This window comes from Amblyomma maculatum, chromosome 8, assembly GCF_055883805.1.
Source record: "Amblyomma maculatum isolate TAMU_Amacu chromosome 8, ASM5588380v1, whole genome shotgun sequence".
In the NCBI taxonomy this organism is placed as follows: Eukaryota; Metazoa; Arthropoda; class Arachnida; order Ixodida; family Ixodidae; genus Amblyomma; species Amblyomma maculatum.
The window spans coordinates 125855945-126110303 of NC_139351.1; the positions used below are offsets into that span (position 1 = coordinate 125855945).

The 254359-nt window shown below is 47.4% G+C and overlaps 4 protein-coding genes across 8 annotated transcripts; 3 read left to right on the forward strand and 1 right to left on the reverse strand.

Annotated features, from left to right (window-relative positions):
* Positions 1-28598: 28598 nt before the first annotated feature.
* LOC146182496 (uncharacterized) lies at positions 28599-30312 on the forward strand. The gene has a single exon (XM_084577622.1). The coding sequence runs from the start codon at positions 29099-29101 to the stop codon at positions 30284-30286; it is 1188 nt and encodes a 395-aa protein (XP_084433748.1). The 5' UTR covers positions 28599-29098; the 3' UTR covers positions 30287-30312.
* A 55509-nt stretch (positions 30313-85821) lies between these two features.
* On the forward strand, positions 85822-231063 carry LOC146182497 (uncharacterized). Of its 3 annotated transcripts, none has more exons than XM_084577623.1 (15): positions 85822-86506; positions 94190-94296; positions 184042-184136; positions 194168-194264; positions 194580-194675; positions 196099-196153; positions 198036-198226; positions 201035-201398; positions 203386-203475; positions 213961-214571; positions 217466-217943; positions 219333-219647; positions 220851-221906; positions 222041-222329; positions 226045-231063. In XM_084577623.1, the coding sequence occupies exons 1-15, from the start codon at positions 86482-86484 to the stop codon at positions 227435-227437; spliced, it is 5262 nt and encodes a 1753-aa protein (XP_084433749.1). In that variant the 5' UTR covers positions 85822-86481; the 3' UTR covers positions 227438-231063. The 3 variants fall into 3 exon arrangements, with proteins under 3 accessions (XP_084433749.1, XP_084433751.1, XP_084433750.1); XM_084577625.1 differs by lacking the exons at positions 85822-86506; positions 94190-94296 and adding exons at positions 180296-180479; positions 188599-188717; XM_084577624.1 differs by lacking the exons at positions 85822-86506; positions 94190-94296 and adding exons at positions 181015-181320; positions 188599-188717.
* Positions 231064-233032: 1969 nt separating this feature from the next.
* PIG-V (phosphatidylinositol glycan anchor biosynthesis class V) lies at positions 233033-236544 on the reverse strand. The gene is made up of 2 exons (XM_084577627.1): positions 236381-236544; positions 233033-235988 (listed from the first exon to the last, which is right to left on the reverse strand). The coding sequence occupies exons 1-2, from the start codon at positions 236438-236440 to the stop codon at positions 234762-234764; spliced, it is 1287 nt and encodes a 428-aa protein (XP_084433753.1). The 5' UTR covers positions 236441-236544; the 3' UTR covers positions 233033-234761.
* Positions 236545-236958: 414 nt separating this feature from the next.
* Positions 236959-241476, forward strand: LOC146182499 (uncharacterized). Of its 3 annotated transcripts, none has more exons than XM_084577628.1 (3): positions 236959-237244; positions 238018-238165; positions 239128-241476. In XM_084577628.1, the coding sequence occupies exons 1-3, from the start codon at positions 237202-237204 to the stop codon at positions 239246-239248; spliced, it is 312 nt and encodes a 103-aa protein (XP_084433754.1). In that variant the 5' UTR covers positions 236959-237201; the 3' UTR covers positions 239249-241476. The 3 variants fall into 3 exon arrangements, 1 of the variants encoding a protein (XP_084433754.1); XR_014700352.1 differs by having other exon boundaries at positions 236960-237244; positions 237998-238165; XR_014700353.1 differs by having other exon boundaries at positions 236961-237244; positions 238044-238165.
* The last annotated feature ends 12883 nt before the right edge of the window (positions 241477-254359 follow it).

A 254359-nucleotide genomic window follows, 5' to 3' on the forward strand; every position in this document is an offset into this window, starting at 1 on the left:
TGTAGTGAACCTGCGTGTACGAGACATGTACATAAATATCGAGGATAACTTGTAACCATCTCATACATATTCCGACGATATTCGAGTGTTGAATATAATCGCCTTTTGTGTAATGGCCCACATTGGAACCATATCTAGGTACCCACATTCTCAGTGCTTTCGTAATATGTCATTTGCGAATATTCACGTTATTGGTGCGCTCACTCTACTTGCCTGTTGGGCCTATCATAGTAAAGGACAAACCGCTGCACTTCATGCTGTATCACTTGATCATATTCGCTGGGTGGTGGCAAAGTTCTGAAAGCCACAATTTGACATCTCTTGACGAATGTGATAGCCAAAAAGAAGTGCTTCGGCGCTTTCGGTTTCGACCAATTCGGACCAGGCATATTCCTTCCTGTGTGTGCATCAAACCCTACAGGCGCCGTGCGCAGTATGTATGTGCAGGCCATGTTGATCAAGACAAAATACCAGCTTCTTGGACACTTAGGTTCTAGTTTTTCCATTCCATGTTCTATGCCATTGCGTAAGTTTATGGCATATTTTTTGCATTAGATGCCTTGTACAGTAAAAAAATACAGCCTCCTGGCCAAGACGGCATGTGCCGCGCATGTACATTAAAAGGCATCTCTGACATTTCGCGCTTTCATCATATACACTTCCTCAATGAATATGTATTCCTTGCTTGATAAACTGGAGCCTGCTAGCTCAGGAGGAATGTTGAGCTCGTTCACATCGGGAGGCCAGCGACTTCCGGCCTTTGACCATTTCTTCTCATATGCGGCAGTCGAGTGCAAGACATATATGGCAGCAATATTCAGAACGAAGAACGCGACGGCATTTTTCCGCAGTGTGTTTCTTCTTGCCAGTACATTCGAGGGAAAACACGGAAATGACAATGGTCAGGATAGATAGAGCCTGTCTCCGTGCTGTTTTTTTTCCTTTCCGAGAAAGATAAGGAAAGAGCGATGGACGATGTCGCCAAAATCCGCGCGGCTAAGCAGCCATTCGTGTGTAAGGTATGTAACAAGCACTTCTCCCGCCAGGACAATCCATTCTGGAGACTATGCCTGCAAGGTGTGCAACAAAAAAGTCCAGGCAGCAAAGCCATGCCAGGAGACATGACGGCGTGGTCCACTACCGCCGCTACCCACTGTACTGCCCGCACTGTGGCGCCGGCGCCGAGGACGCGTTCAAGCTGAGGAACCACAAGTGCTGTTCGAAGCACAAGAAGGCTAAGAACAAGGATTGAAGCAAAGCTAGGGCGGCCACGCAGAGTCCCAAAAGGAGGGTCAGCGGTGAAGAAAATGGCTGAACGGGCACGAGGACAGGAAGAACAATTTCGGCATCCAAATAGTGAGTTCATTCCATTTTATGCCTACATCATATAGGTATCTTCTGTTGATTCAAATGGCGCAGTGTTCTTGCCGAGCGGGCTACTAGCGCTGCTATATCGAGAGACCAATATATCTGATAGTATGGCCCAATATAGACGATAGATCGTTCTCCATGAAAATTCCTTCCAGTGTGTGCGTTCAAACGCTATAGCCGCCTTGCACAGTACGTATATACAGACCATGCACTACATCATGACAAATACTATCATCTCGGACGCTTCCCACATCGAAGGTTCCAGTTTTTATATTAAATCTGCTGTGCTCATTGTGTACACTGCATATTTTTGCATTAAACACCTTGTACTGATTCAAACAATACAGTCTCCTGGCCAAGACGGCATGATATACGCGCACCATTCAAGTGCGCATCCACATGAAAGGAGCGCTTACAAACAAGCACACTCAGCCGAAGACGTGCGTCACCTGCAAATCCATTGCCGGCAGCCGTGCGAGGTGGTGACAACGTGGCCGCAGTTACCTATCTATCGGACACTATGCTGGTTATTAGCGCCACAAGTGGATCCCAGCCAATCGAGGTTAGCCTGGATTGGTGTTACTCTTGTGTGCTTTTGTTTTTTATTGCACACTTCCCACGGGCTGCCATTCAAAACTCATTTTCTCTTTATTTATAGAGACTTGTGTGCTCAAGGTTCATGAGCTGAGATTGGAGGTGCGTGAGTGCCAACTTTCCAGACGGAAATATATTTCGGCAAAACAATGATGTGAAGGCTCATCTACCTGAAAGACAATGAGCATTATTAAATTGGGATTGTCTAAAGCGATTGTCCCTTTTCGCATCATATTTTTTTGACATCGTGCACTCCTATTACAAGAGAGTGACAACAGCTTTGCGTACATCTCCCTAGTTTGACATCCTTTTTTCTACCATTGAAAACTTTCTCCTTACTTTCTTCTGTGAATCAATGGAGATCGGATTCTTTAACCAGAAAGTACTTTTTTTTTTCTTATGAAATCATTGTCCTTGCAAGGGGCCTTCCTCTACGTGCGTATTAAGCTATCCACCCACGGCTTGTGCTGCTTCTCCTGTAGAATACAACAGTACGGCCGGAGCTGGCAGCTTGGTACGAAAGACTGAAAAGGCATGGTCGACAAGTCCCTTTACCAACCAATCAAGTGTTTCCTTTGAGACTGTGCCATCATGGGAAGTTTCAGAGGACGAGCAGCGATCGTTTGGCCAACATGGCGCGCTGGGGCGATTCAGCCAAAAGGTATTCTGCGAATGTTGCTATATAATGTGTTAGCTCTCAGCAAGTGTGTTTATAATTTCGCCATATTATCACGTAAACACCTTTAGGAACCAACAGTAGGAGCGGGCCAAGCCTGGGGCTCCCAGTCCTCTCGTGTAGGGTTACGGTTGAGGGTTAAAGATGAATCCTCGCCACAGTGCTGGCACTTGTTTGTGACCATATGGTCATCGTGTTCCATAATAACCGGGCATAACATCGTGTTGGTAAAACGTCGCAGGAGCAGGTGTTCGTTCGCCGTCCCGAGCCCCTTAGCGGCGATTATTATCTTTGTAATAATCTATAATTTATTTAAATCTGGTGAGGAGTTGGCCCTCATCCTGTTTCATGGAGTTTCCCATGACGTCGTCGTGTATGGTAGCTTCGACCACGCAGTGGTGTCCGTCCAGCAGTTGTTACAGACACGACGCTGCTCGCAATCTTCTTCTGACTCTCAGAGTGTGCATAGATATACGTGCCGATTAGAGAAGACAAAGAAAATAGCGTCAACCAGATTATCACAACAAGAATATGAGAACTTGATCTTGATGAAAATTTATCATATCCATAAAGTGGTTTTATACTATGTTCAGTTCAAAGTACCGAGCATCAACATTAGGAGTAAAATACAATATGGTCATCGTGTTTCATAATAACCGGGCATAACATCGTGTTGGTAAAACGTCGCAGGAGCAGGTGTTCGTTCGCCGTCCCGAGCCCCTTAGCGGCGATGATTATCTTTGTAATAATCTATAATTTATTTAAATCTGGTGAGGAGTTGGCCCTCATCCTGTTTCATGGAGTTTCCCATGACGTCGTCGTGTATGGTAGCTTCGACCACGCAGTGGTGTCCGTCCAGCAGTTGTTACAGACACGACGCTGCTCGCAATCTTCTTCTGACTCTCAGAGTGTGCATAGATATACGTGCCGATTAGAGAAGACAAAGAAAATAGCGTCAACCAGATTATCACAACAAGAATATGAGAACTTTATCTTGATGAAAATTTATCATATCCATAAAGTGGTTTTATACTATGTTCAGTTCAAAGTACCGAGCATCAACATTAGGAGTAAAATACAATATGGTCATCGTGTTTCATAATAACCGGGCATAACATCGTGTTGGTAAAACGTCGCAGGAGCAGGTGTTCGTTCGCCGTTCCGAGCCCCTTAGCGGCGATGATTATCTTTGTAATAATCTATAATTTATTTAAATCTGGTGAGGAGTTGGCCCTCATCCTGTTTCATGGAGTTTCCCATGACGTCGTCGTGTATGGTAGCTTCGACCACGCAGTGGTGTCCGTCCAGCAGTTGTTACAGACACGACGCTGCTCGCAATCTTCTTCTGGCTCTCAGAGTGTGCATAGATATACGTGCCGATTAGAGAAGACAAAGAAAATAGCGTCAACCAGATTATCACAAGAATATGAGAACTTCATCTTGATGGAAGTTTCTTATCATATCCATAAAGTGGTTTTATACTATGTTCAATTCAAAGTACCGAGCATCAACATTAGGAGTAAAATACAATGAGATGAATACTTTTTACAATGCATATTGTGTGAGATATACATATCACACTGCTTACACATGCTTTTCTAGCTTATGAGAATTATGAGGCCCTATGCGAGAGGTGCATGCTCCTGCCACCACTGGTGCCATCATCGTTTCTACTATGGCAGCCTCTTGTAGCGTATACACGGGGCTCAATCTTCCCATCGTCTTGCTGCGCTTCTCACTGTTTCCTAATCAAAATGCAGCAGATTGCAGCTCCTGTTCATTTGCGTGAGTAGGCAGTTGACTTGAAACCAAATCCCGTCTTCAAATCGTTGTCAGATTTGATTCAGCTACAAAACTTAGCAAGTTCGATGGTGCTAAATTAGGGCGTGTTGCCTATATTAGCCACACGATGAGAGCCCGCTACTGCTTGTGACACAAGCTGCAGTCTTGACCTTAACCACAAAATGCAGTGACCTGACAACATGTGAGAAGCAAATACCTTGCCCTGCACCTTTCACATCTCAATGTTCATTTGTAATTGTGGCTTTCAAATTGTTGAAAACAAATATGCATGCTTAAGGCCTAATTCTATAACCAAGAAATATTTTTGAGGAACGCTACTTCCTTTCTTTCTGTGAAAGAAGTTGAGGTAAAAAAAATAGCTTGAACCTAGCAATAGGAGCGAGATTGAGTACGATTTCGCATGTCCTGTTAACACTATTTATCCAACAGAGACTTCATGCAGTGAAGATTATCTTATCATTCTCTCTTCAAACTTGTATTGGCAGACCATGTGTCAAGAGCATGTATCATCTGAACGATCGTTTCATGTCGAATGGTTTTGTGAACCTGACATCGATGAAGCACAAGCATCTCTTCATACTGGTGGAAACGCCAGAGGTAACTCTTCCACATGACATGGATGTGCAGAGCGTAGAGCGCTTATATGAAATGGATATGGAAGGAGTATATGAAATGGAAAGCCACAAACGAAGTTCTAGATTTAATTGTATGTGGCCAAGTGCTCACAGGGTGGTTCGTATGAAGAACACTAAAAGAAATTGTTCGCTAGGCTGCTTGAGAAAGCTTGAGAGCCGCTTTTAAAAACATGACTATGGACAATCGCTATACTGCCAACCTTCTCGAATTCATAAGCACAACTGGACTGCACTCCTTCTTTTAACTTTCTATCTCCTGCATCCCATTCCCCCTTTCTCAACTTATGCCTTGTGGCAAACTCATCGAAAAAAAAAAAAAACAAAAAAAAAAAACAAAAAACAAAACATGACTATGAACTACCTTTTATTTTCGCTTACCCCGTACTGTACAGTACAATATACTGCAGCAAGTAAATCCCAGTGAAAAATTTAGGAAGCTCATGGTGAGATATAGCTCGAAGGAAACGGTGGATTGACAGTTGTGAACAGGCAGCTCCATAGGCCTTCTGACAACTCAAAAGCAGCTACATAAAAGCGCAAAATATAAAAGCAATACTAGGGACATAAAACAAAGTTGGCAACGAAAGCAGACTGTGACAAGTGCAGCTGCTTCACGTGAGCCATCGCTGTTGTCATTATTGTGACTGCTCTACCAGAAGGCCAGAAGGTTCTACGAGTCACTCGTAGAACTTTGTAGAAGGCCCTTTGTGGTTGGTTTCGCGCAAAAATTAGTCATTCCTTGTGGTGTAATATATCCTTTATTTGAAGATGCTCAACGAAAGTATTGCGCTGAAAGAATGCAGGCATTTTCATATTTGAACTCCAGCATGTTTGACCCTGACCAACTGTGAGAGTGCCACGACACGACTTCAGTTCTCAAGTTTGAAGAATTGTGTTCAAAAGTCGGTGGAGGTGATTGTCATCCCAATTTATAAGTTTTCTACGGCAGTCAAAACATTTAAACTTCTGAGAGAAGTTTAAAACTGTCAGCATCACAACCTCTTGATGATCAGTCAACAGATGCACATACCTGGTTATGCACACTGGACGGAACGTTCTGCTAAAATATTACAAATATATGTCTTTAAATTGTTATCATATTGATCTGCAACAAAGGCCCAACTAGGTGTCCATGTATTCTTTACTCATGATTCTGAGTAATTCCAGTGGTGAGTCTGCGTTCCTTCTTGAAGAGTTGAAGAACGTAGTCCATAGCTAACGCTGCTTTTATACAGGTGCTCTTCAGTCAAGCAGTTTGGCTCAATGAAATCTTTCCTAGACACTTGAGGCTCGTTGGGGTCTTCTGCTGCTTCACCACTATTAAATAGGCACTGTGCAGTGCTTTTACTCTGACTTTGGAAACGATGATGATCATGTGTCATCTCATGAAAGGACACTCAAACAAGCCTTTTAGAATGTTTGTTAGAATTGCAGATATCCCTGTTGTACGTCACCAGCTGAAACTCTTGATAGAAGAATATTTAATAAGGGACCAAGTAAGTCTTCTACTCAAATTTCTCGAGAGGCATTACCATTGGCGAATGCAGCTTCCAGTGAAGAAGTAGCTTTTCATGGGTTCGGCCTACCAATTTCAGTGCACTCTTTCTTCTCTGTCTTGGGATCCAATATGTGCATCGGAGCCCGAGTCAAGATGGGCAGGACTTTAAACCAGATGAAGCACAACCATTAAATGAAACTATTGCTGGTGGTTGGCATCTTGGATGTAGTACAGAAAACTGCTCCATGGCATTTGGAGGTAGCTTTGACTATTTAGTCATCTCACTGAGTGCCATTGCAATTTTTTCTTCTGCTGTCTAAAGTGTGATCTGGTTTCATATGCGCATCTTCTGTTCACCTAATTGAAGACCACAGTGACTATGTATTTTTGCCCTTCTCAGGAGACCTCAGCTTCGAGTTGACCGAGCCTCGAAGACAAAATTCCCTGGTTACTTTGGCCCAGCCACTGACACTAGAAACGGTGGGCGTGGGTTCCATCGGCTAGAAATCCGCACTGACGCCGTCAAGCTAGTTAAATAACACGCCCCGACCTGGCTTCCAGCTGTGAGAATGCGAAACTGACAGTCATGGAGGAACCGGCTTTTGGAGTAAAAAGCAGAATCTTGGACAGTGTGTGGCGGAGATGATGTCGTTAGTAAATGATGCGGTGTAAATTGTCCTCACGCGATGTGAAGCGCCCCAGCTGTCGTGCGAACTTGACCTTGTGTTGCGTAGCGCTGAGCAGTTAGCAGAACGGTGGATCACGGTATTCAGAGCTCCATGCTCTCTCAGTGAGATGTAAGATACTCCGACTATGTCTGCTACTTAAAATATATTGTCAGAGTACACTTCATGGTCATATTTGCATCAGCGTCCCTCTTAGAAATCACTTCGTGTGGACCATCGCCATAAAATTGAATCCACAACACGTTGCACAAGTGCTTTTACAGTCCATTCCTCCCGCATTCAAATAGTCATTGAACCACCTTTTTGAGCTGCTAGTATCTATAACCGATATAAAGTTGCTCAAAATGCTCTTACTGAACATTATAGGACTTTTTGCTCGAAAGTTGCGATCAGAATATATGTGAAGAGCTATCACGTTCAGAAAACGAGAACTATATATCATAATCCTGCTTCCGAAAGAAAGCGTTCTTGAACATGGAATTTCTCTCGGGACCTCTCCGTCATGACCCTCTTAGTCGTCAGCGTTGCATTGGTAGTAGTCGTCATAATGAAAGTCGATGACATAACCTTCTTCATCCACATAGTAGCTCTGACGATTTCTAGCAGTGCTGACAGCAAACTCTTCCGTTGAAGAACTTTCCCCGCACGATTCCGTCATTACCCAATCTTCCCCAGCGTCCCGCACCATGTTCTCGGCGTATATAGCATCCAGTGGTACCTTGACAAAACCATTGATGCTTCAAAACCAAGAAAAGTGCCATTCATGCCTTCCTTATAACCAAACCACGTCTGTCTTTGTGTGCGAACTACACGTCGCCCGCGGAATCAACGAGCACCTTGAAGAGGTGCCTAAGAACTTCAGAAGAACACAACGAAAATAGCGTATTGAAAACGGTATATCTTCAATAAATAATCTTTAATTCGTTCCGGTGGTCGCTGAACAATATCTGCGTTGCACGTCTTGCTTTGCGATAGGAAATGTAATTGACCTGGCTTACAGCTTATGTTTCTGATGTCTGTTGGTCTCGGGCAGGCCCAGACGGCCTGCGCTGGTGAGGGTCTCCTCTGCGCTTGTGGCCAAGACATCGGCTTTCAGCAGCACCTGGCCTTCATTCCGCACGAATTTAATGTTTCGATTTTCCCCCCATCTTTGTCATATATATATATACGCCGATATGCACCTTGCTAGTGGTCAGACAAGGTGCATCAAGATCGCGATCGCACGCCCCACGGATCCTGATCTCTCCTCAGATTCGTGTGCTGGAATACACCAGATCCGTACTGAACCTGCGTGTCCGAGACATGTACATAAATATCGAGGATAATTTGTAACTACATCTCATACATAATCCGACGATATTCGAGTGTTGACGCCTTTTGTGAAATGGCCACATTGGAACAATATCTAGGTTGTACCTATGGATGCCACATTCTCAGTGCTTTCGTAATATGTCATTTGCGAAGATTTGTAAGCGGCACCTTATTTCTTCCAACACACACCTTAAGTGTATTTTATTAAGTGTATTTTCTTATGAATTGTTCTTGCTAGTCTTCCTGTGACATATCTGGTGAGTTAACTTTTCTATGAGGTCTCTTTTGAAAAGTTATTGCAGCTTTTGGGCGATGATATTAGACTTTTTCGAGTTGTATTTTTCTACATCGAATGCTGTTTTCTTTTTGTGACACAACACGGCATTCTTGTCACTTGGAATATTGCTGTGTTGGACTGAGTTTTTTACTCTTTAAACAGTGTAGCCTACTTTCCCAGAAATCATCTAAAAAGACTGGCATCTTTGTGTGCAGTTTTGGCACTCAGATGAGAATTCGTCCACTCCTACCATAATCTATATAACCACATAATATACATGACATATCGTGGCCGATGCTTAATACCAATAATACCAATAATCCAATAATACAAATACTCTGCTTTTCACGGAAATCGGACATGCGGGACTAGGTAGCGCCACTTACACTCCATTTCGTTTCCTGGCAATTCCTGGATGAGTTAGCAGTACCAGACAAAGCTTCATATTCGGCAATTGAGCATGCTTGATAAGCACTGGGTACTCCTCCCTAGCTGATGCATGCTCACCTTCGCTTCTCCTGTGCCATTTGTCCTCTTGACAATGCTTTCTCAAACGTCTTTCTTCGTAGCTTTATTGCTGAGCCAGAACGACCTGCTTGATTTCTGCCTTCATAGTTGCCATGCGGCGTCTCTATCGCAGCCTTATTATTCTGCACTTCATGTGTGCCAATGTAACAGTCCCTTCAACATCTGTGGCCTTCCAGTATTAGGCGGCCGCACATCTGCGTTCCAGCCTCCTCGGTGGCCCACACAGCTGAAAAACATTTCTAGTTTGACGAGGTGGCTACCCCTACAAGAAATGGCATCCCATCCATCCATCCCATGGGGGACATGAGTAGTCTTTATTCTCTACGGTCATATGCGTTGTCTCATCACGACACACTACAGAACTTCTCAAAGCTGGGCGGGTAATTCAACTGCTTGTAACTCAACTGCTTGCTATTTGAACTGTCCAGCATTGATGCAAGCTTCAAAGAAGTGCTATTAGCTTATTCAAGAACTGCTACGGTTTTATCTTCAACAACTGTTCCAGAACCATAATTAGCCAAATGTTGCACAACATGAATGAGAGGTTACAAAACCTAAATAAATGCACATCCTACAAGTGGTATGTGGGGTGTCACATCCTAAGGTGACATATATGAAGAATGCTGCAGTGGAGGGCTCCAGATTAACTGCCTGGGCTTTGTACCTTGCCTTGACGGCCCAGTTTGTAATATATACTTTATATATTCTTTTTTTTTCTTAAATCTGTTCAGAGAGGTTAAATACAGTGTCAAGGCTAACCACGTTCAGAATGTCTGATATTTCGAACTCAACCTCTCCATTTCTGGTGCCTTGAGGCCTCGCTACAAGGTATTGAAAATGCCCAGTGGTGACTGGTGGGTGACCTTTTGCCAGTATTCAAAACTGTCCAACATAAGTCGACATTATTTCAATCACAGCTCATAGATCCCTAAGCACCGTCCGTGGTGTAAGCACTATAAAAATGGGGAAGCGAGCAGACAGATAGATCCAGAGGCAAAATTTTAATTTTATTTTATGCAATGATGCCTGCTAAGCTAAACACAGGAAAGTTCACATGCTGCTCCCCAAGCACGGGAAAAATGAGCTGCTGTTTAGCTCACCATCAGTTTTTACATGGGACGTCCTTGACAACCCCCACGGAAGCGATCATCTGCTTGTTTTAATTAGCCTAACATCTTCACTATCTGTGACCCTAAACAAGCCACGCAGGTGGAAAATTTACCTTGCTGACTGGGAACTATTTAAAAGCCAACCTTGAAAAAGTTTTCCGATTACCTCACCATAGATGATCTGAATGGAAGGTTTGCGAAGTGACAGTTTCCGGCTTTTGAGGTCAGGCAAAATGTTTTATAGCTTGTGTACCGTCCAGGGGTGACGAGTGTGCTCTTTAAATCCTGGGACGACTATATATATATGATCCCCGGATATATGATATATATGATCTCGGGCTCTCGTTCCCTATAAGCGGGGTCTCCGGTATAGGTGCAGTTTTAATGTAGTCGGCAGGATAAGTACCCAGCCTTGCTCGATGTTCGATACAAGGCATCTGGACCAAGGTGCGCCGACCGTGTACCCGCCTCATGCGCTTCCCTTTTGTAGGGTTTATCACACAATGGGCACGTCGTCAGCAGGCTGGTTGGTACTACTGGCGCTGCCGTTCTTTGGTATTTTTCAGCCAGTAATTTCTGGTAGTTGTTGACGAAGCGCTTTTGCAGAACCGGGACAGCCTGCATTATTGCAGCAGCACGCATAGCTATCCCACACTCCTCAGGAGTTATTAAAAAAAAAATTAGAAGGTTTGGTATGCGCGCGAATGCGAGGAAGCTAAAAGAAAATTTCCGCAGATATCAAACAAATGAAAACCTTAAAAAGTTCAAACAGGCTAGAGCCAAAGCTCGATATGTGGGAACGAGGTCGAAAACTAAATGGCAGCTTCTCCCCTCTCACAATTCCATTTCTAACAGACCCTAGCACACAAACAAGCATACAGGAGCAAGCAAATATTTTAGGTGAACATTTTTCCACAATATCAAGCTCCTCGCATTATACAGAATCCTAAAAAGTTGAAATGCATGGCCGAAAAACAAAAACTTCGAAGTGGGAAGCATAGATAATGCTCTATTTACAATCCAAGAAATAGGGGGCTGTCGTCCGGGAAAAGGACGGCACCTGGGCCAGACGTAATACATTATGAAATGCTTGCTATGTCCACACCTGAAATAGCACTTTTGAAATTTTTAATAAAATATAAAACTCAACACAACTCAATACAACGTTTAGTATCTTGTGGAAGGTGTTGCGTTGAGTCTGCTCCAGTAGCGGACCAACGGGTCGCGAAAAGCCGAGTCAGACGTCGGGCTGCAGGCACTTGAACATTAGGAGGTGGTCACCCAAGCAGGGACTGGCTGAGAGCTAGAGAGAAGCACTTGAGGGAAAAAAGAGCCCCAAGACTTTAATCGCCAGATCCCTTTATACACTACCGCCATACTGGTGTAATGATGACTCAGACATGCGGGACTAGGTAGCGCCACTTACACTCAATTTCGTTGCGTTAGCAGTACCAGACAAAGCTTCATATTCGGCACTTCTGCATGCTTGCTAAGCACTGGGTACTCCCCCCTAGCAGATGCATGCTTACCTTCGCTTCTCCTGTGCCATTTGTCCTCTTTTGACCATGCATTTAGACTCAACCAATTTGTTCGCCTCAAACGGTTTTCTTCGTAGCTTTATTGCTGAGCCAGAAAGGCCTGCTTGATTTCTGCCTTCATAGTTGTCACGCGGCGTCGATTTGTTCTATATCGCAGCCTATATGATGATTCTGCACAGTCTATCTCGGAAACGTATCCTTCGTCCGGAAGAGTATCATTTGTTGGGCATAAATAATGTCATTGGCAGTATGTTTTGGAGTGAAAATGACGGTGCTGTATTCTATGCACTTTTATCTCTTAGATTGTGTAATTTTTAGCTAGTTCGCCTGCTTTTCAGCGGAGGCTCTTGAAAGATCTTGTCTTATTTAGCAATCTTATGCAACACCCTTGAAGCCACCGGCCTGTATATATCAATCAGAAGTCTACTCAACTGTCCATGATAAGTACTGCACAGGAAGTGTTGGTCCTTCAGCCAGAGCAGTGCCTTTTCCAGGCGCCCAACAAACACGATCTCTGTGCATGTAGTTGTGGTTCTTCGCCCCAGGTGCGACTCCTGTTCACATCCAACCCAGCTGCACCCACAGCAGTGACCGAAGCACCACGATGGCCTGCCTGCCAGTGCTGCCTCTACTCGCACTGGCATACCAAGCTCAGCTTTGCTTTTCAGCTGACACCAGGAAATACCCTCTCCGGCTTCACTAATATAATGGACTGGATGTAACGGTGCCCGAGTTAGTATTATACCATCTTTCTGGTGTGGGCGCCATTTTCCATTATTGAAGAAGCATTGAAGTCTATTCTCAGCTAGTTGGCTCAGAATCACACCGAATAGCTGCAGAGGAGAAGGAGTGGTGGCGGAGTGTCATATTGCAGGCGCAGCTGCAGAAGCCGCGCTCACTTTTGCAGGCCAATTCGCAACCCCATACATCCACATGAAAGGAGCTCTCAAATTTGGCTTAAGTAAAGCCACACACAGCCAATTTCCTGCTAATGCATTGCCGGCAGCCGTGCGAGGTGTGGAGACAACGTGGCCGCAGTGACCTATCCATCGGACACTATGCTGGCAGTTATTAGCGCCACAACAGTTTAAAGTGGATCCCAGCTTAAGGCTCCAAATTCAGCTGAAACGGGTCCTCAACTGTGGTGAGTGTAACTGCGCACTCTCAGTGCCTTGTGTTGTAAAAGACAACACGCATTCATGTGATTATCGAGGTCAGTCTGCATTGCCCTATTGAAAAAAAAAAAATGTGTATGATATTCGGTATGATCTCACACAAGGTTATTGCATTATACACATACGATCATATGATGGTATATGATTAGTATGATCTTGCATGATCCATAGAGAGAGATCAGGCAAATGTGATCCGAATGATCCATATGATACTATACGATCTATATGATACCAGGATCTGTATGAGAGATCAATCATATCGTACACTCAGATCCCAACTATGATGTTACAAATGCAAATTACATCATTCCATATGATAAATCATGTAGATATGTGACTTTGTCAAGCACAGCTGACCCAACTAACACTTTATCGGACCACTGCAAAAAATACCATGATACCACCGCCACTGCCTTGAGGAAGTATGCAGTGTGTGCATTGATATAACTCTTGATTTCAGTACGATTTGATTTGAGTACACTCTTGATTTCAGTACAATTGAGGAAGTCGATGTGCTCCTTAAAAGTAGCTGCAAATTTGAATATAAGCCATATGACGATCAACACAGTTTGTTTTCCACAGCGTATGTCCTGAGAACCAAGGAATACTGGCATTTGTGGTCCTTCAATGAATATTAGTAGCACGCTGAGAGGATGTTTAGAGCTTCCTTCTGTTATTTTCTTTAAGAAACTGTTGTGCATAGAGAAACAAAGATGCAGAAACAGAGAAGGATCTAGTTCCAGCTTCAGAGCTGCCTACCTGCAAGGATATTTTCGTGGACGTCATTGTGAGCACAATAACTGATTTAAATTAATTATATGTGTGTGAAATATTTTTCTTACTCCGCTACATTTGAGATATGTGTGAATTTACATTAATCTGCATGCATGGACATTGAAGTTTATACGAGACGCCTATACTCATTTTATTGTTGTGTTATTGTTTTGTACTTCGTCAATGGTTAGTCGTATTGTGTTGAAGCGCACCGAAAGGCGCACTGGGATCGAGCATTGATATCCACAATATTTTGAAGATCTGAGACAACACGTGGGCAATGTGCTTAGCAAGGAAACCAACCGGATTCATTGCATAGTGCATTCGGAAATAAAGTGGTTGTTTTTGTTCGAGTTTAAACTAACGTTTTTATTTTCTAGCCTGTGTTACGAAAGTAAGCTATACTGAGTTCTATTAACTGTCGACAAATATAACGCAATATCCAGAATTCCATAATTTCCTAGTTTCTGCTTTGATTCACGGAAGTCCGAAAAGAGGCCAAGCGTATATATTCGATGTTCGGTATTTTCAATCCCCACAGAAAGCTTGTTCTGTGGGGATTGGGAACAGCCACACTGATGTGATGTAATGACTATGTGTCCGTACGGGACCTGCGTAAGAGGCACGTGCTTAAATAGCGAGCGTAGCGGCACTACATTTCTGATATATTTCTTCCGTCGGAAGGAACGGAGCACAGAATCTACATACATACTGTTATGACAACGGAATGCTGCGTTTCCCAAGTTCTTGGCAATTTCAGTAAGAAAAACGCCGAAATTTCCAATTCCTCCATATGAAAGAATTGGAATTTACATATTTACAATTGGAATTATTTGCATATTCACATGGAGGAATTTACAATTCCTCTGTATGAAGGACATCGCATGAATTACGACGATGTCTCTTCCTCCACGATCTTTTCTCCATGGAACGGAATGTGTCTCCGGAGCCGGAACCGAACCCGAAAGGTGGGAACCCAAACAGAACCTCCCAAAAATTCCGATTCACATCCATTCCTGAAATTTGTGTCGACATCATATATATTGTATATATGTCGAAGCAAGACCGGCCCAGGCACGATGGTCATTGGCATCTGCTTTGAACGCTTTTCCAAGGAAGGAACTCAGTGTAGATATTCAAAATGCTCATTATTCAATAAGTTGGCTAGCCCTTAGGGTACAACACTCCTCAGCACGATGCACTCCACTCTGAGCCGTTGGTCTTGGGTTGCGTCGGTAGCCGTGTCCAGCTTAACCAGGCAATTGCAGTTACCACTGCGAGTATGAAACGGGCATGAACTACGGCTGCTGCGCACGCACATGTGATGCCGGCACGTAGTGATAGCCTCCTGGGGTCTGGCGCTTGGTGCGGTGCATACGCTCTGTCAGGGAAGCGCACATCTTACGAGAAGTGGCCCTAGCGCGGGCGTGGCACCTGCCTCAGGGCGGCTCCGAGTATCGGCGCGGGTTGCGGGACGTAGCGTTAACCTGTATGTCGATGGGATTCCGGTGGGACTAATCCTCGCCCACGCTGTAGCCAACAAACGAGAACTGTTGCATGGTTCAGGCGAACAGGCGCGCCATCCAGTCGTAGCGACCACATCGTGCCGTGTCTCTCTGGGCAGCTCTCTGTGCAGCACGAGCTCTGGCTAGAAATCCCTTTACTTCGTTTTCGTCCCGCAAGGGCACCTTGTGTAAACTAGGTGTTGGTGCTTGGTGCCACCACGGACCCTGAGCCCCCATACCGAAGCTGTAATCCGTACCGTGGCGATAGGTTGAGAGGTGAAGGGAAGAAACCTTGAACGGTGGCGGTCGAGGCCATGGTCAAGCCTCGGCCGATGGGCTCCTCGCCTGTCCACCAGACGAGGGGCTCCGGGACCTTCCTCTGCGTATAAGGGTGAACCAGAGGCGACATATATTAGGACCCCTTAAAACAATCCATACTGCATGGAAAAACTACCTTTAAAAAAAACCTGATCGACCCCCGAAAAGGAGTCGCACCGAAGTGACGCAAAAAATCAGTACACCAACTGAGAACTTTCCAAAATTTCTTGTCTTGCACTCTGTAACCGAATCTCAACCAGTAAATGAACTGTCAGTCTTTCTGATTGCCAACACTCTGAAGGCCATCATTGGGGCAAACTACAAAGCGAAAAAACTAGGATCTGGTGACCTGCTAATAGAGGTATCAGACAAAAGTCAATCTGACAACCTTCTCATAACAAAAACGTTTGCTCACCTTGACGTTCAGGTATCACCCCACCGCAGTCTTAGCTGCCAGGGAGTTGTCTCTGAGCGTGACCTCCTAAACGAAACAGAATCAGAACTCCTTGAGGGCCTACAGAACCAAGGTGTAACAGCAGTACGAAGAATAACAATCAGGCGAAAGAACGAAGAAATAAAAACGAAACATATTGTTCTCACCTTCAACCGGAGCACACTTCCTGAATTTGTCAATGTGGAATTTATCCGATGCAAAGTTAGCCCGTACATACCAAGCCCCCGCAGGTGCTTCAAGTGTGAGCGGTACGGGCATGGTAGCCAGACATGTCGAGGACGCCTTACCTGTGCAAAATGCAGCGCGCATGACCATGCAACCGATAAATGCAGTGCAACTGACTACAAATGTGTGAACTGTGAGGGCACCCACCCTGCATACTCACGGTCCTGTGCAGCCTTTCAGGCCGAAAAAGAAGTAATCAATATACAGATAACTGAGAAGATAACATACGGAGAGGCCCGAAAAAAGCACAGAATGCTTTCCTCCGCTCCCTATGCTAACGCAGCCCGTAGAGGGGCCAGGCCGCGTCTAGTAACGGTGGGCACGCAGTGCAATGCTGCTGACGTGCTCCCACCACGGCTCCTCACTAAGCAGCCACCGGCTGCACCAATCTTTGCAATCCCGGAGGTCACTTTCTCCCAGACCTCCGGGACAGCAAAGACATCTTGTTCTGTATATGTTGATGGCGTCCAGATAAGCTTCAAATCTTGCCACTTGGCCGTCTGTAGAGACAAATTCATCTACGTCTAAAGAAATTGTCCAGGTGGGCTGATGACAATGGGTTTGAATTTAACTCTGAAAAGAGTGTCTGTGTACTTTTCTCTAAACAGCGTGGCATCAGGCCTGACCCCTACATTACACTGAACGGTCAGAGCCTTGCCTTTAAAAAGGAAGATGCATTTCTTGGCGTAGTTGTTGACGAAAACCTTTCCTTCATTCCCCACACAAAACAGTTGCGACTGAAGTGTCTCAAAGCGATGAATTTGCTAAAAATTCTCTCTCACCGGTCATGGGGCACAGACCGCGACTGCCTTCTGAACCTTCTGAATAGTGTAGTTCTATCACGCATTGACTATTGCTCGATGGTTTATGGGTCAGCATCATCCTCTGCGCTAAAATTGCTCGATCCCGTGCACCACCTCGGCCTTCGCCTCGCTACAGGCGCTTTCCGAACTAGCCCAATTGCTAGCCTCTATGTCGAGGCGAACCGATGGTCACTGCAACGAAGGAGACAATTTACTTCTCTAACTTATGCTATGAAGGTACTATGCCAACTGGACCATCCATGTCGTCGGCTCCTGCTTGACAAAACTGGCACAGCACTTTTCTCAAAAAAACCATCTCTAACACCACCATATCCAATCAGAGTTGCCACGCATATTGAATATCTGAATGTTTCGGTTACCAGTCTTCATACAACTTCCATAAAAGACCTAATTGCTCCTTGGGAAATGCACGGTGTTAATTGCGACCTGTCGTTTCTTGAAGTGGGCAAACATGCATCCCCTATTGCCATACAGCAGCATTTCATGTCACTTCAGGAGAAGTACACTAGTGATGAATATTACACTGATGCTTCGAAGTCTGCTCAAGTCTCCTGTGCAGCACATGGACCACAGTTTTCACAGTCAAAAACCCTGAACAGAAATACTAGTATATTTACCGCTGAATGCAATGGTATCCTTTTAGCTGTGAGACACATTATAGAAAATAAAATACAGACGTCGATCATCTACACAGACTCCCTCAGTGTTTTAAAGTCCCTATCCTTTTGGAAATGGCAAAATAAGAACCCAGTACTGAACTCTCTTTATAACAGCCTTATGTTTGCCCATGAACAAGAAATTAAAATTACACTGTGTTGGGTGCCAGGCCACCGCTGTATACCTGGTAATGAGGCAGCTGATAGGCTAGCTGCTTCAGCTGCCCTTCGAAATGACACAGACATTGATAAGATAACTTATCATGACCTCAAACCACACATAAAAATTATGATTCGACAACAATGGCAAGAGGAATGGGACGCAGCATCAGAAAATAAACTACACACAATAAAGGCAAAAATAGGCAGGTACACCACAGAAAAACAACACAGATTTAAAGAAGTAGCCCTGTGCAGGCTGAGAATTGGCCACACATACATAACCCATACATATCTTTTAACCAACTCTCCTGCACCACACTGCTCGAGATGTGGTGATCGACTCACTGTCATACATGTTTTAATCATATGTGCACAACTGGAACCAGAAAGAAGACGTCATTTTCCCTCCTTGTTCACTCATCAAATACCTGCACACCCATCCATTTTTATTGGTGACAACCCAATGTTTCCTTTAAAACAGGTGTTTAAATTTTTATCACAAGTAGGCTTTTTACATGAAATTTTTTATCGACGTGGGTCTCAGCCCGCTCCTCCTTGAGAGGACGGATGAGATATTTTAATACATCTACTTATACATTGCGCATCCATTATATATCACAAATGAATTTTAGGCCCTATACACCATTGTTTTTAGCGATATTACAGAGCGAATACATTTTTAGGCCCTATACACCAGTTTTTTATCCCTTCATGAAAAATCACAACTATTCCATCATATAAACTTGAGTGCACCATTAACCTTGAGTTTGGCGCTCTTTGGCCTGAGTCGCCCTTGCGCCATTAAAATCCATCATCATCATCAACATTGTTTATCTGTCTTTTTCGATCTCGAAAAAGCATATGATACCACTTGGCGCTATGGTATCATCCGCGACCTCTTCTCTCTTGGCATCACAGGGAACATGTTGAATACAATACGAAGTTACTTGTCTGAACGGACATTCAAAGTTCGTGTTGGCAATGCATATTCAAAGCAGTACATACAGGAAAATGGTGTCCCTCAAGGTGGTGTTCTCAGTTGCACACTTTTCATAGTCAAAATGAACTCTTTAAAAAGCGTGCTGCCAAAAACTATTTTCTGTTCTGTATATGTTGATGACGTCCAGATAAGCTTTAAATCTTGCAACCTGGCCATCTGTGAACGACAGATTCAGCTAGGTGTAAACAAATTGTCCAGGTGGGCTGATGACAATGGGTTTAAATTTAACTCTGAAAAGAGTGTTTGTGTACTTTTCTCTAAGCAGCGTGGCATCAGGCCTGACCCCAACATAACATTAAATGGTCAGAGCCTAGCCCTTAAAAAGGAACACAAATTTCTTGGCGTAGTTGTTGACGAAAAACTTTCTTTCATTGCCCACATAAAACAGTTGCGACTGAAGTGTCTCAAAGCAATGAATCTGCTAAAAATTCTCTCTCACCGGTCATGGGGCACAGACCGCGACTGCCTTCTGAGCCTTCTGAATAGTGTAGTTCTATCACGCATTGACTATTGCTCCATGGTCTATGGGTCAGCATCATCCTCTGCACTAAAATTGCTCGATCCCGTGCACCACCTCGGACTTCGCCTCGCCACGGGCGCTTTTCGAACTAGCCTAATTGCTAGCCTTTATGTCGAGGCGAACCGATGGTCACTGCAACGAAGGAGACAATTTACTTCTCTAACTTATGCTATGAAGGTACTGTGCCAACTGGATCATCCATGTCGGCGGCTCCTGCTTGATAAAACTGGCATAGCTCTTTTCTCAAGAAAACCATCCCTAACACCACCATACCCAATCAGAGTTGCCACGCATATTGAACATCTGGACGTTCCGGTTACCAGTCTTCATACAACTTCCATAAAAGACCTAATTGCCCCTTGGGAAATGCACGGTGTTAATTGTGACCTGTCGTTTCTTGAAGTGGGGAAGCACGCATCCCCCATTGCCATACAGCAGCACTTCATGTCACTTCAGGCGAAGTACACTTGTGATGAATACTACAGTGATGCTTCAAAGTCTGCTCAAGTGTCCTGTGCAGCACATGGACCGCAATTTTCACTTTCAAAAACACTGAACAGCCATACAAGTATATTTACCGCTGAATGCCATGGAATCCTGCTAGCTGTGAGACACATTATAGAAAATAAAATACAGACATCGATCATCTATACAGACTCCCTCAGTGTTGTAACGTCCCTATCCTTTTGGAAGTGGCATAATAAGAACCCAGTCCTGAATTCTCTCTATAACACTCTTATCTCTGCCAACAAACTAGAACTCAAAATTACACTGTGTTGGGTGCCAGGCCACCGCTGTATTCCAGGTAACGAGGCAGCTGATAGGCTTGCTGCATCAGCTGCCCTTCGAAACACTGCAGACATTGACAACATATCATATCAGGACCTCAAGCCACACATCAAAAACATGATTCAACAACAATGGCAAGAGGAATGGGACACAGCAACTGAGAATAAACTACACACAATAAAACCAACAATAGGCAGGTACACTACAGAAAAACGAAACAGATTCAAAGAAATAGCTCTGTGCAGACTGAGGATAGGTCACACATATACAACACATTCCTACCTTTTAACAAACTCTCCTGCACCACATTGCCCGAGATGCGGAGACCGACTAACAGTGATCCACGTTTTAATTGAATGTCCGAGACTTCAACAGCAAAGGAGACAACATTTTCCCGAATTACACAAGCAACACATACCCACACATCCGTCCATCTTTCTTGGTGATGATCCAATGTTTTCTTTAGATAGAGTTTTTAAATATTTATTTAAAGTAGGCTTTTTATATGGAATTATTCATCAACGTGGGCGTAAGCCCGTTTCTTTTACTTAGATAGCTTTTTTTTTCCTTTTACTCGGACCACTATACATCGAAATTCAGTGTTTTAGGCCCTATACACCACTGTTTTTAGACTATACACTCCGAAATAACTTTTAGGCCCTATACGCCACCGTTTTTAAGTTAAACACCACCATCATAAACACCACACATCGGACATTTTATTAACTTCAGTTGATACTTCACCATGTGTTTGGCGCTCTTTGGCCTAAGATGCCCTTGCGCTAAAAAAAACCAGATCATCATCATCATCATCAACTTCGTTTTCGTCGATATGTGTGTATCGTAGCCATAGAAGTCCGGACCAGGCGTAGAATCAAAGCGCCGAGTACTGCTAGTCTCACCGCATGCATATGCCGCCTTTAGTTAACACAGAACTTCATTACCGCGTCCAATCGTGTACCATCGGCCCATAAACACGTTGAATATGACATCCGTCGGCATATCCACGCACTCCTTCTTCACCACGTCCTACAGTTCCATTCCGGACCCCTGGAAGTCCCCTACGTCCCGTTGGTTGGTTACATAGGTGTACAAGAAAGCCTCTTAGAAGGAACAAACAGTGTATCACGACCTGACTGAGCACTGAGCTGCGGGAAAAGAGCCCACGTGTGAAATGCTTTTTCATTACTTCCTGAAATTTAGAATGTGGCTTATTGTCGGCTCATCACCGCATGCTTCACAATAGATGTTTCGTGTTTCAGAAGTATGAAGTGTGTGAGGTGCGTATGCCCAATGTGGAGGTGACCCACGATTACTTCAAAAAATCACTCTTCATGTAGTTTGTTGCTCTTTTCATTACCCCATGACCCTGCCATCCAGATTTTATTTCTCTGTATGCAATCTTTATAAGGCATATGAATGTGTCACTTTGGGTTTAATGCTGCATAAGCAGGTCAGGCTACCAGTGTTCGTGTGAGAGGAATTGAGTGTTGTAAAATGGCTGTGCCTTCACACTGTTCCTTTACCTTGAAAATTACACTTAAAGGCTACACTCATTGAAGCTCCATCAAAAAATGAGTTGACAGAAAAATACCAAAACGCTGGTGAGGATCCTGCATTGTCTCACCAAAATTTTGTCCATATGTATATTGCATAGATTTATGAAAAACTAGTCTCAGCATGTGTTATATATCATTGTAGTTCACATTTTGTCAGCACGAAGATGCCAAACATGGCATAAAATCACTTTTTTGAAAATGTTCTACATATGAACCCCAACATGGCTTAGGACCCATAATAAGTTAATATGTATGCCCTGCTCTTACGTTCTGCGTTGCAGATCTTGAAGTTAAATCAAGCGTGATTGATGTAGCTCGATGTCGTGGATTCAGAGCAACAAAACCATGCCAGGCGACGTCGATAACGGGGAAGAACATTTTTTTGCCTTGCGATACCCGTTTTCTCTGCCCACTTTGATACTTCCATTTTTCTGCAGCAGCCACATGAGTTGTTGACAAAGCACCCCAAACACGTGGACATGTGCGCACGTGTAGTCGCGTTGGTTCTGCTGTATTTGGAATACTGCCAGCCCACATGTACGCCTTGGCTTGTGAAGCATTTCCCCATCATTTGGAACATCTCTCAATGAGATTATGCAAATTCAAGGACAAAGTGGGGAGGAAAATGACATCACAGCCCTACTGAAAAACATGCAATGTGGGAGAAAATAGCTGAGCAAATAACCTAGCTCCCCAGCCTATGCTTTGATCTGATGCCAGCTTCGAGTCGAGGTCAAGTCTGGTCTTGTGATCCTAAGTGACAATGTACTTGTTTGCGTTTAAACACTAAATAAATAAATACCCTTCATCTATCATCACTGTGAAGCAAGGTAAGTCGTCTGATGCTCGCTGCTTGATGCTTTACTGAGGTACCTACGATATGTTCTTACATCAAAATGTCTACTTTACAGGTTGCTTCTAGTAATGGCTGCAATTAACCCGCTGCTTCTTTCTTTTCTCTCTGGTCATCCGTGCTATTTAGCGGTGTTTCTTGAGAAGGGCGTTAGCAATGCGTTGCCGTTGATGCTGCAGTTAGGGCTGAAGCAAATTTAGGCTCCTTTAAAATTGTGTCACTGCAAGAAAATTGCAGAAAAATTTTCCCGACTGAATAGGTTTCTTAGTTGCGCTTGAATGTCACAGAGAAGACCTCCTGCTCAGTCCATGATTTTGCAAACGTGTGATTTTCGAACACCGAAGAGCAATGGCTCTGTTCTGATGTGTTTCTCATGTCTGATGTTTCAGACGGCCTGCGCTGGCGAGGAGGGACTTCTGTGCCTGTGACCAAGACGTCGCCTTTCAGCAGCATCTGGTCTTGTTTCCGCGCGAATTTAATGTTGCACCTAATATGTGGTTAGCGCAATATTTATGCAAGCTGTCGGTCTAAGTATCCTTTCTTCCAAAATGCCACAAGATCTCGATCGCACGCCCCTCACGGATCCTGATCTCTCCTCAGATTAGTTTTTCATGTGTGTTTTAATACGACAAATCCGTAGTAAACGTGCGTGCGAGGCATGTACATAAATATCGAGGATACTTGTAAGTACATCTCATGTACAGTCCAAATCCGACGATGTACACTTGTTTATAATCGCTATGATCTCACATTCTCAATGCTTTCGTAGTCAGGATTTATATATATATATATATATATATATATATATATATACACACACTGTTATTACAAAACTGTGTTGCTCAACTTCGCGGTGTTCGCCGAAATTTCTGGTCTTCCACGAGAGGTTTTATATTGTGCCCGCAGGGGCTAAGAGATGTGGCTAAGAAATATCTGGGATCGACTTAATTGTCCACCATGAAAAAGCCCTAAATGATAAATGGGCAAATTTTGTTTTTCCCCATTCTTTAGAACTGGATGGCATTTTTAGCTCATATTAAACGGCACTCCAACGTGGTATCCAACTGCCTCGTCGCCAGGTTTTCCTGTTGGCCGGCGCGCGACCGCGCCACAGGAGACCCTTTATTCAAGCGTGCAGCAGTTTATATTCAAAATCTTAGCGCCATGAGGGTTGTTGCAATTTTCAATATCAATGTCGTCGCAGACCCATGATACGCAGCAATATGAAATGGCGATCGTGGAAAACATCCAGCCCACAATTTTTGATCAGCCAGAGCAGTCCCACGATGAGTGCGCATCCGCATTTTTGTCATCTTTCGTGTGCTGCCGCACCTAGTTGCATTTGTAAAAGAAACTGGCCCAGTATGAAAGGCGATGCGGTGTAAATCGTCCTTACGCGATGTGAAGCGCCCCAGCTGTCGTGCGAACTTGACCGTGCGTTATGTAGCGACTATGTCTGCTACACGAAATATATTATACTTCAGCGTCCCTCTTAGAAATCACTTCGTGTGCACCATCGCCACAAAATTGGATCCTCAACACGTAGCACAAGTGCTTTTACAGTCCATTCCTCCCGCATTCAATTACATTGAACCACCTTTCTGCGCTGCTTGTATCTATAATCGATATAAAGCAGCTGAAAATGCTCTTACTGAACATTATAGGACTTTTTGCTTCAGAGTTGCGATCAGTTTGGCCTTGATAAACATATAATGCAGGCACATCATGTCTATCAAGAAAAGAGCAGTGAGTACTGAGCTGGTACCGCAAGTAAAGGTCCGGAGAACCATAATGAGGACTGTGCTAGTGCAATTCAAGAACAAGGGATGAACAGTGAGGACTGTTTATCCTAGTGACCTGATGTTATGGTTAGTTTGATTTTTGGTGTCGCATTGCAGAATATCTAGTAGTAGGACAACATACCTGACAAAAGTGCTCAACTGTTGACATTCTTAATAATCTAAAAGAGTAGGGGAATGGCTTGATGTAGCAAGGAAGAAGCTGGCTCCCAACCATGGACTGGCATTCGCAGGCTTTCCGTGGACTGAAAACTTGTATCTCATTTTAATAGGCCTGGGTGGCACTGACACTCGCAATGACACTGACAACCATATAGGGGTGTGTGTGTTATGGCTCAGTTTCTATATATATATTCTTTATTGTTTTTTTCTAAATCTGTTGAGAGAGATTAAATCCGGTGTCATGGCTAAACACGTTCAGAATGTCTGTTATTTCAACTGTGTTTGCCGTAGTCAGTACGGATGCTTGGTACAACTTTTAGTATCTTGCGGAAGGGGTATCCCGTTGTTGCACTATCATTGGCAAATTTGCCAGTTTAGGTGGCTAATTTAATTGCAGCCATAAAATCCTTCCAATGCTCTCAAAGCTCTTTTTTGGTCCAGTTTTTCAATATTACAGCTTGTCGTTCCCCAGATAAAAAAAAATACGATAGCTTATAAAAAGGTCTGTTTTCTTTTTATGTCACAGCGCGTTATTCTTGTCACACGTTGGTGTGTCCGTATGGAACCTGCGTAAGAGGCATGAATGATAACTTGTAACTACATGTTATGCATAGTGCAAGACCGGCGATATTCGAGTCATCTGAGGCCACACAACTGTGGTTTACAAAAAATAAAAATAAAAAAAAAAACGTTTATTTACTACCAAGCCAAGAGAAACTGATTTGACCCACTAACATTGTTAGATGAGCTGGTTCGTACCGCTGCAGCAAGATAGCACCGCAGCAATAAAACCGATCCGAAACGCTGTTTCTTGCTGGTGCCGTTATTCGCATTCTGTTTCTGTTGCCTCTTGTTCACATTCTGCTGCAGCTGCCACTTGGTCATCTCCAGCTGCACTTATCCGTCTCTGATCGCTGGGTTCGTGCCGCCAAAGACAAAGAGCCGGTCACCCACCATGCAACAACACTGGCGCCTACTGGCCATGGGCCAGTCGCCCCGCAGGGGTGGTGCAGTGCTAAGACGCCCGACCACTGTGCCGGAGTTCCCGGGATCGAATCCCGACCTCGGCGGCTGCGTTTCGATGGAGGCGAAACGAAGTGGCGTCCGTGTGCTGTGCGATGTCAGCGCACGTTAAAGATCCCCAGGTGGTCGAAATTTCTCCGCAGACCTCCACTACGGCTCCTTTTTCTCTCCACTTTCACTTCCACCTTCCTCCCTTCCCCTATGGCCTGGTTGAGGTGTCCACAGAGCAAGTGTGACAGATACTGCGCCTTTTCCTTCCTGTGAACCACTACGGCCCCCCTTAGCCCTCCACTACGGCCCCCCTTTCACTCCCACCTTCATCCCTTCCTTTACGGCGCGGTTCAGGTGTCCACAAGCAAGTGTGACAGTTACTGCGCCTTTCCCTTCCTATGAACCAACCAAGCCATGGGCCAGTCTTCACCAGGCTCCACTCTGAGGTGTGGGGGTTGTCTACACCACGGTGTTAGAAGTACTTTAGGTGATACGACGACGCCTCCGGAGGCGGCAAACATTTGTACCAACTTCCGTCGTCCGCCCCGAGATGGCGCTAGCGTGAGTAGGGCCGCCCGTGCCGGTCGTCTAGCCTGTTTCTCGTCCTGCCCTATGGGTGATCATGTGAACTCTGACGCTGCATTTACTCGCCTTAAGCGGATACCATTAATGTTACATGGCACTGTTGGCGCGAAACACCTTAGTGTGCATGCCAATCAAATATAAGCGGTTTTGAGCGCGAAATCGCCGTTGATCGCGATATACCGAACTGCTGACGCAATGGTTAGGTGCTGTGGGGCGGCGCAGCGCTATTTAATATAATCTATGTTCACCATTTTAATATTTATTTTTCTCATACCTAATGCCACCCACTCGGTTCATGAGGCTAGGCAATATATATATCTATACTTTTAATATCAAGCTAGTACTTGTGTGAAGCTACAGACAAGCTGCAGATGCGATTCTGCAGCGCAGAGGAAATGAGGCAAGTAAATTGGCAGAGTCTGGGATACACATGATTTATTTTGACAAACGCCAGTGAAGCAGGGAAATAATGAGCAATGATAGCACTTGTTAAATAGGGACAAATACAGTAGTGACGATATTGTTAACAAAATATTTACAGCAACAGTAGAAAAAAAATACACGACACATTGCAAAGCTGTACCTACTGTACAAGTAATACATATCTTTAACCACACCTCACCAAAAAATGTGAATCTTTCGCTAAGATTTGCATGCAGGGTCATCATAATATAAGGATGATCAAGCAGGCCGAATGACATGTAACAGAAGGCAGAAGATTTTTTTTTTTTTTTTTTTTTTTTTTGCAGTGAACACTTAGCTTTGTTTGAGACGTGAAAATACGCATGTTTTGCTTTTCAATAAAATATTTTGATCCAAATGAGGGTTGTGAGGAGTCTGTACTGTGAGTGGAAAAGCCGGACAGCCCAGCAACTTAAACGTTGACTGCAGGCGCTCAGCGCGCGTTAAGAAATTTTTCTTTCTCGGTTTTTAATAAATAGTTCGTATCGAACATCTCATGACCTTTTAGTTGCGTGCTGGCTGGTTTCCTAATAATAATACTTGGAGCATTCATCTTACGTTCAATTTTGATGAGGTTATCATCTCATGGGAGCCAATTACATTCAATAGAAAGTCGGACTACTGCTTATGCCAGCTTTGACAGTTTTCGAAGGTTCTGGCTTTTGTTCGGCTCATTTTTCTTGAGCTGTTTGCAGTATTGGCGCATTCGCAATCCTACGTAATAGTGCAACACTTGTGCCATTATATCTCTTTTGTGTTCCGCACATGGAAAAGATAGAGTGAAGTTTTCTAGCGCATAGTCTATGGCTATGTCGTACACTTGTTTATCGTCAGCGTGCTTCTGGAATATTTCTTCTGTCTGCTTCATGAAGTAGAAGAGCGCAGAGTGAGGATGTTTAAGCCCTCCACGTGTTTTGCATAAAACGAGAGCTGCTTCAGGCTTTCTTGCCACATCATCTGTGGCTACTAACCCTAGTCTACACTTTGAACAACTAGTGGTTTTCAGTAGCTTCCTCGTCAGAAAGCCTGTCACATAGTAAATAATGCAGTCTGTCACACTGCTTTCCACGGAGACATTCTCAAACACAGCCTCGCATTCAATTTCGCTCTCCACATAGCTATCAAGTCTTGCCTTAAGCTCTTCCAATCGAGACTTACTGGGCGCATCTTCCAAAAATGCGGCTGTCAGATCAGACAGACTCAGCAGACGTGGTTCTTCTTTAGCCTCCAACTGGCAATTCCCGTACTTAGGAGGTCTCATGAGACTGTAAATAGACAGCATATTGTAAAGCTGCAGAAAATTTGGCAGGCAGGGGTGTTCATTTTGGCCACCTGCATGACGGATTACGCCAAAAAATTTTTCCAGGGCATCCTGATTAAATTTTGCGGTCAAGACGTACTTGAAGTTACATGTTTCCAGGAGGTGTGCAGAAAGCTGGATTGTTGAAAGAATTGTCACTCGCAGCCCTTCAGCAGTTGAGTCCGATAAAAAGCTACGGGGATCAATTTTTCCAGCCTTGACGTCTTTCTGCCACTCATTTAGCCACTGTAAAGAAGACTCCAGCACCTTAAAATCCTGACCACCCAACCTCAGGCCTTAGTTTGCATGTCTGCGATTTAGTGCGTCAAACAAATTATTCATTCTGATTGTGAATTCAACTGTACTTTCTACGTTTCTGAGTCCCTCGATCTCTCGCTTGGAATAAAACTGCAAGCCGTTCGCCCCCGCAGGGGGCACCTGTTAAAGCAGGTGTTTGTGTGTTTTGTGCGACACCACGGACCCCGAGCACCCACGCTTAGCCGTGCGTGGCATCGTCGTGTCTGGGGAAAAGGGGATCCTGGTGGTTGAGCCGATGCCGAGTGTTTGGACCTTTGAGGCCCCTCGGCGGAGGCAACACACCACTTTGGCCCACGCTTCCCATAGACGGCACCTCCAGGCTGACCCACCTGGGGGAAATCGGCAGTCGCCTTTTCCTATCCTCCCCCTCCATCTTTCGCTTTCCTATCGTCTGTCCTAAAGCTCTCCTGTCCTCTACTCTCTTCTTAGTTTTTCCCTTACTTCCCGGCGGCGAGGGTTAACCTTGTGTGGAGTAACCACCCTGTGTTGCACCATATTAGGTTATAGTTAGGATGTACAGCTGGCGTGGGCAGGGTGCTTGCTCAAGCTCCTGTCTCGTCCCCTTGTTGGACTCCATGGTGGGTGGCTGGCATCATAACCGAACAAAAATTGAATTACATGGCCTCTTTTATTTCTAAAACTGATCGCCCTCCCAGTAAGAGAGGGCGCACCGATGTGACAAGCAAGTTCTTTACGAAACATGTCAACAGCTTTCCCCGCTTCCATGTCGTGCACTCAGAACATGCAGAAAAAACTGCCCGTCAGATCTCGCCATTCCTAGTGACAAAGACGCTCACAGGTGCCATAGGTCAGGGCTACAAAATTAAGAAACTACCAAATGGTGACCTCCTCCTAGAAGTGCTGTATAACCATCAGAGTGAAAAGCTAACAACCGTTACGTCGTTCGGGGACATCCCTGTCTCAATCAGCCCCCACAGGTCACTCAATACAGTTCGTGGAGTCATTTCAGATAATGATCTCAAATACGTGACTGAGGAGGAATTACTAGAAGGACTAAGAGACCAAAATGTAACCAATGTCTATCGAATCAAAATTAGGAGAGACAATAACGAGATTCAGACTAAACACATTGTGCTAACATTTGCACTGAGCACCCTTCCTGACGCAGTTGAAGTAGGCTACCAAAAACTCAAGCTCAGACCGTACATTCCCAACCCACGCCGCTGCTATAATTGCCAAAGATATGGCCACAGCTCCCAGAGCTGCCGAGGCCGCCTCACCTGCGCAAAATGTGCCTCCAACGAACATAGCACAGACAACTGTAACACCGAAGCAAACGTTTGCGTAAACTGTGAAGGCAATCATCCAGCCTACTCACGATCTTGCCCTACATGGAAAAAGGAAAAAGAGATTGTAACCTTGAAAGTCACGGAGAATATTACTTTCGGAGAGGCAAGAAAGCGGCTTTCGTTGGTGCAGAATCCAACTTACTCTGTGATGACGCAACAGGGCGCAGCGTCATCGCAGACCTCGGCATCTGCCCAGGTCACGTCTAGTGACAGTGGTGCAGGGCCATCCGCGCCCCCTGTGGATGTAGCTAGTGCTACTCCACTACCCCCAAAACAGGTCATGCCGACCCCCAGGTCAGCAGGCCTAAAGGCCTTGCCCCAAGGGGCGAGGTCAAAAACAAATGTATCCGTGCCTTCTGCACGAAGGTCCAGCACATCTGAAGATGTGATGGACACATCGCCCCCCTCGCCTCCGCAGCAGCGGCGGCAAAGCTCTCTTGAGCGCAAAAGAAGGGACAAAGTCCCAATAACGGGTCCAAAAGACCCAACAACATAGATTTCCAACCCTATCCCCAACTAATCCACCACCATGACATTTCTAGTTCACTGGAACTGTCGCGGGCTTTTACACAACTACACTGATATAACTGACATTTTAAATTCATTTTCTCCAGTTGCGTTGTGTCTCCAGGAGACCAATCTCGGACCACAGAACAAAAGCTTTCTTAAAAAATATCAAGTCTTCCGTTGTGACCGACAGAATTCAAGCAGGCTCTCCGGAGGCACTGCTATTGTGGTCCAAGGTGGCGTTGCGACACGAGGAATCAACCTTAAAACCTCAATTGAAGCTGTTGCAGTCACCGTGGTGCATTTTAAAACAATAACAATATGTTCTTTATACATCGAACCTCATTTCACTATCACACTTAATGATTTACAAGCAATCTTAATGCAACTACCGGAGCCATATATTTTAGTAGGGGATTTTAATGCTCATTCACCCTTTTGGGGAAGCGAAAAAACGGACGCCAGAGGTCGGATTTTAGAAGATTTTATTCTCAACAACAATGTTTGCCTCCTGAACACGGGCAAACACACTTACTGTTCTTCAAGCACTGGAAAAATGAGTTGCATTGATTTGTCCTTTTGTTCACCAAGTCTTTTCACTGATTTTAGATGGAATGTTATTGACAACCCTTATGGAAGCGATCATCTTCCCATCATTATCAGTCTAACATCGTCACCATTAATCACCTTTACTAAACCACGGCGTTGGAAACTGTATCTAGCCGACTGGGCACTCTTCCAAAAACATGCCGCTTTAGAAAAACTCTTTTCGGACAGCCTCGATGTCAACGAGCAAAATGAAAAGTTCACAGAATGTATCATTGCCGCTGCTCATTTAGCCATCCCCATGACTTCGGGAATAGTACGAAGGAATGGAAAGATATGGTATACAAAGGAATGTAGAGAGGCCAAAAAGAAGCAGAACAAAGCCTGGGGAATTTTTCGTCGATACCCTACACAGGAAAATCTAATTAAATATAAAAAGGCAAGGGCTAAGGCTCGAAATATTCGACGTGATGCTGAAAAAAGATCTTGGCAAGGTTATGTGTCTTCAATAAACAGTTCCGTCACAGCAAAGAAAATGTGGGAGCAAGTCCGCAAACTCGATGGCAAATTCTCTCCTTTTGCAGTTCCTTTCCTTACACCCCCTGATGCACAAACAAGTATACTCGAGCAGGCTGACCTATTGGGAGAACACTTCTCTCATGTTTCTAGTTCCCTACATTACACAGACTCCTTCTTAAAGTATAAAAACACGGCAGAAAAACAGAGACTTCCTACAAATGGTTATACCAACGAGCCCTACAATAACTTAATTACAGTTCAGGAACTCCATAGAGTATTAACTAATGGCAAGAAAACTGCACCAGGCCCCGATGAGATACACTATGAAATGCTAGCCCATCTGACCGAACCTGCAGTAGAAGCACTCCTGAAATTTTTTAACAAAATCTGGGTGTCAGGCAAAATGCCTGATGCTTGGAAGAAGGCTGTCATTGTACCATTCCTGAAGCCTGGAAAACTGCCAAACTCTCCTACTAGTTACAGGCCAATAGCCCTAACTAGTTGCCTTGCCAAATCATTCGAAAGCATAGTCAATACCAGGTTAATGTTCATTCTTGAAGCTCGTGAACTCCTTGATACCCACCAGTGCGGCTTCAGAAGAGCTTGTTCAACACTGGATCATCTAGTTCGGCTTGAAAACACAGTCCGAGAAGCCTTCATACATAAACAGCACTGTCTTGCAGTTTTCTTTGATATGGAAAAAGCGTACGACACCACCTGGCGATTTGGGATACTTCGCGATCTGGCAGATCTAGGAATCCGCGGCAGAATGTTGAACTGCTTAAAAGATTTTTTGTCCGACCGCTCGTTCCAAGTACGCCTCGGTTCTACACTCTCGAGGAACTTTACACAAGAGAACGGAGTACCGCAAGGATGCATATTAAGTACTACACTTTTCATTGTAAAAACGAATTCCATAGCCAAAGTAATCCCACAGTCTGTTATGTACTCACTTTATGTTGACGACCTACAAATCGCATGCACATCATTCAGCCTATCGACGTGTGAACGACAGATACAACTAGCATTAAAGAAACTGAGTAATTGGGCAGATAAAAATGGATTTAGGTTCTCGCCTCAGAAAACAGTTGCCGTTCTTTTCTCTCTGAGGAGAGGCCTGCAGCTCAATCCCACCCTGCACCTAAATGAAACCATACTCCCGATAAAGCAAGAACACAAATTTTTAGGACTAACGTTTGACAAGAAGCTCACATTCCTCCCACACATAAACAGCCTGAAAGTCAAAGCCTCTCGAGCTCTCAACATCCTTAAAGTACTCTCAAGGAGACACTGGGGCTCTGATAGGACATGTCTTCTCCATATCTATCGCTCAGTGGTACGCTCCTGTTTAGATTACGGGTGCGTGGTCTATGGGTCAGCAAGACCGTCATACCTTAAACGGCTGGACCCAGTGCATAACCTGGGTCTGCGTCTTTCGACCGGTGCATACAGGACATCGCCGGTGACAAGTCTGTATGTAGACCCCGCAGGGGGCACCTGTTAAAGCAGGTGTTTGTGTGTTTTGTGCGACACCACGGACCCCGAGCACCCACGCTTAGCCGTGCGTGGCATCGTCGTGTCTGGGGAAAAGGGGATCCTGGTGGTTGAGGCGATGCCGAGTGTTTGGACCTTTAAGGCCCCTCGGCGGAGGCAACACACCACTTTGGCCCACGCTTCCCATAGACGGCACCTCCGGGCTGACCCACCCGGGGGAAATCGGCAGTCGCCTTTTCCTGTCCTCCTCTCCATCTTTCACTTTCCTGTCATCTATCCTACAACTCTCCTGTCCTCTACTCTCTTCTTGGTTTTTTCCTTACTTCCCGGCGGCGAGGGTTAACCTTGTGTGGCTGACTACCCTGAGTTGAGCCATATTAGGTTATAGTTAAGGTAGACAGCTGGCGTGGGCAGGGCTTTTTTTAGGCACCTGTCCCGTCCCCTTGTTGGACTCCATGGTGGGTGGCTGGTACCATAACCGAACAATAAAATAAATTTTATGGCTTCTTCCCTTTCCGCAACTGATCGCCCTCCCGCCAAGAGAGGGCGCACCGATGTGACGAACAAGTTTTTCACTAAAAATGTAAACAGCTTCCCCCGCTTTCATGTCATTCACTCTGAACAAGCAGAAAAAACTGCCCGTCAAGTCTCACCGTTCCTTGTGACAAAGACTCTCACAGACACAATAGGTCCAGGCTACAAAGTCAAAAAGCTACCAAATGGTGACCTCCTCTTAGAAGTGCTGTACAACCACCAGTGCGAAAAGCTAGCAGCTGTTACATCATTCGGTGATGTCCCTGTCACAATCTCACCACACCGCTCACTCAATACAGTTCGTGGGGTCATTTCAGATAATGACCTCAAGTTTCTGACCGAAGAAGAATTGCTCGAAGGACTCAAGGACCAAAATGTCATCAACGTTTACCGAATCAAGATCAGGCGAGACAACAAAGAGATTCAAACTAAGCACATCGTCTTGACATTTGCGCTGAGCACCCTTCCAGACTCCGTTGAAGTAGGATACACAAAGCTGCAACTCAGACTGTACATACCTAACCCACGTCGCTGTTATAACTGCCAGAGATATGGCCACAGCTCCCAGAGCTGCCGAGGCCGACTCACCTGCGCAAAATGTGCTTCAAATGAACATGCCACTGACAACTGCCAAACTGAACCAAACCTTTGCGTAAACTGTTAGGGCAACCACCCAGCATACTCAAGATCCTGCCCAACATGGAAGAAAGAAAAAGAAATTGTAACCTTAAAAGTCACTGAGAACATTACATTCGGAGAGGCGAGAAAGCGGCTTTCATTGGTCCAAAGCCCAACTTACTCCGTTGTGACGCAACAGGGCGCAGCGTCACAGCGTGCTTCAGCACCCGCCCAGGTCACGGGTAGTGACCCTGGTGTGGAGCCATCCGCGCCCACGGTGGCTGCAGCTGGCGCTGCTCCACCACCCCCAAAGCAGGCTTCGCGACCTTCCAGGTCTGCGGGGCCCAAGGCCTCTTCTCACACGGGGAGGCCTACTTCAAGCGTTCCGGTGTGTTGTCCGCGGTCATCCAGCGTGTCTGAAGACGCGATGGACACGACAACACAGGGTAGTCCTGTGCCGTCAAGACGGCGGGACTCCTTAGAGCGTGCAAAAAAGGACAAGCCCCGAATCACGGGGCCAAAAACAACGTAGTCTCTATTTTACTCATATAGCTTAAGATGGCTTTTGTAATAAACTGGAATTGCAGGGGACTGCTTAATAACTTAAGCGACATAAAAGACATTTTAGCAACATATTCACCTGTGGCCTTATGTCTGCAGGAAACAAACCTGAGTCCTCTACATGTGAATATTCTTAAAAAATACAAAGTCTTCCGCCGTGATCGAGAGCAGGCATGCAGGCTCTCGGGCGGTGTTGCCATCATAGTTAAAAACAATATTGCAGCTCGTGAACATAGGCTCAAAACTCGGCTAGAAGCAGTAGCTGCCACACTTATCACGTATAAAACAATCACAATTTGCAGTATTTATATAGAGCCACACTTAAAAATAACACTCCATGATATCGAAGACCTTTTCAGCCAACTGCCAGATCCATGCGTAGTAGTTGGCGATTTTAACGCCCACTCTTCTTTCTGGGGCAGTGAAAAAACTGACACGAGGGGCCAAATTTTAGAAGACTTTATTCTGTGCAATAATATCTGCTTACTTAACACCGGAAAACCCACTTACTGCTCCCCGAGCTCCGGTAAAATGAGTTTTATTGATTTATCTTTCTGCTCATCATCGGTTCTTAGCGATTTTAAATGGGATGTCTTAGATAATCCGCATGGAAGTGATCACCTACCTACAACAATCAGTCTAACATCATCACCATCTATAATTCAAACCAAGATGTTGGAAGCTGCATTTAGCAGACTGGAAGCTTTTTAAAGAGAAAGCCGACTTGAGAAAACTATTTGCCGAAGATTTTAATGTCGACGAGTTAAATGAAAGATTTACCTCTTGTATTTTAGCCGCCGCACGCCAAGCCATCCCTCAATCATCTGGAGTTGTGAGACAGAACTGTAAAGTGTGGTGGACAAAAGACTGCAGGGAGGCAAAGAAAAAACAAAATAAGGCGTGGAGTATATTTCGCAGGTACCCCACACAAGAAAATCTCCTAATTTTCAAAAAGGCTAGAGCTAAAGCCCGCTATGTGCGTCGTACTGCTGAAAAAGCTTCATGGCAGCATTACATCTCTTCTATAAACAGTCATATAACATCCAAGGATATGTGGGCACAAGTAAATAAATTAAATGGCAAGTACTCCCCGTTTACAGTTCCTCTCCTTACAGACCCAAATACCCAGACAAGCATTCAAGAGCAAGCGGACATTTTAGGTGAACATTTTTTCATGGTATCTAGCTCATCACATTATTCAGAATCATTTTTAAAGTATAAAAGCCAAGCAGAAAGACAGAAATTACCTACTACTGGCAGCGTTCACGAATCATACAACAGTCCCCTTACACTACAAGAAATAAACACAGTTCTCTCTTCCGGCAAACGTACAGCACCAGGCCCAGATGAAATACACTATCAAATGCTAGCCCATCTTTCTGAATCCTCAGTTGAAGCACTCTTAAAATTTTTTAACAAGGTATGGATGTCAGGAGAAATGCCGCAGGCCTGGAAGAAAGCCATTATTGTTCCGTTACTGAAACATGGAAAGCCACCAACATCCCCAAGCAGTTATAGGCCCATAGCACTAACGAGTTGTATCGCTAAATCGTTTGAAAGTGTTCTAAATATCAGGCTCATGTTTACACTTGAATCTCGCAAACTTCTCGACACCCGCCAATGTGGATTTAGAAAAGGATGTTCGACAACTGATCATCTTGTGCGCTTGGAAAATACGGTACGAGAAGCATTTATACGCAGACAACACTGCCTTGCCGTATTTTTTGATTTAGAAAAAGCTTATGACACGACGTGGAGGTATGGAATCCTACGTGACCTGGGAGACCTTGGCATCCGCGGCAGAATGTTAAAATGCTTGAAAGAGTTTTTGTCCGACCGTTCTTTCCAAGTTCGTCTCGGTGCTACTCTGTCAAAACGTTTCACTCAGGAGAATGGTGTCCCTCAGGGGTGCATCTTGAGTACCACGCTGTTTATAGTAAAAATGAACTCCATAGTAAAAATAATCCCAACGACCATCATGCATTCAGTCTATGTCGATGACCTACAAATAGCATGTACATCCTCTAATGTATCAACGTGTGAGAGACAAATTCAATTAACAGTGAATAAACTAGCGACATGGGCAGATAGAAATGGTTTCAGGTTCTCTGCACAGAAATCAATAGCCGTTTTATTCTCACTTAGACGAGGTTTGCAAGTGGACCCTACAGTTTACCTCAATGACATTGCTCTCCCAGTAAAACACGAACATAATTTTCTAGGCATTACTTTCGACAGAAAGCTTACTTTCCTCCCCCACATAAACACCCTTAAAAAGAAAGCCTCCCAATCTTTAAATATACTCAAAGTGCTGTCACGTAAACGCTGGGGAGCCGACAGGACATGCCTTCTGCAGATTTATCGTTCAGTTGTACGTTCGAGCTTGGACTACGGTTGCATAGTCTACGGTTCCGCAAGACCCTCATACCTAAAACGACTAGACCCAGTCCACAACCTAGGTCTGCGTCTTTCGACCGGGGCATACAGGACGTCGCCTGTGCGAAGTCTGTATGTAGAAACGAACGAACCATCTCTTGAGGACAGAAGAACCATGCTAACTTGTTCATACATTCTTAAGATCCGTTCGCTACCAACACACCTCTGCTACCCCATAGTAACAAAGTGCCCGTCCAGAACCCTGTTCAACAACAAACCGCAAGCAGTCAGACCCCTCCTCCTCCGCTTCGAACAGATGTGCGAAGAAATAAAAATACTCGATACACTCCCCGACATTGCACAATGCCCTGATCCATTACCCCCTTGGTATAAATTTCCCTGTGTATGCGACCTTACTTTAACACAGTTTGACAAACAACAAACTCCACACGAACACATATTACAAGAATTCCTGACATTAGAGGAAAAATACAAAGACCACAATACATTTTATACCGACGGTTCTAAAACTACCTCATATGTTGGTAGTGGTGTCGTAGAAAACAATCGCCAGAAAACAGTTAGGTTGCCCAATTGTGCATCAGTGTTCACTGCAGAAAGTTATGCCATATCCATAGCTGTGGAAAAAATAATAAAATGCAATATTGAAAAGAGTATAATCTACACTGACTCCCTCAGCTTAATCACAGCATTACACTCTAAAAATGCAACAGAACCTGTAGTGGGAAAAATAATACATTGTATAACATCAACCGAAACACGAGGTTACAAAATTAAATTCTGCTGGGTACCTAGCCATGTCGGAATCGTAGGTAACGAGACAGCTGACGAATGTGCAGCAGCTGCCCGAAAAGCAAAAATAGAAAAAGTAAATGTACCACGCAAAGATGTTTTGAAATTCATACAAAAAAAGCTCAGGGAAAAATGGCAAGCCTCATGGAAAAATGAAATAAACAACAAACTACACGTCGTGAAACCAGTTGTCGAAGAATGGAAGTCATGCAGTCACCAGAAACGCTTCATGGAGGTAATATTATGTCGCCTTCGAATAGGACACACGCATCTTACTCATAGTTACATTCTCAAAAAAGAAGATGAACCCATATGTGAAGACTGTGGACATGGACTGACGATAAACCACATTTTAATTTCATGTAAAAAACTCGAAAAGCTACGGAAAAAGCATTTCACTCTATTTTACACCAAACAGATACCATTCCATCCATCACTTCTCCTAGGAGAGAATGCAATTGTAGACATTTCATGTGTTTTTAGTTTCTTAGAAGAAACATCCTTCCTGAACAAGCTATGATATCTTAACACTTCATTCCTTCTAAAAAAAAACCATAATATACCTTGTGCTTGGCGCATGATAGCCTGAGTTGCTTATGCGCCATAAAACACAACACAACAACAAGTCTGTATGTAGAAGCAAACGAACCGCCACTAAAATACAGGAGGGCAATGCTTACACTTTCATACGTTCTGAAAATCCGCTCGTTACCGAAACATATTTGTTACTCTATACTTACAAACTGCCCCTCAAGAACACTGTACATCAATAAACCTCGATCCATCAGACCTCTCATACTCCGTTTTGAAGAGCAGTGCCGGGAACTACACTTGTTGGATGCACTTCCTGATATTGCACGGAGACCTGACCCACTGCCACCTTGGTACAACTTCACTGCTGTGTGTGACTTCACATTAACTCAATTTCGCAAATCACAAACACCGCATGAACACATTATACAAGAGTTCTTGGCATTAAATGAGAAATACAGTGATCACAAGGCATTCTATACAGATGGTTCAAAGACAATATTTCATGTAGGCAGTGCAGTAATAGAAGACAAACAGGAAACAACAGTAAGGTTGCCACAGTGTGCCTCAATATTTACTGCCGAATGCTACGCCTTATCCCTAGCAATAGATCAAATAGTCAACAAAAACATCAAAAACAGTATCATCTATACAGACTCTCTGAGCGTACTCACATCACTACATCAAAAAAATGCTACAGAACCTTTAGTAGGGGACATAGTCCATCATGTAGTGATAGCAAAAACACAAGGACTTAATATCAAATTTTGCTGGGTGCCAAGCCACGTAGGAATCAGCGGTAATGAGAGGGCTGATGCATGTGCCGCGGCCGCCTCCATTGCTCAAGTACAGAAGGTGAAAATTCAACATAATGATGCCATAAAATTCATACAAAGAACACTGAGACAAAAGTGGCAGGCTGCATGGGATGGCGAAATTAATAACAAGCTACACCTAGTAAAGCCAGTTATAAAAGAATGGAAAACATGCAGCCATCAAGAACGTTTTATTGAAGTAATCTTATGCCGTCTTCGCATCGGACACACCCACTTGACTCATAACTTCATCCTAGCAAAGAAAGACAAACCCATTTGTGAACACTGCAGAGAGGTGGTCACCATAAACCACATCCTAATATCCTGTATAAAACTCGATCAACTTAGAAAAAAGCATTTCCCACAGTTCTATGACAACTACATTCCCCTACATCCTAGCTTACTATTAGGAGAAAATTCACTGGTTAAAACGTCTTCTCTCATTGATTTCTTAAAAGATGCCAACATCCTAAACCTACTCTAGTATATTAAAATAATCGCTCGTTTCCTTTCACCAAACAGATGCGCAAACCCCGAGTTTGGCGCATGATGGCCTTAGCTGCCTATGTGCCACAAAACACAACACAACACAACACAACGCAAGCCGTTCGCGACGCTCATACTAAATAGCTGAGTAGCCAGCTTTACTCTCATCTTTTCTGTGTTGGTTGGGTTCAAATGAGAAAATGACAGTTTTGGACATGCCCTGAGTCGGCCTTCAAATTTCGTGTCCTCTACATACAGCTTGTCATAATGCGACCACAGCACTCGGCTCCCATTTATGCAAAACATTTTGTATTGTAACAGGCGATTGCGTACACATTTGATGAGGTGTGGTGCGTCCGAAAAAACAAAAACATTGCGGTTGTCGCATGCAGGGTTCAAGAAGCTATTTTTGGCGCCGTCTAGAGCTCCTGTTACACCAAAATGTTTCCACATTGACCGATTGGTTGCAGCACCGTCACATACAATTGCATCAACAAGTGCACCAGCATCTTCAAGTAGAAGGATAGCCTTTATTATAAGTTGTGCCAATATGGTCCCTTTTGTTGGCCCACGGCTTGCGAAGACTGCGATAGGCTGGAAATAATTTTCCCCAAAAGAGCGAAACGCGAAGACTAGTCCATGGTCTGCCAATTGGTTAGGCGCTTGTACCTCGTCTCCAAAGTCTGCGTGGCCAGTGTAAGTCATTGTTCTTGCATTAACTTTCATTTCTTTGCGCACATGGATCTCATCAAAAATCAGAATTCCATGCCGCTTAAAACTATCTTTTGTCGCTAGTTTTCCTTTGAACGCAGAGAAAAACCGGGTGTCAAAACCACAATTAACACGCACCATAGATAAATACTTCCTTATAGTTGACGTGCAAGGTAGTGGCAAGATGTTGTTGTCTCTAAGGAAAGAGTATCCTGATGGACTACGGATATGCAAGAGAAGACATAACAAAAGCCACTCTTCGGTGTAGCGCCTGCTCGTTTTGGTGGTGCATTTGGCAGCTGCTATGCATTCCTTGATAGCTGTTGTTTGTCCTTCTGGAAGCTTCAAATGCCGAAGCTTGTCATCTAGATCCTCGTCAGAAATGGACGACAACTTTTTTTTAGTGTCTTTGAGCTGAGTGGTCAGTGTCTTCACTCTCTTTGTGAGACGGCTAATTGATTTCTTCAGAGCATACTGAGCCCTTCTGAAGACCGCACCTTCGCTCTTTTTAGCAGTTCTCACGCGGACGTACCGTATAGACTTATTTCCTCTACTTTTGCTCAGCATGCGATTGTAGTGTATTCGAAGCGTTGTTTCAAGGTGCTTGCAGCGAGTGCATGCAGTCTCAGTACCCTTTAAAATGAAGGCACAGCTGTTGTGCCGCCACCGGCTAGTGACATCAACAAAGGCAGTAGCTGGGTGAACATTTGTGTACTGCTTGACTCCTGGTCCACCAACACACAGGCGCATCTGGTGCACATCCAACAACAGCTTTTCAATATCAGCATTGCATGTTATGTCACAATTAATTTCAAGAGACTGGAGAGTCACACGCTTACCTAGCAAGGCAACAGTTACCACCAGGTCCGAGTCGATGCTGACAGCTTTCTTTGTTATTATATGGCTAGGGGGAGCAGCCATATAGTTATACGTGCCATCAGCCACGACCGCATCTGGCAGCACGACTGCCGCTCGAGAAATCTGCACTTCAGAGAACACAATCGTCCGCAGCCCATCGATGTCAATCTTGTGGCATGCCCACGCATCAGTTGGCAGAGTTATGCACCGAAGAGTATTAAAAACATCCTCGAAGGGATCTTTTATGAGTTCAGCATCCGGACTGTTCGGGTTTGAGCAACTTTCAGGCGCACATTCACTGTCCACGCTCGATGCTTGCCTGAGTTCGCTTGAAGTTCCGCCGTCATTGGATGCATGCGTGCGGCAGTCGTCAGCAGCACGGCGACGTTTGGGGGCGCCGGGGTTCTGACGATCCATCGGCTCTTTTCTTCGTTTTGTCTTCTTCGACAAATATTCCGGGCATCCGGGAAAAATAGTTGGAATGGCGTCTCTAGCCAGAGCAGCTATTCGTGGTGAACTTGCCAGCACTTGGCCGTTGTAACGAGCCTCCCATGTTTTGGTGACGAAGTGTTGTTCAAAGTGCTTCTCGCAGACGTAGTCATTCGGCTGCAGCAAGCGGTCCTTGCGAGGTATGATGTGTCGCCATGCTTTTAGGCGATTTTCATCCTTTGGAGCAGCAAACAGGGACACCTTTTCAGAGCACGTCTTGTAACCGGAGTTACATCGAGGAACGAAGCACTTTCTCCCCATGTCGTCACTTTCCCATAACTTACTCAAACACTGCGAGACTGGACACAACGGTCGTTGAGAATTATCGCTTCTGCGTGTAACAATTCTCGTGAACAGGAGAGCGCCGACGACCGTCAAACAGCACACAAAGGCTGGCTACAACAGCGTTGCCAGATTGGAAAGTGGCCGCGACACCAGAACCTCGATGAAATTTCCCCAGATTTCCCCAGAATCCAAAATTGCCATAAAATGCTTAACATTACCAAGAAATAGCTGTCATCACTCATTTTATTAATCTAAAAGCATGTCATGGAGCCCCTAATCGTCACTTTGGGCATTATATATATGTGAGCAGAACCCGCCTATCATATCATCGGTGATATCGAATTTCACGCAGTACATTATGACCTTGGCACATCTGGCTGAATGCCAATGTTGAGCGAATCCGTACAATGGCATCCAGAGTTTTCAGCGACTCTTGTTTCAGTACATGGTATTCACACATGTGACGACTGAAGACCCGCTCCACTGCTGCATTTGACACTGGGCATGGGAGACAGGCCAGTGCATACAATGCCAGTTCCTTGTAGGGCTTTTCACTCATGGCATTTTCGTCTTAGACAACTTCGACCCATAATGTTGCAGAGTCCTCTGGAAGTTTGCGGTCAAAGCCGGCATAAAGATCCATAACTCCAAAGATGCATAACAATTCACCTGTATTGCACTTTAGTCACTTCAATACTGTCCAGGTTTTCTTTTCTTGAGATTTAGCGGCCGCTTGCGCATCCTAGTGCTAAACGTCTCAGCTAAAGCACTCAGCAACGCCGCTGAGTGCTTTTCCCCAGATATCACCAGATTTTGTCTGGTGTAGTAGTTCGCGGACTTGGACACCAGGAGCTCCAACAATTCACCAGATTTCCGAAATCTGGTGGCGAATTTCACCAGATGGCAACGCTGGGCTACAAAATGACACGACCTGCACGTGCGAACGTTTCTTTCTCCAGGCGGGGACGCTGCCGGCCCGCCGGCCCGGCTCAGTGTGGCGCCACCTCTCGGCTTGCTGGGGAAGTTCGTCCAAATGTTCTCCGCGGCGGTTGCATGGCGGAGGCGCGCCGTCGTATCACCTAAAGTACTTCTAACACCGTGGTCTACACTGTCGAAGTTCCTCAGGAGAGGCACCAAAGATGCACAGTTCCCCGTTGTGCACACATAAGCAGCGACTGCGGCGGCCCACGGGGACAGAGCCGTTCACAGCGAGCCTACTTGCAGGTAACTTATTTTTAAAACCTTTTGTTTTTTATTTTTTAAAACATCGCGAAACGTAGGCGATAAGAAGCACACTGCTATCGCCTGCTGCGCTTTTTTTAGTTGTGATTTAGCTTGTTAATTGTTATTGGTCAGAGTGTTTCTATTTTTACTCGCAGGAGCTAAATAAGTTGGCTTTATTAGAAAAGTGCAACGACGGAGAAACGGAGGGAAGATCAACATCGAAGACGTTCCTTACCATCTCCAATGATGAAAGTGAGAATAGCAGTGAGAGCTTTGAAGCAGTCCCCGAAGGTCACAAAGGCCCGAAAGCCAGTAATAACCGTGTGATCCGCTTCGTGGTTGAAGAAGTTCATTTTGGCGACCTTTCCGATTCGTCAGAGCTACTATTGGATGATGATGACTACCAGAACATTCACTACCAATCCAACGTCGAAGACCCGGAAGATCACATTGTTGACTTTCTCGACAACAAGAATAGCGGTCAACAAGCACCGTTACCTCTAATTTTGCGGTTCATGCGAGAACACTTTTGCAGCCTTTGTTTTGCTATGTTTCACGTGATGTGGTATGTGCGAGTGCGAAAACGTAGCTAATGTGATTTCGCCATTAAATTATTTTGCGATGTATATGACCAAAGCTGCATCGGTTCGCTGAAATCCGCTCCACACGGCAATCCTATCTCGTTCTTTATTTTTTTTTAACATAGCAGTGTCGTTCGTCTGCATCGTTCAGTTTTTATGCTCACATTATAATCGGGGTCCAGGAGGGCGCGACGCCTAAAACGGGATGCTGTTCCCATGCTGCATCCACCGATGCTGAAGGGGCAAAATACGAGAAGCGACAGCCTAGTGATTGCGCAACGCACACTACAAAATGGCCTTCCTTGCAAGCAGCCGGATTCAAGTAGTATGAACCGAATTCGAGTGCAATTGTTCAGGAAAGCAGATGTTATCAGGTGTCTGATAGCACTGGGAGCGCGTAGTGTATAATAAGCCAGCACGCCATGTGGTGTATATTTCTATGGTTTAAAACATTTACTTCCTTTAGAAAGCTAAAACCATATGAGAGATCAACAGGTCCACTTTCACCTAAAAACATCGGGTAAAAACTCTGGCTTACGGTGAGTTCCTCTCCGCGTTCTTCACTGAGGGGTTTGTTTTCTTTTTTTCAACAAAAAGTTGTGTGTCGTGTGCGTGGCGGAGACGCCATATCACTTACATGAAGCGTTCCTGATGAGAATGGAAATCATGTCGTTGTTGTGCAGTAAGCATCATGCAGTCTCTGTATGGCATATTAATGTTCTTTGTTTTTCATGGCCTTAGGTAGCTCAGAACTCTGCTCTCTCACTGCCTCGAATGCCGGCATGACTCGGGACCCAAGAAAATGTTGTCCTTGAGCAGAGGCTGTTGATATGTTGTGTATGAAGTCTCTAATTAGTAGTGCAACTACGTTTTTGTGGTGAAGGGTTGTGAGGACATCTTTAAACAATACTGTTTGTGATGATACACAACCACAGCAAGTGCGTAACAAACCTCAGGTAATTTGCTTCGCATCACGATTTTCTGCCTCTTCTGCCCCCAGCATTATATTATAAAAATTCCCTCGGCCCATTGTGCTTCATTTCGTGGCAATTTTGGTTTCGCAGCTCCTTTGAGTTCGTGCATGCCTTTCATCTGACCAGAATTTATTCAGTTCTGACGATCTGCAACAACGAACCGAACAGCTGTTCGCTGTTGTGGCGCCACCAAGCGCCTATGAGTAAAAGTATTGCTGTAGAAGCAGCGCCACTAATTTTTTCTGTTCTTTACGCAGCCACTAGATTGCGCCACGGCAGCAATATTGTTTTGGTTTGCTCTAGTTGCAGACGATAAGTATTTAGTCAAAATCGAAAGCGTGAACGGCTCAAACGAAACGTGAGGATTGGCACTGCATTTCACCACTGTGAAAATTTTGATCGCGAACAACGAACTGTTAGGAGACAAACAGCTGTTACAGTAACCTGGAACGGAATTTATATGCTTAGCTTCGTTATCGAACGCGAATTAAATTTGCTTGCATCCTCAAGATACATCAGAAACTTATTGCCTACTGAGGTTAGCGCGATCCTGGACGACGCTAGCGACAGGTCGCAACATTCGTGCAATGCGCGAGTGAAAAAACGCTTCCGCGTTGCGTACTCCACATGATTCGTTACTTGAACCCACTGCGACGGATCACCAAAAGGGTTGCACGTGTTCACCTTTCGAAACAAAGCTCACCTAGGTTAGTCGTCTTGATGCTCAATTTGAAAATTGAACTTCCTGTTCTCTCGGCGCGACGCTCGTTGAAAGCCAAAAGATTGCGTGCCATCAACTCGCAAATGGCATCCGCAGGGCGGTGTGTGCTGTCCCGTTATACCTAGTGGCACGGGCAGAGGCACATTATTTTTTTTTTTTGGTAGCCTCAACATAATACATGTCCTTGTACATTAATTTATAGTGACTGGTGATAGTTTGAATTCTAGGCCGCTCAAATCTCTTCTCGCTCTTTCGCAGGGGATGAACGCACTCCTGCGACACGGTTCTTCTTAGCTCGTCACGTGCGGCGGCTGTCCCCCGCCGCCTTCAAACGCGGCACAGGCCTCTCCCGCCGATCCTGGGACTGTTGTAGCCAAGATGACATCCACTGGTCTGTGTCTAGCTCTAATTGTGTTAAGGCTCATCAACTCCAATGACATTTCCTAAGCACCGGCGCTGTCGGAGCCGAGGCTGAGAAAATGTAATTGGACTTGAGCCTTGCTTAGCGTTGGCGCTGTCAGAGCGCAGTGCGCATTTTCATGCAGCTATGCTCTGGCGCAGAACACCTTTCACCGGAGCGGTTCCCTGGTGCCAAAAACGACGGTGGAACGAACCCGTGGCGGGAAACATTGCTAGCGCACTGACGACGACGCGCTGCATTGCGGTCGTGGCAACAGCTGTCTTTTGCCATCACCCAGGAGAACGGCTGGAGCCTGGCGGTGGAGTCGGAAGGACGTACGGCCCGGTGTCCTCGCGGTGGGCGTCGTGTTCGGCGCGTACACTGCTGCAGGCCCACCATAGACGGCGCCACGTGTCCCACTTGCCCGCACAGGCAGGTAGCCAGAGCGCCACTTGGTCGGCACACTGGCGGCCATCGTACGCTCCGCGTCGGCATCGCCCGACAGACAGCATCAGCATGGCAAGTCGTCATCATCGCCCGGGCGCTCATAAGCCGACGTCATGAGCCGTTCCGACCGACATTCCAACGCGCTCGAGGTCCTCCCCGAGGACCCAGCAGCAGCCAAGCCCACACCTGCGGGGAGCCGCCTGCAACTGCGTCGCACAAGGGCCCGCGCGGGAGATATCAGCAAGCTCATTTGCTTCCACAGCCGCCGGTCCTGCCTGCATGCAGCAGGCCCCGCTAAAGGTGACATCACCCACTAGTGTTCCTTGAGCTGCAGATGCCAGTGGGAACGATGCCATAGCAACCGGGCGTGCGCGTGTACGAGTTTTCTCATCTCTGCCATCCAACGTGCGTGGTGTCTACGTCACTGTGAAGACCCCCCCTTTTTTTTACCTGCACTACCGGTGCTCCCAACGACTACATATGCGAAGTACAGACTGCGTACACAGTGCCATGTGCCTCGGCGCGTTTCTTGCGAAGACACTGTGCGAACAGTTGATGTCCGTTTGCGGAGAAGTGCGGTATTGCACCCCCAGCAACTGTGGACGGGCCCATCGGACTCGTGAACATACTCATTAATATTGCTATGTACCCATACTGTGTGTCCTTTCTCGCTGTCGCTCACCGCTTTGATTTCTACTCCCTCTCTCTCCGTTTAGTGATTGATGATTTATTGGTATGTGATAGGCGATGACGCCACCGAACTCAGAAATGAAATCATTCTGAGTACTTTGACACGATTTCATTTCTGAGTTCGGTAGCGTCATCATGACATTGTAAGGCTGAAAAGCGATCCTTGCATAAAGTACGAAAGCGTGTATGTGGACTGTAAAATCCAGAGCGACATAATACGGCAATATTCGCAGCGGTTGCTTCGAATAAGCGACCCAAGCTCACTCCCGAGAAGGATTAGAGTTGTGGTGGCCCTAACACCGGCAGTGATCAGAAAGTGACCTCAATTTCAACATTGGAATCCACACCCTCGGTGCCCCATCTGCAAATGAAAAAATACAGAAGCTGACATGCATCACTTGCTTTGAGAAGAATGTCCAGCACGCAAGCCAGCGCGGATCCGGCATCTGGTGGTGGTGGTGAAAACAGCATTTTGATGTCCTGAGGCAATAAATATAGCAAACAACTGACTACCTTAAAACCCTTCTGCTGTTAGGAAGTCTATGCGTTCACATATTGTTCCAGTGTCTGTAATTTCATGCTTTCAAGAAAGCGGCTAATCACTGTTGACTGCGCCCAACGTAGTGTTAAAATACAGTGTGTGTGTGTGTGTGTGTGTGTGTGTGTGTGTGTGTGTGTGTGTGTGTGTGTGTGTGTGTGTGTGTGTGTGTGTGTGTGTGTGTGTGATCTATTGCATTTCTTTGTCACGGAACGGGCCCAGTAAAGCAAAGGAAAATGAAGTATTTGAAGCTGACACGCACAACGTAAGCACAATGTTCATAAGTGCATGAAGACTGGTTTCAACTTTTGCAAAGGAATGATCATGGGTCGCTACATTGGAATGACTGCGCAGATATTTCGTGGTTGTAGAAAGCACTAATTTTACACTGTTTACAGTATATATGTACTACATTTATTTACCACCGCGCGAGCCAAGAATGTAGTTTTGCTTACGTCATGCGCGCCGCCCCCTATCTTTAAATGTTAAATGTTGGCATGCTTATTTTTGAGTTCAAAAGGCTCTTTCTTTATTACAGTGTCTATTGCCTATCTACTGTACCAAGCAGAAGTGCTTACATGAAATATTGTTTGTATTGCGCCGCTCAGCTTTGTACACTACTTTGCCGTTATTACCCGACTTATATATTCTACTTGATTTTTTGTGTAGTGTCTGCTTGATTATTGGTAATCAGAATAAATCATGTCCCATCGTCGTTTTCTTGTATTTCTTCATTCCATATTAAATATTATTATTCATCTAGTTACATAACATACAGGGGCTTCAGGCTTTAAAACCTCATTGCATAATTTAGTAATTAGCGGGATTAGTTGGCTGGCGTCCTGCGTTGACTAAGGGTGGTTTGACATATTAGGGTAATTAGATCTCATAAAATGCCGTGAGACCAAGAAAACCGCACAGCTAGGACAACCGAATATTCTATCCGCTGTAACCGAACATCTGCAGTGGAACATGTACCGCACGCGACATCTCACTGCCGACAGCAGCGCCACCGCTTTTCCGGCGTTCCGACCACTAACGTTTTTAGCATTAGTAGATCTATAAACGGTCGCTCCGACGTAGAAGCAGGCCCCGCAGGGGGCATCTGCTAAAGCAGATGTTTGCGTGTTGTGTGCGACACCACGGACCCCGAGCACCCACGCTTAGCCGTGCGTGGCATCTCCGTGTCTGGGGAAAAGGGGATCCTGGTGGTTAAGCCAATACTGAGTGTCCGGACTTTTAAGGCCCCTCGGCGGAGGCAACACACCACTTTGGCCCACGCTTCCCATAGACGGCACCTCCGGGCTGACCCACCCGAGGGAAACCGGCGGTCGCCTTTTCCTATCCTCCCTTCCATCTTTCACTTTCCTATCTTCTATCCTACAACTGTCCTGTCCTCTACTCTCTTGGTTTTTCCTTACTTCCAGGCGGCGAGGGTTAACCTTGTGTGGCTGACTACCGAGTTACGCCATATTAGGTTATAGTTACGGTGTACAGCTGACGTGGACAGGACTTTCTCCGTCCCCTCGTTGGGCTCCATGGTGGGTGGCTGGCGCCGCGGCCGAACATCATACATTATTTGTGGCTTCTTCCTCCAAACAAACTGATCGCCTTTCCAAGAAAAGGCGGACCGATGTATCAGCCCAGTTGTCAACGAAGCATGAAAACTTCCCTAAATATCATGTTATCCACAGTGAACGCACTGCCAAACAAGCTTGGCTAATTATACCGTGAAGGACGAGGTCAAGAAAGCACTAGAAACTATGAAAAGGGGGAAATCAGCTGGAAAGGATCAGATAACTACAGATTTGCTGAAGGACGGGGGGGATATCGTGCTAGAAAAACTGGCCACCCTGTATACGCAGTGCCTGGTGTCATCGACGGTACCGGAAGCATGGAAGAATGCAAACATTATCCTCATTCACAAGAAAGGGGACTCTAAGGACCTTAAAAATTAGACCAATCAGCTTACTGTCTGTTACGTATAAGGTATTTACTAAGGTAATCGCTAATAGAATCAGGACAACCTTAGACTGCAATCAAGCAAAGGATCAAGCAGGGTTTCGGAAACGGTACTCTACTATCGATCATATCCATACCATCAATCAGGTGATAGAAAATGCTCGGAATATAACCAGCCCTTATACATAGCATTCATTGATTACGAAAAAGCATTTGACTCAGTTGAAACCTCGGCGGTGATGCAGGCATTGCGAAATCAGGGGGTAGACGAGCCGTACGTGAAAGTGCTGGAAGATATATATAGTGGCTGCACAGCAACCATAGTTCTGCATAAAGAAAGTAACAAAATTCCCATAAAGAAAGGGGTTAGGCAAGGAGACACAATCTCCCCAGTACTATTCACAGCTTGTTTAGAGGAAGTATTCAGAGACTTGGAATGGGAGCAGTTAGGGATAAGGGTAGATGGAGAATACCTCAGTAATCTGCGATTTGCTGATGACATTGCCTTGCTAAGCAACTCGGGAGATGAACTGCAAATAATGATTGATGACCTAGACAGGAAAAGTAGAAAGGTAGGCTTGAAAATCAATATGCAGAAGACTAAGGTAATGTTCAACAGCCTCGGGAAGGAACAGGAGTTTACATTAGGTAGCGAAATACTGGAAGTAGTAGGCGAATATATCTACTTAGGACAGGTAGTAACCGCAGATCTAGACCATGAAAAGGAAATATCAAGAAGAATAAGATTGGGATGGAGCGCATTTGGCAAGCACTCGCAGATTATGACTAGCAGCTTACCGGTATCGCTCAAGAGGAAAGTATACAACAGTTGCATCTTGCCTGTACTCACCTATGGTGCTGAAACGTGGAGGCTAACCAAGAGAGTTCTACTTAAGTTGAGGACAACCCAGAGGGCTATGGAACGAAAAATGGTAGGGATAACATTAAGAGATAGAAAGCGTGCAGGGTCAGAGAAATAACTCAAGTTACCGACATTCTAGTGGAAATTAAGAAGAAGAAATGGACATGGGCAGGACATGTAGTGCGAAGAGAGGATAACCGATGGTCGCTGAGGGTAACAAACTGGATTCCAAGGGAAGGAAAGCGTAGCAGGGGGCGGCAGAAAGTTAGGTGGGCGGATGAGATTAAGAAGTTCGCAGGGGTCAAGTGGATGCAGCTAGCACAGAACCAGGTTAAGTGGAGAGATATGGGAGAGGCCTTCGCCCTGCAGTGGGTATAATCAGGCTGATGATGATGATGAATTATACCGTTTTGCAGTATCTAGGCCCCGGATACAAAGTAAACTGGCCAGCGGGGATCTGCTGCTCCAAAGCAAACACCAGTACAGCAACTTATTTGGGGACATCCCAGTAAGTCAGTGCTCACAGATCCTTGAACACAGTCACAGGCGTGATCTCAGAGTACGACTTCCTGTCACTGGAGAACTTGAACAACCAAGAAATACCAACAAAGCACATTCTAGCAAACTCCCTGAATCCATTGAAGTCGGTTACATCAAAGCAGACATCCGGCCCTACATTCCAAACCCTAGACGTTGTTTCAACTGCCAAAGATTCGGTCATGGCTCCCAGAGCTGCCGTGGCCGACAAACATGCGCAAAATGTGTCTCAAATGAGCATAAATCTGACGAGTGTGAAGCTGCGCCACACTGCGCGAACTGTGCAGGTGAACACGCCGCATACTCACGGTCATGTCATTCTTGGAAGAATAAAAATGACATTACTATAAAAGTGAAGGAAAGCATAACGTTTAAAGAGGCACGACAGCGATATCTTGTTAAACAGCGCACTTCTGTATTCACAGCCAAACCGAACTATTCCAATGTGGTGGAGCATGGGGGCAGCACACAACAGGATTTGGTCTCCGCCGAGGGTAAGCCTCACGCAGGACATCCCCGCTCCAGGCAGAAGCAGCGAAAGCTGCCCTGCCATTGCAGAAACAGGGCACACTGGCCCCACAGCCAGCAGCCCAGAAGGCCTCTCCCCCAGAAGAGAAGCCTTCAACCAACAATCCTAATTCTCCCCAAACGTCCAAAAGCCCCCGAGGCAATGGACACAACCCCTTCTTCGTCCCGGCTGCAGCGGCGGCATAACTCTCTGGAAAAAAAAACTGAGAAAAAAAGCTCGTATAACAGGACCACACAAACCTGAAACCTAAATTCAGGCACATTCCATAAAAGAAAAAAAAAATGGCGTTCCTTATAGACTGGAACTGCAGAGGTCTCATAAACAACTACGATATAACAGACATTTTACATTCATCCTTTGCCTACAGGAAACTAACTTAGGACCACATCAAAACATTTCAAAAGGACACAACGTGATTCGCTGCGACTGAAAAGAAGCAAATAGGCTATCTGGAGGTGTCGCTATTCTAGTACAGAATGCAGTTGCAACACGTGAGATTAGCCTCAAAACTAAGTTCATTCATTTTAAAACAATAACTATATGCTCACTGTATCTCCAACCGCACCTAATTGTAACCCTTCATGATCGGGAAGAGCGTTTAGAACATATCTGGCCAGAACCATATCTAGTTGGAGGTTTTAATGCGCACTCCACCTTTTTTAGAAGCGATCAGACAGACACTAGAAGCCGTATATTACAGGATTTTATATTATGCAATGATGTATGCCTGCTAAATACAGGAAAGCATACATACTGCTCCCCAAGCACGGGGAAAATGAGCGTTTTTAAATGGGACGTCCTTGACAATCCTCTAGGAAAGTGATCATTTGCCTGTCATTATCAGCCTAACACCCTCACTCTCCATCACTCTAAACAAACCCAAGCGGTGGAAGCTGCACCTTGCGAACTGGGCTCTCTTCCAGTCTGAAGCCAGCCTAGAAAAGGTATTTTCCGAAAAGCTGAGTGTTGACGAGTTAAATGAAAAATTTACGGCCTGCATCATTGGCGCAACACTAGTCTGGTATTCTCAGGAAAGCAGAGAAGCAAAAAACAAAACAGCTTGGGGAACCTTTCGCAGGTGCCCTGCCAACGAAAACTAATAAAATTCAAGCTGGCGAAAGCTAGGGCACGGTATGTCCGCCGGAACGCTGAGAAGGCGTCTTTGCAAAATACATATACATAAATAGATCAATCACATAAAAAAAAAAAAATGTGGGAGCTTGTTCACAAACTGGATGGTAACTTCTCCCCGTACACAGTCCCCTTTCTAACATCTCCTGGCACTCAAACTTACAGGAACAGGCAGACATTCTAGGCGAGCATTTTTCTGCAATTTCAAGCTGTCTACACTACCCAAAATCTTTCGTACTGTACAAAAACAAGGCCGAAAAACAAAAACTGCCAACAAGTGGAAGTACAAATGAAGCATATAACAAGTTAATAACACTACAAGAAATAAACACGGTTCTATCTGGCGGCAAGAAGACTGCACCTGGCCCAGATCAAATTCACTATCAGATGCTTGCACATCTTTCTACACCAGCTTTAGAAGCTCTTCTGAAATTTTTCAACAAAGTATGGGTATCCGGCAGTATTCCTGAGGTCTGGAAACAAGCTATTATTGTGCCTTTCCTGAAACCAGGAAAGCTACCAATGGACCCCAGCAGTTATAGACCAATAGCTCTCACAAGTTGCTTTGCAAAGTCTTTTGAAACTGTTCTTAATACCAGGTTAGCCTTTGTCCATTCCCGAGAATGTGGGTTCAAAACAGCATGTTCTGGAACTGACCATGTGGTCCGCCTTGAAAACACTGTTCGTGAAGCATTCATTCACAAACAGCACTGCCTTGCCGTCTTCTTCGATATGGAGAAGGCATATGATACTACATGGAGGTTTGGCATCCTCCGTGACTTAGCAGATTTAGGCATACGTGGTAGGATCTTAAACTGTCTGAAGGACTTCTTGTCGAATCGCTCATTTCGTCTCCGCTTGGGCTCAATCTTTTCAAAGAACTTTGTACAGGAGAATGGCGTACCACAGGGATGCGTCTTAAGCACAACTCTCTTTATAGTAAAAATGAATTCCATGAGCACAGTTATCCCGAAATCCATAATGTATTCAGTTGATCTACAGATTGCATACACATCCTCTAACATATCTACATGTGAGAGACAAGTGCAGGAGACAAGTGCAGTTGACCATAAATAAACTAGCAGCATGGGCAGACAAACGGATTTCAGTTTTCTCCTCAAACAATGGCTGTTCTATTCTCTCTCAAAACGAGGCTTACAGACAAATCCTACGCTACACCTGAACAAAACGGAATTACCGGTAAAAAACGAACACAAATTTCTAGGCGTAACTTTTGACAAAAAAAACTCACCTTCCTCATACAAATGTCCTGAAGAAAAAAAGCTTCCAAATCTTTAAACATAGTAAAAGTTCTTTCACGTAAACACTGGGGTGCTGACAGGACATGTCTTTTACAGATCTGTCGTACGCTCCTTCTTAGACTATGGCTGCATAGTGTATGGGCCAGCTATACCATCATACTTAAAAAATTAGACCCGATACATAACTCAGGACTTCGACTCTCATGTGGAGCATACCGAACTTCTCCTATATCCAGTCTGCTTGTGAAAACAAATGAACCTCCTCTTGAAATCGAACTTCACTTACATGTGCCTATATATTTAAAATCAGATTTCCTAGAACACTATTCACCAACAAACCCAATGCAGTGAGACCACTGCTCCTAAGATTTGAGCAAATGTATCAAGAGGTTGAGCTACCGGATTGTTTACCCAAAAGACCTACTAACCCTCTGCCTCCTTGGTACCTGGTCCCTGCAGTCTGCGACCTCTCTCTCACACAGTTCCAAAAAACAATAACCCCGCAAGAGCACATCATACAAGAATTCCTTCAGCTGAAAGAAAAATACAGTAGCTTCACGGACTTTTACACGGATGGCTCGAAAACAGATCGTTATGTCGGAAGCGCAGTTCTTGAAGGCGAATGCGAGGAAATAAGACTTCCATAGTGCGCGTCCATCTTTACTGCTGAATGTTATGCTGTCTCTGTTGCCATAGAGAAAATAAAAGAAAACCTCAGGAGAAGTATTATTTACACAGATTCCTTAAGTATATAGTCACAGCCCTTCTCACAAGAAACGCAGTTGCAACACTTACAGATGAAGGAAGAAGTGCAGATACCATCTCAAGACTGCATGAAACTGATACAAAGTAAACTGATTAAAAAAAAATGGCAGTCCACTTGGAACACTGAAATAAACAACAAACTACACCTCATAAAGCCTGTAATAGAAGAGTGGAAATCGAGCACCCACCTTGAACGTTCCAAAGAAGTGGCTCTGTGCCGTCTTCGCATAGGACACACACATTTAACACAGGATAAGCCCCTGTTTGATTCATGCAGACACAAGCTAACAGTCACCCACATTTTAATCTCATGCAGACAACTTGAACAACTAAGAAAAAAACATTTTACACAGTTTTACAAAACACATTCCTCTTCATCCAGCGTTGCTTTTAGGTGAAAATGCGCTCGTTGATTTGCCCTCTGTTTTCAGGTTTTTAATAGAAGCAAATGTTCTAAACAGAATGTAAGTTTAAATTACGTAAATGCAACACTCTTTAACCTTGAAGTTGGCGCATGATAGTTTAAGTTGCTTATGTGCCACTAAAGCCAACACAACGTAGAAGCAGTGGACGAGGGCGCGCAATAACAAAGCGATCGAGGGGGCGGTGCAGTCGTCTGCGATCCTATGGTAGGCAAAAGGCACGGGAGCGACACTGGCCAAGCTTGTCAAGAGCGTGTTATTGTAATCTGCGTGCGCCTTTTTGTCAGACAAAATAACTGTGCTCGTGGGTTTACATGAACCCTACAAATGTCGAGCCGTGTCCTCTTTTCGAGGGAAAGGGCAAAACGCGCACTAAGAGAGCAAAACACGAGACACCCTTGAATAATCGACTCGACCCGCATTCTATCCAGTTCATGTACACAATACGTGAGCCTCAGCGGTAGGGACAATATCGATATATATATAAAAACTCCCCATACACGGCGTGCAGCGTACGATTCCGTACCATGCAGACGGAGAGTGTGGAGAGGATAGACCGCGCGATAGCAGGCACGCAAACAAGGCTTCATGGGGCTTTCTCGACGTCCATGGAGCAGCACAACAACGAGCGCTCCTCCTTCCTTGCGATGCCTGCACACTGCGTGATGACAAATAAGTTGTCATCCAACCGGCGGCCTGGCCGGAAGCCATTCTGTAGCTCAGTGAGCACACCCCGAGCATCCACTGAGCCACTCCTTTAGAACCCTGGCAAAGAGCCGGTACATGACACTGGTGCCTGTAATCGGGCGGTAGTCCTGCAAGTCAAGAGGCCAGCGACTTGACTTGACTCTTGACTCCGGGCCATGGTTCACCGTGCTCCAGGCCGAGGCTCTGCACCAAACGAGCCGGCGCATCGGATCCCGTGTCTGTAAGAGCCCCTCGAGTCAAGTGCTGTCACCTGTGATCAAGGCAGCCAAGCATAGACCTCGACTAGGCGACACAAGGTGGCACTACTAGGCACTTTTGCCTAAAGCTCCCTTTTGCCAGGCACACTTGCAAGTGATTTTTGCCAGCGACGTCGTCCGAAGCTAAGTGCGCTAATTTCAAATTTTCAAATCAAAAGTTAAAGCGCTAATTTCAAATCATAGGACCAGGAAAGCGGAAGTAACCGATTTTCTCTAGGTACTTGGGCGGGGCTGCCTATGGGTCACACAAAGTTAAGGAAGACATGGGGGGCGAGCAGCTGGTGCAATGTGGCGAGTGCAGGCGCTGGTGCTACATCGATGAAACTGGTTTTGATAGCTTAGACTACGCGGGGGCGACTAGTTTCTCGTGCAAGCTGGAAGGTGAATGGGCCGTTAAGATTCAGGACCTCGGGAGAGACCTGAAGGTTGAGAAGGAGAAAAGGATTGCGCTGGAGGCACAGGCAGTAGAGCAGGTTAGGATGGAAGGGGCTAAGACCGACCAGCTAGAGGAGATATGGTTTCAGCTCAGGGAAGAACAAAAAAAGGGAGCCGAGCTGGAAGGTCAGGTGGAGGCGGTTATGACGCGGGCAGCTAGAGACCCCGGGTCGGAGCAAAGACAGGTGGGGATGAGGCCAGCATGAAGTCCTCTCAAGATGAAGGAGATGGGAAGGAGCTGGACTGGGAATGGCGGTGAAGACAAACAATAACGCCGCGGCGGCTCCGCGATGCTACAGCGAGGTAGCAAAACAGTCTCCGGGAGGGCTAACGACAAGCCCGGAATCGCGCGAGAAGGATGAAACGTCGCTACGACAGGATGGCCAACTACAGCGAACCGGGCGGCAGTTGGCTGTAGATGAAAGGCTTGAACATAGAAGGGTTTTCTCGTGGTGGGGGACTCCAATGTAGCGAGGTTTGAGGAGGCTGTCCTAACAACCGTGAAGCGTGACAAGCGTTTGAAGGTGGATGCCCAATCGGGGAAAGGTATAGTCCAGGAGATGGTAGGGAAACAACAAAAATGTAGAAACCGCGGTCAAGGGGACGAGCCCTAATCTCGGGAAGCAGTTTGAAGTAGGTGTAAATAACTTAAAGGAGGCCTCTGTAAAAGTGCACGTGACTTTATGCACAATCCCGGAAGTCGAAGGGCAGTCCAGCTGAACAGGGGACAGTAGTCGAGGCCAACCCCGGTGTATTGCCAAACCATATCCCGTAGGCGCACTGGAGCAGACGACGCTCTCTGCGAGCTAAACTGCGATTGTTGCTGAAAGGTCTGTCTGAATGCATCATAAAGGTAACATATACTCACTGTAAACGGCGATTGTTTCTAAAAGATGTTTCGGAACGCAACCTAAAGGTAACATGCACTGACTGAACGCAGGAAAAATTATGGTGAGCCGGGTCAGAGCCTGAGCCGAGGACACATCTGATTCGCCGACGGCACGGCAGAAGTGGCCCCGTTTTAAGTTGGGTTTTCTGAACTTGAATGGAAGCCCGGAGTGCTCAGAAATGGCGCTCGCGATGACCTGTCGGTTTTCCCATGTGACCCACCTGCGCGACATGGAAGAGCCCTCAACATCACGACTGGGTGTGGGCGGGAAAGAATAGAACGGGCAATATGCGCAAAGGTGGGGGAGTCGGTGTCCTCTGGAAACAGTGTTTGAGCTGGCAGGCATGGGGCCTGCAACGACCATTTGTGGATGTCGGGTGACTTATTGGGTTTGCCTACTGCAATATATGGAGTTTGCCTTTCAGTTTACCACAACTGTGACGCAAATGTGAAACTTCGCTCGCGCAGCGCTCGACTTGGGCGGAACCTATAGAAACGCAGCTTTCTGCTGACATATCGGAAGCTATCTACCATGGTTACCTGTCCAACTCAACCTGTAGCCGCACTTTTTGGTAACGACGCTGCGAATAAGCTGTGCTATGAGGACTGCCTTCTCCGTCGGCCCAAAGCTAGCCTAGCCCACCAGACGCTGCTGGTCCACGCTATCTTTGCGGGAGTCTCGACGAGGTGGATACGACGGTCAGCAAATCTGCGTCACCGTTTTGCTCTTCCGCCGGAGTCCATCACTGCTGCAGCCACGGCTCAGTCGAGCGCTACTTGTGCGAAGGTTCGAGAACGAGTGCGAAAGGTGGCGACGGAGGAATGGCGTACACGACCTAAGGTGAAGCCTGCCCTGTACCTGCACAAGGCAAGCAAGGAGGTGCCTGCTGGCGGAATCCCGCTGCGGATTCGGGCGTGGCGACCGCGTGTCACGAGCGACCTTGACACAACTAATGCCATCTGTCTGTGTGTGGAGCGTTGGTAGAAACGATCAGCCACGTGATTTTGGATTGTCCAGCGATTCTGCCGACCTGCGATATTCGAACGTTGTCACCTGCCTGCCTTGAGATCCTTGGGGTATGAGCAGCCTGCAGGAGTTACCTTTTAACTTGTGACCTTAGAGACTGGACAGCGATTTGGCGGACGTTTTGTTTCTCTGTTCTTTTTTTTTTAATATTTGGCTCCGCCGCGCAAGAAGGAAGCTAGAATAGCAGCTTGGGCATGTTGGTTATGCATCTTGTGCTCCCGTCCTGTGTTCCGCGCTTTTACCTCAAGGAGAAGGAAGCTGTGACTCGCTACGAAGGCTCACCATCACAGCAAGAAGACGCTCCACCGCATTTACCCGAGTTTACAGTTCCTATATTTAAGGACTTCGAGAACACACACGCATTTAAAACACCTTTTACTTGTTTTCTGCATAGTAACTTGAAGAAAATTCAAATGTGAAATCTAAAGTGCTTGCTCAACCAATCAGTGAAGCAACTCCCAAGCGAGAAAGAAACGTCATATCCGTTAATCAACTTCGCCGTCGTGTGTCGCTCACATCGGTGTCAAAACTCTGCTTATTTAGGCGGATTAAAAAATTAGGCGCTACGATTTTGCTGTTATGGTTGGGCTTTGGGACATCGGGAAGATGTAAAGAATCTAGAGGCCGGCTGGAGTTAGTTATCTGGAGAACGCCACGGCGACCCTTTAATGGGTACGGGTATACGGAATGGAACGGCAAGCTCCTCATACAACTGACTGAGGATCTGAAGCTTGAGCTCGCAAACCTACACCCAGGATGTGAAGGACGGTTCATGTGGTGCGCTCGCAGCAGTGCCACGACCATTGACTATGCCTTACTTTTCCTGGGCCATCATCTCCATGTTGAAAACGGTCCCCTTCGACGAGGAGGCAGGCAGCAGTATGGGGAGCGACCACAACCGCCTGAGCGACCACAACAGCACGAAGTACTCTTGATGGGAGACTTCAACGGACATATACAGCCCACCGACGGATACCAGGACCGGAACGGTGAGCTTGATCGGATGTGCGCGGGAGCTATGCCTAGAAACAGCCAACCTTGTGAAGACGAATTCACCTGGTGCGCCCGCAACAGCCGCACCACAATGCTCTAATGTCCCAGAAACTGGCAGCGCACGTAACGCAGGTCCACATCGACAAAGACGGACGCTTCAGCCTAGGGAGCGGCCACAACCGCCTCCGTCTATCGTTCTCCTCTTGGCACAAAATATGCTCAAAATATGGCACAAAACACCGTGACCCATCCCGTCGATACCTGCCCACAACATGTAGCCAAGCAATTCGAGCAGAGCGAGATGCGCACACAAGCCACAACGTACGATGCTTAGTCGCTGAGCTGAAACACATCATTCGCCAGCACAATGTGTGTGAAATTACAGGTATTTAAAAAAAAAAAAAAAAACATTTTGTCCTCGTACATAGAATATCTGTTTTACTTCACTGACCAAAATACGTTCACGAAAATGACAGTAATTTTCTGTTTTCCAGCCGAAACCTCGATTGGAAGGCAAACAATTCAACATTTATTTGTCGTCTGTTCCATTTTCTACCGCAAACTGATTTTTACTTGAATAGTAGGTAAATGCAGAATAGAAAGCGAAATGGTATGACAACCTCAAAGGCGCTCTCCGACGATCGGCTGCGTAAAACATTTTTCCACTTTCCGCTTTTCGGTGGCGAGCCGACGGCCGTTTCGCGGCGAACTTTATGGGTGCCATCTATGAGCGCTGATAGATATTCGTGATATGGAGTTAGCAAGGCTTTCGTCTAGAAAATAGTGTTCATTGAAGAAATTGGCGCTTAACGCAATTTTATTGTTGTTACAGGAAGAAAAAACATGTAAAATGAAACACGAGTAAAAAAGATACAATTGCATTACTGTTTTGACTGCGACAGAAAACAACAATAAAAACAAAATACCGTATAACAGAAATATTTGTCCATTACAGAAAATTTCTGGCAGCTGGACAGCTGCCAGAAAATTTCTGTATTTTTCAACAAAATTTTTTTACGCCGTTGGTGCGCACCAGCTCAAGGGGTGGCACGCAAAGGAAGCCTAGGTGGCACCAAGAGCTGAAACAGGCCCTGGGACCGAGGCGAGCTGCGAACGGGCACAACGTAGGCAGCTCAGACTCTACCAGGTAAGAACACAGTGTTTAAAGTCTGGCTCCATCGGAGGGGGGTCTCTAATGATTAGAGAACAGGTTGAAAGGGGCATATAATGGGAGAGAGAACGAAAGAGACTGGTGGCCTGCTTCGCACATCATTTTTACAAAGGGGAGAAATTATTGTTCTCTGTCTTGGGTTTTCGAAAATATGTTAATGGTTCTCATCAAAATTCTCAGCGCATTTGTGGAAACAATATAGAAGAAGTGATCTGAAGACCACTGACAAAAATTAAAAAAATGGTAGCCTTCGTACACATGCAGTCCTTATACATTCGAGCGCTAGGGGTCTCAGACCCCTCTTAAATACTGATGGGGGTCTCAGAATCCCCTCGAAACCCCCCTGACTTTAAGCCCTGGAAGAACATCTCCGCAGCAAGCTCATATGCAAGAAGTTGTGCAAGGAAAAATCGCGCAGTGCAACCATCTGCAGCTACAAGCAATCATGAGTGCTGGTCACGACGGTAGCCGGTGGTTTTGGAAGTCCGTGCAACTTGCGGAAAACCAGTTTCCTCCTCCTTCGCCGCGACCGACCACCACCACCCCAACGAGCTTCATGGCAGCGCCGGCTGGGAGAGAAGGTAAATACCTCCCCTTGGGGGAGGGAGACCAGCAATGGGTGCGCCAGCAAGACGTCTACGCGGGTTCCCGCGAGAAGACGTCGCCCCTCAGAGCTCGGCGAGAGCGGGTGCGTGCGGCGCTCGCTCCGGCGAGCTCGTGCGTTTCCGCTCTCGCCGCGCTCTCGTCAGCCTTGACCGTCCCTCACGTATTCGTGCGTCCTGCTCGCCCCCTTCGGGGGTTCAGTCCTCCCTGCTCCAGCCCGCTGGTGCATATTCCCTTGGCCGTCGTCCCCATCTCGCTGGCTTCTGCCAACCTTCCTGCTGCCGTGGTTGCCCGGACCCATGACTTCCTTCGCGCACCTCGTAGCTGCTGCGTGCGAGGTGCGACCCAGTGCTGCAACCGACTCCAGGATCACCGGACCCTCACAGTGCGCCCCTTCCGCCCTCGAGGCGTCGACCCAGTGCTGTGCCGGTGACCTGGATTTCCCCGCTGCACACCCCTCGTTGCCTCCACGTTTGCGGCGCTCCCCTGCGTTGGACCGGGCTCATGGCTACTGCGGCGGCCCACTGCAGCTCCTCCGTGGGCGCAGCCCTGCTGGCCACTGCCAGTCTCCCTCGGACTTCACGGTCCGCGGGCCCTGACGAACCCGCGTCCCCTGCCGCTCCTGCGGTCCCCCTGCTGCTTCGCCAGCATTCCCGTGGGCCTTGTGGTCACGGCCCTCGACGCGCCGCCTTGCTAGCGGCTTCTCCAGCGTCATCCGCCGCACCTCTGCCACGGCAGAGGTAAATCAGCGGTCCTCCCTGCTGCCGCCCGGATTCTCCAGCGACACAGCTTCCCGTGGGCTCCGTGCTCGCGGGCCTCGGCGCGCTGTCTACGGACGGTCTCCTCAGCGCCACCCGCCGCGCTGCTGCCTTGGCAGCAGTCTATCGCGGTCCCCTCCTGCTGCGGCGGTTGCCCCAATCGCCGTGGCGTCCTGCTGTCACCAGCAGTCCTTCCTGTGCCTCACAGAGGCGCAGTAGCAGGCTTCGCCTGGAACACCCATAAGCGCTGCTGCACCGGAGGCTGCACACCGGACTACCGACCTGCCGACGTTCACCGGGCTGCTTGCTTGGTGCGGGCCAAGACGATCTCCCCCCACCCCTACCCACTTCCCAATCCCCCGGACACCAAGAGTGTCGCCGCGACATTAGGCCGGCATAACCCGTGTCCGGTCCCCCCCCCCCCCCCCCCACGTCAATATCCCAAAGTTCCCAACCAACCAACCGCGAGAAGACGACACAGAGCTTCTCAGCTTCTGGATCCAGCCGGCAACGCGAGCGGTCGCCTCGCCCGGCAAATGCCGGGGGATAGCGGGCACGGAAAATGCAGCGCACACGGGAGGACTTGTTGTGCACGACCGCTCGTCCTCTGGTTCCCAACGGCGAAGCGACCGGTAAATACCGCACGCTCTCGGCGCCTCCCGTGGCTGACGCCGTGGTATGACTTTGTCCGATGAATGCGGCGCGTACGGGAGATCGCGGTCGCCATATTCACGGCGCGTGCAAATGTCCGGGCCGATGTCGCACCCCGATTCCCCAGCCGGTGAGTCAAAAGTCCTTCTTACGTAGCCTTGCCCTTTCGAGGAAAACCTTGCTGGTGTATAGCTAGCCAGCATGCTCTGTATTATTTGCAAATGCAATAAATAGCATTCGAGTAGTAACGCTGTGTCGTCCCCGTCCTTGTCCCCTTTGTTCCCTCCGCGGGTTGCTAGCGAGAACGTTGCACCTGCGGAGTAGGAGCGGGGCGGAAGACCGTCCCCTAATAACGCCACAAACTCGACCGCAAGCCACCTCAATATGACATCAGGGACGAGGCTACAGGATTGCCAGCCACCGACCGCTCCCAACTGCTGACGCGTCACCTGGAAGAGGTCAACGACCAGCCGACATGTGAACCATGCGATAACCGCACAGCGAAGCGCCCTGAACTCAGTAGTACCGCAATGGAAGTGTCGTGGCAGGTGACACCATAAGCCTTGAAACCGGCTGTATTGTTCATATTGGGGCACACACGGCACAAGGCCTCGACCACATCCCCGCGGGCTTGGTCAAAAGTCTGGAAGCACAGGCACGATGCTAACTCGCCAGAGCATATATAAGGCTTTGTCGCTGGTGACGCCATACTCGCCGATTGGCTTCAAGGGCGAGTGTCTCATGCCAAAGGAGGAAGGCTATCGAGGCGTTCTGCGAGATTACAGGCCGATCACAGTGACGAATGTGCTGTACCGCATTTTCACCTGCGTCCTGAAGAAATGGATGGTCGCCTGGGCTGAAACACATGGTCATCTTACTGAAGTACAGTCCGGATTCCGACACGGCCGACGACTGGACAACACATTCACCCTGACCTCGTGCATCGAAACCGCACGGCCGGAGTCACAGGGACTCGTCGGATGCTTTCTCTATGTGGCAAAGGCATACGGCAGTGTCCCCTATGAACCTTTGCTACGTCGAATGAAGAAGTTGAGTATGCCACAGGAGTGGACTATCCTGCTGGATCGCCTGTACACAGGCAGCACAATGGTGGCCATCCTCCATGGCAGTACATGGCTACCAGTCGCTGTCAAACTGGGCCTAAAGCAGGTGTGTCCCCTATCCCCGCTCATTTACATGCTGTACACGTCAGAAGTAGAACAGCTGCTACTCGACTCTTGTATAGGCTTCCCGCTCCTTTCTCGTGGGCAGGTCTCCTGGAAGTGGACGTTGTCAGGGCTAGCATTTGCAGACGATGTTGTGTTGTTGGGTGAAACCGTGGCACAGCGTCAGCAGCTGGTAACAGTGTGTGGAGAGTGCCTGCGGCTACACAATGGGACTGTCCTTTAACCCCACCAAATCAGCTGTGCTCCAGTTCTCGGGCCCGTCCGACCGCAAGGACCTGGGAGTACAGCTGTGCACGGAAGGTGCCCTATAAGCGGCACATGAAAAGCACCTAAAAGTGGAATCCACCCGTGCATCTAATATCCTACGCCGACAATGCCTGTGGGACTGCAACCGATATGTGTTGGTGCGTGACTTATGGAATGGTTGCATGTGCCACGCCTGAGTTTTTGCCAACGTCACCGTGTGCCTCTCCGCCCCACAAGAGCTTGGCTCGAGCGCGGACAGCGTGAAGTGGACCAGATAGCGCTTGGCTGTCACGGTCGAGTTGCTGTTGAGGTGATTCAGGACGACATGGGATGGTCGACCTTTGAAGCCCGCGAAGCCCACAACAAAATCGCATATGAGGCGCGCCTACCCACAATGAAAGACATCCGCTGAGCTTGGAAGGTGTTCCGCTATGTGCACCTAAAAGGCATCCGCACGCAATGCCCGTTAACAGTCCTCCGGAAATACGGCTTCTGGTCGAGCAATATAACTGAGGCCGCCAAGCGCAAAACTGCCACACGAACGCAAGTACGCCAAGCGGAGAACACCATGTGAAAGACCGAGCACAAAGGAACGAGTGACCACGGAGCCGTTCTACGACAACAACATCAGCAGCACGCTCCTGTTCGAGGCACGGGTGGGAGCACTCCGCAGTTTGGCCTACCGCCGTCGCTTCGACGCCTCCCCAGAAGTGCAGTTGGCGATGTGCAGGGCCTGTGTGAGCGAAGACGAGACGGCGGAGCACATCATCACAGGAGCACGGGATCTCCAGACCCACATCCGATACACTGAGAAAGAAGAGGAGGCTGCCTCGCCCACCTCTGGGAAGCTCACCATAGCCTCCTGAGCGATGGAAAAGCCAAAAACTCAACAGAAAAGAGGCGTCACTCTACACTTCAAGCACAAATTCAACAGCACTCGGAGGACCTCTCGGAGAACCAGATCTGTGACAGCATGTCTGGCAAACTATCAGCTAAAAGAGCCTGGCAACTCATTCACCTCATAGATCCAACACGATAGGCACCTCATAGGTCCAACACGAACAAACTCTGCCACGCAACACCATGTCACTCGCTTCATTCATTAAAACATAGATGACACGGATACCCTAATCGACACCCTCAAAATCACATACACGTCTCCGGGCACTGATGCCCGAACCCAACATTTCATGGAGGCAGAAGTCCGAGCGGCACTTCTTGCCCTACGAACAAATTCTGCTCCAGGCGCAGATCAAATCACAAGTTTCCTTCTCCGTAACTTGGACGATAATTATATCGTGCAGAGTGCGGATTACTTCAACAAATGCTGGAATGAAGGCACCCTGCCCCAATCATGGCGGCATGCCAAAATCATCTTCATTCCCAAGCCAAACAAACCACTCACGCTAAAGAACCTTCGCCCCATTCCCTCGCATCATGCATAGGAAAGCTCTTCTAGCATGTTGGTTGGTTTGTGGGGTTTAACGTCCCAAAGCGACTAAGGCTATGAGAGACGCCTCTTCGAGCATGTTAATCAAAACAGGCTTGCCCGCCATATGGCGGACAACGACTTGTATCCGCACAGCATGGTCGGCTTTCGTCCGCACCTAGCGATCGTTAGAGAACTCTCCTCTCTGAATGTCGGCGAACGCACGTACTCATACATTAAAGCCTTCTTATCAGATCGAACAGTTGAAATCCATTTTAGCCCCCTAACCTAAGAGAAATTCACCCTCCAAAGTGTAGGCACCCCGCTGGGGTCTGTACTACCGCCTGTCCTCTTTCATAGCACCCTCATACCCCTTGCTTGCAAATTGAACACCATCCCACACCTACGCCACACACTATATGCTGACGACATAACCATATTACCCATACATGGCAACGACGAGAAATAGAGGAAGCCCTACAAACCGCAGCTACCACCACCCAAACTCACGCAACCAGCACAGGGCTCTCATGCTCCGCGGAGAAGTCAGTGCTCCTCATCATCCGTCTCATCATCACTCCGTTTGCCCCGATTTCAGTCGTCATTGAAGACCGGCCCGTCCCTGAGGTTCCCAACCTAAGGATACTGGGACTCCACATCCAATCCGAGGGGAAAAACACCAGCAGACTCAAGAAACTCCAGCAGGTTGCTAGCACCATATCGTATCTCATTAGGAGAGTAGACTGTAAGGCACAGGGAAATGAAATAACGCTCCTTATGTCGTTCAAGCTTTTGTCCTTAGTCTGGTGCTTTACACAACTCCCTGCCTCCTACACAAAACACGACATCAACGCTCTAAATATACTCATTCGCAAAACTTATAAGACTGCACTCAAACTACCCTGCAACACGCGTAACAAAACGCCTTGCAGCCCTAGGCATACACAATATCATCGAGGAGCTCATTGAAGCCCACAAACGTGCCCAATACATACGACTCACACGCACATGAGCGGGTCGCCACATACTCTCTCCTCTCGGATCTCGGAGTAAGAATCATCATCTATTATCATCTTTATTTTTCACTGTGAGGTACATGTACATGGATTATAAGTATTACAGAAGGAGGTCCCGAAGTATAAACTGTCCGGGGGACCTCCTATGCCAGAATGGATAAGATTAGCAGGTAACATACTAGGCAGTGAAAAAAAGAATATACAGGCATGCAGAGAAAAACTATAATAGAATACTAACGAGAAACAGTGCAAATAAATTCTAAATAAACAGGAACTTCAAACAAAAAATGAACAAATTACAGAAATTAGCGCATTATTGGTACAAGAGTAAATAAAATGTAAACACAGAAACTATGATCCAGACAAAACATCTTTAGTCGGAACAAAACAAGGTAGAAAATAAATAGGTCTTTAATGAACGATGAAATGAATGAATAGTACGCTGTGCTTTAATTTCAGGAGGCAGTGAATTCCAAACAGATATGCCTGAGAAGTATGCAGTTTGTTTCCCATAATTGGTCCTGATTTTCGGTAGTAGTAGATTATGCTGTTCAGCAAATCTGGTGTTATTTTTGTTAAAAAGCTTGGATGACTCAAAACCACTAAGGACGACATGTTTATTACGTGTTTTGAAGATGATTGATGCCAACCTAAAATTAAGCTGTAGCGACAATGGCAGTATGTTAAGTGTGCGATAATAATTGAAAACGGATGCACGGTAAGGGCTGAAGGTAAGTATGCGGAGTGCTTGATTTTGAAGGTGGCGAACACATAAAAGGTGAGTGTTGTATGTGTTACCCCATGATGATATGCAATACGAAAGGTGGCTATGTATGAAGGAGAAATACAACATGCGAAGTGTAGGTAGGTCAAAGTAATGTCGGGCTTTAATTATTACGTGAATACCGAAGGCTGCTTTAGATTTAATGAATTTGGTATGTTGATGAAACTTTAGTTGATTATCTAGGACGACACCAAGAAATGTAGTAGATTCTGACGGGTAAATTGTGTCCGTGCCTAAATGTACCTGAAGAGCAGGAACTTCCTCTTTATTGCGTGAGTGAAAAATCATAAAGGTGGTCTTTTTTGGATTAATTAGGAGATGGTTATTTTGGCACCAAAGGTGAATACTCATAAGGTCAGCGTTCAAATTGGCGGTTACAACAGAAACATCGCTAGCGTGAGAAAAAATGGTAGTATCGTCAGCGTAAAGAATTGAACTAGAGTAGTTGAGGCATTTTGGCAAGTCATTAATATAGATAAGGAAGAGAAGAGGGCCTAAAATGGATCCCTGTGGAACACCGCGGTTAATTAGCTTAGGGTCAGAAAATGTGCCACCGAATTCCACAACTTGAAGTCTGTCAGCGAGATAGCTACGTATTAGTTTAAGCGCAGGACCAGAAACGCCAAGGCATTCTAATTTTTGAAAGAGAATGTTATGGGTAATTGTGTCGAATGCTTTTGTGAAATCTATAAAAAGGGCGCCAACAAAGTAACCACGATCAAGGGAATGTTTAATTTTGTCAGTGAATTCTATTAATGCAAGTTCGGTGGAGTAGTTCGGACGAAATCCAAATTGGTATGGAGTTAAGAGATCGAATTTAAGAAGATAATTTGTTAGCCGAATGACAATTAGTTTTTCAATCAGTTTACTGAAAAACGGTAGTATAGTAATGGGACGGTAGTTGGTTATTATACTGCGGTCGCCTTTTTTGAAAACTGGTACCACTTTTCCTCGTTTCAGCTGATTAGGAAAACTACCAGTTATAAACATTGAGTTAATTAAGTGAGCCAAAACAGGTGAAATGTCCTCGGCAATAAGCTTCATTTTAGCTGGGACGATCCCATCTATCCCAGGGCCTGTATTTTTTAATTGCCTAATGGTTAAAAGTACTTCGTTAGCAGAAGTTGGGTATAAAAAGAAAGAATGGGGGGTGCGAGTACACACTGGTGACTGTGAGTTAACGACAGCTGTGTCAGAACTGAAGATACGATTAAAAGCATTGGCGATATCTATAGCATTTGAGAACGTGTCGATTCCATCGCTAAGGTTAGTCATGGTGGGTTCACGGGCAGCCAGATTTAAGCACTCTTTAATTAGTTCCCAGTTTTTACGCGTGTTGTTTCCATTAGCTTTAATTTTGTTTTGGTAATAAGTACGCTTGGCAGTCTTAAGCACAGCTGTTAGAGTGTGACAATACTTTTTGAAGCGGTTACGAAGTGCGAGGTTAAATGGCTGCTTTTTAAGTTTTTTCCTAAGATTATCTTTTTTGCGAATGGAACGCAATAACCCTCCCGTAATCCATGGATTTCGAGGCACGGAGAATTTCTTCTCCTGATTAAAAGTCGTTGTAGAAGAGCTAAGGCATTCTGTTATTAAACTGATGAACTTGTCAAACGCTGCATTAGGACAACTTTCATTCAGGACGTGGCTCCAGTCTGCGAGAGTTATATTCTGAGCAAATTTGATGTTATCAAGTGATTGTCTCGTAAGGAATGTTTCTTTAATGTTCCGAACACCATCCAGTATAAGAAAAATAGGAAAATGATCAGTTAAATGAGTATCAACCACTCCAGCAATAGGAGATGAAATTATGTTCGTTAGAATGTGGTCGATAAGTGTGGTTGAGCCGCCTGGAGTAATGCGCGTAGGTGAACTGATAAGTGATTGTAGACCATGACCAAGGAAACAGTTGCTATAATTCACGCTGTAGACGTCATTTTCGTCAATAATGTTTATGTTGATGTCTCCCATAATGATAATGTTTTTGTTTTCGTGATTTAGCATGGTAAGTATTCGGTCAAGCTCAGAGCAGAAATCAGAATAGGATGAGGAAGGAGAGCGATATACTGTTCCGATTATTGTGTTCCTGTTGGAAAAGAATGGTTCGTAAACTTCTATCCAAACCGATTCACAACTGTCAGTGGAAAATACAACGTCATGCCGGCGATGATATGTTAGATAACTAGAAATGAAAATGGCAGACCCGCCATACCGGCTATCGTGGCGATGGGCGTATTCTTCTCGATAATTTTGAATATGAAAGAGTTTATCAGTAGCGGGCGAGAGCCAGGTTTCAGAAAGACATATAAGAGAAAATGCATGATCAGTAAGCGTTAAGAAATTTATTAAATCATCGTAATGACAGGGAAGGCTGCGTATGTTCACATGGATAATAGATTCCGAAGAAGGAGCGGTGTCACGAAGAAGTGATTTGAATTCTTCGAGAGAATAAGATGCCGTAGTTAAGGGAAGAAAAGCTAGATAGATTAGGTGAAGATAGAAAGGTCACTGTGGCTGGATATACGAAAAACGTGACTATCTGCTGTCTTTCGGGCCTTGATCCGGCAGTTGTCCACCCAGACAAACCTCCAGTCTTTCTCTTTCTTTAGTTCGCGTGCTTTTGCCAGCAATCGTTTGTTGTGAGGGGTCAGGTGGTCGTTAATAAAGACAGGATTGCTCAGTTAAGCGCTGAATCCGAGAGATTGTGTGGATAAGCGTGCCTTCTTCGCTTTCGAGGTAAACGCAACCTTTGCTTCTCGTGAACGAAACCTAGCAATTATGTTAGGCTCACCATTATTTCTTGTTGGGACACGGTGTACAACATCAATGTCAGTCTCTGCAACCGGGCAGCCAACCTCGTCACCTATGCGCTGAAGAATCGCGGTGCAGCTCTCACCCTGAGTGACCGGTACTCCTTTGATTTCAACGTTGTTCTGCCGAGAGTACTGCTCGAGCTCAGAAACTCGTTGCGTGAGCTGCTCGTTTTTGTCAGCCAAGTCTTTGTTTTCATTTATGAGAGCCTCTTGTTGTTGCTTCATAGTTTTGCACTGGTCATTGAAAAGGGTGAGACTGCTACGCAATGCCTCAACTTCCTTGCGTAGTTCATCTACGTCTTTGGCAAGAATACCCGCCAATGACCCAGGCCTCTTCCCTGTCCCCAAGAACATGCACAAGTACCTTATTATTAAGCCCCTTCACAGAAATATGCATCCCCATCTCCACGAACAGCGCCGTATAGCCCGTGCTAAGGCACTCCACCGATAGTACGGGTCCGACTCCTAAACCGCATGGGTGGATGCAGCATGCACAGGCATAAGCGCCACGGCTGCCGCAGTAAACTCTTCCCTCTCCTCACTTTTTAAGTTGCCACTTCTACCTAGCCTCACCTCCGAAGAAGCTAAGGAAGCTGCAATAACTGCCGCCATAACATATACGAAAGGAATTTACATTCTCAGCGACTCCAAAACTGCCATTCAAAAACTTTTGCGCGAATCAAAGTCCATTGTCCAGCCTTTGACATTCTAAGCTCGTCTGCTGCGCAAAACCCGTCCCGCCAAGCGGAGCTGATTTCGATGCCGGTGCAGTCCGGGAACCCCGGCAACGAGCCTGCCAACGTTTTTTAAAAAAGCCCGCCATACACCTTGCACAGGAAACCTCCGACCTGGGATTCACGAGGGAGCTAGCGCATGCACACTTTCAGCGAGTTATACCGTCCGCCTCACTCATCTCAGTCGATATACGTGCCACTCTTTGGAGACTTTCCCAAACGCATACCTTCCCATCCCCTCAATCTCTTACTATTATGCCCTTTATCCTACACCTACCTGCACCCTCTGTCCCGAATCAAACGCTAACGCCCATCACATCTTAACTCTCTGCCCGGCGGACCCTCCCCCGCGGGGCCTAGAGCACCTTATCACCTGGGAGGACTGGGAGGCCCTTCCGCGATCTACGGACCCGGCTGACCAGGAAACTCTCACAAGCCGGGCGCTTGAGTGCAGTACGGCCGTGTGGGGGCCCTGGGATCTGCGAGTCCCAAACTCCTTTGCCTAAATAAAGTTTTATCCATCGCATCCATCCGACAGAGAACACCACGCTGCCCCGCGCACTGATTTTAATCAGCAGAACGCGGACAGCACAGTGGCGCCATTCGCATAACGAGCCCGGCTTCATATGTGGTGGACAATAGTTAGATGCTGATAGTGTTCATAGCAGTTCTACCCTATCTCTTTTTATTTCTCTTTCTTTTTTAGTTTCTCTATTTTCATCCGGCTAGGGCACGTTACTGAGCCCAACCGATACAAAGGGCGCAGGCACAACTCATCATCATCATCAAAGTAGGCGCGCAGAAGCACACGCTTCGAGACGATTTCGCTTTGCAGACCACCGCGCTAAGCGCAGCCGCCGTTGCCGTCTGCTTGAGTGTGTAGCGATTTTGTTCATGCGTATCGGGATGATCGTTCTTTATGGTAATTAATGTTGAAGAGCAAGCATGCCCACGGTAGAGCGACCTTCTAAAGAACGAACATGCTTTATGCCGATGTGCGGCAGTGGATATCGCTCAAGCAACGATAACGGGTCTCTAATATCCTCGGCGCCGGCGTACCCTGCACGGCTTACAGAGCGGGAGAACAACGTCAAGCGAACAGATAGAAGGCTGTGATCACGGCGGTAGTAGGCGAAAAATATTTCAAAAACAGCTGCATTGAACGCACATTCCAGGTGACCGTGAATGGCGTCGTTATAACGAGATTACCTGCGAGCGACCAATTAAGCTCTTGAAGTGAAGGCATTAGGTCGTTACTTCCCAGTTTTTATGTTACAATTATACTGTGGTCATTCTTGGCTTTCGTTCTGCAGTTTGTGCACTGTGATGCATCCCTAACAAGGCTGATAGATTGTGCACATATGTATGTTTTATTCATTTATGTATGTATGTATGTATGTATGTATGTATGTATGTATGTATGTATGTATGTATGTATGTATGTATGTATGTATGTATGTATGTATGTATGTATGTATGTATGTATGTATGTATGTCGTGTCAGCGTTTAATCTGCTGGCGAAAACCCAAGCGCGCGCCGGAGCCGGCGCCGCGGGACGATGATGATGGTATGTACAAGCGGAAGAAGATCATGGTATGTACAAATGAAAGAAGATCCGAGGAGGGCTCACAGTATGTATGTATGGTTTGGTTTGGTTTGTGTCGTTTAACGTCCCAAAGCAACTCAGGCTATGAGAGACGCCGTAGTGGAGGACTCCGGAAATTTCGACCACCTGGGGTTCTTTAACGTGCACTGACATCGCACAGCACACGGGCGCCTTGCTTTTCACCTCCATCGAAAGGCGGCCGCCGAGGCCGGGATTCGATCCCGCGTCCTTGGGAACAGTAGCCGAGCGCCGTATCCACTGCGCCACCCCGGCGGGGTGTATGTATGTATGTATGTATGTATGTATGTATGTATGTATGTATGTATGTATGTATGTATGTATGTATGTATGTATGTATGTATGTATGTACGTATTTATGTGTGTGTGCATGCATGCATGTACGTGTGTGTCTGTGTGTATGTAGTATGCATCTAAGTATGTATGTTTGTTACACTAATAAATTTACAGTTTCACTTTTGGTTGCCGAAGAAACCTTTGAAGCCCCTACCTTTATGGAAAAGGAAACGGAAGAATCTCCTGAAGGTTAGGAATCCAATAAGCAGTGATGGAGAAAACAAAGTATAGTGTTTTTGTTGTGTTACTTTTAAATAAAAAAGCCTGCTCTTCTTACACCTTGGCTGGTATCTTAGGCGGCCTATCAGATGCCCATAAGTAATTACTGCTGGACATAAAAAGTAAAAAAAAAGCTTGAACCCGTTTAAATGCCATGAATATAGGTGGGAGAAATATTCAGCGTGCGCAAACTAAAAAAAAAAAAATCCACCACTGCATCTCCAGCTAGGACGGCGCACAGTGCGCTCGGCCGCGCGCCGGACTGGCCTCGGTACCCTTTGTCTGCACACTAGCCAGTATATTCTAGGCACTGTGAAGCGGCGCTATGAAATTCCTTCGTGTACAGTAAATGGTCTACTGATAGAACTGCCCAACTCCGAATCACATTCTCTAGTAATTAAAAATTACAAGGGTTCAACGCTGCTTAACCAAATAATGAGCGAAAGAATTAGCTGCGGGTGACGGAGCATTCTTCTCTCTTTCTTCTTCCTCAGTCCACATATAAAGCCCCGCTTTAACCAAGCCGTATGAACGTGCCTTAGTGGCCTATAGGGGTAACGAGAATGCCAGGGTCCCTAGCAGGCTGATTCTGACATAACCGTCCCGTGTGAAACGAGAGACCCAAGTTGGCAGCTCCTGCTAGCCCGTGCGTCACGTGGGGCGTGACGTCACAGCGTCACGTGGGTAAGACGGGGCTACCGCCGCGCTACGCTGAAGGCTCGAAACCTAGAGTAGTATTGCTTTCGCAATAAAAGCAAAATATAGTTATCTTCGGCTGCACTTTTTAGCGGTCCGCAGAAGGCGCGCCGCATCGGCGGCAGCTGGCTGTGAGCAGAAACTTGCTTGATGCAGCTGTCGCTTCTATATCAGCTACATGATACGACTCAACAATCCTCAAGAAGAATTCTGTATTGAGATTCGGCTTATTATGAGCGGGAGCAAGAAAATTTAGCACACTTTTCTGAAGGTTTTCGTATCGTGGGCGCGCACGATTCGGAGCTGCAACTGACGCGGAGTGGCAGCAAGTGGAGGAGCGGACAATGAAGAGCTGGACGTGGACATTACGGTAGCAGAGATCAGAGCAGCTATCGCCGGGCTAAAAACACGCTCGGCCCCTGACCCAGATAAAATATCCAATTCCATGCTCAGGAACCTAGACGACGACTCGATAGAGGCTATTGCGCGATGCATGAACAAAGTATGGAATGAAGGTAAATTTCCGGAGGAATGGAAGCAGGCAGAGGTGGCTCTCGTCCCCAAGCCGGAGAAGGAACGAAAATTGGAAAACCTAAGACCAATCTCGGTGAAGTCGTGCGTTGGGAAATCGGTGGAGCACGTAGTGCAAATGAGGCTAAGGAGATACATGGAAGATGGAAACCTAAGCTCAGCACGCAGGATGTAATGCTCATACTAAAACATGACATTATAGAAATTAGATGCTAAGGTGATCCTATCTTTCCCTCACGACGGCCTTCAACAGCGCCCGACACGAGGCGGTGCTCAGAGGTCTGGAAGAGGTAAACGTGGGCAAGAGAACATACCGAGTAAATTAAAAACTTCCTCCGAGGTAGGAAGGCGGTGATTAGATTCCAGGACAGAGTTCCCCAGCATAAGGCTGGACAGCAAAGGTACCCGACAAGGAGCCATACTGTCCCCTTTCCTATTTGACATAGCGATGAGAGGTCTCCCGGTCAGGCAGAACAAGATCCCCGATCTAAAGTTCAACATGCACGCCGACGGCATAAACATGTGGATGAATAGCGGAAGCGACGTTTAAATTGACCGGAGTCTGCAAAGGTCAGCAGACGTGGTAGCGAAGTATGCGGCCGAAACAGGCCTGGCGTACTCACCGCAGAAGTCAGCGCTTTTTTTATTGACTAGATGCTTTAGCCATTCTTGGGCGCGGCCATTTTCTGTCGACTGGCGCGCCGTCGCAAGGGGGTTTCCTTTGGGGACTGCGGGGCTGGGGATCTCCGCGGCCGCGCCTGCACGGTAGCCACGATTAGAGACCTCGCGTTCAAGTGCGCATGCCCAGACCCCCCATGACACCGATAGATGGCGCCACACACTGGATGTCGGCACATAGACCTGCCGAGTCGGGAGCTCGGGACCAATCAGCTTGACCAATGAATGGGTATGCACGCTAGAGGGTCACGGTGACGGATCGCGGTTCACGGTAAGCTGAATCTCGCTCGCCTTCGGGCGCTATAGAATATTGCCAGAGGTGTTTTCACCGCCCGGTTGTGCTTATTTGCGTTGTCGTAGAGTTAAAGTCGACGCGTTATTTACGGAATTTTGTTTTACATTCACGTTTATTGTGTTGGTACTGGGTGCGCAGCCAGGCTAATGCTGTTGTTTCGGTACCCTATTTAAACCCATTCGCAGCACGAATAAAACAACGACAGGAAGAAAACACACACGACAGGACGAATGCTGTCGTGTGTGTTTTCTTCCTGTCGTTGTTTTATTCGTGCTGCGAATGGGTTTGAATATGGATCATTACCAACTGGCCCAAACATCGGTGTTATTTCGGTACCCTACAGGCGAAAAAAAAAATATTTTTAAACAGCTACAAACATCATTCGTATGTGCACGGCTGATATATAATTCTGGCGAGTCCCAAAGCGCTCTTCATGCTTCCTGCCAGCCATAGCGAACCTCGCCAATTAGGTTGTGCTGTCGCGCCAGTTTCAAAAATGGATGAAGCGCTAACAAGACATTCAAAAGAAAGGGGACACGGACACGCGCCAGTTACATAAAAAATATTACTTTGTGCTCATCTGTAGGGTCAAGCTAACAGCGTGCAAGGTTTGTTGCTCATTATCTATAAACACCACCTCATCAGGATCGTTTTTTACGCCTGGAATATCTATATAGTGCTTATGAAAGGTTGCGGCTGAATGCCACACATGATACGCCTTTTTAATTCTTCCACGTAGATAGTCGTGCATGCATGCCAAAGAAAGAAGAAGCAAAGGAATGCTAGCTGAAGCATAACTCAGTTTGCATGTTGTATATGAAGTTAACCCAAAATTGTATTGGAGAGGAGTGCTCCGGTAATTTCGACCAGCTGCGGCTCTTTAACGCGCGCTGACATACTACTCTGCACGGGCGCCTTCCGCTTCACCTTCATCGAAGCGCGGCTGTCGCTGCCGTGGTCGCACCTACGTCTTCGGGCTAAGTTATCAAGAGTCCTAACCACTGAGCCACCGCTATGGGGCACAACACCGTTTGCCTATTCGTAAATCTTCAATAAATACTAACAGAGTAGACAGATCTCGCGACCTCTGCAGCCAGGAGACGAGTAAATTTTATTTCGAAGCTATTGGTATGTTTGAAAGCACTGCTCAGCCGTTGGGGCCAGCATCACAGCATGTAATGAAATTGTATTTATTTGTTGCGCCTCGGGCAGATGTTATCTGAGCTCAACCGTTTTCCATGCCGACCTTTCTTTGAAATACAGAAATAACAATTTGTAATGATGGTGGTCTTTCTTATATTCCCGTAAAGGAACGGTTTATTAAATGGAAGCCAAAGATGAACCACTGATGACCGAAAACGTAGGCGTTATGCCTAGCAACCTTCGGACCGAAGTTCACCGATCTAGTTCCAATAAAAAAGAAAAGCATATGCATCGATATGCGCATTTATCACTTGTGAAGGGCAGCCACAAAAAAATAAAGGAATAAACAGTGATTTCCAGCCTCGTAACCCGCATGGTAGACAACCCTCGGATATCGCGTAAACGAAGGAACAGTCCGCTTCAAGTTGGTACAGTACTCTCTAGAAGAGGGAAAACGATGCACAGCGCGTACCTACATGCATAGATAATAGAGCTTGTTAACGATATAATTTAAGAACGCTTGCTCACGAACAAGTATTATACGCGAGGCGCCCGCGCGGCCCACTATCCCCGGGCCGCGCGCGCCCGACAGACGGGCGCCTTGTGTCCAGAGTAGGAGCGCGCTAGCAACCTGCTTGCGAGGATAAAAGAATCTGGTCTATATATAGCGACGGCAGGAAAAACAGAGAAGTGGAAATTAAAGTTGTGGTAGGAGGCCTGGATGTGTCCAGCGTCGATGAAATGGGGATCCTAGGCATGTTTATCAACAAGAAAGGCAACAACACCAACACCATAAAGCAATTAACTACATATGCTGACCAAGGGGTGGGCGTATTCAGGAGGGTAGCGGTAAAGGGGTGAGGATAGGTTATGTGAGACCTTGAGGAGCGGCGCCTTCTGGTGCCAAACCTCCTCCCATCTGACAACGGCACTAAAAGAAAGGAATCTCTTGAAAATGCCGCAGGTGTACGAATAAGTAGGATCTGCTACGCGACGCCCCTTCATGGATCACTGCCTTGTCGTGGCGGAGGGGCTTGCGAAACTCGATGAAGTCGTGAGCTCTGCTGTGTAGGGCCACCCAAGATAGACAGGTCACGGCAGAGAGTTCTGACAAAATGTGATTCACTGGAGAAGGTAATGGCAACCCACTCCAGTATTTCCTGCCAAGAAAACCCTATGGCCAGTCACAATACCATTATCGATATGGCGCCGGAAGATGAGCCCCCCAGGTTGGAAGGCGTCCCACATGTTACTGGGGATGAACAAAGGGCGATTCCTAGTAGCTCCAGGACGAATGAAGCGGCTGGGCTAAAGCCAAAAGGACGCTCAGTTGTGGATGTGTCGGGAAGCGACCGGAAAGTCCGATGTTGCAAGGAGATATATCACATAGCAACATGGAATGTAAGATCTATGACGCAAGGTAAACTGGATATCGTCAAGCGAGAAATGGACAGATTGAACATTGATATCTTGGGTATCAGCGAACTCAAGTGGACCGGAATGGGAGAATTTAACTCCGGCGACCATTATGTCTTTTATTGTGGGCACGAATCCAAGAGAAGGAATGGGGTCGCTCTTATTGTAAACAGAAGAATGGGCAAAGCAGTGCTAGGGTACAACCCCAAAAACGACCGAATGATTTCACTTCGGATCCAAGGTCACCCTTTCAACATAACAGTTATCCAAGTCTATGCACCGACCACTGCTGCTGAAGAAGCTGACGTTGAGAGATTTTATGCGGACCTACAATGCCTTTTAGACCGCACCCCATCATCAGACGTCGTTTTTCTCATAGGAGACTGGAATGCTAAGGTCGGGAGTGAAGAAATATCCGGAATTACAGGCAAGTTCGGTCTTGGTGAGCCAAATGAAGCTGGGCAGAGGCTAGTAGAGTTCTGTCAAGAAAACAACCTGACCATAGCGAATACTCATTTTCAACAGCACAAGAGGCGCCTGTACACATGGATTTCACCGGACGGTCTGTACAGGAATCAGATCGATTATATTATTTGCCGGCAGAGATGGAGAAGCGCTATACAAGCAGTAAAAACAAGGCCTGGGGCCGATTGTGGCACCGATCATCAGCTTCTTGTTGCCAAAATTAAGCTTCGATTGAGGAAAACGCAGAAAACTAGAAGGCCTTTCAGGTATGATCTGGATCAGATTCCATTAGAATATGCTGTGGAAGTGAGGAATCGATTTCAAGAATTAGATCTAGAAGACAAAGAGCCCGAAGAGATGTGGACTGATGTTCGTGATATAATACAAGAAGTTGCTACTAAGGTAGTTCCAAAGCAAAAGAAATGCAAAAAAGCAAACTGGTTATCTGAAGAGGCTTTGCAAATAGCTGAGGAAAGGAGGATGGCAAAAGGTATGGGGGAAAGAGAAAGATACAAGGTTCTCAATGCGGATTTTCAGAAAATAGCAAGGAGAGATAAGAATGCCTTCCTGAACATACAGTGTCAAGCAGTTGAGGACAACAGCCAATTAAGGAACACAAGAGCTCTGTATAAGACAATCAAAGATATCAAAGGAAGCTTCTGTGCTAAGCTGGGCGTGATAAAGGACAAACGAGGCAAGGACCTCACTGAAGCCTCAGAGATAAAGAAGAGGTGGCAGGAATACACAGAAGAACTGTACAAGAAGGACCCTGATGTGCAAACCCAGCATAAGCCGGTTGTGATTACTGATCTCGAGCCGGGCATCCTGAAGAGTGAAGTTGAATGGGCCTTAGCCAGCCTTGCTAAGAACAAAGCTAGCGGAATTGATGGTATTCCAGCTGAGTTGCTTCAAAACCTCAACCACGACGCTGTTAACACACTGCATACATTATGTCAAAAGATTTGGACAACCCTGCAGTGGCCACAGGATTGGAGGAGGTCAGTTTACATCCCCATTCCAAAGAAAGGCAGTGCCAAAGATTGTTCCAACTACCGCACGATCGCGCTTATTTCGCATGCTAGCAAGGTGATGTTAAAAATCCTGCAAGGTAGGCTGCAGCAGTATGTGGATCGGGAGCTTCCGGACGTGCAAGCTGGGTTTCGCAAGGGCAGAGGAACTAGAGACCAAATTGCCAACCTTCGCTGGATCATGGAAAAAGCAAGAGAGTTCCAGAAACCCATTTACTTCTGCTTTATTGATTATGCGAAAGCGTTTGACTGCGTAGGTCACAGCAGATTGTGGCAAGCTCTCCAAGAGATGGGAGTTCCAATTCACCTCATCTGTCTCCTCAGGAACCTTTATGAAGGGCAAGAGGCCACAGTCAGAACTGGGCATGGTCTTACTGATTGGTTTCCGATTGAGAAAGGGGTGAGGCAAGGCTGCATACTGTCGCCCTGCCTATTTAACCTATATTCAGAGTGCATCATGAGAAAGGCCGGTCTGGACGACTCTTCAGCTGGAGTGAAGATTGCTGGAAAACGTATCAACAACCTTAGATATGCGGATGATACCACTTTAATGGCAGAAAGTGAAGTGGAACTCAAGAGACTTCTGATGCGCGTACAAGAAGAGAGTGAGAAGTTTGGGCTTAAACTGAACATTAAAAAGACGAAGATCATGGCGTCTTGCCCTATCAAGTCCTGGAGCATCAATGGACAAGAAGTGGAAGCTGTGACAGATTTTCTGTTCTTGGGCGCCAAGATTACCTCGGAAGGAGACTGCAGCCATGAAATTAGGAGACGCCTGCTTCTGGGAAAGAGAGCAATGGTTAGCCTTGACCGCCTAGTAAAGAGCAGAGACATTAGTCTGCCAACCAAGATCCGTATAACCCGTGCTATGGTCTTTCCAGTTGTGATGTATGGATGCGAGAGTTGGACTGTGAAAAAGGCTGACCGCCGAAGAATTGACGCGTTTGAATTGTGGTGCTGGCGAAGACTCTTAAGAGTTCCTTGGACTGCCAGAAGATCAAATCAGTCGATATTGTCAACCATAAACCCTGACTGCTCATTGGAGGGTCAAATTCTAAAGTTAAAGCTCAGCTACTTTGGTCATCTGATGAGAAGAGAGGAGTCGCTGGAGAAAGATTTGATGTTGGGAAAGGTTGAGGGTCGCCGGAGAAGGGGTAGGCAGCGAACGCGATGGTTAGATGGCATTCTCGAGGCATTGCAGATGAAGCTATGTGATGTTAAGAAGATAGTGAGAGACCGGAAAGCGTGGCGTGACATGGTCCATAGGGTCACGAAGAGTCGGACACGACTGAACGCCTGAACTGACTGACTGACTGCTACGCGACGCCGTACCTAAACATGATCAAGGCAGAAATAGTGAAGGTAGGCAGAATATTGAGGAAATGCGTCAAGCGAGCTTTGGGACTCCCCATATCCACGTCGACGGAGCGGCTTGAGAAAATGGGGGTACACAACAGATGGGTTGAGCTGCTAGAGGAGTGAGAATATCCCAGTCGGAACGGCTCAGCCAGTCTGAAACGGGCAGGAGAATACTCGAATGGGTAGGAATCCGACTAGAAAGTAGCACGCAAAAGATGGTAAACATCCCGCCAGGAACTTAGGGCCAAGATACGCGTCCAACCTATGCCGCGGAACATGCACCTCTAGTATAATAAGGAAAGGTGAGAACCTACATCTAAGGTCTACGAGAGGAAAATGATGGAACCACCGGCCGACCAGGTAGGTTATGTGGGCGCGGCGTGCAGAGAGCACAGGGCGGCTGTATCGGCGGTGGCCGTCGGGGCAGGAGCATCAACAGTAGCGGTTTCGAGCCGCACGAGAGATGCCAACGCGGCGGAAGAGTTGGCGATAGAGGCTCTTGCGTCTATACGAAGGCCACGACGATTTTAAGTGACCCCAAAAATGCAGTGAGGAACTTTGGGAAAGGAAAAATATTGGAAGAGACCAAACGCGTCTTCAAGGCGAGGCCGATAGAACGCAACATAGAGATAATATGGAATCCAGCTCACGAGTCTATTGCAAGAAATGAGGTTCCACACGAGCTTGCCCGAGCTCTCTGGTGCGGCCATAGAGCAGCCCTCTCGCATAGCGCTGCCAGTTATCGGCCTATTGCTCTAACCAGCTGCCTATGCAAGCTTTTTGAAAAAAAAAAGAAAGGTAAATCGTCTCCTTCTTCATTTCCTTGAGTACAATGGTCTTCTTGACGAAAACCAAGCTGGTTTCAGGGCTGGTAGGTCAACAGCAGATCAGCTCATTGCATTTGAGTCTCATTCAAGGGATGCTTTAATTGTACACAAACAACATTGTTTATCTTTTTCTATCTTGAAAGAGCATATGATGCCACTTGGTGCTATGGTATCATCCGCGACCTTTTCTTTCTCGGAATCACAGGGAACATGTTTTATACAATACGAAGTTACTTGTCTGAACGGGTCCTCAAAGTTCGTTTTGGCAATACATACTCAAAGCTGTACATACAGGAAAATGGTGTCCCTCAAGGTAGTGTCCTCAGCTGCACACTTTTTATAGTCAAAATGAACTCTCTAAAAAGCGTGCTGTCAAGAACCATTTCTTGCTCTGTATATGTTGATAACGTCCGGATAAGCTTCAAACATTGCATCTTGGCCATATCTGTGAACGTCAAATTCAGCTAGGTGTTAACAAACTGTCTAAATGGACTGATGACAATGGGTTTAAATTTAACACTGGGAAGATAGCATGCTTTTCACCCAGCAGCGTAGCATCAGACCTGGCGCCAACATAACACTGAATGGTCAGAGCCTTCTCGTTCAAAAAGAACATAAATTTCTTGGCGTAGTTGTCGACGAAAAGCTTTCCTTCATTGCACACATAAAACAGCTGCGACTGAAATGTCTCAACTTTCAAGGCAATGAACCTACTAAAACTTCTGTCTCACCAGTCATGGGGCACAGACCGTGACTGCCTCCTGAGCCTTCTCAATAACGTAATTCTATTGCGCATTGACTATGGCTCAATGGTCTATAGGTCAACATCATCCTCTGCTCTAAAATTGAGTGCACCACCTTGGCCTTCGCCTCGCCACGGGTGCTTTCAGAACTAGCCCAACTGCTAGCCTCTATGTCGAGGCGAAAGGGTGGTTACTGCAAAGAAGACAATTTACTGGTGTGACTTATGGTACAAAGGTACTATGCCAAGAACTGTCTTACGCAACAGTTCTTCCACGTAAAGGCCACCTTGTCAGTGCTGTATGGCATTTTAGCCGTAATAACGACGATCACATGACCCGTCTTGCACACCTACCTCTTTGGTATTTAACAACAAAGGAGAGCTCCCGCTTCTATTTCGACCTGTGGTGCTACTTTGTTGCCATCCAAAAGGAATGCGTGCCCGGCCCTATGAGGCGCACCGCCGCAGCCCAGCATGGATCACCCGTGACATCATCAAGATGTCCCGCCGCAAGAGGGCTCTATTCAAACATACAACACAACTGCAGTGCCCTGTGACATATCAGGAGGCGAAGTCCCTTCAGCGCTTTGAAGTCAGGTATACATGTGGCCCACTCCGTCTATGCCAGAGGAGTTGCTTTAAAAGCCAAGGAAAACCCAAAGCTCTTGTCCTACGTGCGCAAGCTGCAGTCCAGATCTCACCAACCATGCTTCCAGCACAATCAGCATTTCGTCTCCGAGCCATCCACCACTTCCAACCTGTTCACTTCTCTTTTTCACATACAGTCCCACCACCACCTCTCAGGACCCAAATATTCCCTCATCCAGCTGTCCGAATCTTCAATTCCTCCACCTCGCACCTCCATCTCTTTCACGCTCACCCCTAAGCACCTCGATGCAGCTATCCGTCTTGTTAAACCATTCCAGACCCCACGATCTAACTTCATCGCTCCAGCCTTTCTGGAGCTGATCATCCTCATATCTGATTCTATCCTTCAAACATTCCAGTCCTTTTCTTCTCATTCATTTATACCCTACACTTGACGTCAATCATACTATCGCTATCCACAAGGGTCATGGAAAGTCTGCAATTGCTACCTCAATTTACAGCCCAGTGACCGTCACGTCTGTTCTTTGCAGGACTTTCGAGAGACTTTTCAACAGTTCCACCATGACCTTCTTGGAGGAGAACCACATCCTCTCCCCATCCCAGCACGGCTTCTGCCCTCTCTGAAGCTTCTGTACAGCTTTGGCTGCCATGCACTTTTTGACTGACAGCTTTGACAGCCTGCTTCCTGTTGACACGGTCCAATTCGACTACACCAATCCATTCGCAACTATCAATCATGCCGTCCTCATCAAGAAGGAGAGCGAAGATCGGGTTGCGTGGTGCAGTCCTAGTATGGTTTGCTCGCTTTGCCACGAATCGCAGCCAGCGTGACTTCTATCACGGCTCAATATCCAAACGTTACTCCGCTCTCTCTTACGTCAGTGACATTCCCCAGTCTCCGGGCAGTGCTCATTCAATACGCGGATGATAGGTGCATAATTCTCGTATTGCCACTCCTCGTTGCTCTGTCAGGCTGCAGGTCCACCTCTGAGCCTCACAAAGTGCGGTGTCATGCGTTTCCACGCCAGGAAGAGCACCTTTACGCTTACCTATATTGTGTCCGGGATGACAATTCAGGCCAGCTAGACCGTTACCATCCTCGGCGTCATCTTTACCCCAGAGTTAAAATTTTCGCTTCACATCTCCCAGGTCGTGGCAACAGCAAGACGTATGCTCGGCTTCGTGTCACAAGTGGCGAACCACTGTGGCCCAGATGCCTTCCAATCCTTATACACTGCCCTCGTCCTCCTTCGTCTCATATTTTATGGCGCTATATGGGGTCCTTATCAAGGAAACCTTGTGGAGCGACTCGAAAGATTACAAAGAGTCACGATAACCTTGCGTGCACATCTCGGCCAGAGGCGTGATCTACAGCAAAGCTTACACACCTGTGCTAAAACAACTTGGGTGGCAGACCCTCGAGCACCGCTGCCGAGTGGCCCCCTTGGGGTTCTCTGCTCTTACTCTGCTCAGCCCTCCAGCTCGCTCTATGGGGGTTACCTTCATTCCGCAAACAGGTACAACAAGCGCACTGGGCAGTCCGAACCCCTTTACTCCCGAACTGTCTGTCACAAAATTCTGTTCTCCTGGCGGCAGTAGTTGACTTTCTGTCTATCCCAAAGACCTAGCGGACGCCTACCTCCCCGCTGACCGTGCTGAGTCACAGTATTTGCGCCGTCACAAAGGAGGTTATAAAAAAATTAGTTTTTATAGCCTCTTTGGCGGGGGCGTTTGATTATTTGTGCAGTCCACTATAACGCATTTTTACCTCAATGACGTACCACTATGAACGGCACTAGTACAAAATACCAGGGCCATTTTTTTAATCTACACCAGCTACACCAGTGCAGCGAAAATTCATTTTCTACACTGGTATAGCTGGTGTAGGTTAAACAAATGGCCCTACTGAGGAGCGGGGTTTCTATTGGTATACAAAGCGTGCGAATGCTCAGCCCACTTTGGACAGGCAACAGTGGGCCAGCGCAATGAATGTGGTTAAAGAGTATTTTCCTCCTCTCCTACTTGCTTTCGGTAGAACGGTGAATGATTCGTCTGGCTTGGTCATGTGATAGACGTTCGGTAGGCTACTTACCTGCCGAAAAAGTTGGTTGTGGTTGTCAGATTTCTTTCTTTCGACAATTTTGCAGCGAGTTTTGGAATAATCATTAACATATTTTCTAAAACCCGAGACGTAGGAAAACCATTTCTCCCTTTTGTATAAAATCGTGTGCGAAGCAGGCGACCAGTTCTTTCTCTCTCTCTTTGTTTTCCTTTCCACGTGTGCTTGAATCACCAGAGACCCAGCCTCTGATGGAGCCAGACTTTAAGCACTTGTCCCTTTTCTGTTTCACCTCTATCGAAACGCAGATGTCGCGCATGTGGAGCCCCAGTTCTCCAGCCGAGTGCGCTACTACCGTGGGTGGCGATTAAGTGAGAAAATAAATTTCGTTTACAGCAACGTTTGCAGATGAGAACAAGAAGCGAGGGGAAGCACAACTACGCACGCACACGTGCCTCGCACTAGCTATACATGTCTTCATTTCGTATGAACCGCACTTTAACTCTCCTTCTCAAGCAAAGGAAAAATTCTGGGAGAATTCAGATTTCAAAATATTTATTTCTTACTTGTAAGCTCAGTTTTCCATGATGAAATCAGTACAAACGTGTCGTTTTAATTCTAAATCAAATCCATGAATTTTGAAGCGTCTTTGACAAGAATTGATTTTCAAAACCAGCGCATTGACGCCTGTTGGTTACAAGGGAACAGTGACAAGTAAAATAATGCAGTCGCGTTCTGAAATAAAAGTTGATTCCTGTATTAGAAGAACGTAAAGGCGCGAATTTTCGAATCACAATAATTTGATCTCGCAAGAACTTTCAGTTCCCGAAAACCTCATATCCGCACCTTCCTTCAGCGCTCGGTACCGGAAAATGCCTCTGCTTGTTCTCACTTTGTACAAATAAAAAAGAGAGAGAGGCTTGTGAGCTCACGAACGCATTTTCACACACTGTCAAATAATTTCAGCAGTAGACAAGCGGCTGCCGAGCGAACGAACGCAAACGAAAGAAAACGCAAACGAAAGAGGAAAACAAAAAACAAAGCATAAAAGCTACACTGCCCGGTTCTTCAAGATGGCACCGGATGGCGCCACTGGTACGCGCGACGGCGCGACGCCAGAAAGTGCCTTTCTTGCCTACTTTTCGGCCAGGTAAGGGAGCTATCGCGGTAGGCCTAAAAAGCTGCGATCCCGAAATAATTCGTTCCTCGTGGGATGCTTCGCAATGACCCCCAAGATCGCGTGCATCGTCTTCAACGCACGCCGCAAGGCAACGAGGTGACGGGCCGGTCGGACTGCCGCAGGCAGCGATGAAGCGTCGCCTCCGATCGACGACCCGCCGCAGCGAGGTTCGACAGCAAACCGTCGGAGCCGCCATGGGTTGGATTCCTGTCGTGGATAGGCCGCCGTGTGTGCTGTGCTTGTGCTTCGGCAGTGCTTGGCGCCTGTGAACCGTCTCCGCGAGCCGCGTCCGCACGGGCCTGTCGAGCGGCCGTGCGAATGCTGATGAAAACTTGAGTCAACGCACCCGTTCGCGCCATTTGCGGCTGGGGGAAATAGGCAGTGTTTCTTTCTTGCCTTTTTATTTTTTTTTCCTTCGCAATTCCCCCCTCCTGCGTGAGTCCCTTCTTCTTGTGCTGTTGTGGACAACATCGCTGATCTCCTCCCGAAAGCGCTGCCCAAATCACATGGCAACAACATGACTGATCAAGCATGGATGTCCCGATCAGTGATTCAGAGAAACTGTGCACCACGCTTAGGTGACTTTCGGAGAAGATGCCAAGGAAGTTCAAAACACAAGGTCAGCACCCAATCTTTTTTGACGGCGCGCGGTTCCGATCTGCTGCTTTCTGCAGCATCGGCTGTGACTGGGGCTGAGGGGGGATTGATCTTGATCGGACACAATAATGGTGGCGGCTCGCCACCGCGTCCCGTCAGGTTCACGGGTTCGTGACCCGCCGCGAAGCGAAATGCCGCCGCGTTTTCGGCAGCCCCCCACCTCCTCATGTGCCAGCCGCCGCGGCCGCGCGTTTTGTTTACAGCGGCTTTTGTGGATGAACGACGGCGCCGAATACGCGGGGCATAGTGCTTCACGCGGTCGCCTCTTGACCCCTCGCAAACACCTGCCAAAAAGCGTGTGGCAGTGTTACAGAACGTCGTGCTGTCTGACACTTTCACAACCTCTCAGCTTGTGACGTGACGAAAATCCGGAGTCTGCCGAGTGCAGGCTGCAAGGGGCCAGAATGCAAAACTCGTAATACTACGTGCTTGCTCGCTGGCCCGCCGAATCTTCCAGCGTCGCGCGGCGCGCGTAGATCGCGGTCGATCTGCGTCGTGCACCGCGACGTCTTTTGATCATGTGTACTACGAACACTGGCAAAACACGTGACAACGGTTTTAGCGGTCGGTCGGCCCTTGCCTCTGCCCATGTCACTGTAAAGACAGAACGAACAAGCAATTCTGTCGGCAGCTCTTTTGATACGACGCAGTTGCATAGTTTTTCCGCATACACGTCGCTTGATGCGCGCTTGGTGGCTGAAAGAGTGAGCGTTGGACAGCAGGCAGCGTGTTGAGAGCTTCGGTGACTCCGTTTCACCGGAGACTGACGGCGACAAGATTGGTTTTACTTTATTTGATTTATTTGAAGAAACGTGACGTACAGTGATAGCAATGCTTGTAAAAGTGCAATCCGAGAAAAGTAATGTGTTCCGAAAGTAGTGAGGTCATTGCATTTTCGATGCACAGTTTGAGTGCTTTGAGCAGTTGTACTCAGTTTACAGCAGCCTGCAGACAATGGCTGCTGGACCTGTCTAAGGCCCTCTTGCTAAAAAAAAAGGGGGCCTAAATGAGACTTGCATTTAAAATGCCTCATAACACCTGTCCTTGTCATAGCACCTGGCCTTGTCTTCTCTGCGTCTTCTCTATGGATTGTCTACTGCTTGCGCTCTTCAGTTCCGTACAAAATCATGAACCAACTAGGCCCAACCGAAATTTTATTGAACATCCAAAAGCAGTTTAGAATTTCCACCTCATTTCCCGTTACTGTAATTCTTGTCATCTCAAGGCAAATTGATGGTATTTCATTTTGATGCAAAATAACAGGACAATATGTGTAATTTTTCCAAGTGTAGTATTGCTCTGTACTTAGCTGGAACAGTGCATGTTTCCCGATCATCCAAAATGAATGGATTTTGCACATGGGACTGGGCAGTGTCTTTCCGTCTGTTTCTTTTATCAAACCAGCCATTCTTTGTGTTATTGGCTTGATTGAACTTGAGGCACTCAACCTGAATACCAACATTTTTCTGATATTTTGACGAAACTGAACTACACTCGAAAATTGTGGTGACGTTCTGTCAAAGCTTGGCGAACAGCTCACGTCTATTGCAGCAATTGGGCTTCCAATCACCAGTGCGTGCATTGTCATAGAGATTGAGAAATTGTAGTGAAGCAGGGGTAGTGAAAAAGTCTTCTGTTCCAGGAAGTGTCAGCAATGTTCATGTGACAGCATATCGGTCAGTGTTCCAGTAGTTGTATATTAAAAGGACAGTACATGAATTTTTCGTGTCGTTTTCTTAGTTCATTCGAAAGGCTACATTCTAAACGGGTTGATTCCATAACCATTGCATTAAAAACGCTGTGGAAAGCTTTTATTGAGAATTTTTCCATCAGTCTACACTCACGTTTCTATGTGGGCCGATGCTGGAAACCATGAGGAGTAATCCTACATTCTAAACGGGTTGATTCCATAACCATTGCATTAAAAACGCTGTGGAAAGCTTTTATTGAGAATTTTTCCGTCAGTCTACACTCACGTTTCTATGTGGGCCGTTGCTGGAAACCATGAGGAGCAACTGTGGTGAATATTGGATGTCGGCAAAAGTAATGTACCGAAAAATAATATGTATCTCAACCACCAGACAGTAATTAGATGTTTTTGGTGTAGAGTAGCATCTATTTCAGTTTACACGCTGGAGAGGGTACAAGTTATAATTAAACATGATAAGCAATCCTCCTGAAAGAGAAAAGACGGAAACACTGTGCACTTACGAAATGAGCGATACTTTGTTTGGACGTGGTCACATGTGGTAGTAAACTTATAACAGCGTTTCACCAATTTGTTTTATGCATTTTTCAATGCCAAATTTAAAATTATAAATCATAATTTCTTGAATATAGGAGTTGGTTTGTTTTACAGGGCTTATAGGTTTTGATATATGAGTGCATATTCTGTCCACTAAGAGGCAAGAGCTTTTCATTACCACCTCAAACTCGTGACACGTTTTGGTCTGTGTTCTATGCCTTTAAGAATTTGCGTGCTGAATGAGGCTAGTATGCAGGAGTTGCATGAAAGATTGAAAGTTACGAACACAGTAGCTTCGTATCCACTACTGAATAGAGTCGTTACTAGTTGACTTTTTTGCTTCACTAATGTCGCAGTAGTCGTATGGTAGGGATTTTAGAAATGCAGTGGCTAAATTGCAAGCTGGCATTAATCGCTGTAGCAGCTGTGAGCTCGTTTACAATGGGTCGGTGCAAGCTGGCTGTCTAGGACGTCATGAAACATGACATATTGAATTGGTTTGCGAATAATTGTGTTTAGGTTAGCCAGGACCTGCTGACCTTTTTCCTTTCGATGTTACCTTTTGTTATTCTAAAGGTATGCACTGAGCACCACTACTATGGAAACCACGTGTCGCGAACAGATATTTATATGTTAAAGCTAAATTAACCACCATCTGTTTATTGTAGCGTCTGATGCACATGTTTTTGTTACCAGTTTTGGTGGTAATATCCAGGGTTGCTGCTACTGTGAAGTGTACTTACTGTGAAATATGTTTAAGTGCTTGCTAGTGGCAGAACTGCCTTAAACTCAAGGCACAGCAAACCAATGGGTGGACGATTTGGCGAGTGATTACTGTTTCCTAGCCAGAATTCCTCTTGGAGTATAACGTTCAAAAGGCATTTTCTACGGTAGTAGAGAAACAAGACCAATTGTTCAGTTTCAAACTGAGCAACCCCGTTCGCATAACAGGGTCATATTATTGCATGCATTACATTGTTCCTTAGCCGCATTTTGTAAGTGATATTCTTGAGGCTGGAGGGCATTTTTATTGCTAGCTTTTGCTGTACTTTGGCAAGCTGTATATGATGTTACGAGACATTTCCTTAGAATGTAGCCACTATTTCAGACAGAGATGTATGGGCTTCAATGACTTCAGATTTCAAAATACGATCAGGTCGGATTTGCAAAATAACTGTCGTCTCTGTCTTATGAGGTGTTGTCTTCAGCTATAACATTTAGTTTTAGGGGTGTTTTGATTATAGGGCTGTGAGAGACACATAGTGAAGGTCTCCGGAAGTTTCGACCACTTGGGGTTCTTTAACGTACACTTTCATGGCATAGCACACTGGAACTGTGCTTCTCGTCTCCGTCGATGCTTTTCGTCTCCATCGAAAACCTACCGCCACGGCCAGCCTTTAATCTCGTGTTCTTGAGTTCAGCAATCGAGCGCCCTAACTACTGAACCACCACGGCGGGGTAGCTTTAGAGGTGTGTGGTGACAATTCAACCATATATGGTTTGAATGGTTAGGAAGAATGCAGAAAGTTTGCGGGAAAGAATTCACTAAATTTGAAGGCGCACATTCGGTGTTGTACTGATTGAAAATTGATTACATTATTCTTTGTGGTATTTTAAAGTTATGTCACACTAGAAGATATGCAAAGCTTCATCTTTCTCAAGTATAGATTGCACTTTTCAGTTTTTATGTTTCCAGAATTCGGCACACATTTTTCAGTGTTTATTTCGGAAGGCAAGTTTCAGATTTCTTTTTGTGGCAAATAATGGATTGTCGACCTTTTGCGGTGATATCATGTGCAGTTCCGCTACAGTCAAAAATCATTTCTGTTAAAACGTTTTTGTAAGCATGAGCAGCTTACTTGCAGCTAATTAACATGCAAATTGTAGTACTCTGAGCTGTGCTTGTATAAAATAATGGCTATTGTCATTAAGAAGTACTGTAGATAAATGAGAGAGACAGCAGACAAAAATCCCAATAGAATTTTGCTTCCAAGAATGAGGTTTACGTTTTATTATTCGGTCGTCGCTCTTGGTTAAACCCTCGAGAGTGTGGGCTGTATGTTAATGACAGCTACAGCTTCATGTCATTGTTTACGTGCAGTTGATGAACCCATATTTATTTAGGGAGTGCTAAACTTCTGATGACGGTGAATAAACAGTGCTTAGTTCTAAGTCAGCATAGATAGAGTTGGTGCTCTACAGTGCAGCCAGGAGAGGTGTGTAACCTAGTGGAGGAGTACCTCAAGTCGCACAGCTGCATTTCTTTGCTAATGACGGAGTGGTTTCCATAGCATAGGCAGAGGCGGTCTTATGGGGGGGGGGGGGGGGGGATGCTGCATGGAGCAGTTGTCTCCCTGAGCGAGAAAACTTTCCTGAACCTTAATTTCTTGAGGGGGAAAAGTTCAAAAAATGCATTGCTTAAATGAGACTGCCTCCTTCAAGAGTAGCCCCTAAATCGGCTCCTGGGATGGGTAACAGCTAGGGACAACAGAGGTTCATATATAGCATGTAAATAGGAAACAGATAATTCACTGATGTTTAGTGGCCACAGCTCTGAAAAGATGGTTAATCAAAGATACCGTGGGCAACAGGTTATGATGAGGTCTTACAGGTGGAATTTTTTTTGTTATGTGCTGGTTAGTGAATCTTGGTGAGGCGACTTTTTGTGTTTGTTGATGCCAGCTTGCAAGGGCAGAATAATAGAGAGATTTAGTTTACCGGGATCTGCGATCCGCCACCGTGGCCCTCTACCACGTGTAGGCGGGGCGCACAAGCTGATTGGTCCCGACGCCACAGGTTTATGTGCTGACATCCAGTATGTGGCGCCATCTATCAGCGTCAAGGGGATTTGGGCGTGCACGGTGGCGTATCACGGTAAACCTAAGCTCTCTAATGACAAATATCTCCTGTATGTGCGAACAAGAAAACCTGGAGGGAAAGAAAGGTAACTTAGAAGTGGTGTGCATGTTGCAAAGCATCAAAACAATGTATTCTTGAGGAATGTTTTCAATTGTTCAGCAGCAGCAACTCTTTCGCTGGTGTTTTACCGACGCCCTAGTTATACGAAGTAGATATCAATATGCTCCATAGTCAAGTGTCAGTGTCAATTCGGTGGGAAGGTTTTTTTTTTTTTTTTCTTTTTGGTTCACAGGAAAGAAAAGGCACAGTATCTGGCACACTTGTTTGGAAGGTATCGACATCTTCCCACATAGCCTATCCCTTGCAAGATTAAAGGAGCAGTTAGTTAGGTTAGCAAACAGAGTGTACTTGTGTGGTTTGGGAAAAGTTGAAGTCAGCCAGTGTCGGTAGATGTTCTAATGGGCAAAGGAGGCACTCTTACTGAAATGGTTCTTTTAGAAAAGACGAGGGGATGAATTGTATGGTTTTCACATCACAAAAACTGTGACAAACATGTCCGTTAGCCCCGTTCCTATTGATGATGTGTCTGCTGGTCCTGGTTGACAGCAGGAGCAGGACATGTTGACAGTTTTGTGACAGCTTTGGTGGTGAATAAATAATAGAGGTCTCTCTGTCAGTGGCTGCATGTATCGACCCCAGATTTTCTTCATTGACGCCAGAGGCTTTGCTATACCTCCATTCACTTCGAAACTGGCATCGGTCAGGTGTTGGAATTGCGTGGCAGGGAAATTAAAAAAAAATTCAGCTATATCTGCTGCTGGATAAAGTTTTAAATACTCAAATTGAGGTGAAGAATCAATTTTAACTTAGAGCACCCCTTGGATGGAGTTGTCCCCAGTATCCCATGAAGACGCATCGAAAGAGTGTGTCCATTATACAGCTATACTAGTGATGCCTACTGGCATGTGTACATGCTGGAAGCAGTTTTAGAGGGCAATGGCACATTCAGTTTACTTTTTTTTTTTTCAAAGCATATGTTTTATTTATGTATGCTTCTTTAGAAGCTACCTTTTGTTGAAACCTGAGTAATCGTTCTACATTGCGTTTCCTGCTTCAGCAAATTCTTTTAAGTAGCAGGTTGACCAACTGGTCCAGGGACCGTATGAATAGTAGATGGTACACAATTACAATGTAGCAATTACTTGGAACCAGGGCACAACTTTCTGCAATTGCTCAGTGGTTAGGGCACCTAACTACTGAGCGATAGGCCCCGTGTTAAAACTTGTCTGTAGTGGCAGCTTTTAGATGGAAGCACCTTTTCTTTTACACCTAACATCAACGTGGTTCATGTGGAGGGTGACATAATTGACATGCTTGCTCCGCAGCCTATACTAATACCTTTCCCACTACTATTTCAATTAATGTTTTGTGTGCTTGGCTGCCCCAGTACAGAGCATTTAAACAAGTCATCAGTCCTCATGGATTAAGGTAATTTCCAAGGGCGGCATTTTTTCAGTGTGCTGTTAAAGTTCGAGGTGCACACCTGGAGAATCAGGAATGTTTGGTCATAATTATCATTGTGTGATACAGGTGTATGTTGGGCTAATTTGGTTGTGTGTTGAAATACTACCGACAGCATTTTCCGCGACTTATGTCTTATGGTTATACCATTGTGATTGGAGAGGTAGGAAAAGTGCTGGCAGCAAAGGGACTGCAATTGCTTCTGCTGCCTTTGGGCACTAGTCATCAGTGGATACTTGTTGAGAACACAGATATTTCTCCTGTGGCACATATACACCTCTACATCCAGAAGATAATTACCAGTATAAAGGAGACTGATGGCTGCCATTATATGCGAGCTATCTGAGAAAGTGGGACCTGTGAGGGTTTTAGATTGGGGCTACATTTATTGACTGATTGACGAAGCTGTTGAGAAAGTGGAAGCTGAAGCTGTTGGGGTTTTAGATGTAGATGTGGAATGCTGAACCAATACTGTTAACGCATAGCTGTTGCACCACATTATGTATATTTTTTTGCTTACTGGCAACTCTTAACTTAGAGGCATTGTTGAAATCTTTGTCAGTTACATTGTTTATGTGTTTAGTTATTTATATGGGGTTTTATGGCTCATAAGCAACTGCGGCTATCATGCGGCAAACGCAGGGCTAGATGATCAGGTGGCTATAGTAATGTTGCTCATATTTGGTTTAAAACATTGGCTTCATTCAAAAATCTACAAACAAGTGAAAAATCAACGAGTGCTTCTTGGCCTAAAAGCAATACAGGAAATGGAATGTGTTCTTTGTAAAATGCAGCAAAATATTTTTTTCTATGCTCCTCGAGTTGTGAGCATGAGATTAAAATATGATTTACTGTTAGCTCATGTCCACACATTTCACATCTAGGTTTGCCTTTTTTCATTAGCAGGAAGTTATGGGTGATGTGTGTATGACCTATGCGCAGACGACATAAAATTACCTCAATGAATTTATGTGTTTAAGAGAACCATTTTGACACACGTTTCCCTGTTCTCTCTTCTAGATGGGAATCCGTCTGAAGCCATCCGGGGCCTCTGGGAGGGAGCATACGTGTCACAGTTTGTGCGTCTCTTTCAGCGCAAATTTGGATTTCAAAGCCTAACAACTCAGGTAAGTTGTGCCAGCCTTTAACACTCACTCTTCAGATATCTTTTCTTTCCTTTTTTTGTTTTGTTTGGGGACATACTTCGAAAGACCCACACAGGGAACCATTTGCAGCAGTGCAGACAAGGAGTCTCATTACAGCAAATCATGGAAGATTCATCCTTTTGACGGCACCCCCGTCTGTAAATTCTGGCACCTGTTACATTTCAACCGTCTTAGTAGTATATGTTGAAAAGTTAATGCGCTGTATGAAAACATGTACACAGAGACCAGGGGTTGAGGTGGAGCAATACACTGGAAAAAAGCCTTTGCACTACCGCAGATGTACCAGCAATTTTGGTTCTTTGACCCCTAAGGCTCATGAGGTCGTGCTTCATGCCGTGTGTAGTGGGATGAGGCACATTACTGACACCGTGCAGAAGTTTTGTTATACACTCTCGGTCTCGTTATTGTGAAGTTGCCTGTGTTGGCACTGAACTGTTGCCACACATTTACACACTTCTCCATGTCTGCTTTGTTGTGGGGAAAGCTTCCTCCTCGCAAAATTGATGCAACATTCTTATCTCTCCCGGAACTCATTGTCTGTGCTGGCACAGATAATGTTGGCGGTTCTGTGTGGCATAATTTTTATTGTTTCTTCCGGTTCAGTCATCACTCTCACCTTTTTCTTTTTCATTTTCCTGCCATCTGCAGCTCTGATAGTTGTCACTGTATTTTTCTCTTGGGAATGTCCGACATGAACATTCAGTGCCCTACATGAGCATAGTGGCATGCTGACAGCTGTTAGCCCCGATGTGCTAGCTTTCCCTACTGCCAGCACTTTTGCCTTTTTTTTCCTCACGACGGGCGTTACGAACCTTTTTGTACACGTGTACGAGTGGTGCTGCAGGTTTTGCAAGTCTGCCTCGTGTCACTCGTGCTGCTTTTGTCCTTGTTTCCATGTGTTTTGGCTATTTTCAGAACATGCGAGCGTTCATGCTTTGTTGAGTGAGCAACAGTTTTGATTAGTGGCCCTCTGTGCTCACTAGTCTTTCATTTCCTCTTGTGAGAAAGTTTGGTTCCAGGTTCAGGCTGTATTTGTAAGCTCCATTGTTCATTTCTTGCATGCAGCTAAAATTTTGCTTACTGCTGGTAGTCATGTTTTCATTTTTATCTCCCATGCTTTGCAACGTGCTACATACGTTTGGCTGCTTATGCGTTTGAGCAGTGGACCTAGGACATTCTTCCTTCTAGCTGCGGTAAACTTCATCCAGGGGCAGTTGTTCCCACTTTGTTCTTTTGGACTAATGATGTCTGTCTTGACATTTACTAAAGGGTTTGTATTAAGGAAATACATCATAATGTTGTTTGTGGCAGTTGCAGGTTGTGTTGGAGTATTGTTAGCTTGTCTCTTGCAGTGCCAGGGCAGTGCTTTGTTTCCGATGTAGGCTAGCTACTTGCTTCAAACCACGCACATGATGTTAATAGGGCTTGCCCTATGCCACATTATACAACAATGTGTTTGCTAAACTGTTGCAGAAGCCACTTGTGGCACGTATGCAAGTTGATCAGTTAATGACTGCAGAACAAAATGTCCGATTCTGAGCAATGTGAGCCGTTCTGGACAGGTAATACCATTCGTTGGACTGTACTTTAGTTTCGGAATTACTTTTCCATTTGTCAGCAATATGAGCAGAGTGTTTTAAGCTTCGCACGAAGCCTGTCAATACAATGCGACCACTTCAAGCATGGTGCCTAATGTGGCATCCTCTTAAGCTGACTGACCTTGCTCAGCAAAGGTGATATTCTCTCTAGTTAGACCATTGGTTAGCACATACTATCATTGTTTTTCACTCCGGACAGTAGTCGTTCCGCCCAGCTCAAACTATCGACAGGTCCTTGTCTGCAACCTTCGTTTCTTCCATTGCCGAGTAGATTGACTGCTTTCTGGACCCCTCTGAAAGTATCAGGCGTGTTCTGAGCAACTTTGAGCCACTGGCACTGTAGCAGACACAAGGTGTGTATTATGACTTGGCTGGAAATGCTGACAAAGGCCAGACAAAATTTAGAATTGAGCGTCACCGCCACAGCGAACGCTTCAGACATTGGGGTCACTATGCGCCTTGCAGTAATGCCAGGCGAGTGCACACACTTGCATGCGTGCTCAGTCTTGTTGATCTTCTGGATGCTAATGTTGGTTCGGGCAGCGAAGGGTGGCATCCGTTACATATTAGCCATCTTGTTTGCATTGTTGTTTGTAATGGGTGGTCAGAAAGGTAACGTCATCAGTCATTTTAAATGCTGCAGTTTGCTCTGGTGTGTGAGAGAGAGAGAGAGAACATTGATTGCTTGACTCTGGTCCAGTTCATGTCAAGGCATGCCAACCATAGTCAGTGGCACATCATCCTACCTTTTTGGTAGTAATATCTGTCTCGTTATTCTCTGCACTAGTGCAGTCAATGGCTTGTCTCCACATGTGATAAACTAACGAGAGTAGTGGATAGTAAATAAAAGCTGGCTTATGCTATCGGTGCTGACAGCTTTTCGTTCGTGCTCAAATCCAGTGTCACCACTTCCCGCTCACATTCGGGCACGTGACCAGAACCCATTAAGCTGTCATTCATACCGTGGTCCATTCAGGCAACATGCCAGTATGCCCCTCACAACTGACAGTCGTTGCCACTCACGGTTCACGTTCGTTCGCACTGATTTCCACCGACGCCCATTCGCCATCACAGTCATGCTTACTTGCCACGTGGTCTGTTCACCATATCGGGCACGATCACTCACGCTCGTTGTCGGTCGCCGTTACGTCAACTCGCAGTCGTTTCCCTGCTCAGCTTTCATCAACGCTGGAGCTCATTTTCCCACCTCATGCCTACTCGCCGTTCACACACGTGTCCGTTCCACGAGCCTCGGAGAGTGAGTTTAGCGACCTTTTCTCCGCCGCCCAGCCCTCATCGCACCTCCCACATGTAGCGAAAGAAGCGCCGTGATGCGTCGTCACTCGCCGCGCCGCGCTTGGCCGGTCGCACGTAACCGGCCCCGGCGGAGGTCGGTGTTGGTGGTGTGGGGTACGGGAAAGAAAGAGGGGCCGAGATTAGAGAGAGAGAGAGAGAAAAAAAAAAAGAAAGAATGGCGCCATTTCCGAGAAAGAGAAAAGGCGGGGGCGCGCATTATTGCTCTTTGGAATGGCGCCGAAGTTTGCGCCGCTCCTCCTTTTTGTTCCGCGGCCACGCTACGCGCGATACGCGCTCGCTACGCTCGCGTGAACGAAGCGCGCGATACGCTGGCCGCGTGACGTCACCGGCGGCGGCCGGGCAGAACCGTTCCGGCGCGCTACACGAATAGGCGTGGTGTGTGACGCGAGGGGCGCGTGCGCAGTCTTCTTCGACTCGGCCGAATGATGCGATGTCGCTGCTGCAGGCGTTCACTGGCGTAGCGCGCATGCCCGAAGAAAGTGTGTGAGCTCGTGTATGGCGGGAGTTAATGGCGGATCGCCTGATTTTGACGAGACGCGGCGCCCCCTGTCGAGTGCGCGGAAGTTCGTCTGCTGCACGGGAAACTGACTGAAAACACGCAAGTGTACAATGCAGGTGCGGGCATGTTCCACGAGGTGTCAGCTGTGCGTGCGCAATTTCTGTGAAATTATGTTGACTTTTCTTCGCGGAGAAGATGGGTGACATTTTCCCGTGTAAAATTTCTCCCAAATCCCCCTCTGTTCGAACTCAAGGCCGGACCATTTTGAAGCGAAAAGCTTCCCTACGAGGGTCGGAGCCGAGCTTCGGGTATGCCGTGACGTCACAGCCAAGGCCAGCTCCCTCGCCAAGCTCTGCCGGCGTTGCCTAGCAACGCTTAAGAGGTGTGCGACTCCTCATTAAAAAAAGTCAATCCGGGAATCGAACCTCCATCCCTTAGACCCCTATTCGAGCGCTTTACCGCTGTGCCACGCCTCGGGTAGTGAAACGCTCTTCATAATTCCGCTTGTCTATCGTGAGGATGATAGCGGGATTCCGCGAGTGACGGATACTGCGATTGGCGCGCAATTTGAAAGTACCAAAGACTAAAATAGTAACGTCACTCAATTAGGGTGACGTCAAGAATGACGTCACCCATCTGCCGTGAGCTATGAGGGCCAAGCGAGAACGAGTGCGCTCCAACGCCGCCGGGCGGCGCTTTTTGCCTTCCGCAAGCTGGGACATCAATCTGGTGTCCACCCGTTACAAAGGGACTAGCTAACACTGTCATCATCATAGAGTAACAGATGCGCCTTTCCTTTGCTGTAAACGCCGGTGAACTTATAGACGCGCTCGACATGGAAGCCAAGGAGAGTTTAGCTGCTGGCGAACGGCGCAGATAACTGGAGAAATTAACTTCTGATCTCGAGGTAGTCACTGCTTTTCGCTACGTATATCCAGCAGGATAGTTAAGCGGGCGAGTTGGTGATACATTATCCGAAAAAACAGCGCGAGCAAACGGGGACAAAAGGAAGAAACCATAAGAACCAGCGTTGTTCATGTGTTTTTTTCCTTTCGTCTCCGTTTGTTCGCGCTGTTATTTTGGATAGTATATCCAGGCATAGCAGAGCTAAGCCATCTTTCATTTTTCTTTATTTGGTTTTAAAAACGTAACATCCGGTTTTCGCAGCTAGCATACTGTATGGAGCCGCTGTTTGGCACCCGCTTCTCAGATGTCGCAGTGGTAATCTATTTCTTGAGCATGCTTGGGAAGTTTAGTGACAAGTTTGCGACACCTCCGTACCAATCGATACATTTCCCAACTTACATACCTGTCATACTCCTCCGCGTGCCCGGGCTGTAAAAATCCCAAACACCGTATCAATTATATTGGGAGTGCCCACAGGCGCACAACCACTCATCTCCATCCAACCCAACTCCCGCCAACTTGGAGGCCCGCCGCAACCGAAGTAACAGCACGGAACTAAACAGCTTTGGCCGATCCAGCGGGCGAGAGCGGTGGGTGAAGTCAACAGTTCTATGGCCTCGTCCTAGCGGCCAGATCGGGCGTCACTAATTTTTGAGCATCGTCGTCGGCGACGTCGTCTAAGAATCGCGCAACCGGTTGATTCTTGATTGCTGAGGGCAGGGGTTGGATTCAAGAGAGCGGGATAGAAGTCGAGCTTTTTCCCTCCTTAGATGAGGGGGCCCTTACCTTTCTGGGAGTAAAGTTTAAAAGGAAAATTAGGAGAATATGCCCCCCCCCCCCCCTTTTTCTTTCCCCTCTCTTCCGCCGTACGTTTGATTTGTTGTGCACTTTCGGGGTGCCTTCGCGTTGCGCTTGTTTACCGATTTGATTACAGCTCGTTGCTTCCACATTCGTCGACAACGAGCTTTCATTTGGCATATATCTGTAAAACTCCTCCTTGGCATTATTTTCTACTTCTTTCAGCTCGATTCAGAGAGCTAACCTTAGAGAGTTTTAGCATCGCGCCATCCGCTTGTATGGGCAACCGTCTCGCACGTGCCCTTTCCACTGCCCAGGCGCAGTAGGGTTGGTCCACAAGGAAGTGGGTCACGCTGCGCTAAAAGCAACAGATGGTTCGCGCTCTAGTTCGTTTCCTATGCATATAGGTCTGCTGTGGCATGCGCGAATGTGCCACCATAGATGGCAGCTTCAAAATCGGCTTTCAGAAGTAGCGAAGTTTCATACTGCCTGTGTTCATCACGGAACAGAAATTTATTGACGCGCCTATGCCCAACGCCGAGCATCTTCATGGTCGTCTGCATCCTTTCAGACGTATCCGTGGTTGTAGTTGTGGCGTTTTTAAATAAAGATACTATGACGAAAGCATAGGCAATGTCACTAATTTTCGCGTGCTGTGCAAAAAAAGGTCTTTAGTCTAGCACATCTATTCCGACGCCAGCTCAGAGTTTGCCTAGGGTTTCATCACCCTGCTTTCGGCATGCAGGCATAATATCGCTGTACTTTCCCACGCGCAGTGGAGCGCTTTTGAGGAAAATGAAGTGAGTGAAGTTCATTTGTGGTGGGCGTGTCCGCCGCCATTCTAAAGCTTCTGTAAGAAACTGGCGGCTTTCATCTGCTTTCTTTGCTAACGACGGGTTCATTATGAGCAGCCCGTCGCACCGAGTTCTCGCATGCGTAAAAAATGGTTCTCTTTTTTTTTTTTCTGACTGCAAGTTTTGCTAAAATAAATAAATAAATAAAACTGCCAATTCACTTTTCTTCTTTTGCGCTTGACGTACGGACTCCTGGGTGAACGCATTCTGTTTTTGCTGGTCCTACGCGTCATTTGGACGTCACGTCGAATCGAAACCCACAATCTCCAGGGATAGGGCAAAATATTACAAGTAGAGAAGCCTGGGATACCCTGCTGCGAAGCGCGGACCCTGCGATCCAGCACCGCACCGTCCATCTGGCGGAAGAGGCCGCAAGAAGCCAAGGGCTACCTGCCAGCCTCTAATCCGCGGGCGCACGACTCCCCGTTTCCGATGGAATTAAAAGTTGTACAACCAACCAAACCCGCGCCTGGTCATGTGTGGTCATTTCCTGAAAGTTTAAAGGTGCTGGCGCCGCCCGTGGTATGTCAGTCGAGACTGCTTATTACGCAACAAAGATTTGTTTGTTTTTAGTAGTCCCAATAGTTCATTTTAAGAACACTAGGTGACGCGACAATGAACTAGCCACTAGTGACTCTACTAGCCACCAACGAACTACACGTTTTTTCGGGCTCTCGGAGTGCCGGACTGCAAAGTTTTCGGCTCGTAATTGGCAAAAGCACGGGATCCTACCGCTCGCTAGAGCTGCTCTCTTGTTGGCAGCATGCCGCGTGGCGGCGGCGCCGAATCGCCGGCGGTTTTGAGTCGACGTGATTCGAATCACGGACGGACATCGCGAGTGATTTTCGTCGTCCGGTCAACGTCGCCGGGTGACTCAGCCGTAATAAGCGTTCAGCTCCGTTTTCTCGTTTTTTTTTTTTTTTTTTTTTTCCCCTTCGATTTTACGTTTGCCTGTAGCCTTCATGGGCGCGTGTCGTCAGCGAGCTCCGACTTTCCTCTCCCGCCCGTAGCGTGCGTCGTTGACCTCGCGTGACTCCCGCGTCCGGTGAATAAATCTGCTCACTTCGCCGATTTGCCACGCTAGACCAAGTGTCGTGTTTACGACCCCGTGCTGGCGATGACGGCCGCCGCTGAGGCGATGGAAAGGGCAGCAGGCCGCGGCGTCGCGCAAAGGCGTCGTCGTTCCATCGTTTATTTTATCGCGTGTCCAGAGGTGCCTATAAATTATGACTCGCGCGCATTTTATGGAGCTTAACGACAGCAGTTCACAGCTTCCTCTTTCGCGACAGGAGGCAATTCGCACCTCTTGGTGTCGGTATTTATACGCCAGATGTGATTTATCGCTATTCCTGGACACCTGATACAAGCTGAAGAAGTGACCGCCATTTTGTCCTACTAACACAGTAGCTTTGCGCTAGTATAGGGCGGTATAGCGTTAAGAGAGTAGTCGAAAATCTCACGTCGGTTGGTTGGTTGGTTGGTTGCAAAACTTTTATTTCCATCAAAAATGGGCGTCCTCTTCCCCGCCTCCGGCACGCGTGCCGCCGGGGAAGACGGGGAGTCGTGCGCCCGCGGATTAGAGGCTGGCAGGTAGCCCTTGGCTTGTTGCGGCCTCTTCCGCCAGATGGACGGTGCGGTGCTAGATCGCAGGGTCCGCGCTTCGCAGCAGGGTATCCCAGGCTACTCTACTTGTAATATTTTGACCTACTCTTGGTGATTGTGGGCACTCCCAAATTATGTGGTCGAGGGTCCCTCTCGCCCCACAGTGTCTCCGAGGATCTGGTAGCGCGTGAAACGCCCAGACCGGGTTCATGACCGTATTAGTTTGTAGCCGCCTCCATGCGACAGCTTCTCTATCGCTAACATCTGGCGTGGGTACCAGTCTACGTCAGGCCATATCCGTGCTTGGTATTTTGTTTGGGTGTACAGACTGAGCTGTGGGCGGTTCTTACTCGTATCTTCACGACCAAGAATTGATGTGTTTCCATTGTATAGCGTAGCATGCCGGCTGTGGCTTAATGTTCGCTGACGTCATCCCATTGCAGCGAATGCAGTTCACTATGGTACTGCTGCCTAGTCATTTAGGGAGAAGCAAAAGTTTGAAGAATGGAAAGGCGTCGTAGCAGCCTCACACTGAGGGCGCTTGAAACGTGCCCTCAAGGAAGGAGAATGCGGAGGCGTTTGAATGGGCGACGGAGAAACAAGTGCAGGCGGCCATCATAGCAAACCTGTTCAGTGCATGTGGAAGTCAGAGCTTTTCAGTACTACCAGTTGCAAAACTTCCCATAGGGTCATGTATAAAAAAAAAAAAAAAAAAAAAAAACGGCGGTTTTGATTAGTAGAGGCATCCGTGTGCTGTGCGATGTCAGTGCACGTTAAAGGACCACAGATGGTCGAAATTACTCCGCAGCCCTCCACTGCGGCCCCTCTTTCTCTCTTTCCACTTTCACTCCCACCTTGTAAGGGATGGTCCCTTAAAGACCGCTCCTATACCCTCCCTGTATATATATAAAAAATAAGTGTTTTTCATCATCATTGCCCCCTTCCGCGTTTCCCCATAGCGCTACGTGTTACGCCAATGACGCCTAACAGGGAAATGTTTCCTTAACGGTTTCAACTGTCGGAAATGGACCGGACGCTGGAAGAGAAAGTCGTCCGCATTTCTGACGACCGATGGATGGTCCATTAAAGTGTCAGATTGTGACACGAACAGGACGAAATCGGGCAGCGGAAGAAAGTATGCAATTTTGTTTTTGGTGTTCTCGTTTATTCCTGTAAAGAACCCACGTTATGAGTCAGATGGGAGGAGTGACGTCACATGCAGAAAGTCGGCTCGAACAGCGTGTCCGCTTCGATATGGTGTTAGTGAATCGGAAGTCGTCAAAGATGCGCCCTTGTCCTTCGACATGCGCGGCTGGCGATGATGGTAATCACGAGGGGTTAGACTCAGAGAAGATGCGCCCTTGTCCTTCGACATGCGCGGCTGGCGATGATGGTAATCACGAGGGGTTAGACTCACGCACGAGGAGCACGGATCGGAATCAGCGGAGACCGGAACAACCGGCGTCCGGCTGCGGCGTGATGATATAATCTCGCATGCAAATGTGTAAGGGTCGCGCGCAGACTGCTCCTGTGAGGATGATCTGCTCGAGTGGTTTCGGTATTCGATGCCGTTGTCCGATAAAGCCGAGCCCGGGGTGTTCCCGCCGTACTATCGGTGCTTCGCGCACTTACTCGTCCGTGTCCGCGTCTCTTTGCTTCCTAGCATTCAAGTGCTTACCGACCAACCGTGTGGCGTTTACACTTTTCGAAACTTGTGGCATCTCTGGCCGAGATCGAAGAGACAAACAGATGCCGATTCATGACCGGGAAGTCACAAGAGTGTGTTTTTGCAGAGTTCTCAAGGACAAACAAAGAGTTTCTCAGGGAAGGCCTTGCGGAAGCCTTTGGTGTCTCGTTCCGTTTTGACGCTCGATCGTGTCTAGGGAGAGCGATCGATGTTCAGATGTGTCAGAGACGCACGCTTCCTGACACATCTGAACACCGCAGTACCCGGGTTCGGTTTCGACGGAGGCGAAACGAAGTGGCGCCCATGTGCTGTGCGATGTCAGTGCACGTTAAGGATCCCCAGGTGGTCGAAATTACTCCGGAGCCCTCCACTGCGGCACCCCTTTCTCTCATTCCGCTTTCACTCCTACCCCTCCTCCCTTCCCTTACGGCGTGGTTCAGGTGTTCACGGAACAAGTGGGACAGATACTGCGCCTTTGCTTTCCTGTGAACCAATTATTATTATTATTATTATTATTATTATTATTATTATTATTATTATTATTAGCAGTAGTAGTAGTAGTATCGTGTCTAGTCGCCCGCCACTTTTCGTTCTTCGAGGTCCTGAAGTAAACGAGCGCAAAAAAAAAAAAAAAAGACTGATTCGCTGGATGCGGCGTTGCGCTCGTTGTGTGGAGAAGTTCGTGTAGTTTCGTTTTTAGTTCGGATTGATTTCTGTGAGTGTATATGCGCTTTGCTTAGGTCAGTAGTTACCTGATTTAGTTTAGGGCTCGCGTCGGTTTTTAAGCATTCGTTCTTCTTTATTTTGCGCTCTACATACGAGGTGGCCTGGAATGGTTTTCGTTAGCCGGCCGTAAGATATGGCTAGGTACCATCGCCGACTGGTACCAATAGCCTTTGCCGTCGTTGATGTGACTCTACACTGAGCACGTTTTTGTACGGGAAGAGTGCTTAAAGTCGCCTGGAGTTGTCAGTACTCTTGTCTACTCGGTACGATGCATCGCAATTTAGCCGTTTCTTTGCAAAACTGCCTTTTTATTCCAGATTTTTTTTTTTTTTTTTTCACTGCTCCAGACGGTTGTCGCGGAGCTTTTACGGCGTAGTCTGCCTTACACTACGAAACAACGCGTATATTTATTTCCCGTTCTTGTGACTGCCATAACTAGATTTCGAGCCTTGCGTTTTAAAGTACGCGAAGCGTCGTTCTAGATCACTGGCGTCGTTGGCGATACTGAGCTACATCGGCAGCGTGAGAGGGTTCTAGCACAGCTTTCACCCTCGCTCTTGATCACGTTCTACGTGACGCTGGCGGTATCACAGGACGTTCCACGTCCGCTGCTATGGTTGAGGGTGGCGCTGGTGAACACTCTCAATGTTCGTATACACACAACATTAATACCCAATAAAGTAGCAGTGGGGACAGCTAGCTCAGTTGGAAGAGCACCGGACGCGATATTCGGAGGTCGTGGGTTCGGTTCCCACCATCGGCACGTTGTTTTTTGTTTACACACACACACACACACACACACACACACACACACACACACACACACACACACACACACACACACACACACACACACACACACACACACACACACACACACACACACACACACACACACACACACACACACACATATATATATATATATATATATATATATATAGACAGACATGGTTTGCTTGTTACTAATGTGCCAGAGTTAAATTCAAACAGGATGTCGCACAACTGTCCCTATTATCTATTTTATTCCAACAGTTTCGGACGGTGGATCGTCCTTCTTCAAGGTAGAATTGAGAATATATATATATATATATATATATATATATATATATATATATTTCCTCGGCTTCCATGCATGTAATCTGGTGCAGGGAAATTGCAAGGAATAGGTTGTACGACAACAGTCGCTCGTAAAGGGCGCAGAGCCAGTTTGCCCCAGAATGTTGAGTGCGGGGAGGAATATGAGAAAGGGGGTATGCAATCATGCACCTGCTTGCATGGTAGTGCGAAGTAGGGAGCGGTGGTTTTCTTTCTTTCCTCTTTTATTTAAGTCCACTGATCTTGCATGTGGAGACAAGTAGGGCAACGATCCTATTGTTAGAGGTTGCCGCCTCTCCTTTTCCCTTTATTTATCTGTTTTTCTTTTCTTTTTTTTTTTTTTTCCACTGTAACTCGGACTCTGAGGAAACCGGAAACGGGGTCATTTGCGCTATGAACGCTGGAGAGCGTCAGCACGCCTCGTCCCGATAGCCGGAGCAGCGGCCTCTGTTCGCGCCAATAGCTGTGGCGCGAGTGACTGGTTTTCCGGAACGGTGCCGCAGCCAGCCAGGGCGAGAGCCAACCTTACATTGGTCACGTGACTCGTGTCAGGTGGTGTAGGTCAAATGCCTAGTGGGGTAGGAGGCCTGAGACGGGCAGATGGCACTCCTCTTTGCTGCACCTCTTGTTGAGGCTTTACGTCTGCAAGCAGTTCAGGCTACCAGGGAGGCCATAGTCAACGGCAGTAGTGGGGAGACCTCCCGCCTCGTCGGAACGCGGCGGCAGGGATCGAACCCTCAGGCAGGGGCTCAGTAGTAGAGTTTTTAAATCACGGAGCCACTTCAGCTCGGCCATTCCTCTACGACAAAAAAGAAAAAGAAAGAAAGAGAGAAATGCAATGTTAAGGGCGGAAAAAGAATGGGGAATAGAGAGATCCGCTACGCGCCTAAACGAATCGAAAAAAAAAAAAAGTGAGCGATTACTGCTGATGCAAATTTTGGGAGGTGAATGAGAAATCATTGCTGTCCATTTCGACCGCCGCCAGGACAACACTGTGGCGGCTCAGCGGGATTTTTGTACTTTGGGGCTGGTGAAACTTGAGTGCATTGTATGGAGCGGCCTGGAAGAATTCGATCGTCTGGTGGTGCTTGTCTGAAAAATCTAGAATAGTTACACTTCCCCTCTGTCTCATCCTCCTTGATGTGTGTATAGCGGTTGTTTGTGTATTTTTATTTTTTCTTGGATAACACAAACTTCAAAGGAGGAAAAAAGAGCCACGCATTATGTTTTTTGCCAAGAGCAGAAATATCGAAACTGTTACAAATTTCTAACACCAGTTATCGAGTATTGCATAATATTACCGCGAAGAGACGCGGGCGCGTCATTAGTTTTTTTTTTTTTTTTTCGAAAAGTTTGCCACAAGGCATAAGTTCAGAAAGGGGGAAATGGGATGCAGGAGATAGAAAGTTAAAAGAAGGAGTGAAGTCCAGTTGCGCTTAGGTATTCGCAGAGGTTGGCGGTGTAGTGATTGTCCATTGTCCACTTCTCGTATTTGGGAACACAGCGCGGAACAAGACGCAACACAAGAAAACGAAGGTAGACAGGACGGAGCGCTGAACTGACAACTTTTATTTGAAAAGAAAGAAGGTGACCCGTATTTAAGCGGTGCCTATCAAAACACATGATCACTTCAGGAGGAAAAAACCCTGCTAAAATACCTTTCTTGAAGAAAGAATTGGCCAAAGACAGCTAAAAGGGATAAGCTCTGATAAATAATTTGCTACATGAAAGTTATCTCCATTGCTGATAACCAGAAAAAGAGATGAACATTTAAAAGCGCAAACACGACAATGTTTCTACAAACAAGAATGTGAACATGTTACTAATCACAATGAAAAGAGGTAAAACAAGTAATTTTGAATGCTAGAAATAAAAAAACATTGAGAGGACTGTGAGCACGACGATAACAGGATAAAAGCCCAACAAAAACACGGCAAAAAAATGATTGACAATGATAAACTAGTAATTTTTAATGCTAGAAATAAAAACATTGGCGGACTGTGAGCATGACGATAACAGGATAAAAGCCCAACAAAAAAACACGGCAAAAAATGATTGACAATGATAAACGACTAAAAACACAACCAAAAAGAGGTGAAAGTTTTTCGAACTCTGTTAAAATCTGTACTCACTTGAGAGAAAGGCTACTTCTTTTTCTGACAGTAGAATTGAAGGCATGCTTACGCACTGATCATTCATCCTTTTTATGCTGGCAGCTTCCATAATCTCACGCGTTAGCTTATCGACATGTCTCCCTATCACTGAGGTTTTTTCGAATTCTGGTAAGCATCCTGATTCCGTATGGTCACAATCCCTACAATGAATGCCCAGATGGCGCGACTTTTGAGCGGTTACACTGTATTTGTGCTCTTTCAGTCTCTCGTTTAGGCAACGACCCGTCTGACCAATGTACTTTTTGCCGCAAGACAGAGGAATGGAATAAATAATCGACTTTGAACATTGAACAAAGGGCTGCTGGTGGCGAGTGGTGCAAATGTTCCTTACTTTTTTAGGTTTATTTACACGATTGCAGAGACGTGCTAAACGCTCAGGGGCACTGAAAACTACTTCTACACCAACTTTTTTTCCAATTTTTCTCAGGTTGTGGGAAATTTGGTGCTTGTATGGCAGAACAACCAAATTTTTTCTGGTTGTTTTGGTTGTTCTGCCATACAAGCACCAAATTTCCCACAACCTGAGAAAAATTGGAAAAAAAGTTGGTGTAGAAGTAGTTTTCAGTGCCCCTGAGCGTTTAGCACGTCTCTGCAATCGTGTAAATAAACCTAAAAAAGTAAGGAACATTTGCACCACTCGCCACCAGCAGCCCTTTGTTCAATGTTCAAAGTCGATTATTTATTCCATTCCTCTGTCTTGCGGCAAAAAGTACATTGGTCAGACGGGTCGTTGCCTAAACGAGAGACTGAAAGAGCACAAATACAGTGTAACCGTTCAAAAGTCGCGCCATCTGGGCATTCATTGTAGGGATTGTGACCATACGGAATCAGGATGCTTACCAGAATTCGAAAAAACCTCAGTGATAGGGAGACATGTCGATAAGCTAACGCGTGAGATTATGGAAGCTGCCAGCATAAAAAGGATGAATGATCAGTGCGTAAGCATGCCTTCAATTCTACTGTCAGAAAAAGAAGTAGCCTTTCTCTCAAGTGAGTACAGATTTTAACAGAGTTCGAAAAACTTTCACCTCTTTTTGGTTGTGTTTTTAGTCGTTTATCATTGTCAATCATTTTTTGCCGTGTTTTTTTGTTGGGCTTTTATCCTGTTATCGTCATGCTCACAGTCCGCCAATGTTTTTATTTCTAGCATTAAAAATTACTAGTTTATCATTGTCAATCATTTTTTTGCCGTGTTTTTGTTGGGCTTTTATCCTGTTATCGTCGTGCTCACAGTCCTCTCAATGTTTTTTTATTTCTAGCATTCAAAATTACTTGTTTTACCTCTTTTCATTGCGATTAGTAACATGTTCACATTCTTGTTTGTAGAAACATTGTCGTGTTTGCGCTTTTAAATGTTCATCTCTTTTTCTGGTTATCAGCAATGGAGATAACTTTCATGTAGCAAATTATTTATCAGAGCTTATCCCTTTTAGCTGTCTTTGGCCAATTCTTTCTTCAAGAAAGGTATTTTAGCAGGGTTTTTTCCTCCTGAAGTGATCATGTGTTTTGATAGGCACCGCTTAAATACGGGTCACCTTCTTTCTTTTCAAATAAAAGTTGTCAGTTCAGCGCTCCGTCCTGTCTACCTTCGTTTTCTTGTGTTGCGTCTTGTTCCGCGCTGTGTTCCCAAATATGGATTTGAACCAACTAGCCCAACAGCAAGTGTTGCTTAAACCACTTCTCGTAATCACAATCGCGGTTCCACAGCAGGCCCACCTTCATGAGTAGCCGTTGTCTAACTGGAGTCGTTGCTGGACACGTCTACAACAAGTGATGCACATCACAGATCTCGGATGCAGTCTCACAGTGAGGGCACCTGTCAGTCACTGGCAAATTTTTATGCCGCCAGCGATGTCGTACAGATGGGGTCAGAGCCGCCCTTGCCCAAATCCTGCGCACTGATACCTCCTCTTGCCGAGTAAGACTACGGGGGAGAGGGTGCGAACACGGAGGAATGAGAGCGCGTGTTCGCTGGCGCAGAACTTGAGAATCGAAAATGTGGGACAGGAACGGATCTGGGGGAAGAGGGGAAGGTGGTGGATCGCCTGATGTGTTTACGTGAGTTGGTGTAACTGCTGACGTGTACACGGCGGGTGTCGTAACCACAAAACCTCTAGTTGTTACAGCATCCGCTGCGTGTGCGAGTATAACGGAAGACGTTTCGATCGAAGAAATTAATTTCTTTGGATCCGAGATTTGTTGGTGCGCTGGGCGTGGTGCGTTGTAGATCTGTTTCTAGAGTGAGCGAAAAAAGTACGCCATAATTGAAATTAATATTTTCTTCCATTTACTTCTCATGGCGAATGTAATATGTTTCATGCATAGAACGTAATGGGTGTATTGTGTAGGGATACATAACACATGTACAACGCAGTGTTGTTGAAATGGGCTTGAATGAAAAAAAGATGAAAAACTAGGCGACCTGAAATCGTCGTCGGTGGCAATGCATTTGTTGAGTGGATTGGATCGAGCGTGCCTGCGTTTGCTTTAGCGCGATTGCATTCAAAGTGCTTTCAATGTAGAACTATTTGGCGTTGGCATCTGCGTGGAACTTCGGTCTGTCTTTCAGGTTTAAGGTGTAAAAGAGAAGCTGTTAAGATTCGAAATGGAATAAGAATAGAATCACTGCTGGAATGGATTGGCGAGCGAAGGAGACACACGCGTGCACGCAGTATATGAAATTATGTAAAGAAACGGCCGCTGCCGTGATTTTATTGGCGCCTTCGGCTCCACTTGAGCGCTTGGCGGCGGCGTCGTTGAATGCTGTGACGTGCGAACGCGCGCCTGTTGCAGCAGCCGACAGGCCCTTCGCAGGTAGCGCTGGTGTAGTCGCCGTCACCCACATTATTGTACTCTCTCTCTCATCTCTCACTCTGATTTATTATTTTACCGATGGTTACGCGGTTAGCGCAGAGGAAAGCGCATGGTGTTCGCCCCAGCGGCGGAGGAAACCGATAAATTTGTCACGGCCATTACACAAACGGCGATACCTGGCGGAAAGAGGATGGCGGCGCTCTTGCTCGCTGGCGCGCTAATTGCGTCTCGCGCGTTTTTCAGCCCCGGCAGGGTCTTGAGACGGAAATGTATGTTTTCGCCGTCACGTAATCGAGAGGTGAGCTATAGGCACCGACCGTGGGGCACTCTGAAGCGCTCGTGAAGCATCCTATTATTCACTGCCGGTGCGCGGTTCATATAGCACCACATAGCTAATTTATTCGACCCATTGGGAGTAAAGCCCTTCGCTGGTGCCGCCTGATGGTAATGTGTGTGTGCGTGTGTGGAGAGAGAGAGGGGAGGGGGGTTCATTAGCGGAAGCTACGCTAGCTTGGCGTCTGGTCGGTCCACACACACCGCTTAGCTTTGCGCTGCGTTGTGTGTCTCTGTAATAAAGTTCTTGTTATCCATCACTGATGAATGAGCACCGAATTCGGTCAAAGCGTTTTAGCGAACCGTTGCAACCCGTACTATAAAAAAGTGAACCGATTTCCGTCCGCTTCAAGCACCGGCTGCCTCGAACGCGTGCGCAGACGGCGAGGGTCCACCTTGGCTGGTGTCTGCACACGCTATGCTAAAGCGCTCTGCAACCCGGGAGTCGATCCCGGGACCACTGTCAAGTTAGTGTGGCAAGCCGCAGTTACTGCCTCGCTAATTCGCTCAGTGACTCACACTAGCAGGGAGAGAGAGAGCCGGAGCTCTTTGTCTCTTCCCTGCGTGTTTTTTTTTTTTTTTTTCTTTTCGTATAAGCATCGACTAGATACAATAAAACGCCTTCAGAGCATCCACCTCTCCCGCCTGCCGCTGGGTGCACACCCTACACCTCTTTTCTGTTTTACTTCAGCGCTGGTTAAAGAACCGCGGCGTGGTGCTGGGGAAAGAGAGCGTCCTCTCGCATCCCTCCTTGTACTCCTCCTCCTCTTTTCCACGGTCTGCGGTGTGGTTCGTGTGTCATTTATCTCATCCTATGCGTACAGAGGGCGGCGGCGGCAGTCGGTCGGCCGGATGGTGGACTGCTTCGGGTATCTGCCGATGATCGGGCTCTGAAGGGGCGGAGCAGTTTTATACCTGTCGCGCTGGGGACCATCTCTTCTACGAGCTTTTTTTTTTCCTTCTCTCTTTTCCATCCAATGCCTTCGCTTCCTTCGGCCTTGCTGGTTGTGATGTTGCTGCGAGGGAAAGTGGTGGGACGAGTGGAAAGGGGTCGCGGGGCATCCCCCTGGCTCCTCGGTCACGTAACAGCGCCGTCACCACTTGCTCCTAGCACTCGGGATAGAAACGCGGTGCCCGGGGAAGTAGCCCGGAGTTATTCGCGCACGTAAGCTTGTTATCTACAGCGAAGCTATTAGGCACGTCGTAGTGGAAACACTTTCGATTTACTCCGACTACGCGAACCTCTTTGACTCTCGCGGTGGCGTCAGTGCCCTGGACGACTGTCGGGCAAGTTGATGCGTTTACGATTAGAGCGAGGAAGGTTGCTGCATAAATTAGGCAATCGCGAGACCGGGATGGGGCTGGCCCAGTTAGGAAGCTGGCCTCACATTACAGTCTGCGCCTGACCCTATGTCTGCCACGCTTGCACCGTGTCCAGCTGGAGGTTCACAGCGTCCAGACATGCGATGTCTTCCAATGGGAATCGGAAACCTCCTTTTAGAAAGAAGCCCGGACGACTTGCACTGCCTGCGCGGCTTGGTTCCATGAAAGAAATAACCGCCGCGGCCTGGAGGATGTCGAAGTGGCGAATATCGGTTTCGGTTTTACGCCATTCCAGTTCTGTCTTGCTTCTTTTTCTCCAATTTTGGGAAACCTTATCATTCTAATGCGTTTTTGTATGACGACTGGTTGGGATTGCAGTGGTGACTTGTCTGGTTCACGTTGCCTTCCGTTTCTGGCGCGACAAACCGCTCGGCGATGCAGATTAGTGAGCAACTCTCTCTCTCTTAAGACATCTGAGAGAGGAAGAGGGGAAGGCAGTGTCTGGCTAGGTTTCTTCGTATTCTTTCTCCCCGGAGCGGCAGTTGTCCGATGAGGAGGACATGGCAGAAAGAAGAACGTGGCACTCTCGCATGGGTGTCCCCGCCTCCTCTCCTTCGCACCTCGTTTCATCCGATCCGGAATGCCTAATGAGAGCAGCCTCGCTCTCTTCTGCCGGTCGCCGAAGTCGTCGTCGTCTCCCTCTCTGGTTCTGTGTGCCGGTGGTTGCCCTCGCACGCATCGTCGAGGGTTGCGCGTTTTCGCCTCCACCGATCTTCAAGGGGGGCGGCAGGCGTGACGCGCAATCTTTCGCGCGTCGTTGACAGATTGGCTCAGGCAGTTTAGCAGCGGCTGCTACTGACCGACTCGATTTTTTTTTTTTTTGGCGTCGGCGCGAGTGTAGCTGGCGTAACCGTACCGGGTGCAACGTGCAGCGCCGATAGGTCACAATGAAGTGCCGTCGCCTGTGACGTCATGGCAACGCGCTACGCTCATTGGCTTGAGTGTCGATAACTGACAGGGGATTGAGTAGGTGAAAACTTCGTTTGCCACTGATGTAGAAAACCCTCTACTCCCCACCCCTGACACGCAGTCCTAATGAATGGCAGGTAGCAGGCCAGGGCCGTCGTCACTAAAGACTTATCGGTCCAGACAAAGTACGTCACAGAGCATTGACTATAGAGCTTGGTCCCGTGTACCGGCACAAGCAACAGACTTCTCACGCCGGTACTAAAGGGTTTCGTACCGCCCAGGTCCAGTTGAAACCCGCCTTTTTTCGCAAGATGCAACGCCCACCGGAGAATGGCTAAAATTCGTCTACAGCTCGGTGAAAACAGACGCACGTGGGAGTCGCTATCCGATATCCTTAGGAGCCAGTTAATTACGCCTGCGATGTGACAGGGCTTGTGCAGCTGGGTTGTATTTAGAGTGGGGTGCGCATGCCCAGATAGGCCCTGTGAAAAGCCTTACTATGCTGGTAAACGTTCTGCAGACATGTAATTTTCTTTACGGAGAGGGGTTGTCTCGCGTTGCGCCCTTAGGAGCGCAGCATATGGATACTGTGCCTAATCGCCAGATACATGTGCTTTGTTGTGGTTACGGAACTGCCGCGATTCGAGAACTCTTTATCGGCGCCCGCGTCCGGGTGGCGCGATGACGTGGTCACGAGCGTCTGCGAAGGCGCCAGTGGCGGGGGAGCTCAGTGGGCGGAATGCGCACTGGGGACATATTTCGGTCCTCCGTAACGCCCACCAGCTGTTCGCGCTTTCTAGAAGGGCTCTCGCGAGACACGTCGTGTCGAGAGTGTCACCTCCTTCGAGGGCGAGAGCCAATTTTTCTTCAGCAGCGACAGCAATTGCTGAAAATTCAGCAGGGTCACTTAAGCCTGCTTAGGTGTATGAATGCGAAAGCATTATAGTCCCGCGACTAAAACGTTTCCGAATAAGGTTTTTGACATCCATTTAAAGTTATTTGTGCTGGTTTTGTAGTTAGTGTGTTTTCTTATTCCACGTAGACTTCCCTTCACGCGCAGCTGGGAGCCATAATCGCGGAATCATCTTTTTAAAGGCACACACTTGGAGGGGCATATGTTGTGGTCTCGATACCCTGTCTCTAGCTAGTGTTCTATACTTGGCTGATGTATACAACGAGGAATCGTAGGACACCGACCGCATTGCTGTATGGCGGACGGCCGGATCACTGAAAAGCTGCCCCAGAGTGAGGCCCGCCACTGGCGAGGATATTAGATGAACGACATGTATAGCCTTCTTGATGCTATAGTAGACTCTGTCGCGGGTGGGTTCGGATGTATCCTGTCTGATGTTTCTTGGGTTCTCGGCTTGCCGTGTGCGTCATCCTGCCACGTCACCCTATTTTTCTTGCTGTAGCTGGGATATTTAGCAGCATCTCGCGAGCATAACATCGCCGTTTTTTTTTTTTCTTGTAACCAGTAAATGATTTCGCATTCAGACGTTTAAAGATCGGATCTGCTGGCGCCGGGAGCAGAACTAAGTGCAAACGCTCGGCTCGGCACGTGGATCTCGCATAGAACTCCTCGTCTGGGGAGGATGATGACTCCTGCTCACTCGGAGGTCGTCTTTCGTCACTTTGTATGCCGGAGTGCTTAATTGCCGTTAAACTAGTAGCCAATTAACGAGGGAGTTCGCTTGAAGAAGTATCGGAAAATGATTCGATGGGGCGAAAAATGTAATCCTCACACAATTTTTGTCTATGCTCTGTCTATAATATTGTCAATAAAGTCTGTAGACTTTCACTATAACTTGATGGCAGTACACTGTGCTTTCTGTAGACAAATTTAAGACCGATTAGAGACGGTCTAATGAGGAGTACCACAGAGATAGACAAAAGCAATAAATTTAAAAAATTACAACATACCCTAATGTCTCTACATAATTCTTATAAGGGAGTTGGAAGACGCTCGCCGTTTCTATTACACCTCGCAATTCGAGTTTCCCGAGTTCTGCGAGAGTCTGTTGTGTAGGTGGAATGGTGGTTGGGGGGTCCTCGCACGAACCCGTTCTGTCCCTGGCACTCTTGCTTCTTATGCGCTGTTAATAGAAAAGGCATCCGCGGACGTCAAGCGAGCTCGAGAGGTGACGTTTCGGTGATACGCGCCTTGCTTGGTTTTCCGCCACGCGGTAAAAGTAAAAAAGAAAAGGGAAAATATGAGCGACCGCTTTTTTTTTTTCTTTCTTGGGGGAACCCGTCTGGAACCTGGACCGGAGTGACCGCTTCTGTTTTCTTTTATTGTTATTATTATTTTTTTTTTTGCTTTTCCCTTAGTGCCGGCATTCCTTGTGGTCAGGCATATGCTACTATCATGCGCTCTGTACCTGGATCACCTGACTGCCTATCTTGGTCGCGACGGTTTTTCTTTTTCTCGCTCTCTAGCCCCGCTATCTTTCATTTCTCCCTCGTAGCCTGCTGTAACTTCCGGGCGATACTGAGGTTCCACTCGGCCGTGAAAATTCGTCCACGAATTACACAGTCAATGTCGGCGCCCATCTGCGCTCCATTGACCAGAGCAGCAGTGAAAGTGCTGTCTAGCCTTTAGCTTAAAACGTACTTGAAAACGTGTACCGCGCACGGTATCTTTAGAAAGCATTAACGTTGAATGAAGTGCTTGTGTAGGAAACTGAAGCGCGGTTAAAAATAAAAGGAAAATATGCTATTACATGCGATGCTTCTTATTATTGTTATTTTTTCTTCGGGGCTCTTCGTCATTATGGTAGTTGCTGTCACCGTGTCCGTGGCCTTTGGGGTCCAAGACGATCTGCTATGGCCCCGTCAGAATGGAAAAGGAAAAAAAAAAAAAGCGAAGAACGCGATCCGAGAAGCGGAGGCGTCTCGATCGCGGTGCAAAAGAAGGCTATCAGCGTCCGATCATCGCCTGCGAACTCGACCCCTGCGACCGAGACGGACGGCCCACCTCTCTTCCACCCCGTCCCTCAGCCACGCCTCCTCCCCCTCCCGTTCGTCCTTCTCCCCAGGGTCTCTCTCTTGCTGGCGCGAAAAAGAGCAGTCGACGACGAACGCTGCCCATAGGCAAGAACAAAATAGACAAAAAAGGACGAGTAAGAACAAGCCAGGTTGACTGCTCTTCTTTTCCTGCCGCTCTCTCTTGCTCCATCCGAAAACCGTGCAGTTTTGTAGAAGACGCAGGTTCTAATTTTGATCCCGTAGTTTACCTGCGCGGTGAATGTTCGCTGCTGGGGGAGGTGTTAATGGCGCTCGATACACTGCGTTTGTTCGGCTCTTGAAGTACGCTAAGGGAATGCAGGCGAATTCGCGACGAATTCGCCTCGTCGACGAATTCAGAAGCTCGGAGCGAACGTAGTAACCCGCCCGAATCCGTCGGTAGTGCGGCACCGTAGTTCGTGGGGTCGTGTCTTCCGTTAACGAACTTCCCAAAGGGAAAAACTCGTCGTCTGCTTCAGCTCGCGCATAATCGTCGGCTTCAAGTCGCTTGTGTTCGCTGTGCGCTGACGCACGAATGTTAGGTACCCTCGGTGACTGGCGCTGCACGTCGATGCCTTCCAAAGCACTGCACCGTTCTCTTTCTTCGGCCGCCGCTTCTCTTTCGCCTGCCGGTCAGCCTGCCGGTCGGCGACCATAGACTTTTTCTTTCCACCTCTTATTTTTCCTTCTCTTTCTCTCAACTGGCCAACGCGTTGACCGGCGCGTTGTTGTGCGTGCGTTGGTGCAGGTATGGAAACCGGTTTCTTTTTCTTAACCCCCCGCGCCGACGCCCGAATCTGCCTTTGCCGCTCCCGATGCTCCGTTTCTTCCATTCCGGCTGCTGCTGCCGCTTCGGGCGCTTTGGCCGCGAGCTCGCCGCTGTACTACTTTTTCTTGTCTCTTTTTCCCAGCCACCTCTCCCCGTCGTTCTTCTTTCCTGGACGGACGGGCAGCGCCTCGGCGGGTGTCCGCGCACGGGGCGATCTCTTTCTCCTGTTCGCCCTTTCTTTCTCCTCATTTCGCCTCTTTTGTTTCTTTCGCTTCCCGCGCGAGTTTGTCGTGGACTGTTGGGGTAGGCCCTGTGGAAGGCCGCCCGCTCGACCCCTGCTTGGGCAAACTGCGGACCGCTCAATTTGGCAGGAATGCCCGGCGGCCTGCCCATCGCTTGCTGCTCATCCAAGACGAGGGGCGTCGCCTACGACACCGCCGCCACGTGGTAACCGCGAGCGATCGGCGTGCCTTGCTTGCGCCGCTTGTTTTTTTGAGCGCCTATATCGATATCCTATCTCGCGATTTTTTTTTTGTCTTCGATCTATACCTCCGTGTATTTCTCCGCTTTTCGTCTTTTGTGGGTATACCACGTGATTTGGTTCTTGTTAGAGCGCCTGCCATCGGCCTGTGACGATTACACCGTGTCCATCTCTAGCAGAGTTTGACGCAACGTGTCCAAGACGTAAGCGATGTTTGGGGATGTCGCACGTGCTGACTTCAGATTCAGATAGGATCGTGTACGCACTACGATAGCGGATGCTTAGCAGCCAACGTCTACTTTCCACCACAAGGTTACGGTACGTCGCATTGGGGCTCAGACTTAATTTCAGTGCTTTAGGTTGGTTGACGTGCGTAATGTTATTAATAAACGGGTTACGTATGTGCGTTTTTGAGGCTGCGCGCAGAAGCGGGGATGAAATTCAAATTTTCTCTAATATGGGCTGTTTGTTGTACGGCTTTATACGGGCAGCATACGCTGCCTTTAGGCCACGCAGGCACATTTGTATGGCGTCGCTGAAGCGGAGTTTCATATCTATTGCTGCGATGTTGCGCACAATGCGGGTGCCTACGACCACGTGAAGTAACGCCAGTAGTTACAGACAAAAGTTTTTCAATCTCATGTGCTTTGATTTCTTGACACTAGATGTCGCCACAGTGCGGACTGCACTTGGCTAACGTTGCGGCTTGGCCAAGTAAAAGTAATGCTCACGCTGTTTGCAGCGCACGTAACGCAATGAGCGATGCGTACGCACTTTCGCTACGTACGCCCAACTAAGTGTGTAATGTGTCTTCTCGGCCTTGGCCGCGTAACCGGCGAAGCTCAGGAGGAGCACAGTAGAGGATGAAAGGACAAACGCGGAGAACAGCGGAGGACGAAAATTCGGCGATGCTAATAGAGGGCGTGGAGGATAGCGGAGCAGGTTAGGGCGGTTCGAACGCTAGAGGAACAGTAGGGCCGGAGTGTTGAAATCTGCCATGTTCCTTCTGCAGCTAAGCGCCGTCTGTAGGCACTGCGCGTTTCGTTTGCATGCTGTAGAGATGTCCCAGCTAATGTGTTGACGTTTCGCATTAACGAATATAATAATCATCGACAGATAGTTGTTTTTCTCGCCTCGTCGCACTCATGATGCGTGTATGACGGCTAGCCGTGCATGATTACTTTGTTACATAATATAATGGGACCCTATCGGTTAGCGGAATAGGGTAATAGCGGTCCGCTATAGTGCGCATGCCCAGAGTGATTACCGCACCCTTCACTAATTCATCACAGCACTCCGCGCGTGTGCATTGTCGCCCCGCATTACCCTATACTTTTAACCGGTTGGGTCCCCTTATTCCAAAGCTCCCTAATATCTCAACTAAAACCAGATCCAGTTCACTCGTGGAAGCGACTTGGCAAACTGCGGATGTTATTGGAAGATGGTAGCTCGACGTTCAATAATATAATAATTGGTTCACATGAAAGCAAAGGCGCGGTAACTGTCTCGCTTGTTTTCTGTGGACACCTCAACCGCGCCGTAGAGGTAGGGTGAAGGTGTGAGTGAAGGCGGAAAGAGGCGAATGGGGTGCCGTGATGGAGGGCTCCGGAGTAATTTCGACCACCTCAGGGTCTTCAACGTGCACTGACGTCGCACAGCACACGGACGCCACTTCGTTTCGCCTCCACCGGAACGTAGCCGGCGGCGGTCGGAATTGAACCCGGCTACTCCGACGCAGTAGTCGGGCATCTTACCACTGCGCCACCGCGGTGGGGCATGACGTTCAATGCAGTTTCTAGATTTTACCCCTTCACTCTTGCGTCGCTCGCTGACTGGGAAGTCGATAGAACCGCTTTATACCTCTCTACGGAACAAATCGACTGGCGAGGCTGTTGAATGAGGTAAGCGTTTTTTCGATGGGTTGTGCTGTTAAATGAAGTCTCCAGATGAACTCATATTTTAACGCGGTAGCGTTAAGGGCCCCGTGTCGCAGAAAAGCCGGTGTCGTCGTCGGCGGCCGTCGTCCCGCGTCGTTCGTGAGCGGAAAATCCCAGAAGCATTAATAAATAAAAACGAGACCTGAAGAATCCTGAAGAATCGAACGTGGGCCTCCGGGGTGCGAGACGAGCGCGCTAACCACTCCACCACGCCAGCCAGATGGTTTGAAATGGACAAAGGCGCGTCTATAGATTGCGGTGTTTTCTCAGAAATGTCCCTTAGAGAAGTGTATTGTGGCGTATAATAATAATTATGATCATGTAAATACAGAATTACAGATCACGCATTTAAGCGAGTGGCAAATTACTTTTCCGCTGTACTTCTTCTTCGCTTGGTGTGCACGTAGCGCCATCATGCGTGTGGCGCACGGAATAAGATAGGGCATGGCCTCCAAGATCTTCATCGCGTCGGCTCGGATCGGCAACGATGTTGCCGACGAACTACGACTGCAACTTGAGGCCGCGCGTTTCGGCAAGGTAGCTGGCAGCGCTTCTACGTCCAGAATCACGTGTCAGAACAAGTAATTACCAAACAGTCATGCTTTGGACAAGTTAACGAGTGTTGTATCATGTTAACTACGTCTTTGTGTCACTCAAAAGCGCGACAAGCAAATGAGTAGACGGTGCGAACGGGGCGCGATAACGCTATCGCGTTCCATTCTTAAAGGCGAAGCTTAAGCGTCCTCCAAATTTTTTAAAGAGTGGTAGCAGCGTTGTCAGGGCGCAGGCTTTTTTTTTTTTTTTTTTTTTCAAGGAATTTCTTCACGGCACATCGATCGTAACGCCCCGTATTTTTTTTTTTTCGCTCGTTAACATTTATCATCCCGTAGAGGCATATATTGATGTGGGTGGATTAAAAAGCAAACAACGCCAAACGGAGCGAAAACACGAAGTATTTCGATACGCGTTGAAAAATTCGTGTGGGTGAGATGCGTCTATAAGGGGGGGGAGGTGAAATTTATCCGGAGGCAGCTGCTACGCATTTATGCTTCGTAGCCCGTGGCTCTGCTCTTGTGCATAAAAACCCATCAGCCATCGTCTATCAGTTTCTCTCTGCCGTGACCTTTCTTTTCCCTTTCACACGTGTTCGGTCGAGACATATCTGCAACGCGCGCTTTTTTTGTATTTTTTTTATCGTGTATATCGGGTTCCGTGTGTTTCAGCCAGCCCACGCGCTTGCATTTTGAGAAGTCGCAGTACAGCCAACATAACCGTACACCGGCCGTCCTTCGCGGCGTTGCACCGGTGTTTCGCGAGGCCGCCGCGCCGCTTTTGCCTCCGGACAGCGGCGGCGCTGCGGTCGTCGATTGGGCGCCCGTCGAAGCTGCTGCTACTGCCGCTGTGGCTGTCCTTTCCGGCGCGACGACGATGGAAACCGTGTCGTCTGAGCGCTCTTTTGGCTGTTCGGCTTGGTACGCCATCCTTTCCCCTTTGCTTGCGTACATATATCGTTTTTACTTTCCCTTTTTTTCCCCCGACATTTCTTTATGCGCCTAGCCACACAGCATGTATCGACTATTTGAGTTTTGAGTGTGCGCGTTTGGATCAACCGCGCACTCCTTTTCTTGCGGGCCATTTTTGTGTGATTTGATTTTTTTTCTGGCGAAACCCAGCCCCCCCCCCCCCTCCCCCTCTCTGCACTTTTTTATTCCAGCTCCTCTCATTCTATTCCTTATGTCGCTCCTTGCTATCCGAGGCTGTCTTGGTGATCTTGCCAGTGCTGCTGCTTTTTCTTCTTTACATTTGGTTATGCCCACGGCGCGTTTGGCTCGTGTTTCCCTTTTCGTTTATATGTCCATATTTCTCACTCGTTTTTTTTTTGCTTCTCGGCGTCTTTTTCATCCCAGCCGACTGCTTCGTATTCCTTTCGCTGTTTCTCGTCTTCTTCCCGGGTACCAAGGGTGCGCGCTGTCGCTTTTGGCGCATTCGGGAACAACCCCCCCTCCTCCCGAATCGATACACTCGCTAGCTGCTCCTTCCAGCGCACCAACGTAGCCACGGCGTACGGCTCCAGTTTCGTCTGCTTGTCCCGCGCTGTTTTGTGCCGCGTACTTCTTTTCCCTCGTCTTTATAAGGTTCGTTTTTTGGGCTCTTGGTGTGTCGGTTGCATCGCCGAAGTCTCGTTGCTTTTTTTTATTTTAGTGTTCGAAGCACTCCTCGAGAGGCGGCGGGAAAGATGGAGGTTGGGGAAGAAATCACACTTTCCCTTCTAGCCACCCTCTTTCCCCCCCCCCCCCCCCCTTCCCCCGTCGCGTTTCAGCTTTGAGTTGTTGCCTCACAGGAAGAAGCTGGGATGAAAAAAGGCTGGGGAGCAGGGCTGGGGCGTTGCCGGTATGTTCTCCCGCGTGTATCCGGATATAGACCCGCTCACACACACGTACGCTTGTGATGGTCGCGGATTGCGCCTTGGCACCGTTTCTACGCGTCGATGCCGTTCCTGTGGCGCGCTGGATGCGAGTGTTTTTGTAAAACGTACGAGAGAGAGAGAGGGTCATTTGGAGCGCACAAGTGCGTCAGTTGTCGTCGTCCGAAGCCTCGGGAGCCCCCTGCGGCAGAGGAAAGGTGTGCTAACCGCGTGTAGACGGTATGAAGAGAGGAAACGCACCGGCGGCACTCGGGAGCCCGACCAACACCTAGCCTGATGCTGGCAGTGAGGAGGCCGAGACCAGGAAGGCGCACGTAGTCATAACTTCATCGACTTTTTCCCTGTCGCTCCCTACACCTCCCTACATCATAGGGGAGGTTGTGAGGGTGGCTGTTCCTGGCCCTACGGGGCTGGGACGGTAGGTCAACGCCGCTTGCGGCGGGGGCTAGCCAGCTACCGAATTTTTATCTGTTGTAGGCCGTCATTGCACCCGCCACCGCTTAGGTGGTGGACGACGGCTGTTGCGGCGCGCATCTTTCTCTCCCTCTTGTTTTTCTTCTCTACTTTTATTCTTGTCCGCACGAGGCAGTGGAGGCGGTCCAGCTACAGAGCCAGTAGCAGGCCCGTGCACTTTCTTTTCCTTCTTCCTACAGCCACCACTACACCATAGCTCCCACACGGCGCAGTTCTTGTGTCCGCAGAGAAACGAGGCAGCTACTGAGCCCTTTCTTTGTGACGAGCTTTTAAATTTTCACTGTTCATTCACTGACGTATATCTCCATTGCGGTGTTTCATTATTTCGTCCTTTCTTCTTTTTTTTTTCCTTATGACCCCTTTCCCCTCTCTTGAATGAAGAAATTTTACGTGGGCTTCAATGGAGATATTTTACGTGGGAAAAGACTTGTTGAACCGCCTAAAAATGGGGCAATAAATGCGTAATTTAGATGAGGACCACGCCTTCAGGGTGCGACCCCTAAACTCACCCCGTTTGCTGTGTATTGTGGGATGCGCTCATTGTTCTAGTCAGCCTCTTTCCCGGCACCATGTGCTGCTGCGACGTTGTTTCGGGAAATTTCCCCAGACCGCCACTCCGCCACCACGATACGTTCGTTGAAGGCCAGCTGCGGAACCATTCGACGTCGTAGTCGTTCTTGCTGCGTCCAACAACTTGGGAAGGGCTCACTGTGCCGACATATAGCGGCTTCGAGTTATCACTGTATACTGCTACAGCCCCACGCGTGCGCTCTCAGGGCGAGCCATTGGCGCTTTCAACTGCGTTTGCCTAGGGTGCCTCGATAGTTCCGCGGCTCCTCGAACGACGACTCTGCTATTTAGGCACCCTACGTTTGCCTTCCCTTCTTGTCCACTCTGATTTAGGGCATACGTGCTTGAACCACACGTGATCTGCATCAGCGTGGCTTACAAGCCTCCGCAGAACTCTTGCCTGATCCCTCTAAAGAAGCTTGGGACAAGCTAAGGTCCAGCGATGACCCTGGCATTCAGTTCAAGGCCGTCGAATGGGCCGGCGTTGCCAAAAGTCTCCACGGCCTGCGGCACACTAGCTGACTTCCCCTATTCCTCCCACTTATTGTGAATAAAGTTTTATCAGCCTCAGCCTACGCTTCGTTCACAACTCGTATCAGCGACTCGGCATTTCTCCGAATCGCCGTGGTTGACCATATATGAACAATGCGTGATCGCGTGCCGAAATTTCGAAACTTTGCTGTGGTAGCAAACTGTTTTCTTTTACGGGTTAACCTGCCTGACTTTCCTCCTCATCTTCCTCCTTCCTTCCTGTGTCGAGGCCTCTACGGGGCGGTGTCCTTTAGTTGTCTCACTTGCGGAACTCGTAATCAGGATCTGGACGAATCTCGAACCCTCGTTGTCGGGATTCGCAGATGGCGGCGCCCTCTGCTAGCAGCAAAGTCTCCTATTTTGTGCCGCCCTGCGCCATTTCTCACACTCCCCAAACCGTGTTTTAAGCAGCGGCGAACAATTTGTATGCATCCTGTAATTTCGCGCCACATTTCACCTCTGAGTGTGAACCAACCAGAGCGGCGGAGGGCTCTGAGTAAAATTAGTCTGTATTACGGCCGAAAGGGATTGGGTAGCACATATCGGCCTCGAAACACAAATTTGCTCTCTCGACGGATACCGGAATTGTGCTTTCTACATCGTTATGCTCCACTGCGCATGAGCAGATAACTTTGTAGACGCCTGATGGCGCCACGCGTTGGCCGGCGGCGAGCACGCTTGTCGCGTCAAAAACGGTTCACCGCGGTACCGGCCTACTGTAACGGGGCGCACTATGCTACAACTCTCTAATAGATACGATCAGCGTAGCGTGATCCTTTACCACGATCCTGTATCGCGTGTTCCATTGCTCTACGGCCTGCGGTAACTGTGCAGGCCCGGATCACTTTAACGGCGCTAGTTGGCGTCACATTCTGGAAGTCGGCATAAAAACCTTCAGATGTAGGACCATTTAGCGCTGTACGCACCGGCGACGCGCGGTAGCAGGTCACGGTGACAGATCGGGCTATGCTAAATCTCTATTGAGGCGTGACCGATAAAGTAGACGGGCATCTTAGTGTGGGGCACCGGATCTATTTTGATCACTGGTGATGAAACCGACTCGCGAAGCTAACATATGTTTGCGGAGTACAGGCTGGAATTTTTGTAGCTGGCGGGCCGGGTGTTGCTTTAGAGGCTGCGAATATTCGATGCTAGTACATCCATGGAGCTGCTGTGTTGGAGCCGCAGCCGTGGCGTGGTGCTTGGGCGCCTGCTTCCGCTGCGGGAGGTTGTGGGTTCGACTCCCGCTGCTGCCGGTCTGCCCATCCGGTCAACCCAATGGAACAGGGGTCCCCCCTGCCCCAGCGCCGGCTCTTGAGGGGTGCACCACCTGGGAAAGGAAAGTCTACGCCTTAAATTCCCGTCACCTGCAGGCAACCAATGACTCTCCAGTCCGAAACTAGGCCACATACGGTCTGCTGCGCGAGGCGGACTTACGGTTGTCCGATGGCGAAACAGGTCACTGTCCCATCGTCGCAACTATTCGGGCGTAGCCCCTTTCCCTAGATTTAACCCCAGAAGAGCCGAGCACCAGGCCGGCGGAAATTTTATCCCCATTGAAAATCGGCAGGTACCCGGCGGCACCGGGAATCGAACCTGGAACTTCCGGAAAGCGAGGCGGATGCTCTACCACAAGGCCATCGCTTCGGTGGGAGGGTGCGTATTTATGGTTCATTTATATTGAAGTTCAGGTTACAAGGATTGTCATTTATCCTATTGATAAATTATCGAGTGCATCGACTTCAAACTGCATTCACGCCGTCCATGCACTGCGCGTAAGCGGCGTACGTGTTGTTTTTCCTCTAGAAAGCTGCTGACTGTGCGATTGTCATGGACACGGCAGCGAGTTTCTCCTCTAGAAAGTTGCTGACTGTCTGCGATTGTCATGGACACGGCAGCGAGTTTCTCCTTTAGAAAGTTGCTGACTGTCTGCGATTGTCATGGACACGGCGGCGAGACAGATTAGGCAAATATATACATAATATAATAGTAATGAAAAACGGTCGTGTTCCTTCATTCGAATCTTATAGGCGCGCACGCGTATTTGTTTATTGTTGGTTTTTCGACGCAGCGGCGCCGCCTCCGCAGCTGGCCTCCAGCGGAGCGTGTGCATTGTGCGAGCGCCGCTCAAGCGGTGGCTAAACTGTCCGCACGTGTCGACGCTTTGCCGACGCTTAAGAAAAAAAAAAAAAAAGCAACGGGTGCGACGCCGGTGTCGCACGCGAAAGACGTTATCTTACACAGACTAACTAGGTGTATTGATTTATGGTTCTTTTTCTTAAATCCTGCGCTGTGTTTTCGTGACCTACCCCTCCCCTTGTTTAAAGTTTTTGAGGCGGCAGGCAAGGACAATGTCTGCGTGTTCACCAGTCCACGCCTCTGTTAATCGCTTTCTCAGTAGTTAGGTTAAGTTCTTCCGATGGAAGGAAAGGCGCTGCTGTGGCTGGCCTGCGACGGCAACCGGGGGCAGTGAGCTGTCCCAGTTCACCGTGCTTTCAGCGGCTCCGTAGAAAGAGGGTTGGGGTGAATTAAAAGCGCGCTAACTTTTTCTCACTCTTGGGCGCCGCCCCAGCATCTTCAGAGAAGGGGTGGATAACCTGCTAACCAAACAATACTTGAGTGGAATTTCTTGAACAAAGGTGCATGCAGACTGATGGCGTTGTGGCGAATTGCATGAAACTGTTAATATTTCTCTCGTGGAACGTTCTTGCGTACCGATAGAGCCCGTGACTGCGCGCATTGTTTTCGTGTTATACGCGAGGGCGTAGCTCGTTCGGTCGAAAAGGCGTCGCCTCAACTCAGAATTGAGAAAATTGTGCCGGAAAACATTGCGCTCGGGAATTCGTATCACAAACAATACGCAACCGTTCGTTGTGCAGTGGTCAGCGTGACGTCATATCAGTTTGGTTTCCATTTAGCATCCATCTGCTAGTCAAGTTGGAGACTAGTTTGCGACAGGAATTCGAGCCGACGACACGTGTACTATGCCTCCAATTGTATGCCGTTCATTGTAACTATACCATCTAAAAAGGTTGGCACTTTGCAAAAATATCTGCCGGGACCTCAAATGTCGAGAGCGTCTATATGTTCATAAGGCGAAGCTTGACCGTCCTCGTAGTTATTTACTTTACTTACGTTTTTCCAAAGTTTTATCATCTCGCCGTTGCATTTACAGTCGTGCCCCGTTAATATGACCCCCGTTAATATGGACGACCCGAATTATGGACAGTTTTTCTGGGGACGAAACCTTTTCAATGTATTTATGCCTCGTTAATATGGAAACTCGCTGTCCGGACAATGGACAGGGGAAGAATGCACGCGCCCCACTTGGGCGCATGTATTTTTGTCTCGTTAATATGGACAGTGCTTGAAAAAAAGCAGAGTAGTCCGAACGCAAGTTAAAGAAGGGCGCGCCGCCCGCGAACCTACGCGACAGCCGATACGGCGGGATGCCTGAACGAGTCCTGTGGGGTTGGAAAGAACCAAAGCCGGCGTGTCGCCGTTTTAAGGAAGGGGGGCGGGGGAGAGCGCAAGAGCGGAGAGGAGCGTACGCAGCAAACCGAGGGCCAGCGTAAGAAAGACCCCGAAAGGGGGAACCAGGAGGCTTCTGGGTGCAGCGGAAGTGCCGCCGCAGTCGGGAAAACAGCAGCATGTGGTTGCAATAAATTCTGCTGAACGTGAACAGAGTGGCCGGTAAAAGCGTAAAAAAGAAATGACAGGAAGAAAGACAAGTGCCTACAGTGGCGGTGGGAACTGAAGTTTTCTTTCCCAAAGCTCAATGTGTGTTCCATGAAGCCGTTAACGCTTTTCGGTGAGAGTTAAGACACGCTCACAAAGTACAGCGACAAAAGAGGCGACGTACGAACACGCAACCCGGACCGGGCGTCCCGTCCTGGACACGCTTCCCTCTCCTGGTTTTCGTCCTTGTTGCACTGTCGAACGGCCAAACTTTGCCCACTAGGCGGTCCGTATGTCGGCTCCGCTTTGAGTCAACGATGCGGCCTTGACAAGGTCTGAGCTCTTCGTAGTCGGCTAGCCGTCGCTCTAAACTGTACTTCAGCTTGCAGTGTTTGTTTTATGGGAACACATAAAAACGGCGCCAAGAAGATGGGAAGTTCGATTTGCCCTCTGCATAGCAGCTTGCCAGCTTGACTCCTTCGCTTTCTTACAGAAACAGTACGAGGTAAAAAAAGAAAGAATCAGAAGAACGGAAAGGCAGAAAGGTTAACTAGGCAAAAAAGTGCACAGCATCAGGAGCCTGTAGCCCTGAACTTGAGTCTGGCTTTTGGCATGGCGGAAGTTAAACGCAAAAGAACAGAGCTGAACGTAGGCGCGAAGAAATCTGTGAATACAAGCGGCAAACGCCATCTCAGTCAATCCAAGCTGCGAGGGACTAGTATCGACAGCTCAGCTGTTTCCTCGCCTCAGGAGAATCTCAAACAGCTACTTAGCGGCTACTTAGCTCAGTGAAGAGCACATTTTGGAAGTGGCGGCGAGTAGAGAATCAGACGCTGATTCATCGCCCAGTGGGGAGTTCGTGCTCGAAAGTTCGACCAACACAAAGCCCAGCATCACGGGTGTCATGGTAAGCGAGTCGCTTCAGGCTGCACTACAATTTTTCGAAGACAACAATGACAAGGATAATGCACTCAAATGTGCCGGTGTTCTGTGAAATTTTGAGTCCAGTGCACACCGTTATGTACAAAAGCAGTCGTTAATTACAATTCTCTTTTCTAAATAAAATCCTTTTTGTTTTTATTCATGACTCGTTATTATGGATGACTCGCTTTATGGACAGTTTTGGTCAGGAACCAAAGTGTCCATATTAACGAGGCACGACTGTATCCTGTTTTTTTTTTATTCGTATCGTCCTCTCTGCGTTGTCACCTCGCTTTCTTTCCGTCGCCTTTGCTAAAGGCGACTATTAATTTTCCTTAATTGGTCCTTATTTGGTTTATAATTTTCTATGCCTTGAAGTCTCAAGTGACATGCTGGTTGATTGCCCGTTTGTTCAACTCGGCCTTATGCAATAATGCGCCCTTGTCTTGTTTTTTGTAAACCACGGTAAGGAAACGGCAGGTGTGTGCTGCTTTTGAATCGGTTCTTGTACGAATGATTAGGGTGGTTGCGCACTCACCCCCATCGCTTGCGTATATTGTCCGCTTTCTCGTTATTAAAGAGTTGGAAGTACCGCGCCCATGGTGTTGTTTGTGTTTCTGTCTCCGGTCGTCAAACTATATTCGCGCAGTCATAGGCTTTAACAGATATTTCTAGCTTACCAACAATGACCCCCCTCAAGCTGCCTCTCATTCCATTTGGGGCCGAAGGCAGCGCGTTGAGCGAGACAGTTTACGATTAATCGATTCCCACCATAGGTCGGCGGACTCACTCACGAGTCGACTCACTCGGGCTGACTCAGGCTCATACTCAGATCATGATCTGAGTCATGAGTGAGTCCGGACTCGCATTCAGATCATGATCTGAGTAGTGAGTGAGTCCGGACTCACACTCAGATCATGATTTGAGTTGAGAGTGAGTCCGGACTCACACTCAGATCATGATTTGAGTTGTGAGTGAGTTCGAACTCAAACTCAGATCGTGATCTGAGCCTTGAGTTCGGACTCAAACTCAGATCATGATCTGAGTCGTGAGTCTGGACTCACACTCAAATTATGATCTGAGTTTAACTCAGATCATGATCTGAGTCGGGAGTCTGGGCTCACACTCAAATTATGATCTGAGTTTTAGTGAGTCCGGACTCACATTCAGATCATTATCTGAGTCGTGAGTGAGTCTAGACTAACACTCAGATCGTGATCTGAGTCGTGAGTCCGGACTCACATTTAGATTATGATTTGAGTCGTGCTGAGTTCGACCTAGAAAGTACCTATGAAATCAAATGAATTCTTGATCAGAGGATGAAGAATCATGATCTGAAGTGATCGAGTGAGTAATGGGCACAAGTCGCTAATTAGATCCTAGCGGACTCGAATTGTCTGTGTTGTCACCTCTCTTACAGTAATATTATCCTTTATGTATGTATGTATAACTTTATTAGGGGGTATGTATAACTTTATTATTCTTTATGTTGCCTATCGAAATCTATTACCATATGAGGTCCCACCTGCGGTCTTGTACCATGGGACCTCCGCTGTATATTCGTGTAAGTTGTTTTTTGATTCAAAAATAAACTTTGAACTTCAACTTCAACTTCAGTTCTAATAATGAATAAGTTTCTTGGTGAGCTGATGATGTAGAGCAATTTCGTTGTTTTTTGTTACGCAATTATTTTGACTGGCGATTAAGGCAGGTTAATCGAACATTTGTTCTCTTTGGCGTGTTGTATTGCGGTGGCTATATAGTTCTTCCTTTGCTGCTTATTTATTTCGGAATATCTCGCAAATGATTTCACGGACTAGCTGCTCATTGGTGCACAGCGATGCGAACGAGCCAGGCTTTAGCTAATAATATTTGGCTAATGAAGTTCGAAGAGACCATTGTGTAACCACATTTTGTAACGTTCTTTCTTATTGCGAAATACGTCATCGGCTCACCACCACATACCAAGAATCTTGTCCGATATTTCTTTTTGTGTGCCATTGCTCTAATTGGGTAGGCTGTTTGAGGAGGTGGCAAATACGTGGCTACGTACGTGGGTAATTTAAACGCATGCCGGTATAGCTGCAATTTTGCTTCGGTCGATTTGGTCCAATACATGTCCAACATAATTCGCCTAAGGCGACCACGATGGTGACCTCCAGGGCCGCCTTAAATTTTGCCCACCCACCGCCAAATATTGACCTCGACTGATTTGGACAAAAATCTGTCCAATTTAATATGACTATGGCGAACAAGATGGTGACCTCCAAATTTGACCGGGCCCACTTTCAAACTTGGTCCACTCACCCAGTAGATTGACCTCGGCCGATTTCGGACCAAAATGAACGTACAACATAATTCGATTACGGCGAACACGATGGTGACCTCCAAATTTTGGTTCGGGTCACACACGGTTTACCGAGAGGGTGGAAAACTGGGCAAGTTGGTATGGATTCATCTTGTTGTGCCACCACAGTTGTTTCTTTGAACGTTTTTTTTTTTTTTTTTTTTGGGGGGGGGGGGGGGGTCGCATATATTAAATGTCCCAATAAAATTCAGTTGATAGTAGAACGCCTGTTCTGTCTCTCTCCGCTTCTGTCCTCGTCCCTGTGGTGCCACAAGACGGTTTACCTACCCTCGAAATTTGATTTTGGCTAATTTGCAACGAAAGCGATCAGTTCCTAATTGTATTGTTACGACCAAGCATCCGCATTTGCGCGCTCTATTGTTCGCCTGTGGGCATGGATAAGTTTTGTGAATATGTGGTGATGGTCCAATGGCTCTAAGTGAGCCTGTTTCCAGGAATCCTGTTTTGTAAGCATGTTTTGCTTTGTGGACAACCTGCAAATGCCAAATTGACCCTGTCAAGAGAACGTCTGGAAAAACACAAAGAAACGTCCCCCTGAGGGAAATAGCAGGAAGTGCTTTCTTTCTTTTGTTCACCCTTCCAGTCGAGAAGTGCTATCCTCCAGTGATGAATGCCTCCTATCCAAAGGAGACGACAGAGTGACATGTCCGCTGACGTGCAGGACAAGAAAGGAGCATGACTCATACGGCCATTAAGTGATTTCCCGGGAATGCAGGAAAGATTTGCAATTGTCGAAAAGGGACAATGTTGGGAGCCCTATGCGGCGCCACGTGCACTCGGGTTTCTGAGAAGTAAAACCCCTTGTCAGAACCAGCCTGTGGTTTCTTTGCTGAAGAATAGAAATGTACCTCCTCTCCTCGCCGTTCCCAAGCTTTTCCCGCCAACAAGTGATCACGCCCAACGAATGAATGCCGGACCAGTCAGTGCTTCAGACCATCAGTGCAGTGATGTGTTCGATTGGATGCCGATACCTGAGGGGCGTGCCCTGGATTTGGTTGGTCAGCATCTTCAGAGAGGGGCTGGACATAGGGGGTTTTAAGGACGCTGCAGAGCACGAAATGTCGCTCTGGGCCCTGGGTAAACGGCTCATCCAGTCGCTTCTCGCTATGAACTCTTAACGCTTGCCATTTTGCTGATGTACCCTTCTTTTTCGTGTAAATAATCTTGTAAATAAGTTTCTCAAAGTGCCATTAAACCTGCTTGTACCTATTTCACCAACTTCGAAGATTCAATCCTACTTCAACCCCGAGTCTCTGCACGCTACCAAGTGAAGGCCGGGTCGACGTAGCCCCAGCGTCACGACAGTATTGACCATCCTCGACACTATGGTTACCTATAAAGTTGGGCATGACCATTTCAAAATTTGGTCCAGGCCACCTTCGAAGTTTCACCTTTACAATTGGTATCCGATCATTATTGACTGTGCCCGACAAGACGGCTACCACAAATTCGGCCATTGCCATTTTCAAAATTTGGCCCGTGCTATAGGTAAAAAGACCGTGCTTTCGTGCTATAATCAGCTTAAAAGAGATAATCCCTACCATATTTTTCATTTTCGTGTAATCTTTCAATTCGTTCATTACTGAAGAAAACAGTCTAATCATGTAGTGTTACACATTTTTTTTTTCTATTTATTTCCCGCGTTCTTCTCTGTACTGCCTTCCGCCTACCTATACAAGCTTTAGTACCGTCACTTGTTGCTTGTCGAGAGTGGAAATGAGTGAGTCCATGATGAGTGAGTCCCGACGAGTCTAAATGAGTCAGCTCAAATGGGTCGTGAGCTGAAATGAGTGAGTTCAGGTGAGTCGTGAGTCAAAGTGAGTGAGCGCAGATGAGTCGTGAGTCAAAAAATGGGTGAGTCGAGAGGAGTGAGTTCAGATGAGTCGTGAGTTGAAATGAGTGAGTCCATGATGAGTCTGAGTTCAGATGAGTCGTGAGTCGAAGTGAGGGAGTGCAGATGAGTCGCGAGTCAAAAATGAGTGAGTCGAGATGAGTGAGTACAAATGAGTCTGAGTGAGTCATCATGCGTGAGTTTGAGTTCATGAGTCTGAGTGAACCCGAGTGAGTCGCCAGCTTGCGTGAGCTTGAGTTCATAAGTGTGAGTGAGACCTGGCCTTGTGAGTTTGATTGAGAGTGAGCCCGCAGATGGACCAAATTTATCTGAGTGAGCCTGAGTGAGCACACGTGATTTTGCCGAGCTGTGATTCCCACCTGCCAAAACTAACACTGGGGCGGTCATCAATTACTCCGTACCTAAGGGCTCCAGATTGATTCACGTCATGTAGGGTTCTTCTGCGTGAACCGACATCGCACGACACACAGCAAAGTAAGCGCCGGGAGGAGGAGTGGGGGGGGGGGGGGGGTTGCTATGTGTGAACCAATATGCAGGCAGCGAAATTAAAGCAAAGTAGGAGGGACGATACTCAGCAAGTGGTGATTGGTAGTCCCCCCCTGTATTTTTGTTGTTGTTCCCAACTCGCAGCTAGTAGCATGTGTGAAAGTCGGAACTCAGGTGGCAGTGGTGAGAGGCCCCACGAAAGAGACATTGAATGAAGGAAAAGCTTGAAACCAGCGACAGGAGGAAATTGTTATCAGGCAGCAAACAAGGGGGTCTACTTTTGAGCGACGGAGCTAGTAGGCGCAATTTTAAACAAAAGGCCGAACGTCAGGAGTTTAAATAAGAAAGATAAGCATATCACTCCGTATAGGATATCACTCCGGACGGTCGGAGGGTAAGTATTTGAAAAGCTTTGAGGGATGGAAGTTGCGGCAGTTTTTCTTGTTGCGAATACCATGATCATGCCGTCAAGTGAAAGAGGGTGAGAGGGGGCGAGCGTGAAAGAGGGCGGAGAGATCATGCGTGTATACCACAGATGGGTCTGAACCGTACTAGGCGGCCGTGATGTCGCAACTACCGTGGCACGTTGCGTACTCCAGAGCGCAGTTCATGACGGCAAGGCTCCATGGCGTCCTGGGTCGCTGCACGGGGGCCGAGGCTGGTGATTCAGCTTCGCTTTCGCCGTGTGCTGACTGACCCGTATGGTTTTTCCCGTCCGTTCGATCGGCGACTCGTCAGCGGCTTCTGTGCGCAGTAGCCGGCTCTGCACTTGATTGCCTTCCTTCTCTCGCTTAGGCAGATAGAGGGAAATGCGGATGACGGCACAGCACACGTAAGATATGTATAGTCCTGAAGGATGAAACGTAACGTTCTGTGACCTTTAAAGGTCATGCTGCATAATCATGCATCATAGTCATTGTTCACCATAGCATGACTCAGCACTTTCGAAAGTAACGTGATGTAAGGTGCAGTCTGCACAAACATATGATTATAACTTATAGTCACGGCTCATTACTCATAGTCATTATGCAAAGTAGCGTTGCTCACTATTTTGCAAAGTAACGTAACGTGAAATATAAGGACTTGTTACTCATACCCATAGCGTAACTTATGAGTCAACGTTGCGTTGAGTACGAGCACATATTACGCATATTCACCGCTCAGTTATAGCCGTGACTGTCATTGTGTGACGTAGCATGACTCAGCACATTAGAAGTAATGGAATATAAAGCAGCGTAATCCTTTCGCATTCACAGATTTTAAATGCGTGTGTGCCGAATTTATTACGTTGTAGGTCGTACTTGCCCGCAGTCGCATAATCGGCGCATGCGCAGAATACGCAGTCATCCATTAAAAAGAAATATGCCAAAGAAAGCGTTACAGCGCATTGATACAGAAAGAAGTCTTGCTGGTGCATCGGCTTGCTGTTTTATTAACAAAAATGCAAGTACACTCACTCGCAGTGTTGGCGCGGCTTTCCTTTTTTGTTTTTAGAGGCCGTCATTTTGTCTCCTTTTCCGTTACTTCCTTCCATCTCAAAGATGTTTTCAATCAATCAATCCCTGAATACCAATGCAGGATGACAAACCGATATATCCCCTCTCTCTCCTCCTTTCCTTCTACCCCGCTTTCTGACTGGTACATTTGCGTGTAATATTTGTATCATGAGTGACTAAAAGCCTGAAGGACAGCATGCAGTGAAGTACCGCTACTTCCAGTATGCAGTCCGCAACTGGTGTGAGTCAGCTGAGCTCTTTACTGAAAAGAAAACAAGTGGCTTTGATGGAAAAATCCGATCGCTAATATATTCCTCTCCCTGTACGTAGGAAAGTGGCGTTGGCGATTTCATGGTATATTCAAGCCTTCATCTATATAGTTAGCAAGGTTCGAAAATTTACCATTTAAACACGCCAAGGTCCTCGCTCTGCAGCGTGCCGAAATTGCGGCGCCTGTAGGAAGCCGTATTGCACTGCCCGGCTGGGCTAATCGTACTCTTCAGTAAGTGAGCTGGAACCATGCCCGGGGAAGCCTCTAGGCAATATGCCACACTGCAATGCAGCTTAGGGGGTCGCATTCTTGGAACGCATTGCAACTACCACACGTTGCACTAGGAAAGGGTCCGCATTCGAGGGCTTGCGCGTGATGCCCGGTGCCTCGCGAGGTTTCAGACTTCCTATATTTCCGCCCGAACTGTACTGAACGCGCACTGGAGACAGTTTGATCCGAATGTTGTTTTCAGTAAAACAAAAATGTCATGGGCTGTTTCGTGACTCTTTATGAGTATGTTTGTTTTTTCCGGCAGCAAAATACATGCGTTTATTACTTAGTAGCCTCTAAATATTAGCGTGTGGTTTAACTTTGGTTAACCCTAGAGGGACTTCATGTACATGGCTACGCTCATTGCCAAGTTTGAATTAACACATTGTGTGTTTCTCCTAACGCAAAGCCCGTTCTTCATCGGTCGCTCTGCACGCCGCCTTTTCAGGGTCTCATTCCGACGTACCTTCTTCGCATATTCCGACGCCTTACTTTTGCAGGGTGTTCGTCCCCCTCCATCTCGCGCAGTATTTTAACTCTAGGCAAAAGCCCGGGGGCTCCTATTTATACACGTATCGCTCTCCCCCCCCCCCCCCCCCCTAATTCCACGTCACAATGCCGTCACCTCATGTGACCTTGACAGTGGTCACGGGCCACTTGGTGTGGCCTACGTGGCTATGCCCCAAGGTCACATGGCAACCACCAGGTCACGTGACCTTTATCTTGACAGTGTTCACGGGCCACTTGGTGGCCTACCTGACTATGCCCCAAAGTCACATGGCGACCACCAGGCTTAACACAGAAGTTTGACCTCTACATCTCCTTCAAGGTGAAAACCGTGCACACCCGACGGCTCGAACTACCTGGCGTAGTGGAGCTTTCGCTTCAAAATTTTCCCTCCTCTTGATTCGAACTTGTGAGGAGTTCGCCAAAGCGGCCTCCGCGATCATCGATTTGTATTGAATGGTATTGTGCCCAGCCTGTGGGAACCGCGCTTAATTGTCGTGGCTTACTACGTGCGAGGCAAATTTCGCTTAAGCCCGGCAATCGTTTCTGACTGAAATTCTTCTCCCACGTTCAATTTTTGCCTCTTTGTCAGTTTCAGCAGTCGAACGGGGGTGGTGACGTCACGAGTAGAAGTCGCGTATGGCGCACGAAAATTGAAATGTAATATTTTGCGGTTAACGCTCGCGCTAGCGTCTCCTATGGGAGCAGGGAAGTGTAATTCCGATGAAAAAAGAACTGCAGTTTTTGTGTGGCTCACCTTAGAATGGAAGCCTAAATGAGGTTTATTTTATTTATTTATTTATTCTTAGAATACAAAAGGGCTGGTAGTAAAAAAAAAAAACAAAAAAAAAAAAAACAAGCAGGAGTGTGATAACGCAGACACAAACGCCCAGCGGGACACAATGCTCAATGCAGCTTTTCGTACAAACAATCAAGAAAAACACAAAACATGAAAAGAAAAACAAGCTGCCACAAATTAGCGACTAACGTCATGGGTCGTTAAGTCGCTGAAAGAAAATTTTCACATGCAAAGTACCACTCGACACAGTAACCGGTCGGCTGCCGATACCGAAACTGGTTCCTGAAGGAAGTCAGTTTTCAATTATTTATCTGACACAGGTGAATTCAAGAAACCACTGAAGTCGGAATCGTCGAGCTGCTCGATTCGTTTCAATATCTCGATCGATCACCGCTCATTGCGAGCTTCATTCGGCCTCCGATTCACTGTTGGGCCCATGCTGGGTGACGGGAGCGTAGCCTATTAGTAGCTTCTGCGCGGTGACAATGACAGCTGTCAGCTCAAAAACAAAGGACAATTGTGAAAGTGGCGACGCGCCTGGCCGTCCTTTGACGCCATCGCGTGCTGCCGACCGTTGTCTATCCTTCTGCTTGCTTTTGTTTTGAGACGAACTGCTCTCCCTTCGTCACGGTCAAGGACGATGGACGCCTCTTTCAACGCTAAGAGGGGGGAACTTGCAGCGGTGAATGATATATGCTCCGTGGCCATAATGTTCTGCGGGGAAAGCGGAAAGTTTTGTAATATTCGAGATTACAGCGTGACTTTTTTTTTTTTTTTTTTTTCTAAAGTTACTGTTGCCTACCTCTGCCATCTGTCAGCAGATGCCTGTGACGTGACTCTGATAACCGGCGATAAGTGTCATTCGCCGGCTCTTATATACGTCACAGAGTGGGTACGGCGGGAGATATTGAATCTTCACATAGTGGGTGTGGCCATAGGACGAGAATATACTTCCCGGGCTATGCTCTATTCCGTTTTTATTATCCGCCCTTTTTACCTTACCAAATGTGAAAAGTTAGTAACTCCCAATAACTTGCATAAGAACGTTATATTAACCGTGCCGAGGGAATTTCGGCTTCAGTAAACACAATAGACACCTTTACTTAACGTGTTGCGGTTACCGTTAGCGTAGTGCCGGTAGCTTGCCCTCAGACGGTGTGCGCGCGCAGCTGGTGAGCATCTGGCGCCATCTGGGGCCTACAAAGCGAATCTGCCGGGTGACGGAACCAATCACTGCGAGCTTAGTGCTGGCGGGCGGGCTCAGCGTACTTCGGTAACTGTAACGCACGGTATGTTAAAATGTATCTAGTGTCTCCGTGACCACAGCGTAGCGATATTTCTGCCTGCGTTGCGTAGAGTGCGTTGCGAAAATGGCATCTGTCTTGCTGCGCGTATGTGCATGTTTTGCCAAGTGTGGGAACTTGGTAATAGACGCGTTCAACGGATCAACCGGCAAATAAAGAAACTCGTGATTGCGTCCTGATGATTGGCACCCAGTGTGCGACTGGACGGTGTCCGACATGGTACTTTTCCCCGAGCAGTCGTCTCGTGTTTTTTTTTTTTTTTTCATTGAATGTGGACATTACTTTTTTTTTTTTTCTCCCGTTGCACTAACGTGGATATGCTAGGTCTAAATGTCCCCCCTCCCCCCTTTCTTTCTTTACTTACTGTGACTTTATTATATTAGTTTTTTTTTCCCTAATCTTCATTCATTCGCTGCTTTTAATTTCGGTCCATATGTAACACACTCAAGGGCCGCGATTCAGAAGTCTGCGCATGATTTTATAATTTTATGTGGGGAGTGCCCGCAGCGTAGTCTAGACTCTGGTGTGAACATCACGTAAAGCGCTGACTAGGCGGCGTTCACTTACCTAGGATATTCTGTTAAAATATGGCAGTGGGGGAGTTGGAAGACACGCGTCACGTTTGATTTGTGGCACAAACGAACGTGGTGGTGTAGCCAATTAGCTAGCGAATCCGTTAACAGGACCGTGAGCCTGTAAGTAGCTTTGCTTTCATCATTTCTATTTCTCTGCGAATTCGGGCGCAGAAAACATGCCTCCCCTCCCACCAGGAGAAAAAGAAAGAGAAAAAGGTCGGTTGATGACCGTAGCTTCTACGAGTCCGCTTTGTGGCGATACCGGCGCCAATATCGATCTTTTTTTTTTTATCGAGCACCGATATTTGTTAGCTGTCCACCTGCGGTCTTGTCGAAGGGGAAGTCCGCATTGACGTCACAGCGACGGGCCGTTGAGCCTGCGTCGCGATGAGCACGGTCACCAGGATAGGGAACGCGACGTGCGGCTTCCTGTGGTGAGCTCCGGGAGCTTGCGGCCGTTGAGGCGGGACTGCAGTCGCTCGCTGACCGCTGCGGTGTCGGAACACTCTTTGAGGGTATGCTGTTGTCGGTCCGTGTGGGCGCATAGTGTTATTTTCTGTTTATTCCCGTGGTTGTTATTTTGCTCAGCGCTTCTATTCGAAACGGGTTTGAGTAAAACTCCTTCAGATAGATGCGCTGGCAGAAAAAGAAGAGAATAAAAAAAAAAAAAGACGGAAGTTGCAAACACCCGTTCTTCGCAACCGAGTTGCGGAGCTTCAAGAAAGCTTTTCTTGGGCGTGGATGTCTGAGATTGGGACAAACTTCCATTCACATTCAAACGGCAATTATAATTTTCGAAGCAAGAAGAAAAAGGAACTCTGCACTAAATGGCCCTTTGCTGCCCAAGAGAACAATTGAATCGAGCTTTTTGCTTGAGCACGAACTGGGCGGAGTTGACATTGCTACCCCTGTGACGTCAGTATTGTGAGGCCAGATGTCCTGACAAGACCAAAAACGAAAATAAGGGCACCAGTTCGACAATAAACAAAGTTGTGATGAGTTTAGACACTACTATATCACCACCGGATTTTTTCTTACTTACCTGTATATGTTTTGATTTTAATAAACAAGCAATAGGTATGGTATCACGGTCAGTGTATGTCACGTAAGGCGCGAGAAAAAGAAAGAAAGCTGGTCGAATCGCTCCGTCGTCCAAGCTCAATGAGTACAACATCAAAGCGAGCCTACCTCAAGAGCGGTAATCACGTTCGAAGGAGCGGGGATTATATTGCAGTTTATGTAGTCATCCCTCGGCTTTTACAATGGAAACTGATGAGTTAAGGATTTCAAGTTATTATTTAGTGATCGGAGGAGAACGCAAGCTATGAATGTTTAATGAAGCACGCAACTAAAAAATTCGGTGCCTTTATTCCTTTAAAGACGGGAGAAATGTATCGGGTGTCACGGACGTTGCGAACGGTGCGCATTGCCAGGCTTGTGTACGACACGCAGAATTCGCACGCAACGCTTGCGCCACTGACGTGTCGTGAATGTGGTTCGCGCGCCTCCTGTCCGTTTGTGCAGTTTCCCCAAGAACGCACCGCCACGTTATTTACTAAGGCGAATGCGTTACTTGGCTATGTTTGCGAAAACATGGAAGCAAAAGGTAACGTGTGATGTGACGTCACATTAGGATGAGACTAGTAGTCATGGATGTGTATTTTATGACAAGTTTTATATAAATGTCATGTCATGGGAGTCATTATAGTTTAGTCATGAGTCATAGTCAGTTGTAATGAGTCAGTCATATCGGAGATCCAGTATGTGCATGACTATGGAGCCCATGCATGAGTTCTTAAGTCAAAGTCGTTACCATGACTAGTGTATAGCCATGACTCTCAAAAGTGCAGTCATGACGCTAGGATCTACTACGGACCAGCCAACGCACATGCTTTCGCATTTCTCCAATGCAGGTCTCGGCAGTGTTCGTAATGTACTTTTCCTGCCGCGCGATGCGAAGTGGGCGTTATTATACCGTTTTGCTCAACACCGGCTTCGAAAAGGGATAATAGTCACAGAGCATGAGCAGGGTTCTATTGATGATCAGTTATCTAGCCAGGCGGATTGATTGCTGTGCTGCTTTTTGATAATTTACTTGATGGATTAGCTTGAAATACTGTATAGTACATTTCAAGGCTTTTGCGAGTTGCGGTCGGACAATGCGCAATGCATTAGCGAACGATCCGTTTCGTAACCTCGGTTCGCAGTTTCTCCCTTACGTGCCCCACTTCCTTCTGAATGCCCTGCTTGATAATTGAGCACGCATGTTGCGTCATCATTTAATGATAACAGATCTGACTGACTGGCCGCCTTGTGCAGTCGCGAACGCGGCACGCTAACCGCTTGTTTCCTCCCGTTTCGACGTCTCTTTCAGAGAAGGAGCGTGACTGACGCGTTGTTCATGTCAACTTGTCCCTCGCGTCCCCTAGCTGTCTCGGAAAAAAAAAAAAAAAAAAAAAGATCATGTTTGCTGGTTGCCGTCGTGCAATGAGAGGTTGTGGAACGCGTAATGCGAGATCCCATGGCGGCTATCACTGTGTAATGCAGTGGTTAATGTGTATTTTATTCGTTATTACTTACGCTCTGGCGGTGTGCGTGCGGCGTCGCTTTGTTCGGACTACAATCCGTGGTTGTAGCCCTGACGCGTTACAGTGACTTGTGTGACGTCACTGCCCGCGGACCACTCAGCGGGGAGCGAGGTTACGACGATGCCGAAGAACCCGTAAACATGCCCTTAACAGGTGTCGCTGGAAATGAAGGCTCATTAACTACTCCTTTTGCCTCCTAGAGAAACAACTGACTCCCCCCGGCAGTGCCCTTCGTCGAGCTCGCGCCATCTGGAGGTGACGGAAACCTCAGAGGCGCTTATGGCGACAGATTCGCGGCCTTTATCAATACTAATGCAGCCTTATCGTGCACATGCCGCCTCCTCGCCCTTTTATTCGGAACAATTTCGACTTGAGGCATACAGGTGCCGCGACATGCGCTCGTCCCAGAAAAGGTTGTCACGTGACTTTTGCCATCGCCGGCCTTTGGGCCTACTCGTTTCGATGGCTGCCTACGCGCAGGCGCTATGCTTCAAGGTACTATTTGAGAGCGTAGACTATACTGCTACCAGTGTCCAAGGTCATTCATCTGCGCAATCTAGGTACTGCGCATGCGCCACTTTTGTATGCGCCTTGCCACAGCTGCGTCGCAAAGCAAAAAAGTGTCGCGACACTCTTTGGAATCCTCGCCAGTAAGAAAAGAGATCAGTTTCCCTGGCCTAGGCATGAGAGTACTGTGCTATCACCGCAGCCGATCACGCCTCGTGCAAAAACTGCAACACGATCTCGCGCTGTGCGCCAAACGTCGTCTTCTTCAGCAAGTTCTAACTGCAACAAACATTCGCGCTGTGCAGTGATCATCGTCATCGTGAAGTCTCATCTGCGCCGGTCCTTCGCTTAACCTAGTAACCTAGGAGAATGCGCCGTCAACATGTCATCGGGGTGAGTGCGGGCGATGTCCGCGAGCCTGGCCTGTCGGGCGCATCCACCAAGCGGCGTGGCAAAGAGAGGCGGCATAGGGAGCCTACATGGGTGCCGTGGCGCAACATGTAGGTTCCTTAAGGCAGCACTGCGTAGCGGAAGCTACTATTACTAAAGACGGAGAACGCAGCTGTGCCAGCCAGGCTGCCGAGACCCCCGGACACCGAGGAGCCAGACTAGTACCCCAGAAAGCCACGAGCGGATGTCGCTTCATGCCCTTAAGGTGGAGCTAAGTTCCTCCCCTGTCACTTTATTTCAAATCAGTTCAGCGTATACTCGCTCTTTGTGGACCACACAATTCATTTTTAGTCCGCCTTGGTATGGCTCGGTATGCGAAAACTAGATGTACAGCCTTTATCAAAAGTTTATAGCCCAGGGTGTCTACTTCTGAGCGATGCTATGTGGCTTTTCGGTTTAAATCGAAAAACACCGATAAAGGTACGCCGAAAGCATTTTAAAAGGTCTGGTTTAAACCGAAAAAGGTCAGTAACTTTTCATCCACTCTGCCCGCTCTCGATGGCGGGAGAAAATTACAACACTGTTCAAAACAGGGGCATGATGGGAGACAGTGGGATAGTTGGTTTAAGAACAGCGGTTGAGGGTTTTGAGGCATTGTTCATGGCCTTACGAATGGGTAAAGAATGGTAGCCGTGCTTCCCGATCCTCATAAACATATCAAGCGTCCGAGGAGGGGCGCGTGCGGGAAGGCAGGCACTTCGAGGGGCGAAAGACAGACCAGAACATTTGCAGCGCAAGGGCTTCCAGGAAATCGCAAAGACCAAACCCCCCAGTTCCTTGCCAAGTGATACTTCTCAAACACAAGCCGAGAGAAGCGCATCTGTTTTTAAGTCATTTGGTTTATGCAAAAATCTGATCGTAATAAATAAATTTCAGTTACTCCTTTGTCTAACGTATGAATTTATTTTACACGTTCATTTTATCATAACGCTAATTTTTTATCATAGCAATGTCATTTTCCTCCAGCAGCTTAGCTGTATATATGACCAACTGTACATTAAATAAAAGTGCATAAAACAACACGCAGGAAAAAAAAAGCCAAAATGAACACTACGTCACTTTCAACTGTCAACTGATGCCTCTTATCTCACCGAAAAAAGCCGATATTTCTTCAGCAGAAAATAATATTAACCTAAAAAAAAAAAAGAACGGAACTTATGTTCGCATATAAACACCGAAAAAAAGCTGAATTCTCTGAAATTAAAAACCGATAACTCCAACCCCTACTTGTAATGCATTTCCAGGTTTCCATACTTGCTGAAGGCAAGAAGATTTTTCGTCCTATCCTCTCCAATGGCTAGGACTACCACGATTATTACAAAAGTCATATTATATTAAAGCTCAGCTACTTTGGTCGTCTGATGAGAAGAGAGGAGTCGCTGGAGAAAGATTTGATGTTGGGAAAGGTTGAGGGTCACTGGAGAAGGGATAGGCGCAGCGAACGCGATGGTTAGATGGCATCCTCGAGGCATTGCAGATGAAGTTATGTGATGTTAGGAAGATAGAGAGAGGCCGGAAAGCGCGGCGTGATATGGTCCATAGGGTCACGAAGAGTCGGACACGACTGAAGCTGTACGTGTTCGCCACTTATCATGTAAGCAACGTTTAAAACTGAACATAACACCGCGGAAGCGTGCTTCATGAATAAATAACATGGCTGTTTCGTTCCCTCTAAATTGAAACTATAGAGGAAATGTGGGTGACGATGTTATCGCTCTGAGTAAAATAGCGCCGTAGATAGCTGCCGCTTCGTTAATTTAGTCGTGTACTAATGGGGGGCTTGGTCTCAATATGACCACGTGAAGCTCAGCCAAGAAAGGGCTCGAGAAGTTCCAACGAGGGGAGAGGAATCGACCCAGAGTGGTTCCAACTTGACGACGACGGCGGTGGTGGCAATTTCGATAGCGTCCACCCTCTCTCTCCTCCGCGATCGTCCGTGTGCGTGCTGTACCGCGAAGTCGAGGGGGAGAGTGAGAGAGAAGCCTTCCTCCTCCTCTCGCCCAGCCAGCCGGCTGGTCGGTCGGCGTGGCGGCCATATTGATTGGACGCGCAAACCCCTTCGCCGGGGTCCGCGCTCGAGTCTGTCCCCCACTCTTTCTCTCTCTCGACGCCTTTGCCAGTCGATATGTGCGCGACGCGGCGGCCGCTCGAACGGTGCCACTGGCGGCATGTGCGTGGTGCGCGCGTTGTAGCTCCGCCGACGCCTCCTCCCCCCCTCTCACCCTCCTTCCTCTCTTCCTGCTTTCTCGTTCTCCCCTCCGCGCACTGATTTCGTGTGTTCCTGGCGACCCTAGCTCCATTTCTCCGTTCCCTCCTCCTCCCCGTCGTTTTTCACGCGGCCTTCGTTTTCGGCAGTACTTGTATGCGTGCGCGCGGGTGCGTTTGTGTAGCTGTGCCCGGCGCAGCTGTGAACTGTCCAAGAGCTCGCATGCCTGGCATGTGTTGCAGCAGCGTTGCTGAGCCACCGGGTGCAGAACGCACGCTCAACGACTATTTGCGCGCGAAACGCGAGAGAAATGCGCAAGAAGCGATGCACCTTTGTCGCGCCTTTGCGACCACTTCTAATATATGCCTGTTTGTGGGAGTGTGTGTGTGGGTTTTGAGGGAGGTGGGGGGGGGGGGGGGGGGTGCGCTTAAAGGAATTTTCACGGGAAAACTTGTCTTTGATGTTAAATTCACTCCATCCAACCAACATCGGCTGCCAAAATATCCACGAGAACAGGGCAGTGAAACAGATAGAAATAAAAATTATTAATATAAAACGGCGACTACATTTTTCCCCGCAGCGACATCTTAAGAATGATGGAATGAAACGGTTCAAGCGGTTAGGCGCTTTGGGCTCTGTTGCCTGTTCGATCGTCTACGGGTAGCAGCCGTTTCACTAAGTGGGACCGATGCGGTTTCGTATGCCCCGCCCAGGAGACGTCCAAGGAAGTGGTCATATGCGAGACCCGTAATAGTAGTCTCGTGCGTCACGACGCTAATGCCGCGACGACTGAGTGAGAGCGTTATCGAGTACGAGACCATACACTGCGATAAGGGAGGGAGGTGAGGAGGATAAGCATGTGAATGACCGGGATGGCATGGGAGTTTGCTTTCTTCGCTAGCGCCAAGCGCCTCTCGTGGTCATCCACCGCGGCTTGCCGACGTCTCCGGCCAACCAACACGCTTGCCGTATAACGTGTTTATTCGAAGCCTCGCGGTATCCTCGGGCGGCGTGGGCCACTTTTAAATTGTCGTTACAGATTTAGCGTGACACGTGACAAGTAGTGCAAATGGCCCTCCGTCGCGTCATTTCCGTGGACGGCGCATGTAGTACCATACTGTCCTTTAGCTCTCGAACTAGGCGGCTTAATAATATGAGGGGGTCCCTGCAATGTACTTTCAGGTGGGCTAAGTCGCGTTTATCCCTCTGATCAAGTTTAATGTTTCTCTGGTTAATTTTTGTTACTTTTTTGCGTTTAGTCAACACTGTCGTGTGGACGTGTTCGTTTTCTTGTTTTGGTTTCGTACCTTCCACGCTGATAACCGCATTACTGTCCTGCCCTGGCCTTACTCGTGGCATCTGAAGGTTCTGCTGAGCCCGTATTTGTGCCATTTCAGGGTGTTCGAAGTTGGGTAGAGGGCGAAATAACGTAGTCATGTATTGCCGTTCAGTCAAGTCGCAGTTTTGCCTGGGCCCCATGTGCTCAGATGGAGATATTTCTGGCGGCAACCATAATGTGTGGAGTCACGACTGTACGCCCGCCGATATTCGCTTTACGTTTGACTATTTGAAAAAAAAAAAAAGTGAAAGAATGTTTGCTTTCGGTTATTTCTGGTAATTTAATAAAAGTCTGTCGCTGTAGTCTGCATTTCAGCCAGTCAGCGCGCCAACGTCATGCTTCTGTTGTCGTACCTGCATACTTTTCTCGAAACGGGATTTCGGTTTTTCTAGTTTCTGCTGGGCTTTTTTTTTTTTTTTTCTTTTTTTAGAAAAAGGAGCGAACTGTTAATGTGAACTGAGACGGGTAGTGGGTGCCGCTGACTCGGACAGGACAGCCAGGCACGAAGAGAGACAGCGGGTTGGACGAGCCCCCATTGTTTCTAGTAATGCTGTCCACTGCAGAAATACCATGCCAACTCGCCCTATTTGTCGGTATATCAGATAGGTCTGTGTAAGCAATATACTGTCTTTGCTAGCCTCACAGCTTTCGGCAGCAGCAGCTCCGAGGGCAAACTCGTCGGGACGGAGGAGCGTGCATTATAGTAGACTGAACGGCTTTCGCGGTCTACATACAAACCACGCGCGGACTAGCCTGCCTGCCTGGCCGGCTGCCTTTTTGCGCGCCAAACCGCCTCGGACGGCGGCGGTGGCATGCGACGCGCGCCGCCGCGGTCAGGTCGGCCAAACACGATTTTCAGGTTTCCGGTCGAATTCGGCCGCCGGGAGGAGGACCCCTTCCTTTTTTATCTTTTTAAATCCCGATTTTCTCTTCCGCCTCGTTGTTACTCTCTCTCCGGCGCTTCGCTTTCGTTCGATGTGCACCGCATTCTGCAAGCGTTATTAGAGGGGGGGGGGGGGGGGGGGGGGGTGATGTCGGTGTTTGGGTGCGGTGATAGTGTGCACAGCGCTGGACGGAGATGAGCGGACCATTTTGCAACTCGTCCAGGACTAGCCTGAGGGCTGACGCCGTGTACTCAAGACTAGAAACCTGTGAACTAGGAGGACTGAAACAAGTGTATGGGCCTATTTTTTATGACTGGATCGGTCTCTCCGACGTTACTTATGTCCTCTCGTGGCGAAGGGCTGTCTTATAGATCTGGTCTTAACTGCGGGCGGATGTCGGGTCGAGAACAGTCATGGCCAGTAGACCTGTTAAATCGCGAGCAGTGTGCTACTCCGGTCATGTCGCAATCACTGGTCCCCGGACTAATCCTGGACTGGTTTTGGACTGCGTAGGCACTATCCCCTCCGTTCTAGTTAGCGCGTCTCGCGGTTTTACGGCACTGTATGTCCAAGCTTCACTGTGATTGACCGAGACTGCAAAACGACGAGCGGCCTACACCGGACCAAGTCTGCTGCGGTGCGCACTTTCACGGTCGTGGGCACTGAATATTTCGGGACGTTTTTTGGACGATGTAACCACCTAGGAAATCTGTATTTGGTGAAGCGAAACAGGCACATGCTGCACGGCGTATATTGCTATCCGTGGCGTAACGGCGCAGAACGTGATGTCTGTAGAAACGATTCTTTCTCTGTAGGAGCGTTCCAGGAGGGACAGTTGTTTTCTTTCTATTCGAAGTACATGTTAAAGCCACCTAAGGCGTAGGTTATATGCGTTATATAACGTAAAAGCGTGATTTTTCTTTTTCTTTTCTACTGGCATAACTACGTGAATTGCTAGCATACTTCAAGTATAACTATCGTCTGCAACGTGTTTATCAAAGTAACGCGAGCTACCAGAGATGCAGAAGGCCCGCCAAATGTTGTGTCTACAAGTGGCAGCCCTATTTCTTTTTTTTTTATTGTTACATCCACAGGCCATGGAGTTTGTATGAATTCTGTACTTGATTTCCTGCGTGCTGCAGTGTAACCTGCGCACAATTTCGTGGTCCTTGGACAGTTGGGAATCGTAAAGATAAGCTCGGATCAGTTACAGGGTGTTTTTTTTTATGATCCAGTTTTTACTGTTATTTTTACGTTTATGTTGTTAAAGAACCCACTTGCGATGATTTCCTGGAAGATCACAAGTTTTATGTGACGTTTTCAGAGCCTGGAAATTGAGAGTTGAAGAAAGGAAGCGATAGCTGCCATCACGAACTGAGGGAAGCTCAGAGGCTCTCACAGCTTATAGAGCATGGAATCCTAGGTCCGGGCCGCGTGCCTAGACGGGTATTTCGGCGGAGGTGCCGCGTCCGGTCTGCTCATCGTACGACGCATGTGTAGTATGTGGGGCTCCAGGTATCGCGAGACGCAAGCTGGGTGATGGTTTAAAAAAAAAAAAAAAAAAGGTGTTTCATTACGTGTTCAGGTATCTGCATATTAAATTGCTTGGACGACAGAGAATGAAAAAAAAAAAAAAAAAAGACCCGGAAAGTTCGTGAGATATGAACAGGTCCGGAACAGCTACTTCATAGAAGAAAAAAAAAAAAAAAAAGAAAGAAAATGTATTGAAAGTTGTAAGGTTCAGTGTAACCGGAACCCTACTGATCTTGGAAGACACCTTTAATGTGCTTCTAGTGCACGAAGCAAACTCGAGAAAAGCAGCTGTACCCGACCGACTTCATCACTGCCGTCGAGAGTTTGAATGGAATTGGTAGAAAAAATAAAGAAACGGTGCATATTTATCTTCAAGTTTTCGAGCATTGAATATGCTTTCGGCGGACGAACGAACGTCGATGAGAAGTCTGAACGTTGGATTTGACTGACAAAAAAATAAATAAATAAAAATTAAACACTACCGAGAGCACTGCAGTATCTGCACTGTAGAAATGGGAAATCCTGAGCGTTGCTATATACTGCACACGCGCGCCATTCGTACAGCTTTTGCTATAGCAAAGCCAGGGCCGCACAAGAGAAATTTCCTTTCCTTGGCGCGCTTTCGTTAATTGCATTGTTCCTGCATTTGTGGGATTCGTCGCCACTCCTCCTAGGTTGCCATGGACACGGCAGGAACGCTAGGCAAGAACTCATCTCGCAGACGGATCTCGCGCACGCGAGATTTTCACCATAAGCCAAGAAAGGATTTCGCCTTAAAAAGCTTGACAGTGCTGTTGAGTGCGTGTATCCCGAAGTCAGCGGTCGACTTACATAATTGGTTCACGGGAAAGGCGCAGTATCTGTCACATTTGCTCTGTGGACGCCTAGACAGTGCCGTGAGGAAAGTGGGGAAGGTGGGAGTTAAAGTGGAAAGAGAGAAAGAGGAGCCGTAGTGGAGGGCTACGGAGTAATTTCGATCACCTGGGGATCTTTAACGTGCGCTGATATCGCACGGCACACGGACGCCTCTACGCTTCGTCTCCGTCGAAATGCAACCGCCGTTGGTCGGGATCGAACCCGGGAACTCCGGCACAGTAGTCGGGCGTGCACCACCGCGGACTTCGTTTAAACATTCACGACGCGGCGCCGTTACTGTTCGATGATGTCGAGCCCGCATTTGCTCAATAACAGCGCGGCCGAGAAGGAGGAGGTACAGGACCCTCCACTATTAAAGTGAACGCGCGAGCGCCTGGTTGTGTTCTCGGAGCGCCATTCGTGTCCTTTGTCGGTATAGCTTCTGCTGGTCTTCGTCATCTGCTTTTAGTTCTTTTTTTCTTTTTTTTTTGACAGCTCATCAAGCTTGCCGTCTACACCATCCGTCGCCAGCTGCTCAGCGAGGGAATACGTTAGCGCGCGCGTATGCCGACTTCTGTAGCACTATCACTGTTTTGGCAGCCTTGCGGAGACCTTGAAGCCCCGCAGTTATATCGGTGGTGCTGGGAAGCATGGCATCGGCCCCCGGGCTGATCGGCCGACGCTGCCAACCAAACACCTGCGGTTGAGGCCACCTGGACGGTTGGTTTACGTCACGATCGTAGTTACCTGAACAGTGTGGCACCGGCTCGGTGATGTGGAGAGGGAGGGAAGGGGGGAAAAAAGAAGAGAAGGAAAGGAACACGGAATATATGAATTCAGGGCTGTGGTTTCGCCTACATTTTTGGTCTGGGCTCCCTGACCGCTGGCGCAGCTGCTGCTTTGCGATATGACTACTACTACTACTACTACTACTACTACTACTACTACTACTACTACTACTACTACTACTACTACTAGATTGCTACTACACAGTACTACTACTGACGTATTGCCGTGGTTATACTGCAGCTGCTGCGGGGACGCCACATTTCAAGTTAAGGTTTCGCAGAGTTGTAAGAGAATTCAAGTGGTTGGCTATGCATACACGCTCATACCCAATCAATAAAATCAAGTAATGTAAAAGCGCTAACAGAAGGGACGAAAAGACAGACACACACATCTTCTCTTCCGTGTGTTAGCGCTGTTGCAAATACTTAGCGTATCAACATCAACCAACCGCATCAGCCCTCTTCGACGTTTACTCATAATCAAGCTGTGATTGACTGGGTAAGGGTGAGCAGTGCTTTTACCTGCAAGGTGTCATTGCTCCGTAGAATTGTGGGAGGCGGAAAGCAACGGGCGAGCGGGCGCAACGATTCACCGCGCACCAGAGGTCGAGATGCTGAGACATCTCCGTCTGCGCGCCGGAGCGAAGCCGGTGACGCACTGTTCCGAGCGTGCATCGGATCGATGAGGTATGGTTGAGTGTGGGCTAAAATAATAATGATAACTTCATTCTACAACCTGGAACCCACGTACTGACAGAGGAAGCTGCTCGCTTGTACGGTGCGTAGATTCTTGGATGCGCTTTTGTCTCTTCTTTTCCTGTTAATTCGTCGTGTTTTATATCCCCCCCCCCCCCCCCCCCCCCCTCCACCCCATCTCTACAGTATTTCATTGGAAGGTTATGTGTGGAGTCGGTCTGAGGGTTGGGTGTGAAGAAAACGTCTTGGATTCTCAGTCCAGCTGTTCTCGTCACCGGCGTGACTAAAAGAAGTGCTGATTACCAGTTATTTGTCCGTTTTTGTGTACTGGTACGCGCAGAGAGGCAATAACTAGCTCGAGGCCGCGGAGGATCGGCTAGGCGTAAGACATAAGAAGCTCGAGGTGGTCGCACCTGGCACAGAATACTGGAAAGGACCTTTTTCATACCTTGTGCGCAGTTAAGTGGTCGTTGGTGGGGCTGATGATAATTGTGATAATTACTATAGGAGCGACACGTGCGGGCTTGTGATAAGAGTTGTCGTTCGGAGTCGAAACCCGCAAAATTTCAGCGCCGTAGGCAACCTCTGCTGGTTCTGTGTCCGCGGTAAGGACGCGAAATAGCGCGTTTTGCCTCGTTGTCAGGCCACCATAGAGATCGGAAACGCCTGGTGATAAAGAAAGAAAAAATATCCAGGATAAGTTTCGTTTAGTGAAAGCAGTAGTTGAGAGAGCGTTCCTTTGCTGCTCGGTGGAGAAAGTAGTTTTTTGCTGCAAGGACATTTGCACGTAATATTTTCGAAGGGGACGTGTCAGGAGCTTTAGCGCGAGTTGCAAGGTAGGCTACTGGGTGTCTCTCTCCTGCCGGATTTGGAATTGTCAGGGTGTCAGTCTGGTGGAGAGATGGGTTTCCTTAAAGGGCATTGCATGCCTGTCGTTTTCTCGTCGAAGACCTGCGATGCGGCGAAAACTTCGGGTCGCTTTTTGTTATTAGAGACTTTTAGTTAACCGCTGCCGCTACCGGCTCGCGCCATCAGCACGGCGCAAACTGATTGGTCCGTGCGTGCGGAGTAGGCTGGAATTAGACTGGAACGTGACGCCATCTGTCGCCCTCAGGGCGATCTGCGCATGCGTACTAATGCTCTCGCGGTAGACGGTAGTGGTTATCGGTAGCGCTAAACTAAAAGTGTCTATTGTCGCACCGAACGTGCTGTCTGCAAGAGAGATTACAGGCGAGGCCTCGATCGTGCTTTCGTGACTGTCGGCGTGAAATGGCTTCTTCCGCGCTGTTTGCCATACAGCAGAGGCACGCACGTGAAGTGCTTTTACGGACACTTCAATCGGCGGATAAGCGAGACAAGACCCGAAATGTGCGCACAATGGAGCGAAGGGAGACGGGGTGGGCAGTGCAGGGGGCCTTAATACTTTAGGAAATGAGTAACGGTAGGTCGCAGACCAAGACGGGACGTGCTGTTTGCGCGCACGTCTCCTGTCCGGAAGCAGGCCAAATAAGTTCATTTCAAGCGCCTCCTGTTTCGCAGAAAGCTCCTCCTCTGTCGCTACTCACGCCCCACCCCTCCGTTTTGCTTCGTTTATACGCTGTTAATGCCTGACCGAACAGCATCACGATAACTGAGTTTGTATTGGGGAATTCCGCACTATCGCCGGCTGTCGGCGGCGATGGAGACGAAACGCAGAGTTGTCCGAGTGCTGTGCGATGTCAGCGCACGTTAAAGATCCCCAGGTGGTTGAAATTACTCCGAAGACCCCCACTACGGCTCCTCTTTCCACTTTCACTCCCATCTCCCGCCCTCCCACTACGGCTTGGTTCAACTGTCCACAGAAAGAAGTGTGACAGATACAGCGCTTTTTCTTTTCTGTGAACCAGTAATAATAATAATAATAATAATAATAATAATAATAATAATAATAATAATAATAATAATAATAATAATAATAATAATAATAATAATTATTATTATTATTATATCGAGGCATGCGCCCTTGCGTTACGCTTTCTCCGGAGTGTGGAGCGGCATGTAAGATCGAGGCAAAGGCACACTAGCATGCTTTTAATATATCGTTTCCTAAGCTGTAATCCTTAAAACAAAACAAAAAACGTTAGCGGTCCTTCGACGTCGGCTTCAAATTCGGCGCGACTGCTGTGGCGGCCGCGGCGTGTGATTTCAGTCGGTGGTTTTGAAACATCTTCGCTTGCTGGACAGGGTAGTTATTGCACGTGCGCGCGCATCAAAACTTTTTCCTCCTCCTCGTCTCTTGTAAGGCTTTGAAGCGGGATCGAGCGTAACGCGCCCTGCCTCTTTTCTCTGGGCCGCGTCTGCACGGTCCCTAGCGCGCTGTCGGGACCGGCTAATGGCGTACGGTAATCGGCGATTCAGAGCGCGTTTTCACAAGGCGGAACTCGGACTCGATGGGCGATTCGGATTCAAATTTCTGTCCCAATCGTCGCGGATCTGGATCAACTCACCCCGCGCCGGGAGCATGTCTTTCGTTCCAATCGTCGATTCGGATTTGGCGAGTCACGGTGATGGTTTTTGTGTTCGTTCGCAAACTCGGAACGGCGCTGTGGATCGCCACCGATTAGATACGCCGTGAATGATTCCCACGGTGATAATTTCCGTGTGCCGAGTTGCCACTGATCGAGGCCTCGAAGGTAGTTCAGTGCGCGGTGCGTGTGATGGTTTCTTTTTCGGGACACGTCGCGCGTTGGCCACGTGCGCAGTTGCCGCGCGCTTTCTTTCCGAGGCAAAATAACATTGGGCGCGAAGGGAAAGACGATGGCGAGACTTTCTTCTGGCGCTTCGTCGTTGTCGTCTTGGTCGCGAGGTTGCGTATAACCCGCCGGCGCGTCCTTGCGACTTGGCAGGGGACCGTGTGGGCTGGCGGACACGCCAGCCGACGCCGCCGTCGTTGCCGTCCTCTCGTGGCCGTGGCCGAAGCTTATAGCGCGACGCTCGCCGAAGGAACCCGCGATGTGTGCGGTGTGGTGCCGCGAGCTTGCGTGCATGGTGGCAGGCGCCGTCCAACCAACGCGATGAGGACGGTGTGATACGGTCGGCGTCGCGTGCTTGTTTCCTTTTCTTCTGCTTTTTCTTCGTCGTTGCTTCTATTTGGCTCCGCCTGGATTCGTTTTCTTTTCTTTTTTTTTTAATTCTACTGCTTTTTTTTTTTTTTTTTTTTTGTCCTTGCGCATTTCAATGCGGAGGCGAGCACGACGGCAGCAGCGGCTCAGCGAGCGCGGCAGGTTTCGCTCGCGCCGGCAGTACCCCCTCGTCCCACCTTGTTTTTTCTGCTTCCTTCTCGTGTTCTGCTTTTTTTTACTTTTCGAGCTTGCTGAATTTCGACCGCCTTCCACCCCTCTCCTCCCCTCCCTTGTGTATTGGTGTGCCACATTCTCGGCGAACGGTGCTCGCGGTCGAACGAGGCAATGAGAGCGGCGGCCCTCCGTGGAGAACCTCCTTTTCGCGGCCGATGCGATCCCCGCGCGAAGGGAGAGGAGGAAGGGCGTCGTCGGCCCCGAGCTGGAACAGGGGCGAACGAAGGTGCCGCATCCAAGGTGCTCTTATATCACGTTTACATGGACAATGTCCTGCGTTCCCAGCATTGCCGATAATTTCTCGTGTGGCGCCATCTATCAGCCGCTTCTAGTCAACCGCGCAGTTCATGAAATTTGTCCGGGGGAGGAGAGAGGGGGGAGGTTTTAAATATCTGCAATGCCGTCATAGTACCGCGTGGATGTTTGCAGGAAGACAGACACCAAATCTACAGCTCAGGGTTTCAGCATCCATTGACGTGGTTTAGAATCATTTTGACGCTTTTCAGCTCGCTCATCTGAAAAAAATTAGTGTGATCAGTTTTATTGGTGTAGAGGAAATTTGAAAGCGTATGTATACGGTATATGTGTACGTGTATTTCGTTATACGTGGTTTTCGTTATTTTGTGTTATTTAGCTATATTCACCTTTCGTTATATCCGACCCCACTTCACTCCCCTACGAAAGGTACGTAAAGAATGAGGACATTTCCGTCTGTCCGTTTTGCTAGCTGCTATAGTCATGGCAGATTTTTAGCTTGCAGATGCTTTCTCACACTGCGGGCAGTTTTCACCTTCACGGCACTTGCATTACAGTGGTGCGCTGCTGTTTGAACACACACACTGGCTGTAAATACACTTCCTAAGCCTAATTAAGTTTCGTTCTAGGCCTAATAGGCCTAGCGTGACAGGCACTGCTCCCGAAGCGCGTAAGACATTGTTGCGCAGACTTTTAGAATAGGGCGCCCCAAGCTTTGGAGGCCCCAAGGAGCTTTGGGCGTTGAAATGCGCATGCGCAGAACGTAAGGCACGCTTATGGTCTAGGGTTAACCCTTGGAGTGGCTCCTATTTTTCGAAAATAGCGTTCGCCCCAAGTCGCCGTTGGGTCGCTTGGGTTACGGCAACATGGCGGCGTCCGGCCAAGCGGCGGCTGCTCGCCTCGGCACACACATATGTCGTTGCCTATCCATGGTGTCGTGCGTTTATGGCAAATGAAAGGCCAACAAAGCTTGTGCTATGTCTCATGATGCCCGCACCACCAAATTTTAGCGATAAAACGCACCATATTTTCTGATTGCTTCCGGATTTACCGAACTTCTAGGCTTAGCGAGTTCGCCTCGTTTGGTTGCCATGGGGACCAGACGTCGGAAAGCGCGGAAGGTTCAAATGAGGTTTCCCGGCTCAGCCCGGATTGACTATTGGTCGATTTCTTCTTGTCTCACGAAAACGGTTTATATAACTGGTAGTTTTAATATAGTTTTGTACAATAATAGCACTTTTTGATGAATAAAATAGCGTTGTTGGCTTTTATGTAAATAAATGCTTTTTCTTGGTTTGCCGTCGGGGTGCTGCAATCGACAAACGCAAGCCCGGCTCCGCTGCGTGAGAAAACCCCTATTCTAGACCTCCCCGCTCGGCTAGCACGTTGCGTCGCCGCACACTATTTTCTTGTCCCCCTAGCCTTGGGTCCCCCTATTCTAAATCTCCCCAAAACAATGCGGAGTTGCAGGCGGATATTAATTTCCATTTTATTAATGACTGTTACGCGGGTGTTCAGTAAAGTGCTTTTTTTTTTTTTCTTCGTCAAAAAAAAGGATTCTAGAAAAGCTAGCACACAGTTCGGGAACTGCTTCACCCGCCTTCTTGCGTGCACGTAGGGAGAGAAAGCTGAATGGAAGATGCGCGTTTCCCAACACCTGCACGCGCTTCTGTGGGACACCTGTGCCAGTTGAACTATGCCGCGCGGCTGTGTATCGTGACGTGCTTGGCCCGTGGCGCTGGTGCTTGTCGCATATGGCGACCCCTTCCGCGTTGCGCACGCAACGCCTAGAATGCCTCTCAGCAAGCGCACGCGAGCGGCTGGCCTTGCCCGATATGTCGCGCTCGAGGGTGTGTAACGCAACGCATCGGTTGTCCTCTCCCTCGGCGGTCCGAGTTGTAACCAGCCCTCGGGGCGAGTCTAATAATCAGCGGGCGAGGTACGTCGAGGCGGGCCCGAGCGGGAGTCAAGAGTCGCTTCGGGGCGGATAGCTATACTCTGGAAGCTGTACTTTTGTATCTTTTAGCCTGAGGCCTATTCTGAAGATATGTTTATGCACAGTCCCTGTCAAATATATACAGCCCAGAGGGTTTCCTTTTAAGCCTTGTAACGGGGCTTCTGGAATACCCAAGGTTGAGAAGGAGAAAGGGCGAGATTTCTCATCGCCTGCGAGATTACTAACGCTGAAGACTCGCTGTGAGCTCCGATACAGGGAGCAGAAGCAAACCCCCGGGACATGTGTATTTCCGGCAAAGGCTACTGTAGTCCCAGAACAAAAGTTTGGTTACTGTCATGGCGAAGTTTTGAGCGGAAGGCGATTTCTTTTTTTCAGCAGCCACCGCATTACCTACGCTTGTTACCTTTAAACCGTAAAACCTCGGGAATGGTGACAGTGCTTTCGTCGACGTTTACAAACATGTAACAAATGCAACGAAATCGTTACCTTCGAGATAGTCCTGCCTTTGACGGGATGAGTTGGACCTTTTGACTGCACATGATGAGTCTGCCCGAGAAATCGACGTCGTGGGTCCCTTAGAAGCATTTCAATACGCTACCCCCCCCCTTACATACACACACATAGGCGGCGACGCATCCTTGCAGTAAACCTATACCGGCTGACTGACTGCCTGCGATGCTGTCCTCCGCCTCGGCGGTTACCGCGATTTTCTGCGCGGCAGCGAAGCGCGATTGCCTTCAGGGGCCGCAAAGTCGCTCGCGCCTGCAATTCGTTGCGCCGCCCACCCTGTGTCGCGGAGACACGGGGCGAAAACACGTTGCCCGTGTCGTTGCGCTCCTCGAATGTGAGGTGCGGTGCAAGGAATTCGCTAATCGTCTCCCGACGGCTGCCGCAGAGTGCCCGGCTTTCCGGGATAGGCATCCGCGCTGCGTGGATTCAATGAGTCATACCATTTGTAGAGCGAGCTCTACGGGTTATTGTGTGTTCCTGTCTCGCTACACCCACCAACGCTACAGTTATTGTACATGTGCGTTGTTTGTCCCTTGGGCCTTGGCCAAAATAAAGTGCCTGGACAAGCATCATGTCTGGTGTAACATGAGAGTCTCTTAAAGTGGTTGCACGTGCACTCGTACCTCTGTCCGACTGAGGTGTAAGTTCAGGCAGCTTACTGGGAAGTACGGACACCGGGTCAGCCGTGATTCACCGCCGCGCTTCGCAGCGCAGTTGGCCAACCAGTCTCAAATGGCGTACTGTTTCATGTTCTAGACTCGGCGCTGGCGGTGAGCACTGCCTTGTGCATCACACGCCGCTACTGAACGACTGTCTTCACTGAACCACTGCGAGGCAGTACTATATAGCGAGTTAGCCAGCTGTCAACGGTGCCTGTATGAGTGATGATGGAATCGAGTCATGCCGAGCATTGCACGTCCGCACCACCGTATCGAGGCAATGGCGCATGTGATTAGCGGGAAGACGAGTACATGTAGACACATACCGCATCGACGCAATTATAAGCACCTCTTTTTTGAAGAAGGACGAAGTTTCGTTTTTTTTTCTCGCAAAGGACAAGAGGCGGAGGGGTTTGGCGTGCTTTTCTTGTGCGCTCCCACCACCTTCGTCACAAATCCCTCCCTTGTGTTTTGCAGATTCGGTGCTCGACGAATAACTTTCAGAGTACGAGCCTGTCATCGCTTTTTCGTAGTGGTGTCTTAGTTTACCGCGGCCGTCTACCGCTACCGCGCGCCTGCACGCGCTCTTCGCGTGCGGAGTCCGCCGGTGGGACAGGAACGTGGCGCCATCTGTCGCCCCCAGGCTGATCTGCGCATGCGTACTGACACTCGCGCGGTAGAGGTAGACGGTAGCGGTAGCGCTAAACTAAAAGTTTTTATTGTGTTAGTCTTTCCACTTATCGCACAAGCACGCGGTCCCATTGAGCAGTCTTCGTTTGCGACGAGGACATAGCCGCGCAGCGGAAGTGCTTTTCTTTTGATCGCGATGGTTGTCTACAGAATTATGGCGATTAGCGCCTCCCATAAAAGAAGATGCCTCGGCCGCCTCCTAATGTGGACAGTCCGCGCCATCCGCAAAATTCGGTCAGCGAACGACGGTTGCGCTTGTCAGTGTGTTTCTCCTTTGTGAACAGGAAGGTGAAGAAATACCGGGACGAAGAGTGGTTCTGAAGGGAGACTCGTGCTAGCTGATTAACTATACCGCACATACCTCGCCGTACCGTATCCTGCCATGCCATACTGTACCACAGCTTGCTCTACCTTTATCTTACCACACCACAGCGTACCGAACCATATCATAGCATGTCGTAAGGTATCTTACCATACCATACTGTACTGTATCTTACCACAACGTACCGTACCGTACCGTACCATACCATACTGCCGCAACAGAGTTCTATTCTCAGTATCCGTCTCTCGTGGGGTAAGTGATGGGCACCGATTCCCAGCACCGTCCGATGCCTATTGGTGATACCAGGGGTACAAGCTGGCCGGCCTGGCGTTACAAAGGGGCTTGCAAAAAATAAATAAATAAAAGCAATAAAGTAAGCATGTTAAGGTGGCACGTAATCTCCCACACGCGGATAATGCATAAGCATGCCAAATTTTGTAGATGGCCCACCTAAGCTTTAATGGCCTTTAATGGCTCCATTAAGTAACCTTAGCTGGGCGTGCAAAATAAGTTGGACGCCAATTTTTATGAAATTCGGACGAAATCAAAATTTGGGAGTTCGATGGGCCAGAATTGCGTGTTTGGCCCGCATAAATTTGGTAGGCACAATTGAATTATCCGAAGCCAAATTCGGTTGAACGTCAATTTTGGTCCAATTCGTGCGAAGTCGAATTTGGAGGGTCCGAGGAGGAGTGGGGGCGAAATTGGAAGAAGTGGAATGGCACCTAAATTTGGAAGTCACCACTGAATTGGCCATATTCAAATAAGGTTCGAGAGCAAATTTGGTCTAATCAAATTTCGTTGCCCCCACAGGGTCAATTTTGAGGGTACATCGGAAGGACCCAGCGCGTTTTTAGTGCGCGATAGTTTCAACCTGTCCCGCGGGACTGCAGCGTTGCCATTCACTTCGCCAGACTGTCTGTGTTGTGGTTGATCATGGAGGGTTGCGAGAGGCCGTGCGAAATCTTGCACTTCAGGTGTGCCAGTGCCACATGTGACAGGTGGCCTTGAGCCACCCTGGTGCAGGGAGACACTTTCTCTAACACTTCCAGCGGGCGCATTTTTTTACCGTGAGGTTATTAATTACGTGTTAATAACAAAACAATAATGTAATTTGGTTTGTGGGGTTTAACGTCCCAAAGCGACTCAGGCTATGAGAGACGCCATAGTAAAGGTCTCCGCAAATCTCGACCACCTGGGCTTCTTTAACGTACGTTGACATGTTGGTGTTGTTGTGGCTGTAGGAAGAAGGAAAAGAAAATGCACGGGCCTGCTACTGGCTCTGTAGCTGAGCCACCTTCGCTTTCTCGTGCAGACAGAAGACAAAATAGAGAAGAAAGAAAAACAAGAGGGAGAGAAAGACGCACGCCGCAGCAACAGCCGTCGTCCACTACCGAAGCGGTGGCGGGTGCAACGACGACCCACAACAAACATTCGGTGGCAGGCCAGCCGCCGCCGCAAGCGGCGTGCACAGAAAACGGGCGCCTTGCTTTTCGCCTCCAATAATGCAATTTAAACGTTTGTAGTTTTCTAGCTTTGTAGTATAAGATATCTCCCCCCCTCCTCCCCTTCGCATCTTTACGCATACACGCACGACCAATCCCGGTGTCGCCACTGCTCGTGTGCCGTGTAATATAATTGAAATTAGGTTTTGCACTCCGCCTGGTGCGGGCGAAAACTACCTTGTGTTATGGCGGTCTTTGCCCAACGCTGCCGTTACGATTCATCGTCATCGCATTCAGCAACAATAGCCACGCCCGAAAGCCGTGTATGTAGTGGTGCGGCGTATTTTATTTCTTTCGTGTGTTTTCTTTCGAAGCTTCAGATCGAAAAGCGAGCCCGTCAAAGTGATTGTCTCTTTTTTATTTCATGCTGGAAACGGAGGGAAGGAGGTGCGAGACGAACGCCAGCTGACGACGGCTTGCCGAAGCCTTTTTGTGCAGACACGGCCAGTCTCGAAGCGCGCTCTCCCTGGAGACCGGCCGTGGTGCAGAACGCAGTGCCAGCTAGCCCGAAGCTCCCGTTTGCGTCACGGTGGCGTTTAGCAAGCGCGCAGCAGCTTGCGTTCGCGTCGGTGCGGTATACCTGCGTGGCGGGGGCGCACCCCAAACGGAAACGCCTGCGCCACGTTCTTTCTGTTCTGCTAGCGCGCGCCCATCGGTGACGAGCCGCACGGCGGTGCAAACGAAGCCGCCGCCGGCGTGGAGTCTGTACGGCGAGGGATGCATCAGCGCCGCTGGGCTGCCCTTCTTTTTTCGTGGAAAAGCCGCTTTCTCCGAGGAGCGAGCGCGGCCGGTGGGCTCGCCTCTGCAGCAGCATCGCCGCGGGAAGTCCGTCTTCCAGAAAACGCTCCCTCTTTCTCCGCGATCCCGCGGCGGATGCTGTTTGCCTGGTGCGAGGGGGAGGGATGAGGAGTAGAAGAGGCAGCAAGGTGGAGAGAGAAAGAGAGAGAGAGAGACATGGAACGCGCGTTGTGATCTCACAGGTTTTCGGAAGGAAGGTGGCGATGCGCTTCGCCAGGGCGCATGGACGGGATCTCGTCCTTGTTAGCATGTGCTGGGGGTGCCCCCCTTAGGGCAATGCACTTGAGGGAGATGTTTGATACGGAGAAAACGATGACCGGTGTTTTTTTTTTGTGCTTTTGTTGTTGTTTTGGAACGCTGGGCTGTTTGTTCCCTGCCGTAACCTACCGACGGGGCTTCAAGATGAGGAAATGAGACGCTTCGAGAGCATCGGGGTGGTGTGATGATCGCTGAAGAGGGGCTCTCTCGGGACTCTAGCTGTTTGTAGCACTGCAAGGAGTAAGGGTATAATGAACTACAGAAGTAATGGCGACCTAGGGTAGTCAGAATGACGCGCACTACATGATTCTGTTCCTACGGGATCACCTTTCAATCGCAGTGGTTACGGCACTCGACTACTGTTCCCAAGGATGCGGGATCGAATCCCGGCCTCTGCGGCCGCTTTTCGATGGAGGCGAAAGGCAAGGCGCCCGTGTGCTGTGCGATTTCGGTGCACGTTAAGGGACCCCAGGTGGTCAAAATTTACGGTGCCCTCCACTGCGGCGTCTCTCGTAGCCTTAGCTGCTTTGGGACGTAAAACGCAGCAAATCATCCGTATCCTGATCAATTTGGCGGGCTGGTAACTTTACTGTTCCAGTGGTACAGTAAAGTTACCTGTACCATCCGTGTCCTGATAAATTTGGTGGGCTGGTAACTTTACTGTACAAGTGGGTTGGTAACTTTACTGGTACTGGTACAGTAATGTTACCAGTACCAGTAAAGTTATTAGCGCGCCAAATTTACCAGGACATGGATGGTTTGCTGGGTTTTACGTCCAAAGCGGCTAAGGCTACGAGAAACGCCGTAATTGAGGGCACCGGAAATTTCGACAACCTGCTGGTAACTTTGGTACAGTACTTGTACAGTAAAGTTACCAGCACCAGTAAAGTTATCAGCCAGCCAAATTTAACAGGACACGGATGGTTTACCGGGTTTCACTTCCCAAAACGGCTAAGGCTATGAGAGACGCCGTAGTGGAGGGCTCCGGAAATTTCGACCACCTGGTGTTCTTTAACGTGCACTGACATCGCACAGCACACGGGCGCCTTGCTTGTCGCCTCCATAGAACATCGGCCGCGACGGCCGGGATTCGAGTACTGGTAACTTTGGCGCAACGATGTGCGTTTGACTGCTGCACGCGGGCCACGGTCGGTCGCGCCTTTGATTACGTACATATCCCGCCAGCGATGCCACATCCGTTAGTGGTGCCACAGAGAGGGTGGACATTTCGGTGACCACAATCGTGCGCAGAGGCGGTGCCGAGTGACCTCCGCGCGATCGGAATCGGGCAGCGAGCTCCAGGTTCTGTTGTCCAGGAAGTGGAACGGCGCCCGCCACCGAGAAGCGACGCCGAATCGGCCTTGGCGCGTGCGCGCGCCTTCGGTGTGCGATACGCGGCGGCCTCTCTCCTCGCCGGTGTAGCCCTCCCGGCGCGAGGTCGCTGTTCCGGTTCGCGACCGATTAGGTGACCGCATTTCGACGCGGGGCGCGAAGGAGATGCAAAACGCGCCCGCCGTTTTCCCGAGTTCCCCCCTTCTTGGCCGGCGGACGGACTTTTAATTCCGAGAGAGCCGCGCAGCAGACCGTTCTTCACGTGCTTCTCTCTGTGGCTTCGAGGATACTGGGGTGTGGTAACTGGTGTCGTCCCGTACTGTGCTGCCCGGACGTCCACCCACTAGGCGAACCCCTCACTCGGTCCCAATTTCAGCTCTCGAGTGAGCTCGAGGAGCACCAGGACGAGGAAATGAAAACTAAATTCAGTTTTTAGGAAAGAAAATGGCACGTTTCACGTCTCAGTCGCGGTGACATAGGGCACTTAAAGGAAGAAACGCGGGAGTGAAAGAGGGAAGATAGAGAGTGGACTGCATGCAGTGGACAGCTTCAAAATAGCAGGCAAGCTGATGATTTTCACATGCACCGACGCCCGACAGCGCACGGATTGTTGTTATATATATATATATATATATATATATATATATATATATATATATATATATATATATATATATATATATATATATATATATATTTGCGCTTCCCTGTATCGAAATGCGGCCGGAATTCTCGTGCTCGGCACTGAGCCGCCGTATCTGGACAGGGGAAGGAATGAAGAGTTTTATTACTTGCCTAGGTCATAGTTTGAGTTTTTGCAGGGTTAATTTCAACAAATCTCAATGCTCCGCTGCGGTAGCTCAGTGTTCAGGCCGCTCGACTGGTGAACGCAAAGACGTGGCTTCACTACCGGCTGCATCGGCCGCTTTTAGATGGATGCGAAAAGCGTGAAGATGTCATTGCAGTTTTCGAAATTTCCGAAAGCCTCCACTACGGCTTCCCTCATACATAGGCTGATCTGCTTTGGGCGGTTAAATCCTGTAAAGCAAGCCCGAACGAGTTTCGATCAGTTCAATTCAGATTGTGGGACGTGGATCCCACGGTACTATGCATAATCGAGCGCAATCAATTTGCACTCAGTGAACCTGGGAGTGTGTAAGCTTAGTGCATGTGAAGGCGGGTGGGTTTAATTAGGTGATCCCACTCCGTATGAATTTCAGCTTATCTGACTACAAGTCTGAGCCAGTTTTAGTGCTCGTTGTTTTGAGTTCAAGAATCTCAAGTGAGGCTCTCCATTTGAGTACTCGAGTCCAGCGGAGTTCAGGCGCATTCCATTCGCAGATTCGGAGCACTTTTTCGGTTCGTCTCCCGCTCGTTCGGAGCAAGGCTTTTCCTATGGTAGATTTGGATTAGTTGATCCAAAGCGTATCCGTGGAATTGTTCCGACGAAATTGGGGGATTGGACGAGGAAGTTCCACGAAAGAACGCAATAAAAGCCGAACCCCGCTCGCCTTCCATCTTTTCTCCAGTTGTAGCAAAAGTGTGCAAACTAAAAAAGTATAGGGCGGCCATTCTGCCGTATTCAGGAGCTCTGTGGCGTACTGGTCGCACATCTTTGAATGTAAGGTTGAAATTCGCCTATACTTACCGTGAGGTGGACTCGCCAAGGTGAACATTGGTCACTGGGGTTGATAAGAGCAGCTTCATTCCATGAAAGTGCTGTCCACCCGTAAAGTCTGTGCGCCAAGCATTGGACGTGTGACTTGGAGTAAATCTGTTAAAATAAATTGGACTTCCATCGCCGCTTTTCGATGGAGGCGAAAAGCAAGGCGCCAATGTGCTGTGCGATGCCAGTGCACGCTAAAGAACTCTATGGGGTCAAAATTTTCAGGGTCCTCCACTACGGCGTTCATCGTAGCCCTAATCGCTTTGAAACGTTAAACCACACAAACCAAATCAAACCAAACTATGGAAGGCAATAGCCACTTTGCACAGAAAAGCGAATTCGGTCGTTATTTAGCACTGATGAAGAAAAATATCTTTCTGTCTTACGCAGCGAGAAGCGGACTGTTGAGAGAGAAAAAAAGAAAGCTCAAACTAGTGTCCTTATGCGCGTGGAGCAATCAATGTCTGAATGGTAATCACGTGTTCGTTTTCATATTGCGCACAACGCCTGCTTCGGAACTTCGTCCTTGAGGTACACGAATAGTCGGAGCGCGGGATTATTATTATTAATTTTTTTTTTTTATTTTACCGTTTCACAAAGTTTTCTTGCTGAACTTGAGCGTACTCGCTTGACGCTGCCAACGTATCACAGACCCCCTAAAGATTTCCTTCCTTTGTAACGCGTTCCAAGGCTGCTCGGAGCTATATTCGGTGGAGCTCGGTTCGCTTCGCGCGTCCCATCAGCGCCCGACGGGCCGCGCGGAGTCCTCCTGCTGGCGGAGTGACGTCGTCTTCAAGCCGTTCCGGTGTTGCGACATGGTGTATGACTAAAGAACGTACGACGCATCGCCTCCTTTTCCTCCTGCCTGGATCGAACGGCTGCTCACCCTCCTCCGCGTTTGCATCGTGCCACGGGTGAAAAGGCCCAGGGGAGACCCGATGCCGTAACACCTTGCCACATCAATCTCCTTATACGTTCACGCGTGCCATCTGTTTCATCTGAAGTGACCTAAATGGTTAGAAGGGTGACACTTCGCGGATTTCTATCTTTATTTACTTCAAAAAGTAACAGTGCTCGGGGACAAGTCGAAGTTGCCCTGCTTAAATTTATTGGTTTGTTTTGTTGGGGTCTAACGTCTCAAAGTGACTCAGGCTGTCAGGGACGCCGCAGTGTAGGAATCCGAAAATTTCGACCACCTGGGACTCTTTAACGTGCACTGACATCGCACAGCACACGGGCGCCTTGCTTTTCGCCGCCACCGAAAAGCGGCCGCCGAGGCCTGGAGGCAGACCTGCATTCTTGGGCACAGTAGTGGAGCGTCGTGACCACTGCGCCACCCCGGTGGGTTTGTTTAAATTTATTACCACAATCGAACGACAAGAGTGCTACTTCTCTCTGAAAACGCAGCTGTTCCAAGAGAAAGAAAAGTCGTGGAAATGAAACACAGATGTCGCCACCATCGGCTGTTTTCTCAAGTACGATGCGTCGACGTAGATTTTCGTAGTTGGAGTTGAGGAGTGGGAAATAAAAACTTTACATTGAATTTGGTCATCAATATGCGCATGTTCTGCGGAAATTGAAAGGTCAGCTTTTGAATCGCTTTTTTTATTATTCAAGACCACCTCACTGAAATTCGGCGTTCGTCGGTGGCACTTTGTTTTTTTTTTTTGCCTGGTGTCATATGCACCGTGTCGACACCGTGGAGTTAACCGTAATGCTATTTGATCGCGTCAGTTGCGGAACTCCCTTCACTACGACTATCGAAATCTGATTCTCTGGTTCGACCAAGACTCGGATACCAGGCAACAGTCGCGTCACTGTCGGCTCGCAGGTGAACCTCTGTGGCGGGGAAAGAAATGTAGCTGGCGACATCGATAGCTGATTTTCCAGCCGACAGGCGGCGCCCCTGTTGTGCTGTTATGTCCGCCAATAACGGGGCGCTTGACGTGCGCCGATTTTTTCGTTATCCCCAATCCCGCTAACTGTAGGAAAACTGCGTTTCAGCGCCCTCGTCAGCTTTCGACAGTACAGCAGTAAGCGCCGCGCTTTGCTCACTTACCTTAGTGTGTTTCGTCGAATTTCGTTGTATGACGAATACTGTACGAAATGGATTCGAACCGAGCGGACCGGACTCCTTGCTCCCACCAGGGGAGATACTGCGGTTTTGTATTCTGATCTTTCAAAATGGGTCACATGCCTTTAATTTTTCTGAAATCTTTGCGAATCGCGTCAGCGGAGTAGTGACCTGATTTAGGACCGGGTTCCGTATAGTTGAATGACTTCTCGTCGGTGCCGATTTGAGTGGTGGGTGTGTAAACGCTTGCATTAGTGACTTACGTAAATGCTTTATGGCCCTCTCATTTATATTGCTCCTGGGGCCGAGTGTGCGCGACCCCCTTCCGTCAACCAAACATCTCTCGCCGAGTCATGCGCCAATTGCAGATCAGAACAGAGGGAGGGTTGCGGTGAGGAGGAAATTGAGCACGGAATTCGGACTCCCGTGCCAAGACAACGTCGTCTCCGTCGTCGTCGGTCCCCCCCTTCCCCTCTTCCTGCGTGCTGTGCTTTCTTCCGCGGGCGTCGTAGTCTATTTGGAGGATCCAGCCGGTCGACTCTGGATGCGTGCGGAGGAGACACCAGCACAACCGCCGCAGTCTTCCTGGCCGCGGCCGTAGCTTCCCGCAGTCGTCCCCCTCCCCCGGTTTGAGGAGAGATGTTTCCCTCTCTTGCGCGATGTTTATTTCGAGGGGGAAGTCCCCGTGGCGCCGGCCGGCGGTCTCGGTCCGTGGCTCTCGCTCTTTTGGCGCACCAGGCATTTTTCAGCGCATTCAGGAGGAAGAGGAAGAACCGTGGGAGGGAGGTTCGCAGCACCAATACTGGACTTGGTATAGTGGTGCATTGGTTGGTCGTTACCAGGTGATGGATCAGCGTTGATTCTGGGGACTTCTCTCTCCCGTGTCATCCTCCCGAGGCGATGGACAAAGTGTCTGCGCCTTTACCATTGTGGCAGTGCGGGCTCCAAGCGGTAGCAGTGTTTAATACGATACTCCTATGCCAGCGGACCTGGTTTAATACGCTGAGTACTGGTGTAGTATACGTGTTCCGATAATGCTGGTGCACTCGCATTACCGCCGTGGGTATCGCGATATAAAGCCCCATGACGTTACGAATGACGTGACAGTGTTCCAGCCAATCATTCAGAGTCATCTAGCTTAGCGGATGCTTACTACCATAGACGTATACCGGACCCCTCCTAAGCATGGGCTATGGCCGCACCTTGCCCCATGTCTGCCGCTGCACGTGCGCGGCGGGCGTCCCGTAAATCGACATACGTAAACGCTAGTACTTCGCTGGTATGCTAAATCTATATTGGTGTCCAGAGCGTAGTCAAGGTTTACATCGCGTCAAAATAACAGCTTGAGGGGCTAGTTGGTGCTGCATATATTACCCAGAAATGTGGCGCAACAAACACAAGCGATGATGTGATCGTGTGTTGTGTCTCTTCGCTTGTGTTTGTATTTGTTGCGCCACATTTCTGGGTATTACATCGCGTCATGCGTGACGTCACTCTTTTCGGGCAATTCAGGGCGACGCGTTGGATTCGATGTGTTACGCCGACGGCACCAGCTCCGCCAGGACGGGCATCGTACTCTTCCTTCACAACTGTCGGCGCAAAACCATTTCTCTACTGCACCCTGACCATCTGGCCAATTTGTCGGCTCTAAACGTGCGTCCATCCGCTTGCTTCCCCGCTATTATTAGAGTTATAGCCGGCTCATGGTGTCATCTGGTGTACTGAAAGAAATCTGCGCATGCGCAATGAGCCCGCTCTAGAGGATCCCTGTTATCGCTATGATATTACTGCATATTGTATAACGCCGTGCCGCTGTTGCTTTAGCCATTAAAGGCGGTGCTTGCAAATTTGAGCGTTCGCTGCATGGAAATAAACTTTTGCTGCCTCGCGCCCGGCTACGGTAGTCGGCGTTTAATGCGGGAGTTAATCCTGTTCAGTGGAAAAAGCGCCATCGGCATGTCGTCACACGTGACGTCACGGTGCGCGGAATGGGATTAAAATATATGTACTATGCGTATTAAGGGTCGCCTCATGTATGAAATGATTGAAATTTAAGTAAATGGTTGGTTGGTTGGTTTGCGGGGTTTAACGTCCCAAAGCGACTCACGCTATGAGAGACGCCGTAGTGGAGGGCTACGGAGTAATTTCGACCACCTGGGGTTCTTTAACGTGCACTGACGGGCGCCTTGCTTTCCGCGTTTAGTTGGAGCTTGAACCGGTGACAGTTGGGCTGCGAGTTGGACAAGCTACTCCGTCGGCCATGCAGGCACGCTTGTTACAGCTCGGGTACGGTTGGAGACGTAAGTACGCCGTGTGGTAGTTCACCGTAGAGCGGGAGCCCCACTGAGGAATGAAGGCCGCTGTCGCGTCATACGTTTAAGGCAGAGCTGAAGTGTCTCTCGAATTTTCCTAAATGTGACCCTCGCAATGTGCACATGATATAAAGATTGCGAAAGTTGGGGACATCCACCTCCTTATTGTTTCCGATCCAGATGTTGTAGATGTATGTAACTGACGAGGCAGGAGTTGGTTGTGCTTACCCTGTTTTGAGTTGCACATGGAGTGGACGGATGCATGAAGAGGTAGCTGTCACAACGAGTGCCCGTGGCGTCAGGTTCCTTTTATTGTCTACATCTGTATCTGTTGTACTCACTGTTCGGTATGTGTATAAGCGTAAGCCACTTATTGAGAGAAAAAAAAAAAGCCCACTAGTTTCGAAGTGCGTTATGTTCTAAGAGTGATGGAACGTCGTACAAATACTGATAATCTCGTACAACACCGAATGCGATTGAACCTCACCGGACGTACAGTGGGCTTTCCCGTGGTATGGTGCTCTGGGCTGATATGCTTGGACAATGGCTTTCATTCATTCATTCATTCATTCATTCATTCATTCATTCATTCATTCATTCATTCATTCATTCATTCACAGGACTTTGCCCTGCGCAGTGCATGAATGAACATGAATAAAACTTACTTCTTGAGCGAGTGGAGTCCCCTGTCCCACCTGCTGTAAGCCTATGACACCTTGCGTCAGGGCGTCGTTTGGACAAAGGGGCTTTTGTGCATAAGTCATCACCGCAATTCAAACGCATTCACTCACCTGCTGATGTAGCGGTGCTGCCATTGAAATCTTCATTATTTCACCCGTAGCTTTAGCGTTTGCAAACACTGAACTTTACTAAAATTTTTCATGGCATGCGTTTCTTCTCATGTTTATTTTTGCATTATTTATGGCCAATAGCCTGCCTGCAGTCGGTAGCGGGCCGGCCCTTGTTGCTTAGAGCGCCCGTGGTAACTGGAGTGGTCTTTAAGAAACTCCATGAAGACTCCTGTAGACGGTGGCGCGAGCTTTTCCTCTAGGTAAGAATAAGAAACTCTATACCCGTAACGTCAATTCACGTGACTGGTCACGTGTGGTCACGTAACCAGTGCCAGGCACATGAACGCGTTCTTTCCGATCGTAGTGGTTTAGCCGAGGTTTCCACAGTGCACGTCTTGCGCAATGCAGTCAGAAGCAGGGTGTCAGTTATTTTTACCTTTTATTTATTATTATTTTTTTCAATTCATTTCCTTTTCTCAATTTGACCCTTTTTACGTCGGCGGCTATAACGCTGCTTCGTTTGCTGGGTGCTTGTACTACAACTACCAGAGACTGATCGAAGCTTACGTATCACTCATAGCTTACAGATTTGTTCCAGTCGCCGTTACGGTTGCCCGAAGCACAGCTCAGTAAGTGTGTCAGCAATTCCAGGATTCTGAGATACCTTTTAATCGTAAGGCGACTATGGGCGATCAGAACTTTAGCTCTACTACTCGGGGTGTAACTTCGGATTTCGCCTCGCTGGGTCCAGATGACCTTCAACAGGGTTCAAACGACCTTGAGTGAATACAGATACTGCGCCTTCCTTCCTCAAAAACCAGCTCAAACAGAAAATGTGAACTTCCCCATAATTCAAAATGTCTTGTTTGGATGGACGTAGCCAGTGGGGGGGAGGGGGGGGGGGATGTTTCAGTGTCAGAACACCCCGCAAATTTTTCGGAGCTCTGCATCCCCCTTCCTTACGCTTTTTTTTTTTTTTTCCAATTTGGTCGACGGGAAGCATATTATGGTACCCAGAAAACACTTCATGCTACGTCACTGCGTCAAAGCTTGCCTTGCTAAACTATATGCAAAAAACACGCCTAACGGAGCTTTCGTATTTTTATCTATAGGCTTAGTTTGTGAGGTTTAACGTCTTGAAGCGACTCGGGCTATGAGAGACGCCGTATAGTGGAGGGCTCCGGGAATTTCGACCACCTGGGGTTCTTTAACGTGCACTGACATCGCACAGCACACGGGCGCCTTGCTTTTCGCCTCCATCGAAAAGCGACCGCCGAGGCCTGGATTCGATCCCGCATCCTTGGGAACAGTGGTCGAGCGCCGTAACCACTCCGCCACCCCGGCGGCATTGTAACTATAGGTTCATATTGGTACGAATGGTCTAAAATTTAGTGTTTTTTTTTGTTTAATCTGCTCTCACAGTGAGTAGGTAACGCTGCCGTAAGAAAACCGGTGGGCTGCGTTTTGCAATTGTGAAGCAGCTGGGGAATATTGTAAAATACTTTTATGAACTTAAAAAAGCCTTTATTCACCTTTCTCTTAAATTTGCCAGTGAGACAGACTTCTGTTGAACGTTTCTTTTGAGACTTTTATGAACTTGATAGAAATGATCTAAGCCTTCGTTCGATACATAGCGATATTTCACTCCTGAAGTTTCTCTTGTGCTCAAGGAAACTGCCAGAATACCACAGAAAACCAGTTGGTCGCTTTTATGAATATTAACAGAAAAAAAGAAAACTAGAATCCCGCCAAGGGTGGATCTGCGGATATGTTTAATGTTATCGGGAGTTACACAGTCACGGGGAGTTGCATGAAAAAAAATTACGTGCAAGAACACCCCCCCCCCCCCCCCCCCCCCCCCCCCCAATATTCCGATATTTCCGAGTATCACGAACAGCGAATTCAAGACCGGGAACGGAAGTGGGTGACGGGGCTCGAGCCAGGGAAATGATTTCGGGTGGAGTTTTCTTAGCGACAAAGGCGCGTCTGCACCGAGATCTTGACAAGGTCAGAGCAGGTGACGTCACGATTGTGGATGGACGATGATGTGGCAACTCAGCGCAGGTCTGAGCCACGTGGTGTCCCGTGGCCACTTTACTCAAGCTCGTGTACGCATATTCATTTGTTACTGGCCCTCTGTCGTGACGTTCGCTGCAGGCGGAGAAGGTCATGCACCGTCCTTGTTGGATTCTCGGTGGTCACACGAGTTCGCATGCCGGATGAACAGAGCCTTAGAATGAAGTTTCGTTCACGTCACAATTGGATTTATATTTACGTGGGTGCCTATACGCACCATCGAGCCTCGCTAGAGCAATCCTAGGTGGCTCCCTATTCCGAAGCCTCCGCTTACGATCCGGGAGCTGAAGGAGCGCTGGCGCTTCTCGGCGCTCTCGGTCGCCGTGGCGTTCATTCTAGAAATATGCTCTCCCGCGCGCTCGGACGAGCGCAAAATGCGCCCTATCTCGCTCTAAATATAGCAGCGGCGGCAGTAAGGCAACGTCGGCGCTGTTGCGGCACCAGCACCGATTGCGGTGGCTGTTACGGGGCTCAATGGGAGAGCACGCGGTGAAGCAAGCAAGGTCGGGCGGTCGCCACGTCGCGCGCCGCCGCCGTCCGCGGAGGGTGATCGCCGAAGCGCGTTGATGGCAGCCGAAACGTCCTTGTACTCCCCCACTTTTCCTTTTCTGTGGGTTTTCCCCGCACTTCCGTTCCCCTTTCTCCCTCAACAGTCCCTCCATCCACCAGCTAAGGGTTAGTCGGCGTAAAGCCGCCTTTCCTTTTTCTCCTTCTTCATCCCTTGCCTCACGGCGGGTGTCGAGCGTCGCCGAGAAGTAGCGGTTTTTGCGCTGTTTTTCTAGTCAGAGCAGTTCATCCTTACTGCGTGAAGTCGTATTGGTGAGTATAAAGGAAGCTGGCGGCCACAGGTGGCATGTTTCACTCGGACACTCGGTGGGACGCAAGAGGGAAAGAAAGGCTTCAAATATTATGAGCAAAATTATCAAGGAAATATGAGTTATTTGCGGCCAGAATAAAAACTCCGGAGTTGCCCTTTAAGAGCCACGCGAGATCGTTTGAGGCGTGTTCCGCCGCCGACGTTTGCTAGAGGCGCGTAAATTAGCCCGTTCGTTTCACATGGTGCGACGCGCACGGCAAAATTCGGCCCGGTCGCACTGTCGTTGCGACGGCAATCGCAGCAGCCCGTTTCACATGCTTGACAGTGCCCTGCGATTTATGTCGGTGCGGCGACGATTCCGAAGAAATTATTTTCAGAAAATCAATGTCAAACATGTATTGTCTTTATTTTATTGTACGATGTCTTTTAATTTATATGCAACCTGCATTTAGGCAAGAAACTATTTTTGAAACGTTCGACGGCTTCCGCTCCGTCGTTTCCTGTGATGTATGCCTCGGAATTCTATTAGCTGACGTTTGGCCCCGTCGCAGCGGTCGCACCGGCCGAGCAGCGATGCGACCAACTCGTTGGAAGCTCGTCGCAGTGGCTCTGCGACGAGAGTGGCGAGCATTGCCGTCGCTGTGCGGCTGAAATCGCATCATGTGAAACGGGCTTAAGAGGATTTCCCGGCCCCAAAAGGATGCGTTACGGTCGGTCGATCCCGTTTCTAGCTGAAATGCGCTTTCGCGTGTTTTCTGCTTCCTATAGTTTTCTTTTTTCTTTTTCTTTTTGGCGGTTCGAGTAGCATGTGCGTGGCCTCACCAGAAGCTGCATCGATGGCTAAACTTGTGCGGAAGTCAGCTCCGTATGTCTTGGGAGTGTGCCGAGCTATATCGAATCCATTACCAGGATATGCGCTTTCCTGCTTGATCGACACCGCAACGGCCGCGCATGCGTGCTATCGCGAATGAAAAATATTAAGTGCGACGATAATTTCGTTGAGTAGGGCGCCTCTAAATTATACATATGTTGGCGCTAGCTGTTTGCAACACTGCAAGTATCCGTTGAATTCCTCGTCGGCGTCCCATCGCTAGGTTCGCATATTTTCTTGTTCTTCGCGGGAGAAACGATCGCCAGAGCCGTCACCTGAACGGGAAACAAATTGCTTACTTCGAGCCTAACTTTATTGCGCGTTTGTATGCAGGGGAAGTAGCGTAAAGAGAGCACCGATAACGCTTGACGATCAAATTTTACTAAGGCATATGCAATCAGAATAACTCAATCACGTCATATTGCTGTCGTGGTATTTAGATGTAGTCAGTCGCCAGGATTAGGTCGGTGAATACGAGTTGAGATCTTTCGGAGAATCGCTTCGCTGCCTTTTTCCATCACGTGATAATAATTGTAACGTTTTAAGCATGAAATGCTTTTAGCTACCTGTTGTCGGTGGCCTCGAGGTGACGTCTAGCTATACCCGACAGCCAACAACCGTCCACAGTTTTGCCGTCATCTGGCCACTGATTTCCTTTCATGCGGAAGCCGAAACGGGAACATCCGGGCACCCAGCGAGATTTAACGAGACTTGTTCTTCGCCCTTGAAGGACTATAGACACCTAAATTTTTGTTTCGTGTTTTATCATTTGCAATGATGCCTAGGACATTACTGTACACGGATCACCACGTCACATTCGCCTACGACTGCTAAATAATTTATAATTGAATTTCTTGTCTCACCTGTTTCGGGTTCAACAGCCGAGCGATGGCTGTGACGTCAAAATCAAGTCTAGGTTACGCGAGGGATGATAATACAGCGATATAATCATTGCTGTGCATTTGAATTCACTACAATGATAAAGTATTATTATTTATTATTACAAGTATTATTTTCGCAGTAACCTTTTCGCGGCCCATATACGTGCATATATGGGCCTTCTGAAGACAGGTGTCTTGGAAGGCAGTGCATAACATTGGAGGTTGTCAGCAGTACAGCTACAAAATCGCCCATCAGGAATATGCTGAGGTGATATATTGACACGCTGCATTCTTTATTTTCCCTCTGTGCTGATCGCGAGCGTGTGCCTCCTCGAGGCGAAGAAACCGACGTTCGTCTCCTCGAGGCGAAGAAACTGAAGTTCTTCTGTCGAAGCGGGCCTGCTAGTTTCCTGCCGCACTGTGACTTCTGTTACTCCTGTGTCCCGCGGTGACTTCTGATCAGAGACTTCACACCGTGACAATATTACATAATTTTACCAATATTTATATGATATGTTCCGTTTTCCAAGTGTGCACCTTCGTTTGCCTGCCGGTTTGAGGCGGCGTCTTTTGGAGAGTACCATCAAGTTTCGGACCACTGCACACAACAATCGTTATTCACGTTTTGTCGCGCCACACCGGTGACGGCGACAAGCCGAAGATCGATACATCCAAGTGTGTGCGATGTTATGGCGGGAGAATTAACGTCCCACTAACGTAACCTGATTGCGAGTTTAGTTTGGCTGCGTCGTTCCGAAACCAAATTTGCGCCTGCCTGAGTTTTGTCCAACTATCGATCGGTCGCAGACTTTGTTTGGACGCAGTTTTGTTGGGAACCTTTTTTATGGATATTCGTAGTGTTTTCCAAAAAGGTGTGCCGGAGCATGTACAGCGTTGCTATGTTTTACTTTAATTACAATGCATTACATTACCTCATTGCATATGCATTTGGTCACTTTCGATGCAGAGGCCAACTAAAACGGTCGTTTGTGGCAGACTGGTGAACTTATTGCTTCATATATCATTGCTTTTCACTTGCAACAAGTGGACTGTGCGCTGAGACCACAAGACATGCCGTGGCGTAGGGCTGCAGTTAACTTCGAACACCGAGGGTCCTTTACGTGCATCGCGAGGTTTTAGTATGCCGTACTTCTTTTTTATTGTTTTTTTTTTGTACTGCGCTTTTACAGGAAATTTGTCTCCGCGGCAAGGGTTTGATCTAGCGATATCGGATTCATCAGCAACCGGACTTGGGGCCTAACCTCTGAGCTGTTGTGTCGAGTGCGCGAGCAGTTATTACGATGTGGTCATGTTACGTTTCTTCTTTCCTGAAAAATTTGCTCACTTGCATGGCACGTTCAGAGAAAAGCCAGACTAAAGGATGAGCCATTTAAGCGCTGCCTGCGCCGGTCCGTAGTATGATTCTGGTCAGTGTAGTAATGTTGCCCGTCTAGACCCTATTCACTATCAGGTTTATCAGGCGGCAGTTGTGGCAACCCTCTATTGTGGAGCCGCCATAACGTTTTGCGGTTCGAGCGCCGGTCTACTGGCCTCCTTTCTGCTGCGCTCCGGTGATTAGTCGGACGCTTGAGACGCTTTGCAACGCTGTCCAACCAGAGTCGGGATTTCGTCGACGCCGTGTCATCGAACGCAGTAGGTTCTCTCTCTTTTTAAAGTTGCGTCATGCGTTCCATGGTCGCCATTGAGCTGCAATGACGTCACCTGAATAAGCTATAGTAGGACATTGGCATCATGCATGCGATTTGACATCCCAAAGTGACATATTGATCAGGAAGGTCGCCGTAATGGACCGTTGGCGGACCGGGCCTTCGCCTTGTGTGGTCCGAGTGGTCCCGGGAGATGGCGAGTCTTCAGTGCGGTCAGGTCATTCGGGCGGTCTCGCTGGCGCCGCCTGTCGCCGGACGGCGCTAACCTTCTTAGCGCTGATAGCGCTGGCTGTACGGTGAATTCGTTTCCATGATTGTTCGAAGTGACTTGATCTCCTTCTACACTGAAATGGCGGTTTGTTTATTTTTGTTTCGTTATGATGGGTAACGTTCCAAAGCGACTCAGGCTATGAGGGATGCTGTAGCGGAGGCTTCTGGAAATTTCGGCCGTCTGTGGTTGTTTAATGTGCACTGACGTCACGCAGTATACGGGATCCTTGCGTTTCGCCTCCATTGATACGCAACCGGGATCGAACCCGCGTCTCCCTTCTCGGTCGCCTTAAAGAGAGAGGGCGAGGTCCGTAGCATAATCAAAGTCATGGCAGCGAGCGTAGTGTTGCGCCCGCATCATCAGCTGAGACGCCGACTGCGAGGAAGTATACAGGGTGCCAGCTGAGTACGCTTTACACGGCGGCGACCAACGTGTGCGCGACGGCTGAGCAAATCCTGCCCGGACGCCTCCGGGGACAGGAATGGATATTCGGTGTTGTAAATCGCTGTGCTCTCGAATATAGGACGCAGCGCAAATTCAGAAGCAGGGCTCTATGATAGGCCGATGTATAACGGCGAAGTATAACGGTAAAAGTCAGGGTGTCGCCACTGGGCGTTGCCCTGGGTCAGAGATTTAACCCTAGCATCGCCGATACCGCCGCTGTCGGGTTCTCGCTTGTTGCTACTGCGCACATTCTCAGATGGTGCGAAGCATGTTTACAGTAACCGAGAAGTGTCAAACTTCCTCCGCGCGTCGCGCAGTTCATGTTGTTGTTCAGTTATAAGCCCCAGCTGAACTGTTTGTATTGACTGTAACCAGGAGGCACAAGATTTCCGCCGAGTACTGGCAGGTTCAAGCGGGTAGCTATAGGGAGCTTGCACGAAATGCTGAGAGCGCCATTTTCCTGTGCAGTGCAGCAGTCGACCGTGGAGCGGGCCGCGCAAATATTTTCAAAGCGACGGGCTACTGTGCTGTCGTTGGCTGTAATAGCCGAACGCAGACTAAAGTGCAAGAGGTGAAGCCCGGACGACGACTGCGAGTTTTCCAAAATACCGAAGGTACGCTTGCACGAATGCGACACGACCAGCGATCGGAACGTAGCAGACGAGAGTGGCCTATGCGTGCACATCGAATGTTGCACATTGAGGCACGGATTGCTGCAGGAGCTCACCAATCTAGCTTCACGTTTTCATTTTGCAGGTCGGCCGTCTAAACTTTTCGATGATAGCAATCCTGACACGAAATGACTTGCACACACTTGGTATTTGTCCAGACTGTTGTAAATGCCACGTCTGTTGATGCGTGCAAGCCACTCTCGTCTGCGACGTTCCATCGCCCCTGGTTTTGTCACATTCGTGCAAGCGTAACTTCGGTATTTTGAAAAACCCGCTGTCGTCACTTCCCCTTTTGCACTTTAGTCTGCGTTCAGCTATGACAACCCACAACCGCACAGTAGACCATCGCTTTGACACTTTGCGCGGCCCGCTCCACGCTCGAGTGCTGCACTGTACAGGAAAATGGCGCTCTCAGCGTTTCTTGCAAGCTCCCTATAGGGAGCGATGTGAGCTCTAAAAGAAGTGAGACGTCGCCGGCGGTCAGTGCAGTAGCGGCTGAAACTTTCAACGGACTCGCGTGCGCTCAGTACATTTGCGTAAGAGGTAAACGATACGCTAGCTGTATGACAGTTTACATCGCCATGCGTTAAACGTAGAGTAACTGCGACCATATGACAAGACAAGCCTGACAGCGATAGTATTTGCCGTACGACTGTTGGCTGTGCTAAAGCTCTTTAATTCTTGCGTCCCTATGCCGCCCTTTTTTGATAGTTTCGAAATGCACGCACCGGACACGCCCCTTATTAGGCTCGCCTCACTTCAAAAAAAAAAAAAAAAGAAAAAATAAATAAACACATTCTGACCCCCCCCCCCTCCCTTCCTCCTTCCCCATCGTTCCAACAGGCCGATAGATTCGCCCTTTTCCGCAGAACTGTCGACTACGTATAAAAAGAATTTTGCTTGGTTCTCATTTTTTCTTTCATTAGTGTATATATTCCTGGTGCTGAGCGGCGACCTAGGCCCGTGCGTTTGGCTCCTGGGTGCGGACACGCGCGCGTGTAATCGCGTGTCGGACCTGATCAAGCAGAGGACGACAGCATAAAAAAAATTCTTTGCTCTCATTTGAGCTGGCGTCGCGTCGCGTCTGATTGGAGAGAACGCGCGACCTCGGCGGAGTGGCGTTTTCAGAAATCGGGATTGGTTGGGATAGAAAATGGGGAAAACTGGAAGGGCCGGACTGCGTAGCCTGAGCAACGCGAAAAAACCTGTAGTTTCAGGTTGGGGTAAAAAAATGAAAATGCTTCTAAAATGAAGCCCCAGCCTACTCCCGCCAAGTTTCCAGAAAAAGAGGAAGGGGGGGGGGGGGATCCGTGCCCTTTCTCACTCCCTCGAGAAGCGTGCAGCGCAGTGGAAGACACGCTGCGTGCTGAGGCAGCCAGTCTAGCCTGCGCCCCAGAAAGTAGTGCCGAGTTGCGAGATAGCACTTTTACGTATACTGTACCTGCTCCTTGTCGACGTCTTTGTATGCAAGTGTTCACGCTTGCATACGGAAGCACGCCAGCGGAAGCAGGCAACGTCGCCTGCTTCCGTTTCTTGAAAGCAGACGACGCAGTACGCCTGGACGTACACGGACCACGGAGGGATGAAGGCGGCGCAGTGATAAACAACAGCCCCTTCGGAATAGACGGCTGTATGACTACGTTATAAAAATACTTCACCATTCTTGAGAAAAGTTTGCGCACTCCTTCACAACGCACTGCTGCAGAGTCAAAAAACGTTCCAAAGAAATTGTTTGCTGGTTCGTCTGCTCTAGATTCAGAAAACATACGAAAAAAAAAATTATTCGATGGATCGTCTGCGCACTTCGCACTAACCACACTGACATGAGGCTAACCCGCCACGAAAGTTTTCGCAGACGAAAACAACTTTCGCTTAGTAAGAAAAATCCAACGCGCCGATTGGCTGATCCTGGAGCTCCCTCTCAGTCTTTCCATAGCGCTGCATTTTTCTAGCTAGACGGAAGGATCCAGACGTCGAGCAGGCGAAACTCTGGCGACGCTTTTTTTTTTCTTTTTTTTTTTTTTTGTGCTCTAGGTCGCGCGGACGTGCGGAATCGATTTTTTGGTCGCTCTCCTTCTCTCTCATTGTCCCCTCTCCTTTGTCACCTAAGCGGCGGCGATGGCAGCGCCACCTCAACAACGGCTGAAGGGTCGCGTGGCGCAGCCGGGGTCACGCTTTAGGCTCACCTTTCGTTTTATTTTTTTTTCCACTTTTTTTCTGCTAGCAACAAGCTCGAACGGCTCGAATTGTTGATGCAGGCAAGCTGAAACCGTGCGGAGGTGGGAAAGGAAAAAAAAAAAAGAAAAAAAGAGAGGGAGGATGATGCTGCGGTCGAAAGGGTTCTGCGCCGTAGACGCGCTTCCCAACGCTGGTGTCTGGCCGTTTTGACGTGAGCTGCTTATGCGCGTTTCTATCGTGCAGTGGCCCGTCAACGCATTCATTGGTCATTCACGTCATTTTAGCCCAAACTATCGACCATAATTAGCGTGCAATAGGGACGGAAACGCTCTTATTTATTTTGTGAGAAAACTGTGTCAAGTTGCATCTGTTCCCGGTTATTTCCTTTCAGTAGTTCATAATAACCATACTTTGTTTGCGTCAAGTTCGTAGTACACGATGCTGCAGAGGAGCAGAAAAGGCTGCCATTAGGACAGTTTGACGGAGTCTGCAAACCCCTCACTGGTAGTGCGGAATCGAGACCTTTCTGGTAAACATGTTTCATATGGGGAAAACAGCTGTATGAAATTAATTGCGGCAGTAACGTCTGTACCACTTTTAGAAGTACGGCGTTGGTGACCCCTATTATTGATCTGCTATGTTTGCATAATAATACGCGCAATGAGGGGCACCGTCACAAGACAGGATAATTAGGAATAGAAAATAAAACAAGTAATATTATTACGCAACAAACGTCAAACCATGAAAATGTAGCAGATTTGAAGAAATAAGCTTGTCAACTGGAAAGATTGTCTGAGTTTGTTGATGGCAGTTTACAAATTTCTCACTTTCTTGGCACAGTACGTCTGTGGCGGGCTGCATGAAGAGGGGTGAAATACCCTTTCCTTCGTTTTAAGCTTTCCTTGTTAAACGCTGTTTCATTAGAAGAGGTTTATATATTTCATTTACTGCCTTTAATGCCTCATACTGTGGTTAGCAAATGTGTCCGCGTTTCGGGTGCATACCTTATATGGGCATATGCCAATCACCATTGAATCGATACTTAATAGCAATCGGTTGATATCGGAACATGATTTAAGGCATTTGAGCCAAGAAAACATAGAATTTGTAAACTACCATCAACTAGCTCAGGAAATATTTCATGTTGAGTAGCTTATTTCTTCAAATCTGCTATATTTTCGTGATTTCATCCACGTGGTATGTTTTGTTCGCAAATTATGGGGCTATTTTATGTGATTATGGAAAAAAAAATTACGCTGCAGGTTCGCGGCTACGGTCTCATTTACTCCCGTTGCCACCGCAAGAAAGAACTATACTCGCAGACCTTTCCAAAGTGCTCCAGGACATGGAAGTTCCTGTATCCCTGAAGGTTGAAAATATTTTGATTGGCGTCCGTGTTTCACGATAAACCACTTCATGCACGGTACCTTATTTCAGTCTCTGAGGGCTACTAGCGCGCGATGTTTAAAGAATCGGTTTATTTTTCTCTCTCTAGCATATATTTGGCGTTGAGGCATGACATGACATCGCCTGCCCTAAGAAAACATGTAAGCAAGATACGTGTCTATGTGTCACCCGCGAAATAAAGTGTTCTAAATGCAAACGCAGACCAATGCTATTCACTTTCAAAAAATCGTGCTGTCGGCGACCTGTTCATGATTCCAGCGTCTGTGGGCAGAATATCTCGCGCAATATGTTTTCTTTGCATGGAACAGGAACAGTTTGGTCCGCTTTACGGCTCCTGTCACTGCCTAAAAAGGGCTGTCATGAAGCGGGGCAGGCAGCAAAATTTTCTTTTTTGTTATTTTATAAAAGCTAACCACAACATTTGGCGCGTTAACTGTCGCGCATGACTATATTTCGTCTCACAAGATGTCTGCAGCACTAGGCAAGGCAGAGAAGCCCTTGTAATTGTTCTAAACGCCTTCTGCCCCTGCGCACTATAATAGAGAACTGTGCTCCTACTGTCACCCCCGCCAACTTCAGGAGCGAGAGGCGCGTAGGAGCACAATTGACATTGTAATGTGCGTGATCCTGATTGGACCGGGGTGCCCACGAGGTGGCTGGTGCTGACGTCAGAGTGGCGGTCATGTTTGAGACGATGTGCATCGTGGAATGCATCCGTTTCTTTGAATCCGCATATCACCACATGCTCTGATCTGCAAATGGGCACAGTTTGATCTACAAAAGGGTCTACTTTCTGTCTGAACCGGTTTTGAGTGTGTCAGTGATACCCTGCCGCCTTTCTCCTCCCAAGTAGAAAGAGCCCAGAAGCTTTTCTTCCTTTCTTCTCCGGAGTCGAAACTTCTTAGTACTGGTAGTTTCTGGTATGCCAGAAATCACATGTTCAGCCCATCAGACCAGACAGAAGAAGCGCGCGCTCTGCTGACGTAGGCAGGTTGGGGGAGGTCTGTTTATTGAAAGGGCATCTTGGGAATGTTTTCGTGTTAGTTGTATCCAAATGCATCCCACACGACCAGCAGGCGCTAGTAATGACGGATCGACGTTGAAGGTAGGCTGGGCAGTTGAACGCTTGTAAGGTGAGTGACGCCTGCATACTGCCCAAAAGGTATGTTGCGGGAACCATTGTCTAGCTCTGTAGCTTTTCTTTATATATCACCAGAAGTCGGGAGCCGAAGGAAGCAGATTACTCCTCCGCGCCGCGACGCATTTGTTTCGGATTCCCTGATAAGGTGCGCGTTCTGCGACGTCGGGAGAATATTTTTCGGGACACGTTAGGCCTAACGTTCACCTCTTGCGACGGCAGTTTTTGGGCGCTTGGCCAAAGTGAGCACGAGTGAATGGAAGCCATGATTCACCTGCGACCGGAGACCGGCCCATCCGCCCGCGTCAAGGGGGCACGCGCGGTGTCGCGCTCTGCTACGCGTGTTGCTGCGTCTTATCGCAGGGACTTATCGCGTCACGAGACAGGCGAGTCGCGATTACGCGTTCTGTGCCTCCTCTCGCAGCCGTATTGCGCCGGTCGTGTTTGCCAGCGCCTAGGCTGAGCGAACGATAAGTCATCGACATCGATAAGCTCGCGCTTTGCTTAACTTTCGGACGTTTCCGGCGTCGTTGCCACCACACCGGCGACTGGTCAGCATCTCACCGCATCCACTTCAGGCCTTGACAGTGACTTATTCCGGTGTTGGTTGCAGTGAAAATAGGCCTCACTTAACTGACAGCTGGATGTCTTGTCGGCTGCCCAGTAACCCCTTGTGCGGGGTCTGAACGTAGAATTGATGGCTTCAAACTGCAGCAGCATTCCCTAATTGCGCCTTTGTCGCGACTCTTTCGCCTACTTCGCTCATCAGCTGAGTTGCGGTTTCATGCTGTGAACGCTATTAGTGGCTAACATAATTGAAATTCCGTACGTGAAAGGTCAGTTTTCTTCTGGTCGTGCTGGTCAATAGTTGCATATAAGTTGTTCAACTACACAGTGAATTAATCGTCCTGGGAAAATTACCTTGTAAATGAATGAAAGCCCTTTAAGCTACTATGACACTAGCCTAGGATACAACGTAAAGAAAAAAAAAAATTTGCAGACAATGGGCTTATAGTATGTAGTGTGTGTTACTGTGTGTGTTACTCTTATGAAAACTAAGTGAAAGTATTTTTTTATATTTGACTGCACCAAACAGGTCAGAGCCATCAAAATTCTTTAGCTTATAATTTAATCTTAGTGGTACCTCTTTACTTTGATAACTAGAATAGCCGTAACAGTGGGATAATTTCTGTCTTGAAGGAAATATGTGTGGCAGTTGGTGCAAACTTGTTGTATCCGACTGTATATATTTGCCCCATCTGCGGCTTAACTTTTGAATGGCTGTAAACATAATACACTGTCTTCCGTTGCGAATAGATGGGGGAAGAGGCGAAAGATGGCAGTACAGCTTTCCTGTGCTTTTTTCCTATGCAGTAAACAGCTCCCTGCAGTTGCTTCATGCATGCAGAGACAGGAAAATTCGGCCCTCTCTGCAACTGAGGAGGTGTGGGTGCATATGCTAAATTTAAAATGTTTTTTGTATGTTGTGATAGATGCAGTCAACGGTATTCACATGCATTCGTGAAGTAGATTTAATTCTGGGGTTATAGCAGTGCACGCTAACTGTTTCTTAGAGGGGTGCCCACACAGCATGTCGCAGATAAGCACATTTTATGTGCTTTGTTTCTTCGATGCTTCCGTACGGATATTCAGTGTGTCTTCAGTTCACACGCATGGCCGTGCTAAACCTCAGAATTTCGTGCCAAGCCACTCGTCCCAAGCAAACTTTTGTTATGTTCCATCATTGTAGGCGCCTTATGAGCCACCCCTAGCCGACAGGAGGAGCATGCTTACATGCGAATACATACTCAGGATAAGATCTTGTGCCCTTCCAGAACACTGTTCATAAACAAACCCCATGCTATCAGGCCTTTACTACTCCGCTTTGAAGAAATATGCCAAGATTTAGGAATACTGGATGCACTTCCAACTGTAGCCCAGAGACAGTATCCATTTCCGCCCTGGTACAGCCTTCCCTCTACATGTGACCTCACACTGACAGCCTTCCGAAAAAATCAAACAGCACACGAACACATATTACAGGAATACCTAGCACTACGAGAGAAGTATATGAACTTCACAGAATTTTTCACAGATGGATCAAAAACAGCAAATTATGTTGGATGTGCTGTCGTGCAAAGCAACAGAGAAAAAGTCATAAGGCTACCTAACAGTGCCTCAATATTTACTGCGGAATGTTACGCTGTCTATGTAGCTGTAAATAAAATTATGCAACAGAACTGTGAAAAGAGCATAATCTATACCGATTCTTTAAGTGTGCTTACGGCATTACATTCCAAAAATGCAGTTGAGCCTATAGTAGGGAACATCATTCACGGCATAGAAAAAATCACAACGCAAGGCCAAACCATAGTCTTTTGCTGGGTTCCTAGCCATGTTGGGATAGATGGTAACGAAGTAGCCGACTCATGTGCTGCACAAGCTCGAACTAAGAAAATAAAGAAAATACCAATTCCCTACAAGGATTGTATTAAGTTAGTAAAAAGAAGCCTGATAGATAAATGGCAGAAAAAATGGAATAACGAAGAGCAAAATAAACTACACACAGTAAAACCCATAGTAGGAGAATGGAAATCATGTACACAGAACAAATGCTTCAGTGAGGTGATTTTGTGCCGTCTTCGAATCGGACATACACACTTGACACACAATTTCTTACTGAGAAAAGAGCAAAAACCATTATGCAAAGAATGTGGAGGTGAGCTCACCGTGAACCACATTTTGATCTCGTGCACAGAACTTGAACAGTTAAGGAAAAAATATTTTACTCCATTCTATAATGAACGCATCCCATTCCACCCCTGTTTACTATTAGGAGACAACCCGCTTGTTGAAATTTCATCTGTTTTTAGTTTTCTTAAAGAGTTAGGGATTCTAAATCAGCTGTAATTTTCTAAACTTTTCATTTTCACTCATAAAGAAGCTCAGCAACCTAGTGTTTGGCGCATGATGGCCATAGTAGCCTATGTGCCAAAAAACCCAACCCAACCCAACCCCAACCCTTGCAAACAGATCAAAAGCTTTGCAAATCACTACAAGCATGGTCTCAGGGTATTCAGCAGCGGAGACATGTTGACTTTTGTACAAAGATTCTACATGTTGTGTTGCATAATGCTTTCGTTGGTTTCGCCTTGAAACCTCTGATGCAGTGACAGGGAAAGCACAGAACAGATAGAGACGTGCATACTACAGTTGGATAAAACTCGGGGATGCGATGAGCAATGCCCCTCAACGGAGACTTTCCATGTAGTGGTATTGACTGATTTGCATGATGCCTTGGATAGTGCACTTGGACATGGTGCTATGAAATTTTGGGGTGTGGCAGGTGAAAGGGAATCTACCATGGTTCAGTCTGATGAACCGCGGCATCATGAAAATTGGTGGGCACCATTAACTGAAGGAAGGACCCCTGTAAGGGGTATATGCCACTGCATTCTTGAGTAGTACCCGACTATAGGAGACGTTGGAGTTGTATTTGCACTTGGCCATGCCCGCAGTGGCTGATGCTCCCTTTTCGGTTCTTGTTCGTGGTGCAGGAATTGGAAGACGCACTTCTCAATCCCGAGAGCCTGGTTGTTCCTGACGTTTGCGCCCGGCTGTTGAGGTTCATCACTCGGCAGTCGACTGTTCTGTGAGTTGGCCCTCGGCTGCTGCATCACGCGGCTGCCCCACAGAGTGGGCTCGGTTCTTGCACTGCGGATGCATATTTTTGTGCGTCCTCTGTGGAGGCTGAGCAGACAGAGCATGGGTTTTGCATAACTGCACAAATTTCTTTCCGAAAAGAAAACAAAAGGAAACTTAGGCCCAGAAATAGCCCAGAGCGATATTGTTGCCTTTGAAACAAAGCTGTAACCTTGTTCCGTTTCTTTCTCCTTTGTCATTTGGGTATAGGTTTGAGCGAACATGCTGGCTTTGGGTTGTGTAGATGAAAGGAATGCAGGAGAAAATGCCCTACGCGCATGTTGGTTGTGATTTGGAGGGTATAGGTAATTGGTATTTCTTCAGCGTGTAAAAATAAATGGTAAGTTTAGAGCTTGGTTTAATTTGGCTTGGAGCCTTTTTCCTGCGTGAATGCAGCAGATTGACTGTTCAGCAGTGAAGTGGTTTAAACAGCAGAAAAGGTTTACCTTTGGTGACTGATGGTAGTGAAAATAAAGCAATAAATAACCACCCTACCATGATAGCTCCACATGTTGCAGAGTGGTTCAATCCTGGCCAAGGCCACTGCTTTTCGATGGAGATGAAAAGCAAGGTTCCTTTATAATATGCAATGTTGGTGCACATTAAAAAACTGCAGGTGGTTGAAATTTCTGGGTCCTTCCACTGCAGCGTCCTTCATTTTATAGCCCAAGCTACTTTGGGACGTTAAACCCTTTAAACTAAAACAAACCAATAAATAACCGGTTCATGATAAGAATAGCATAATCAGCACAGAAAGAAAACATTTTATCATCATCTTTCAGGTGTTTTTACTTTTGGAACAGAAGGTAATTTCTTCAATAACATGCATAAGCAAGGTGGCCTTTCTTGTGCCTGACCTGTCATAAAAGTTTGCAGGCTTAAATGCAATGAATGATGAAGCTGGTGGGCAAATAGGGCCCCATTGTGAATCAAGATGAAGCTGTTGTGTTATTGATCACCGCACTTGACTCCTGTGGTGCTTTCTTCTGTGGAGCCCTAACTGGAAAGCCAGCTTTCTTAGGCTTCTTTTTATAACTCAGCTTTTGGTGCCATGAGACGTTATTGATCATGGTCCCTCCTAAAGTTTATGACCCTTTCAGTCGTGGCTGTAAACACTTTCTCTTTAGGATATAAACTGGGCGACTGAGCATTTCAAATCTGCGATGCTACCACATAATGAGATGCTACTACATAATGATTGCCATTGCAGTTTTTTCTTTGTTTTGGTCATGTAAGAACTTGTCTGATTATCGAGGCAGCTCAATGACTCAACGCTGAGCTCAAGGCAAATCAATGAACGGATTTTTGCCTGATCAAACTACCTATGTCAAACTTGGTTTCACAAGACTAGGGACTATGATCGAAATGACTGAATGACACAACTGAGGTTATTTGTTTTAATTTAGACCAAGTTTTGAACTCAGCGTTGGCCTGTGATTAGATGTCAGCTTGCATTATTTTTCAGGCATGCTTCTTGATTTCACGTCCTGCTTGTGCACTTTTTATATTTGTTTGCTTTGCATCTTTCTGGTTCTGTGCACTGTTGCTTCAGTCGGGGTGCTGTCTTGGAAGAGGTCAATTTTGGTAATGCTGTTTTACGGTATGCCTGCAGTGTTTTTTGCTTTTTTTTGGTTGTTATTATTTCTTTTTTTCTTTTGAAAGTTTGCAGCATGGTCTTCAATGACCCTCCCCCCCGCCCTGTTTTTTACATTTGATTAATGTTTGCAGGTCATGAGCATTGGGCATAAATATACACCCTCAATTGCATAATACATGACTTCCTAACTGGTGGTGGTAAACACATCTTTGCTGCTATTTCTTCGTGCTGTCAGCCTCTTGATTTCACTGCTGTGTCCATAACTCTGGGGTTGGTTAACCCTTTGACTGTTTTTGCCGTATGGGTACTGCTCTAAGCTCATAGCGTTTAAAAATATTTGACACTGAGGGTGAATTTTTTTCGGAATATTCGACAGTCAAAGGGTTAAATCATTTCTGGAGGTTGCACTGGACTGCAACCTAAATAGATAAATACTGAAGTTGCGAAAGTAATTACAGAAATATGGCCATATTCCTGTACATCTTTTTCAAGGGCAGGATTTGCAGATTTGAAAGCAATTTATTTTAAAATTGGCAAAGGAAAGCCTGGCCAAGAAGTGTTCAAACTTTGTTGCCCGGCATGCACCTGGAGTGGGTAAGCAGGCTGAATACTCATAATTAGAACTGAGCTCAATACAGACAAAAATTTTTGCAGGTAGAAGTTTCAAGTACCTTATTTTTCTCTTATCCAGTCGTCACCGTTCCTCGCATGATTTAGCCCCGCCTTTTCAGAATTTGTAAAATATTTTGAAAAAGCAGATCGTTAAAAAATTTTTGTCTCTAGGTAGGGGGTTGAATTTTTTTGTTTGTGTTTAGAAAATTTGGCAAACATTTATCAGTACTTATTCAGAGCATTGTTTTGTTTTGTTTTGTTTTCAGTGAGTGAATTATTGTGTTTATTCCGGGATTCAATGTTGCTATCCTGTGGGGTCAAAGGTTATTTTTTGCCAACATGAAAAGTTTATGTGTACAAGTAAATATAACATGCAATTGGCAGTACTGGGAGTTGTACTTAAAAAATTGCTGTAATTAAAAGAAAGCATCGCAAGGTAAATGGCACAGCAGGCAGGCAAAAACACAAATGAAAATTTACTGCTAAGAATTATGTTGACATGTTATCGTTGGGTTGTTACGCTTAACTGAGCGAGAGGAGAAGGCACTGCGATGTCTGCATGTTGATGACAACGGCGAATTTGCCGCACACTCATAGCTGTGGCCAGAACATTCTGTCCATGCACGGTATCATGTCAGTGTGAGACATGCAACCGATAAACTCACTTGACCGACTAACTGGCTTTAAAAGAAGGCTGATAGTGAAGAAGCGGTGCTTAGCTTGTAGGGGGTGATGAGGAGGGGCTTCACATTCCTAATTCATAGGTGTGTAGGCAGGCGGGGCAATACTTAAAATCCCACAAACCGCACTGCTTATCCTATAACAATACTATCCCATTACACCCCTTCTTTTCCTACTTGCTTTATTCTCAACGTTGACAAGTGTAGTTCATACTCAACAAACAGCTAACTGTGCTTTTGCACGCTTAGAATACCAACCTTTCTTGGTTAAAACCGGATTTTGGAAGCTGGATTCAGTGCACTTGTCTTTTTTTTTTTTTTCGTTTCTGTGTAAACTGAGGTATGCAACTTATATTTCATAGGTATCACCAGCCGTGTTTGGTTGTCAGTGTTTTAAAACCACTTTAGTGTCTAAACTATACCTTCAGCAGAAATTGTGAACCTTTGTTTATATCACATTCAGCATGGTGGCCATGTAAGTGGCAATCAGCCATCACATTCACGAGTGTAGGGTTTGCAGACAACAGCTACTACGGGAAAGTACCATTCTCATATCAGAAGATTGCGCATTAAAATGCTCTGTTCAAACTAGCTCGGCAGCTAGACACGCTTTTGTTTTTTTTGCGAGCAGCGTTTGATTGCCATAGTGAAAATATGATCCACAAATTCATCAAGCTGTCCTGCCAGAACTCTAGGGCAGCTTTGGGCTAGTGGAAACTCTCTTGGCTACAGTGTAAATATAGCATTACGTTTTGTGTTGCATTGCATTTAGCTTCGCAATCTTATGAAAACCAAGAAAAAGACGAGGATAAGGGATGAGAAGGAAGGTGCAAACTTATACCGCTCTAATCTTTCACTGTATGCTTTAATTTGGAGCAATTTTTTTGCGATGTACTTTTTTTTTTTTAGCGTTGACATCTGAATTCATATAGTACATTATATCGGACCCTTCATTAGAGTGATCCTCTGAGCACATGTTGCTTTGCTTTGTAATGCCTGTTGTTTGTGCACTGGCCAAAGGCAACTGCGAAATTTGCTCGAGTGGCCATTTTATGACGTAACTGGTCTAGGTGAGAAAACGTTTCAGTTAGTGAATTGAAAATTTCAATTCTGTAACGATTGCCACTATGCGCATATCTGTGCTGCTTTGCAGAGTGCTGTGTGCCGCTTGACATTGGAGTGGAAATGTTAGTGTTTAGCAAGGAGTAGCAAACTCTCATACAAGTCCGCAGGAATACAGGCTCAGCCGCAACCGTCCGATTTTCTAGGTTGGCAGACGTGAACTTTTCTTGAGGCGATACCACAGGCACCCGGTTAAAGAAAAAACAAACCAAAACATAGTTCTAAAAAAAAAAAAACATTGTTAAGCTGTGCTTTTTTTGCCTTTCTCGACTGGTGCAGTATCTTTTTTTTTTGTACCCATTTGTAACCATTTTAGTTTTGCATAACACCCCTGGCTGCTCTGTTTGTTTTTTTCCTTCCTCAGTTCTTGGCCTTATTTCTGGTTTCTCCCCGACTTACAGGTGTGATCCTTAGCGGCCTTCCTCTTTTCCCCACTAGTGCTCCTGGCTTGCTCACTAACAACCCTGAGGCGAAGGTTGACGGCCGTATGAATGCTGGAATTTGGGCACCAGAACCAAAAGTACTTGCCCACTTTTCTAAGCACCTTTTTCTGTTCAAGATCAGAAAAGTTGATCGGAAAATAAAATGCTTAGCATAGAAAAAAGTAATGGAAGCTAAATTGATTGCGATTAAGACTAAGCGTGATGAAAATCATAGCCTCCTTTATTACTCTCTGTGCCTGTCAACACGCCACGCGAACAGTAGAGCGGCACCGTCACGTAAAGTTGCGTGGCGCTGCCACTCCCCTCGCTGAGGGCGCCACTGACGTAGGGGTCAAGGCGCACGAGTCGCACGGGTACGAACGTCGGCGCGGGGCGGGAGCGCTGTTATTCGCTAGCGGGATAACTGTTCCTAAGCATGGATCGTGCATATTCAGCATATTTACTTGTAAGGCCGACATCCACTAAGCATAACAAGTGATCATGATACTTGTTAGGCAATAACACCAACGCTATATGACATTTCATGTCAGGCAGTTTCAAAAAATTGCGCATGGATCGAAAAACTGCATGACTGCTCCGCTAGCGCCAATGGTAATAAAAAAAATATACAATGCTAGTCTACGCTGCAGTAAAACAAAATTTAAGAAGAAAGGCGCCAGCATTTATTTACACATTTATTTATTTTAAAACAGCAATTGTGCTACAAGAGTACCATGTAGAAGTGGCATGATGAACAGTTGCCACAAGTAGGAAAAAAATGTTCACGGTGACTGCTGTCACTGATAGCTCTTCAGAAGCCAGCTTGATTTACAGATGATTGGAACAACTGCATCGCAGTATGCCATTGAGATCTGTAAGGAGAACAATTTTGGTATCAGCTGTTACTTGCAATGATTCAGCGCGTTGTACAAACATTTTTTTTTTAACTTGAAAAACAAGGAAAGAAAAATATACGCGTTGCATCTTTCTGTTTCGATTACTCCAAAATAATCACCACAGTAGGCAAAACTTGTGTTTTTATTTTTTCACAAAATTGCGCAGTTAGCGAAAAAAAAAAATACTGTGCTGGAGTACATGTAACATACCACACAGACGAGCTAACCAGGGAGGAAGTTAGCATTGCAGTCCATAAAATACACGTGCACATTTAATATGATTAATACCTTACTGACGTGTAATAAACACAATTCTGGTGCTGTCATTATTTTTCACAGGCCTTGATGCGGTTGAGTACGAGTTTTGCAGTGTCCGATGCTAGTGAGGGACAGCGATTTAGTTGACAAGGAAACCTAATATAAGCTTTGCACAATTCGGTTTAACTCACTTTAAAGCTTTAAAGTAGGCATCTTCACAATAGGTAAATCTTGTGCTTCTGTTTTATCACAAAATTTTGTAATTAGCATATACTCCAAAAAAAAAAACTTCGCAGGAGCACGACAACACACTACGCAGATGAGCTAGGCAGGGAAGCAATTAGCATTGCAGTCCAGAAAGCACAGGTGCACATCTAACATTACTATTGCAGTATTGACTCTTAATAAACCCAGTGTTTGATGCCGTCACTATATTTTACAAGCCTCAAAGCAGCTGAACACTACGCAGCGATCGCCGGAGGGACAAAACAAAGCTGGCACTTACCAGTTGGTGCAATGCTGTATTCTTGCAGCACCCGAAGGTAGAGAAAAGTAGAAGCATGACCTTGCACACTGCAAAACAGTCTACGAAACAGCAAGAAAGTGGCAGCGCGTGGCTATCCGGACCGCTTTGCAACACCGCCCACCCGGCACTCGCCTGGCGAGGGTGACCCTACGTCGCTGTCGCCATCTCTCGGCAGCCAGTGGCGTAACTTGTTAACGGAGGAGGAGCGGCGGCGACGGCTGCGGAGCACGGAGTTGCTAGGCACAGAGTGTATAAAGGAGGCTATGTGAAAATAGATAAATGTGAATGAGTGTGGGGCAGATTCTGACGAGTTTCAGCGGTCTTCAATTTGAGCGCTGTCTGAGTTATTGGACACTGCACGTAACTGTAGAGTCGCGAACACTGTCTTTTTATTTTGGCCACCTTTAAAGGCCTTTTGCTGTTGTTGAGCATTGTTCTCTAATGATAATCTCTCTGATTATCATAAAGTAATTAAAGACGCATAATCATAATTTATGATTATGTGTCTTTAATGAGTTTATGAAGCTTGCATACAATTTTGCTCTCAAATTTGTTGGAGCCACTTATTATTTTATAAGCTCCTACACCGCAGTGAGCTAACATTTACATAACTTGAAATGGACTTCAATACGTGGGCTCTCTGCCTCACTGGCGATGCAGGTCTGGGTGAAGTGTCAGTGCTAGAGCCGGGAATGAAAGTGCAGCATAGAGTGGAGGACCATTTATGCATTACTTCGTTCGCATTTCGTGCTATCGGAACAAAAAGTAGGGATGCTGTCTGCAGGAGGGGGGGTGGAGGGGTGAAGAGAGGAGGGAGAGAACAGCGCGACACTTGCGACAGCCACCTGCCTGCTTGCACGAGCAGCGGCTCCCTCATCGTGTGAGGGGGGGGGGGGGGGGGGGGGGCATTCTGCGATTGAGCTCCCGTGTGTGCAGCTGTTTTTTTTTTTTTGCCAGTCGCACGGCTGAATGCCTTTGCCATTTGTGCATTCAGTGAGAGAGGCCCCCCCGCTTCCCCCCCCCCCCCCTTTTTTTTTTGCCCGCTTTTACGCGTGGTTACCCACAGTTGTTAGAGCAGGCAGCACGCGCGTGGGCCCCGCCATTTCTTTCCTCGCAAAATGCCCGTCACCTGCGGCTGATGCTGCTTTGAGTCAGAAATTTTCCTGCCGTTTCATCTCGGTGTTTGAAACTATGTTGCCTGAACAGGGTAGAAGTTGATGTGGTGCGTGCCAGTGCTGCCATTTAATTTGCAAATTGTTCTGAGGTATCCGCTAAAATTGAATCTCGAGAAAACTTGAAACTAAATATACGGGTAGTGCTAGGCCACACATGGTGTGTGCAGTCTGCATGAAATGAAACATAAACAGGGTGACGTCACGCGAAAGCATGAACTCAAAATGTGGTACTTGTTGAAGAAAAAAACACAACTGAGGTACATTGAACACTACCATGTATCAGTCTTTGCACCACTGAAGTTGAAAGGAAGTGCGCTTTTATTCATTGTTACCGTGCTAAAATCATCATGCTGCAATATGCCATTTTGTTTGTCTATTTACATTTCATTTGGCATTGACAGTGGTTTAATGACCTGAGGGGAAAGGGAGAGCCCTTGAGCAGGCTCTCTCAATGAAGTGCATGCTTTTTGTAGGCTGAGTTCCGGGATTTGTTAAGATTAAGAATTGTTGCTTTATGTCAGGGATACTGTTTAGAAAAGAGTTTCAATAAATGCACTTGGATTGGTAATACACGTCCAGGATATGTTCGAAAAGGGAAAAAAGGAAACATACTTGTAGCATGCACCTAATGTTGCACCATTTCTATCGAGCCTTCAAAGTGTCACTAGCACTGAATAATGTCGATGCTGCTAGCCCTTTGGAGAGCATAAAATGTTTTATACAGCATTTGCCCAATCACTTTTTCCTTTGTCATTTACCCGATAGTTATAGTTGTGTCTTCTATGCAAAAGAAGACCTTGAGGCCAGCTGCACGCTGACAGCCTGCTAGCTGGTCAACAAGCGTTCTATCATACCATTGTCTAAAACTGACATAAAACTAATTGTCTACTCTCAACATGTTTTGACATTCCACTTGCGTTAGTGGTGGTAATTTTGTGCGCATTGTCGCATGCTTGCACGTGGAGTCGGAAAGAAATTAGTAGATCCAGATTTGCTTGCACAATAGAGTCTGCATAGAATCATTTTTTAAATGTTTATTTCACTGAGCACAGGTGCCTAAAATGTGTTTTGGATTTCAAATTTGGAATATCGTTTTATTGGAACGGTTTTGCACTATGTGTTACCGCGCATTGTTCTTACGAATGCAAAGGACGCTGAGGACTGGCTGATAGTTGCGTTTACCGACAGGCCAGCACAGCCTGTGAGAGAGATGGTACTTTCATGTAAACACTGGTTTTTCAAGCCAGGAAAATTCAAGAAATCAGGTGCAGGTGTCGCACCACCAGCTGATCTCATGAGCAAACTTTGGTGCATCAAGACCATTTTATGCATACGAATCCATGAGCCTTGGCTACGCTGCCACTTGGCTCCGACTGGTGGAGTCCCGTTCGATCTCAATGTCATGAATTTGAACCTAGGGCTTGTGAAAGTTTCTAAATGTTCTATTCTCTAATTTTCTCAGTGAGGGCTACGTCTTTTACTGCTGGAAAAGTGAATAGTGGAGTTTTGATGGATTTACATTCATTGTCCTTCTAGACCATCCAGCTTCTGATAATAAATAGTAGGTTGTTGGGGAGGGGGTGGCTGCAAAAAATTGAGCCTTGACTGTGGTGCTTGCTTTCCCCTTAACCGGCATGATTTTATTTTATTTTTCTTGTGCAGGTCTTCATGTTGCCTGTAGATGTTTTTTTTATTGGTGATGGAGAGTATAAAAAAAAACGTGGGCATTGGCAAATGATGGCCTCTCAGTGTTCAGTATTTGAAGAGGCTTGGTAGATCCAGGATTAGTAACAATGCAGATTTCACTGCTTCCTTACTTGGACAGTATTGTAGGCTTACTAAAATATATCACGTGAAGTTAGGTGATTACAATGAAAGTGCATACAATTATGAGTTCGATGATGAAAACTACCTGCCTAATGTATTCCAAGCAAAGTGCCGTATGTGAACGCAGAAGAATGAAGGACAAGCGTTAACCTAGGGGGGGGGGGGACTATTTTTAGCACCGCAAAATAATGCACACTATTTGGCCTCGTAACCTCCTCTCATAAATCACCCACAGAATCTCACAAAATGCTTGTAGTCCCAGAATGCAAAACCAGCCAGGGTAGAACAAAACAGTTTAAACTGAAGGTTAAAGTATGCTTGTTTTGTAGGCATACTACTTCATCTCATTGAAACTTACAGGGAAACACTGCCAGCCAGATCACCTGCATGTTGGGAGGGGTTAATTCGATGTGACATAATTATTTTGTTTGGACGTTTGGTTATGCAGGTTCGTGTTCATGAATGCTTTTGATAACATCACACAGTATCCTCTCTTTAATGCCTTGTTCTACCATGGCAGTGGGAGCTAACCTTGCACGATAGGGCCTAGTTGGGTTGAACACTTGCGCACCTGACATTTCTTGCATCAGGAATGGAGGGAAATTAACATAGTGGAATGTGCAGATATGCATGTACCTTTAAATGACGACCGTAAGTTGCCCTATTTACCCGCGACTTACACTCTAGGTCGTGCGTTGAGTATTGGTATGCAGGCTTACATGTATTGTGTAAGGTGAGAAGCTGGGCTAGTTGGACATGACTCTTTTCTCTTTGTCCTTTGCGTTATACATCCGTCATGAATTCAGAGAGGGGAGAGGAATTGCGAAAGAGCATTTCATTATGCTGTGTTCATTTCGGTGTTACAGGATCTCTAATTTCGAAGACACCCTGACTGAACTTCTGAAGGAGAAGGAAGTCTCATTCTCCAAAGGACCCTGGAGGGACCTGTCTCCAGGTGACAAGGTACGTTGTATCCTTTAGGCTTGGCCGATCCCTGCTGTGCAAACTGTCCATGACGTCGCGACATCTCATTAGGTCTGCAACCCTGACAGATGGAGTACAAAAGTAACCTTCCGTACGGCTCCACCATCATACACTACTAATCCTCTGTAAACCCTTGCATTAACTCTGGACATCTAGGTGTCGGTTACTGGCGTTAATTTACAGCACAGCTTCAGCCCTGCCCTGGCCGGGTGTTGTGCTGTTTTGCAGGTGATGTGTGGTGGTTTGTTCTTGGCCGCATGTGCTTGAGTCTTCTTGCTTGTCCCCCTTTCTCAGCTCCTGACCGTCAAGTGGCTTCTGGACTATGCCTACGAGTCTCTGGAGGAAGAGCTGTCAGAGTTCCTGGACGACCACTATGACGCCGAGGATTTGGTGAGAGCCACGGCCGGGGCGTTCGTCCCTTTATTATAAGTCATGATATCTGAGTGGCCTTAACTGTAATGAGGCTGTGCAGCTGTAATTACTGGTCCATCTTGTTCTTCATGGTTAAGGGGCACTAATTTTGTACAACAGTGCTATCACTAAGTTTCTGAGAAGATGCTCTGCAGCAAAAGTGGTGCCCTAAAATTATTTCAATGCCGTAATGTACCACAGGATTATCGAAGACAAAGTGGCATTGCATGGCCGTAATGAATCTTCCAAACTGTTGGCCTTGATAATAACGCATCACTTTAAAGATCAGTGAACTGCGTTTCTGGGGTAGACGTGAGCCGCGTCATCTTGTTATTTTTGATGTTTTCTAAAGTGCTGAAGGTGGTACTGAACATAGTTTTTTGTCACAACATTTTCAATTCGAAATTTCATCTTCTGGTACAGCTTGTTTGTATGCCCAGTTAAAATAGGTTGGTTTTGTCCATAGTGTAAAGCCCCAAATGACATTTCCACCTGATTTTGGGTCTCAGTAAAAATGACTGTGTATGCTGATGTTTGTCTGTCAGCACATTTGTTAATTAGAAAATTGCATAAAAATTATTTATTTCGATTTGAGCTCGTAACGTTTACACTGATGTGGACTTTGAGGATCATGAGCCTCATTTTTAAGTGAATGGTACTGCAGTGCAGCTCCTATGGCTCATGGCCATTTATTTGCGAGGTCTACCGGTGATGCTGGTACTTGCTGATAGGGAGCCCTGGTGCCTGATCCTAGCGTAGGGTTTTTTTTACAAATAAACTAGTGCTCATCATGTGATACATTATTGCAGACAGCCTCGAACCCCCATTCTTTGTTGACGGTGGGGCTCTTGACCACCCGATACTTGGTAGTCTCATAGTAGGTGTTACATAATTGTGTGATTGCTTCCCTCATACACTTAGTGGGAGTGACGTAAAACCTTAATTGCATTAGTGGGAGTAAACCAGAGGCTTTAATTCTGTGCTTGTAATGTGGCATTTGACTTTCTCGTAACTTTCATTTTTCTATATTGTTAGCTTAGTTGTGTATTTGTTGGCATGATGGTTACCTTCTTCAGTTTAATTATAGTTAAATTTGGCTCACAAAGCTGTCTCTCGCAAGAGTGCGTCTTGATTTGATTCAGCCCATCTGGTAACTCGATAATGCGAGATACATTCACTCTTCACCTGCTGCATGTTGAAGCGGCAAAAATAACTTACAAGAAGTAATTTGCAGAGTGCGTTATGCCTTGTTTTGCTTTTGTACAGTGTTGTATGGGAGAGTTGGCGCTGTCTGCTTCTGTGCCGAACGTTCTGCTTGATATTGACCGTCTTGATTCTTTGCTCCTGTTGTTGCAGGCCTTCAGTGTGTGTCCTCTGGTTTCTTTTTTTTTTTTTTTTGCAGCGTGGCATTCGTGTAGGGCAAGATGCACTTGACAATGTGTACTGGTACTTGGAAGGTAAGGTACAATTATGTCAGGTACTTGTTATGTGCTTTTTAACTGTGCAGTTCATTTTCAAAGGGGACATATAAACTTTTTTTTTTTTTTTCTGAATCATCCTTTTCCTTTCTTTGTTCCATTCTAGTGGGCTCAAAAAGAAGATTCTAAACCTTCTGTCTTAAGTTCATACATACATCGCATTTGAAAGTTTATTTCGAGCAGTGACCAGGAAATCAAGACTTCACGTGACTGATTTGATGACTCATACTTCGCATTGCTACAGGAATTATTCCCAGCATTTTTTTAAAATTACATTTGTGCCTTGGTATTACAACTACTTTTAGTATGAATAGCATATATTATTGACAGTTTTTGTAGGGACGAAACTTTTTTAAATGCATTTATGCCTCATTATTAAGGAAACTCGTCCAGCAGTGGAGGTGGAGGGAACGTGCAGAGCCCATTAGAGCTACGTGCATATGTCGCTCTAACATGCACAGTGATAGGGAAAAAACCACTACCGCTCTAGCTAGATGCTTCATATTCTGCATTTTGAGTACAGCAAGCGCATCAGGGAAATGAAGTGAAAAATTGCGGACAGAGTGATTGCCCGTTTCTGTATTTGTTTCATTAGCAATGCAGAATTACAATTCGTGGAGTCTGAGCTTTCGTCGTAGGAGTTCAGCCATTCAACTGTGAGACACCATAAAGCTAAATTCTCTGTGGGTGCGTCAAACTGCACAACATCATTTCAAGCATTGTGACAATCTGAATAACACGGTATTGGCTCCCTAAATTACCGTTTAGTTTAACTTTACTGGTAAATACAGTACATGCAGGCAAAACTTGCTCATATCGCATTTTGGTAGTACGTTGTGAGTCACGAGCACATTTTTTAAAAGATAAATGTGAAATGTGCTCATTTATCTTGTATTTGCAGCCATTCCCTGAGCTTGCTGTGGTAGTAGTCATTGTACCCTCTTCATAGTCTAGTGTGACTGACTTCTTTTAGTGGCACTTAATGTTTTCTTTGCTTAAAAGTGTTCTTGTCAACTACCTCAGGGGTATGCAAACCTTTTCTTCTTGTTCCTCTCTTCAGGGCTGTGTTTTCTTTTTATGCTATTCCAGTCTTGGTTATTCAGGAAAATGGTAGGAGTAGTAGTAAAAGACAGAATGATAGCTATGTGAACAAGGGAACATATGAAAATGAACAGTCTTTAATTGGTCTTTTTATGCTGATTTCAAATATGCAATCACTTTTCTAATATGTCAATTAGTTTTTAAAATATCTGACATTTTCATTCCTTTGTTTACAGAAACATAGAGGAGGAACCAGTAATCGGGAAATCTATTAATAACATGTGGCTAGATAGCATGCGGTATATGGAACACAACGTAGGGACAACTTTTTGATTAAGACAGTATTAGTCACTTTACAGTTTGTTGAATTTTGGTGTAGGGGTAAGTGACTTATGAGCCATTTAAATTAGAGTGCACAAAAAAAAAAGCAAGAACAAGATGAGAAATCTGTTTCCAACATTGTGCAGTTTAATTGCTCAGGAACTTGCTGCAAAAAAAGTTATTCCTTTATATGCTTTACATGTGAAGGTATCCTTCTTGTATACTAGCAAACCGTCAAAAATTTGCATTTTGAGAAAATGAGTAAATGCCCAAACAGAGATGGGGTTTATCTAGTTCGTTTGCATCTTATAAGGTTGAATTAATGGCCCAGGGAGAGAATGAATTAGTCTGTATCCAGAAGATGGGCTCTAGGTTTCTAAACTGTCATTTTCAGAAAGTCGCTTTTTTGTGTGTGTGTGTGATATTCGGCCCATTAAGAGCCCTGTCACCCCCCTATGTCGCTTGGTAAGAGAATTGCTTGCACTTCATTGTCGCGCAGACCTTCGCCTGTATCGGGAGTTGTGCCCCAAGAAGCCCCAACGCAGCCGGGAGTGGGACTGTGTCTGCCTGACAGTGTCGGACTGGCTGGGCTTCCTCAAGCAGTTCCGCAAGTCCTCCAACCCGCGGGAGAAACAGTTACACGCCTTCCTCTCCTCGCATCTCTTCCCCATTGTCCAAGCCCAGGCACAGGTGCGTTGGCAGGCATGCAGGCAGGTGAACAAAATGCCTTCACAAATAGCCGCAGTTTTTTTTTTAAAGTCCGTGTACGGGAAGTACATATGAAAGCATTGAATGGATACCTGCGTGTAGACTGTCAGGCGAAATTGCGAAGGGGTCAAGCAGGAGCAAAGCCACATGGAGTGGTGCCGATAACGTGTCAATATGCTACTAGCACTTGGTACATGAGATGTTACCCGATTAGGAGAAAGGCACCCTGTGTAGTAGAATCTAGGTGATGCACTCGTGCTTGATATGAATTTCGGAATGATGCGAATTTTTAGAGTGCTCCAGACGGAACTGTACTGCATAAAATATGTTATGTTTCTGCATGCTACAAAGTTTCCCAGTCTTTGTATATTTTAATGAATGCGCAAACCACTGGTGCATTTGAGCATGCTGGCGCGGCTGGTCTTGGGGAGTGAAGGGGGCCTTTAGAATTGGTGAATGGGGTTATTGGTGACACCTCTGGATGGACCGGGACAGGAAAGACTCGGGTGAATAAGTGGACATGACAACACGAGCGCTAGTATAAAATAGCGCTTGTGTCATATTATTCTTTTCTGTGTTCTGTACCGTGCAGAGAGCGTACCTATGTTATGTGCTAGCCCACCTCTTCAGACATGTCCCCTTCACCTTTATGCCTCTGTTATAGTTAGCATACTCATTAACACACAGTCATGAGGTACCGCATTATGTGAACAACTATCTGGCATAGATATAAACTCCCCCTTTAACCAAGCTCTACAAGTGGCCAACGGGAAAGTGCCTAACTCACGATCCAAGAGTCCCGAAAGGCTGGATTTTGATCTCTGCCTCCCGTCTCAACGGCGAAGCTCGAGTTGGCAACATCTGTCAATTCCGGCATGTCCTGACCCGGTGACGTCGCACAACCCGACGACCAGTCTGTGCGTAGCGATGTCACCTGCCAGCTACCATCCACCGGAGTCATGCCCGTGATTTTTTTTTTCGCTCGTAATGCTGACAGCACCAACAATGGATTTTCTGGAGAACCAGGTCTCTGCTGTCACATCAAACCTGAAAAAGAAACGTCAGTTTAGCAGAACAGCTAGTGCTTGCACTGTCAACGCTCAGCACCATTTTTGGGCAGTGCGGCTTTGCCCTGAAGACGCTTAACATTTTTTGGTGCGAATCTGAAGCACACGAAGACAGTGACGCACATCAACCTGGAAGAGCATGTGCTGGCAGGGTTTCGAGAAGTCAAAGTGTCTGCAGTCAGGTGCTGCAAGGCAAGTCAGCGACATTGCGCCCTCTCTTCGAGTAGAAAATTTCCAAGCTTTCAGATGATCGCTGCAGAGGTTTAAAGAGCAGCACAGAGTTGTCTGCTAAGTCCTTAGTGGTGGAGGCTAGAAAATGGACAAGTCAGCTTGTCAGTGGTTGGTTAGCTTTCGAGTATGCGCTGCATGACGCAGTTCGATACATTGGTAATTCAATGTGCAAAAAGTGGTACAGTGAAATCCCGTTACTACGAACACCACATTAACGAACTTTTCAAATTAACGAATTTTTTAAGAATCCCCGGCAGATTTGCCATGTTTTCAATGTAAAACTATTTCAGTATTACGAATTTCAAATTAGCGTATATTTCAGAATAACGAACGTGTTTTATTTCTTGTTCTATAATTTTGGAACATCAGTATTACGAATTTGGCTAAAATTAACAGCACCGCAGCTTGCAACACTCGCGTGAAACGAAACAGAAACCGCAGTTTCTGTGTGTATGGTCCGTAGGCTGTAGCTATCATCATCAGGACATCTAGGACCAGCTCCTAGCGCCACCATGAAGCTATGGTTTATTACGCAGTAGCCAGCAGGCCTAGCTGCCTGCGTTTTTTTTCTTCCTGTGTTGTGTGCCGTACGCGACTCGGTCGTTCGTGCGTTCGCGCGTGCGGGACAGTATTTTTTTTTTTTTTTTTGCCGCTGATTATCTTATTGCGAAGTTTGTGCGAGATTGACGATGATATTAGCCAGCGAAGTGCCAAGAAGATATGAACGCAGCTGCTTTCACTGCAAGAAATCGACGCAGGGAAAAAGCGATTCGGCCTCTACAGACAGCTAGCATTGCCCCATCGACTGCCACGATCATTATGAAAGACCGAGACAAGATTTTCAAAGCTCAGGGAGCATTGAAGATGGGGTCATAAAAAACTCCGGGTTTTTTTTTTTTTTTTTGCACATGGACAAAGTCCGTACTTTTATCGCTCGGTGCAATCACGCACGCGATGAGGTGTTCCGGAAAGCGAAAGGTGTATGTGCTGTAGTGGTGTAATGTAGTGCGCGGTCGTGTTTGCTGCACGCGGCAGAAGAAAATAATGAATTTCTTCAAATAAATCAGCTTTGGAGTTAGTGCAACCTTTTCACTTGAGGTTTTGCTAGTCTACACACGTGCCTACTGCCAAGGTACGTCATTTTCATACCTAGGTTTGACCACTGGCTTATAATCGCAGATTTTTCATTACAACGATATTTCAAAATAACGAATGATTTTTCGCGGTCCCGCGGGATTCGTTATATCGAGATTTGACTGTAATTGATAAGCATATCTATAACCTAGCAGCACCCACACTAGTGATGCGCTTCTAGTAGCCACATGGCTCCAGCCAGAGTGCTAGGCCTAACTAGGCCTAGAGTCATTGCTAGGTCTAACCTTTTGGAAGTTGTTGAAGTTCCCCTGAGAGCTCCTGTACTACGTCCAACATGGTTCTCCCGTGCGGGCATGTCTGCCGCTACAAGTGTGCGTGTGTATGTGTTTTTGTGTAGGCATTGAAGCGCGAAGAGCGTGACCTGGCAACAGAAAACCGTTGGCTTCTGGAGCGGGAGCGGAACGAGGTCCTTGCCTTCCCTCCCAAGCCCAGCGCCGACATGAAGTGCAACGGGGCGCCTTCGGTGGACAAGGCGGCCACTGAGCCGCAGCCCGCTGCCGCGGCTGACGAGTGCGGCCCGAAAGCCACGCCGGCCAAGGAGTCCGCGCCGCCGTCCACCTGCCCTGAAGCCGCCGGTGCAGGCAACATGGGTCGGCCTCCCGGCACCCCAGTGTCCGCGGCGGACGTTGCGGCGTCCGGCGGGGTTCTCGTCAACGGGGGTGGAAACCTCGCACCTGTCACTGGCCCACCTTTGTCCGACAGTAAGTGATACCTTACTTCAGTGATCCAAGGAATCGTAGACAGTGGAATCTTGATCATACGAATTTGCACTGGAGTGTGAACAGTAGTCATTCATGACTGAAAAGTAATGAGGTTAGACTCCAGACACGACTGCCACGTTTTGGTGAAGGCTAAATGAAAAAAAGTGGCTGTGCACTACATGAGGTCATTGCAGGCAATGGACTACAGGTAATCTATAATTTACAGCCCATGTTTCACTTTGTCAGGCTAAGCCTTGCATGCCGATACTAAGTCCAAAAATTTAGCAAGATTCATGTACAAAGCTCAGAAATGCACTAATGCAATTTATTTCCAGCTAATGCGTTTTGGTAATGCTGCAGGCCACCAAGCATTGTGTTCCTTGCACAGTGTATGACTGGAAATTGTGGCACCAGCATCAGGTAACACAGGTTTGGGCCAGAGCAAGCCAAAGGCACGAATTGACATTGACAGTGCTTCCAAGCTCTCGCTCTGAAGGCTTAATTAGACCAAAAATCTAATTACACAGTAAACAGCATTACAAGGCAAAATCTAGATTTTGGTACAACACGACACGGGCCTCAATTTGATGGCTCATCGCGCATTGCCACTGGCAGTGGCCAATGGAGGAATAGAATCGTAACAAATCGGGCCCTTCCGACTTGGGAGCATCAGCACTGCACAAGTGGGTGACAGGACTCCGTTAATTGAGCAAACTTGCAAGATGCGTGCATTTACATCCTGCGCTTTTGATCCTCTGGTCCGACATTCTTAGATGGAGACAGTTGGAAAACTGCGCTGTGCGCAGCGCTGCGGAGTGGGCTCAAACGATTGCCAATATGATGTCAGCTAATCTCAAAACGATTGCAGCCCCCCCCCCCCCCCCCCTTCCACTGCAGTGGATGGGTAAGGCAGAAATTGTAAGTGCTACTTACCGTCTTCTTTCAGCAATGCAATAGAAAATAGAACTGCGTTTGCATTTTTAAACACACTTTTGTATGCATATGAAAGCCACCGTGTCTACTGACGCTTATGAAGCAAGACAACTGCAGACGCGGCTCAAGCGTGTCGTCTGCTGCCTGGCTGTTGAGGTACGTCTGCAAACTGTAAACATGGTGGCTTTTACATGCATAAAAAAGTGTGGTTAAAAATACAAACACACTTTTATGTTCCGTTGTGTTGCTGAAAGAAGAGGGTAAGTAGCATTTAAAATTTCTGCCTTACCCATCCACCACCACGGGGAGAAAGGAGAGGTGGGGGGGGCACTGCATATAGGCGATCTTTTGGGCCCACTCCGCACCGCGGCAGTTCTCCAACTGTTTCTTACCTGAAAATGTTGCTCTGGGAACCTGGAAGGAAACTGGAACTTGGTGCTGCCCTTGTCAGTGGAGGTCTTTCCCTTTGCTTCCTCTGGACTGCTTTGCGTTGAAACAGCAGCCCAGAATGTCGCGTGTAGTGACCAACTAGGGACACGAGGCAGTATGGGCAGTAAGGGAAAGAAGGTTTTTAGAAGAGCTTCTTCCCTTTGGAAGGGGCCAGCGGCACAACTGGTGTCTTCATCCTCTCACTGTGACCCAACGAGAGGGAGGGGGGGGAGGTCTCTAACGAGCAAAACAGCAGCAGCGGCCATGCTCTGGTCCCTCATTAAGCAAAATCGTATATGTCATTAAGGGTCTACTACAGTCCCCTTGTCGAACATACAAAAGAAGCATATTTTGTTTCTGGTTGGTCCTTGCAGTCTGGCCTAATCAAACAGCAAGAGCAGCTGAAGTCACAAAGCGATGCGCACGTGTCTCGAGGGAGGAAAACAGTGATATGTAACGGTTAATGTACGAGTTATACGTTAGAAATGATTGGGTGCTGCGTGGTCATAGCAATGAGGAAAGCGCAATGGAGCATGGGGCATGGTTAGTTAACGAGGTATGTGCATGCCTGTCTTCTACTTGGCTGTGTGGTTCGCACTCCATGCAGTCTTCGTGCTGTTCCCAGGTGCAGCCTCAATGTCCATGCTGGGGGATAATCCGGGGGACATGGTGCCCAGTAGCAAGGAGAACCCTGGAGCCATGTCTGTACAAACGCGTGAGTGCTTGCAAATTTCTCTGTCTTCTGCACACGTTGCAGTGACAGCAGGCAAGAGAATACGCACCTTCGAAAGAAGTGTGAAAGAAAATGGACCAGAGTCCATATTGCGAGCCTGCGTCGTTACCGAAAGTGTCACTATCTCCCCAACCTAGAGTCATCCGATTGGTGGGAGCGTCGGAACCAGGAGTAGTAGCCAATTCTGGTTACGGTGTTTCCACCAATCAGGTGACTCGAGGTCTGAGAGATAGCGACACTTTCGATGATGACGCAGACTCGGAATACGGACTCGGGTGCCAGAGGCACAATCTTTCAGATTAGCTTGGTGTAGGCTGTGGCATAAGCATTGCTCTCGAGCTTTGACAGAGGTAGTGGAAAGAGACCATCATGTGTCGTACACAATTGACTCGAATTTACTCGAATGTAGCGCGAGGGGCGACTTTATACTGCTTAGTGGGAAAAATAAAGCCATGAACGTAACGTGAGATAAGCGCTTGAAAAAGTGCCTTTAATAGATATTATGGCCATTGCAGTCTAATCAAAAACGCTCATTTGTCGTCGTCATCGGAGGCCAAGTTCTTAGAAACCCAGTCTTCATTTTCACTCTCGGCCTTTCAGGCGATTCGGAAGCCTTTGCAGCCAGGCTCACATTTAAAGGGACAGAACACTGGCCAAACTATGTCATGAGATTATGATGGAGATAAAAAGGTCTTGCCTCATATAATACAGATCGAGCACTACAACATCAAATAAAAGAGGATTTACAATTTTAATCTGCCATTGAAAATCTTATTAAAAACAACTGAGGTGCTATCTAGCGGAGAAACCCTATTACTTTCACTGTAGTACTCAATGTGACTACATGTCAGCAAAATATAGCTGATTTTCGTGACTGCACATTGTTCTTTTTTCTTCTAAAAGTGGTTGTCTTAATTTATTATATTTTCCGTTCTCTCCAGTCCATCCTTAAATAAAAACCACCCCTCCTTTTGCATCGTGAGAGGCATGCTTTCAGGTTTTGCGATTAGATGGCGCCACAGTGTTTGGAATTCTGTGAATGAAGCGATAATAGGGCTTACTAAATCTTTCGTCACACGAGGCGTTCGTTATTGTACCGTAACAGCATTGAGTGAGAAACTGAAAAGGATATTACTCTACGTCTGATTACTGTCTGGTGAGTGAAATTTACATTTGTTTTCGGTACATCTTTTTTGTCGACCATCAGTCGTCATCGCGGTCGCTCTTCATGGTTTCCAGCATCGGACTACATAAAAATGGGGGCAGGCACTGATCGAAAAATTCTCGGTAAATTTTTCTACAGCGTTTCTACAAAAACGTTATGAAATAGATCATGGCGCCAGAAAAGAATTCGAGACCTAAATATCAGTGTTCTGTCCCTTTAAATCACCTCTCGCTACATCTGCCACCCATGTAAGGCAGTTTAGCAACGTATAGCCATCAAGCTGCCGCAGAATTTCTGATTCCTTCTGCTATCACAATACCGTATTTACTCGCATAATGCTCGCACCCCCAACATTGGGCGTCAAAAATCAGAATTTTTTTTCTTCGCATAATCATCACACCACCAATATTACCACCGCGAGAGTCGTCAGCTAGTAGTAACCAGCGCCATCTTTGGAGCGCTACTGAACCTAGCTGGCCTCGTATGCACACGCTACCAGGCAGCGACAGCGCACTCGGGTAGATCATCATCATCAGTTATGCTCGTCTTTTTTTTTTCCATGATGCTCGTACAGGTGCTCGTAGTCGTCGCCATTTTGCGAGTTGTCTCCACGTCTCGTCATTGTTCTTTCGTTCCGTCCGTTTTAATTGCTTTGTTCCACCGTCTACCATGTTCTTGGTGCCGCATCACGGTGGGGCGGTACACAAGTTATACAGCTGCTTTTAAGCTGAAAGCTTTCGAGTACGGGCTACAGCATTGCAACCACGCTGCCAGCAGGCACTTCGACGTTAACGAGTTCTGCGTAGTGCGCTACTGGAGACAGCGATTGCAGTGTCAATACTGACTCGGATCAAGTCTCTGATCAAGAGTAGAACTGTATGGTCTGCTGTGAGCATTATACCATGGAACGCGGGGAGTGATGATGAGGCTTCCTGTGGTAAATGAAGTGCTTTAGCAATTTATGCTTTTGGCGACCCTGTACTTTTATAACAAGGGTAAGTTCTGCTTGAAAGTAATGTTTTGATTATGTCTACAATAGCTACCCTAAGAAGCCCGATTTGCACCTATTTAAGTTTGCTTTTAGCGCTACAAAACATTTGCTTGAAAATTTTCTCCGCTTAATTATCGCGCCCCCTAACTTAGCATCAATTTTCCGCAAAAAAAAGTGTGAGCATTATGTAAGTAAATGCGGTAGGCTTTTTGAGGCGAGCGTCGTACTGTGCACGGCGTGTTGCCATTGTGCGAAATGCGATAACAACAGAAGTAACCATTCTAATCCACTGCGAAAGACGTGACAAGTGCGTGATCAGGCGGACGTGATTCTGAGCCCACAAGAGAAAGTGCAACATTTTGACTTTGGATGGATTGGGATTTGGTTGATTTGGCTTTCCTGGTACTCATATTGTCAACATAATATCGTAAAACCCCGGAAGCCGAAACCGAGTGGTGGCGGATTCAATATGGCTGCACCCCGGCGCTGCTTTAGCCAACCGAATCGCAGTATTCGATTTTAATGCGAGGGCAGACTGTGAGAGCAAAAAATCACACAAAAAATAATTTGCGTTACATTCGAATAAATACGGTACATCATATAAAAATGTTCATTTATGCTGATGCCCCATAATTTTAAAATATAATTAGCTGACATTATTGTTCTCAAATTTTGATGTGTTCAACCTAGCAGTATAAAAATAGCATATCTCCACAGTTGAATTCTTCCTGAATTCAACGGCATCAGACTTGTTAAAATTGTGGCACAAAAACATAATGAAAAGTCCCATAAGCCTTGTTATGTTGGCAAAAAATAGGAAGTTGAAAAAATTGTGTTTGGGCTTTTGACACTGACTGCAGAAAATTTTGGGAGGAATCTTCAACTGCAGATCTTAATTGAATGTTCCCTATCTGTCCCCCTACAAAACAAAACAAAAAGTGTTTAACTCCATCTTACGAAACAATAAAAATAATATTGAAGATGTGTGAAGGATGAAATTGTAAAATATATTTTCTTGAAGTCATGGGTTGATTTCTTTTAGACGACTAAAGCGCAGGGGTAGGGTGTCCACCTCTAAGGACAGTATTTTGAGCCCTGAAAGCGGTTTCTTGGGGAACCTGTGCTCCGGAGCCAAGGAGGCCTGAGCTCCACCATGGCCATTTGGTGGCCCTGAAAAGGTCCGCTGAGTGTGGCGCTCTAGCGGTCGCGTTTACATTTTTGCGATCTTGCTGCAGGTTCATCGCTTCACATGCTCGATAAGGTAACACTTTCATGACCACAGTCGCAAACTCGGTACCAGCATCGCATTCTGCGCAGATGCCAAGAAAGTGAAACTCGCTTTGGGTCGCTAACTTTCTTGACAGAACGGACTTTGTGCCGATCGCTCAGCACAGTGTGCCAGCTCCACCCTAGAGTAGTATGCGGCGGCGGCATCAACTCGAAGTTTACTGTGATCCGGGATACAATTCGTGCTGTAATTTGAACCCGCGGTGTCGTCAATGGGCGGCACGGTTGATGCTTCCTGCACATCCAACAAGTCTGGCACGAGCTATAGCGCAGGTCTCAACGGCATTTTGTGGCTGACTCCTTCTGGCTTTTTTTCCATGCCAGTTTCTTGCGGCTTCCAGAGGTTTGTTGCGTGCATGGTTACAATCTACTGTTTTCCGACATCTCGATCGCAAGGAAAACCTAGGCACAGAGTGGTGCGTCGAGAAACATGAGCGCAAACTCAGACGCGCACAAAGAAGTAGCTGAACGCAAAACAGAAGAAAAAAAATGACGTGTCGATCGTGCCAGCCAATAGGAGGACGTAAGAGCCATTCAGAGACCATAAACGGCCTTCAGAAAACTAGCGCAGGCAGCTACTCCGCTTGAGCAGCGCCATTTTTTGATATTGCAAATTGTGCACAAAGAAAACAGATTTAAAACAATCCCAAGTTGGTGGCGATCTGCAAGCTGCAATGCCTAGGGCGTGCATGGGAATTTTGAACAAATTTACTCTTTTTAGGGGGGCATTTCTTGGCTGCTGTAATGTTTTGAAAGCCGGTTTTATTGCATTTCGTGACTGAATTCATAGTTAATAATTTGAGTTCAGGCACTTGAAAGGATAAACATTCTGAGAATGAGCTTTTCTCCAAAATTAATTTTTTGACCATTTCCGACCGTTCTAAGACCCATGTCTCCCCTTAAAGGCCCACTGTCCACCCTCCGGTCGAAAATATTTTCTTCCTCGGTGACTGTGAGAATTCGCCCCCAGAACGCAAGGCTGCAAAATGTTTTTGAAAAGAGTAGCTAATAACACAGTTACACCCACCCCAATCACCCGATTCTGTCGTGTTTCTCTCCTTCCGTTCCCTCACAAAGGTTTTTCACTCTCCTACCCGGCCGTCTAGCGTCCGCAAGACAAATTCCCCTTCTTTCTCCGCGTTTGGCGGGAGGTGGGGCGTGGCACTCCGCCTATGCGAAAAAAGAAAATGGGCGAGGGAAAAGCGCGCAGCGAGCGGTAGACATCCATCATTCACCCTCAGACAGCGAGACGGACCAATGGACGTCGTTCGCCGGAGGTACGTCATTACTGTGGCTCGACGGGCCAGCGCAGGAAACGGGGAAGCTGGTTTCCCGAAGGAGAGCTAGAGAGAGCTTTGATTTGTATTTTCGTTGCTTTGCGGCGCGCGTGTCACTGTAGCATTTTACACAGACTAGCTCCGGTACCTGATCGAAACACTGGGCTCTTTCGCCTAAAAGGTCCTTCCCTGGACAGTAGCCCTTTAAGGAGGCGTTTGACTGTTTCAGCGGTAATAAATCCGAGGTTCTGGCCTTCAGTCAGAAGCATTGCTGCTGCTGCTGCTGCTCCTAAATACATGCCTCAATTGTGCGGTATATGTATACACTGGCTCACAAGTGTATATGTACTTCCTAGTTCGATGTTGCAGGGTTGCTGTGCACGCTGGCAATACAAAGGCCACTCACTTCCTTCACTCAGCCAATCGGAGACGGCAGTGTGTAAATGACTCGCAACTGCTTTCTGTTTGCAGCGGGTTGTGGACCACAGATACCCATCTGCAAATGGTCAAGAACAATGCGGCTTAACACGATACCAAAAAAAAAAAAAAAAAGCACAACTAGTACATAGGACAGTGCGGCAATGTCGTATTTGCCGATCATGGCCACTACTACATGTGACCCCAACTACATAACACCACTCCTGACCACACATAAAATGGCCACCACTGGCATTCAGCATAACTACCCTATATACAGTTGAATCCCGCCACAACGAAATTTCCGCGACAACGAATAATTTTTTATTCCCCGCGAGTATCCTATAAGAATTAATGGCCTAAATTTCTCTGCACAACGAACCATTTTTGCAGAGCGTTTCCGCTTCAACGAAATTTTCGCGTTCAAAATCGAAACCGAAACTAGTTTTATTGGCGAGAAGTCCAAGTCAAATCCAAAGCCACATTAAGCATGAAATCACGTGATTGCAGTTCCGCCATTTTGGCTTTGTGTCGTGGTCGCGTTGTTCACTCGCTGCCTTTCTCTTCGACAACGACGAGTTTTCATCCGCAGGACACGATGGCAACGCAAGTGAAAAAACGCAAAACTCTTTCTCTTGAGCAAAAAGCTCAAATAATCGCCCAAGCAGAAAGCGGAAGGAAGAAAGCGGCAATTGCTGAAGACTTCGGAATTCCTGCAAGTTCGCTGTCAACGATTCTAGGCAATAAGGACAGCGTGAGAATGGCACTTGCTTCAGGCACATCCTCGAAGCACAAAAAGGTGACGCGGCCCCTCCATGAAGAGTTGGACAAAGCAGTGCATGCGTGGTTTGTGGAAGCACGAGCCAGCAACGTCCCCCTGTCCGGAAGCATCGTCCAGCAGAAAGCCTTGAACTATGCATGCCTACTTGGCATTGATGACTTTAAAGCCAGCATTGGCTGGCTAAACCGTTTCAAGGCCCGCCATAACATCGTTGGAAAAGTGTTGTGCGGCGAGTCAATGTCAGCAGACGTGGACGGAGCAGCTGCTTGGAAGGCGAGTAACATGGCCGGAATTTTAAGCAACTTCGCGCCTGCAGACATTTACAACGCCGACGAGACCGGGCTATTCTACGAGATGTTGCCGGCTAGGACGCTCGACTTCAAGGGGCAGCGCTGTCACGGCGGCAAACACAGCAAAAAACGCATCACAGTGCTGCTTTGCACAAACATGGATGGCTCGGACAAGCGTCCGCCGTTAGTCATAGGCAAAAGTGCCCAGCCGCGCTGTTTTAAGGGAACTCGTAGCCTACCTGTGCAGTACAAGGCGAACAACAAGTCATGGATGACCCGCGCTATTTTCACCGAGTGGATGATGGCATTCGACCGCGACATGAAGCGGCAGGGCCGTAAAGTTTGCTTGCTTTTGGACAATTGTTCAGCGCATCACTCCGACGAAGTCAAGCTCACTAACACGGAGCTGAGGTTTTTCCCTCCCAATTGCACGTCTGTCTTACAGCCTCTCGATCAGGGCGTGATTCTTAGCCTGAAGCGCGCTTACCGCGGGAGGTTAATTCAGCGGCTGCTTTTTAACACTGAAACCGGCCGAGACACGAAGGTGGACTTGTACGTGGCACTGCAGATTATGTCTGCTGCCTGGAGCACACTGGGGCGCTCAGTAATTGTGAACTGTTTCAGGCACGCCGGATTTGCCGAAGGTCGACCCGTACACTCTGCTGGCCTAACACCAGGCGTTACAGACGACGACGAAGAGGCGTCACCGGCTCCGGGGATCGCGGCCGCCTGGAAAACGCTGGGAGAAATAGGAACCGTGCCGCCTAATCTCGAGCTCGACGAATACATCGGCGCTGACGCTTGTGTTGTTGTTCACGAAGATGTGAGTGATGAGCAGATCATAAAAGCTGCCCGGAATGATAAGGACTCTTCCGATGAAGAAGACGACGACGTACAGGAAGCGCCGGCTGCGGCAACCGCCGTACAGGTGATGGACGCTTTTGATGTCATCAGGAATTTCGTTGCTGTCCGAGACGACGATGTTGCAATGGGTTTGCTGACCGAGTGCGAAAATCGCGTGACGGCATTGCTCGCCGTGAAGCGTAAGCAAACCAAGCTTACAGATTTTTGGCATTAAACGCCTTTGCTGCTGCTTGGGCAATTCTTTCTGCGTTTCACGTCAAATTTTTGCGATAACGAAGTTCCGCGAGAACGAATTTTTTTTCGTGCACCGTGAATTTCGTTATAGCGGGATTCAACTGTATATATATATATATATATATATATATATATGTATACATACAGCCGAACCCGGATATATTGAACTTGAAGGGGATCGCAAAATAATATCGATAATTCGATATGCAGAAACTGGTTTGTGACGGCACTTACGATGCGAAAAAACGATACCGTATTTGTCGCGTAATCAACCCACCCTCCACTTTCGCACCCGTGAATTCGGAAAAAAAGAAAGCGTTAAGGCCAACGAGCTTTATTGCAAGCAATTGAGCGATCTCAGCGACGAGCAGCAACGACGGAGCGAAAAATTTCTATCTTGTTGGAACTGCGTCCCTCTCGCCGCTCGAGCCACCGCGGCACCTCAAAACAAGGTTTCTGTGTCGCCGCGGCAGAAATTGCGACTGTTTTCGCTTGCATGTCGATGGCGCACGCCACTCCGTTTCAGTCGTCCCATCCACAGCTCATTTCTTGGCAGCGTGCCAAGATGCTGCGCAGCGATAATGTCAGGGCGTATTTATCTTTTGATATTTCCTGCGGTTACGGGGAGTGAACTTGGCAGAGCGCTCATGATGGCTTGATTGCACAGGCCTGGTTCGATTTATCACGCCGCAGTTAGGGCGGGTGTAGTCCGCTGCCACAAAATCATTGGAAAGTGTGATAAATGCAGATGCTGTCTGAAGCGAAAAATGCTAAAGGCTGGTGTCATGATTGCAGCTGACCGCATGCTTTCGTTGATTCATACATGCAAGGATAAACTGCTCCCGCAAAAAAGGAACAAAAATCTGCCGCTTCCTAATGTCCGCAGCCGCCATATCTTATGCTACGCCGCGCGTACGGCACAACGATAAGAATGGGCGACCCTTGTAAAAAAAACAGAGAGAGATCTGCCGCTCCTTAATGTCCGCAGACGCCATAGCCACGTGAACCGCCACGCGGAAAGGGTTCGCAACACACGCTGGAGAAAGCGTCCAACGTTCTGTCTGAAAACGGGCTGAGCTGGCTTGGTGCATGCGTAGCGCGTGCTACTGCGAACAAAGGCGGGGAGAGAGGAAGGAGAGAGATAGCTCGGCAAAAGAATGGGCACACCCTTGCGTTTCGCTTTATCGCATTTTTACCCTCTTGTTCCCACCGGTTCTCTCTGCTTCATTTACGCACATGGCTTGCAAACGTCACGTGCTGGCACGCGGGAAGCGATAACCGCAGATGCGCGCACCTTTGGGGAATGGGCACAGCGTTTCCCTAGACCAGCCGTCTCTGAACTGTCCCCTCTCATTCCTTCTGCGCGTGGCTTGAAAACGTCACGCCGCAAACAGCCGAAGGTGATGTGATCGTCTTTGAGGAAGGCAGTGCATGGTGCAGAGTTCAATATATCGAACGACCGGTGAAATTGAATACGATATATGATGCCGCTTTCCTATACTTTTACATGGGATTTCCAACGGGATATTCTGCGAGTTCGATATAACGAAAATTCGATATATCTGGGTTCGACTGTGTATATATATATATACATATATATATATATATACCATATTTACTCGCATAATGCTCGCACTCGCATAATGCTCGCACCCCCCACATTGCCTATCGAAAATTGGAATTTTTTTTTTTCCTCGCATAATCATCGCATCCCCAACATCACTGCCGCGAGAGTCGACATGTTGCACCGCGGCAGTCGACTACGCGAAGCGAGCGCCATCTTTCTAGTGCTACTGAAACTAGCTGGCCCCGTTAGGTGCGTGCGCTACCAGGAGGCGCTACCCGACCCAACCGACGATCATCATCACCAGCTCCGACCACTCCGAGCGCCTCGAGAAGGAAACGTCAAGGTGTTTCGTCAGTTTTGTTCCGCTGGTACCGCCGCACGTTCTCCCGAGTTCCGCGCATAGTTCTGCCATTTTGCGAAGACTTTCGTAGGCCTCGCTCAGTGCGTGCTACTTTTGTCACAGTGCTCTTGGTGCCGCTTCGCCATGGGGCGATACGCAAGCTACACCGCTGCCTTTAAGCTAAAAGCTGTCGAGTACGCTTTGGAGCACGGCAACCGCGCTGCCAGCAGACACTTCGGAGTCAACGAGTTTTGTGTCCGCTACTGGAGACGGCAGCACGACAAGCTCAAGGCAACCAGCAAGACTCGGCGTGCCTTCCGTGATCCGAAGACGGGAAAGTTTCCTGGGGTTGAAACTGCACTCCTGGACTACGTTAAGGCTCTACGGGCGGACTCCGCGGACTCTGAGTGATGGTGATGTTGCGGGCGGCCAGCCTTCGCAAATAAAGTGTTTCTGCAGCTAGTGTTTGTCGTCTCTGTGGTTTTATTACAAACGTAAGTCCTGCTTGCAATTGAAGTTTTGGTTAAATTTACAATAGCTGGCTTGAGAACCCCGGTTCACAGCCTATTTACATTTGCTTTCAGCACTCCAAAGCATTGTTCAAAAATTTTCCCCGCGTAATTATCGCACCCCCTAACTTCGCACCGATTTTCTGCGAAAAAAAGTGCGAGGATTATGCGAGTAAATACGGTATATATATATATATATATATATATATATATATATATATATATATATATATGGGAACCATTTGCATCCGTTTGCAATGAACCGTTCAGGCTCTGCAGAACAGTGCACAGCGTCGTCTGCTCTTGGCCAGGCGGCATGTATGCCATACTGCACTTATTTCTGCACCCTCTCCAGAGTGAGTGCACGAGGTGCGAAAACTAGTCCTGCTCCATGACAAAATGAGGAAAGAAGGGCAGAGGACGTGTGTGGCACCAGAAAAACGAGAATGGCGATGCTGCGCTCCATGAACTGGTGCAGCCAAATCGAAAAGACCGATAGTATGAGGTGGACATTTCACGACAACAACGGAAGAAAAGCCTCGTATTATACGCAGGCTTTTACGGTACATTCACCCACATACATTAGTAAACATAAACCCAACAAATGCAGTGGCACCTTTTGCAAATATATATATATTTTTTTTTTGCATTGAGAGATTACATTTGGTACTCTTTCTGTTTGAGCCTTGTGGCTTTCGTTGCTCATGGTTTCCAACATTGTGGCTCTCTTTTCCAACTTCCACAGCCTCCGACGCCGTGGCAGCAGCAGCAGGTGGTAGTCCCATGCTGCCGTCAATGCCCACACAGCAGCAACAGCAGTCCATGGGGGGACCACACCAGCAGTTACCACCTCACCCCCACCACCATGTGGGTGGCACCCTCACCATGGGCGGGAGCCCCATCGGGAGCATCCATGCACCCCACGGCGGTCCTAGTGGGATGTCCTCTCACTTGGGCCCTCACCAGCAGCATGCCCCGCATCCTGCTGGCATGCCATGCAACCCTCTCGCAGGTGCGGGCCACATGGCCGGCGGCAACGTGGCGGTAGGAGGAGGCGCGGGCGGCCCCATGGGGCCTGGTATGGGGGGCCCACAGGTGTTGCCAGGAAGCATGGCGGGCATGCACAGGCCACCTTCGGGAGCGCCCATGCCCTCAGGTGGGGGCGCGGCCGGTTGCCCCATGCCTCCACAGGGTTCTGCCGGAGGTCTGGAGGCGCAGTACATGCAGCAGCAAAGCCAGATCTTTGTCTTCACGACGGGGTTGGCCAACCAGGCGGCCGAGGCGGTGCTGACGGGCCAGTGCCCCAGCATCATTGCCTACCATTGTGCCCAGCCGGGAACGAAGCGTTTCCTGGAGGTGAGCACGGGCCCTAATGCATTCCACATTATGCAGTGGGATCTCGGTGATCTGGATTTTCCTGGAGTGTACGAAATGTTTGTATGTCGTCTTAAATTCATATGAGTCCCAAAACAAACCAACTTGTATGTGGAGGCAAGGAAGGTACGTTCTTTATATAGGTTATGCTTGTTGCGATGCTTTTTTTTTTCTTTTCTTCTTCAATGTTGTTATGTATAGTACACTTCCGACGAAGTTGGAAGAGACCACAAAATTCGACTTATCTAAAAGTCTGTCTTATGGTGGCTTCCTGTTGCACAATTAGAGCTCTTCCAGGGCAACATTTTCTGCTTCTTTCGGAATACCTCTATTCTAACTGCAAATAGCCAACGTGTTGTCAGGCATGAGTTGTATGCTGTGCATGCGGTGTTCACAAAACGAACATCACTGGAGATCGCAGCGAGAGCTTGTGCATCACTGTTGATGGCCCAGCCTATAGAAAAAGCAGGGCAGGCACCAGGTCCCCTCTGACTATCTTTAATTCCTGGTTGCTCCCCAGCTATTCATATGCCAACATGGCGCTTAGTCTCTGCCGCGCGCTCCAAGTCTCAAACCTCCTCTTCCTCTTCGTTTCGCTTGCAGATGAGTGAGAATCTGCAACACGGCCGCCACCTTGCCGCTTGAAGTTTCACTGTATCCGCCACTGAGATAGTGAAGGCGGCCTGGGCAGAGTTGATAGTCTTTTACGTGCAGAACTACCGTATAAACCGTGTATAGGTCGAGTGGGAATATAGGTCGACCCCCTTACCTTGAAGTGAAAAAAAGAAAGAAAAAACAACCAAAAATTGCCGAAACGCATTTATTTAAAACATCGGCTGCGTCCCTGCATTAGCGGAGCTACGGTCTCACTCCGAAATTTCAGCAGCGTCGTCGGAAGATAACTCTTTGTCGCTCGCCGTCTCCCACAGTGCGTCGTCCTCAGTTCCGTCAAGCTTGTTGCTTAAGCAGCACTTCTTAAATACTTTCTGAACCATAGCATCCGGCAAAGACGACCAGGCCGACAACACCCAGCTGCAGACGGTCGCAAGCGGAGGCCTTCGCAGGCGACCTGTCGGCGTTTTCGGATTGACGCCGGACATCCACGCATTGTATTCCTGCCGCACTCTGTCCTTAAACGGTTTGTTGAGTACGACGTCGAGTGGCTGAAGGGTGGGCGTCATTCCACCAGGAATGACAACGAGGTCCGTCCTAGCTTCGCTGAGCGCACGCTTTACTGATTCGGTCAGGTGACCGCGAAATGCGTCCAGAACCAGCACGCTCCGACGACTCAGCAGTGCACCGGGCCGGCGATTCCATACCACACGGATCCATTCAACCATCATGGCCTCGTCCATGTAGCCTTTTTCATTGACGCGCACCACAACACCTGGCGGGAAAGCTTCCTTCGGCATGGTCTTCCTTTTGAAAATCACAAAAGGCGGCAGCTTTCTGCCATCAGCTGTGCATGCAAGCATGACAGTGAAGCGCGAGTGCTCACTTCCTGTCGACAGAAGTTTCACCTCTTTGGCGCCGCGTTCGTTGACCGTTGTAGACGAAGGCATGTCGAACCACACTGGGGTCTCGTCGGCGTTTGCAATTTGTCCCAGCATGTAGCCGTGCTCTTCTCTAAGCCGAATTACAAATCGCTGGAAGCTGACGAGCTTATCGGCGAACTCCTCCGGCAGCTTCTGGCATATTGATGTGCGCCGGCGGAGGGAAAATCCCTTGCGCCTCATGAAACGGCGCACCCATGACTTCGGTGCGCTGAACTCTTCTCGATGCAGTCCGGCTTCACGCGCGAGCTCCAGAGCTTTGCAGCGAATTGAATCTACAGTCACGGGTAGTGAGCGCGCACGAAGCTGCCGCACAAAGTCCGCAAGTGCGTCCTCAAGTTGTGGGTGCACTGCACGACGTCCACGAAAGGACATTTTGCTCGGTTTGCACGCGAACAGCTCACCTTTTTGTCCGCGCCAATACCGCACGCTCTTTTCTGAGACGCCAAACTGGCGCTGAGCGGCCATGTTGCCGTTCGCTTCGGCGAACTCTATAACTTTCTTCTTGAAAGCCGCAGTAAGCTGCCTCCGCGTGCCGCTATTCATTGCTAACGCACGTGGCTGAACGAAACTGCACACGCGAAGACTAACACGCCAGTGACTGAGAACAAAAATGCAACTGATGCAACCACGTTTGGATGTCGATACGGCTTTGGCTGTCCGTTCGCGTGAAGGCACGCTAGACGTTGCCAGACTGTGACTCACATTCTGCTAAAGACCGCTATATAAGACGAGGGGCGACCTTAGCTTGCTTTTTTTAGGAAAAAATCTCGACTTATATTCCGGTTTATACGGTATTTCCACAAGACCGGCTTCATTGACACAGTACTTGATGAGGAGTTTGATAGTTCCGAAGATGATCGATTCAGCAACTATATGTTGCACACAAATTTCCACGCAAAAATGTCCCAGTAACAATGGGCTATATCGAGGGCCCTGGTCGTTTTGTCATTGCCAATGGCCTTGGTTTGTAGTTTGGTCTGATGGTTAGATTTATTTAGCTAACCAGTTAAGCCTTAATCAACAGTGGCGAACTTACTTCTGTCTCTCTGGAGAAAATATGTGTGGTGGTTGTTACTGCACACTTGAGTTGTATCCAACTGTAGCAGATTTTTTTAAGCCGTTGTGCGCTTACTACAAACTTAAGGATACAACAAATGGACGCTGTGTGACGCTCAGGTTCGTCATAAGCGGGCTTGCTTGACCGTATTGACGAATTTGCGGCACGAAAGGTTCATTACATCCTGCTTTCACTGTACTCATTTTTGCTGCTAGATGCTGACGTAGCAAAGGCGCTGAGGTGGTCGCACTTTTGTTACGCAGAAGCACCCGCTGAAGATCCAGCAGTTCAGCAAGCAGAACCCAGCGGCCTGGCTCAACAGCCTCGCACAAATGAAGCAGCGTGGTGCCGCAGCCATGCCGGGCGCCATGGGTCCCGGGGGCGGGACCCTCAAGGGGCCTCAGGCGTTCGGCCCTGGGTTTTGTGGCCCTCCCCATGCCTGCGGGCCGCCGCATCCTGGTGGTGGAGCTGCGGCAGGTGGCTGGCAGCCGCAGGATGCTTGGGGCAATGCCCCTTACGGCCCGGCAGGCATGGCGCAGCAGAGGGGTCCAGCGCCCGCCGGCAGCCGTGGTCCTGCTCCCCAACAGGGAGGGGCTGGATCCCACCACCCGTCGCACCAGGGCTGCGGTCCACCCAATGGTGGCTGCTTCCCGGCAGGTGGAGGAGCGTATCCAGGCATGGGAGGAGGAGGAGGACCCCCGGGAGGTTGTGGTGGTGGCAATCCGGCCCAGATGGGCGCTGGTGAGTGGCATACCTGTTGTGTTTGTGCCATTGCCTTCTCCCTGCGTCCAGTACCATTGAAACCTTTGGGACAGCGCAATGAATGGGACACTAACAAGGAGGCTTATGACTTCTATGCTTACTCGATTCTAACGGCCACCTTTTTTCCGAAAATAAAAAATTGAAGCCTACAAATGACATGCACGTTAGGACTGGCCATGAAGATGAAACTATGCCATCAACGCCTTTCCTCTTTCTGCCATTGATAAACGGGTGCACGTGAGAATAGAGTAAACATGGTAATTAAAAACCCTGCAAACGAAACTGAATCATCTTCCCGCATTTTTGCCCAGGAGACTAGAGTTATTGCATATAGTGGAGGTTTTATCTTGTAAATCACCAAGCACCCTTTTCGTTTCCATCTATTTCGTCTGACACCTCTCTGATAATTCGCCCAGATATGGCAGTCTCTTCACTATCGTATTTGCGGAAGTTGGCTGTATTCTGTTGATTCCAATTATTTGGAAGTTCTCACATGTTGTTTTCTCAAAATAAAACTTGAACGAACCAACGAAGCATACCATATAAACGCGTGAAAGGGCCACATTTTTTTCTCCCTGGATTTTAAGGCCAATTTTTGGGGTGCTGCCTATACATGTAATATACAAGGGGGGAAAAAAAAGATTCTTTTTTTTTTTTCAAGTAAAAACAGATGAATCAGACAACGTGCGGCGTTAATTTGCCATTCAATCGTCACTTGTGGAGTCTTCCAGCTGGTGCTGTGCCCTGGTGCACGTTCACCCCACAAGTCGTCATCTTCAGTCTTGTCTAAACTGTTCGAATCCCGGTCACCTTGAAACTACGGGATACAATGTCCGTGAAGTTCTACGCGGACAAAACCCAGCCAAGCAGTCACAAGCGGCAGTTCACAAAAAAATAAAGCAAAGAGCACACAAGAACTGCAATTACGGCATGCGATCAGACATCAGACCAACCACGCTACCACTACTCACATGCCTTTGACAGCCGCACAACAGCTGGGGTAGCCGGGACTGGCTATACCATTGCCAATATGTATTGCAGAAGCTCGTAGCAGAGGGGAGATGTGATAATAACGATGACCCGCGACTCCGAGCGCCATCTGCGGGTGGCATCTGGAAGCTTGGGTGCGGCCCTTACACATACTTTTTGTTCTTTTTAATATTTGCTTCGGAAAATAGGGGATGTGGCCTATACACAGGTGCAGCTTTTACACACGTTTATGTGATATTCCAGCTAAATATGGTTTTCAGCGTTGGAACACATAACCACAGGCGCATTCACAGATGAAAAACTTCTACAGCATTTGTACCAAACATTGTTGCGGTGTGGGGGACATTCACATGGGTGTTCTTCACACGACCTATGCAGGTGTCAAGGTGCCTGATGAAAACCTGACACCCCAGCAGAGGCAGCACCGCGAGGAGCAGCTGGCCATGATTCGCAAGATGCACCAGCTGCTCTTTCCTGACCAGCATGGGACGGGCAATGCCACGGGTCCCCCGAGCCAGCAGCAACAGCAACAGCAGCAGCAGGGTCCACCCCAGCAGCAACCACAGGGTGGAGCACCCAACCGACCCCGGGGACCCGACCAGTTTGGGCCCTGTGGAGGAGACCACCAGCACGAGGGTGGCCCACACCCACCCATGCAGCACCACCAGCAGCATCAGCAGCACTTTGGGGCAGGCACGTCTGCCGCATATGTGCCATTAATCACCACTTACAGTTTAATCTCGGTGACATGAATCTCTTGGGGCTATGAAAAAGTTTATACTACATAGATGCGCCGTCGGTGCTTAAACACTATGTGATGTGTATCTACTGCGGTCGCTCGTTGCGATCATAGACATTCCTCTCACGTCAGTTTGTGTTCCATCCTCATGAAACTTTCGGGGCCGAATTTCTAGTAACTCAGCACTAGCCAAGAGGTGGTCTGCACTGCTAGTATGCTATATCAAGGTCAACCTTCGCAACATGCTTGTTACACAGAGTTTTCACATACATGCGCTTCAATGGGGGCAGCTTTTGGGAATAAAAAACTTCGTAATATCAAGGAATTCGCTGCGTAGAGGTTTGTTACAAAGGTTTAACTGTGTTCAAAAGTTAAAATTATTGAATGTTCTCAACAGCTGCCCAGAACCGTTTGTATTTAAGTAATGTTATCTAATTAACACTTCAAATATGAATGTCCATTAATTTCAAAGGAAAAGTAAGAGTCAACAACATTTTGCAGTTTCATCAAATGCTTTCACTGCAACGAACGCCGATAAGAGGCAAACGATAGGAGAGGAAGGGTAGACTTTCGCCATTCTCCTCTTAAGAGACATCAAAGAGACCCTCTAATTTTTTTTGAGGATGCTTGTCTCACCTGCTACAGAGTGCACGCATGAGCCGCGCGGGCACCACTGTTCCAAGCAGGTCATGTTCAGGAAGGTCTGTTCATGTGACTGGGTACTTCGTGGGTTGCGCCTCGATATGACCCGCCGCCTTAATTAACAAGCATCCTATGTCATAGTCTTACATGGGGATTGGCCAGGACTGCGCTTTTTGTTTGATTTACCTGACTCTGAATTAACGGGGATTGAATTAATGCGATTTAACTGTATTTTGTCTTCCCTGCTGCTTGCCGAGCCTGTCACAAACTATATTGAATATTCGGTCATTCGAATACTAGGTATTCGATGCCAGAACAGAAAAATTCTACAAACTCATTATTTGATTCGTATTCAGTTATCCGACTGTTTGCGCCCCCCCCCCCCCCCCCCCCCCCAATTTGTTTGGCAAGAGTAATGCTATCTTACGCTGTTGCTCAATCACACAGGCAGGTTGAACGTTTAGTTTGTTTTGCGAGAGCAGCGCAAGAGCTGTGTTGAATCGGTGTTTTCGCAGGACACCAGGGAGCAATGATGGGGCACCCTCCAGCCGAGTGGCAGCAACAGCAGCAGGCTGGCATGGCGTCCCAAAAGCCGTACCTCGAAGACAGGCGACGCAAAGGGGGCGCCGCTTCCTCCCAGGCTCAGGGGATCTTCCCAGCCTGTGGCTCAGAATTCTCAGCGTCTGGCTCGCCTATTCCCAGTGGCTATATTGCGCGGCCGGGCTCCTGTCCCAACCCAAACTTCAACAATGGCACTGCGGGCCCTGGTGGTGCTGGCACCACAGCGAACAGACCAAGCTCCTGCGCCGGTTTCAACTCGCCTGGTTCCTTCTCCAATCCACCAACACCATCGGGCTTTCCCGGTGCACCGGGCACCAGTCCAGCGGCAGCGTCCAGCTTTGCTGCGGCCACTGGTGCCAGCCCTGGCATGGTCTTTAGTCCTGGAGGAGCGACGCAGCAGCAGACGTCTGCGGGAGGTGCAGGCAACGCCTTTGCCAACAGGTCAGCTGGCCAGTGCGGGGGAGGGGGACCGTTCTCAGGTGCCCCACCCTGTGGTAGTCCAGCCCTCCAGCCATTTTCGCCATCAGTTCGTGGGTCTTCGGGATCGAGTCCGCCAAACTATGGCGCGAGTGGTGGTGGAAGTGGCGGCAACGCCAGCCCAGGCACTGTTCCACCCCCGCCACGGAGTCCTGCATCAAGAGCAAGTCCTCGGCTCCAGCAAGGACCTCCCCCACCCTACGGCGCACGAGGGCCACTGGCGCCGAGTCCTCACCCACCGCCATCGCCATCCCCGCGGCTCGGGACAGCTTCACCAGCCGACCCTACGGCGCGGCAGTTCTCGCATCCCACTGGTGGCCGGCTGGCCAACCCAAGCCCGGGTAGCGTCCAGACGACACCTCTGAGCTCACCAAAGCCCTGCCGTGGAGGCCCACACACACCAACAACACCTGGCGGGGGCAGCGCTGTGCCAAGCCCTTCGTCTGCTGGAAGCTCGCGGAAAAGATCTGCTACACCACTGACGCAAGATGCGCCAGAGTTTGTGAGTGGCATCAACACATCTGTAGGAGGAGGTGAGTAGCAGCCCAATACTTTGTCTGCTGAATGGTACTGCTTATGAGCGGAAAGGGCCCCTTACAGTGAGTGTTGGCAGGTTAGCCGAGCTGACTGGTGCTTCCTTCGTGTTTGCTTGTCGCGGTTGCCGCAGGTGGTAGTCTCGGCCACCCCGGTGGAATGGGCGGCAGTGGCAAGGAGCCAGGCCTGATGCCTGTGCCGTCGCCGCAGCAGATCCAGTACCTGGGCTCCCTGGAGAGCCAGGAGCTCACTATCCAGAAGCAGGCCAACCTGGGGGTGCCCGAGGGCTCCCTGAGTGCACAAGCCCCGCCCCATGGGGGAGGCTCCATGGGGGGCCAGAACCCCATGGGAGGAGGGACAGCGACAACACAGGGAGTCATGCCTCAGCAGGGCATGCTACAGGGCCTCGGCCACCCACCAGAGTGAGTGGAGCACTCCCAACATCTTACAGGGATGGAGGTCACGGTGGCCATGCTATTTTTCGCTTGTGGTCGGAACACCACCGCAGCCCTGCAGGTCATAACACAGGCCGTAGACAGGACGAGAAAAGAGTTCATTATGCAGCAGTTACATCACAGTTTATTAATTAATAATTATATATTGCTTATAACAATGCGCTCTGGTAGTATCATTAAAATAATATTTTGATACAGTGGACTCCCTTTAATCAAAACTCGACGGGGACAAGGAAATCTGTTTCATTTATTGGCAGTTTTGTTTAAGGATTGTGACCCCCAAAGAAACTGTGCAACATAGTTTGTTTCAGGTTGGCATGCCACTGCTTCTCTAAATAGGCATTCATCTTGGCTAGGCTGCACATGTGCTCCAAGCAGCCCTCTCGCTCAAAGTACTGCTGGAGTACTTGAACTGCTTGGCTAGCCTCATTAGTCGACACTGGGGAGCTTTGATTGCTATGATGTTCGGTCTCCTCTTCACTGTCATTATTTGTTGGCTTCGTCGACTTCCTTCAATGTCAGTCAAGGTGTCCTCACGGCAGGTGACAGCATCATTATCAATAGCTTCATAATCATCCATGGTTACAGTGCCACGCTTGGGAGCCAGTACACTAAAAACAGCTTGTGCTTCAGCAACTTCATCAGGGTCTTCTTGGTCAGCGGCCACTGCTTTGGAAAAGCCCGCATGATGAAAGCTACGTTGAATTGTTGTTGCCGTAACTTCATCCCACGAGTGAGCCAAAATGTGGATGGCAGAGAGGAGGTCTACGGTATACTCTGTGCCGCTGTCCATACACAGCATCATCCTTTTCAGGACATGGCGATGGAAGAACACTTTAACATTGCGAATCACGCCCTGGTCCATAGGCTGGAGTACGGCTGTCGTGTTTGCAGGGAGGAATTCCAGGTGAATTGAAGTCAGGTCTCGCACTTCACCATGCGCGGGGCAATTGTCAACAAAAAACACGACCTTTCTGCCTTTTCTAGCAAACTCTGCGTCCCTCTGCAGCAGCCAGGTTTCAAAAATGGCCTGCGTCATCCAGGCCTTAGTATTCGCTTCATACAAAACTGGCAGGTTTTTGACACCCTTAAAAACTAGCGGTTTCTTTGCTTTCCCAATAACGAGAAGCTTCAACTTCTTGGACCCGTCCATGTTCGCTCCCACAAGAACGGTGACACGGTCCTTACTGTGCTTACTCCCCGTGCACCTCTCACTTTTAAAGCTGAGAGTTTTGTTCGGCAGAAGCTTATAAAAAAGCGCCATTTTGTCCATGTTGAAGACTTCGCTCGACTCGTAATTTGCAAGTACGTCTTGAAGCTTCTGCTGCTGCCAGTCAGATCAAACATCATTATCTACCATGGCACTTTCACCTGCTATTGTGCGAAATACAAGGCCGTGGCGCTTCTTGAAATGGCTTAACCAGCCATCGGTGAATTTAAAGCCTTCAATTTCCATCTGCAGTGCAATGTCTCTCGCCTTCTCCTCCAAAATAGGCCCATTCACTGGAAGATTGGAACTTCGAGCACGCTTGAACCACAAGAAAAGTGCCTTCTCGAGGTCCTCATGTTCAGCCAGATGCATCCTTTTCCTATCGGGGGCGAAAGCGCCACTGTTATATGCTTTTTCAATCTTGTCACAATCCTTCAGAATCCTTGAAAGCGTGCACTTTGGGATGCCATGTCTTTTTGCGATAGCAGTTTTCGACTCCTTGGCACACTTCACATCATCAAGAATTTTCATCTTGGCTTTTAAAGACAACACATTATGGGGACGCTGTCTAGCAGCTTCTTCCATACTGCACGCCGGAAAGAAGTCGCGAAACAGAGTCACGGAACAGAGCAAAATGGTGCCCGCACAACAGAAAACAAGGTGTGCAAGGTACTGGATTGAATTGGATTCTGGATATCGACGTCAACAAAGATGACTCAAGCACAGTTTCAGTTTCATTTATCCGAGTTGCAAGCAAAATGGGGTTTCGATTGTCGAGCGCGACTCTGCACAGATTGTGTATGAAATCAATTACTTTTTTTGAAATTGTTTCATTTAAAAAAAGCTTTCGTTTATGCGGGTTTCGTTTAGCGCGCTTCCACTGTAATATGTGCCACTTAAGTGCAATTAAGTTATTTTAGGTTAATTCAGGGCTGGTTCTCGGCACCAATTCTTAAAAAGTTCAGTCAGTGCTAGTCAGGTGCCGGCTAAGTGCAGTTCCAGTTCTGTGGTTCAGGTACAGTGCGTCATCAGCGCCCCACATCACTAGTGTGGCATTTTTCAATCAAGCCTTGTCGTCTGCTCACCAGTTCCTGTTGGCCGCAAGCTGCAAGTTCTCGTAGTGTATCTATTTTCGTGCCTGGTGTCCTCCAACAATGAGGACGGCGAAGCCGAAGTCGCGATTTCCTTCGTGACAATACACTTGTTACATCGTGGTTCAGACCGAGGCTGACTGGTTCGGACAGATTGCGATTAACCGAATTGCCGTACAACTGAAGCGAAGCGCATGCTGCTAGATATTTCAGCTTTGAACTCAGGAGGCTATTCAGGTCGTCACGAGAGACTTTAGAGGAACTCGCCATTTTCACGGAGAATGACGCTGGATCTGTCGAAAACGGGGGAAAATGCCCTTAAGAATTCGCGGCAACTCGAGATTGCCTATACATCGAACAAAAAAAGCATGGATGACCCGCAGTATTTTCCGTAGTTTGCTGCAAGATCTTAAAGAAGACATAAAAGATACTGGACGCCTTGTGTGCCTCATCCTCGACAACTGCTCTGCGCACCACGTTGAGGACTTGGAGCTTGCACATATGGATCTGAAGTTTATTCCGCCCAGTTGCACATCCCTCATCCAGGGGCATAATTAACAGTTTGATGTGTGCCTATCGGCGATGACTAATCGACAAGCTGCTCCTCGAAATTTGGCTGGAACGGTCAACGAAAGTTGATTTGTTTCAAGTGCTCGAGATGCTGTCTACGCCCTGGAAAGCGACACTAAAGAAAATCATTGAAAACTGCTTTTGAAAAGCAATCCTTGGAGTAGGCGTGTCCGCAGCAGCTCAACCTGAAGGTGAAGGTGGGTAATGCCGTTGTGATGGCAAAGAAGACACAATAGGAAGTGACGAACGTGCGTGCCTTGTACCCACAATACAATGTGAGAATTTTATTTGCATGCTAAGAGACTAATTTCGACTTAACAAAATTTCAGTGTAACGAATTCAAGTGCCGATTTTACTGACTTCGCTATATCAAGGTTTAACTGTACTGCAGAGTACATTTCTGACTATGGTACTCTCTCTCCGTGCGTTGTCTGGATCAGAACACTTTCATTTTTGTCACTTCTTTTGCTTTCTTTGCTCAGAAGTGTCACCTTGACACTCTAGAGTCTAGTGCAACTGTACGAGTGGAGTGCAATCAGACGTGAACGTTCATCTTGGTCAATTAGAGTGCGTACAAAGTGTCCATCTTATCTGAGAGTTAATTTTAACCAAAAGGGTCTATCTTAATAATATCGGTGTGTATTCTGTACCTAGCTGAATTTATTATACACCAGAATGATTTGTTGAAGCATTTTGGAATCATCTTGGTGCAGCATCAAGAAATTCATAAACTTTCTTCCTTTGAGGGCGTTGTTCTGGGGGGAAAAGCTAGCTCCTGAAAAGACCTCATTCCCTGTCTCTACCATTCCAGTATCCCGCCTCTGGACATGGGCCCCAGCCTGGCCTCCGAGAATTCCCAGGGCTCGTACCACTCCTCTTGTTCTTCGGGCATGGAAGGTGCTGCACCTCGGATGGGTCCTGCCATGCAGGATGGAACAGGCCCACGTTTTCCGACAAGCCCTCCTTATGACGCTCGATTCCCAGGAGCTCCGCACGAAGCACCAGGCTTCGGTTACATGGACCCCCGGTGCAGGGGCGTTGGGCCCGATTCCGACCCTTCGGACCCATCCCAGCAGGGCCGCTTCCCTGGACCTCATCACCAGGGCTTTCCCACCGGAGGCATGCCGTCGCACCAGGGGGCTGCATTTCCTGGGGCTTCCCAGGCGGGGCCGACGACGGGGGCACGTGATTTTGGCGAGCCCATGATGGGCGCCACGGGCTTTCCGAGGCCCGGTGGCTACGCTGGCGAAGTGCCCCACTCACCCCACATTCAGAGCCTGCAGAAGATGACGCCCCCTTTCGACGGCAGCGGCAAGGGTGAAGTGGCCGCGGACCCGCTCAACGGGCCACACCGTGGAAGTCCCGGCTGCATGGTGCCCCTTGAACCATCCTCGGCACAGTTCATGGCCGGTGGACCTATGATGCCCCACGGAAGGGGCGCTGCTGCCGCCCCCTATGCTAGCATGGCGCCCGCCCGCAATTCTCCCGGGCCCCGCGCGCGGGGTCGTGGAGCTGCTGCTAGTTCGGCAGCGGCGGCGGCGGCCGCTGCAGCAGCAGCTGTCAACTTTGGGGGCGGAGCCAACGTGCAGGTGAAACTCGGTGCACCCAACACGATCCAATACCTCCCCGCGCGACCTCAGAACCCTGTGGCAGCACCTCCGCATCGAGCGCCGAGCCTGGACTTCCTCCAGCGTTTCACGACGCCGCTGACAAACCTGGACGCCAAGGTGCCCACCCAGAACCTTCAGTACTTCCCGCCATCAGGCCCGCCTCAAAGGGCGGCACCTGTCATGATGATGCGGGGCGGACCAGGTGGAGCCTATGCGGGCGGGCGTGGATTGCCACCCATGGATGCGTACGCCGCCGCCGCTGCGGCTGCCGCTGCTGGAGGCCCCAACGGACCTGCCCAGCATGGCATGCCGGTCGGGGCCATGTTTCAAGGAGGCAAGGGTCTGCGGCCAGCGTCTCCTGGCGGTGCAGGCGGCGACGTGGTTTCACAACCCCTGCCCCCAACCGTGGGGCAGGCGTTCAGCTACAAACAGGGCCCATTCTATGGACCCACTACAGCTGATCCCAACTACGCCGTGCAGTTCCACAACTTCCAGCAGCAGCTGTATGCCACCAATACGCGGAGCCAGGGCACAACGGCGTCTGGGCCATCGGGTGCAACGGCGGCTGCCGCGGGGTTCTTTGGCCCAAAGTGACTTTTGATTGTTACCTCACCTCCCTGGGTGTGCTAACAAGAGCAAGATGGAAACTGGTCTCTCTCGCTGTCTTTCTCGGCAGTTGTGTGTTCTCTAAGCCCGAGTCTGTGCTGCGTGACTCCGTTTCCGCGTGCCACCACCAACAGTTGGGTCAAAGTTGGCAGGTGGGGGGAACGGTGCCAGGGAGCTGTAGACACTGGGGACAAAGGTGCTCAGATTCCGCGGCTACGCGGTCCCTGTGCGCGCGAGAATGCAGCCAACTCTTTCTCTTGCTCAACAAGGCTCAGAGCGGCCATGGTGGAGCCCACGTGTTTTGGCGCTGCTGGTATGGGTCCCCGCGGCCCGTGCTCAGTGGGACCGATGTGATTTTCTCGACGAACCGTGCTGTTCTCATAGTGGCTGCTGGCAAGAAGAACCAGCACGCAGATGTCCGTGCCATCTTTTGCGATAAGTGTTTGGCCCCTTTCTCAGTGGCTTCGGTGTTGAAGGGCCCCTCACTGGTTGTTGTTTTTTCTTGTTTTGTTGGCGGTTGTTCCTGGTGCCGTGGTCTCCTCTTTATTATTTTTTTTTTGCACATTTTACAAGGCTGGTGGAAAAAGAAGATAGGGAAAGGGAGGTTTGGAATGAGAAAAGGAAAATTCGAGCCAGCAGAGGAGAGCCTCTCCTTTTCCCTATTTACTCGGCTACAAGAACCGCGGATGGCAGCTGATGTCGCAGCCTGTTTTTGAAAGGAGGCTCACTCCTCTGGTCACGGTGACAAGTTTACGTTATGGTTATGGTTGTGCTTTCACGAAGCAGCTGTAAGGAGTCTCCGCGGGAACAGCGTGCAGCATACTTTCTCTATGGCTGCTGCTCCCCTGTCTATCCGCGTGAGGCAGCTCCCATCATTTTTTTCCCTCTCTCTTTTTCTTCACCTCCCTCCTACCCCACTCCTGCTCGAGGTGTGTTTATGGAGTGCCATGTCAGCGGCGGCGTAAACCTGTCTCGGAGAAAGACAAGAGCAGCTTGTTTCTTGATTTCAGTGCCAACCAGCGTTGTGTTTGGAGAGAGCTAAGGGACTAATATCCTATGCTGATTGAGCCAGCTACGCACAACTTTTAATTTTTTTTTTCCTTCTTGGCCCACTGTAACTATATACCCCCTTTAAGCTGTTTGAGCAGCACAGGTTATTTTTTTTTTCCCCAGCCAACCTTACCCATTCTTCGCTTTTCCATGGAATTCGAAGGGAAGTGATTTTTCTGCTCAATTTTATAGTGCAACCAAGAGGAGAATGAGGAACAAAGGAAAAAAATGCGAGAAATGAGAATGGAATGAAAATACAGGATACGTCACTCATCGCGTCAGCCATATCTTAAGTTATTTATCATGAAGAAAAGTCTCCGTCGTCATGTTGTCGTCCTTCTGTGGTGGTCCCCTTTTCTTTGTTTTAGCCGCTTCTCTCACTGCTTCGTTGTTTTCCAGCACTGAGCCGAAGCGTGAAGTACTACTGCTGTGCTAGGTCATTACTGAAAGAAAAGTTGTTGTTCTGTGTTCCTCACAAGTGAGATCCCGTCCATGAAGTAAATGAAAAGTGAAACCAGTGCGGTCTGGTTGCTGAAAGAAGCAGAGAAGAACCCTGCTGTATACGACTGCAGCTGCGTCAGCAGTGCATCACACGTTCCCCCACTTGTCCTCCACGCATCGTCATCTTACCTTCCTCGACTGAGCTAAGTATTTCCCAGACAATGCAGCTAGAAGGACATGCATCCATCTTTTATTTGTTGAAACGAATGATTCATGGGCTCAACCTAATATGGGTAGGCAGCTTGTGGCATAAAATAAGGGTGAAGTAATGGGATTACTTCCCAAGGTGCAACAGAGAAGCCATGCCCAACACGAGGAAAAAAAATGCCACGTTTGTACCACTGAAAGGTGTCATGTTAGGAAATAAAAAAGAAAGCTGAGCTGTTTCCTTATGCTAGACATAAGCTAACCTGACTGTCAGTGTCAAAATTTCGTTTTTTTATTTTTATGGCCACCGTCATATTTAGCTTTTCACTTTTTCGACTTAGTTGTGGTTGATTTCTATTTACCATTGTTTATAGCACAGCCTACATTTATATGATTTGGCACAGCGAATTAATTTTATATCAGTGCTGGCACTGAGGTATTAGCAACTGTGGTTAGCTTGCTCTCTGTTGTCAAAACACCTCCTCTAATGTGGTAAGCAATCTGCAGCTACATCTGCCGCTAACACGACATCCAGTGAAAGTATTCATCATATTATAGGCTATGATGGATGATGGAAACCTACCTGTAAGGGGTCGGCTTCGTCAGTTGTGAATTACAGTTCCCTCTAGCTGCATTGTTTGTTTCACCTCCTAGCGCCTTCCTTATATGTGAAACCTACTTTCTGCTGTTGCATGGCCCTCCTTCCGACATTGTTGTCGCCCAACAGAATGTGTGTGATCTTTTCCCAGGTTTGGTACTTTTCGTTAATTTTAAACCGGCTAGGTAGGGGGTCAAAGACGAGATAGTGGGTGTCGTTCCATGGCTCACTTTAAACAAATAAACCTCACATGCAAGGAAAAATGCTCAACGGAAGAGAGCCCCCTGCCTCCCTCCCGACACCCCCTCTCCCCTCAACTCGCCTCTCCACTTTTTTTTTTCTCATGCAAACAAATAATTTTCAGAATCTTTCATCTCATTGTGTACCTGTTTTTCTGACGCAATATGCATCACTGTCATCGTTTGCGCTGCTGTGAGTGCTGTGAGTAGTGAAATTAGGTACTGTTATTTAGTTGCCTAGATTCTGCCACACTATCTATGTAAGCAGGTGCAAAGGAATTTTCGAGCTGGCTCATGCACTATTTTGAATAGCGAATTTAATGTGCTTAGCATTGGTTGTGGGATTTTGGTTTCTGGCGTTCATTTGGTAAATGACTAGTGAAGTGCGAATTAGTGCCAGTGTTAAAAAAATTGTGATGTGGTCGAAACGGTGCTCTGTTCATTTCTTGAGTGATGGTCTTAGCGGTGCATCACGTGACTCAGTGCTCTCATTCAGCTGTAAAGTGCATTGTTGCGTGGCTTGCATCTGCCTGTGGACAAGCCATACTGGATCTGGTGCTTTAACTGGCTGGTAATTGCAACATCACCATTTTTCAGCAACTCGGCAAGTGATTTGATTGCACAAACAAGTACTTTAAAACCTTTAAAAAGATAGTTTCTGTCTCCAGCAAGTTGTCAGTCATTCAAGTCCATTGCATCTTCTTTTTTTTTTGCTGATCATCCAACCATTTCTTTTGTAGGCTCCCATTTTTCCCAGATAGGGGAAACTTCATTGTCACTTCATTTTTCTCGACTCTTCCATACACTTGATCTCCAAAAATCCTGTCCCAATCTTTTTCTTTTTTTGTCAGTCGCTTTTGTTTACATCAAGCAACAGGGTAGCGTCACCTTGTGACGAGAAAAAAAAAAAAAGACGCGTCGTTCTGCCGCTCTCACAACTTCTGGCATAGTGGAGTGGAAGTCACTTGTGACGACCTTCACACTACAGTTATTGCGGCGTGTCTTTTTGCAGCCGTGTGCCAAATCTAGATTTCTCCTTGAGGTGCTTCTTTTTTTTTTTTCTTAACTTTCTCTATCCACGACTAATGTGACGTTATCCAGTGCTTCGTACGTTAACATTTTGGTGGGCGGGGTTGTTTATTTTGTCTGGAAGAGTGTGCAAGAGGGCAACCAAAGTTGCCCCGCGATACCTAGAGGGGGCCCATTGCAGCGCGCCGTTCACTTCGATTGCTTTTTTTTAGAAGAGAAGCAATAAAAGGAGTCCGCGACCGGGGAATTTTTCGGGATGACACACAGCCGGGGAAGAATTTTACCTCATACGCGGACGGGCGAACACCGCAAGCGCGCGAGGAAAATAATTTATGCTTTTCAACGCCGCATACACACAGCTTTTTAAGGCTTCTGTATTTTGTTTTTTTTTCATTCCCACCCTGTACAAATTGTAAGCAGATGGTTCATGTGCGTGTGTGTGCCGTTGTCATGTACAGCTGTGCCTATGTGTGTTTCTTCTCGTGTTGTCCAAGTCACTTTTCACAGCTTGGTGTGTGTGTGTGTGTATCTTGTTAAAGAAACGCGCCGCGTTGGTGGAGCTCACGTCATTGTGGCAACCCAGGCTCTTCTTTCCGCGTGCGCGGCATACTTTCTTTTAACCTTTCAAATCGTTCTTCTGAAGAAAAAAAAATGATTTTTTTTTTAAGCTGTTAACTTTTTTTTTCTTGAGAAAGTGTGATATGCTTGCTGCGTATGCTTGGAAAGAGAAAAAAAAAAGTGTATAAAGATGTGTGCATGGAAGCCTGTGAGAAATGTTGATTCGCTTTTTTTTTTTCTGGTATGAATGTGCCACGTCATGATGAAGAGGAGTAATAATAAAAGTTTTTTTTTTGCAGACATTTCCCGTGTCACCTTTATAGAAAAGCGGTGTGTTTAACAACCTTCATAAGTAAGTGAGCGCATGAGAAGCGTTCTAAAGTAAGTGGTCCTGTTACGAGATGGAAGTGCATTCTTGCACGACATTGTGGTATCTAAAGAGCATTTGTACCAATGCCTAAATCACCACCCAAGCACGAAATGCAGCTTAGGTTTTGTTTCAAAGCCTGCTGACTAACCTTTGTCCTGTCATAAATGTTGATAAGGTTGGGATGAGGAACTATTTTGCAATCATTGTGCTCTATAGTCTAGCTTTGTCTGGTCGCAAGAACAGAAAACCTTTTCTCCTGAACACAAAATTCAGTGTTCCCCTTGCTTGCAGCAAATCCTGTTTTAAGGACAATGTCAATGAAATATTGTTAAGAGTAAAAAATTTTATCTGATTATGCTGACATTTTTGCTGCAGCAGACAGAAGACATGTTTATTGGCAATACAACTGTACTTGAATATCTCCTCCGAAATTAATTCAAACTCACTTCAGCTTTTGTCAACAGGACTCTCTGATCACCGTATTTAAGAGAATGGCGGTTGTAGCAGAGCCTCAGGGATCTGCACTCAAAAGTCGACGTCAACACACATATTTTGCTCGCAAAGTCAGACAGAGACAGTGACACCTATATTTTTGTTCTTTAGCTTATAAAAGCTCAATTCAATATTTTGGTTAGAGGTTTTTTTTGTGATTAGGATGCAATACACTTAAAACACAAGTAAACTTCTGTTTCTCTTGTGTCCCTTTGAAAGGGGTTTTCGTACGCCATAGAAAACAGATTTCTTTTTAATGCAGTCTCTTTTGAGGGCCGCATCCAATTCTGTTGATCCACTGAAGACTCAGAACCGCTGAAAACTCAAAAGACCACGTGTGTTGGTTCATGACCTATAGTTGATTTTCTTCACAAGTCTCGTGAACACGTCAAACCGTTTCTGCGTGTTGGACATTCAAAGCTGAGGCATTTTGCAAAATGTCTCTTCTTGTCTCTCCCATGATCAGCTGTTGTTGCCTCCCAGGCTCACCCTTCACACTACAGTCCCTTGTGTCCCTGACAATGGATATGGTAACCTTTGTGACGGCGACCACGACAAATCTGGCAGACTAGGAACTTAAATAAGGCACCGGGTTACAGGTTTTTCTCTTCAAAAGAAACGAAAGATGCACCACCATGTGAAAATTTATTTCACGAATTAGACAAGCAGACAAACACCACTGCTGTAGGGCCCTGGATATTGCTAATAATCAAGCAACAATGACTAGAATGTCCTTTGTCACCAAGAGTTTGTTCGTGGAAGTTGGGACATCTGATGCTGACCCTTACACCTGCTCACAGACAGAGAATGCTGGATTGCCTTGAGGCCGACTAGGTACTCACACTAGTACAGGGCAACGTGTTAACTTTGACCAGCAAGGTTGAGTTGTTAATTAGTGGCGAGTTAACCTCGCATATACTGGTATCAATCGTTACATCAAAGCGACACTTAGTCGTAGTTTGCAAGGTTTTGGCACAGATCTGTGCCTAACACAGCTGCTCCACCAAAGTGAATGCAGTTCGCTGCAAGCAAGAGAAAAGGCTACACAGTGAAACATAGAGCAATCCTGATTCAAACCAGTTTTCAACAAATATACCTGGAACCAAGGAGAATAGCACAGTTCAAACTTTTCGGCTCCCATTTTGGAAGAGATAGCGTGATTTTATTAGTGCCTCTACAGCACCTGGAAGAAAGTGTTGAGGGTGTGGGGAGATAAAAATGCTCAAATACCTGCTTATAGTAAGCAATTCGAAATTGACACCATTTCATCTCAATCTAGTACTTGTGAGAACATTAACGAGTGATGTAGAAGTTTCGTACACTACTCAAGTTGATCTCGAGCATCAATATTTTACAGTGGCAGCTTGTTTCCTGGTTCTGCAGTGCTGGCATTGTTGGGGTTAATACTGTACCACGCTAATTGATGAACATGCAACAACTTCAATGCAATGTACCATGGTAATGCGTCACACTGACCGTCTCGAGTGGAGTGATATCATGCGTCTCTGTGAAGTCAACTGCCTCTGAATGCCGCGTTACACAATGGTAACCACCCTGCGAGCATTTTTCACCATTAGACCATTTCACCAAGAGTTTACAATTATGGATTCAAAATCTTTCTTTCAAACTGCAGCAAGTTACATCTAGGACGAGGGCACCAAGGGCAAAGCTACATCTAGTAGTAGTAGTAGTAGTTAGTAGCAGTGCATACAGAAAGCTTAGGGGCTTAAGATTTTTTTTTTTTTTTCCACATAAATATTAACACCACAATGTAACAGAAATGCATGCACAGCTGTACTTAACAACACTAGCACAGCAACACACGTGGTGCTCAAACTTCTGAACTGGTAAAGCCATACAATATGGAATGATCAAAATCAATGGTTCTAACCATGTAGGTAAACACTGGAATGAGCACTGGTTAAAATAAACATCATACATTTCCAGTCTAAATTACACATGCATGTTTCAGACATCAAAACGGTGACTTTGTTGTTGGAAAAGGACTTTCACTATATATTATTGTCATACCAGTGACAATCTGCAATTTGTGTAGACCGTCATTATCTGCATGAACTGCACATCATTGTTGGCCTGATAATGAAATATGCGTGTTTCTTTTCACTGCGACACTTAATAGTGTTACGTGTTGAAAAGAAAATTTGATGCAATGCTTCAACTTTCAGCTTGTGAACTTTTGATTTGGTATGTGGGAAGACTGAGTCACACAGTAAAGCAAAATAGAAAGAACGATGCTTTTTTCACAACTTGTAATGGAAATGCACTTATCACAATACTTGGATGAGAAAAGAGAAAAGAAAAACACTTTTACGTCCATGGTAGAAAATTAACATGCAAAGCTGTTCCCAGGACAGCGTAACCCATAAAATATGCGACAATCCGCTTTGAATGGGTGTCACCCTGCCACAAATTGATTGCTACATCAGCCCACACAACACAACGAGTCTTCCTCTCTCGTCGGTCGGGCCCAATAAACGTGGTCCAGTACAATACAGGACTAGCAGCAGCGACGAGTCGTGTTGTCACTTGAACATTTGCAAAAAGAACTGTAATAAAAAGGAAGCCAACAGCATGCAGAAAGTACGGGATGTGCCTCCTGTCGTTGCAACGGTTCAGCAGACTGGCTGAGGAATGCAAGACAGTAATGACAACCGGTAAAGCGAGAAGAAAATTTGGCAGCTGCTTCAAGCGATAGTACATGAGAAAGCCAACGTCCCAGTAGTGTGACTGTACATATCCGTAGGAAAATGGAATGAGGTTCGAACACCATTTGGAAGCATTTCGGCCTGCCAGCCTGAAACCTGACTCGGTTGCCTGGTTCAAGACAGCTGCAGAAAACCGCTGCGAGTAGTCGGGTATGCAGAAGAGGGACCAAGCGTAGCACTGGAACAACAGAAACGGCAAGAAGCAGAACGCCGCTCGGAAGACGGACCTGACAGGGGTCAGGCCGCACACCAGGCCCGAGTAGAGAAGGAAGCCAGCCGAAAGAAACCCGTTTGAGCGAACCAGGCCTCCTAGGCAGAAGAAGAGCGTAGCTAGGTTGGGCCTGTTCTGCTCCAGGAGAAGCAGGCCCAGGAAGCTGACTGCAGCGAAGAGCGACTCGCTGTAACACGCCGTAAAGAATATGGACGCCGGGTTAAAGCAGAAGAGCAGGACGGCCTCGTCGGCTTGTTCCTTGGAGAAGAGATGATGCGTCAGGCGATGAAGCGCGACGGCCGCCACCACGAAGAAGGCTGCATTCACGAGAACACCGCTGAGAACGATTACGCTATGGCGGTCGAGGTAGACGTTCGTGAGCGGATCAATTAGTCCATCCGCCGTCTGGCGGACAAGCCATGGGTATAGAGGGAAGAAGGCTAGTGTCTGCTCATAGGTGTAGCCGTGTTCAGCGATGTGCAGGAAGTACTGGCTGTCCCAGCGCGTGAGACCCGCGAAGAGCCACGAGACGAGCCGGTCGCCCAGGTCCGTGCTCGTGGCCCATGGCGACCGAAACGCGTCGGCGTTGTGGTCGGGAACTGCCCAGTTGAAGGCCACCTGGAAATGAGTCGGAGAAGGCAGTCTCTTTGGTCCTCCACCTATCCCTAGCCTACGGCTTCATAGTTTTCTTTTCTAAAATAAATTTATCAATTTCATCGCAACTAAGCATGCATAAAAATGGATCTGCTAAAGCGCTATCTCCTTTCAGAACAGCGCGAACAGCACCGGCACAGCCTGGCCGTTTCGTTTTTGATCTTATTGCTGCATGCAGGCCCAACTTGCCACAAGTTTGCTGAACAGCAAACTCCAAAACAATGCTTTCAGTCTATAATCAAGAACCCTGCCGCTCGCTCTACGTCCTACCACAAAGCGAAAGCGTGATACATTCAGCAGCCGCTACAGCGGTCAGTGGTTTGGTTTTTTACAGTACGTTGCGCAGAGAAGTTTACCTGAAGCAGAAATATAACGAAGCGGGAAAAGAGTGCAAGCACGACTACACTCGAACTCATGTCCCCGGCTTCACGGATGAGGCGTTTATGGCCACACTGTGCCAACAAACATCGCGCCCGTGAACGAAATTGACGGAACTCGAAAACATGGCGGCTTCCTATGCGGTTCGATAAATTGGCTTTGATTGACTTGTGCGTTACGTCGTATGTCGCAAGCACAATTGTTAATCACAAATCAAGCACACATCGCCTCTGAAATAAATGTTGATGTTAAAATTACTGCATTATTTGGACGAAAATTCGTTCGGCATTCCTTTATTCGCCGTTCAAGCCATTGTTCAAGCAAAGTGAACGTGAACTCACACCCTCACACCGGATAGCCAATCGGGCTCTCCATCATGAAGGATGAAGGTCCATGCTCTCCATTTTCATTTGTTTCTAGCTACCATATAGTTAATTAGGATTGCTTAGGACATCGCCTAGAGTTATAACGTTAAAACCCTCAGCATTAAGCATAATTAGGACGATTAGGACTGCTAGTGTTCCCGTCGTGGTGTTTTATGGGGAGCGGCTAAAACTCGCCATGAATAATGCCAGTGTTGCCTGGATTTTTGCTGGACAGTCGCCCTGAATCCCTAGCAATCCCTAGGTCGGATTGTCCCTAGTTGGGGGCACGGCGTGCCGACGGGCTACCGCTCATCGCCCGCCACCCACCCTGCTTGGGGGTGCCGCCGGTGCCGCGGCGGCGGTTTGGTGCCGTGGCTTTTGTTGTAGTAAACGAGGCACGGACGGGTGCGACCGAACTGACTGGTGTGCGCGCCATGAACAACCCTGGCACATCTGCTGCGGCTTCGGTACAGAAAGGTTAGTGCCCGTTCTGTGAAAAGATTTGTTTAGTTGTGGACAAAGCATGCCAATGAAGGTGCCGCCATGTTCAAATTTTAGCTGCCCCTTTTGCGTGCAATGTTCGTGGTTATATGCTGTCCGCTTACCGTTCTTATTTGTCACATACTGCAGGGATTTGTGCCAAGGTATGCACTTACAGCACGCGCCAATTTAGCACGATTGAAGGCGAGCACTGCACTGTCTTATGATGCTGCTGACTGGCGCTTGATGCTTTGTCTTTTATCAACCAGATACTCACGGTACTCGTCAGTGATTAGCTGCTTAGGGCGACGAAGCTCATTTTATGCTTTTTTCGTTCTTGGCCCCGATTCTCCATACGCTGTTCGTTTTGATCACATCCGGGTGAAGTACTTGCCTATGATATCGCTCGAGCATCACTACGAGCACCCTCATTTCCCCTTAATTGATCTGCTTGTAGCTTGAAACTAGTGATACATATTGAGCACCAAAAGCTCGAAACTAGCACTGAACCTTTTACAGCCAAAAGCGGCAGCTATATGGATGATATTCTGCGTACCCTTGATGAAATTTTACTTAGTTTGCGTCGGGTACGACAAAAGGATAAGCTCTGTTGAGACAACAGAAATGATAACGTAAATACCGTTTAGACAACTCCATTGTAGCACGGAGACCACGTAGCGGTGCTTCGAAGTAATGAACTCGCTACTGAACTCCCCTTATGTGTGTGTGTTTTTTTTCCTGTACCTTTAGTTTCTTACACTCCTTACTAGAGCCCTGCACGGGTTGGATTTTCCAGCCCCTTCCCTGGCCCACGTTTGAAGACCATCCCGGGCCCATGGTACCAAGCCCATCGGCAATGATTACATTGCCCGGACCCGGCCTGCGCTTCCACGACAGGGCCCGTGCCAAACCTGCAAAGTAAGTCTGGGCAGACGCCTTAAAAATGTATTGCTTAACTAGCACATAACAATAAATCAAGATGAGAGACAAACCTTGCAAAATATTCTTGGTAGAGAAGGGCACAGTTAAAGCACCTACAGAAGCAAAGGCTCGGTGAAGAATATTTTGAGAAGACATTTTATGTAAAGCTATCTAGCACAATGTACATTTAAAAGGTATGGATTACGGGCATTTTAACTATGACCCCTTATAAGCAATTGGCTCTTGGTGCAAGTTCTTTGCTTAATCACCTACAAAAAGACTGCCCCCTGGCAACTTTGCCCCAGGAACATGAGTGGGCTAGGGCAGAAAAAACCAAAATTTACATATTCATTGAAGAAATCACAGCCACATTGCCACATCTCTGTGGAGACGAAAAGCGGTAGTGTCTGTTCATTGTGCATGTATATGTTATTGGATATGTAAAGATTCCTACAGCATTTATTGTAGCGTAGAGACATTTTTTGGAGGGGGGGGGCAAAGCAGACAGAATTTTTATAAACAGATGGCTGCCTGCCGAGCAGTCAATTGAAGGTCCTTGTCCATGGGCTGTTATGAGGCTTCAAATGTCCAGCCGTTGGCAGTAACACAAAGGTTAGAAGCTACCCTCTTGCTCACTGATTGCTGAGAAATCCTAAGCTGGTGGCGTTGAGTACTTCAGTAGGCACGTGCTTATGCAAACGGGCTGTGTCATGCATGACAGGTTACAGCACTTCATAACACCTCCATTGTAGTACAGTTCGCTATCGAGTTTTGAGCCATTCCTTTTTAACTTTTTTCACTTGTGTTATTGAATGTAGCCCGGCATGTTCGTACTAAATTACTTGGACAAAGTACCGAGTGGCACTGATTAAACTCTGTTTACAAATGAGCTTTCTCTCATTCTCTGTCAACATATGTACTAGTAGTGGTTCATTCATAAACCACTGGAATGATTTCAGTGCTCGAATTCCATCTCCAAAAGAAGCCATACACAGCTTTACCCAGCCTGGCCTGGTTCCGCCACTGCAAGCTTCAAGCCCAGGCCTGCATGTCAAGCCCGAGCCAGGTCCAGACCAATAAAAATGGCAATTTTCCAGCCCGGCCCAGGTTTTCGGGCTGCCCGAATTCATGCTCTGCTCCATACACTGTTGAAATTATTTGCCGAGAATAAGTTCTCAGCAGGCAGTACTTTGGTAATCTTTGTTAGGGAGAAATTACATGCCATAATTTTTTTGCCCTAGAAACTTGGGCGATATCTGGCTTACACGACTACCTCAAAAATATCACCCAGATGTGTCCCTTGCCTGCAGTCGCTTGCTGTACAAACAGCATTGCAATTTATTTGCTGACACTATGGCGCATGTAGTGCGAAACAAAAGCAGGTCATTATTTGCTAAAAGATGATTGTGAAAGTATGAAAAATTTCAGTCACTGCTATTTTCATGGGAAAATGTCGCATGGCCTTGTATAGCCAATTAGGGCCAATTGATGAGAAATTTTTGCTCAAGATTTCTGCCAGCAGAGTAGGCACTGCTGTCATTTCTAATAGCTATTTCGTTCATTCATTTGCAGCGGCACCAACATGTTCTGTTGTCTGTGTTTTGTGCACCCATATTCTGTTCGTTGCTTTAAAACATTTCTGGGTAAGTGCAGTCGAGACCGCGAGCATAGTGTTGGGCGAATTCACCAGGCGGCATGACAAAAGGAGGCAGTGTGGTGTAGAGGAATCCACTTGTGCCAAAGACAGAGACTGCAACCATGCCAGACAGGTTGCCAAGACATCGAACGAGAAGCCAGACTAGCCTATTGCCAAGAAGCTTACCAAATGCGGAATCAAGCCAAGACTGAAGCGGCAGCTACAAATGCGGCACCGGCCGATGGCTAATGCTCTTGACTTGGTTCAAAGAGAGCTGAACCTCTACAATTTTTAATATTTCATAACAAAGGCTTCAAGGATTTGCCTCAAGTGATTCCAGGTAGCCCTGCATGCACAAACCTTTGTCACGGATACACCTGCAAGAAACAAATAGTGGCGCGTAATTGCTCCAAGCAATGTTCTCTTTGTTTTCCTTTTTAACTTGATACCATAAAAAGCACCCTGTGTGGCAGCACCTGCTGACTTGGTCATGTCATGTGGCCTTGTGATGTCACGCAACCTGACGGACAGTCATTGCAGTGCTGCGTCACCTTCCTGCCACTTGCCAGATACATGCCCTAATTTTTCATGGATGCCAGATTTTCTGCAGTATGGGACCCATGACAATATTTTTTGTTGCCAGAATCTAATAGTGCAGTGTTTCGTGACTTTTTTGTCGCTTGTCCGGCAGCAAGACACATTTATTGCTGAGATATTTCGATTTGAAGTTGAAGAGGTCTGCTTTCCTTCCAAGGGATTTAGACTTGCGAAAATGACGCAAACGGTGGTGTAAACATAGACTCCGTGATTCTTGATGCATAGCGAGCAGTGCAATCTAGCAGCAGCTGAAATTAAAGCTACAGTTCGCCAAAGCCGTCTATTTGTTTGCACCAGGCATAGATCCTGAGCTTGACTGCAAAGTTCTCGCAGTGAATCTTGACCTTGGCACCCACAGAGCATGCGGTGCTTTTTAGAGTTGAGGTCACTTGACTAACAGGATAGAATGTACGAGCGCTGACGTGGCGGCAAAGTTTGTAGCTAGCGAAGCTATGGATGCGGCCACTGACATTGCCGAGCTACCATCACGAGTGACGAGTAAAGACTGCTACAGATGGTCTTTTTTGAATAGCAGCAAAGGGTGAACAATGCATTGTGGCAGAAAGTTAAAAGAAAAAAGGGGTACACAGGGCCTGTTTTGTTCAATTTATTTCGTTTCCTTCACTATTGTATTTCTTAATATGAACCAACTGAGCTCCCTTTCGTTCAATGCTTCCTTGGGTGTCTACACCTTATGTGGTGTACTCTAGCGTCGCTGCCCTGCAGATGGCAAGCTGATGTGCCAGTAAGGTCTGTGCATGCACGCTGGGACAGCAGACAATAGAGAAATAGAGATATTACGAGATATTTTGGCAAAATCCTATGCTTATCATAGATATGAGACATCGGTGACACTATTAACAGCCAGCAAAAGCATTCAGCACACTTGGGATGCAATTGTTTAGGGGTTAGTGAAAAATATGTAAAAAATGCAAGTGCACTACACAAGTAATGTAATGCGAGAGGTCTCAGCTGTTCGTGTGGCGCAATGGCTAAGACATTCAGTTAAAACTCCAAAGGACTTAGGATTAAATCCCTTTCGAGGCTGTTTTCTTTTCTTTTTTTTTTTTTTTAAGCACCCATGCCATTTTAAATCTTACTTTTTCCAGCCTTTCTTTTCTTTCCCAGCTCCACTCGGGTCTGTGGAGGTTTATTCTGCCCAGTAAGTTATAACTTAATCCTGTGTGCATTTCATACCAGATTTTTCAATAGAGAAGCGCTTACTGAGGCATGAACTTCATCAGAGGAAAACTCTGCTGCTCCGCACTTGTAAACCAAAGCATGTATATCAAAAATGAAACCATGTGGTGATGCCAAATGCATAGCTGTGACTTCAAAGAACCAAAACATACCAAAACGAAACTGACTGCCTGTGGCACTGCCAAGCGCAAATTTATTTTTGGCTTCCAATATTTAGCCTGTCTTTTTGCCATTTTTGAAACAAAAGTTAACAATTCAAATATGCAACCATAATACATGTTAGGCAGCCTCCGGGATCCCTTGCATGTCATTGTGCATGCATTTGCAATTTCTGCACTGCCTGCATTTCTGTTCTCTTTTTTCTACCTTATAAGAGTTTTGTTTTCAGTGAAAGTGGTGTTTTTGTGATTAGGAGCCAGTATACCATCGCTGCAAGCCTACTTTTTCTTTCAGTGTTCCTTTAGCACTACTTGCAGGTCTACTGCATGTCTACTGCAGGTCTTTCATACTGCACTCTGAACAATTTTTTACCCATGCTTTTCATTAAGATTTTCGAAGCATGATGGGTTGTAGCGAATAGATTTGATTGCACCTGAAAACTTCAAACACGAATTGAGAGCCTGTAATTTCTTTTTTTTTTTTGCTCACTGCGTGTTCTTTGCGAATGATGAATTTGACCACTTGCTTCACGAGGGAAGGCTCGAGGATGTTGAAGCTACTTTGATTGCCCGTCACTAGGCACAGTTATAGCAGTCTCGTAGGTCACTGGGTGCATGAGGTATTTGAGGTTACTACTCCTTATCGCCATAGACACCAGCAGGCTCAGCATATGTATCTAGGCATGCGGCTTCTTGTTGGTTGACCCCTTATCATTTATACTGCGCAGGTTGTTGAATAATGGAAGCGTACAAGTTGACGCAGGAAATGAAACGCCATGCAGTCCTCATCGCACTGGCCGCGCGCCATAGCGACTTGGAAATTGCCAACTTTCTGAATGTAGCGAGGTCTTTTGTTAACTAGGTGCGAACAGAACTGATGTGCTGTGACGGTGACGTGGCATCTGTGGCGAAAAGGAAAAAACACAATCAGCGGTCAGACGTCGTCAGAACACCTGATTTTCTTCAGAGGCTGCAAGTCATCGTGAGTGACAACCCAGAGAAGTCAATGCGGGCCATTGCAAAGGAGCTCGATGTCGCAGAGTCAGCTGTCAGGCTTGCTGTGCACGAGGACGTGCGGTACCATTTCTGTGTCATGAGGAGGGCGCAATTCTTTTCTGGTAAAGCTCGGGAGAATTGTCTGCTCTGGTCCAAGCGCTTGCTAGGCAAGCTGAAGAGCCTGGAATGCTCTTTTTTTTTTTCTTTCGGATGAAAAGAACTTCGATCAAGACCAAAAAGCTAATTGCCATAATGAAAGATGGCTTTACGGAAGCGCTAATGAGGTGCTGACAGCATTGCACACAAAATTTGTGTGTGATGGTGTCAGCAGCCGTCAGCAACAAGGGTGATGTCAAGCTGCCACACTGTTTTGCAGAAGGACTCCGCGTTAATGCTGCCGAGTACGCAGAGGTGCTTGCCACCGTTGTGAAGCTCTGGACCGATACTGTTTCGAAAGGAAAACCTTGTGTCTTTCAGCAACATTCGGCTCTCGCCCACACCGCCCGCGTCACCCACGAGTGGCTGGCCAACAACTTCCAATAACCACATCACTCCCAACTTGTGGCCTCCTAGTTGTCCAGATTTGAATCCACTCAGCATCATTGAGAGAGAAGACAAAAGACCACATAATACAAAAAACTCTCCGCCTTGACTGGTGGCGTAAACGAGAAGATTGTTGAAGGACTCCCACCTTCTTTTCCTTCCTCTTTTCTTTTTTCTGGACTTTTGACCAATGCACAGCAGTTGGTATAGTTTTTGTTCTTTTTCTACTCCTTTATTTATTGGCCTAATGAAGAACTCTGTGATCCCTCGCTACAAAGGGGAGTGGCCGCATCAGCATCATGCAGACAAGGAGAATTTTGATGTGTGTTTTAACTCATCCTCACGATAGACAAGGCAGTGGTTACGGCGCTCGACTACTGTTCCCAAGAATGCGGGATCGTAACCGGGCTTCGGCGGCCGCTTTTCGATGGAGACGAAAGCAAGGCCGCCTGTGTTCTATGCGATGCGAAAGAACCCCAGGTGGTCAAAATTTCCGGAGTCCTCCACTACGGCATCTATCATAGCCTGAGTCGGTTTGGGATGTTAAATCCCGCAAACCAAACCAAACGACTGTAGACAAGATTTATGTGCAGTTCACGATCCCGGGCGTGGCGCAGTTGGTTAAAGCTTAGGCTGGCGATGCGAGGGATGCAGGATTTTTATTTTTCCGATGACATTAGTTTCGGTTTCAGGTGATGTAATTTGATTGAAAGCTATATTGTGACCGAACGAACGCCGACAGTATGAGCCATTAAAGCGCAGCTGCCTCACTTTTCGAGAATTCTGCGACATTCAGGAATTTGACTCTCCATAAGCTGTCGGTAATGCTTTGTGTTTGTGTTTGTGTGCTATCTTTAAAACTGATGAAGTAATCAACGATTACAATTCGAGCTTCTCCTCACAGCACTGAAGGACTGCGTAGAAGTTCGATGATGACATCAAGGACGGTAATATTTTTTTCTTTTCGTTACCTTCGCCCACATCATGCGGTCCTTTTTTTGATGCCATCAAACAATGTTTCTGGGCCTTCAATTTTGGTAGCCTTGTTTTTACTTCTTTCAACCAAGCCATTCTACACGGGAAACATACCGGTGCCGTCAATGATGTCATTATGTTCCCCCCACACGTCGCTGTGTGGTGAGGAGAAGCTCGATAGCTGAAACGCTATTTGCGCCATTGTTTGAAACGCTAGCGCGAAGATATCTTGCATGCTTAACCTGGAAGCTGTAATCATTTGATTCCTTGAAACTCATCAAAATCTACAACCAGTGCAGTTTCCCTTTAAAGGCTTTCGCCTTAATACAGCGCTCAATGTCATGCTGATGCCACATGTAACGGAAAAGGACAGCCTCAGTGTCACTGCCTACCTTCAGCGTGCAGAAGTAGCCCGACGACTCGCCCAGCTGGCATAAAAAGCCAGCAAGGCACCAATGCCTAACGTAACCTACAATGACAATGAAGATTACAAGCCAGCAGACAGACTCTAGGTTTGGATGCTGAATCACCATCGTGGATTTAATGAAAACCATAAATTTTATGCTGCTGTTTCCGCAAATCAAGTTCACTCATCTAGATGAAATGGGCTATGGAATTGTCCCCAGATGCTGCTGACAGCACCCCAGGGACGATACATGTCCAGAAATTGTATGTTGTGTGCCTATAGCCCTATTATAACTGATAGACACTGTTTATATTTTGCTTGATGTTTATTTTTGCCTAACTTTCTATTCAATGTAGAGCATTGGGCCATTGCTTCTTTGAGAGGGAAGTCATACCGCAAAGCTTTTTTTTTTTTTTTTTTTTCACGCTTTACGCCACCTGGACGCAGCTTTTACTCTTTGTTGTACAATGATGATGCACAGAGATTTACCTCGAATAATTGCCACAACACAACACTGCTTCTGCATTGTTCTTGATCATTGTACTTGGCAGGTTTACCTGTTTCCTTGTTGCCTTTAAACTGAGCACTGGGCATTCTGTTGTTCGATGACCAGTGCCTTTGTCGTGATTGGCACCTTGTTGCAACGAAATAAAAGTGAATCCAGTGTGCAGATAATGCTGTCAAACAGAGTACTGAGTTCTTTTTGGCTGATAGTAAATGATGGAAAGCCGGTCTGGACGAGTCTTCAGCTGGAGTGAAGATTGCTGGAAAATGTATCAACAACCTTAGATATGCGGATGATACCACTTTAATGGCAGAAAGTGAAGCGGAACTCAAGAGACTTCTGATGCGCGTACAAGAAGAGAGTGAGAAGTTTGGGCTTAAATTGAACATTAAAAAGACAAAGATCATGGCGTCTTGCCCTATCAAGTCCTGGAGCATCAAGGGACAAGAAGTGGAAGCTGTGACAGATTTTCTCTTCTTGGGCTCCAAGATTACCTCGGAAGGAGACTGCAGCCATGAAATTAGGAGACGCCTGCTTCTGGGAAAGAGAGCAATGGTTAGCCTTGACCGCCTAGTAAAGAGCAGAGACATTAGTCTGCCAACCAAGATCCGTATAACTCGTGCTATGGTCTTTCCAGTTGTGATGTATGGATGCGAGAGTTGGACTGTGAAAAAGGCTGACCGCCGAAGAATTGACGCGTTTGAATTGTGGTGCTGGCGAAGACTCTTGAGAGCTCCTTGGACTGCCAGAAGATCAAATCAGTCAATATTGTCGACCATAAACCCTGACTGCTCATTGGAGGGTCAAATTCTAAAGTTAAAGCTCAGCTACTTTGGTCATCTGATGAGAAGAGAGGAGTCGCTCGAGAAAGATTTGATGTTGGGAAAGGTTGAGGGTTGCCGGAGAAGGGGTAGGCAGCGAACGCGATGGTTAGATGGCATCCTCGAGGCACTGCAAATGAAGTTATGTGATGTTAGGAAGATAGTGAGAGACCGGAAAGCGTGGCGTGACATGGTCAATAGGGTCACGAAGAGTCGGACACGACTGAACGACTGAACTGAACTGAAATGATGGAATAAGAACACAAGGTTGCAAAGAGCATATGTAGGCTCTTGTAGCTTGTTAATCGGTGTGATGAACCACTAGTTTAAGAAACACTATCACCAACCAAATTATTTATTAGAACCCAACATTTCGCGACCAACTCGGTCCCTTCCTCAGGGGCGACTAAAGTTCGAGGCCCGCAGTAGCAGGCAGCGGCCTATGCTTGGCCGATCTGAAGAAGAATGGCTATACACGCGCCTTCATTCCAATGTGCTTCCCGCCGTCGAGCTAGCAAGACAAGAGGGTCGGTCAGCACGGAAACGACGAAGCGCCCTCGCATTGTGCTCCCATACGTGGCGGGCACCAGTGATGCGCTTGCACGCATCCTGCGGAAACACGTCTGTTTGTCGCACAAACCTACCTCAACAGTCTGCCGTTTTCTGCCGCTACCAAAAGACCGTATTCCCAAAGAAAAATAACCAGGCGTTATTTATAAAATCTCGTGCTCCGAGTGCTCTGCCTCGTATATCGGCGAAACAAAAAATCTGTCGGCGCATATTGCAGCACAAAAATGACGCTCGGCAATTGAACTCGAAAAGCAACCCCCCTCGCCGAGCACTGCGAATGTGCCGACCATAAAATCACCTTTGACGAGGTGAACATACTTGATGTGGAGACCAATTCTTTCAAAAGACGTTACGTCTTTTTTCGGTTCATCCGGCTGACAGCTGCAGCAGTGAACAGGAATCCGGGGACGCTACCCTGGCTCTGCTACACAATTGGACTTCGCCACGTGTGCCTGCTACTGCGGGCCTCAAACTTCAGTCGCCCCTGAGGAAGGGACCAAGTTGGTCCCGAAATGTCGGGTTCTAATAAAAATTTGGTTGGTGATGGTGTTTCTTTAACTTTTGTTTCAAGTACCCAACCAGGCGGAGTTACACCGAAGATGTTCAAGTCAATGAACCAATAGGAAAAGCTTTAGGCCTTTCCAGTGACAGGCTTTGTAAAGAACCAATGAGTGCGGAGGACAAGTCTATTTGCCATGTTTGAGCCTAGTCAGAGCCTCTATGAAGGCACACAAAGGACAACTTGATAAGAAGTTATCTAGCTCATTTTGGATATGTTGACATTCATCCAGCAGTAGTTATGGCTGACTGCATGGCTGTGTAGCCTAGCCTCCGAAATCTGCTTCCAAAAATTGATGTCAACATACGCAGTTTACTTGTGCAATCCGCTGGTGTTGGCAATACCTGTACTTTTTTTTTTTTTTTGTATTTTGTATTTTCCAGTCTACAAGAGTTCTGTTTCTAGCTGTCTTTTTTTGAGACTCACTTTTGACAACTTGGAAAATCTTTCTTTTTGCAGAGTTCAAAACCTGGAAGGACCATATGGAAATCTGTGAAGTGGCTCATTTTGTTAGTGGCAGAAATGGCTCATCTGCATACCATGCAGGTTTTTGCAAATGCACATCTGTTTGTTAGCCGACTCTGAAAAATATGAGAGCTAAGGAACCTGTTCCACGTCATGTTCAAAATAGGCTGTGCTTATATGCCTAAGCTGCTTCTGACATTGCCATGGTGCTTTTGATTTTGTATACAAATGCTATCTGAATAAAAGGTGCCTACATATTTTGTATGTTTAATGAACTCAAGCATGTGATGGCTCACATGCATGACATTGTTAATGATGGTCCCCAAGATACACAGCATTTAATTGATGCTAATTATATGGAGTTAGCTGCACGTTAACCCTGTAACTGCCAAATTAACTCCCGAAAAACATACTAACATCGCCAGGTTTAGTTGTAATGTTTTTCATACCATTCTAATTCTAAAAAGTTTCCTTTATTAGTAAAGCATGCTGTCATTTCGCCATCTTTGTTTTTTTTTTTTTTTTTTTTTTTACCAGTGTATGCACATCGCAAACGGGGTCAGAGTAACTGTCAGGTACAAATTCTAGATTGTCAGCGAAGCTGCTGTCTGAACTACTTTACGAAAGAGCTTTTTTTTTTTTTTTTTTAGGCATCACCGCCACCGGCACTCTTTGTGTGTGGCAATATCATAAAATGACTTTTGTCATGCCAAAAATGTGTGCTAGACTGAAATGTGCATTTTTTTTTTCCATGGATAACTATGGCTCAGTAGAGTTGAAAATGCAATCAATGTATTTACCAGATCTATTCCTTTTTCATTGGCAGTGCAAGCAATGTAAGAGCAGGTTGGACAAGTGCCACTTGTCACTGGCAATACTGGCACAATTGCCAATGACAAATGAAGCTCTGAGATAAAGGACTAAGCCAGCATATGGTTTTGTGGATGCGGAAAGTTATGTGTAGTTAGTCAAGTTTGTACACAGTCGTCTGAAAGATTCTCAACATTTTTACAATGATTATTGCAGACCTGCAACGAGACACTAGAATATTCACTTTTACATAGAAAAGTGATGCTGCTTCAATAGAGGCAATATGCGAAGATGCCCGTATGATATGCAGCAGTATTAGTAGTGCACAATAAAGGTTCCCAAGAGGCTAAAATTGTGGCCCTCCAACAGCCTGGAAATAAAACCCCATATACTTTGCTGATATGCACAGAAATACTGCCTGTTGATAACTAGACATATGCTGCACCTACCTCCACCATCTGTGCTTGCCTTGGATTGCAATGCCTTATGTAACGTGCACAAAGGGATTGTACTTTATTTTGCAATTAATTTCGCATGTACATTTTGGTGAACTGTCTGCAGCCACAGGGCCTGCTTTTGAGCTGCATAGATTGTTTTCTCCTCATGGAAGTTTACAGTTGACAAGTGTTCTGTTCGGTTTATGCGGTTTAATGTCTATTGGCTATGAGGGATGCTGTAGTGGACAGCTCTAGAAAATTCTGACCACCTGGGTTTTTTATGTGCACTGACATCGCAAAGTACAAAGCCGCCTTGCATTTCGCCTCCATCAGCTGCCACCGCAGCTGAGAGTAAACCTGTATCCTTGGGATCAGCAATCAAGCTCTCTTATCACTGAGCCACCGCAGCAGGGTACAAGTGAACATGGCTGAAAACAGATCCATGGCATGAAAAGTTTTCCCAGCTGGTGTACCTGTAGGCATAAGTTCAGGTGCAGAAACATTTTCTGCAAGATTTTGCCTTGCAAACAAGCAACATTTGTGCACAACCTGCGCTGTGTGCAAGGAGGCTGCAGTGACAAAGCCGGCACCTGTTTCCAAAGCTAAGGTTAAGCTTGGCCACAAAGCTGCACATGCAAAAAATGAAATGATGCATTTTGAAAAGCCCAATGCTCAGCTTCATTCAAAGATGTGTACAAAGCCAAAATTTCTTTCGCCAAACATGAAATCCATGTTTCCTGTACAGCTGTTGTGCATAAGATGCCCATCTGAAAACCGATAATCAAAAGTTTCGCACCTTGCTTAACTGTGAGGAATCCATTTTTATTGCATGCTTCAAACTTACTCAAGTTGTTGGGCTGTTCCTAATTTGTTAGCATTGTGCAAATTATTGCAGTGCAAGTTTGCCAGCTGGCTAATGTGCATAGCCCGCAACCAAGCTTGAACAAAACTAGCCAGGGTTCTTCAATAAATTTGCATTTCGGAAACACCCTGGAGCCTGAAAGTTGCAAGGAATGGCGATTGCTAAATGGCTTTCTTCAGCTGCACAGTGCCTTCAATAAGCTCAAGCTTATGACACTATTTGGCAGTGAAGTCTTCTACTGGCCTGATTGGTGCACTATCCACAAAAAAACATTGGCACTCGTGCTGAGCAGGTCTAGAATAGGAGATGTTAAATGGTTCACAGGGCAGAGCACAAGCTGCTTTATTCTAGGTGTAGGAAATTACCAACATTACAAAATAGAGAGAGGGTACGTACACAGGACAGGAAAGGAAATGGCTGACTAAATATTCTCAGCCTGTGGAGTCATCTGTCTGACTGTTGGGTCAAATGCTATGCAACCACTACATAATTCCATTCTTAAAAGCTTGGGCTCGCCTCATGACAATGGCATTAATATTTTTCTATTTTGCTGCATTAAATAGCCGTATTGCTGACACAAGCTGCAAGTCTGTGAAGTGTTCACTAGACAAACTGCTTTCAAGCAATGTAAACCGTGAACGCCACTACTTCTACCGTTCCACTAGCACAAGCAGCAAGCATCGGTGCCGGAGAGCTTCTAGCAAAGAACACTCAGAAGCATAAAAGTCGCACAAAAAAGTGCCTCGGTAGTAGTTAAACCGCTTGCGTTTTTCATTCCATAAGGTAAATGAACATGCGGTGCCGTTTCGAATGTCATCAACAGAGCGAGGGGTGCAGACAAGAGTAGTAGCCAAAGGAGAAATAAGGAGTCTCCAACGGTGGCGAAGAAGCGGCTGCAGGAAGACTCTCCGAGACTAACCAAAAGACCTCAATAAAGTTTTTTCACTCACTCACTCACTCCCTACCGTGGTGGCATTCTATGCCATCAAGAGCAGTTCCCTCTAATACCGCGCGATGGGCCCTACGTAGCCGCAGTGCTCATCAATGTGCTGGGCGAGGAAAAAAGGTTAATAAATTATATTAAAAGCGATGGAATTCGGGCAAAAACAGCGGTAAGCAGATCAGAATAGAGTTTGGACAGCCAGAGAAAAGCCTACATTTTTTGTCCTGATTCAACCTCCTTAGTCCCGGCGTCACCCATTTCTTGGCACTTAGGTGCACACTTCTGAACCTAAGCACAAAGATATAACTTTCATAAAGCACAAAACAACCGGCGCAACAAAACGCAACATCTCGTATAGCGGGAACAATCGCGCCGTCGCGAGGACGTGCGGCGGCCCTTTGACGTCTTATGTCCTTACCTGCAAGAAAAAGCAGCACCTTGGATGCGGGACGTGTTATTTATTAGCGAGGACCGTGAAACTTTGTTATGGGTAAACATTCAGGACGAGAAATCTTTAAAGAAGACGGTCACTTATGCGTCTCAGCGCAAAACATGGAGGCAGCCATCTTGAATGTTTTGGTCTTTTTCTCTTTTTGGTGTACATACACAACAGATGGCGCGAGACGCTACAAAAACGATAATGATGATAATGGCCGCGAATTTTGAAAATTTAATTTGCGCAGAAGGATGGCGTTTTTCGCTTAAATTAGGCGCAAATTCGACGAGTTTATACGCAGACGCCAGGCATGAAAGGGAGATTCAGTTTGGCTACGAAAAAAAATTTACGCCTTACATAGCATAAAAACAAATCCCACTAAGTCATTTTCGATTTCAATTACACTCGGAGACAACTTATGGCAGTGTGGCCAAGGCTAGGCAGAAAAGGCAAGATAGGCCAATGTTCCCTAGCCTTGGAAAAGGAGCCAACTCACCCCTAGTGACCTTACACTTTCTCTTCAATTTATCCCTTTCACCCGTCCCCTCGCCTTCCACAAGGCAAGAGTACCATGGCCTGTCCTCTTTCCTTTCCTGTCTGGCCTTGGCCACAGTGAGAGAGAAAAAAAGGGGGGGGGGGGGGGGGGGGTATCCCTTAGTATATACATAAAATATACTGACAATGAAACATGAACTGATCGGGCAGCGCCTAGCTTGTCTGTGCGACCCTCCATAGCAGTTGCAGATCCTGTATGGCCCGAGAACTTGTGTTCCGTCCAAAAAGCAAGGAAAGGCACAAGCTTTCTAAACTGGTTTATTTTATTTCATACATACTGCTAGCCTCCTTTTGGAGGCTGTTGCAGGTTTGGGGCATAATATAGAAACAGCAAATGACAGGAATACTGGCAATCCACACTTGTCTAATTTTTATATAATTCTATATGGCAGTGTGGAACAAGAAATGGAAAAGAAGGATATGGTACAATACAATCACACTGAAGACACATGTTTCACTATATTTGTACAAAGGTCAGGCTACACATATATAGGGTACTCAAGGAACAATTGCCAGCCATGAACTGAACCCATCTAGTGATGAGCAATTAACCACTTCATCGGCTAAACCATTCCATTCGCGGACCGCCAGGGGAAAGAAGGAGAACATGAACATATCACAGTGTGCTCGATACTCGACTAAATGCTTGGAATGACGCATTCTTTCGTTTCTCTGTGGTGACAGTTTAATAAATTTGGAAGCTGTATGCAATCAAGAACATCCACACCGTGCGTGCTGCATAGCAAACAGCCTTCGGATACTTGCCGTTGAATCAAACTATAATTGGAGTCTCTATAAAAGTCCTGACCATGAACTACAGTACTTTATGTTGCTTTTCACCTCATCTTGGTTTGCAACTTCAGGTTTAGGTTCATTGCACAGGCAAGTTGTGAGTGTAACTATAGGCAGGGGTGTTGAAAGAGGAGGAAAGGCAGGGAGGTTAACCGAAGAAGAAACCGATTTGCTACTCTGCACTGGGGGAAGGAGGTAAGTGGATATAAAAGTGATGTGTAAAAGAAAGTTACAGAAATATGAAGTCAGTACTGTCACCTCACAGCCATATCACGTCGCATCGCAGCAAAATCACAGTCTACCGATCAGGCCCGTGGTTTTCATGAAGCAGAGCAGTGCCTGGGAGGTCTTTACCGCAGACGATCGCCGCAGCCAATGGCATATAATCTTGATTTCTGTCAGCGGGTGTCCATATAGACACTCTAGTGCAGGGCAGAGAAACTGTTTTTCCGCATTGTATGTGGTCCACTCGCAAAGAATGTGGCCTATAGTCTCGTCAGACCCACAGGTTGCACATGCAGGGCTATTAGCCATATCTATCACAAACGAATGAGAATTTGTGAATGCTACACCAACCCACAGGCAGCACAGCAAAGTTGCTTCACGTCGGGGTAGGCCGTGTAGAATCCGGAGCTTCAGGTCAGGAGCAGGGGTGACGAGAGGACTGTTCTGCTTATGATATAATGACAGCACCACATTTAAGCTGCAGTGAATATGTTTTGTTAAGAATGTTGCAATAAGCGGGTACCGCACGGTTGCTGATTTATCTATACATAGGAGAGTGTCCCCCTTATATGATACAGGGAAAGAAATAAACACATAGCGATCAAAAGGATGGAGGAAGGAGAGACTGATGACAGCATGCTTTCTTGCCACTGAAAAACTGTGGAATAATAGAAATCAGGCTAGTGCCAAGAGACGGTTGGTTGGTAACTGGTTTATGGGGTTTAATGCCCCAAGCATCTCGAGTCGTATGACATCAAGAGAAGTGGTTATGGAAAAACCAAGCACATATAACAGTAGGACAAAAAAAAAGACATAACAGAACTTGCCCAGACATAACAGATAAACAAATAAACAGACAAGTGTAGCAGTATAACACCAAAGCATTGTGCCTTACAACATATTTACAAATTTGCTTCCATGTGAATGCAGGAACTTGTTATAGCCTTTTCAAGATCATGGAATCAAGCATGTTGCATGCAAGGGCAAAAGTGGCTGTAAGCGTGGGAAGGTAACACAAGCTGCTGACAAGGTCTCCTTGAAACAGTTCACAGGAATAGGGAATGTAAGGCACAATGAGCAGGTACAGGTCTGGACAGTATCAAGGAAGTGACAGTGGCTGCGCACGATTGCGTCGCATGAATGTGAAATGTGTAGCCTCTCAAATGACGTCAATGTATCCATATGCATTTGCATTTTAGCGTGCTGTTGCTGTTTGTTTTCTTTTCTTTTTTTTTTAGCGAAGTGGGGGCTTGACTATGGCAGGCCTGAACTGTTTGAGATCAAGTTAAATATTTATCTAAAGCATTCCCGAGGCCTAAAACTCCATTTGTGTTGTATCTGTGGAAATACGATTTCCCATCATCATTCTGTTGTTCTGTATACTGATGTCCATTTAAAGCAAGAATAACATCAGGAGAATGTGGCTGCTAATATTTAATCTCGCAACAGATGCTTAAGCTAGGGCAGCGCAAAATGCTGAAGCCAGTCTAGTGCTCAATAATACTGGGTGAGGTTAGAGCATTGAAGGATACTGGTTTATATCTACGGTACTCACACGCCATGCACGACTATCCTACGAGGGTGTGAAGGAGTAAGCAGTCGGAGGTTGTAAGCCCAAGCCATGGATGACAACAAGGACAAGTGAGCGGATGTCTATACCATGAGGTAATGCTAATTTAAGCATCTAGATCGTCATCATC

Excerpts from the sequence above, each read along its gene's own strand:
- LOC146182496 (XM_084577622.1), top strand. The coding sequence starts at position 29,099 with ATGGCCTCTTTTATTTCTAAAACTGATCGCCCTCCCAGTAAGAGAGGG.
- LOC146182497 (XM_084577623.1), top strand. The coding sequence starts at position 86,482 with ATGCCAAGGAAGTTCAAAACACAAG. Across the intron at positions 86,507-94,189 it reads AAGGAAGTTCAAAACACAAG|ATGGGAATCCGTCTGAAGCC; the intron begins GTCAGCACCCAA and ends TCTCTCTTCTAG. Across the intron at positions 194,265-194,579 it reads ACCTGTCTCCAGGTGACAAG|CTCCTGACCGTCAAGTGGCT; the intron begins GTACGTTGTATC and ends CCCCTTTCTCAG.
- PIG-V (XM_084577627.1), bottom strand. The coding sequence starts at position 236,440 with ATGAGTTCGAGTGTAGTCGTGCTTGCACTCTTTTCCCGCTTCGTTATA. Across the intron at positions 235,989-236,380 it reads TCGTTATATTTCTGCTTCAG|GTGGCCTTCAACTGGGCAGT; the intron begins GTAAACTTCTCT and ends ACTCATTTCCAG.
- LOC146182499 (XM_084577628.1), top strand. The coding sequence starts at position 237,202 with ATGAACAACCCTGGCACATCTGCTGCGGCTTCGGTACAGAAAG. Across the intron at positions 237,245-238,017 it reads TGCGGCTTCGGTACAGAAAG|AGCCCTGCACGGGTTGGATT; the intron begins GTTAGTGCCCGT and ends ACTCCTTACTAG. Across the intron at positions 238,166-239,127 it reads GCCCGTGCCAAACCTGCAAA|TGCTCGAATTCCATCTCCAA; the intron begins GTAAGTCTGGGC and ends GAATGATTTCAG.